The 252,139-nt window shown below is 48.5% G+C and overlaps 8 protein-coding genes and 1 non-coding gene across 11 annotated transcripts in view; 4 read left to right on the top strand and 5 right to left on the bottom strand.

Annotated features, from left to right (window-relative positions):
- Positions 1-30,719: 30,719 nt before the first annotated feature.
- On the top strand, positions 30,720-34,996 carry sty (sprouty signaling antagonist). Its single transcript, XM_089565791.1, has one exon. The coding sequence runs from the start codon at positions 30,865-30,867 to the stop codon at positions 31,423-31,425; it is 561 nt and encodes a 186-aa protein (XP_089421917.1). The 5' UTR covers positions 30,720-30,864; the 3' UTR covers positions 31,426-34,996.
- Positions 34,997-62,025: 27,029 nt separating this feature from the next.
- Positions 62,026-74,321, bottom strand: LOC149371532 (uncharacterized). Its single transcript, XM_089565789.1, has 3 exons — positions 74,059-74,321; positions 66,533-66,842; positions 62,026-65,785 (listed from the first exon to the last, which is right to left on the bottom strand). The coding sequence occupies exons 1-3, from the start codon at positions 74,107-74,109 to the stop codon at positions 65,652-65,654; spliced, it is 495 nt and encodes a 164-aa protein (XP_089421915.1). The 5' UTR covers positions 74,110-74,321; the 3' UTR covers positions 62,026-65,651.
- Positions 74,322-74,698: 377 nt separating this feature from the next.
- On the top strand, positions 74,699-81,588 carry mRpL30 (mitochondrial ribosomal protein L30). The gene is made up of 3 exons (XM_089565788.1): positions 74,699-74,920; positions 77,868-78,161; positions 81,279-81,588. The coding sequence occupies exons 1-3, from the start codon at positions 74,873-74,875 to the stop codon at positions 81,558-81,560; spliced, it is 624 nt and encodes a 207-aa protein (XP_089421914.1). The 5' UTR covers positions 74,699-74,872; the 3' UTR covers positions 81,561-81,588.
- Positions 81,589-85,280: 3,692 nt separating this feature from the next.
- Tim9b (Translocase of inner membrane 9b) lies at positions 85,281-87,837 on the bottom strand. Its single transcript, XM_089565790.1, has 3 exons — positions 87,731-87,837; positions 87,421-87,516; positions 85,281-85,646 (listed from the first exon to the last, which is right to left on the bottom strand). The coding sequence occupies exons 1-3, from the start codon at positions 87,755-87,757 to the stop codon at positions 85,494-85,496; spliced, it is 276 nt and encodes a 91-aa protein (XP_089421916.1). The 5' UTR covers positions 87,758-87,837; the 3' UTR covers positions 85,281-85,493.
- Positions 87,838-87,994: 157 nt separating this feature from the next.
- Positions 87,995-116,694, top strand: LOC149371529 (E3 ubiquitin-protein ligase RNF14-like). The gene is made up of 9 exons (XM_089565787.1): positions 87,995-88,281; positions 88,428-88,610; positions 91,831-91,958; positions 93,803-93,977; positions 100,540-100,647; positions 107,068-107,294; positions 110,080-110,308; positions 114,764-114,936; positions 116,265-116,694. The coding sequence occupies exons 2-9, from the start codon at positions 88,439-88,441 to the stop codon at positions 116,457-116,459; spliced, it is 1,407 nt and encodes a 468-aa protein (XP_089421913.1). The 5' UTR covers positions 87,995-88,281; positions 88,428-88,438; the 3' UTR covers positions 116,460-116,694.
- A 1,621-nt stretch (positions 116,695-118,315) lies between these two features.
- Positions 118,316-161,336, top strand: LOC149371528 (prolyl endopeptidase). The gene is made up of 19 exons (XM_089565786.1): positions 118,316-118,526; positions 122,512-122,639; positions 123,693-123,788; positions 124,554-124,722; positions 127,346-127,447; positions 128,035-128,177; positions 129,531-129,643; positions 130,609-130,754; positions 134,349-134,453; positions 143,717-143,821; positions 144,421-144,501; positions 145,155-145,268; positions 148,422-148,564; positions 150,219-150,335; positions 151,874-151,969; positions 153,098-153,199; positions 155,313-155,472; positions 159,828-159,896; positions 161,157-161,336. The coding sequence occupies exons 1-19, from the start codon at positions 118,461-118,463 to the stop codon at positions 161,220-161,222; spliced, it is 2,121 nt and encodes a 706-aa protein (XP_089421912.1). The 5' UTR covers positions 118,316-118,460; the 3' UTR covers positions 161,223-161,336.
- A 14,419-nt stretch (positions 161,337-175,755) lies between these two features.
- LOC149371527 (FK506-binding protein 2-like) lies at positions 175,756-184,048 on the bottom strand. Its single transcript, XM_089565785.1, has 3 exons — positions 183,754-184,048; positions 179,035-179,311; positions 175,756-176,574 (listed from the first exon to the last, which is right to left on the bottom strand). Exons 1-3 carry the CDS (start codon positions 183,939-183,941, stop codon positions 176,407-176,409), a joined length of 633 nt encoding a protein of 210 aa, XP_089421911.1. The 5' UTR covers positions 183,942-184,048; the 3' UTR covers positions 175,756-176,406.
- Positions 184,049-200,839: 16,791 nt separating this feature from the next.
- TRNAQ-CUG (transfer RNA glutamine (anticodon CUG)) lies at positions 200,840-200,911 on the bottom strand. Its single transcript has one exon. It is a non-coding gene; the product is annotated as a tRNA-Gln (tRNA).
- Positions 200,912-243,406: 42,495 nt separating this feature from the next.
- The window catches only part of LOC149371525 (uncharacterized), a 10,898-nt gene continuing 2,165 nt past the window's right edge, over positions 243,407-252,139 (bottom strand). The window contains exons 2-5 of one of the 3 annotated variants that reach the window (XM_089565780.1): positions 247,877-248,014; positions 246,252-246,395; positions 244,629-244,759; positions 243,540-243,924 (exon numbers count right to left, since the gene is read on the bottom strand). In XM_089565780.1, the coding sequence (XP_089421906.1) occupies positions 243,690-243,924; positions 244,629-244,759; positions 246,252-246,395; positions 247,877-248,014 (648 nt within the window). In that variant the 3' untranslated portion in view covers positions 243,540-243,689. Of the gene's footprint in view, positions 243,925-244,628; positions 244,760-246,251; positions 246,396-247,876; positions 248,015-252,139 lie in introns of all 3 variants that reach the window. The other 2 variants (XM_089565779.1, XM_089565781.1) reach the window with 2 other exon arrangements.

Here is a 252,139-nt window from a genome sequence, read left to right as displayed (position 1 = left end):
GCGGGTTGGAATCCCGCTCCCAGCTGCGAAGTTCTTATTTAATTTCTTCCACAAAATGTGACACAAGTCAACGTGAAATGCCTCCACGAGCTCCTTGTGGTATCACATAATAAACCTCAAATGACAGAACGGCCGTAAAGGAGAAATGTAGTTCAAAAGCGTAGCTTTTTGGGCTTGTTGGTGCATGATCATAGCGATATAATAGCGCAGATTAAGACAGGACACATGAAGAAGACACGAACAACACGAGCGCTAACTTCCAACAAAATTTTTATTACACACATGCAACATATTTAACACCAAAACCACGTCATCACCTGTGCTATCAGTAACGTTGTCTGAGAAATGATAGCTCCTTATCCGATAAAAAGATAGAAGGAGTGCTTATACATGTCTCTCTCGAAGAATTTATCTTCTCTGCTTCAATTATTAACCGCGTAAGCATGTCCCTACTTTTTGCAAGGACAGCAGTTTTCTCAAAAAATGGTTTGCATGCTTTTGATTCGCATAAATGAATATGATCAACAAGTGATTTCTCTTTGCCGTTCTTGATGTCGCGTGCCGTTCTTGATGTGCCGTTCTTGATGTGCCGTTCTTGAACGCGTTTTCAGTGGATATTAAGGACCTATATTATTCGCTGCCAATTGACAAGGTACTTTGCTGTGTTGAGGAATATATTGAAGATTTCGGGTACATTGCCTTCCAAAACACGGCGGGTATCTCAGTGGGCAACTTCCTAGAGCTTTTAGCATTTTATTTGCAATCAACGTTTATAAACTGGAAAGGAAAACCGTACCTTCAAAAGGACGGAATATGTATCGGGTCATGCTTAGCCCCGGTTTTAAGTAACCTGTTTTTATCCAAACTTGACAAGACTGTTATTAGTCGCCTTGATGGCATGAATGTTTTGAAAATCTTCAGATTTGTTGATGATTTCCTAATCCTTGTTAGCAGTGACTCTGGCTCACTAAAATCAAAAGCCGTAGACATTTTCACTATCATGAAGGATTGTTTTGACCCACTTGTTTTGACCACTGAATTTCCAGTAAATGATTCTATCAGGTTTTTAGATCTCAACTTCACCTTTCATCCTAATCACATTTGCTGGACCTACCAGCCTCGTAGTAACAAGCATGTATTACCTTATCATTCTGCACACTCCAAACTCGTAAAAAGAGCCATCGTCAACATGTGTTTTCAGAACTCCCTGAGAAAATCTTGTACGCACAGGATGGATGAAAGTTTTAAGGAGCAGACTAAAAGGCTGACTGATGCTGGGTACCCCACCGATGTCCAGGTGTCTGTTGCCGAGAAGCTTTTAAGAAAACTGAATGAAGATAAATGTCAACAGACCCCGATGCACGGTGAAAGGAAGCGCTTTATTGTATTGCCATATCTGCACAAGATTTCTCATAATCTTAAAAGGATTGGACAGCGGGCAAACGCAACTGTCGTATTTTCGGCGCCAAAAAAACTTGCCTCGTTGTGCAAGATTGGGAAAAGCAACAGCAACAGAACACGTGGATGCACAACTCGTCATCAGAAGCCGTACGTGCCATGCATTGAAGGTGTCGTGTATAAAATACCGTTATCATGCGGGGGCCATTACATCGGCCAGACGGGGAGATGCCTCAATCAACGATTAATGGAACACGCACGCGACATCAAGAACGGCAAAGAGAAATCACTTGTTGATCATATTCATTTATGCGAATCAAAAGCATGCAAACCATTTTTTGAGAAAACTGCTGTCCTTGCAAAAAGTAGGGACATGCTTACGCGGTTAATAATTGAAGCAGAGAAGATAAATTCTTCGAGAGAGACATGTATAAGCACTCCTTCTATCTTTTTATCGGATAAGGAGCTATCATTTCTCAGACAACGTTACTGATAGCACAGGTGATGACGTGGTTTTGGTGTTAAATATGTTGCATGTGTGTAATAAAAATTTTGTTGGAAGTTAGCGCTCGTGTTGTTCGTGTCTTCTTCATGTGTCCTGTCTTAATCTGCGCTATTATATCGCTAAAGGAGAAAGCTTGCAAACGTATACCTAACGCTCAGCAAGCGACAGCTGTGAGTCTGGCGTACCCGTTCACCTAACTACATTAAAGTACTGCAGTAAAGCCTACTTATAAAAGAAATTCAGGTTATGTGGTGAAGTGTATAATGCAGGCTTGCCAATCTCATAAATACATTGCTAAAACCTGGTGAAGCCACCCTACCAGGGGCCTCTGGCTCCGTTGACAACTTTGCTACGGCTGATGCACTGCTCGCCAACTTCTGACCAAATACAATGTCATGGCTGCATTCTGCCGCGCGATACAAGGGAGACCTTCTTTCAATAACTGCGGTTAATGCCTTTTTCGACTTCGATGTGCTCTTAGTTCCAGCTGTCTCATATTTACCAATGTGCGGAATAACTAGCTCAGTGCGCTTCCGACGCGTAAGAATGTTTTCGTCACGACAAGAGAAATTTTCCTCAGCAATGTCTACCACAGCGCAAACTCCGTTGTAAATTTGCCAGGCCTTTATAAATTTCTCCCTCCTAGTCCATTTTTCCTGCAGAAGCCTCAAAACTCGCGCAAAGCGCCACAGCGTTTAGGGTAATTTATTTGCGAGCAGTTTTGAGGGCCCCCTTTTCATCAGTCTGCGTTTGTGTTGATGTAGAAGAAGAAAAGCATTTCTGCCATCTCACGCGCGCTGATGATTTATGTCCGCTTTATTGTCTGCAACGTTGATGTATATTTCTATATTTCTTAAAGTGAGGGCTTTGCCTCCGGTAACGTGAGAACGAGGACCGGCTAAGCGTATGACTTAGCTACCACAACTAGCGACATATCTGTCCACTGCAGGGCGACTTCCTCGGCAATCGACTACACACATTATAAGTTATTTAGCGGTCGTTAGCGAATATCGCGGGCTGATCCATGTATGTTAGTATAGAAAAAAAAAAACGCTTCTCCGAAAACGGACAGAATAACTTGGAATTTGCTTGCGAACCTCGCCGACAATCACCTCATAAACATACATAAAATTCCTCAAAGATGTTCGGCTAACTGGGAATACACCGGCAGAACGGGAGATAGCCAAATTAACACCCATTCCGAAACCTGGTAAGGCAGCGGGTAGTGGCTTACCACTTCGGCATAGCTGTACTTGTCTGCATCAAAGCCTGCAGAAACAGCATAGCACCTAGCTAGTGCGTTGATTTACCGATACTCACGGAAACTTCGTTGTCATACTGTGAGGAATTAAGTCATTGTCTTGTCGGTCTGGCGTACCCATTTTTCTCACGACACTGCTGCCATGCGGTTAAGCCACCCTACCATGAGACAACGCCTTGAGTGGTGAAGTCCACCTAGCAGGCGTGTAGTTCCGAATTTCAAAAATTTCTCAAAAATAAAGTTGTTAATAACCTGCCTTTCCACAACCGAACAGTGGGAGACACTGTTCCTCAGCTCTGAACCTGCCGCTCAAGAGAGGACGGTCACGTGGGCTGCGGAGGCCTCCACGGCGCAACGACTTCTGATCTCCAGGACCTCCCTAAAATCTCCCACAACTAAAGCTGTTACCTGCCTATCTACCCTTCTGTACAAAACGCTGTGCAAACAAAACTGGCGATCGCTCCTCTGCCTACACGCTTCAACAGGCGACATATTTTGATCGACATGCATGCGTGATAAACGAAATTTAATGCTCTCGGATTATCAGCTATTTCGTGCGCTCGTTCGTTTCCTTTCACATGCCTGAATTCCCTAGCTGGCTGTGGCCCTGAAGGTGTCCTGTGCAGCCAGCCCTCTCAACTCTTACCTTCCATATTTACGTGTTCCTCCCCATTACGCTAAAGCAGCCCAGAATACAGGCGCTGACTGAAGGTAGCAAAGCAGTAAAGTAGCACGTACAGCACGATGGGTGCACTTGTGGCGGCACGAGAAGAAAAGATATGAGCAGCGTGATGACCGTACAAAGATGTAAACTTCGAGAATTTACGTCATTTCGTTACTTATGTGCACCGACCCCATGACCCATAGAAAGCCTTCGGAAGAGAAAACTAATATATACAACATGTAAATCACGCGATCACTGTACTGGTTGGTTTGTGCTGCACTGGCACTCACAGATGTGCCTTTACTCTGTATTGAGCTCGTTCACCACCTCCTTTCGAAAAACTATCTTCAAACAGTGTGTTTTAGGCCATATCGGCTTTATCGGTGTGCAATCAGCAAGAAGCGAGGAAGTCGGTAGGATTTTTTCACCGCCTGAGTGCGATCAGCCAAGGCGTGCACTTTGCCGACTACGGAGCCGACAAAGACGAAGCTGGAAGCAAAAACAATAAAAAGTGTGAAGCATCCACCGAACATAAGCAGGACGCACGCAGTGGCACAGCGTTTACCAGCCCAGCCTACGATGCTAGAGACGGTGCTACGGCCGCGCAGCTCTCTAGTGCAACATGGGTAAGTGGCGCCCTCTATATGATTCCTTCGGCACTACATGTTAAGAGCCCGCGAATTTTCATTTTGCGTATTCCTTTACAGTGAGACATCCGTCTCTTCTGATCGATCGCGTACTTGTAATGTTCTTTATCGACCACCGTGACAAGGTCTCGCTGGAGTGAGTGTGCGTGAGTGTGAGTGTGCGGATCCTTAAATGCAGGATCCGTTGCTCGCACCGAAAATCTGGCAGCTAGGCTCCACAATAGAAGAGCAGGAGAAAGAAATCTCCTACCAGAATGCAAATGCTTTTCCATGGTGGCGAAACACACACAAAAAAAAATGTACGTGTACTCTGCGATGTCAGCACACGTTAAAGAACCCCACATGGTCGTAATTAATCTGGAGCCCTCCAATACGGCCTCTCTTGTTCTCTTCCTTTTTTCACTCCTTTCCTCGTCCCGCGGTGCGGTTTGGGTGTCCACCGAAAAGTGAGGCAGTTACTGCGCCCTTTCATATCACGATAACCAGTTTGTGTTACTGTGAGGAAAGGAAAAGGATAGCACTGACGGTATACGCCAGAACCATGCCAGTGTGCCTTCAAATACGGCGCCTCTGTCTCTCTTTCTTTGAATTCCTCCATTGTCCCTTCCCTCTATTCTTTTACTCCCACCTTCCTCTCTTGCCCCGTGGCACAGTTGAGGTGTCCACCGAAAAGTGAGGCAGTTGCTGCGCTCTTTTCTTTCCACAAAACCAAATTTGATTTGCGTTTTTTTCAAGGCATGTAGCGAGAGAGAAAGCATTTTATTTGGAATCTTTCTTCTAGCCACCGAGGAGGGAACGAGTTTACTCCACCAATGTCAGTTGTGCATCTAATTGGTCCGACGCCAACCAGGCACTCCAGGAGGCTGAGGGTGGATAAGCAGAGTGGGATGATTGTGTAGTGGCTGGGCAAGTGTGGGAACAATTCTCTAGGCTTGAGTTAGGTTCTGGACTGTACGAGGAAGGGAAGAAGGAGCCGTCGGGAAGAAGAAGGACCGACGACCCTGAGTTTGCCGGAAAGCCTGACGAAGGATTCAGAAAGAAAGTAATCGGCGTATTTGCCATCGTATTTAATAAACTAACTATTTACAAGAACATTATATACATTCATCTAATCCTGTGTAGTTCTAGTCCTTTGCTCAAAGAAAATTTCCCGGAAAGATAAAATTTACTTTATCTGTTTCTGTTCAATTTTGATAGTTGTTTTTCTTTGTATCTTTTGTACTTTTTCCTTTAATCTTTCCTATTTATCTTTCCTTAACTTTTTACGTTCTAAAAATTATGAAACCCACTTGAAATCTACAACGATTCACAATATTTATTTCTCACAAAAGTAAAGCGCCTGTCAAACACGGGCTTGAATGGCGTTGCTGGGAAGTTGAGAGCCTCAAGAATGAAGTAGTACACAAAGAGCCATGGAATACAGAACATAAAATAGGCAGAACATGAAGTTTTACAGGAATTGTGTAAATAATACAACATTAATTTAATTTGTTTAGGAGTATGTAATAAAACAATCTCATCCAGCAACTCATCAAGCTTAAGACTTAGAAGGATCAAGTGCGCTCATCGTATTCAGTGCCTACCCGAGGCAGAGCAAACCACTCACTTGGACGCAGAGTTCGCCCAGGTACACACGAAAAACAGAAGTATCTGGACCACATGTATGTAAGTACAACTTTTTCAGCAATTAACATGAAAAAATCTGGCAATTTCAGGTACGAAAACGCATTAACGTTATCTATTCGTTCTGTGCCGCACATGACAGAGGCTAAAACAGATTTCTGAATCCTGTTTTGTTGCTTTCTGCTGCTTTCTTACCGCCATGGGTAGTCAAGTAAAAGTAATAGTTGGCCGACATCAGCGAGCCTTTCTGTCTGTTGACACATCTGGTTCTGTTACTTCACGGCCACGGAGGCAGCACTACTGCCGCCGAACTAAGAAAAGATGACAAAGAAGACGAATTCAAGTAGGTGGTAGTGGTGAGAACTTTATTTGAAACTGGGGAGTTTGGGACACGTCGGTCCTTGGGCCCCCGCACGGCCCCACTGCACTCAAACGTTCATGTCCCGGAGGCTCATGACGCTGGCAGCCCGGCCGGTGGCGATGGCTTGCTTGGCCGGTTCCTCGGAGCGCAGTAGGGTCTCCCATGCCTCCCAAGTGGTAAGGTTCTCCAGGCCCCGCGGGGGAGGGTCCGCCCGGCAGAGGAAAAGGATATGGTCTAGAGTGGCTTTGGGGTGGTGGCAGAGGGTACAGGAAAGATGACAAAGAAGACGAATTAAAGTACGTAATGCTAGAGGCTACCAGTTAGAACACGTTGCTCCAGAGGCGACAGTGACGGCCTGATATATAGTTTAAGGCATCGGTAAATGTAGGTTTGTTTGTATATATATTTGCGCCGGGGCTGGTTCGAATCCCGCTAGGGGATTCTGTGGAGCATCATCATCTCCTGCCCGATCCATTTCGGTCGGAAAATTTCGGAGTGTTTCGAAAAGGTTCTGCTTGGTGTTCGGCCTCAGGTGCACCGTGGTCTCCAGACAATGTTCATCGAAACTGATAGAGAACAGGAGCTAAACATTACTGGGTCGCTCAGCTATCATTATGCGATGACAGTGTGCTTGCGTTAAATCTTCTCCTTGCTTTGCATTGCTTCGCTCCTGCTCCTTATCTCCTCTTCATATTTTCTTACATATACTTTGCCTTTAATTTATTTGCTTACTAAACGCTCTTTGCTCAACATTGCTGAGCAAACTGCTGAGAAACTTTGTTGTGCTCTTTGATGAACCATTGGTAGTCATTTTCATTTTTGCTTAGTCATTCACAGTCATTATTTGTCCTTACCAATTTTAGTCTTCTTGAGGGAATTATTTCTGTGGCAGCCCTGTTCTGGCCTCTCCCCTACAAATTGAGAGGCATGTTTGCCTATTCCCACTTGCCACCTGCTATAAGTGACAGGTGGCTCTTCCGAGTACCAACCGTAGCAGGTTTCACATGGAAAAGTGTACCCAGCACTACAATGCCGGATGAAATCGGACACTTTTTCTTCACTGTACGAGTCCTAATGCTAACGCATTAAAAATGTTTCATAAGACATTTAGGCAGGGCTATGTGACCTAACGATTCATACGCAGATTTATTGCAAAAAGCTGGGTAACTCAACTGAAGTAGTCATTTTTTCCATTTATGTAATATTTTATTCCAGTTTTGAGGTGAAAGTAGCGCAAAAAAAAGGCTGCTCAAAGTAGCTCGAAAAGCCCATGAAATATGAAAAAAAATGCACAGACCAGGTCGGATGTTCAAACGACGAGAGATTAACTGGCCATGGCGTAAACTAAAAATGAGTTCCAATACCGAACTGCTATTCAACGCCATTAGCGGTCATGCTATCGCGCATGCGACTAGGGGATACGAAGTGAATTTCTCGCTTTTGTGTTGTTTCAAGGTAAACATTTCCAGCAAAAGTTCCAAATTGTGGATGCGTTATAGTTGCGGTGTGACTAAAATTTTGAAGTCAGTAAGCTTAATTAATGTCTTGTGTAGTCATAGGCACGGGTGATTTGAAAGGTAGCCTGAAATTATTTATGCGAGAGCACGATATGGCTCTGCCGCGTCAGCAAAAAAGTGTCCGCAAATTTGTCCGCACTATTAAATCGTTCTCTGAAGATAAATGTGGGAAAGTGTGATTGTGACAGATAGTGAGTGATAAAATATTGCCGAGGGAAAAATTTCGTTGATGAGATGTAATTAATTAATTAAAAGCGAAAAAATACACTCAGACGTCAAATTAGCCATGGACGTCGATATAGTATATGGATGTCACAACAGCCACGGACGTCGATACAGTGTGTGGACGTTTTGCTTCCGCATTGCTCCAATGCGGGTCGCCGCAGTGGTCTCAAAAGTTTTTTATTTAAATGAAGTGAACAAATTGAAATCGTAAGCTGCGGCGTTTACGCCTACATGGTACATGCCTGTTTGGCGCCCTTATTGCATCTATACCTCGCCATTTAGAGCTCTGTGCAAAGCCTATATTAAACCATAGGCGCAGCGTTATAGTATAGATTTTTTTGTAACTGCAGCTAGATATTTCTGACTTAAATACACACTTGTCCAAGAAGTATGTATGTTCCTAATATTGTTGAAACGGTAGAAGCACACTTTATATTTAAAAAAAAACTACGTACAGTAGACGTGATGAAAGACACGCAAAAAAAAATTCAGGTGGGCACTTTGCTGACCTAAAGTGCGGTGAGGCGAAAGCGTGTGGTTAAGATGTTAAGCTTCGCCTCTAAGAGTGGAACGCGACAGCGTCTTGCAACGCTGCCAGAGAGTAACGCCCGTTCGGCTGTACGCCTTGCTCGTCAGTAAATTGGTTTTTTAGGAAAGGAAATGTACCTGTCTCGCATATCTCTATGGACACCTGAACCTCGCCGTAACGGGAAGGGAGGAACATGGGAGTGAACGAAAAGACCGTATTCACTAGACGCGCCATTGTTCATTCCAAACCATCGAGTTGACATGGCGGAGTGGTTAGCGTGCTCGTCTCGCACTCCTGAGGCCCTGGTTCGATTCCCCAACTAGACCAATCTCCTAGTTGGTTTTATTTATTTATCTGATCTGACTAGAAAGGTTAATTAGGCTTAATGCTTAGGTTAATTGCTCAACTATTATTACTCAATTAGTCATTAATTATCATGCAATTATCATAGAATGCCTTAAATCGCGTTCCGATATCATTAGAATGCCATCGATTAAGTATCGATTAAGTGATGATTGGCATATGCCCATATAAGCAGGGTGTCGAACCGGAATTTTTTCGGGTTCGGTTCGGGTTCGGGTTCGCGCCTTTCGGGTTCAGTTCCGGGTTCGGCTCCAGAAGGACATTTCGTTCCGGTTCGAACCGGTTCGGACGGTATCGAACCGGTTCAAACGGGTTCAAACGGGTTCAGGACAAAAAAAAAATTAGAATGTAGTTGGGTTTCAATCAACCTTGCTATGCTGTTTACTTTTTTCTGGCTCATCGATATACAAAATAAAAAAGGCAAAACACTTTGGTTTTGAGAACGAAAAACAGGGCTAGTTGGTAAGGGTTCATGCTTAAGCAGCACAGGAACAGGACAAAAGGAAGACGGGAGACGATACGAGCACTGACTAACCACTGGTTATTTTATTCTGGGAAAAGTGTATAAAGGCGGAGGACACAGTGACAACCCAAAAAAAGAGAAGAACAAAGATTAAAACCTAAAAATCATACGGCGCATGCACATCATAGTCAAATAATGACATCTTTTTCAATGAAATTCGCCTATCTTCCATAGTAAACGGCACTCCCCTATCACCTGGACCGCACAGAGTTGCCAAGAAAGCCTAACTCTTCTGCCAAACTGATAGATGGTGAAAAAACACTTCCTTCCTAGTCATAAAGGCCTCCACCAGCTCCCAACAATTCGTTCAGGGTGATTAAACACGGCACTTCTCCTAAGTGGAGGAAGCAATGAGCATTTGTTCGAACATCGCAGATGGGTGAATAAAGGAGCGGGGTCGTAAACGCTTTGCATTGCAGAGAGTGCAACGATTCCTCCCCCCCCCCCCCCCCCGCCCCCCCTCAGATACTACAAGTGTCTTGTTTAATCACCCTGATCGAATCTGTCCCGGGTCCCTATAGCTCAGTATCTTCAAAAACGCAGCTAATCGTGGCTTCTCGCTAGTGCAGTGAGAAATTACGACGCAATTGGCTTATTATTATGACCACAACCTCTTTTCTTCAGATAAAAAAGTATGATAAAGAAACAGGCTTGAATGGGTTGAGAACGTTTCATCTGTGCACGGACACAAACAGGCAGCATCGTTGCGACGTTGCGCTGCAACGTTCTTGCAAGTGCAACATTGTACAAGGGATATACTTGCACTACATAAAACTTCTGTCACTTTTCGTGGAGCGCTATCAAAGGCAGCATTTGCGCCCTTGATAGAGAGTGGTTAATCTGGTGTGCACCATTTGTCCAACAAAGTCTAAAAGCACTTGCTGCTGGGCTAGTTGGTTTTGGTTCATATTTGAATAGGTTTTAGGCACAAAAAACAGACGAGACACATAGGAAGGTAACAGGACGAAGGCATTCAGCACTATGGCACGAAATATAAAAACAGCACATAGAGCAAAAAAGAGAATGGAAGTTACAATAGTACAGATAGATTAGCTGTTAGCATTTACATATGCATAAAATTAGTCCTCGGCTCCTTGGGCCTCCTTCAAATCCTGCAGAAGGCTTGAATTTGCAACTGCTAATATCAAAGATTTAGAAGAACTTCAGTTTGGGGTACATGGTGCATAGTACTTGAGAAAATAAACAATAGCGCCTACAATGACACACAAAGAGGAAGAACGATGCAGCACAAGCGCTATTTGTCTGTGACTTCATGACTTCTATTCTTTTGAGTACTGTGCAATTTTGTTCCTTGCCTACCCTCCAGATTTTTTTGTCTTTCTTCTTACAGCATCAGCTGTTACACCCAAAGCCCTTGCAGCCAACTGGTCGTATTAATGGGTCATGCAATCTGCCTATTAAACCCATAACTCATGCCCATGGCTCCCATACACAAGAGGACCACCCTACAATGACACACACAGAAGAAGAACGATGCAGCACAAGCGCTATCCTGCGCTCTACAGTATGGAACTGTGACTGTGAAAAATGAACCTTCACGTCAGAGAAATATGAGTCTTTAGGCTGTCTACAAATCGTTATTACAGAAAGAAAGAAATATTAGTGAATGTTGTGTAAGAGGCTTGCATACTCTGTTTGTTTATTTATTTACGTTACCCCTCAAGGCCAGTGGCATTACACAGGGGGAATGGTAAATATACCTTCCTATGTGTCTCGTCTGTTTTTTTGCGCCTAAAACCTATTCAAATTGTCCAACAACTTGTTTCAGGCATTTATTTTGAAAAATACAAACAACGACTTTCTGGCAGCTGTGCTTAATAGGGTACTAAGTGCTCGCCTGTATTTTCTGGATATTTTCTCGTGAAAACTTTGTGCTGATTCATTCGATTTTCTCACTTCTCGATTTTTCTCGGGAAACCTGCACGGCCTCTCCACAAGGCAGATGACAAATGTTGCGATCGGTCATTACTTCCTCTACTCATACATCTGCAGCACTACCTGGACTTTCTTGATACCAGTGTATTAAAGTGAATTCCGCGGATGTACAGTCGAGCCCACTTTAACGGCCGCAGATATAACGAAAGCTCGTTTATTACGAGCGGGTGCGGTGCTACCGTCAAAATATGCATATGGGCAATGGAAATTTGTCGCAGATACAACGAACAAGTCTGGCCGCACCACTCGGCTATAGCGAACGAGGAGTCGCTGTAAACTACCCTCGGAGTTGAAGAGGTCGTGCTTCCACTAAGCACGCAGATGAAAGAGCGCCTCTCAACCTTCACGACACCACCCCGGAAAGAACATGTCGACCCAGTAGTGCAATTAAAAGGCGGCACTGCCGTGCGCAGCGCTAACCGGAAACTCCGGCGTCTGGTAGCACTGTAAACGGTAAAGTGAACACGGTAACGATATGCTAACCGTATTGAAACCGTAAGTAACCGCCGGCCAAGCCACCGTCGATGGCCTACGAGGGCAATCATTGCCTACGTATTCGCCGGCTGGCCACAGCATTCCAAATGGAAGAAGCGCGGTGCGTGCGAGACAGGGGCATCGTCGAAGGCGAAGCTACTGACCACGGCCGTGGATGAACTAACCGCAGGGATTTGAGAATTTTGAAATCCTTGCTGGCTATGCTAGTCACGTGGTATAAATAGCCTACCCAGACGGCTTTGCGCGGCTACCACGTGCAGGCATCGTCATACAGCGGACTGTGCAAATGATGCACTCTGCGCCACAAGCGCAGCGCTACTTCCGTCGCTGCATCAGCCCAGGAACGACAGAAGCAGCTCGAAAACGCACGTGACCAGACGCATGTAGATTTCTGGCAACGCTTCGTTAATCCATAGCTGGCAGATGTTTCCTCGGGTAACTACTTTCCTGCGGACCACAAAATCTCAGAAGGACCTTCTCTGACGGAGACGTTGAACACCAAGTGCGAGCTCTCCCTACTGCCAGAAGTCTCATTTATGTGGCCGACCTGCACCAGTTGCCATGCACACTTCATCCATGATTAGTTATACCCCTTCCCTAAATTCGATAGTTGGCAGCAAAGGCCTCGACGAGGATTAAATGACCGCCCTAAATAGCCTGGAAAGAGCCGCGGCAGGCTCTGATTTGCACAAGTAGGCGCGCGTAACGCAGTTTTATAAGATATAAACGCCACTTTCAGCGGCCTTAGTATGTTTGGCTGTTGTACGAAGATTGGTTTATTAGTTTATTGGGGTTTAACGTCCCAAAGCGACTCAGGCTATGAGGGACGCCGTAGTGGAGGGCTCCGGAAATTTCGACCACCTGGGGTTCTTTAACGTGCACTGACATCGCACAGTGTACGGGCCTCTAGAATTTCGCCTCCATCGAAATTCGGCCGCCGCGGCCGCGATCTTGTTCCGCGAAGAATCCACTTGCAACTAACATGAGATATAGCGAATGGAACCCGCGTGACCGTCAGGTTCGTTATAAGTGGACTCGACTGCAGTTTCAATCAGCCACAAAAACCTTTTTCACTCTTCAGGCATGGACCTTACGCGTTAGGACGTAATTTCGCGCCAAGGGGACGTTTGTGCCGTGGTCAGTGATTTTCTGCCTGTGCGAACAACGAGAAATCATTGAGCAAAAAAATGATATTTTTGTCGTGATGCTTTGTTCTTTTGGGACACACTTAAGCAGTTTCTTGAAAAACCCATTGACATCATGCATCTCATTATAACATTTATGTCTGCTATGAAAGAATCCGGAATTCCGTGCGAACTCTTCGTGTTCATAGGACCGTTTAGCGTGTGGAAAGCCCGCATGATGGATGAACACACCGAACCGCCGCTTTCAACGAGGTCACTGTTCAGACAACAGTGTACTTTAACACAGGAGGAATATGCGGCGCAAGTTCAACCTCCTGACTGGTTCCCTTTCTTGACGTGTACAACGTCTGGAATTTTCATTTGCGGGCGGAGAAAGGGAGCTATGGTGGCGTGAGGCCTTATGCCGAGATCGCTAATTTCAATGCGGTCAAGTAAAGCACGAGGAGGGTCAAAGAGGTTCTAATATTCCATGCAACAACCACAAAAAGAAGCCTCGAAAATGGCCGAGTAGCCTAAAGCATCTCTAAACGGAGCTTTTCTGTCGCGCCGCCACTGCAACGAATCCCACTCGGAGTTAGGGATTAGAGTATGCATACTCTTTTAGTTGTTCTCTTTACTGCGTTAGCAGTATAGCCTCCTTTCCCAAAAATAACCGTGCTCTGTATGTGTGGGCGTATGTGTGTGTGTGGGTGGGAGGGGGGTGCGTGCGTGCAGCGTCCACCCTTGATGCACACTCCGGTGGGTGCGCATCCGGGCACACAATGGTAAAAATAAACCTCCAACTTTCATCCATCTCCCCACCTCCCATCACTCACCTGTACCCGATATAGCCGAGGCGGATCGTTGTGAAGGCTAAACGTATTCTGTCGCCCAAGCGTTCTTCGAAAAAACGCCAAAAATCATAAGCCTGTCGTGCCAGACACCAAGAACCGGAAGCATGACAGCGAGCAGTAGATATAAGCCGCCCGACAGAGAATTCATGATCGAACAGTCAGAGAACAGCTGATGAAACCGCCCGCTGGCGACTGACATCAATTTTTTTTTATAAGCAGAACGATTTCAGCGAATCGCCAAAACGAAATAATTTCTCGCAGCTATAGTTCATCGCAGTAGCATCTTTCTGGGCGTAATCACTATCACATGCAAGCGAGCGCATGCTTTTCAGCTAATCGGTATTTACTTTTTTTCTGATATCTCCACCGCTGGCAAGCCTTTCGTTGCTTATTTCCGTCGTACGTGCCAACAAGAATATGCGGATTCTAAAAAAAAAAAAAAAGCTGCATGAACATCCTTCTTTTGGCAATACTAGTAGTAATATCTCGGGTTTAACGTGTCGAGTAGACATTGTGGCTTTATAGGATAGACGGTGTAGTGGAGGGATCCAGATTAACGGAAACCAGGTGGGGTTTTCAACATGTGGCAGAGCACGCACATTTTGTAATTTCGCGGCCATCAAATGCGGCCCTCGAGGCCAGGATTGAACCCACAACTATGGAATAAGCAGCCGAGCTCCCCAAAGCCATTAAAGTAAATGTTGCACTACCCACTGTGGTGGCTCAGTGTTTAGGGCGCTCGGCTACTTATTCAGTGTAGCCGGGTTTGAACCCGGCCCCGGAGGCCGCGTTTCGATGGAGGCGAAACGCAAAAGGCACCCGTGTGCTGCGCGATGTCAGTGCACGTTAAGGCTCCCCAGCTGTTAGAAATTATTCCGGAGCCCTCCACTACGGCATCTGTTTCTCTCTTTCTTCATTCACTCCCACCTTCCTCCCTCTCCTTACGGCGCCGTTGAGGTGTCCATCGAGAAGTGAGACAGTTACTGCGCCATTTCCTTTCCTCGAAAACCACCATCACAACGTTTTTGGGTGCTCGCGCTAATATGTCATATATTTGTGGTAAATAACGCAAAGAAAGGGAAGGTATTCTCAATCGGTGCTTAAAGGACTATAGACACTCAGTTTTATTGCGTGTTTTCTTCTTTCAAATGGCGTCCCAGATATTAGAATACATGGATCACCGTGTGGTATTCACCTACTGCCGCTAAATAATTTATAAATGAAGGTATTCTCCAATGCTGTTTCAGTTTCATCAACAGAATGACGGCTGATGATATTAGGTCACATGAGGCGAGGAAAAACTAATACAAACGCTGATATGTTGTATTGACTTACTATAGCACTCCAATCAGCCTGATTCAAGATCTAGAATTACAATGAACAGCGTATCAGGAGTTATATTGCCGATTTTGTTGCGCCTCACGTAACCTAAATTCCACTACATGTCATAGCCATCATTCTGTTGATGATACCAGAACAGGGTCAAGAAGAAATTCAAATATATATTATTTATTATGCGTAGGCGAATACTACGGGGTGCTTTATGTAGACCAATGTCTAACGCATCGTTTGAAAGAAGAAAGCACGCAAGCAAAAATTTGGTGTCTATAGTCCTTTACTGAGTTGGAGCAGTCCTAACAATTTGATTAAAACATTACGCAAATATGTAAAAAGGGAGGAGTAATAACTCAAGATTTCACATAAACCTAACGTGCAAGTCTTTAGAATTGGCGGTGGTACATTACAGAATCGTCAATTAGGCTTCTTCCCATGCACCAGACTTCATATAAGTTCGTTGTCGAATATACTGGGTGCCATTTTCGCACTTTCCAGCGCAGACACCTACAGGATGATAAATCTACACTCTAGATCATCTCGTTTTGTTCGAAAAACAAAAAAATATGCCGGAATGCAAAACAAAGTGGGGCTGAAGAGAGTCCCGAACCGGTTCGGAACGGTTCCTTTGAATCGTTCCGGTTCGGGTTCAGTTCCAAGATGGCGAAAAAAATATGGGTTCGGTTCAGTTCCGGTTCCGGGCGAAAATTCGGGTTCGGTTCCGGTTTGGGGTTCGGGTTCGGTTCCGGTTCGACACCCTGCATATAAGGCACGTAACCGAAACGCGGACACATCTGCCAGACACATCTGCCGACACGGCTGCTAACGACAGTATGAGGCATTAAAGGCTTTCGCCTTAAAACTGTACGTCCCATGCCGCGGTTGCCTTATAATTTACCTGCGGCTTACACTGCTGCCTTCGATAAACGTAAGTTCCGAAGCGACACATGGGCTATGAAGGACGCCGCAGTGAAGGGCTCCAGATTAATTTAGACCACCTGGGGTCTTTAACGCGTGCTGTTGTATGTGTTGTGTTGCGTGCGGGGTACGTATTCAAGACCCAACATACAAATTTTTTCATCCACAAAAATCTTGAAGTCACAACCGTCTCCCGTGAGGGTATGCTCATAGCTTCCGACATATTAAGGGACCTATTCGGTAAAGTATACCTGGAAGAAGTCTGAAACGATATATAGCGCTAACAACAGCAGCATGGTCGAGAACGAATTGAAACCTGCGATGCGCGGTCTCACTCCTCGCATGACAAAGCATGTCCCCTTTTATGCATGTTTCCGAAGCTCTATAGGCACCATCAATCGAATCATTTTTTAGGCCCTGTGTCGTCATACACATTAGCCCTGACCTTGGCCCTTGCAGTTATCCCGTTTTAGACAAGGGTAACACTTTCTGAGTAGTCGAAGATTTGAGAGGTAACAGAAAGCCGAAGGATCAATGCATTCCTGGCTCTGGGAATTTTTTACGCGTAGCTTATGCTCGAATCCCCTCCCATACTGCTCCCAATTTTCTGGGAGTCGAATTTGGGACGGTTTTTCCACAGAATAGGAAGCCATGGACAGGGAACCACAGTGGAAAAGTAACACATCTAAGGCGATGTTCAAGTAGGAACATGAGCGTTCTCCTAGCACCTATACTCTTGCCATGACAAGTATCATTACATTACATGAAGTAGTGATTCATTATTGTGTTTCTTTTCAACGCAATGATTTAAACAGAAGAAAAAGAGTTAAATGCTAGGTGCTTTGAATACTTGGGCAAACGCATCACGTTAAAAAGGCAAAAATAGCATTGTACTTCTAGCTAATGTAAAAGCCGATAAATGCATTCTTAGGCCGTGATCTCGCAAAAATGCCTCAAAGATTCTGTCAAAACGTTTGCGTCATATTCTGAGCACACCTGACTTGCGACGAGTAGTTTGATTACATCAGACCTCAAACGTCTTCAATAAGGGAGTAATTACTCATCGACGTCCACCCGTCTACTCCACCTTGGGGGATTCCCCTAAACATTTCGTCAAGCGTCTTCAGCTGTAAGTATTATGCCGCACGTGCGACATATTTTTCCCGTTAAATGTTAGGTCTTTTTTTATATATAATTGCTCTTTATTTCTCTTACTCTTGGCGTACCATGGTGCCACAAGTTTTTGAAGTTATACTATATTGCCACGTATCAATGTAGTGTCTGTTCGTTAGCGCTCAAGGCCGCAGGAAAGCGGTGTTATCATTTTTGTTCGTGACGCGAGAAGCGACCGGACTAATCTCGATTGATCACAGCCATGAAAAGCTGCATCTACTTTTTTCCAGATTACTGTAGACAATCTCGACCTGTTATCTCGAAGTTTCCTTGCCGGCTTTAAATTGAGCGATGCCGCGAGCGGCGGGCATTCGTAGTTCGACAACTGACGAGCGCGTTTGTTTCTGACGCCGCTGCCGTGCTGTATAGTTCTTTTGCGGGCGCAAGTCGGGCCAAATAAAGAGCTTCGTTTGCAAGTATTGTTGCTGTCTTCCTGATCGCTAGACTGCCGTCACTACAACGTGACAATATATCCTTGAAAACAAACAGCCGTGAAACATATCGCTCGTATTGTTACCCTACACGGCGGATCTTTTTTTTTTTTTTTTTTGAAGTATGAGGTCCTTTCTGTTCTCCCCAGGTAGAGTTAGAAACTGTTACTGCCTTTTAAGATTCCTGTAAATAGCGATGACAAAGGTTGCAGTTCACAGACTGCAACGAAAGAGTAAATGCGCTGCAGCGTGCCTTCAATACCGTGCTGTGTACGACGGCCTCGATGTAACCGCCCTTTCGGTACACGCTCAGCATGAAAAAAAAAAAAATCACCGCAGCATTTTGCGAAGAATGAATGCTTCGATGCAGCAGTTATTTACACAGTCAATCACATTATAGATGAGACAAGTCTTGAGGGGACACTGAGGCCAATTCCATTCATTTTTTTTCCCGGTAAAAGATATATTCCATAGTTTAAGCCGATGCACTTTCGGCAGCGAAAGACGCATTTATTGTTCCGGAAAATTGCATTTTAAAATTTCTTCGCCACGTGATGGAAAACCTTGACGTCTACACCTAATAGCTAGGACTCCGTGATCACCCTTTCGAAAATATACGGCGGAGTAGCTTAGACTCAGAGATCAGGGCAAAAAATACTGTTTCGATGCGCCGCAGCGTGCGAAATCAGCCGGTGGAACGACACCTGTAATTTATTTTTTGTCCTTTTATAGACTATGACATCTCCGTTTTCAGTGAAAGTCATGTCTTTGTCATTGGAATGCGGTAATCCATCGACGCGGTACAAGTTCAGTTTTTCCACAGCGTCCCTTTAAACCGGTTCCTGGCGGCGGTGAAAATGTTTAATTGACGGTTTGGGCGATAAATACATATGGCTGGGGTTCCTTGTTCGGCACTCCATCGGCTGTCGCTGCTGGCTGTGCTCTCTGGAGGAGTTGCTTCTGGTCCCCTAAAGGTATAAGCTGCATACAGCTGCCCCCCAACCCTCAGCCCTTGGCTGAGCTATTAGTTCGATTTCCGGATTTTCTTGACAGGCCCACAGCATATGATATAGGTCCGACTTCTCCCCCACAGAACTGGCATTGTTTACTGAAAGATTCTGGGCCCAGGGAGTGTAATCTAGATGGGTGGTTAAAGGTGTGTGTCTGTTGTCGCCTGAGGTGAAATTCCTCTTTTGTTGCGAAAGCAACACTACGTGAGTCGCCGAGCCATTTCGCGGAGTTGAAGAAAGGCCATACTGCGCATGCGCGAGGAGCAGTGACGTCACACGGCGCACAGCTGGCGCGCTGCCGCCGTCTCAGAGGTGCCGCCGCCGGGCTCGCCAGTTGCGCATTCGCAGTAGCGGCGCACAGCTAGCGTGCCGGGGCCGCCGCCGCTGCCGCGTGCTCTCCATCGCCTTTCTTTCTCTCTCCTCGTTGCTTTTGCAATCCTCCAGGTTTAACCAGAGCTAAATCACTGCCAGTTTTGTTAGTGCCATAGCACTGAAGACTATATTCCCGGAAAAAAAGCAATTTATATTTCTGGTCCTCCGGTTAAAAGTTGTTTACCACCTGCCACTGTGGGCAGGTTGTGATGACGTCACAAGGTCAAGTGACCTAGGTGGCAAGTGGACCACCTGCTTTCACGCAGTCATCGCCGCCGTCGGCGACGATGACGACAACGCCGACGACGCCGGGTTTCAAGCAGAACCGGAGCGGTGACTGATATGCATGCACAGAACGACTCTAACAAACATACATGGTCTGTTCTGAAAGTAGTAGGACTCATTTTTTTAAACAAAATTTATTCAAGAGAATAGTACAAACGATTACAATTTCTCAAGGTAGCACCCTTCCGCACCTACACGCTGCTGCCAATGAGTTTTACAGTTTTCGTACTCCTCCAGAAACGCCTGGACCGGAATGCTGCTTAGCTCCCTCGTCACGGCCTGTTGAACCACCTCTACCGATCCGTGATGTTTCCCCTCGAGCGTCTATTTTATTCTCGGGAATAGAAAAAAGACTGGCGGGGCCAAGTCTAGGCTGTAGGCTGCAGGCTGTAGAGGCAGCGTTGCCGCATTGTGCTGGGCAAAAAATCGGGGTCCTCATTCAGATGATGAAGAAGATCCAACCGGTTGGCCTTTTCGTCCTCTGACAACACTCCCGGCACCAACTTCGCGCACGTTTTACTCATGGATAAGTTTTCTGTCACGATCTCAAAAACTAGGATTTCAGGAATGCTCAAGTCGTCAGCAATCATTCTGATACTCATTCTACGATCACTGTTAAGTAAATGTTTCCCTCGCTACACATTTTCGTTGGTCTTGCTGGTGGAAGGGCGTCTGAAGCGGTCGTCTTCCTCCACTCTTTCCTTACCTTATCGGAAAAGCTTGTGCCACTCAAAAAACTCCTGATCTACCCATGGAAGCGTCACCGTAGGCCTCCTTAATCTTGTTGTGAGTCTCTTTGCCCGTTTTACCAAGATTTACTCAAAATTTGATCGCGTATCACTGATCCAGTAAACGCTTGACGATTCTACGTGACGAGACGTTTCGACAGGGGTTCACAGTACAAGCGACCTCCTCTCTTGAACGGCCGAGAGCCGACTGCCGATTTTCCCCAGCATTCCCAATATCTCCCTTCAACGATACTGCACGCGCAGACCACCTCTCGTCCGCCCGTTCGCCCAGGAAAAAACCAGTCCTACTACTTTCAGAACAAACCCTGTATGTGTCACTTATCTACTGTGTTTCATTCATGCCTTGCAACCAAACACAACTCGCACATACTACACTTGACGCACGTCTTCAATCACATAGTAATATCGTGAATAACAAAGCATAACCACAATAACCAATGCAAAACCAAGGTAAACATGGCAGAACAATGGCCACACCTAATTCGCATTTGGCCTAACTGTGCATGCAAATCGACCGTCATTTTTTTGTTGAGGCCGTTAGCCGCAGGAGGATGCCTTCTACTTTCGAGTCAGTGCTATGTCTGCATATATGTTATGAGCATGGAGGAAAATGGGGAACCCGGGAGAGAATGTTCGGGTGACAGCGTGTGCGCACTGGCCAGGTACACAAACCAGGTGTTTGATTTCTGCTTTGTGCCTGCGTTTTCGAGGATACACGCTGCAAGTGTGGTAATCCTAGATCCCTTTAGCGATTTTTTTTTATTGTGTCGTAGCACGCAAGCTTGCCACGATAAGCTAGCGTTGTAAAACACTAGGCGCAGGGTTTGTAAAATGCAGGGTTTATGGAAATGGTAAATCTTGATAGTTAAGAAATACTTCTCTTTTCAAGCTATTATAGAATTAGTGCTCTTCAGTGAATGGAGTGATTTTGTGAACGTAAGTAGCGCATTCCATACCGTGATGGCCGATATAATAAGGTCATAAGGTGGAGGTCATTTTGAGAGACACTTGACCCACAGAAGCCTTTGTCACACGTTTGGAATGTAATCCGTGGCCTTCGCACGTCCCCGCTACAGCGTCACCCGTTTAAATCCCTCGCGCTCCATCAAAAACGCAGCGAGGTCGCGGTAGCCGAATAATTTTTCGCAAGGATAGCAGGCCAACCGAACCCACCCACAACGCTGCTCTGCAGTGATGTTCCACCCTCGCGGGATTCACGAATAGATCACCTGTTCTCCATGGAGGAACTTGACGCTGCGCTGGCTTGTTGCAGAAGGTCATCATCGCCGGGGCCCGATGGTGTGACATACTCCGCACTCGCCAACCTTGGCCAAGAGGCTCGACGATTCTTCTGGTTACATACAACAAGTCATGGTGTGACGGCATAGTTCCTAATGCATGGAAGACCAGTCGTCTTGATCCACTCCTTAATCTGGGAAAATCACCACTCGACATTTCAGCATACTGCCCAATTCCACTCTCCAGCAGTGTCGGGAAAGTCATGGAAAGAATGTTGTTAACACGCGTGGAATGGTACCTGGAGCGATACCAAATCTACCCTGGATTTATGTCTGGGTTTCGACGTGGTCGCTCTCCCATCGACAATGTGGTTGACCTTGTATTTGCGGTCGAGCACCAAAAAAAAAAAATTGAAAATATTCACTGTGGCGCTGTTCTCGAACATCATGGGCGCCTAGGACAACGTAACACATCAGGCCATTTTGGACTCATTAGAAGCTGCTGAGATTGGAGGCCATATGTTCAGCTGGATACGCAGCTATTTGGCAGAGAAGCCGTGTTTCGTCAAGACTGAAGACGGACCAACCTCTTTGCATCTAAACTCGCGCGGAGTCCCACAGGGTGGAGTGCTGAGCCCAACTCTCTTCAACCTTGCTTTCGTCGGCCTGGTTGACTCATTGCCACAATCTGTTCAGATCTCAATATATGCCGATGATATCTGTATTTGGACATCAAGCGTGACCCGTCTCCGAGTTCGTGCATGACTACAAAAGGTGACAACGATACTGACGTTATACCTTCGTCAGCAGGGTCTAAATATCTAGACCGAGAAATGTTCCCTCGTGGCGTTCACACAAAAAAAAATTACAAGTTACCCCATATATATTAATGGCAACGCCATTCCCTATGAGAGAAGCCACCGCTTCCTTGACATTATTATCGATAGGAACCTCTCGTGGAGTCCCCATCTCTACTACATGCGAAAGAAACTGACAGCGATTGTTCATATTCTCTCCTTCTTCGAGGAAAAGTCCTGGGGCGCATCTGTGCTCTCGATGCTTCAACTGTACCGTTCGCGGTTCCTGGGATACATGCGGTATAGCTTTCTCATTTTAAACAATAATAGAAAGACAAACCTTCAGACACTTCAAAGTGTTCAAACGCAAGCTCTACGAATCTGCCTTGGACTGCTTAGATGTGCCTCAACGGCAGCCACTGTTCTTTTCGCTCGGGAGCATCCTGTTACTACATACATTGCTGTTGAAACCATAAGAACACACATTCGGCACCTCACATGAGTTCCGAGCCATCTTACAGCTCTTCCCGTACTCAGACCACGTACTGCATTTGCAAAAGTCATTCAAGCTCACCGTGCCTATCTCCCTTCGCAGTTCGCCCATGCTTCAAGACCATGCTCACCCATATGGAGCCTCCATGAACCTCGAGTGCACCTCTCTATTCCGGGAATTACTGTGGTGATACCGGCCAGGTCTATTTTAATGAAGGGGAGGACTACCTATCTCACCTCTTCAACTGGTGCAGAACTAGCTGCCCTATGGGCTGCAGTGCAGTTCATCAGTCAGAAATCTGCACATGGCTGGACAGTTTTCACCGACTCTAAAGCAGCCCTTCAAGGACCACAGCGGAGGCATGAGCTCTTGTGGTCATCCCTGATCTATAATTTGTTTTTGTTTGCGCTCGCCGCACGTAAGTTCTGAGATGTAAACAAGCTGGCGAAACTCACAAGGTGCGTGTGAAGCGTCGTTTGATAAACGCGCATTGGCAAGTGTCGTGCAGTATGAAAAACCTGACACCATGCTGTGTCTGAAATGCTTGACGGCGACGTATAGGTTGCTATAGGAGCTCTCTACAAAAGGTGCTAGTCCGTATTTCATGTGGGGCCATTTTCTTCGACACCAGAGAGGCATTTAAAATTCCGTATAGTGTCAGAGGAGCACTACACGTATTTGTACAGTAGCTGGAATATGCGTTATGACACTGATCACAGAATCAGTGAGGCGAATGAAATGAGAATCTCTGTGGTAACCAAAGAGGAAGTGGTGAAAGCCCCACAATAAATGCAGAGGAAAAAGAGACAGGTGAGAATCAAGCAGCTGCAGATTTGTTGATGAACGGCGGAGATTGTGTGCCTTACCTCCTTGCACACAAAACGCCCCATGCGTGGCCTCAAGTATAAAGGAAGTATGGAAGAACGGTGGTACTCTACAGGAGGAGTTTTTCTTTTTTCAAAATGAGTGAAATCCAGAAACTTAAACTAAGTCGAAACTGTACTATAATCTCATGCACATTCATACGGCTTTTCTTTGCAAAAACTGTAACAAAGAAAGGGGCCCGCCAACGCCTATAGAAAATCAGCGCACGAATCGTACTTCAAATAAAAATAACGAGCCCGATCCTGCTCACGTATGCCGAATTCACTCGTGGGAGCCTTCTCTGTCAGCTTGAACCTCATAGCTTGGACTGTTTCGATTGTGGTTTCATTTATGCCTTCTACAGCGGTACAATTACGATCGACTGCGCAGGATATGTGGAAATCGGCAGGAGATCTGAACCCAGAAGTCGACGGTAATGAAGTGTTCCTTAGCCCCATTGCTGAGGAAGCAAGTATGTTCCTCTGCTACAGTGAACCTTAAAGCGTTTGGTTGCGGTAGTCGGTGCTGACTTCCTGAATTCATTTTTGCTAGCGAAATAGCGGACAGGAAACGACAGGTCTGGTGGTTGTCCGGTCGCTTTGTGTCCTGTTTGCGTCTACCACTTAGAGTGAAGTTGAATAAATTCTGGGCCATAGGCGTCCTAGCTTTCTTAATTTTGCGCTTGCGAAGTGGGAACACAAAATAGAAGGGTGCCATATCAGCGCTTGGGATAGAAGCTTGCCTATCGCATTTACTTGCTCGTTCTGGTGAAGCACTGCATCGCCGCTGCATGATTGGACACAACTTACTCTAATTATTTCTCTGCTCAGGTCACAGCATAATCATTTAAATGTGTTATTTTCATGAACGGAGCTTGAATGAATACTGTAGGAATAGAGTTACTGGATCAAAACTGAGTCACATTTAGAGTTCCACGTCGAGAAGAGCCAAATCCAAAAGTTACTAAATGATATTGCTCAAATTATTTGCAAAATTTTTCAGTACATGGTGCTGTAGACTTGCTGTAATTTACGTTTAAAGCAAATCGCATAACAGCTTTGATAGGGCTACGGTTTATGCGGATAATAAACTTTCACGTTTTTTTCTTTCGAAAAAAAAAAAGCACCTCCGATTAATATGCGACAAATCTGGCGCCAAATTAAAAAAACGGGAGAGATAACTGCGGCACCCGCATTGGAGAAATACGTAAGCATGAACTTTCAATGAATGAATGAACTTTATTTCCGTCATCATGGGGCCTCACAGTCGGGGCGCAGCAATTAGGAGGGGGCGCCTCCCAGCCGGCTCTCAGCACCGGAGACCGCGGAGAGAGTCTTGTGGTAAGCTGTCTCCGCCTGACGGATGATGAGTCTCTGCTGATCCGGGTCGTGGCTTCGGATCAGCGCTTCCCAGGTGCCAAGGTCTGGGATGATTTGTGTTTTAGCCGCAGGAGAATCCTGACATTCCCAAATTAAGTGATTTTGCGAAGTGATTCTGTGACAGCTACTGCAGAGCTCAGGCTCCCCAGTGTCTTCGTCATGCAGTATAAAGTAGGGAAAGAATCTGTTGACCTGAAGCCTCCTCCAGGCCCTGCACTCCTTTGGAGTGAGTGACCTATCCGGAAGTGAGAGTGTTCTCCTATCTAGTCTTGGAGTCTCAGTAATTTCTTTATACGTTATGAGAGGGTCTTTATTCCCACTCCGGGGCACTTCCAGAGCTGCTCGGATGTATAATTCTCGAGCGAGGCTGTGAGCAGCCTCATTCCCCGGAATGCCCTCATGAGCAGGAACCCATATGAGGGAGACCTCTCTGCTTGAGGGGTATCTTCTTAGTAATTTAGTGGCTTGACTGGAGACCACCCCCTTACAAAAGTTGTGGACAGCTGCCTTACTGTCAGACAAGATTATCTTGGCTTTGGTACTGACGCACGCAAGAGCAATAGCAGCTTCCTCTGCCACTAATGCACTCCTATTATTAATCGATGCTGCTGTCACTTTCTGCCCATTCCCATCAACGACTGCAATGACAGAGGCGCCATCGGACCCACAGGCTGCGTCGCAGAAGGCTATGTTACCCGGCGGGTCCCGGGCAAGATTGTTCATTACTGTTCGAGCTCTGTGTCTTCTCCTTTCTTTATCATGCTCCGGGTGCATGTTCTTAGGTATACTGGCCATTTTGAGATGCTTCCGTATGTCTAAGGGGATTAGCTCTGCAGTATACGGGGGATTCCTCTCGCTCTCCCCTAGGTCATTGAGGATCTGCCTGCCTGCTATTGAGGAGCTAAGCCTCCAAATTTGCGCTTCTCTTACTGCCCTGGTGATCTCCGCGCAGGTATTGTGGACTCCCATGCTAAGGAGTTTCTCCGTTGAGGAGTTCAGTGGGATGTCGAGAGCTCTTTTGTATGCATTTCGTATTAACTTGTCTATTTTCTCCTCCTCCTGCCCACTAAGCTTCAGAAATGGAGTCGCGTATGCAATCCTACTCACTATGAATGCTTGTACTAATCTCAGGAGACAGTGCTCTCGCAGGCCTTTTTTTCTGAGGGAGATTCATTCATTCATTCATTCATTCATTTATTTATTGGTCTTTGTTGCAAAAAATGTACGCAAACACTGCCCGGACCCATAGCCAACGGCTAGTAACGGGTCCAATGGAAAAAAAGGTATACAAACATGCAGGCAACAATGTACCAAAATAAAGACAGTAAGTTAGTATAAAGAATGCTATACATCACTCTCAACACTTGTAAGAGCATCAACAAAAGAAATACATATATTACAGATTATATAAACTAAGAAACTTAGATCAAACAAAACGCGTAGAACTTATACAAAAATTAAGGCATCACAAAAAAACGAAGGGAAAATAGCTGTTAAGTATTTACAAAGCATCACAAGGGTACAACACACAAGAACAGGATAAAATGATTTCAGTGCACACTTTTTAATCACAAACATCCTTAGAATAGACGCAAATGTACAAATCTGTAAATAAATCAAGGTATCAGGATTCGGCTACATGCAAATAATATCTGGCAAATATCTAAGACGACTATTAAAAAATGAAAGTATGAACTCAAAGTGTGTCATTCTTTTTAAGGTAATAATTTTTTATTCTAATGGAGAAGTTGTAGGCAGTCTTTAGGTCATGTGGTAGATTATTCCAAACTTTTACGCCCGTAAACTCTAGGAGACGCTCTCCATATACATTTCTTTTCACTGGCAAGTTAAAATTGCCGTACGTGCGGCTCCGTGTTGGAAGTGGCGGGATGTTAAATATTGATATGTCAAACGGGAGGTTGTTTGTTATTATTTTATGGACACATTCAGCAGTTCTTTTCTCACGAAGTAAATTGAGGGGTAATACGCGTAGTTTAGTAAATAGTGCCTTACTGCGTACAGTGTAACTAGAAAATGAAATTATTCTAAGTGCTCGCTTCTGTAACTTTTTAATAGGCTCTAGGTATGTGCTATACGTCCAGCCCCACGACTCGATGCAATATGAAAGGTGAGTATGTATTAATGTGAAGTATAGGACACGGAGGATATTGATGTCAAAGTATTCGCGCGTCTGGAGAAGAGCATAACAACCGGAAGCCATCTTAGTGCAAGTCGCCTCAATATGATGTTGCCAGTGTAAATGTTTATCCAGTGTGACTCCAAGATATGTAAAATTATTTGTTGACTCAAGCTAAAGATACCTATGATACCGCCTAAAGATACCTATGACCTGGGTGACATAGGTACTAAGCTTCTTGATAGTGGTTGTGTTACGCCCGTTCGTCTGGAGAAAATATCCCAGGACTCTGATAGTGTCAACCCTAGGTACTAACCTACCACCAACAACAACCTCTATCGAGTCGTATAGGTGAGGGAAGCGAGTCTCTTTCTTCATCTGGTCTTTGTTATTAAGCGAGAAGATCTCAGATTTTTGAGGGGAGCAGGAAAGCCCTCTCTCCAGAGCATAGTTTTCAACTACCTCTGCCGCTGCCTGCAGTCGGTATGAGATGGCAGCGTTCGTTCCCCCTGCTGTCCAAATAGTTATATCATCAGCATAAATACTGTGCTTTAGCCCGTCAATTTTATTTAGTCTGTGGGATAGTCCTCTCATGGCAAAATTGAAGAGCATTGGAGAGAGGACCGAACCTTGAGGGGTCCCCTTATTTCCGAGCCCAATCTGCTTCGAGGAAAGTCCTACAAAGCTTATAGTGGTCTTTCGATTACTTAAGAATCTTTTGACATAGTTAAAGCAATTGATGCCTACTCCGGCTTCAATGAGGCCTTCAAGGACCGCTTTGTGCTCAACGTTATCGAAGGCTTTTGTAAGATCCAGCCCCAAGATTGCCCTGCCCCCTTTAGTTCCGTCGGGATCATCAAGTATATCATGTTTAAGCCTTAACATAACGTCCTGTGCGCTGAGACGCGGTCTATAACCTACCATTTCAACCGGCCAGATGAACTTTCAAACTACGCGCCACGCTTCGTTTTCAAATTTGGCGCCACGCGTTTTCTCCGCCCAAACTTCCGGCCACGTGGTGCCACATTTCCAGTGTTTTCAAACTTGGCGCCACTTTTGCTCCGGCCTCTCCCACTTTTTTGGACATACCTGGCTCTAATTAATTAACCAATCAGCTCACCTCAACCCCCCGATTTCCCGTACCAGATTTTTTGATGCTCTATCCGATGGTATCCTTCTTTTTCGCGTAAACCCATTCGTTCGGACGTAATCGTGCGGACAAACTCCGCAAATATAGCCATACAATGCTTATGCATTGAAAAAAAAAAAAAAGGACAGGCCAATTACCTTACTGGCCGTTGCTTACAAGACATTGACTAAAGTAATCACTAATAGGGTGATGGCAACGTTGGGCTCCAGTCATCAAAGGTAACAAGCTCATGTACGGAAAGGGTATACTCTAGAACAGCACCATCAGCGAGGTTGAAGGGAGGATTTAAAACGAGCCTCTGCTATATAATATAGCCCTTATAGATTACGTAAAGCATTTGATTTAGTCGAAACATCAGCACTCATCCAGGCATTGCGTAACATGTGAATCGTGTGGAAGACGGATATATGAGGGTTCTGCACAAAATATCTATATGGACAGCGCAGTGACTGTAGTACTTCACGGGCAAAGCGAAATCAAGTAGGATGTGTCAGGCAAAATTACTGGTGGTAACTTTAACTGCAGAGAACGGGCGACCGACGGTCAGTTCGAGAGCAAAATGGATTCCACGATTGCCGCTACTGGCTCATGACAAAGCTAGTTTTGGATCACTTGAAGAGCGGCATGATGATGGCAGCGGCTAATGACTTCGGAAGGAATCGAATGTGCAGAAAGAGTGAAGATCACCCCTACTTTTCATGACCTACTAGAAGGAAATCGAACGGAAAATATAAATGACGGGATCACTATCTGATATGTCTTGTCACTGAAGAAGAACAAGTAGCCCATAAAAACAGATGCGTGGCGATCATATTGTTTCTCCAGCAAGCAGTTAGAGACCTTCAAGAAGTGCGTGGACATCTGCGAGCAGGGTTTTATTGGTGAGATTTATCTTGGAAGTTCGCAGGTTATGATAATGTGTCCAGCAGGATCACAGAAGATGAGGCTATCTCTGTCTATATTAAGGGAGGACTATAAGCGATGTTGCTTCTGTCCTCACCTTTCTACGGTCCGCCACGGTGGCTCAGTGGCTATGGCACTCGGCTTCTGACCCGAAGGACGCGGGTTCGATCCTGGCCGCGGCGGACGAATTTCTATAGAGGCGAAATTCTAGAGGCCCGTGTACTGTGCGATGTCAGCGCACGTTAAAGATCCCCAGGTAGTCGAAATTTCCGGAACCCCTCACTACGGCGTCCCTCATAGCATGAGTCGCTTCGGGACGTTAAACCCCATAAACCAAATCAATCACCTTTCTACGCTGCTAAAATAGGAGAGATGAACTTGATGTCAGCAAAGGGCAGTGTTTGCCTCCGATCATACACAAATACCGCATCCGAAACAAAACGCAGCAGTCGCGAGGCTTTGCACACGCGCAAACTCTAGCAATCGTCAGCGTTTTATGTACGGGAAGCGGAAATCGTGATTCAGTATGGAGCCAACGAAGATGAGTAGCGAAAGTTATCACCTACTTAAAGCGCCGTCTGTTACCATTGCGTGGGAGAAGATAATTCGATGCGTCGCCAGCAGATGTAGATAACAAGGAAGAAGACGTGAGATCCCGATAAATTCGAGATAGGTGGTTCTATATTTTAAAATATTCCCTGGCGTTAGAAAATACCAGATAAGCCACGCTAAAGCTTTCCTGACTGCAGAATATAGAATTGAAAACAATAGCTATTACAAAATTTCAAGGCGAGCTCTTTCCTTTAATAGGCTAGGGCTGAATGTCTGATGACACAGTGTTACCGGCCGATGTGATGAGGAGATAGGGACGGCCAGGCCCCTCCGTTCCTGGCGATGTTTTCATGCTCATGTGGTGCCCCGAGCGGCATCCCGCGCCTAATGAATGGTGAGCGGGTGTGGAGTGCGTGCGGCTAACGGAAAAGTCAGCGCGTCGAAGGAAGATCAATGCTCCTCACTCCTCCCCCACCGACTGCCCTCAAGACGCCGTCCGAAGAGAAGTGTCGCGGCTCCAAAGAACGAGGGCCCCTTCTATCCACCGCAGCAGCGCAACCCGGCATCGGGGCAGCGCGGCGGCGGCCGGACGGCCGATCATCGATTCGGCCTCCGATCATCAGCGCGTGTCCTGTGTTGTCGGACACGCCCAGGTGCTCGCTGCGCGCGCAGCCTCGCTCGGCTCGGCGCGAAGGGCAGCAGAGTCGCGCGCGCGTGCGTGGCTCGTTTTTGCTCGCATCGGGGAGGTTTCATTGAAGAAACGCGGCCGCTGCTCCGGGCCTTCGGAAAGCAGTCCCATTGAAAAAATAGCGCGTCACCGGGCGCGTCACGCGGCGCACGCGCGCCCATTGGTCGGCGGCGCCGCGGGGAGGAGGGGGCGCGAGCGTGCGTGCGGGAGGCGACCATTCTCGGATGCCCCGCCGGAGCGCGGAGTTAGGCCTAGCAGCGCTGCGGCAGCGTTCGAGTGGGCGCCGATGCGACGACGGCGACTCGGCCGCCGGGCCTAGCCCATGCCGGGCCGGGCCGCTCGGCCATGGCGGGATCGCGCGAGCTCATCTCGCTGGGGCAGCCGCGGCCGGGCGTCGCCCGGCGCCAGAACGAGTACGTCGAGACCCCGCTGAGGAGCAAGGATGCGGTGGTGGCGGCGCAGCCCAAAAAGGCCGGCCACGAGGACTCCATCATCTGCGGCCGATGCGGCCGCTGCCGCTGCGACGCCTGCCAGGCGCCGCGGCCCCTGCCCTCGCGTTGGGTGTGCGGCGATAAGGTGCACTGCTCCGCCGGCGCGCTGGTCGACTGCTGCTCGTGCGTGTGCTGCGCCAAGGGCCTCTTCTACCACTGGGCCAAGGACTACGACCTGGACACGGACGTGTCGTGCGCCGACCAGCCGTGCTCGTGCGCGCCGCACCGGCGCTGCGCGCGCTGGGCCTGCCTGGGACTCCTCAGCTTGCTGCTGCCCTGCCTGTGCCTCTACTGGCCTCTACGCGGATGCGTCAAGCTCTGCGAGCTCGGCTACGCGGCCTGCGCGCGTACGGGCTGCCGTTGCGAGCAGCGCGCCGAGGAGGACGCCAGGACGCAGGGCCTGTTGCGCCGCTAGCTAGGCCTCGCGGGCGAGGCGAGTGTGTGTGTGTGTGTGGTGTGCCGACGTGCCCCGAGCGCCGCCGCCGAATCTCGCGCAGATAAGGCGGACGATGCTCGAGTGCCGTGTACAGTAGAAACTCCGCCGGACGAGTCTATGCGCGGAATATGTGTTTCGCCCCTCATCCCGTAGTCTGTGTTTTTGCCCATGGTCATCCTTCGTGCGCGGCGCAGTGAGACGATCTGTGTCTTTTTATCCTGTGTCTCTGTTACGGGTAAAATTTCGGAGCACTCCATTTGTCTTCCTAAATCACCAGGCAGCTCTTCCGACGAGCAGTCGGGGCATTTCGAGCGCGCCTCGCGTCGAGTGCTCTCGCCTCGTCGATCCCACGCATTTAAACCTGTTCGTAGGGATCCTCGTCGGGCGTCACTGTCGCTGGGAATCGCCAAAATAACGCATTTACCGAGGCGGGGCGCGGAATTCGCTGCTGCAACCCACACACCGGGGGCGACGGCCGCCATGTTCCAGATCGGTGCCACCCGCCGTCTCCTCCCCGCCGTGCGTGGGACCACCTGCGAGAAGCCGCTGCGCCGTCCTCGACGACCGACTGTGCACCCCTCCAAGACGCCGCCGCTTCGATTGCGTTCGCAGGCAGCGGCCAGGCCCCACCTCAAGTCAGCCCTCGCGCCCCGTCGGCCCGGGTCCGAGCATTTGCGGCCGGGCGACGCCGCCCCGCTCCGGGTTCCCGTGACGTGGCGGCGGCTCCGGCGCGCGCACCCGAGACCCTCTTGGCAGTTTCGCTCTGACACGTGTTGCCCGGCCGCCCCTTTTCTGTGCGCAGATGCAAACCTGTCCCCTGTACAAATGTATTTAACAAAGCTTGTTTTACATTTTAATTTTATCCCTGCACTTACGTTTGTCTGATTTACACCTGAGCGGCAGCAGCCAACGAATCCCGTTGTTTGTTCTCAGGTGTTTGCTGTTCACAGTGGCTTCGCGCGCAGTTGGCTTCTTGGGCTTGCTTGTTTCCAACCCGCCGAGTTGGGGGTGCTGTGCGAACAGAGCGAGACTGCGTCATACCGGCATGTGGCGAAGTAGGTGCGAAACCCACTCGTGCCATGTAAGGGAGCGTAACGGGTGCCTCCAATGTGCTGCATAAGGTCACAGCAACTTAACCTGTCTACCCTGTCCAGCTAAGCATCAGTCACACATTGTTAGGCAAGCGTATCAGTGTCCTGTTAGCGCACCTAAATCAGATAGGGCGCTTCGAATTCCTGGGATTCGATCTCTGGTTGTGGCGGCCTCCGAAGGGCAGAAAAGTAACGGGCAATGCACGTAAAGATTAGTTTTAGCAGTCATGCGCACGGAACTCCGCAACACTATCGTTCAGGCGTTGTAGTGCCATTAATAGCCGAGTTTTTATCACCTTTCGTGTAATCTGACTGGCGCGCTAACATCTGGCCAGCACAATTACGAGGTGGATACAAGCGTGCCATACGCAGCGACAGCTTCCTTCTACTAGACCACCGCCGAAAGTGTCCCTTCTGCCGCAGTAGCGATCAGAGATAGCCAGGTGTTCCCGCGTCAAATCCTCCATTCGTCAAGAAGTACTCGGCTCTGCTGATCCGCACTTTTCGCACAGCATTCCGCTCGGAGTTCCAGCGAGGCACTGCTTCGCAATCCCTTTAGCCGATGTTCTGTCGGCACGCAGCTGATTGTGCTGTTCCCGCCTATGACAAGTGGAAAGGGCGAGGTTCTCTTCTAGACAAACATCCTTCATGCTAACTGAGTTCGTCTGTATGGTCACTATGGAAACGTCGCGAAGGGGGCAAGAGCAGTAAACGCACGGTAGGGCTCGAGGGACCGCAGTAGACGTAGACTTCGGTCGCCGCGGTGCTCGATCATGCTTGCGCGGAAAAGTTTCGTACTCTAATTGCGGATTTGGAAAGTGAAAGTAATTCCTGAAACAAGCGTACAATCGGCGGCGGCATAGAGAAGCGAGCTGCTCGATTGTGTTGCAGCCATTCCGAACCCGCTTTGATTGGCTGAGGTGAGGCATGGCGTGCGCAGGCTCTACGCTTCTGCTCTGACACAGCGGTTCATGACCAATGTTGAACGGGTCACGTACCGGTGCCTTACGCTGTTCTTAACAGGCAGTGTTTGATCGCGTTTCGCTCTGCTCTCATTAAGTGCTCACTATGGACACCTGCTTAGTTGCTCGATGCATGCTGGTTTATTTGGCAGGGTACTTGCCCACTTTGATGAGGAAGCGAAGAAAGTGTTTCCAAAGCCCTGCTTGAATGGGTCGGCTGAGGAGGCTTACTAGCGAAGAGAGCAGGAAACGAGTGTCATCCTCGCCGCAGACCCCTTGCGAGTACCACTGGCGATGCCAAAATTTTGCTCCAGTCCGCGCTGCGGCCACTGGCAAAGCAGCATATCCCTGAAGATGCGAAGCAGGGCGGAAGTCGAGCCCCAGCTAAACGCCTCGCCTCTCCTCCGATAGAAGCGACATGTATAATAACAGGAACACTGCGGACTATTCCATCCAGTTTTTTATTAGTAAAAAATTAATTATATCGCTCTTTCTGGCTGAGCTGACGTTTGTGAGGCAGCAAAATACGCATTTATAGCTGACGAAATTCGGCAATTTTTTTTCCCCCGATACTCGATTCAAACTCGTGACGATAAGACAGAAAAGGACTCCGTGATCGCCATTATGGAGTGAATGATGGGGTAGCCTATCCTCAATGATCCGCGTGAAAGAACTGTCCTAACGCAGCTAAGTTTCTTGGCGAAAACGGCCGGTAGTGACGATACTTGTATTTCATTTCTTGGCCTTTTCTATGTCTTCTAAAAGCTCCGTTTTCGGTTAAAGTATAGTCCTTGGGATTAGAACGTGGTAGGCTATTGATTTAAGCAATTTTCAGTTTGTCTCTAGTGTCACTAAAGGGAATTTGCGTGTAAAGAAACTCCGATCAGAGAAGGTTGGGATCGTGAAATGGTGAAGCGTGCTGTTGAAGGAACGTTTGGGATCCCATTCTTTGGCCGGCGTTTCTTCTGACATGAATTTGCTACCCGAACAGACTGAATGCCGTCATGCGTTAGATGTCATTGTATTTAGCGGGAAAACTCCAAAGCCGTTGGTGTGAGTCGAAAGAGAGATTTGCCGAAATGCCCGGATACAGCTAGAGAGAACCTCGCAGGTAGAGAGGGCCCCACTCCTCTTCTCGCAGGACACCCTAATTTCGCAACTAATTCGCTCCCAGCGGAGGAGGCGAAGCCGCTTCAGCGGGTTCTCGGTGTGTCCCTCCCTAGGTGTGTATTTATTTTCTGTGCCGACCAGCGCTGCTGCTGTCGCCAGCCTCGTCGAGGCAGAGATATATTACAGATATATTTATGTAATACACCAGAAGTGACGCCTCTCAAGAGGCACAGCCGAGCACTTGGTCGCCGCGGGCGGCGCGCTCGGGAGTGTTCCCCGTCAGGGACATGTGCACAAAAAGCCCTGAAACGCCTCCTCTGCGCTGGCATTTGTGTACCGCACGGACGGTCACCGCTGTTGGCCCGTGAATAAAGACGCATTTGGCGACGCTCTTGTCTGTTGTGCCGGACTCCCGAGAAGCCCAGGGGTGGCTGCGTGCAGTCTGCGTCACCCTTGAGTAGCGCTCTCGAGTACTGCGCAGTTAGCTTCCCGTGGTGCACTGCTTCTAGTGCTCTGCGGCTGTACTTGCGCGCAAGCGCTGCCTCTGGCAGCTGCGGCGGGGTGTCGTTTAGTTTGCGGTCCAGAGCACCGCTGGAGCGCATCACGCGAGGGCGGCGAGCGAAGTTTGTGCCGAGCGCGGCTCCGCGCGCCCGCTGCTATCGACCACTGCGGCGGCGGCAGTCTCCCTTTCGGCGGTGTCGGTGGCCGACCGTGGAGCCTCCTCCCGCGGGCGAACGTCCTTCGGCCGAGACAGCGGAAGGAGAGGGACTTCCTGCGGCCGGGGAGCAGGAAACGGGCCGCTCTTCTTCAATGGGCGCCCACTTCCTGCGCCGGGGGCCGTATAACAAGCGCCCTGCCTTCGCCTTCTTGGACGCGCGCGCGGCGCAGGAGAAAGAAAAAAGAAAAGGTACAAAGGCGCCAACGGGGGCGTCATCTCGCGGAGGCCAAGGAAAGCTTCGCGCCGCTGCGGTCGTGGCCGAAGGATTCGCGTCGCGAGGGAGAAAAGCCTGCGGGTGCCGAGTTTTGCATTGGTCGGCCTTTTGCACAACCTCTTTGCTGGGTGCTCCAGAGGCAGTGATAGGGCTGTGAATTCCCCCTTTTTTTCCTACAGCCTTCCCCTCTAAAATTTAATAATAATCGCTACATAAGCATCGGTGTGGACTCCACTACGGCATTTGCTTTTCCTGGATGCGGCCCGTAGTTTCTGCGTGGACAGCTCTTACGGGCAGGCCGTCCGCCGAACGGAAGCCAGCGACTACAGGAGCAGAAGCACCGATGTTTGGGCCAGTTGCTGATACATAATAAAAGAATTGAATCTTGGGCATCACATGAGGGTTATGCCCTAGATGGGCAACTCTGCAGCTGTGTGAATTGACGCCTGAGGCGAACAGGCCACTCCCGTTCAGTCTGAATGCAACACTTCGCTGTTCGATTATCTCTTCCAGCTGCTCGTCACTTCGAAAAGTCCAAGCAGACTCCAGTATGGTCCGAGTCATTGACATTTATTTTATTTCTTTTTTTTTTAATGTAGACGTGCGTCCTAGGTATTGCACGCCATATTTACACCAGTTTTTTTTTTTTTTTGCCTCCTTTTGCGTCTGCACTGTAGAGCTCAATTGGATAGCAACAAATACCATACGTCTCTTACAGGAATAGGTTACCGATGTCGTCCAGATGAGCTTGGAAGAAATAAGCAGCAGCAGATGAAGAACAAAGCGTGGATGAAATGAATCGGCTAAAACGCTGGAGCAATCGATGGGAATGAAGTTTTGCAACAGTTCCGCGCCCCAACATTTTCCATCAACGTTTTTTTTTTTTTTTGTATTCACAACAGCGTAAGCCATAGCCGGCTTAGGTCTTCCTTTTTTTGTGTGTGTTTCCGTGTAGCGTGGACGAAACGATTATCCCGTCCGTAGCCAGCAAAATGCGTGCTAAGAGCGACTACAGTGTGATATGACTAAATTCTGCAGTGAAGACCCCCGTTCAGGGCCGCCACACAAGATTCTTCCTCGACGAAGAATAAGTCCGTTTTAAAGTTTTCGTTGCTACCTAAACACGAAGTTAACCACCAGACAAAATTATAAGTGCAGCAACATTTTTTTCCTCTGGCTTGCTTGGTATAGTCAAGCATTAAAAGCTGACTCCTTTTGCGGAGTAGTACAGGACGCCGCAGGCTATAGTCCACTGACATCAACTGCTGCTTTTTTTTTTTTAAGTTGTATCCTGAAAGTGCGATAGCTCTTTAGAATCCTGCACAGCAGAGGAATGCCCCATGCATTTCTAGAGCCTTCAACCTAAAAATAGTAATAATTAGAGCCAATGTGGTTTTCTCGCACAGAATACCCCGCTCCCCCCCCCCCCCCCCCTCCCTGTAACCTTCCCTTACCTTGGTAATGTTATCTTACCATTGTTTACCCTAGGCGGCAGTGAAGTGTGGATCCACATATATCGTTATGGCCATAGGTCCCGTTTTAGCAGTCCCAACAACTTCTGATTATTTCTCTTCCTTTCCGGGGCAGAAAAAGGAACCTTGTGCAGGATGTGCCACAGGCCAGCGTTGTTCGCACTCTTCCCAAAGGGTCGATACCCTCACTGAGAGAAGCGCGATAGCAGAGTTGCTTTAGAAAGTCTTACATGACACAAGCCTTGTGGTCCAGTGGTGGGGTATATACTATCGCGCTCACAACGAGCTGCAACGCACGAGGTGTGGTAGGAGCTCGGTTCTAGAAGCACTGTGAGCCCAGTGGCGTTGCAAACTGACGCAACTTGCCGCCGCTTTAAAGATCAAAGCATACTTAATATTTGCGCAAGTTGGATGCTTTCAGTGAAGGTGCATTGATTTGCTGTAGAGTGGAAAACTCACTTGGTTTCCTTCGGACGCATTGCAAATCATATTGAGCACCACAGCACGTTTCTTTTGGACTGTAAGACACACAGGCGAGGAGGAACTGTCGATAAAATGAATACCGTTTGCACCTTAACACCAGCACCAAGCCGCAAAGAGAGGTTTTTCAAGCCATGGAAGACAGAAAACCATAGAGAGTGTACAGAGAATCTACAGAGAAATCGGACGGGCATTTGAGGCCTGAAGCGACAAAAATAAAGTTCTATAGACGTTTTTTTTTTATGTGTGCAGAATTGGAAGATGTGTATACGTCATGGTGACGAATGGGGCCTGAAAAGCTTAAAGGTGCACTGAAGAGGAATCTGAACTTGTCTTTTTGCCGCGGGAACTAGATCTACACGTTCCGAGCTTTCTTAGAAACTGCGATTTACTGCCCTGTGTGGCCGATTTCCCCAATTAAATCGAATTAACGTCCGGCTCCCACCTTTTTTTTTAATTCTGCCTTGTACGGTGGGCGGAGTCGACCAACGCGTGGAGCGCCTTTCACCCAGTCCCGTGGCGGCTTGCCGCTCTGCCATCGGCGGAGTAATACGTAGTAGCAAATAGTCCGCGAGTATTTTTATTTCTGCGGGCTTATTTTGCGGCTGTATTATCTGCGAATGAAACTATTTATTCATGGAAACCTAACAAACAAAATAAAGCGTAAGCAAAGCCTCCACGGGACTGGGTGAAAGGCGCTCCACGCGTTGGTCGACTCCGCCCACCGTACGAGGCAGAATTTAAAAAAAAAAGACGGGAGCCGGACGTTAATTCGTTTTAATTAGAGAAATCGGCCACACAGGGCAATAAGTTACTGTTTGTAAGAATGCTAGGAACGTGTGGATCGAGTTCCCGCGTCAAAAATACATGTTCAGAATCCTCTTCAGTGCACCTTTAATACCGTAAAGCCACAAAAGTGTCCGAATGCAACCGTATTCGTATTCTGCGCGACTCGCATGGTGGGTGAACTGATATTTCTCCTTAGACCGAGATCCGCATGTACGACAATGATACAGGAGAGCAGACGAATACTACCTTTGTCGTTCATCGACTCCGATGATGTCAAGATTACGCAGTCGTGAAGAGCAGAGAGTCACAGTTCAAGGCCTGTCAGCTTTGGCAGCGAAGCTCACCTGCAGCATGGGAGGCAGCACCCACATTTTCGCTCAACCTGCGCCGCACAGCTCAATGGCATTCACGCCGCCTTACTGGTTAGTTTACACAGGTGAAAAGGAAAATAATAATTTGTAGCCACAGAAACGCATTGAATGCCGAACAGTTCACAGAAATTAGAGGACCAGTCAGAAAACAAGTATTCGATGCGTGTCAGGCGATGCGTGGCGAGCCTTCCAGCTTTCGCGAAGCTCTTCCGGCGTGTCCGAGAAACTTGATACAGGGTGACTGTATACTTTTTTTCACGTCAAACCCTCGAAAGTAGAGAGCTCATGTTGAGTCCTATCAGCTGGGACGTCGGAAGCTTGCAACGGCACCGGCGAATCGGCGCGCGAGGTGAAGTTCCATGTCCCCGCTATACGCATGTGCGGTTAGTAGTGCTTTATGGAAAGGGCCTCTCTCTTAGTCGGCTCGCAAGAACTCCCCTGTCATTTCTGCATCGAAGCCAGAAATGCCTGCGGATGTTGTTCCTCTTCAGGCGAACTAATCAGGAAATCATACTGTCCAGCGAGTCTATCCATATAACTGTTGGCAAAAGAGAACTGCCCGTTCGCTCGTTGTTTTATGCCCTCGTCTTTTGTCCCGCTGTTTCACCGACAGAACAATTTAGAACGAGCGAAATAGGGCACGGTTCAGTTACACACGTGAAGAAATCTTTTGCTAAATGCTAATAATTTCTTCCATTCTATATTGCTGCTTGCTACCTTTCCTATCGGCAGTAAAACTTTTCGTGGAATGCATGTTATCAGAAATCAATTTACGCTAGCGTTGCGTCGCTACCGAGCCACCTGGTATTGTTACCAGCGGATGGAGCATGCGCATGTTCCCATATACCTTCAGACACTTCAAGCGATTGGTGAATGTCAGTGCGCCGAAGTAATTTTTGTTTCCGTACACCCATATCCGCTAAAATGTTTCTGCCGACAGTACATGCATGCGTGCACGAGTGAAGGAAGGCAGAGGAGCGTATATCATTTTTCCGTGAAGAAATCCATCCCAAAAGCGGTCGACTTGAAAAGCGGCGGGGCCGGCCTGCGGGAAGGCCGGCGCCTGGGTGCTCGCTCTGGGTGCAGACGGGGCGCGCCCGACCGGAAGCCGTGCAGGCGATCAACCGAGGAGCGGAAATGACGACACGCTTGGACGCCGCTGCACGCCCCCCACCCCCCTGCTTCCCTCCTCCACCCACCCTCTTCGATGCCCGCATGTGTGCAGGGAGGAAGCGGTGCTTGGACAGGATCGCCTCGCACGCTCGTCCATCGAACTGGCTGACTGTGTTTACTAGTGAACGTCACAAATTCATCCTAATTTATCTCACAACATTGCGCCCGCTCCACCGGAGTATCGCAGGCTACGAAATTAGCAAGAAAATAAAGATAGTACCGAGATCAAATTAGAAATCTTCATAGGATCAAGTTTCAACGAATCAAGTGAGACCAAATCTTTATTCAACATCATAGAATGCTCGAGGACAAAGTCAGAAGCCGTTTAGTGGCTTGACGAGGACTGCACCCCCTACACAAGACAGCGGTAGCATGCACGCTTCTATATAATGTTATCTACCAATGTAAGAAAAGAACAGTGCGCAGTTTACAGGTATTTGAAAATTGTCAAATGAAAATGTGGAAGACAAATGCAGTTCAACACAATTTCCATTACATCTTTAGAAACGCCTCTTAAAACCGTGAACATACAAGAGCTGCACCCACGCTACCGAAATAAAAATTCCGAATAAATTTTGAACAAGTTAAAGAGAGAAATAGAAATTTTAATAATGTGTATGCCATATGGGGTCAGAGTGATGAATTTTGATGTTACGGCTTACATGTGAATAATGAGATATCAAAGCGTATCTGTCTGCCACAATTAGAACGAGTACGGGTTATGTACCACCATTCATTCGATCTAACTGTCTAAGGATTAGATCTTATTGTCAGTTCTGCCCATGTGTAAAAAATTGTCACCTTGCGGTAACTATTACTAATAAAACACATTGCGGGGTTAGTTGGTGATGCGTGTTTCTAAAATAGTAATTTAACGCTGCTTACTTCAGATGAGCGCAAAGACACACATGATAGGACGGGCGCTGACTCCAAGTAAGTTTATGGAACAGACACTCGTTTTATTGCTTTAGAACGAAGGCTGTGAGAGCATACGTATTTATGACCGTACAAAAAAAAAAGAACACATTGCAGATTATGGAGACTGGACAGCATTTTATCGCCTTTTTTCTAACAATCTGAATTCACTTGCTCTCAGGGAGACTGAAGTGGTGCTGATGCACATGTCGCCTCTCTCCTTAATAAAAATGATTCTGATAGCTCACGTGCTAACCTATTTTTACTTCTAGTTAGAATATTGATTTCCTCAAGTAGTGGCTCAGAGTTTTCATCGTTGTCATCCTTGCAAGTGCGGCGGCAGTGGCCGGATAGATTCTGGAACGAGTCCGATGCGTTTTCCATCTATCTTTCATGTTCCTTGGCTCTTACGTTGACACATAGCCCATTTTGTCCTACAATACTTTGCCACATGAAAGGGGGACCTCGTAGACTACACCCGCAGCCAGTGCTTAATGTAAGGAGTGCCTTTACCCCCCCCCCCCCCCCCCCCTTCCCGCGCTGTGGTGTAGAGACTGCATGAATCCGAAGCAGAAAACCATTTTTCATTGTTCCTCTAGCTCAGTGGTGGCCGAAACATTTGTTCTCTATAATTACGAAAATTTAACCTGGACATTCGCCAAGAATCACTAACATGTTTTCTAAAAACTGGGACGGAGAAAAGTAAAAGGTCGACAGAATACACAAAGCCTTGAAGAAAAATGGACACCCGTGACCTCGCACCACGAATCAATCCAGAGCTAGCCGCTCAGCTCCAAGGCTTCCCAATAAAAATGGGAAACACAGGGCAAGGTGCCCCCCCGCCAACCTTCAGGAGTAAGGAGTAACGAAAGCTTCCAGCCTCCCCAAATCCAAAACGTTACCAAGCCGTTTAGATTCCTTTTCTTTCGTTCTCTTTCCCGCATCCCGGAGAACATTAGTGATGTTCCTAGTTTGCACTATTTTTTGTTTATTTTCATTCTGTACGAGTGCAGTTCTTCGTACACTATAGCTGTATTCATTTGTCTGAAACCATGTGTAAAACAGGCTGCCAGTCGCTTTCTCTCTCTCTCCACCCTTTATTACCCTCTCCACCTGTGCTCGAATCACCAAAGAAGACCCCCCCCCCCCCTCCGATGGAGCCGTACGTCCGGTTCCCGTGGCGCGCCGGAAGTATGGCTTTGCCTGTTTCGTTCCCCAGCCGGAAGTCGTAGGACCACCACTGCTGACCTTGGGGCACATCCTGGCCAATTTGCATGATGCAGAGAAGTTCACATGGACACTGTGCTTGTTTCCAACCCTTTTGAGACTTTGGAACACCCTGTGAATCTACGGCATCACCATCGATTTGGCTTTGTCAAGTCCTTCTTGTCTTCATGATTCCTTTGGCATCGCCTTGGTTTTTTGCTGGAGTGCATCAGCCACAGCTGTCAACATGTGGTCAGGGAAACCTGTGCACAGTATTCTGTACCTCACCCTGAAAGCCCGCCAACATCATGACTTAAGATGCCCGGATTCCAGAGAGAGGGTCGCAATATCCGCCTTGACAGTTTTTGATTGGGCATAGTGAGTGTCGTCAGTTGATGCAAGAAAACTGTTACATAAAACTGGCCCGACACATGATCCGATGCAAACGCCCTGGCGTTGTAGAAACTGTTAGTTGTCAAAGTTAATAAAAGTCGCATTGATATAATACTCTAAAAGTGTCAAGAAATTGTCGATACTCAGCCCGACCGCATTCTGGAAGGCAATTGTGTCGTTTCTTTCCATACATTGTCGCAAGGCCCTAAACAGGTTTTTATGAGTAATAAACAAAATAGATACTCAACATCTATAGAGAACGCATATTCAACCAGGTGCTTCTCTGTAGAACACTGTAGCAACGTCCAAGAAATTTTTTTATGACAAAAGCGTCGCTCACTACCGAATTATTCAAGTGCTTGACCAAACATCAGGGCAGGAGCCTCTGTCAGGCTATGAGCCTTTAGCTCCTGCTCCATTTTTCTGTGTTGTGAGAAAATGAGAAAAGAAAGAAGGAAAGAAAGGAAGAGAGAGAAAGAAAGAAAGAAGGAAAGAAAGAAAGAAAGAAAGAAAGAAGGAAAGGAAGAAGAAAGAAAGAAAGAAAGAAAGAAAGAAAGAAAGAAAGAAAGAAAGAAAGAAAGAAAAAGAAAGAAAGAAAGAAAGAAAGAAAGAAAGAAAGAAAGAAAGAAAGAAAGGAAACCGACACGTGCTTTTTCCAAGTACCTCTCTCGCTAACAGGTGTCCTGAACGGACCAATTGGTTTGTCGATTTTCAGCGCGAAGAAAACTGGCAAAGTATTCACTCTACAGTCCAAAATAGCTCCTGCCAGGTTCGAGTGTTCGAGACATCTACAAAGGGCCACTGTCTTGCTCTTGATTCGGGTCGCGGACGGATGACAATTTACGATGAAAACTGTCAGCCACGACTTGAGGAAATCAGAATTAACAGAAGCATTTTTTTTATCAAGGAGAGAGGCGACGCGTGCATCAGCACCACTTCAGTGCGAGAAAGTGGATTCAGATTGTTAGAAAATAGGCGATAAAACGTTGTCTAGCTTTCATAATCTACAATATGCTTTTTTTTATGGTCACAAATGCGCATGCGCTCACTGACTTCTTCATAAAGCAATGCAACGAGAGTGTGTTCCATAAATTTACTTGGAATCAGTGCCCGTCGTATCATGCGTGTCTGTGTGCTCTTCTAAAATAAGTAGCCCTGAATTACTATTCTAAAAGCTGGTTCAGTATGATGCCGATGGATTAATATTTCATCATACATTTTTGTGTCTGGCATCATTTGGAGTACATTAAAGATATTTCGGTACGAGTTTTAACGGTGCATCGGCAATAATACAAACCGCTTCCTTTTTGTCATTTCGGCAGTTTATCAGTTTTGTCTTTTTATGGAGGCGGAGGCGTCTACAATTGACCAGATGGCTCGCCCTGATGCATTTCCTTTACGAGCACTACCAAACTAACCAAAGAGCGACTGCGTTTCGCTCACGGCGTCACGGGGACCGGTTCTCACCTGGCTTGCTATGTCTGACCGTAAAGCGCGCTTCCTGTGCGAAGCTCGGATGTTGACATTAAGAACTCTACACTGTGTACGTGGGCGAACACTTTCCACAGTGCCCGGACTCCGACTGAAAACGGCACCTGAACTTGATAGCGTGCTACCTTGGACGATGAACAGCTGGACGCCCCCACCCAAGCTGTTTTGAGCTTGGTGTCGTGCGCGTGTGTTTGTACTATGCTCTGCAAGACCTTCACGCGCGTGCGACCTGTATATATGTTATTATGTTAATATGTAAATAGATTTATTTTCCAGTGTACCTCTCCCCCCTGTCCTTTCTACTATCCCCTCCCCTTTCTTTTCACTTCTACACACTGCGTGCTATCTATTTCCGCTGACCCAGCTCAGGTGCTTCCAGCAGCGATAGCAGATGCCGGAGCTAGCAACAATCCTTTTCCTTCCATTTACCATGTTTAATAAAACCACTTACTACTACTACTACTACTTGATGGCGCTTCCGGTAGCCGAGGGATGAGGAGGAGCGAGGCTGCAGGCGATCTTTGGTACGCCTGTTCAATTACCACGCGGGATATCATCATGCTCCTGCTAAGCGGCCGCTTCGTGTTTATTTTTCGCAACCGTGCGCTTGAAAAGATCGCAGCCCAGTGCACCGTTGCATCGGGTAATCGAGTGCTGGTTCTGTGCCCCCTTAGCTTTGGCGGCTGCGTGCACTGCAGGGAAGGGCGAGCGCGGAGTTACGCCGCGCTTATAAAATTGGTCTATAGACTCTCTATAGACTTCTTACGGACTCTGTTGCCTTCCTATAGATATTTCCATTGGTCTGTCTATAGAGACTGTCTATAGAGAAAAATCTACTAAAAGTGTATGGCCATGAATCTATGCATTGTCTACAGACTGTCTACAGGGTTTGCATTGCCTCAGACTAAACTATAAGATTTGTCTATAAAAGTCTATGCATACTTTATGGACAAAATTTTATGGACGTTCTACAGACTGTCTAAAGAAATTTTTGTAAGGGAGTAGGACGTCTGTGCCCAACTTACAAAAGTGTTTTCTCACTTAAAACGAAGAGTGTTGCGATTAATTTTCCTACTGCGCCATGTACTGCCTTTCACATTTTTATTTGTACCATCGCACTATGCAACTGATGGCTAAATATAGAGCAAAAATCAATTTGTTCAAGTTTATAATTTTTTTTTTCAGGATGTGGTTTGCATTCCTTGCGCTTCGAAGCATTCTTATCGGCTTCTTGGAGTCCTGCCGACAGTGAACAAAATAATTGAAATGATTTCTGTTATAACATTAAAATTAATTCTATATATTCAGAGTCGCAAAGTTTTGTGCTTTCTTCGATGCTTCATATTTAAAAAGTGAAAGAAATTCATTTCAGGTCACTGCATATAAAAGCTCAACGCCTTTTATTCACGTGACAAAAATTTCATAGCCATTCGTTAAAAATGTAATTTTGTAGAAATATTTTTGTAATCCTAGGTTTTGCTATCATCCGTGAAATTAAGATGGCGGCCACTGCACGAAAAAAAAAATATTTTCGCCCAATACCATCTGGAAGAGTGACTACATCATATTTTTTTTTTAAGAAATCGAACACACTCGAGCGCGAAGTCTGGGTGGTTGAGCCTGGAACAATCATTCGTTATGTTTCGTTTTTCGGCTTCGACCCCAGCCCTAAAGTGTACAAGTTCTGAACTGTGCGATTCCATAACCAGCGAAGGACGTATAATAACACTCCAAGGAATAACATCAGCGGAACTTGAGGCTTTACCTGAACATGGGTGCATACCCATAGTGCTCTTGAAGTGTGTTCAGAATGAGAAAATAATGCGTCTGTGCTCTGTACATACTATATGGTAGGAAAATAGTCAATTCATTTCTTGCAGATTTATAAAACTGGACGTCTAGAAAAGAAAGGCACTACCGATTGCTCATGCAGAAAGTGCGCTACAGCTACAATAGGAAATAAGAACGGAACAGGAAGCGATATTGTGGCGCCAGCAATCTGAAGCGATGTGCGTCACGTCCGCCCTTCTCGACATCCAAGCCGTGCGCTTGGTCTACGAGTGCAGCGACCTTGGCAGAGAAAGGTATCGGGATCGTAGCAGGCTGCCCTTCCTCCGGCAGTTTTCGCAGCTGGGCTATAGAAGAGGCCGCTCCCTGAACATTCTAACGGACTCGAAAGAAACATGCAAGAGTTATACGAAGGGCAACATTAGCGGCATCGCCCTTAGGATCATCGGCGAGGCGGCAGCTTCCGCTGGAAAAACGCCTATACAGCATATCATCTGGGTGCCAGCTCACGCAGGCGTAGCAGGAAACGAAAGGGCGGACAGCCTGGCTCGAGGGCTCACTTACCGAGCAGGCTTATCGGACGCCCCGGAGTTACGGCTACTCACGTGCGAGGGAGGCTACGCAGAGACCCTACAACTTTATAGGGGAACTAGATTGAGGTATCCACCACCACACAGAGCACTGACTAGGGAAGAGGCTGTAGGATGGCGTAGGCTACAGACGAACACTTTTCCTAACCTGTACATATACAGCAAAATGTCACCAACGCAATTCAGATCAGACTGTCCCTGGTGCGGCGGTACACCTACACTCTATCACATTACCTGGGAGTGCGAAAGAAACATAGCATTCCACAATTATCAACCACCGAGTGAGGAGCAATGGGAGAGCTGTCTCTCCAGCAGCGAGCTTGAGGTCCAGAGGGCCTTGGTACAGCACGCTGTTGAAGCGGCACGACTCAGTGGAGCCCTGGACTGAGGGCCCACCCTTGCTCGAAGACTCAAGTCGCCAGCGCCCAAGCAGGACGACCAAGAAGTCTTCATCTCCGCGAATCTCTTGAAAGAGCAATAAAAGTTTTCTCTCTCTCTCTCTCCCTCGGACGGCACGCTGAATTCGCTGCAAGCACTGAATGGAAGCACGAGCCAATGCGCCTGTCCCCATGAATGCCCAGTAGAAAATGGGGCCCGAGGAGATCTTGAAACGTGGAATGAAACCGCTGAAAAGTTGCGAGCGTACACTCAGAATGAACCTATTTTTTTTTCGCACACTTTACGTACTCCTTTACCTCTGTAATGGAGATGCAATTTTTCCAGTTCACTTTTCGCGCACCATGAAACAAATTGACTAATGAGTAATTACTCCCAATGATTTCACGTCATCATCATGTGCACAAAAGGGTTCCGTATTACTCCCAATGAGTAATTACTCCCTTATTACAAATTGACTAAAGGCCGAGAAAAAGAAAATGATATGGTTTAGCTCTAGTTAAACCTGGTTGGTTGCGAAAGCAATAGAAGCAGTAGAGCAACTAGATTCAGATATAGACTCTTCGTCGGTGACTTCCATGGCGAGACTCCTCGAGGAGCGCGGCACGACCGGCTCCCCTGGCTGCGGTGGAGAGAGCAAGCTGACGTCATGCGTCGCCATAGCAACGGAGAGGCTGACGTCACACCATCTGTTAGGCGCGGCGGCGGCTCCTCGAGGAGCCGCCGCTGCGCCTCGAGGAGCCACGGACCACGCGACGAGCGGTTAGACCTGGCGTAGTATTGCTTTCGCAATAAAAATATATGACCCCAGCTGCTTCTGTCATGTGAAGTTTTAAGTGGGTTCATCTCGTTGCTGCGGCAAAAAAATACATGCGAGCTGTATACTCAGAAGGCCAGTTGACTCGCAGCTCGTATTGTCGAAACTGCGGGGGCAGTCTAGTGGTAGTAGTGGCCAGTTCGAGGTTCCCCGTTGTTGTTTCGAACCCCTGCATTCCGAACAGCTAGCTGATCGACAACGTTGTCGCCCCGCTGGTCAGCCCAGAGCGCGCTCTGGCGGTGACCGTGCTAAAAAAGAGCCGCATGCTACATGCGTTCGATTCGCGGTCGCTCATTGCGGCGAGAACGTGTACTGATTTCACGTCATCATCATATGCACAAAAGGGTTCCGTATTTGATGCGCAAGAAATGAGAGCGTTGCTATTTATAAATATGCAATGCGGGAAAGCCTACTAAATGAGCTTTCGAATATGTATTTTTGACGCTCGATATTCGAACCCTATTGCCTATCAACAAAATTTAAAAACAGGGTTTTCCTTCGATGTTGATAAATTGGTAAATTGTTTTTTGAGGAAAGAGGTTTTCAATTTCGCAGTGTAACAGTGCTCACTAAAATAAACAATAAACAAGTTGATTAGTTAAATTTAGTTAAGTAATCGCCTAATTACCGACCAATATCAGGTACATGATGTCCGCTTTTCTGTACGATTCACCTGCACAATCCACCTGTATTTGCATGTGCAGGTGAATTCTACAGATGAATTGTGCACAGGTGAATACAGGTGAATTGTACAGAAAAGCGGACATCATGTACCTGATGTGATATGATTCACCTGTATTCACCTGTGCACAATTCATCTGTAGAATTCACCTGCACAGGCGTAAATATAAGAGAGTGAAATGATAGAAATGTAGAAAATAATAACTAAAGGAAAATGAAATCATTAAAACCATTCTGAAGAACAATTCTGAAGACTGTGTCAGTGTGTCCAATTTGCAGGTATAGCATACACGAAGTCTTTATTGTGATAAAATTTGAAATGGTGACGTAATCTCTGAATAAAGGAGCGACGGCGAACGTGCTTCTCCGCAGTGCATAGCTAGGCCGAATGATAACGTCGTCTACGGTGGCAATACATTTCCAACGCACAAATGCTTTCCCGAAGGAAGAAAACATAAGCCACCAAAGGCAAAGCCCACAGAGCGTTGTTGGGCAGAATCCGACGACGCACGGCAGGGTGTGGATGAAAGCAGCGGAAACCTGAGAGAGAGAGAGAGATAGAGAAAGAGAAACAGGGAGGGAGTGAGGAAGGGGGAAGGGAGGGGGGATGGAGGGAGGGGGGAATCTTTATTGCGACGCATCATTAAACGTTGAGGGTATCCTGTGCAACGTCACCAACGTCAACTGGTCCGTCAGCTGGCCCGACACCAGCTCACATTGGGGATGAATGGTATAATTAGGAAATTGAATGACCCTGAGGCAGGAGAAAGAGGAATGTGCCAGATTAGCCTAGGATTTGGGCCAATCTCAAATCTCGCCAACGATGACTTCACTTCAAAGAAGCTTGGAAGTGAAGTTGGGTGCTTCTCCGCACCTCTTTTGCGTTGTTAGGAGAAGCCTGACCAAGGTTGCGGCTTTAATGGCCAATTATGTTCCCATTTTAAAATCTAGCAAACCAAAAAAAAAAAAGAAAAAAAAGATGCTTAGCATGTTTTATATCTAAGCTTGTTGTATTCGAATACTTGAATCGCTTTGAATTCTCAAAAAATGGTACAGCTTCCTTTTATGAAAGTGCGGGAACCAGTAACCCGTTAAGACACCATTATCGTTGGATTAATTAGCACAGCTGTTGTGGGCTTTGAGGCATTGCCCTGCGGACTCAGACACGCCGGTGCTTATCGAGAGGTGCTAATCTATCTCCTCGCCAAGCACCGTCTGTTTGCTCACGGACTGCAAGCGAAGTAGATTTCAATGCAGAAATGCATTTTTGGCTTCCGCCTAGCAGCTTTTACGATCGTGCCCGGATTCTGAGATCGCCCATTGGTTCAAAAATTCTCATGAAGGAGCAAAGCATTCTGGGAATTGTGAGCGCTTCTGTTCCCGCCCCTGTGGAACTACCATCGTCGGTACCTCTAGTTGTGCCGGGTGCGGCAGGTAGCTAAGCAGGCTTTTAGGAATTGGGCTTCCGGTGTGCAAAATTCAGCATGTGCGTTTTCCCACTCAACAATGTTGCCCGAGACAAGGTGGCGGAGTTGTGTACAAAAGAACTGTGAAGGCTACAGGAGAGGCGCTAATGAAGCGGAATGGAATGTATGAAGCGTATTTTGGAATAATGAAACAAGAAACTTTACCTTCTTGCTTCCTTTAAGTTGGAAACGCGTGATCGGCCGTCTTGTCTTGAGCAACATTTTTATGTGGAAAAGCGCATTTAGCGGCCGAAAGACGTACGCTGCGTTGTGCCCTGGACCGCCTCGATCCTCGCCCTTTTATAGAGGATCAGATCCTAGCACCGTGGCCGACTGCCCTCAAGGCCTACAAGGCCTCCTGAAAGCGACTAGCTTGAGGAGCCTATAGTGACTGTGCCCCTCGCCCCTTCTCTCTTTCCTTTCTCGATCCCATCATCCCTCTTCCCCAGTGCAAAGTAGCCAACCACAACACCTTTCTGGTTACCATCCCTGCCTTCCCTCTTCCTCTTTATCTCTCTCTGTCTCCAAATCTTGATCTCGACGCAGGGGCAGGAGCCAGATTTCTGGCTGGAACGTGTCGCATTTGTTGTTTTCTTTTGCAACAATACCTGCGTGAGGTGTATTGTACCTTCGTGCATTGTACCCAAAATAAGCTTTTACAAGCTAGAAGAGAGAAATAAAAATGAATACAGGTGTCGCCACCACCTGCCGATCTCGCGAGTAAGAACTGGAGGGGACGCTTAAGCACCGCCTTAAAGGGCAACTGCAGCACTTTTTTGAGAATTTCGAGAAATTCAATGATTCAAATCTATATAGGCAGTAGGTAAAGCATGCTGAGTGTTTTTGCACTAGTATTTAAAATAGTGACGTAATCGACGATTGAATTTCACGCTTCTCCTCAATGCACAAGAGAAGTGCAGGAAAACTCAGCGTGACGTCATGGAAGGTATGATTTCAAATTACCGCTGCTGTTAGCCACACCCTGCCCTGACTCGTTAGATGTTGGCAAACAACTCTCGGCAGGGTACGCCTTCGGTGGCGTTGGTTTTTTTTCCTCCAAAGCAGGCGTTCGTGCATTGGAAATGTACCGATACCTTCGATGACGTCATCATGCGCCCCCCACTTGGCGCTGTGCGCTGCGGAGAAGCTTGAAGGGTGTCGGGATTTTAATCGGCGATTACTTCACTATTTGAAGTGTGAGCCCAAAAAGACTTCGCATGCTTTACCTCTAAGTTTCACATATTCGGCCTTCTTAAGCTCGTTGATTTCTATAACATGTGCAGTTTCCCTTTAAGGCTATGATGCAGTAGCGTTAATGAGTTAATGTCCATACATGCGGAATTGGCCGTCCTATACTTGCATTCATATAGATCCGTGGGAGTCCTCACACCACTCCTTCCGCAATGGTGCAGCGGTTAAGGGATGCACCAGTGCCCTGAGGTGCTGCCACCGGTGGATCTTGTGCGATCCGATTTGCTCTTCCCGAGCAACCTCTCGCCGGCAACCACTGATATACCAGCCACCTGCCACGGTGGCCAGTTTGCTCACAACCTGATGGGTAGGTTGTGATAACCCCACAAGGTCGCGTGACCTCGGTGGCTCACCTAGGTTGCTATCCCCTTTGTGTGGCCACCTGGGCCACCTTACACCACCCTATATATCGCTCACTACGACGACGTCGACGACGCCGAATTTTCTGCGGAACGGCAGCCTTAACGCTTTCGCGTTAAAATGTGAGCGTCAACAACGATTTTAACGCCGATCGCAGACGCTACGCTACACAGTCATTCACTTTCAACTGATGGTAACCCATTCTCTTGGAGGTTCGCTCCTTTTATTTTCAATTGGTTTCGCCTGCTATAACATCTGGTTAGGTTCGGGCTTCCTCTAACATTTATTTTTTTTTAGCTTTTTATGTATTTCTTGGGAGTTTTACAATAAAGGGCTTAGACGTCAGGAGTTTGCATCGACAGACGGGAAGATTTTTAAACCCAATTTTCTCGACCGAATCCGATGCCGAACAAGCCTCAACATAGCCTGAAAAAGTCAGGCAATCAATTTTTACTGAAAACAATAATTTCATGCAGTTGCCCTCAGCGTCCCTTTAACACCTACGTTTGTACTTTTTGTTATGGCGATGGGGCATCCTTCTACAAGGGAAATTCTTACTACGTCCATTTTCGTTTTATTTACTGGCACATGAGCTGCTGGTGCTGAGAGGCCAAGATAAATTCTACATCACATTTGGTGGCTGAGGGGCATTACATATCCCACTGAAGAAAAGAAGCGGTAGTTTATTATTCGGAAGCCAAGCTTCAATTCGGCCGCAGTCACACCATGATGAAGACACCGAGTATATTTCGAAATGTCGTTTTTCCTGCAAGAACTTTGTTGGCGTTCATTTTCTTGCTCATTATGCGCAGGAAATTTTTTTCGCCCCTTCTCCCTCCCCCCCCCCCAAAAAAAAAATACCAAAAAAAACGAAAATGTGTTCTCAAATAACCGTGAAAAAAGTCCGCCTTAAACCGAAAAGTCCAGCCACTAATAACTGCTAGCATATATGCTGGCGATCCGACTTACCTTCGAAGAAGCGCTTTCCCAGCCACCATGCCCAGGGCTTGGCATGGGGGAGATAAAGATGACCGCCGTTAGGTTGGGCTTAATTCTTCACTGACCTTGCAGCTAACGGTCTGGAGCGGTTGAAGTGATTGGCGAGGTTGACATGGCTGGGAGGTTGGACATTGGGATGCGCAGAGACGGCGCCCCATTTGAGGCTTTCTGCTAAGAAGTGCTTTGCTGGGTAAAGGAGAGTTTCGTCGTTTGGAAAGACGGCCAGGAGAAGAAAGGCGTTTATCATAACCGCCGCAGAAATGGTCGGCGCCTGGCACGAGCGGAAGCGCTAGCCCGACATTATGGCAACAAAAGAGGTGTATACTACGTGGACGCCTCCGGTCCTCATCACGGGGAATGGTACACGGTCGCGGTAGTTCACAACAGCAACACAGTTAACGGCCTCACCTTCAGAGCCAGAAGTGCAACACAAGCAGTAGAGGTCGCGATCGCTCTCGCGGCCTCACATTCCAATTCAAAATACATAATCACCGACTCGCGAGGGGCCTGTCGGAACGTCGAACAAGGCTGCACTCCCTTCCTAGCCTATCGAATATACCAAAATTGCATACGGACCCCGCACACCGTTACCTTATATGGGCCCCTGCTCATCAGGGGTTGGCAGGAAACGAGGCAGCAGACGCAGCCGCCCGCGCGCTCTCTCACCGGGCTGTTTTCTCCTCCCTAACCGATCAGGAACACGATTTTAATCCGGTGTATACATTCAAAGAAATTACAGCCTGCTATCAAAACAGTCATCGCCTTTACCCAAGCCGTTACAGGAGGGGTCAAAATGCTTTAGTGCTGCCGGGCACAGTAATGTATTGGTGAGAAGGCGGAGAAGGAGCCGCTCATCCGCCTTCTTGAGGCCTTTACATGGGCTTGGGTAAAGGCCTCAAGAAGGCGGATGAGCGGCTCCTTCTCCGCCTTCTCGCCAATACATTACTGTGCCCGGCAGCACTAAAGCATTTTGACCCCTCCTGTAACGGCAGCTGCCCGCACTGTAGTGCGGTGTCTTCTGACACCTATCACATGGTGTGGGCCTGCCCCTCCAACCCGGCTATTCCCCCCATCCCCAACCCAACCCGGGAGGACTGGGAGGCGACCCTGCTCGGCTGCCACGACTTACAAGCCCAACAAGCCTTAGTCGGGCGCGCCCGGGCGGCGGCCACCGCCACTGGGGTCCCATACTAGGGACCTCCGCCTAGTGTTTGTAAGGATCGGTCCCTTACGGGCTGATCCAAGCATTCCTCCTGTCCTTTCTTAATAAATGTTTTCACCACCACCACCCAGCCGGTGGATCACTCAGATGAAAGCTCGCGCCCGTGGCCACAGGCACGTGTTCGTGCCAAGCTGGCGTTATAGCCCCACAAGCTATGGAATAACACCTTCACTTACTAAAAGGTTGACGTACGCGCCACCGCGCGAAACAGCTCCTTAAGATTGAGACACATACAGACGTCCAGCAAACACAGAAGAGAAGAAAAGAGAAGGAAAAGACCCTGCGAACATTAGCCTGAGAATACGAATATAGAAAACAAGTTGACATCACTCCAGTAGAGATCCAGTAGAGATCCAGTAGAAGGAGAGCGAAGGTGTTCTTGTAAATGAACAAGGCGTAGAATGACACGCCTGTGTGCTTGCGACCTTTTTTGTTGTTTATCACCTTTAGGTCAAGGTCGACTGCTCAGGATGAGCATCCAGACATGCTTATACGCTTTGCATGAAATCTTATTGCCTCTACTGTGAAACAGCCCGGTACCATCTCTTCTTCTTGTCACTTGTTCGGCTTCACTGCATGATACTATTGGCTTCACCGCACAGCTTCATGCGTGGACGGCGGGTTCTTTTGGGCAAAACGGCTGTCTCTGTGCAGATGTCGAGTCCAAATCCTGTCCACCGAATGTAGACACATAACTAATAGCGATCATACAACCCTATTACATCTTAGGAGGCACAAAAAAAAAACCAGTAAACTGGCAGCAAGTAGAAAACAATCATTCAAAGTGGACAGCAGCCTTTGTTCTTGTCAGACGAAGCGCCAAAGGCAACAGCTATACATCATACCAGAGAGGAGCTTCATGCTGAGCGCCGCGCTCTCGCATGCGTAATTAGACGGACTGGGCTGAAATTTTAAGGCGAAAGCTTTTAATGCTTCATCGTTGTCGACAGAAGGCTGTCAGCAGAAGCTTGTCAGCAGAGGTGTCACGCGTTTGACGGGTGTCCACCGAGATATGTGGGCCAGTTACTGTGTAATTTCCTTTCCTCAAATACAATTTTCATTTTCTTCATTACGGCCCCTCTTTCTTCTTTCGCTCACTTCCTCCCTTCCTGTACGGTGCGGTTCAGGTGTCCACCGAGATCACAGAGAATTACTGCGCCATTTCCTTTGCTCAAAAAGCGTTGCGTTCAAAGGGCAAGGCATCGCGCCGAACGGGTGGTGGCGTTTCATGGAATTCCCTGGTAGCACTACGACACGCTATCGCGTTCCACTCCTAAAGGCGAAGCTTAAGCGTCATTAATTGGCAGTTAATTAGTATTTAGTCAGTAATAAGTAATTAACCATCAATTCGTAATTTGCCATTACTTAGTAAATAGTGGCATTGGATGATTATTCTATTTTGTAAAATTTTAGTTGCGCGCCTGTGTCCTGAGATATGCACGTCTAAAAATTCAGGGGGCATTTTGACTGTCTAAAGTGCGTAGAGGCGAAAGCGTTTTCCGCACCACTTTGACTGCCTCTGTGGCACTGGTGACGTCACCACCGGATGACGTCACCCAAATTAATGACTAATTGGTTTGGTTTGGTTTGGTTTATTGGGGTTTAACGTCCCAAAGCGACTCAGGCTATGAGGGACGCCGTAATGAAGAGTTCCGGAAATTTCGACCACCTGGGGTTCTTAAACGTGCCCTGACATCGCGCAGTACACGGGCCTCTAGAATTTCGCCTCCATCGAAATTCAACCGCCGCGGTTCGATCCAGTCATCCAAACTGATTGTTTCATAATTGGAAATAATGGGATTGCGGCTGCTGTCCAGCGCCGGATGCCGAGTTCAGATGTAGCTGTCATTAACAACCGCGGGCTATTTGAGGAGGAGTGCGGGGGAGGGGGAGGGATGAGACCGTGACGGCAGCGGCAGAGCCCGCATGAAGTAGGGTGATCTTCAAGATCAGCTCATCACCCAGGATCAGCCCACTGGGCCATAGGCAGGGCAGTACAATTTTTTTTTTCATTTTATTTATTTATTTTGTTTTGTTTTGGTGGGGTCTGTCCTCGTAAACAAACGTGTTCATTCTTCTTGCAACGAAACTCTAGCAATAAATCCAAGTTAACTGGATTTTCTCCAGTTTGTGAACTTGATCTGTGTGCTGAAGTGAAGTGGGAAAATACATCTATCACTTGCTCGCCAAATATGACATTTCCGATAACTATATAGTCGTTTTTCGGAATGCCCCTTGCCCAGTTGGGATGTCCGAGATCTCTAGCTGCAGTCCCCCTAAGAAAAATCAATGACATAACAGTTGCTCAGGTTGTCCCTGGCATCTCCATAGGCTACCAGTGACGTCCCGCAAGGAAATGTGATCTGGGCTTTCTATACAGTGGGCAAGTGCTTCTGATATGTGCTGCTCACGTCAGCTCGACTTGGGTCCCATTGAGCCAGCCTGCGTAGGCTGCCCACCTAATGGGCTGCCCACATCGCCCCGCCGTGGAACCGATTACTGAAGTTCATGCAGGCCGACGACGTTCATCCCCTGTTCTACCGATTAATGAATCAGACGTGGGCTGTCCGCATTTAGCTAACAATGATAAGGACGTAAGTCGGCTGCGCATGTTGGTCCTATTTGGGAGCGACTTGCAAAACCCATGTTGCCCTCCCTTGGGCCGCCCCGATCTGTCCGAAGTGTGGCGGATGTGGTAGTTTGGTGGGCTGCCCCCTGCTGGTCGACCTGGGCTCCTCACATCGGAACCATAGGGGTCCGAACTTGATAGCCCACGTTTTGCCACATAGGTATAGACCACGCTTCTGCGGTCAAACTCTTCTCGACGGTGTTGTCAGTGTTCAGAAGGTCAACCCATGTCAATGGCATTTCGGTCGCTCTCAGGTGGCGTAGCCACAGGTTATGCAGCACGCTGTCAAAGGCTTTTGCTGCATCGATAAAGCAGGCCATGAGCTTTCTTCCGGGCAACCGCAGTAGTCTGAATGAGCACAAAGAAGCTGTACGCGAGTCGCCGCCATGGGAGAAAGCCATTTTGCAGCTCTATGAGGATGCCGTTGTGCTTGGCTTAAGCACTCACCTGTGCCTTCACCACCTGGGCGAAGAGGGAGTAGAAAATACTTGTTGCGGTTATTGGCCGGTGGCTTCGAAGCAGCCCGGGCTCTCCCGCCCTTTTCTGAACGAGGCATACGAGTCCAGAGCACCAGACGAGTCCAGAGCACCAGTAGTCACCAGCCACTATGCTCGTCTATATAGTTGCGAGGAGGTCTCGTGCACAGTCCCCGAAGCATTTGACAAGGCCGCAGGAATGTTATCGAGCCCTTTATAGCTGTGTGAGAGCCATTGCGCGCAATTACACGGTCGGCGCAGGGCGCCACACCTGCCAGTTGCAGTGGTTGCAAATGGATTGTAGCTGTGACTTTGACCGGACGTTAAGGTCACTTTCCTGGGACTCTGTGGTTGGTGGGCTGTAGACATTTTGAATGTCAGCCGTAATGCGCTCGGTCGAATCTTTGACAGGGTGTCCTCTATTAATGGGATAGCATAAGAGGTCCTGGTCATGAGAAAAGCCGGCGTCCGTTCGTGTCACGACAAAGCAGTTGGCTCACATGCCACGGTGAGAGGTGGCAACGAAATTAATTAAAATAAATTGAGTGCATTTGAAAGCTGCCCACCACGGCACTGAACATCAGCGCATTGGTCAAGAGATAACCTCCCAAAGAAGTATTTTTCGTGGGCTGTGAAAAATCTTAGCTGTCCCATGGCTTCATAGCGCCTCTCAGTATTCGTGCCGCATAGCAGGAATACACGGCGTGAAAAACCGGTGACCCAAGGCACAGCGTATGTGTTAATGGCAGTTCAAGCATCGTCCAAGTTTTCTTCTTTACGGATCTTAGGCAAAAAAGCCTGCCTGCCTAAGATAGATACGTAAGTCCAGAATTCACGGCCACCTTCGCGGTTCGCAGTTGTGATGGACCGTAACTAGCAGTGGCTATAAGACGTTATTCCGCAGAATGGGAAGGGAGTTAGGTGTCGGGGTCTTTAGCTGCGGGTTGTGTTGCTAGGTCCAGGATCACATTGGATCTTGCAGAATCCTCGGGCCGCTCAACCAGCGCTAAAAGCTCCCCTGTTTTACGTTGCACGACGGCCTGCATGTTTCGCTTGAACTGGAATAGTCGTTCCAGGCTTGATGGCATTCGCCGCTGGAAACGGCTTAACGAACTTCCAATGCAGTCTGTTCGCTGTTCTGCGCTCTGTGAGGGCCGCCTGCACTGCGCTGACCCACCATGCCTTGCGTTTCACTCCACCACAGGAGTTCGTCCAAACCTCTTGTTTCGTCATAACGCGTTTGAACTCAGCGATATGCTGAGGGTAGTCTACAGCAGCCTTCTGCTGTAGACGCTATTCGAACTACGCGGCAGCAGCCTGATAAGCTGTCACCGGCATGTACCTTCAGGCAAGTTGACGTTGTTCCTTCGGTGCTCTGCGCCAAGCGGATGTAGACAAGATGTGGACATTTTCCCCTTTGTTCTCTGTGGGCCCCAGATAAGGAAAACAGGGGGACACTTTTGGGACAGGTGGGTCGGACGTAGTCGCCTGCTACGCCAAACAAGTCGAGGGTGCGAGCTGTCGCGTGAGCCTGAGGGAGTCTTCAAGAGTACTGCTGAGAACTAAGTGGCTGGGCCATCATCGCAGGTATAGTTGGGGAGGTTGAGCCTGTATGAGGCCTGTATGAGGCCTGTATGAGGCCTGTATGAGGCCTGTATCCAATACCGGAGGTGCCATGGGGTAATGAAGGTTTGGTAATGTGAGCTGGGACCAGGAGTTACGAAGCCATTTGAAAGGGGTCGGTACACCGTGCGGGGACGACACGGGGACCCGGGCCAGGCCTGGGGGCCACGGCGTTGGTAGCGATGAAAGAAGCTGCGTTTCGGAGCGTGGCTGCTCCGAATGTATAGGCTCGGCAAAGTATAGGCTCGGCTCTGCTTCGCCATGGCGCGCGGGTACGGGGTGCAGCAGGCAAAGGCAGAAAACCAGTCGGGGATGGAACGGTCAATGCACGAAGGATGTTTCGGCCCGGGTCTCCCGGTGGTGCTCGCACTCCACACTGCGGCTCGAAGCACGGACGACATATATTACGCATCGCCTTTAAACTTACCGCCTGCGGCGTCGTAACAACGTGCACCAGGGAGGAAGGAAAAAATTCAGAAGAGGCCGTTACGCCACATTTTTTGAAGCCAGACGTGAATTCTACCCGCTGCTCTATCCGCCTCCCTACTTGGCCGCCGTTTCAGTGCGTTTGCGCATGCGCAGAAGACGACGACGCTGTACCCAACGATTCTAATAACTGAACCGTCGGCCAAAGAGTCCCATGAGTCCGTTTCAGTGCGTTTGCGCATGCGCAGAAGACGACGACGCTGTACCCAACGATTCTAATAACTGAACCGTCGGCCAAAGAGTCCCATGAGTCCGTTTCAGTGCGTTTGCGCATGCGCAGAAGACGACGACGCTGTACCCAACGATTCTAATAACTGAACCGTCGGCCAAAGAGTCCCATGAGTCCGTTTCAGTGCGTTTGCGCATGCGCAGAAGACGACGACGCTGTACCCAACGATTCTAATAACTGAACCGTCGGCCAAAGAGTCCCATGAGTCCGTTTCAGTGCGTTTGCGCATGCGCAGAAGACGACGACGCTGTACCCAACGATTCTAATAACTGAACCGTCGGCCAAAGAGTCCCATGAGTCCGTTTCAGTGCGTTTGCGCATGCGCAGAAGACGACGACGCTGTACCCAACGATTCTAATAACTGAACCGTCGGCCAAAGAGTCCCATGAGTCCGTTTCAGTGCGTTTGGGACTCTTTGGCCGACGGTTCAGTTATTAGAATCGTTTGGTACAGCGTCGTCGTCTTCTGCGCATGCGCAAACGCACTGAAACGGCGGCCAAGTAGGGAGGCGGATAGAGCAGCGGGTAGAATTCACGTCTGGCTTCAAAAAATGTGGCGTAACGGCCTCTTCTGAATTTTTTCCTTCCTCCCTGGTGCACGTTGTAGTCCTTGCGAACGCACGTGACCTCCGGCACACTTTTGGCGTGCAGCTCGGACATTGAGGACCGCCTCCGAGTTTTCCTTCCTTCATGACGTACACGAATGTAGCGCAGCTGCATGAAGCGGCTATTGAATGATGACGGTGATGAGGATTCTTCCTTTTTAGTGGGCGGTCTCAGTGCGTGCGACTTAGCCAAAAAGCGGCAGACATTCCGATATTTACAGCGCTTTCAAATGATTTCGCAAGACAGCTGGGAATGGTTTTGGGCCTGTAGCTTCTAAGGCTCGTTGGTGGTTTACTGTGTTTTAAAAAGGCCACTATACGAAGGCTTTTTTCCGCGCCCAAGGTCTTTGCCAGTTTCCCGAATTTTATTAAAGAATTTCAGCAAATCATCTACGGTAGTCTCGGTGAGATGTGCAAGCGTTGTATAGCGTATGTTATTTTGCCCTGGTGCCTTTTTTAACCGGCAGTATTTCTCTAACTCCAGTAGTGCAATAAGATCGTTATAATCTTCATCCATGCCTGCTGCTGAGGGAGGTTTTTATTTTTCTGCTATGGCGTTACGTTTTCAGAAAGTGCGTGTCCAATTGGCGCAACCGGAAATTTCAGCAAATACCCGCCAAATAGGTTGGCCTGTTCATCTAGAGTTGTCTTGGTACCAGATGTTGCCATATTTGAAAAAGTCAATAGAGAGTACGCTATCTCGTGCTACGCACGCTAAACCAGAGGTGTCGACGCGTGTTGCAGTGCTATTATATTTTTGTCCGTGTATACACTATATGTATTATATATAATATATAGTATGCAGTATATAGGGAGCATATACACGAACACTACGGTGCTAAGCAACCGTGTCCGCCAAGCGACAACGACTGCTACTTCAGCAACAATTACACCCTGACCCTTTTTAATTCCTGGGTTACCGCATGCTATATAATTCAGCGCGCAAAGAAGTACCGGATGAAATGGCATATTTGCGTAGCATGCCTACACCACACAAAAATGACGCATGCGCAGTCTTTAGTGATGCTGTTCTCAGGAGAACGAACAAGTAGTTAAGCAAAGCTCAAACAAAGTTAAACCAGTAGTGCGAGCTGCCATTTAAGTGCGACCTAGGTCAAGAACATCAGTAAGATATGGGTATGTGCTAGTTGGTATATGGTCGACATGAAGCGTCAATAAACACACTAACGGGCGAAAACGACAGAGCGAGGGAAATGAATTTATTGAAACAAGAAAAAAGGTTGGCTCGGGGCTTAACGGGGTTAAGGAAGGTAGGGCGGGGCTAGGTGTGACTCACCATGGAAGCCTCACAAGCGAAACTCCACGGTGAGTCAAGCGTACCTTTCGCCGCAGATTGCGGCCGAATCCAGTTCTCATAAGACGTCGCTGTTGTGGGGCGATGCTTGTCCCGCGTTGTCCGAAGCCCCTCGCACTCCCACACGAGGTGCCGCAAATTTGGAGTCACCTCACAGCCACACACTGGTGGCGGTAATTGCGGTTTGGCGGGTTCGTTGCGTTGCCGTCTCCACTTCCATAACGCGGCAATGTCATCAGTCACGGCGTAGCCGGCTCTCGCCTTGTTGATGAAAACCCGAGCTCCCGAGACAGCCCTCTAGGCAAAGGGTCTGCATCATGGAGGGTTCAAGACAGGACGGCTTTTCGGCAACGTTGCTTCAGGCGCCATCGCTCCTCATCAGGGCTGTGACAAGCGCTTGTCTTTAGTCTTCACCCGTCCATGTGTTTAAGTGCGCTTTGTCGGTCAAGAACTTCCAATGCCTTCTCGCACTAAGCAAACTAAACCGGGTGGGGCGACGCCTGCTCCGGTGCTAAAATGTCCGAAAAACCGCTCGCGCTGTAAAAACGATGCCACAAGTCAGAAACAATGCCTACCTTTACTCGCTTTTAGAGCACTAACGCTTTAATCCACACTATGACGAATGTTTACCCGACGCTAACGAAATTAGCGCTTTACGTTACTGACGCATTGCGTCAATAATATAATGCTTTCAACAACATATTTACTATTCTGTAGCAGCCGCCGCGGTGGCTCAGTGGTTATGGTGCTCGGCTGCTGACCCGGAAGACGCGGGTTCGATCCCGGCCGCGGCGGCTGAATTTCGATGGAGGCGAAATTCTAGAGGCCCGTGTACTGTGCGATGTCAGTACGCATTAAAGAACCCCAGGTGGTCGAAATTTCCGGAGCCCTTCACTACGGCGTTTCTCATAGCGCTCAGTAGACGTCGATGCCCCTTCCCCAGGCGCAGCGATGGCTTACTCACACCACTTTTCCCACAGACTGGAGACAGCACATATTTTTAGCTGCAGTTGCAGGCCGCTTTGAGCAGCACATGATTGCCAACAGTCCTGCCTGCCCTGTCTCTGCCCCACGCGTTTCTGCCGTGTTACCGCGTACGCGTTTATTGCATCGTAAGCGCGAAGTCACAAACAGTTTTTCACCAGACAACAAGGGGCGGAGTACACGCGAAAAACTGCCTCAGCCACCGAGCAACAACACCAACCTTGGCAGCAGGTGGCGGAGGTTTCCAGCCGCTGAGAGCAAAACACACAAGTGAGGGCTGCAGGTAGCAAGTATCGCTTTATTTTTTTTACTGTTCGAGCAGGCCAACGCAGTGCACCTGTCGCCAAATGCCTCGATCGCACACGGAGAATGCAACGGGATCAATAAAATCGCGAGTTGGTGCTTGATTGGCATTCTGGTGGGAAGAGCGCGACAAAAAGACGACAGAGAGAAGCGAGTGTGCTGTCAATTTTTATTGTGTTGTCTTTTTTTTTCACTGTTTTCACCAGAGTAAAAAAAATAAAACTGCTCGCCGCGAGGGGAGCGTCATATGTGCCATGCAAGCGGCGAGGCCATTAAAGGGGCCATGAAACACCTACCGAGGAGAGCACATCAATTCATTCAATCACTGCATTGTGTTGTCATGAACACCTCAGCCAATTAATACACTTCTACACGCAGCAGAGAACCCATAATCACGCGCGAAAGTTGGCGAGCCTTTTCCGGCGACTTAGGTGCCGCAGTGCCTATCAATGGTTATGGCGCTCGGCAGCTGACTCGAAAGACGCAGGTCCGATCCCGGCCACGGCGGTCGAATTTCGATGGAGGCGAAATTCTAGAGGCCCGTGTATTGTGCGATGTTAAAGGACCACAGGTGGTCGAAATTTCCGGAACCCTTCACTATGGTGTCCCTCATTGACCGAGTAGCTTCGGGACGTTAAATCCCCCTAAAAGAAACTTTTCCGGGGACTTCTTCTTGCTCGTACTTTCCTCCGTCGCACACTCCTGCGTATAAAAATTCAGAGATGGCTATTGTTTAGATTCTTTCAGACGTCAGGCAGGTACCATGGCCGCGGCCAGTACGTCGCGTAGTTCCGACGTGTCAGGAAGATCTGACCCTGGCGGAGGAGTGCGGGCTTTTCAGCGTGCAAAAAGTGACGAGAGAAGAGGGAAAGGCGTGAAGACGCTGAAATTCGAATTTTGACTACATATAATTCAGCATCCAGAAAGCCATTAAAAAGTTCTTGCTGGAGGTTATTCGCGAAGCGGAGTCCTTTAACACATCACGCACATCGCAACTTTATTAGAGATCCCTTCAGAGTCCCTTTAAGGCAAACCCCGGAGTTTTTTCTACTTCCTCCGATTTTACTGAAACGTTCACGATATGATCTCCGCAGTTTTCAGGTATTTTTTGTCAAATTCCGCAGCAGGGAGCTGTTTTCGTTGCTGCGGGAACGAGTTTCTATCAGCAACCTTGCGTGTGTGACGTCACTGCACGCACGGCCATCGATATTCGCTCTGCGTTTTGCTGAAGGACAAGATGTTGAGCTGGTTTTTGGTCATTTCAGACAAATATGACTCAAGACCTTACTTACAGTCGCCAGTTTGACCAATCAGCGTGCACACGATAGGTTTTCTAACAGCACCCTGAAGTCATAGGACTCTAGGGATATCATCGTTTGGTCGAAATTGAAAATTGGTTTTGAGGAAATGACGCATTAACTGCCTCACAAATCTCGGTGGACACCCGAACGGTGCCGTAAAGAAAGGGATAAAGAAAGGAGTGAAAGAAGAAAGGAAGAAAGAGGCGTGTAGTGGAGACATAGTAGAGGTATCGGGTATAATTTCGACCATCTAAGGATCTTTAACAAGCGCTGACATCCCACAGCACAACGGGCAGCCCAGTCTAGAATTCTTAGTTTTTGCTCTTTTTAAATACTTCTACTTGATATTTTGAAAAACTTTTTTTTTGTACCAGAGCAAGGGAAGTCTTAGGAATGTGATGAGATTATCAACTCATAATATTAAAAAAAAAAACCCGGAGTCAGCCTTTCAGTGCCTCGGATCCCACAATCCATATGCCTCAAGGAAACCTATTTTTTTGGCGGGGAAACCATGCCAACACCTTCTCTATTGCACTGCCATTCACACCGCTCACTCCGCAGCGCAGGGCCATTTCACAGGGCCATTTCAGACCCCTTTGTTCACTTAGGTGCCGCAATGTGGCGCCATGTATGGGGAGTGCTGACTTGTGTCACCGCACCAGCTGCTGGAATGGCTGGCGAATACAGGGTCCTTGGTGAATGCTCACCAGAGAATTGGAATCATAAATTTGTTCACCTATTTCCCGCAATGGGTGATGGTGTGCTCTCTCTTCACCTCACTGATTGTGTGGAGCACTCACAAAAGGTGGCGAGTGAAAGAAAAGGTAACGAGGACCGAAACTGATGAGGCTGTGACTCTGCTGACCATGATCGTTCAATGATTATGGGTTGTGTTAGGTTTTATGGCACATAAGCAGCTAAGGATATCAAGCACCAGTTTTTAAAGCATGAAGAACAAGCAATGCATTGTTTCCGTAGATTCACCTTCGGGCAAGGGCTTCTCCATGCCATCGCCTAGACTTTGAAAGCAAAAAGCCATTGCTTTAAGCTTACGTTTCTAAATTTCAACTCAAAGTAAAATTTCAATTCCTGCAGAAGTATAGTACATCACCTTGGCCCACAATAATGCCATACGGCAACCCTAAAATGCACAGACAATGAAAGTGTGGCAGTAGCCATGGCACCATCAGACATATGCAGCGTTGCTGCAGTGAACCAGCAGAAAGGAATAGACCCCTATTGCACGGCATGCGTCTCGCAACAGGCTTGCAACTCCGCCCTGGGTATGAGAACACACATCTGAACAGTGGGCACAGCCAGCAAGTCTACGTGGCTAGCAATTCCCATTTCATCAACCCCCTACTCGACCACAGATGTCCTGTAGCTAGCAAGACTGCCTTCCAACACAATTGGTCCCAATATGTCGGCACAACAAAACAGCATGTCATGGCCCAGACCCTTTGTACAGCAGAAAGCAGGCACTTGCCATGGACAACACTTGCTACACTCTTCACACACTCTTCTCCGCACTTTGGGTGAACCTTGAACACTAGAAGTTTGCACTGCTGTTTTCATCTCCTGCACGGCCCACTTCCTTTTATGAATAGCCAGTGCAAGTTTTCCAGGTAGGCCTTTGATACTTCTGGCTGAAAAATTCATATCTGAGACATAGCCATAAGTTAGACAATCCCAGACAGTTATGAAAAAATCCCATGCCTACAAAATCCATTCATACATCCTGAAATCTCCTCAAAGAAAGGCCACAGTAGCAGCAGCCAGACAAAACACTGTCAATAACCATGACTAGTGACTGGGTTACAGGGTAGCAAGAAACAATAAGCAAATGTCAGTCAAGCCAAATTACACATATTCATAAAAGGCACCTTTAAAGTGCAACAAATGCAGAATAAAAACTAGCAAAACACAGACACAAGATATCTGGTGATTGCGGAAATAATAAACAAACGCTTGCAAAGATATAAAAACAAAGCAATAAACGGCGACATTGTGGGCTCGTACAGGTCCCTTGTTCGCCCTCCGCCAGATGGTGTTCCCAAAAACTTCCGATTAAGATATCTGGTGATTATTTACAAGTATTAACAAGGCGTGCTCACATATCTCCCAACAAATAAGTCTTCCTTTTTTGTAACACCATCTCAAGGGAGTTTTGCAACATGAAACATCAAAACCTATGAGCCTCATTGCACCTGCGAGCAAATTAACAGCACGAAAGCAACCCAATGGTGCCAAGCTGTCAAGCAAGGCTGTGCAGCAATGTCCCATATCTCATATGGCCTTCATCAGAGCTGTTGCTGAAATAACTGGGAGCAGAGTTTGCGGTTGATGTCGGCCAGGATAGTGGCGTACAGTTCCAGCCGTTCCTTGGTGCAGCCAGCAAACATGTCCTCTTCCTCTTCGTCTGGCATCTCTGGCTCTGCAGACAAAGAGGCAGCCATGCAGAAACAACATTGAACAAAGCACGCAAAAATGCCATGATATAAAGCAGCAGTGGCTAAAGGAGATGTTCATTTAATATATCTTCCACAGTGCAGTACAAGCCAAGGCACTTCTAGTGATCCCAAGGGGACTTCGTGAAATCCTTAATTCGTTTTTGACAACCATGAGGCCAAATTATACAAACTCCCAAGCAGAGAAGCCAAGGCACAATTGGCTGAATAAGGTCACAGGAGATCCCTGTGTGAAAGAAATAAAATTCTGCAATACTAGGCTGCGAGGGAGAACTGCATCCCAGGTGGCAGTACGATGCAACATGCTACATTATTCTTATCTACAACATTATAATAACATTTAAAAGTCAGCATTTGAAAATGTTTACTTTTAATGCTAAAGTAATGTTTTTTTCGATATAACATATAATGTTATTAGTTAATTTTTAACATTCATGTAATGTTTCAATGCGACAAAGAATGTTACTGTGACTTACATAACATTTTAATAGCACTACTCTAATGTTCGTTGCTATTGGGAACAGCTCTGTTCACGAGCACATGCATGCTGTTTGACTTTTGTGGACGACAGTGTGTGCAAAGCGCCTGCTATGCATTGCCTCAGCCGAAGCGCCCACTGTTATGTTAGGCAACATGAATGTCTGTGCTCTCCGAATAGCCAAGCAGTCTGCCACTGCCGATTCACTGCGTCGGAGCGAGGGAAGGTCCCTCACCGACGACGGGCTTGGCCGGCTTGGCGGGCCCGCACCGCGGCCGGTTAAGCTTGCGGGCCTCGTCGCTGGCCGAGTCGTGGTGCGCGGGGGGCGACCGGGGCGGCCGTCCCCGGCGGCTGTTCCGGCGCGCCCGCTTGGCCCTGGCCGCGGCGCGCTGCTCGAGCACCAGCGCCGTCAGGTAGCTCTGGCGCTCCTTGCGCACGCGCTCCGTGCGCCGCCGCGGGGGCCTCTGCTCGGAGGCGCCGCCCCGCGAACGCCGGCTGGCGAAGAACTCGTGGCCGCACGGGCAGCTCTTGCACGCCACGGGGACCTGCACAGCAGACAACACCCTATTTATATAGGCGATGACAAGCAATTCCGATGAGAGCAGACGGTCACCAGGGATCTGTGCTGCACAGCAGAAACTCGTGTGCTGTGCACCACGAGCCATCTTGTACAGTACAAGCAGAGCCCGCAGGCAGTGGCCATATTGGCTTAAATGCGCGCCACCAGAAGATGCACAATCGACACAGGCCCCGCCGCGGTGGCTCAGTGGTTAAGGCACTCGTCTACCGAGCAGGAGTGCCCGGGTTCGAAACCGACCGCGGCGGCCGCGTTTCGATGGAGGCGAAACGCAAAGGTGCCCGTGTGCTGTGCGATGTCAGTGCACGTTGAAGATCCCCAGAAGGTCGAAATTATTCCGGAGACCTCCACTACGGCACCACTTCCTTCCTTTCTTCTCTCAGTCCCTCCTTTATCCCTTCTCTCACAGCGCGGTTCAGGTGTCCGCCGAGATGCGACAGAGATACTGCTCCATTTCCTTTCCTCAAAAACCCAATTTACCAGTTTATTTACCGGAGCAGCGCATTTTAGAACGAGCCCGAAGCGAAACTAGCCACTACAGTGAAACTCCAAGGTAACTTGACGACTCCCGATCTGATGACCTCTCTCGGCTTTTCTGAAGCAGTGCGAAGACCAACGGTGCAGTGAAAGCATGAGCGGTAAATCTCACGGACTATAGACCAGAGCATCATCTGCCCAAGTGCTGGCTTTCTTTAAATGCAGAAGGCGTCTGAGAGCTGCTCCCTGAGGTTTCTTGTCCATGGGTTTCGAACAGATTTATTGCGTTAGCAATACTACTGTAGGTTTCGCCTCGTCGTGTAGCCCCGGTCGGTAGGCACGGATGACCTTGAACAGCCGCTGCCCCGAGCAGGTGGCACGCCGTTGCTTCAGCCGCGCTCCGCCAGATGGCAGCGCCGTCGGCGCGCCGCGCGGCAGCGGGAAGAGCAGTTTGCTCTGTCTACGGCAGATGACTCCACTAGGAGGTCCGCCACTTCTGGCCTTCCAAGCCGGCGTTAGCAGCATTGGCGGGCAGTGCGAAACGCTGCTGCGCAGCTTGTGTACGAACCTCAAGTGACTCTTAAACAACCCAGCTGTAATTAGCCTAATTTCTAATCAGACCACATAAATAAATAACACCCAGTAGGAAATTGGTCGAGTTGGGGAATCGAACCAGGGTTAGGGTGCCTAGAAGGCCTACCAGGGTCTCCGGAGTGCGAGACGAGCACGCTAACCACTCCGCCATGCCAGCTCGATTTGGAATGAACAAAGGCGCGTCTAGTGAATACGGTGTCTTCGTTCACTCCCATCTACCTCCCTTCCCGCTACAGCGAGGGTCAGGTGTCCACCGAGATATCCGAGACAGATACATTTCCTTTCCTCTAGGGACAAGAAATTACAAAGGCCCGTGTGCTGTGCGATGTCAGTGCACGTTAAAGGACCCCAAGCGGTCTAAATTTCCGGAGCCCTTCACTACGGCGTCTCTCATAGCCTCAGTCGCTTGGGGACGTTAAACCCCATAAACCAAACTAAACATTTCCTTTCCTCAAAAACCAATTTACCGACGAGCAAGGCGTACAGCCGAACGGACAATGGCGTTTTGTGGACTCCATGGCAGCGTGGCTGAATGGTCACGTGACCAAATATGGCGGCGCCCATGCTCCCGCGCTGTTAACCGTCTATAAATGAGCGCTTGCCTTGGCGTGAATGCTTTGCTATGCAGTCCTCTAAGGAGAAGTGGCAGCGACAGGAAGAAGCGAGAAAGGGACAACGTGCACAAGAGACGCCAGAACAGCGGGGTCTTGCAAAGCGTCGTGCTAACGATGCAGCTCGGCGACAACGTTCTATTTCGCGGAGTGGTTCCACGTCATCGGTCACCGATGAATCTCAACACCTGACTGCTCAAGAACGCCGCAATGCTACGAGGCGAAGGCAACACGCCGAAGAATCGCCAGAAGAACGCGCGCAAAGACTCGAAAAACAGCGGATTACTGAGGTTGCCATTCCTAACGCAGTTTACCCGGTTTAACCAGAGCTAAACTAAACCAGGTAGTCGAAATTTCCGGAGCCCTTCACTACGGCGTCTCTCATAGCCTGAGTCGCTTTGGGACGTTAAACCCCATAAACCAAACCAAACCATCACTGAGTAATCAGTCAATAATTATGCGTGACGTCATCCAGTCGTGACGTCACCAGTGCCACAGAGGCAGTCAAAGTGTTGCAGAAAACACTTTCGCCTCTACGGACTTTAGACAGTCAAAGTGCTCCCTGAATTTTTTTTTTCACACATATTCTTCCTTTAAGAAATACTCCGATAACGGTTCTTGATAGTCATGAAGGAAGCTTTGTGGTCGGATAAATAGATAAATATATGCTCGACTTGCTGCACCAATGCCTGGTTCTCAAAGAAGAGGTCTATTCAAGTATTTTGCGAGGTTGTCACAGCCGTGGGAGGCGTTACGAGCAAGACGAACGGGATGTTCTACCACATGAGTGTTTGTTGTTGTTTCGACTGAGAGAAGGATGAAAAGGAAAGTGTACGGGCCTGCCGACTGGCTCGAGCCGAGCCACCACCGCTGCCACGTGCAGATAGAGTTAAAAGATAAGAGTGAAAGAAGAGACGCGCGTCGCAACAACCGCGTCCGCCGAAGCGAAGACGCTGGCTGAAACAACAGATACCCCCCTTTGTGGTAAGGAATTCCTGCTTGTTTGTCTTTATATATACATTAAAGTCCCCGCTACCCTGGCAGGTGGCAGCTAATGGTTGATCGCGAGAGTTCGCTCACCGTTGTCAGCGCTAACGCATACGGCTAGCCCACATCTCTCTTTCACCACCCCACGTACCTATAAGCGCGATTCAGGCGTCCACTGACCCGCGAAGCCAGTTATGCCATAGAGAAAGATGGTTATGCGCACTTCCTTTCCTTAAAATGATCGGAGTATAAAGCGTTGTCAACGCCAACGCCAACGAACACAATGAACGCTGATGGCCTATGGCTTCAGCGCCGCGTTTCTGGCACAACGTTGTCAATGTCTGCAGCCCACATCTCTCTTTCATCACCCCACGTACCTATAAGCGCGATACATGCGTCCACTGTTCTAGGGAGCCAGTTATGCGCATTTCCTTTCCTTAAAATGATCGGTGTGTAAATCGTTGTCAACGCCAACGCCAATGAACACAACGAACGCTGACGGCCTACGGCTTCAGCGCCGCGTTTCTAGCACAACGTCGTCAATGCCAACGCACGCAGCGCACGCCAATGCACACAACGAACGCTGACGGCCTGTGGCTTCTCAATGCCAACGCATGCAGCGCACGTCTGTCGCTACCGCCACGTAGCTTAAAGCACGATTGAGGTGTCCACTGTTCTCACTGCCTTCCCTCTGGTTCAGGTGTCCACCGAGATGTGTGAGACAGATAGTGCACCATTTCCTTTCCTCAAAAACCAATTTACCCTGCACTCTGCTTTCCAAGCTCCCACTCGGTTTCGCAGCTGCGACTAAGGTGTCCACTGCTGGTTACAACGGACAACAGCGACGGCGAGCGACGGCGACGCCACGAAACGCAGAAACGGGCGCTAAAGAGCTGCGCTCTAAAAAAAAATTGTTCACGAGCTTCGGTTTTAAGGGTCGCAAAAACACAGGAAACACGAACAGATGCATTTTTATGCGAAGCATACTACTTTAGCTACCACTTCAGCCCTTCACCATGGTTATGCGCCTCCAAATCACGTGATACATGACGTCACGACAGTGGAGAAACGGGGGCCCACCTCGCGCCGTCGCTGTGGTTGTGCGCCTCCAAATCACGTGACACGACGTCACACCACGTGACACGATGACGTCACGACAGTGGAGAAACGGGGGCCCACCTCGCGCCGTCGCTGTGGTTGTGCGCCTCCAAATTACGCGACACGATGATGCTTCGCATTCTCCAGGCTTAACCAAGTTAAGCCTCAGCCATTTTTTTCTCTAGAAGCTAGAGTGCAACGGTGAGTGTTCATAATAAAATAGGGAGAAGTGGTTTTGAAGCGATAGCTTCACTACTCTAGCCACTTCGCCTCGGCCGTATGGCCGTGGCTGCAGTGGACACCCGTCATCCGTTTGTAGAGGAAGTGCGAGTGGAAGAAGAAAGAGAGACAGGGGGGCCGCAATGAAGAAAATGAATTCGAGGAAAGGAAATTGCGCAGTGTCTCATATATCTCGGTGGACACCCGGCATCCGTTTGATGACGTCAGAGATTACCCAAGTAAATCATCAGTAGCATTACATCGCTTACAGCGAAGCCTAAGCGTATAATGACGCAGTAATTCTCTGTCATCTCGATGGACACCCAAACTGCGCCGTACAGGAAGGGAGGAAGTGGGAGTGAAAGAAGGAGGGGCCGTAATGAAGAAAATTAATATTCTATTTGAGGAAAGGAAATTACGCAGTAACTGTCTCGCATATCTCGGTGGACACCCGGCATCCGTTTGTAGAGGAAGGGAGGAAGTCGGAGTGAAAGAAGAAACAGAAAGAGGGGCCGTAATGAAGAAAATTACGCAGTAACTGTGAATCCACGTCAAGGGACGAAGATAAAGAAGGAACGCCCAGCGAAACGCAGCGGCGTATACAATTCGACTCGGCGAGTTCCACTAGGCCAGCTGCAGCTATCGCGTCACTCCAGGTTTAACCAGGGCTAAACCGTAGCCAATTTTTTTTCCTTGCTTTATCTAGTTCTGTGCATGAAAGTAAGATGTGGTTCGTGGTGGCCGTTTCTCGCAAAGTTCGCATGTCGGTTTATATTGTTTTGCAACTGTGCCTAAAATGTGTGTACTCAACGCGAAAACGACATAAAATTACTTCCAAGACATGTTCCTGACGTGCGCATGGCTTCCATTCTCCTGGGATAGGCCTGGCAAAGCTTATTTTACTTCATAATTGTACGTAGACTGCCAGTTATTTAGTCTACAGTGCAACAGCTCGATGCAATCTTTATAGAGCAAAGTCAGCAAACCAAAAGATTAATTTAATTTATTAATTTCGCTTAAATAATAGTCTTTTGAGATTTATCACGTACGTAATGCCCGCCTTGCTGTACAGTCCAGATGCACAGGCTGCACCAACGCCTCTAGCACTGTTTTTTTTTTTCAATAAAAATTATTTTTAAAATATCCCTGTATACGCAACTCATGTTTGCTAGGCTGGGACCACTCTGAATTAATTACGCTAGGCTAGGTTAACTGAGAAAAATATTTAATGACCGAAAAATACAGACTAACCTGACAGACAAGGTAAAGGAACCAAAATCACGAAGAGCTAGGGAGACGGGAAGAAACGCCATTTTATATGGCACGAACAGACAAGGGCGGATTTAAGGGGGGAGTCACCCCCATCACTTCTCAAACGAGATATTTTTCAAAGGAAAACTATGCTGAAGCCAATTTTTTTAATCAAAAAAAGTCCCAAGAAATTCGTGGTTCAAGTGAGACCACCCCCTGCGAACAAAAGCTGTTTTATGAAATGGCTGCTTACAAAACGGATACATTTAGAATAAAATGGCGGACGATGAACCACCAGGAAAGGAAAGTTTTATGGCAGGAAAGCGAGGAGCACACCTTGGAATGCCATTTTCCCAAGCCTTGATTCACAGAGCTGGCCGGACAGCCTGATTCCGCGCATTCCCGAGAATGCTAGAGCCGTTCTTCGCAATCACTAACTCCCTGCTGCTCTTAGAATACTGGAAAACGCCACCAGACTTGTTCTTTTCATCAAGCGATTTCGCAAAAAGCGGGCGCATTCCTGTTTATCTCGACCTTTCACTGTTGAGCCACTGCGTAAAGTCGGTTCGCTAAAGTCGAAATGAAGCCTCTTATTTTCCTTCACCCGCGACCACTTTTCATGCTACCGATACCTTATGGGCAACAGTTCAGGAGACGCATGGGTCTTGTTTGCATTTTTTCTACGCAAGAGCAAACAACCAGCAGACAAAAAACTAGAAAAGAAACACTGGATAGGTTTTGTTCGTCAGATCATTGACCTTGCATCATCTTGATTGCTGGTTCGTCGCTGGAATATTCCAAGTGTGTGTATAAGCCCGGCCGACGCATGCGCGTCTATGTACGGGCCCGAGCTCAGCCCGGGCCCGGCGAAGCACCCGGGCCCGCGCAATGCTTCCACTCAGCTGCCGACAAGTTCTGAGGGGCCGCTCTGCGGGTTTGAAAAGGAGTACGGTTCGTCTCCAACTACAAAAGGACTCGTCGCTCCGGCGCACGCGGGGGCTGCGACGAGCGTCTATTATGTCCACCTTTTCCTTTCATCTCTTTCTTTCAACTCCCTCTGCTACTACTGGCTCCAAAGTTACGGGACTATTAACCGTGTTCAAAGCCATTCTTCTCAGCCCCATGGCGACAATTATGCCGTTTAACGTATGTCTGCACGTTCCGCGCGTATGAGCTCAAGCAGCTTCGATCTAATCTAATCTGGCATATGACTCAGCTGCTCCGACAAAAGGGTTGCGCTAGCCTCGAAACATCACGCATACGTGGAGACCAACACGAACGCCTCCGCTAGCATGACACATAGCGTAATTAAAAAAAAACAACAGAAAACTGGTGTCAAGTGATCACAGAACAAGACCATGACTGCGCATTATTGTTTGCAGAAAATGAACGAGCACAGCGAGTGCAAAACCTCACTTTAATGCAATCTCTTTAATTTCAACTGTTCGCATTCCTTCTCCCCCACCCCCCGCGATTTGTACCCTTTCCCAGCTAACGTCACATTCATGGCGAATGCACACGCTCGTGCATGCCTAAGTGCTTAAAAACGATACGAAGGTGCATGCAGATGATCGAAACAGTATAATCACCAATCGCACCAACGACCCGAGAAAGCAATACATTGAGCACTTAATAAGCACAGTCGCACTCACAGGTGCAAAGGGAGAACACCCCTACTGCAGTATAACAAGTCGAGAAAAAAATTAACTTTGAAGACAATTATGAAATTGGTGTCCAATTCTGGTATTCTGATCCGACACATTAAAAGATAAATAAATACATGAAGACCTCTGCTGTAACAGCGCCTGACGCGAGCAGCTACAACTCTAACAGGTAGTGGATAGCGGTTGTCCAAACTGGACAAGATTGCTGGGGCAGAAAGAAGAGTGGGCTGTCGAGGGGAGTGCGAAGGGGGGGGTTCGCCTTGCACCCTACAGAAATGCTGACCTGTTGTTCGCATTTGGGGCAGTGTTTGGTAACCATCCTGTTTTTGGCCATGGTCAGCAGATCCCGGTGGTACCTACACGCAGCGTAAACGGATCTTCATGGTTTCAGTCGACACGGCGACACTTAAAAACAAAAGCAACTATACGCGCTGTCGACTGTCAACAAGAAGCACGATAGTATCCATAGGAGGTGTGCAAAGCGGGGCCAGCAGCAGGGGACCGAGAGCGATGTTTGCTGGCCACGCCTCCAGGTGGCACAAAGAGCGTGAGAAACATTTTGAAAAACAAAACACTAAACGCCAGCAGAGTGCGTGTGTGTTATTTCGTTGCTGGCAAGTGCACAACTGCACAGGAGACCAGAACAACACTATAAAAAAATGCGAGAAAAAATATATTTGATTCATTACAGTAACATGAAAAGTATGCAGTGACGTGCACAATGCAGGGGGGCAAAGCGCGGCGAGGAGGTTTTCATACACCAATGTGTCCGATGTTTCGAGCAAAGTAATTAGAGTGCCAGTTACACCGCTCCTGAAGATAATAAAAATAAGTTTATTAAAAAGCGTTATTATAAGAAAAAAAATAATGAAGTAATAACATTACATCGAGCGTCGTACCTTTTACTAAAGTACGAGCCAAGCTAAGCCGAGCCTGCAAGAGAGCCTGCACAAGGTCAATGCGGCATGTGCTCGTCTGCTGTTGCCGTGCCGTAGAAATCGCGGGCCTAAAAAACCTGATCGGCGTTGCCGTTTGGAAATTGTATTGATGCTTTAGCATCCTAGTGGTACGAGCAGGTCTCGGCTGAGCAGAAAATTATGATGAGCGTTTCGCTGCTTCGCCCAATTTTGCTCTCCGCATCCAGGGTAAGTAAGCCCTTACCGCAGCGACCGATTCGTCCGCGATGCAAAACGATTTGCAACAACTCGCACTAGCTCTCGAAACAGTTTCACTGTTTCTTCAGTTTATTTAGCCCCTGGTTGGCGTGGCTCTAATGTCTTAAATCGTGATTAAGCAATCCGCAGAAACTTTCATATATGCATGGGAAAGACTGAAGACAGAATCGCGAAAACCACACACACACAGCGCGGGACCACCAATTGGCTCGCCAGCAAGCATTGCTAGTCAACCTACTGTCGTTGACAAGCTTAACAGATTTAGAACTATTAAGACGACTGTGAGCACTGACTAAGTGGCGTGACTGTACTAAACTTCCTTTGGTCGTAGGATAGCGCAGCTGTGTTGCTATAAAACTGCACTTTATGGTTCCTGTCCCTTATTAATTTCTTCGTTCATTCAAACTTCTCAAAGGCCACCCACGTTTAATAGTCATTTGTCTCTCGTATTTGCTTTCTATATTCAAAAGCTCTTTTCCTCGAGCATCATTTTGTAATCACTAAAGTCCTGGACTATCTCATGTAGTGACTACGAGCTACATTACTTTTGTGGCCCATCTACTGCAGAAACAAGTGCTTAGTGCTAGCTCTAGTCTCAGTCAGATGAGACCATTTGAATTGGTCAGGAAAACGATTTTAAAGGGATAGGAGGACAACGCCATTTAATATTTGTTCCGAGTAAAAATCGATTCCGAGGCTATTCCTGGGTATGTTGATTGCCCAACAGAAACAGACACATTTTTTGCTGAAAAAATTGTGTTTACAAATTTTCCCGCCACTAAGTTCAAAGTCGTGACGCACCATTTGGAAGTGAGCAGCAGTGTAGCCTAGCCTTTGTAATCTGCGGCTCAAAAGTGTGTTGAAACAATGCTGTTGTGATATCAGCTGGTAATGGTGACACCTGTATTTCATTTTTTGCCCTTCTCTAGCTTATAAAAGCTTTGTTTTCAGTGGCAGTAACATTTTTCTCATTAGAATGCAGTAATCTATCAGCATAGGCCAATTTTAATTTTATTCCATTTTATTTCCTTGAAGGGAAACTGTTAGAATTCGATGAGTTCAAAAGGGATGAATCTGTGAAACATGCAGGCAAAGCCTGTGAAATCATTTTGCGCTACCATTTGAAATGGTGGCGTAATCGCCGAATAAAGTGGCGTCGGCGCTCAGGCTTCTCTGCAGTGCACAGCGACTGGCAGAGGACCCCATAATGACGTCACATACGACGGAGTTGCGTTCCCAGCTAGGAAACAGTTGTTTCATGGAAGAGAACCAAATCCATTGAAGGTGAAGCTCACAAAGCATTGTTTGGCGGCATGGACGACACACTGCAGAATGCAGGCGAAGGCAGCGGACATCTGAAATTTCAGCGATAATGACGTCACTATGAGTTTCCCCCCATTCTACAACGCAGTGAGGAGAAGCCTGAACATCGTCTTGATTTTTTAATCTACGATTATTCACCATTTTAAATGCTAGGTCAAAAATACTTTGCATGCTTTACCTAGAAGCTTCATAGATTCGAATTCTTGAATAACCTCGAATTCTCAAAAAACCATTTCAGCTTCTCTTTAAAGATTCGGTAACGAGTGTCACATAAGGACTCTGCATGGAGATACACTGGTTTCCAAGTGGTTTCAGTCGCATTTTTAGTTCTAGTGACTGTGATGCCCCTTCACCTGTGTTCACTCTGCACATTGCTTTTAAGCGCTACAAACTACAAGAGGTAGCCATGACTATAGTTAGATGCAACTTAAAAACGAAGTGGCAAATGCCACTCACAGAAGGCCCTTCAGTCTATGACACTGACCTGTTGTCATGATATCGTGGTTAGCCACTTTGCACCTGCCATAGCTATCAGCAGGTGCATGCTAGCAGAAAGGCGCAGTGCAGTTGTCCATGCCATCATGCTTATATAGGTTGGCACCATTAGTTGGACGGTGTCCTTTCAGAGCCAATGTCACTTCGGTCTTGAGCTATGGTAGCCTTGAATTGGCCCAAATAAGATCTGTTATTATTGTGGCATGATTTTAAGCCTGTCGTAATATGGAGAAAGCATTCTGCATGCATCTAGTGTTGTGGAGGTTTCTCACTCTTAGTTAAAAAGAAAATTGTCAATTTGCTTTGTTATTGCTCTGCAGCAGTACTTGGTTATTCTTTTACAGAACTTAAAAATTTTTATTGTTTGTCAAGTTTTTGTTTTGATGAATGTGTACTGCTTTTTCTGACCTAGAATTTATCGCAGTGCACTTCCAGAGGAATAGCTGTCTTCACAGAAATGAAATATTGTAGAATTAATTCAAATTATGAACACGGGAACACAGGGTCCTTCATAGAGCACAGGTTTGTCTGCAGAAGCCGCTGGTCCTCGCGACAGACATCTCATTTTGTACTACTCTAACCTCCTTCACTCTGTTCCCTCTGTCCTGTTGCTGTTGTATTGGACATGTGCTTGCCCTCTCTCGTGCTGGCTAATGTGTTTCTTGCTCGTGCTTTGCGAGAGAGCCAGTGCCACTGTCCTTGCTGCAAGGTCAAAATTGCAGGCACAGTTCTGGCTAGGGAATTTTTACTTTGCGGGGGCAAGCTGAGAAAGAAAAAGATGCTTTCATGTGCATATATTTCAGTACACACTAGGCGCACCTAGTTAGTGCTTGGAAATAATCCACCATCTCTCATCAGGCTGCCTCTGTTAGCCGTGCCATAGGCATTGTTGTTGCTCCTTTTGATGAGCTCTTCTTTGTTTACTGTGTTTTTCTCCTATTGTTCATTGTGCGTCACTGCCAGCATTTCATAATTGACAATTAAATGCACCAGTTTTTATGTGGTCAAGAGACAAAAAAAAATGTTTGGGTGTTGCTCTGACCACAGTGACAGGCAGGAAGATCCTAAAAGTGAGAATGCCTTGTAACTCACTCAACAGGCCTGGCCAGCGGCTCGCTGTACATCTACCAGCAGCAACAGCGGCAGCGACAGCGGCCAGTCTCGAGCTCAGCCAACACCTATTAATGGCTACGAGCGTACGGCCCAAAAGATCTTCGAGGAAGTGCGCGAGACCAGGCGCAAAGCAGCCACGGGGGACTGGGAGGCCCCCAAGCTTTTTCTGGTGGAGCGTGTGGGTGACTATCGCTGCACCCCCTACTGGGAAAGGGATGTCCTCAAGCTGCTCAAGCTGGCAGACTCCAAGGAGGACAGGAAGGCAGGCATTCACAGGCCGGTGAGCTGCATGTGCACTTGTTTTAGTCTTGCTAGCATTCAAGGTCAACAAGTCGACGTGGTTAAATCATTTCTCTTTTATGGAACAGCGTAGAAAAGAACACATCGACATGAGCCCGACTTTCAACAAGATTTGTTGGAGAGCACTTCACGTACATGTACATTTGCAGCCTAAAAAAACAGCAAATGTGCTTGTCACAACCACAACAGAAAAACAAGAACCTTTTAAAAGCACTAGCTCTTCCTTAGTCAGCGCGACAGAAAGAGTGCTAATGCAATGGTTATGGGTCTGAGATTTTTGATGTTGATGTTGCTTTTATTTCGCATACTTCCGTTGTGGTTGTGACAAGGCGCATTTTTTTTTTCCGTTTTTTAGGCTGCAAATGTACATATACGTGACGTGCTTTCCAATAAATCTTGTTGCAACTTAGTGCTTGTGTCGCCGTGTTCTTTTCTGCATCTGTGTTCTTTTCTGCGCTCTTCCATAAAAGATAAATTGAAGCCCGGTCTTCCACCGTAGTAAATCAGTTAACATGAGGTAGTAATGACTACAGTTGACTCTTAAAACAAATGCTATATTCATAAACACTCACTCACTTACAATTCCTCAAAGATCCAGTCACACGTCAGCACAGTATCGCTCAACGAGTCGTGTTCCCTGTTCCCACCTCTCCCTCTGCACACAAACACACTCATAAAGCAAGTGTATGCACACTCGTCGGTTTTCTCAAAGTGTGGACCCCGGCCTTGCTCAAGCCATTTCTTTGCAATTGGAAACCTAGTCTTGATGCAGACAGCACTCCACCAAAAGCTCTGCCTTCCCAGCTTCTGAGAGAAATCTTAAACACCACTTGCTGACAGTTTTATTTATTTTTAGTTGTTGGTAGTCAACGGTTGCAGTGAAAATTGGTCCATTACTTTCAGCTCACAAAATTTACTAAATGTGCACTACTTTGTGCATGTTCACCAGAGGAAAACCAGCGTGAAAGGGACACATGCACTACAAGGTAATGGCATGGAGATGACACTGGAACACAAGTGATTAATCCTTTTTGATGTTGATGTTGCTTTTATTTCGCATACTTCCGTTGTGGTTGTGACAAGGCGCATTTTTTTTTTCCGTTTTTTAGGCTGCAAATGTACATATACGTGACGTGCTTTCCAATAAATCTTGTTGCAACTTAGTGCTTGTGTCGCCGTGTTCTTTTCTGCATCTGTGTTCTTTTCTGCGCTCTTCCATAAAAGATAAATTGAAGCCCGGTCTTCCACCGTAGTAAATCAGTTAACATGAGGTAGTAATGACTACAGTTGACTCTTAAAACAAATGCTATATTCATAAACACTCACTCACTTACAATTCCTCAAAGATCCAGTCACACGTCAGCACAGTATCGCTCAACGAGTCGTGTTCCCTGTTCCCACCTCTCCCTCTGCACACAAACACACTCATAAAGCAAGTGTATGCACACTCGTCGGTTTTCTCAAAGTGTGGACCCCGGCCTTGCTCAAGCCATTTCTTTGCAATTGGAAACCTAGTCTTGATGCAGACAGCACTCCACCAAAAGCTCTGCCTTCCCAGCTTCTGAGAGAAATCTTAAACACCACTTGCTGACAGTTTTATTTATTTTTAGTTGTTGGTAGTCAACGGTTGCAGTGAAAATTGGTCCATTACTTTCAGCTCACAAAATTTACTAAATGTGCACTACTTTGTGCATGTTCACCAGAGGAAAACCAGCGTGAAAGGGACACATGCACTACAAGGTAATGGCATGGAGATGACACTGGAACACAAGTGATTAATCCTTTTGAGAGGCACTTCAATAGAGCGGAATGCAGGACAGCTAATCCATGTGCACAGGTACATCATGCTCTTTCCGAGCATCTTTTCATGATTGATCATTTTTGCTCTAGCTTCAACACCATGTCATTCTCTTCTGGTGCAGGTGCTCCTTTCCTGCTGGGTTTTCTCTGAGTTTACTGACAGTGCAGCAAAGTCTTACAGCATGCACATGTTAGTGCTGCTGTTAGCGCTGAATATTGATTGCTTCCATTATTGGTCCTGGTTACATATGGCTGTACCGATTGGGTAGGCAGATGTCTCTCTCAGCTGCGCCTTTTCATTTGACATTAATCGCAGAGCCTCCCTTTGTGGATCCTCTTGGTTCACCGTGCATGTCACGGGTTAATTCGTTCTGCTGCCCTCACTGTGCTTTAGGGCTTCATCTCGTGCTGTAGCTCGAGAATGGATGTGTAGTCCTTTTCTCTTGCAGACCTGTCTGCCTTGGGCCTTTTGAGCAATGTGGCCATGGTGGGAGAATGGTGCAAGGGGAAAAAGACCTTTAATGCGCCATTGGCAGAATTATTTAGAGAATGTGTTGCAGGGCACTTGTTTAATTGCTTAATATTTTTATGCTAACGAGAGATTTTAACAGTACACTGTTCATGTAGCAAATTGTTCAATGGCTTCTTTGCAGTAAAGAGATAGGGTCGGAAGGATTGAATAAACTACAGAGTTGCCGTCTTGTCGTGAAGTGAGGTTGCGATGTCACTGCCGGAGATTACAGAGGTTTCATTGCTCAGCACCCAACCGTGACATGATAACAGCAGTAGGTTGTGTACTAGCTGGGTGCCGCTGAAAATTGACTTCACTGCCGCAAAAACTCCTGTTGACCCAACAAAACAGTACTGATTTCACGTCTGTCACGCCTGTCTCGGCCTCGGTGTGCTGACCACTTGGCCAGACAGAGAGGCTGTGCTCCAGCTCTCCTGGCTTTGCCAAAGCTTCCATCATGCATCAGAGTGAAAGCTGGAGCTGAAGGCAAAAAATTTCACAATTAATGCAAGAGGCTGGGGCTGTGGTTGTATATTACCTCCTTGGGAACGGCAGCAAGTAGTCGTCCTTCTGAACAGTTATGTAATCCCATTACAGTACAGAGGCCAGTTCTAGTGACCTCCTAACCACACCCAGTGTTTGTGTGCAAATTCTCTTATCTTGACGAAAGACCTTGTGGCACCTATGGTTATGTTCACCCTCTCTTGGTGGTCGCTTTATAATGTGGCAATGTTTGTCAGTTGTGTGTGTCACGTGTCACATAGGCTGCCTGTACGTGTCTTACAGCTGGGAAGCCGCACCATTGTGAAGAACACCCCCTTCATGTGCAAGATGCTGTGGCGAGTGAAGCACCTGGTGAAAGTGAGCCCCATCACGTTCCCAGATGGGGAGCCCACTGAGGTGACGACGGGCACACACTTGAGCCGTGACGGCGTCTTCCGCATTGTGCCCCACCTGAAGGTGCCCGAACAGCGTCTGCTCGAGCCTGCCACACACACGAAGCGAAAGTTTACTGGCAAGGAAATTGCGAGAGTGCTGCATGCAAAATGGAACCATGGCCTGGGTTGAATAAAGTTCCTACACTGTTTGCAATGGCCTTAAGCTTTTCTAGTTCCATTCCGCTTGACATCAGGAGTACTACAGACCACATGGTGGTGGTCTTTGTGACCTTTTATGCTCGTGCTGCACCCGGAACAAAGATGCAAGGACAGGATTACAAGAGGGGCAGTGCAATTTCTGTATATATGTATTTGTTTTCTTTTGTGTATGCCTTTTTGTATTTTTGGCAGAGCTATGCTTCCATCTGCTATAATCTTGTACTGAGATCTGAGAATCCATAAATTAATAAAAATATCAGTTTTCTGCTGTGATGAAAATGACACATACACAAAAAAATTCTTACCTGCCACAGTTCTATTGACACATTTATCATACAACTTTTTAAATTAATATTAGAATGGTTTTAGTAAGCCTCATAAACTTTTGCATAGGATAGCGTTGCAGCTGCTGTGTATATCATATCAAAGCTCTATAAGAGTGTCATGAAATCCTCATGGTTGTGAAGGTTGCTTTGTAGAAGTGACTGCAGGGCTCAAATTTCTTTGAATTTTTGAATGCAAAGGGCGTGGAGATTCAAACTTCTATTGGGGCTTCATGCATGTTTGAAGGGTCAATAGTGTTTACTGCTTGGCAAAAAGGGATATCGGACCTAATGGCATCAGGAAAAACAGGAAAGTGCTGTGGGGTTAGAAGCAATTGCACTCTAGTCATTAATTTGTAGTGTTTGTGTGCTTGCTTTAAAAGTTATGTCGAGCCAATTTTCTTTTTTTTATATAAATATTTTCCTTTCTTCACCCACATTAGAACCTGGGTATGTCAGTGCAATTGGAAGGCATCACCTAGATAGCGGAGTGCCACACATAGCATCAGTTAGGACAGTAGCTCTAGCGTCTTTACGTCTCAGCTTGGTAGCAGTCATCAGAAGGCTGGCATGGCCTGTGCAGTGTTTGAGGCGAGACGCGAACTGCGGTGGTCAAATTTCGATAAGAGGCGAAATTCTAGAGGCCCCTGTACTGTGCAATGTCAGTGCACATTAAAGAACCGTAGGTGATCGCAATTTCCGGAGCCCTTCACTACGGCGTCCCTCATAGCCTGAGTCGTTTTAAGACATTAAACCCCTATAAACCAAACCAAACGAGTTTCATGCTCCTAATGGATTACATAATTTAGACCAGCTGGGGTTCTTTAATGTGGACCGACATTGGATAAACCAAACCAAATGAGTTTCTTGCTCCTAATGGATTAATTTAGACCACACATTGGATAGCTCACAGAAACTTTTGCATTTCACCTCCATCAAAATGCGGCCACCGCGGCCGGGATTAGGTGCACCAGCCAAGTGCCATAGCTGCTAATTCATCATGGTGGCCCAGATACAACGGCTCCATAAGGGTGACGACAAGGGACACCGTAACAACAGCCTTCAGCCAGGTGATGCCAAGAAATAACCCAGTTGGCTAATCCCAATAGCCAAGCTTCCAGGACTGTTCATTGTTTCAACCAGCAGCATTCAGCTAACATACCTGGAACCTGGTCATAAATATCAATGGTAATTCTAGCAAAATGTTTGCAACTCATTGTATCCATTTGATATAACGTAATTATAATGCTTTTTTTTCTTTGTAAAATATGTTCCGTCTGCAGCAACATTCTTGCACAGCCTCGACACCAGTGCAGCAGCTGCTGCTTCTTTTTTGTTGTGGCATACATTTTACAGTCATTGAAGCAGGGGGGCTAAGAGGCCTACTGACTGGGGCACTTGATGTTGCATGCGAAAAAAATTTGTGGCCATTAGAAACTTTCTCGTAATCAATGCTCAGCAATTTATGCTGATGCAATGGCCTCACTATTATATATTAACCGAGTTTTTTGGTTTTCACGCTTGACGGCACCCTACCTCAGAGAGATGCACTTCATGAAGATGCAGTGCATAGACATGATCCGACTTTGAGCGGGTGGCAGAGAGTTGCAATTTCCGCCGAAGTGCTAGCAAATTGTGAGACAGAACTTGTTTACTCTTTTTGGTCGCATGGCATCACCAGAGATTTTAATGAGACTCTGCATGTGAGCCCATTAACCTCGCGGAATGTGATGGCATATCTACCCCTCAGCTTGAGTGCGAGCCAGGCTCACCTCAATGGGCGTGAAGAGCTCGACTCGCCAAAAAAGTGGAATTGCAGCCATTGTCAACATACTTGCCAAAGCCCACTGGGGCAACTCCTCCAGTTTTCTAGTGCATTTCTAGGCATGGTCATTGTTGAAGAGCAACATTTCTAGAATAGAGCAATGGGCCCGTTGGCATAGTACCTATGGACCTAAAAGAGGACTTTCAAAGGATATTTACCGAACAGCATGAAACTGGCGCAGTGGAGAGATTCCACAGACTTGTTGCTCCACCCATTATATTGTGAAAAGTTGACCGGAAAGTGCCGTCTTGTACCGCAGACCGCAACAAAAAGGAATTGAACTTTTTCTCTTCATTACGCCACCAGTCTCTCATCTTGCTGCTCAACCTATTGCTTCCAAGAACTTGCAAGCCTATTGCTTTTTGCCAGGAGTAGGTGCACTGCTATAGGACTCACTACTGCATCCCATCCAATGTGAGAAGTTTTTTGATGCTCTTGTGAATGGTTCCCACAGTACCGATTCGTCTGGCTCTCATGCCTTTGGCGACATGGTGTAGGTTATTGGAGGGATTGTTCATTTTGTTCTCGGCGAAAGTGCCTGCCAGCTACTCAGAAGCCCACTCAAGAGCCAAGGCATTTTAAATTTAGCTGTTGAGCCCATTTGTCTTTCAGATACACTGCTGTCACTGAGCACCGTACCACTGCTATTCCAATCACCTACAACTGCTGAGTAGCAGTTACAGAAACATAGCTCTCTTTGGCATTCATGGTGGCAGTTGTTTTTACATGCTCCAACTCTTGTTCTCTGTGAGATACATATAGATCGCTTCATTTCCCTCCTGTTCAGGTTGCACAGAAATCATAACAGGCACGTCCTTGTGTTTCTCATCATGGCAGAAATGTGAACTTTTTACGGCAGGAGGAAAGGCGCAGTGGTTGCCTCAGTCATGGTGGATACCTGAACTGCACCACAAAGTAAGGGATGGAGGAAGGAGTGAAAGGAGCCAAAGAGGAGGAGATGCTACAGTGGGGGAGGCCCCACACTGATTTCAACCACCTGGAATTCTTCAGTCTGGTTTGGTTTGGTTTATTTGGGTTTAACGTCCCAATGCAAGTCAGACTATGAGGGACGCCGTAGTGAAAGGCTCTGGAAATTTCGACCACCTGGGGTTCATTAACGTGCACTGACATCACACACACAGTACACAGGTCTCTAGAATTTTGCCTTCATCGAAATTCAGCCGCCACGGCCGGGATTGAACCGTGTCTTTCGGGTCAGCAGCCGAGCGCCGTAACCACTGAGCCACTGCGGCGGGGACCTGGAATTCTTCAAAGTGCACTGACATTGCAAGCAGCACATTTTACCCCCACTGAAATGGGCCCGTGGCAGCCAGGATTCATTGCCATGACCCCATGATCAAGAGCCAAACACTATAGCCATTGTGGCAGGGTCTATTCCTCACCTGAAGATAGCTGTAGCAATGTTTTCTATATGCTACACCATAACGGAATTTTTTTCAAGCTGAAGCACTACACTGCACAGGTCTTGTAGCTCTTTAGCATGACTGTGGCTTGCGCATTTGGAGGAGGGTCCAACAACGAAGACCTGATAGCAGGTTTTATTGACGTGGCCCACCGCACTATGTGCACCAAGTGCACACAGCCAGTGATCGAAGCCCGACCACTTATCACCAAGCACGATGCTGCCAACTCGTGTACAGCAGACCTTGGCACCAAACGTCCACTGCAGTGCCCAGCATTTCACACACAGCTAAAGTCATGACCACACTTCCTAGCTGGGGAAGAGTCAGCAGCACTAACTTTGCCCTTCTACACTTTGCTCTGTATTCAGCTGCTGCTGAGCTTCTATAGAACGCTTCATCATTTCTGGCTGGACTTCCATGTAAATGGCCATCATTCGGTGGTTGACACTTATTGCCTTGCCTGCACAGAGGTCCACACACTTGCTCTGAAATGGAGGCAAACATTATTGCAACACTAACAGCCACTCATATATTCTCCATACACTGTGCAAAGTGAAACAGCTAGCCCTTTTGCTTATTCCGCCGAAAGAAACTAGCCATAACAGGGCGATTTGTACCGAATGCGCTCAACTTTGTTCACCAATTTCTTCTCCTACCACTTCCGGGATGAAATCACTTTTTTTGTTTTCCATGTGAAAAAAGCCTGGCAGAAAGAAAAGAAGCTGCAGCTTTTCCACGCACAAGCAACCTCTGAGATTTTGGATGCCACGTTTTCATCTGGACGCAATAGCTACTGAACCATCGTGGTTGGACGGCATGTTATCATCCCACTCGCACCCTGTAAGACCCCACCAAGGTGTGGAAGGATGCTTATTTAGGACCATGTCTTAACGCAACCTCATTTGATGGAAAAGCTCAAATATGAAAACTGTGAACCTAGGGACAGTGTCACTGTTGTGTGTTCCACATTGAACAGGTGTATCTGCTATGCTTAAAAGTGAGCCAAGTGAGTGAAGTTCAGCTCTTAAAAGAACGCTGCACACAGTACATTGTGTTTTGCAGCAATGCTATCTATAAAAACCCACTTTCACATGGACATTTCTGCCATGCTCATGTATTAACAAAAGAAATCGTCTCTGAAAAGCACTCTGTCCGCATGTAAAACCGCGCAAGGAAGCAATGACGGGCTGTTTTCAATCTTTTAAAGATATGCACCAACTAGCTGAACAACAAGCTTTATTTCACTCTATCCAACGTTGCATCAATGCTATCGTCAGAGTGATACTGACTCGTGAGAGGACAAGCATGTTGAAAACGGCAGTAACAAATTGCTTTGAGCACTACTCATGGCACTCTCTATTGACTATGTAGTATCACACATGCATGGATGCCTCGTTTATCATTTTGAATGATAAAAAAAAAAAAGAAGCCTTCCTGCTGGACACTCCAATGCAGCAGTAGCAATTTTAGCTCTTGTCGATTGCTGCCCACGCAAACTGTACAACATAAACCCTTTTATGTGAACACATTTTTTCCAGCACTTGGCATGGCTTTTCCATGCTGCCAGAATTTAATCAAGGCATCCCAGCAAGATCAGTATAAGCATGGAACATCCACATGCTTTGAAGCCTAGCACGAGCTGTGCATGGCACCACAGCTGACAGCACACCAAGCTCGTATACACATGGAGCATGAAAAACCACAGTTCTTTCCCACACTCAAAGTTTGGGTGCTGCTCCACTATAAATACATCCAGTGCATACGTAACGGCCTAAGCAGCCCCAGTTGGACTACATGCTGTGTTATTTCTTCACTCTATTAACCAAATACATTACAAAACTACATATGCTACTGTTGGTATTTCTGCATATAAGGTGAATTTATATTAACCGCACACAAAAATGGCCTTGCAGAAACCAACGTTTACAGCAAAAAGTTCACTTGCCACGAGTCTCACTTGCCTCACTTTGATCGAACTGCAAAAGCTTGCTCCAACCACTGTGGCTTGCCCCCAAAGCTAGCAAAAGCGTTACAAGGTTGTGCAGCAAACAAACCAAGCCATAATCTTTTTTGAGTTGCGCAAGCAGCTCTCCGTCTCTCATTTTTAATTAACGATGGCCGCGTATTCGACGCTGTGAATACCATTTAGTGCCAGTTAAGTACATAATTGGGCCTGCCAGGGGCAGTAGCAACCCCAAAAAGCCGCAACACGTCGGGGATGCCGGCGTTGGATACCACTGCGCCACTGATTGCACCAACCTCATCTGGAGTTAGGTCTCGATAGTTAAGATTGTTCACGCAGTGTCGGAAGCATGTCTCCGTCATCCTGTTGTATATCAAAAGGAAGTCCCGGAACTGAAAAAGAATAAACCAAACGCTTTCTTCAAACCGCATGCAGTCGGCAGAGACAAAAGCACGAGTTTCTCGAGTGTGTTGACCTCAGTTTCGCTAGGCAGTAAAAGGCGAAGTTACTGCAGAGTTTGGTGGAGGATATGGAAGCTAAAGAAATGCTTTAAAAGGTGAACAGCTTAAGTAGAAAGCACGTCGCACAATTCCGTGCACAACATACGTTTCTAATCGCTGCATCCTCCGCCATGAGGTAGTAAAATGTTTCGAACGATTTTGAGCACGACGCCAGACGACGCCAACGACGCTGGTTTCGAACAGTAGTTACGAAACTTCGAATCAAACTCGCAGCCTACTTCACCAATTTCTCAAACCTCACCTCATTTAACACAGGCTGAAAATAACCGTTTTTTTTTTACGAATGTTTAGCACAAGTAGTGCTTTGGGGTTTCCTGCTCTTTGGTTTTGGAAAAGAAGAGAGTGGGAGAGAGCATTAGTCAACATGGCGTAGTAAAATCAACGCGGAACACTGTAGAGTTGACATCTGCGTATGACCAGTTTGTGGTGGTGCTATAGTGGTGCCAACTTTTGCCTGTGTGATTATCGCCAGCTGTACGAATTCTCACTCACTCGGGGCACGCTGCTGTCTGCGCATTTTAGTGTCACGTCCACTGTTGCTCGCTATGTCCGTGCTGAAAATTCGGATCTTCGAATAGACGCAGGGGGCAGACGCTGGTCTGCGTCCCAGATGATCTTGCTGTACAGGCGTTCAAAGTGAGTTGAGTGCTCTTTTACCCAGGAGGCATGCCATGGACATGCCTTACTACTCTTGCTGCTGTCCAGCCGCGTCTTGCGTAGTGCGCCGCTGTTTGTACAATTGATTTGCGTCGGTTGTTTCACTCCATCTTCCATCTTTTTAGCGCTTGCTGGCATGGAAAACGAAGAGGAGCAGGAGAACGAGCTGTTGGTTCTGGAAAGCATCTACGATGCTTCGGTCTTTGGAGTGGAAAAGAATCCTGGCCGGTATCCTAAAGGACACTACCTGGCCCGCGTTGAAGTCCCCAAGCCTTTCCATGTGCTGGTGCCACGAGTGAACGCTCCAGGTGCGCGCATTTTGAAAGTGGTCGTTACCTTGTCTTCGCAAAAACAGAGAAATAGACTGATGAATTTGCACATTTACCGTACGTTTATAGTCACAGTATGCAAAATAATCTTTTGCATACAACGGCTATTTCACACGCGTGGGCTTGGTATATGTTTTGTTTACATATCGAAACGCTGACACCGATCGCGTTGACCACGTAAGGATATCATCTGCTGAACGCAATGGTGCACGTGTCTTTCATGGTGTGCAGCGCTAGAATACGAGAGACAAGTACAAAGAGGGCGAAACAGTAGTGCTGGAAGATAGAACAAAGAGAATAGTCGGCAATACTAGAAATTAAAGAACTCGAAATTCCTATTGAGGCAGTAGTTTGGTTTTGTGCATGGCTTCTTGTGCTTGGCTATTGACTCCTATTGCTGACCCACAAAATGAATAACCATCCAGCTTTTTGAGTAACTGCACTCTAAAAGGGTTGTTGCAGTCATTACGTTTGATTATGCACGTGTATTCCGACACCTCTATATTCCTCAAGACATTGTTCCCCAGTGAACTTCGTGCCTGGTACATAACTGCACTGCACCTGGCTGAGTGATTGCATGGCACTGGAGGGCCTATGGGAAGGCTGCCATGGAGCTTACTCAAAACGAATTGCTGGGCTGGTTGGTTCTTCATGTTTGCATTCACACAGCTTGACAACTAAGGAGAACAGGGAGACATCACACAGCGCTGACAACACTGATCGTTGAGAGAAGGAAAGAGCCCTGAGAACTAGCACGCAAATGAACGAGCAAGTTCATTTTTAGTTATCTGGTCTCTTTCCTTCTCAAGTACCAGTGTAGTTAGCGCTTTGTGATGTCTCTCTCTTGACTGTGTGAAATGTTGCGCTGCGTGAGTGTAAGCATGGAGCTTGGTAGCCTTGGTCCTCTCACGTTCTAACGTGATAGCATTAAGGAGCTTGTGTCGCAGAAATCCGGCCTTGCTGTTGTTAACCGTAAGCGACAGATCACCAGGGAAGCAACCTAGGAGGCAGGTGAGCCATCTAGGTCACGTGACCTTGTGGTGGGCAGGGTCACGTGACCCTGCCCACCGGATTGTGAGCAAAATGCCCACCATGCCCACCTCCCATCGCAGGTCAGTGCCAAATCGCTTAACCGCTGCACCAGTGAGCCAGGAGTGGTATGAGGGCTCCTAGAAATCTATAAACTTAAAAGTAGAGAATGACCAGTTCTGCATCTCTGGGTATTAACCCATTGTGCTTTTGCGTCATACCCTTAAAAGGACACTTAGGACAACACAGCAAATTTTTTTTGTTAGTAAAATCCGATAGTTCGGGCCACCGCGGTGGCTCAGTGGCTATGGTGCTCGGCTACTGACCCGAAAGACGCGGGTTCGATCCCGGCCGCGGCAGCTGGAATTTCTTTGGAGGAGAAATTCTAGAGGCCCGTGTATTGTGCGATGTCAGTGCACGTTAAAGAACCCCAGATGGTCGAAATTTCCGGAGCCCTCCACTACGGCGTCTCTCATAGCCTTAGTCGCTTTGGGACGTTAAACCCCATAAACCAACCAAACAAACCAACCGATAGTTCGGCATTTTGTGGATTTGTTGCCGCTTGTCTGGCAGCAAAATGGGCATTTATTGCTAAAAGATTTAGATTCCAAGTTTAAAAACTTTTTTTCTGCTGCTACGATTCAAACTCTGAACTCTCTGATGACGAAATGGGAGATGAGTGACGTAAAGCGGCGGAAATGGGAACAAGGACTCCGTGATTGCTGACGGCAAGCGCCCCCACCTAGCAGCAGCCGAAATTAAAACTACTGCCAGCCAGACGTTGAAGACCGTCATTGCTTTGTTTATGTTTGCATTAAGATGGATCCCGCTCCCAATACCGGCAACGAAGTTCTTGCAAAGAACTGTGTGTGGCCTGCATTCAGTGACCTCTACCCCTCGCAGCATGCGATGCTTTTGAGGGCTGAGGCAGCATCATTGTCACTGCTGAGCCACCGTCACGACTGAATGTGAAGTCGCTGGTATGTGCGAGCATACTTAAATTCTGTAATAATAGTCCTCGAAGAACTGGTTATGCAGCCAAGCGTCTTGGTACGTTGACAAAGTGAACATGCCGAACGGTGAATTTGCTAACATGGAGGCACGTTGAACATTGGCTATACACAGCTCTTTTTCCTTGTCGCAGTTGCGTGCCGTTGCATGAACTTTGTCCGAGGTGCACTTAGGCACTTGGAGGTCCTCTGCTGCTCCATGAATCGAGGCGCTTAACAAAACCATGCGGGTTCGCAGAACCCATAGCTGCGAAGCACCCCAAAGCATACCGAAACTCTACTGGCCGCCTGTTGCGCCACCAATTGCAGGTTTTTTTTTTACTTCAAACATTCAGGTTGTCTTTTTTCCGTCATCTTCATTTGATAAAAATGCACTAGTGGTTTCAAAACAAAACTTGTATATTTCAATATCGATCAAACACGTAACCATCATGCATGTTTGTCAGCCTCAAGACCTGTGGTGTCTTTTATATTTTATCATCACGCTTGTACTTGCAAGGTTGTTCTGTGGTGGTGATACCTGTGGCGATACCTGTAATCTAGTTCTTGCTCTTTTCTACCTTACAAGAGCTTTGTTTTCAGAAAAACTGTAATGTTTTTGTGTTTAGGAGCTGGTATTCTACGATACAAGCCAACTTCAATTTCTCCTTTGTGTCCCTTTAAGCAGAGTTCAAGTGTCGCCCAGTGTGAAGGCAGTGGCACAGATATTACGAAGAGAGGAATATCATATTTATGTGCATAATGGACAATACAGTAGATCCATTTATGGTCCATTATTTGCGTATTGGACCATAAATTTCAGAAGCAAGCAGTAATAAGTGTCGGAAAAGTGCCATGAAAATGTGTTTGTTTTGCTTGTGCTCTTTGCTTGCTACTTAGAAGTTTCAGTTAGTCTTATTCCTAACCTGCCTTTTTGTCTTTTTATTGATTTTTGTTGACAGTAATCAATTCAAATTTATTCTGCAACAGAAATGTTGCGAGGAGGACAGGTAAAAGCTGTGAGAACTGCTTCTGGAGCCCTGACCCCCAGCACACGGTAGTATGTCAACGCATTGAAAACTTTTGGAGTGCAGTCCCCACATGCTGCCCATTAATATGCTGCTGTAGCAGTGCTTGCAAACCCTGCAGTCATCATTCATTGGATGCAATTTCTGTTGCAGATGAAATGCAGGAGATTCTTCTCGAGCACTTGCCTCCAGTTCAGCTAGACTTTGCACTACCACCCAATTACCCCTCCGAACGTGCGCCTATGATCTGCCTGAGCTGCCCTTGGCTCACCATGAAAGAGGTGATACTTCTTTTCAGTGCTTGCTGCTATGTTTGTTAGAATCTTCACTTACTGTTCTAGATGTGCCTGTATCCGTGCTGGTGCATCGTGATGCCACCCCCTATGTAGGCACGGGCAAGAGTTTGCGAGGTGTAGTAGTTTTGCAGAAAATTATTTATTTCTGTGTTGCCTTGCTAGCCAGTCAGCTCATATTCATTCTAGTGGATGGAGCATGCTTGTCTCCTCATGCTTCCATGCTTTTCATTGACCTGCTTTGCTTGGCCGCCGCAGAGATTATTTTTCTTCCGCATCCTGCAAACTTTTGTCCATGACTTTACATTGATTAGAGCAACCATGCACCTTCAAGCAGCAACAAATGTTGACTGATATTTCGTGCAACCTGTGTTAAACCTGTTCTCCAGATGTTTTTCTTTATCTTGGTGCTTCATCGACCACATATTTGTAGCAGAGTTTCATTTTGAGAATTGTGATGCTGCGAATAGGAGATAAAAGCAAAAAGTAAGCCTGAGGCGGTGGTACACTGGCTGTAGCCAGACTGCATTAAATTGCAGGTTATTTGTTACAAGGGCTGCACTAGGAGCTGTCAAACAAGGCAAGCCACAACTAATTAACTAATTGATCACTTTCTTGATACCTAAAAGGTCTCTGTCTATGGCATTGCGTAAAAGGTGGGTGTATTTGGATGAATGGTGACAGGCTTGTGGTAAGCGTGGCTATCATGAGACAGCTTCTATAGTGGCAGTCCTGAATTGAGCAGGGTCACTGATGAGCGCCCGATGGCTGGGAAGGTCGTTTCGGTCATGAGCAGTACGCGTGAAGAATGACTTGTGAAACATAGTTGTGCAGGCACGTGGCCAGACAGCGTCGTTAGGATGGTCTACTGTGCGAGGTGTTCGATGCACTGATTGGATGAACTGACTGCCATGGGATGATGTATTAGAAAACTTGAGGCAGAGGCGTGAAATTCGGTGTTGAAGAGCAAGAGAAGGTAGTTGCAACTGAGATTTCATGGGGGAGATGCTAGAATAGTGCAAGTAGCACAATTCTGAACAGATTCAAGAGCTTTAGTAAGGTTAGACTGATGTTGATCAAGGAAGGATAGTGTAGGCATTTCAAGTTTTAGGTCACACAAGGGTTTTTATAAACTAGTAGTTTCACAGAAGGAGGTGCCATGGGCAGGTTGCGGTAGAGGTATCCAACAGTCCGGTTAAAGGAATTAATTATGTGGTTTACATGGGAAGACCATGTTAAGTCATTAGCGAGGTGGACACTAAGGTACTTAAACGAGTTAATAGTATTATCATTAATTCTGTAAGTAGGAGGTGTGCAGTTTTGTGGTGGCAAAAAGAAATCAGTACAGTCTTAGTAGTATTCAGGGACATAAGCCACATAGCGCTCTATTGTTGTTGAAGGCAGATCGTTAATGTAAACTAGAAAGAACTGTGAGCCATCTGAAATAGCACGTAAAAGCGAGGACGAATTACTATTAGCAGAAACAAACTGCATGAGGTCGGTTTATAAAGCCTTGGATTCTATTGAGAACTAGTGAGTGCAGGTTTAATCGAGACAGCTTATGTAGAAGGTGGGAATGAGGTGTTTTGTCGAATGCTTTCTCGAAATCTAAAAATATAACATCAGTACGTATGTTAAAACTTGGTTGGAATGAATTTCATGAAGGACCAGAGCTTGTTGCGTTTCACCTAAGTGTCCTTTACAGAAGCGGAAGTAGACTCGGATGAAAGAGGATCTGTCCTCTTCCTTTTCACTATGCCTTCTCGCCCTGTTCCTACCAGTCAAGCCTGCACCAGCCTGCCTCATTTTCATTGTTTGCCGCTACTGCACAGCTGGAGAAACTGTGCCAGGCTCTGGATGACTGCTGGTGGCAGGACCCAAACACGGTGGTGCTGTACCGCTGGATGACCCTGCTGCAGACGGAGGCAGGCAACATTCTGGGGCTGAAGTCCAGCCACAGCCTGGCACCACTCTTCCAGGAATTGACTCGTCTCCGAAGGAACACCAGTGAGGCATTGGTTCTTTGAATTAAGCCTGGTCCAGCAGTCTTTGACGGAGTGCGCCATAGTAACAGGCGGTAGGATGGTTCGGCAGGATACCGGGAAGCTATCTCAGGAGACTAAAGATCTGATTAACCCTTTCACTGTCACGGACGTACCGGTACGTTTTCACGCTTCCCCCCCACAGTGTCACTGACGTACCGGTACGTTCTGTATCGTGCGTTCAAAATTTCGCGCTTGAGTGCAAAGCTGACGCTCTTGGACTAGCTGCGCCATCTGTTGAATATTTCTACAAGTTAGTATTTTCGCCCCTTACTGTTTTGGTATGTGCATTGAAGAGTATGGAGCGACTGCCATCCCACCCCTCTCTCTTTGCGGTCGCTCCGCGTTCGCCGGATCATGACGCACGCGTATGGTTATGGGTCCAAGGGTTGTTCTGCCATCTGCCGCTGTTTTGCAGGTTTTTATTTTTCTTCTATCGGTGTGTGAGCTATGGCGCTTCAAGTTCAAGGGCGCGCGCCATTGCCACTCCGAGAGTCAAAGAGACTGACACATGACTCGATCGCTGCTTTCACTCTCTCGTCGCACCCTCGCTTGCGGCTGGCAGCAGCAAAAGCAAAGCCCCTCAACTTTGTTTCAGCCTTTTTCCATCTCCCTCTCTCATCTTTATCACACAGCGTCCCATTTCTCTCCATTTTGCGGGCCACTGAAAGCACACCCCCCGCTGCGCGCGGTTACTTTCGGATATGGCTGACCGCGCGGGACCTTCCTCTGCGCATTGGAGCGGTGGCTCTTCAGATTCTAAATACGAGCCGAGCTCGGATTCGGACTCTGACAGCGTCTCATCTGAGGAAGAGGCGAGTTCCGCATCGTCAGATTCTGACGTTGAAACGGCGGGACCATCATCCCGGAAGTGTGCGACACTGGGGGTGCGTCACGGGCAGAAACAGCTGACAGCGAAACGGTTAAGAAACGCCAAAGCATGAGGACATCTGACTCCATAGACAAAACAGAACTCGTAGAGCTGTCGAAGTTAATAAATAAGGGCAAGGTAGCCGACATCAGGAAGTCTTAACATGGAGAAAATCGAGCATGCTCTAAAGAGCGGAGGTAGCCTAAAAGCAGTGAAGAGAAAACTAGGCATAGGTAAAAACGAGATGTATGCGATAAGAGACAAAGAGGGCAATGTCATTACCAATATGGATAAGATAGTTGAAAAAAGCAGAAGAGTTTTACACAAATCTCTACAGTAGCGATTGCAGTCAGAACGTTGCTGAGAGAGGCAGTAGAGCACAGCAATGGGACATCCCACCAGTAACGAAAGAGGAAGTAAAAAAGCCTTAGGAGCAATGCAAAAGGGGAAAGCAGCTGGTGAGGATCAGATAACAGCAGATTTGTTGAAGGATGGAGGAGAGATTGTGCTCGAAAAACTAGCCACCCTGTATACGCTATGCCTTGTGATCTTGAGCGTACCTAGAGCTTGGAAAACACTAGCATTATCTTAATTAATAAGAAAGGAGACGTCAAGGACTTGAAGAATTACAGACCGATTAGTTTATTGTCTGTTGCCCACAAGGTATTTACTAAGGTAATCACTAATAGGGTCAGGACAACCTTAGACTTCAATCAGCCAAATGATCATGCAGGCTTTCGTAAAGGATACTCGACAATAGACCATATTCACGCTCTCAGTCAGGTGATAGAGAAATGCGCAGAATATAACCAGCCCCTATATATAGCTTTCATTGATTACGAGAAAGCATTTGTCTTGGTAGAAACCTCAGCAGTCATGCAGGCATTGCGGAATCAGGGTGTAGAAAAGTGTTATGTGAAAATATTGGGAGATATTTATAACGATTGCACAGCTACCATAGTTCTCCATAAAGTCAGCAATAAAAATGCAATAAGGAAATGTGTCAAGCAGGAAGACACGATCTCGCCTATGCTATTCACTGCCTGTTTACAGGAGGTATTCCGGGGCCTGAAATGGGAACAGTTGGGGATATGAGTTAATGGACAATATCTAAGTAATCTGTGATTCGCTGATGACATTGCCTTGCTAAGTCACTCAGGACATCAACTGCAAAGCATGTTCAATGAATTAGACAGGCAGAGTAGAATGGTGGGGCTAAAAATTAACATGCAGAAAATCAAAGTAATATTCAACAGCCTGGCAAGGGAACAGCAGTTCGCAATTGATTGTGCGGTGCTGGAAGTAGTAAGAGAATATGTCTATTTAGGGCAGGTAGTGACAGCTGATCCGGATCATGAGGGAAATAACTAGAAGAATAAATATGGGGTGGAGCACATATGGCAGGTTCTCTCAGATCATGAATGGCAGTTTACCAATATCCCTCAAAAGAAAAGTATACAACAGCTGTATTTTACTGCTACGCTCCTATGAGGCAGAAATGTGGAGGCTAACAAAGAGGGTTCAGCTTAAGTTAAGGACAACGCAGCGAGCTATGGAAAGAAAAATGATAAACGTAGCGTTAAGAGATCGGAAGTGGTGGAGTGGGTGAGAGAACAAACGCGGGTTAATGACATCCTAGTTGAAATCAAGAAGTGGGCTTGGGCAGGCCATGTAATGCGAAGGCAAGAAACTGCTGGTCCTTAAGGTTAATGGAGTGGATTCCAAGAGAAGGCAAGCATAGCAGGGGGCGGCAGAAAGTTAGGTGGGCTGATGAGATCTAGAAATTTGCGGGAATACGGTGGCCGCAACTGGCGAAGGACAGGGTTAATAGGAGAGATGTGGGAGAGGCCTTTGCCCTGCAGTGGGCGTAGTCAGGTTGATGATGATGATGACGACGTGTTCTTTGAATGAAGTGTGGTCCAGCAGTCTTTGACACAGCATACATAAGGGTCCTCAGGCTGGGTTCCTTGGAGCATTTTCATCTTCTTCAGGCACATGAATGCATGTGTTTTGTTGGCATATCAGAATGCTTGATGTCCAAAAGGGTGTGTCCTGCAGTGATTACATCAGAAAGTCTGTGCAGTAAGATTTTTCTAATCAGTGGGCACACTTTTTCTCTTATATCTCAATGCTGGAAACTGTGGTCAGTGAGCATGATGGCTGCTGTGGTGGCGGCATGCTTGATAACTCCCATACTGTGAACAAGTACAGCCCAAGTAGCAAAAACACAGCGTTTCATTGAGCTATCTGATCTTCGTCTTGTAGCGTGGCCTTAGGACTAGCACACTCATTTCTTACACCATTCTGCAGTGCTTGTACAGTCAATCCTGGTTATAACTAACAGCGTGGTTAGTGCGATTCGTTTGGTAAATGGAGTAATTCGATATACCCAAACCCGCTTATAACAAACTTCAGTACCCAATCATTACATGTGAGGCTGTGAACTGTGGAACGGAAACTCGCTGGCAAAAGAAAAGCCATGGCACTCGCCAATTCAGAAGTAGTTTATTGGCAGTCATAAGAACAAGAGTCTAGCGTATCATTACAATGAAAAAAGCACGCAAGCAAAAACTCTGTCTAGTATATGCCTTTAAGGTAAAACGCAGGCCAGGCTGCCACTTTGTTTGGCAGATCAACCGTTCCATCCCTATTCTATGCAGTGGAATGTACTTCCTGACTAAGGCACAGGCTTAGTTTCTGTCATCCCAGCATGCAGCTCCTCAGGTGTGTCTGAAGAATGCTCGAGCACAAGGGATGCATATTTTATTACGTGTTTGAGCCTTGGCTCTTGCTTTCATGAATGCTGCCATGTGCAAGGCTGGGTTGCACTTAAATCTGCCCACATCTCTTACATCCACTAGGCTTCAAGCGAATTTATTTATTCTCTCGTAATGCCATACAGGGCTTGAGGGCACTGATTAAGGGTAACAAAAACGATATAAACTTCAAAAGGAATTAATACAGATACTACATGGAATTCAAGGCTAAAAAAAAAAAGGAAAGTTGGTGCAGGGCAAAATTCGTAGGCAAAACATGTAATAACACTTTAGGGTACATAGTGGATAAATGGGGTGTGTAAGACAAATGCAGTGAAAAATGGGAAGATACAAAAATAAAGAAAAAGCACTTGTAATGATCCAAATGTGAGTGATTATGAAGTACATGAAAAGCAAGACATAAAGCGATAGTAAAGCAGACAACGAGGTAACAGGGGGGGAAAAAAAAAACGCTTGATGGCTGGAGATGGAGGCAATAGTGTCAAGAAGACCATTCCAAACTATGGTGGCACACGGAAGCGTAGGTGAATTGAAGACAAGGGTTCCTCTATAGTCGCATTTTATTCTGTATTGATTGTGCAGTTGGCATGTAAATAATACATTCTCTCTCCCTCTGCCACTTTGGCTGGCCAAAGATGAGAATGCAACAAGTGCATGCCCTTATCAGGGCCCATTCACCAGTGAGTGAAGCCTGAGCATATGCTGTTGTGACACTCATCACTGCATGGGCTGTCCATAGTGTTTACTGTTTTACTGTTTTTTCTATTTGTGGGTTTGAAATATGGGAATAAATACGTTTTCCTCTCTTAATCGGAGCTGATCTGTTTCAAACAACCCACTCCACCCCATGATCATGAGCATTACTGAGCACACGCCGACCATGGCGGGCCAAGCTCTGCAGGAACAGCGGCAGCTGACACAGAAAGGCATTTATTGCTGCAGCATTGATAATGTCAACTAGCGACAAAATACGCTAAGGAATCGAGGTCTCCCGACTCACCCGTGGCATAACGAGCAAATGTTTGCCCACTCTAGGGTAGGGAAGAAACTCTGAGGCCGGATGGGACAAGCTTGCAGGAAATGTTCCCACGAGGCCTTGCCCTGCCGGTCGAGGGCGGAGCGCCGTGCCAAAATGCAGCACACTTTGAGTTCCTGAGAACGAAATTCGAAGTACTTGGGTGCGATCCCGGCCATGGCAGTCGAATTTCGATGGAGACGAAATTCTAGAGGCGTGTGTGCTGTGCGTTGCCAGTGCATGTTAAAGAACCCACAAGTGGTTGAAATTTCTGGAGCCCTTCACTACGGCGTCCCTCATAGCCTGAGTCGCTTTGGGACATTAAACCCAAATACCGTATTTACTCGCATAATAGGCGCACTTTTTTTCCTGAAAATCCGGCTCAAAGTTTGGGATGCGCCTATTACGCGGGGTAACATTTCCTGAAATTTTTCGACTCGCAAAATTGAACATACCGCATAAATGCACTCGTGTACGGGCCGCGCTCCGTTTTCCCGAAGAAAATATAAAAAAAGAAAAAGATCCGTGTAAGGGTCGCACCGAATTTCCACGACCCTTGCGGGAATAGCCTTCAAAATGCATGCGCCAAGGCCTCCACGATCAGCTCCGGCTGCGCGCAACGGGCGCTTGATCGCAGAGGCCACACGCGCGCACAGGAGCTTCCAGACACCGCCCACAGAGGGCGCCCGAGGCCAAGGTCATCATCATTTTTTCTGCCGGGAGCTTTTGCTATCCATATCGACATCAGAATCACCAGCTCCAGTTTTTTTGTTGCAGTCAAGTGCCGGGATCTGCGGTAGCGCGTTAGTTTATCATGGTTTGTGGCTTTGCCGCCAAGCGTTGCTGTTTTAGCTCGACGGGCAAGCATCTTAACAGCTACACGGCTGGGAGTTTGCTCTCGAACATGGCAAGCGTGCGGCAGGTTAGAAATTCGACGTGGCCGAGACGTGCGGCAGTTACGACTGCGGCGTGCCTAAATTTTTGTACGTGACTCCAAGCGCCGAGGTTTCCGCGGGCCTAAGTCTGGAACATTTCCGGCTGTAGATGAAGATTTCCAAACAGACGTTTAAAGTGAGCATCCCTGTAAACTGTATGCAGCTGTTCTACGCGATGTCGTTGTACATGCTGTGGGTCTGCAGCAGCTGCGGCGGCAGTAGCACTAGTGTGGACTAGTAGTCGGCAAAATCTGTTAAAATAAAGATTTGGGGGGGCGGGGGCGGCGAGGCGTCAGCTTGCAATCGTGTAAATACGGTATTGATCACAGTGCCAAGTTCGGGGTGTGCCTATTATGCGCGGAAATAAAAAAATCTGATTTTTCGCGACCAAACTAGGGGTGCGCCTATTATGCGAGTAAATACGGTAAACAAAGTTTTTTTTTTCTTTAAGCACAGCCCTAACCTAGTGTCCCCAGATAAAAGCAAGTGTCAAAATTTCGAAGGCGTTTATGTAGGAGAAAATTTTTTCTTTCTGTTGTCGATTTTTTCTTCTGTTGTTGACTACGGCGTCCCTCATAGCCTGAGTTGCTTTGGGACGTAAACCCCCTTAAACCGTGAAAAGGGAGAGCTGTTTCCCCAACCCGTGCAGCAAATCACGCTGCCTTTGGTGCTAGTGTTTATGCGATGCAGGCGTCCTCCCTTATTAGCCCAGATAACTAGGCAGGACGCATCACCAGGAAGCAGACCCAAGGGGACTGAGCGGGTCGAGTCTGCACACTTTTTGCCACGGTCTCGTTTCACTTGTAACTGGGGCGCTTGATATTCTGGTCGAATGTACCCTATCATAAGCTTGTGCTGGAAGTGGCCGTGACCCATCCCAACTCCTTGTTTCGCAGTAAAAGAAATGCTGTTTGATGTGGGCACTGCAGGGGCTGCTAGGTGGAAAAAGTGCTACACGTACCGGGGTCACCGACACTATGATGTTCGTTGCTTCAAGGAAATGATGGATCCACGAAGCTTGGCCACACTGCTCACAGGTGAGCTTTTTCTTAGTCACTTCACTTTATTTCTTCACAGCCGGTAATTCTGGCCCAGAACACTACTCCTTGAGCATTGATGAGAGTGGTGCGAAATGTACCTGAAGGGTTGACGAATGCAAGCAAAAGTTTTTCCGCTTTTGAAATTGAGAATATTAGCAGATGAAAAAATTCGTAAAAAAAAATCTAATCATTAATTTATTTCACTTCCATAGTGGCAAAGGCTGCTGCTAGTCACACGCACACACGCACGTGCACACTCTCTGTCTCTTCCCTCTCTCTCTTGTGCATATGTTGTTGCCTTGCCGGGGCAGCTGGAGACCATGCCACAGACGCGTTCTGCTATGCCCCTTGGACACTTTTCTTCATTCAGCATTATTTTATCCCTCTGTTACACAGGCAGTTTGCACTACTGAACTGTAGCTCTGGTACCTGTTGGAGTACAAACCTCCTGGTGGCCTCAAGTAGTCAACAGTCTGCCAGAGACAAAAAAAAAACAGGCAGGTTCCTGGCAGCTTTCAAACCAATGAGCAGAGCTTCTGGTCTCCCCAAGAACGTTGAATGAACGCCAGCAGTCCAAGGCAGTCAGCAAGTAGTCCGGAACTGAAAATCAAAAATGACCGCTGGCACTGATTTCCTTTCCTTGCGGGCATGTTCAGACTCGAGCCAGCCTCCTGCAGTTTCGTGGCATGATTCGGTGATGTACTGTATAGTTCTGCATGTTATTTTCTGCGGCGGTATCTCTGTAGCCGTCAAGCAATACACAAATAAAAGGTTTTTTTTTTTCTCATGTGCTAGCTCAATTGTGGGGCAAGCACTTGTCCATGCCAGACTAGTGAACCTTGTTCAGGATTGCCACAATGTCTGACTGTTATTTATTTATTTAGTAAGGAACCCACAGCGCCGTGGCATTACAGTGGGGGGGGGAATGTACAACAAAGAAGCACACATGACACCTCCGCTCGCAGGCAGAGTTACAAGCACAAAACTTTCACCATGTACATCTCAGTTCAAAAGAACACATCACAATCGCATCACATCATTAAAGAACGAAAGAACGCATCATTTGATGTCACACTCACAACATCGCTCGGTAGTCTGTTCCATTCTCTAATGGTTTTCGGAAAGAAAGACATTTTAAACAATTCAGTTTTTGCCGCAAATTCGCGGACTTTAAAAACATGGTCAACACGGTTGGATCTATAAAAAGGCTCCTGCACATACCTTTCGCGTTCAACCCGAACAGTTGAATAATAAACAGCATGAAACAGCTTCAGACGCAACTTCTTCCGGCGCGTGTCAAGCAATTCCCAGTTGAGTGCATCCTTCGTACGCGATGCACTGTAACGAGCCCCGCGTGTGCCAGACACGAAACGAGAGGCAATGTTCTGCACCCTCTCCAACTTATCTTTATCTCTAGCAGTAGGCGGGTCCCAGACAGTGCACGCGTAGTCCAGAACCGACCTGACATAAGTCTTGAATAAAATGTCACGACATGACAGTGGAAAAGTGCTTGCATTTCGGCGAAGAAATCCCAAGTTTCTGCATGCTTTAGCAGAGATATAATCGACGTGACGGCGCCAGCTCAAATCAGGAGTAAAATAAACGCCTAGGTATTTAAATTCGAATACCTGTTCTAACATTGTGTTCCTAATAACATATGAGTACACATCAGGGTTTTTCTTTCTTGTAAACTTCATATGGACAGTCTTGGACAAATTCAAATTCATATTCCATTTAACGCACCACTCTGAGATTCTGTTCAAATCTTCTTGGAACATTTCCGCATCTCGATCACTAGTGACAACACTATAAAGAACGCAGTCATCCGCAAATAACCGCATTTGAGATACTATTCCGTCACCAATGTCGTTCACGTAGAGCAGGAACAATAGTGGTCCTAACACGGAGCCCTGGGGAACACCAGACACAACCTGCACTCTTTGAGACTCGGCGCCATTCATAACCACAAACTGCTGCCGTAAACATAGGTAATCTTTTACCCATGATACCACTTGAGGGCTAATATTGTAAAAAGACATTTTTTGAATTAGTAAAGAGTGCGTCACGGTATCAAAGGCCTTTTTAAAGTCCAAAAACACGCAGTCCACGCTAAGTCGCCTGTCCAGTGCCTCAGCCAAATCGTGCGCAAATTCAGTCAGCTGCGTAGTACACGATAGGCCCCTTCGAAAACCATGCTGACGAGGATTAAACAATGAATGTGCGTCCATATGTGCTGCTATACTGGTGAACAAAATATGTTCGAGTGTCTTGCACGCAACTGAAGTTAGAGATACCGGTCTATAATTTGATACAGTGTTGCGAGGGCCAGATTTGTAGATTGGCACAACACTTGCAATTTTCCAGTCATCTGGAAGGCAGGATTCTTCAAGCGATTTTTCAAAAATTATCTTTAAGTAGGGTGCAACCGACTCAGCACACAGTTTGTAGAATTTGTTTGGCAAGTCATCAGGACAACCAGCCTTAGCAATCTTCAGATTCTGCAACAGAGACTGTATACCGTTGATGCTGATCACAACATCATCCATAACACTCGCCACTGGCTGGAAACTCGGGGTATTCATATCAGCATGTTCGATTTCAGAGCTGAAAACAGAGCTGAAATATTTATTAAAGAACTCAGCTTTTTGTGCATCATCCTCAACAAAGGTGTCACCAGAAACAAGAGGTGGTATAGTTACAGAGTCTTTTCCATTTCTCTTTACATGTTTCCAAAATTCCTTTGGATTTTCTTTTAATTTCGTCTCCATTGAAATGCCAAACGAATTCTTTGCAGCTGCAACAGCAACTTTCATTCTTCCGGCAATTTCCTGAAGCTTGAACCAATTTTCACGCGTCGGATTTCCTTTAAATTTAACGTAAACACGTTGCCTTTTGCGCGTAATACTGCGTAGCTCCCGAGTAAACCATGGTTTGCTTTTACTCCTCCTCTTCGTTAATATCCATGCCGGAACAAAGCACTGCCTCAGTTCAAACATCTTATCCTTAAATCTAGACCATAGTTCAACCACTCCAGAGTTATCGGCATGCGTTTCAAAGATCGATCGGTACTTATTCAACTCTTCGTTTATCTCCCTTACGTTTGCTTTTTCATAGTTATATACTCGCCTATGTACTGTACCAGCGCTCCTTACATGTTCAACTTTCATTTCACAAAGCACAGCACTGTGATCGCTTATTCCAGGTAGCACCTGAGTGGAATTGACGAATTCAGGTTGATTTGTGAACAACAAATCTAGGATGTGATCCCCACGTGTCGGTTCCAGAACCGTTTGACGCAATGCATAAAGTTCAACCAAGTTGATCAGTTCTTGGCAGGAGCGACTCGTAAAGGACAGGAAGTGAGGTTGATGAGTCCAGTTAATGCTAGGCAGATTGAAATCACCTCCGATCACCATAAAATCTGTTTGAATTGCGTCAACTGTCCCCGCCAGCTGCGCAAACACATCAACTGATGAATCAGGCGGGCGGTAGAACGAACACACAGTTATAACTTTGTTGTTATTAAGCACCAGTTTACACCATACAGCTTCACATTCATCGGAAACATTTATTTGGTAAGAAGAAATTGAAGCATCCACAAGAATAAATACACCTCCTCCATGCAAGTGTCTGTCCTTTCTATAACATTTAAAACGATCTGGGAATACTTCACCATCTGCAATTTCATTTGCTAACCATGATTCAGTGCCGAGAATAACGGACGGCTTCACCATATCAATTAGAGCTGCAAATTCATCAACCTTGTTTTTAATGCTACGGCAGTTAATTACGAGAAAGGAAATAAGCGTTGCATTACGCCGACACCGTCACTGAACCGCTCCTACCTCCCCTGTAGCACTGGCCTTATCACCTACTATCGGTACGACCTCGTTTGTATTATCATCAAACAAGTACTTCTCGCCGTTTATAATAAGAGTGTCATACCTGAGGCTGATCTTGTCGCCACTTTGTTCACGTGATTTTGCGAACTGCCATAGAAACTTTCTCTTTCTACGTACTTCCTCAGAAAAGTCCTCTGAAATACTGACATCACTTCCTTTTAATTTATAAGCCCTCTTTAAAACCTTCTGCTTGTCAGCGTATGAGGCGAAAATCGCTTTTAAAGGACGGTTGCTACCAGACTTGAATCTGCCTAACCTGTGAGCAATTTCTAGTTTTACGGATTGAACTCCTAATTTCGAATTACACACGTCAATTACGCATTCTACTGAGTCCTCATTTGACTCGTTTGGTTTTGTATCCTCGACACCAAAGAAAAGCAAATTGCAACGCCTCCTCTGGTTCTCCAGATGCTCAACCTTTGCCATTACTGAACTCAACATCCGCTGCTGATCTTCAAATCGTTTTTTCCATTCACCAACTGCACAGTTCATTTCATCAAGGCTCGCTATTCTTGACTCTATCGATGCAATACGGCTGCCGAGGTCATGCATGGCTCTCTTACTTTCAACTTGGGTCAGTTCTATTGCACTCAACTTGGCCTTAATCGTATCTTGGCCATCTAGGAGCATCTGCAGAGTTTCTGCGGTAGACGGACCTGGGTTAGGCTCAACATCACCACATAGAAGTAGCAGCAACAGATAAAAGGAAATACGACGCAATAACCGAAAACTACGACGCGAGTAACCTTTCGGTTGCGAGTGAGTTCTGAGACAAGCAAATAACACATGGGGTGGAACCGGCAAAACGAAATGCGCGCGAAAACAGTGCAAGTTTGTGTTACTAACCTGCAAAAGCAACAGGAAAAACGTGAGCGGCAGTGCTTCAGCCATGCCGGTTCCACGCCCCCCTGGTTGACTGCCAGATCTCGGTATTTGTAGGCTGTCGATAAGGGAATCACTGCACCAGTGTTCATAGACCGGTACGGCACATCTGTCGAAGTCAGCGGCGACGCACGTCGAATCGTCCCTGGCAGCAGCAGACGAAGTTGCGTTCCTTGATCCGTCGGCGCATATCCCAGACGAAAAGGGTGAACTCGTAGGCGATGAACACGAAACGGCACAACCGCAACATTCCTTCAAAGCTGAGAGGCCATGTGTCTGCAAAAGCAACAGGAAAAACGTGAGCGGCAGTGCTTCAGCCATGCCGGTTCCACGCCCCCCTGGTTGACTGCCAGATCTCGGTATTTGTAGGCTGTCGATAAGGGAATCACTGCACCAGTGTTCATAGACCGGTACGGCACATCTGTCGAAGTCAGCGGCGACGCACGTCGAATCGTCCCTGGCAGCAGCAGACGAAGTTGCGTTCCTTGATCCGTCGGCGCATATCCCAGACGAAAAGGGTGAACTCGTAGGCGATGAACACGAAACGGCACAACCGCAACATTCCTTCAAAGCTGAGAGGCCATGTGTCTGCAAAAGCAACAGGAAAAACGTGAGCGGCAGTGCTTCAGCCATGCCGGTTCCACGCCGGTTCCATGCCGGTTGAAGAGGAAAATCTGTAACTGTTAAATATTTGAATGCAGTCAAACCTTGATATAACAGAGTCACAGCTGAGAACCTTGGAAATTTCGTTCATTCAAGGTTTTTAGTTCGAGCAGTCCAAATAAAGGTACAGGATATTAGAACACTCTGGTACACAGCACCATGTAGAAAAAGTAGAATCTCAATGGTACAATCGTGGTTGAGTTGAATTTTGCAGTGACACGAATTTTAAAAAATATCCTGGCGAAAGTGCGTTATATACAGTACGTTACGATTCGGGATGTTGAGAACAATTTCTCAAGCTGTAACAGATTTATGAATGCACGATCCAGCAGGTAGGTGGCCAGTGATTATTATGCTGCTCAAAAAGGACTATAATTGGCGACATATTGAGGGAAAATATGTCCAAACGAGCATTACAGACATTTCAGGCTGAAAATTACTGAGCTGAAAAAAATGGATGCAATTAGAATTCAATCTAACGAAACCTTATTTTACGAAGTTCCTGGTCTAATGAACAAGCTTTGATTCCCCAGCAAGTACTCGTAGAGTTCAGTGTCCTCATTTACCCAAAATAACAAAACAATCTTGACCACCAAACCCACTCTTGCAAAGTTTTTCCAGGATAAAATGAGTAAAAAAAAATTCAGGGGACACTTTGACTGTCTAAAGTGCGTAGAGGCAAAAGCACTTTCCACACCACTTTGACTGCCTCTGTGGCACTGGTGACGTCACCACTGGATGACTTCATACCTAATTAATGACTTATTACTAATTAATGACGTTTAAGCTTCGTCTTTAGGAGTGGAAAGCAACAGTGTGTTGCAGGACTAGCAGGGAGCCCACGGAATGCTATCCCCCTGTCGCACGATGGGGTACATGTCAGTTTGGTTCCTAAATGTGCATGCAAACAGCAGAGAAGTGTTGACACAACTCTGGCCCAGAGGTCAACCCTGGTGCTCACTCATTTCAGAGTTCAACAGCCAGGAAAAGCGGCGCCTGTTCAACCTCCAGTGGATGACCTGCCAGGTGTGCTTGACGTCCAAACTGGGCTCGGAGTTTGAGCTGGTGCTGGGCTGCAGCCACGCCTTCTGCCGCGAGTGCCTGCGTGAGCACTTCCGCATTCAGGTTGAGAGTGGTTCTGCCAGCCAGCTTCGCTGTCCACAGGAGAAGTGCACCACACAGGTGCTGCCCACACAGGTATGCAAAGTGCAGTGAACCGTCTCCCCAATTGAAGCTGCCTGCATGCAGTTGCAGAGTCCTTTCAGGCAGGAAATTATGTGATGGAGCTTTCTAAGAGGTTGTTGAGAGGCTGTCCCACCATCTCCTGGCCATCCATGCTATCATTGATTCCTTGTTGTGCAATGCATTTGAACTTGCTAGCCTAGCCTAATCAGTCTAGATTGTTAGATGTGCATGCCTACCGTACACATTGTCATATTAGAGGTGGATATGATGTGTTGGCAAATTAAGTTTATGACATGCACCCTCTCTGGGTGCGATTTAGCTGCTGCGAGCCATTAGCTACCATTATGCCGCACCGAAAACTCAACTAATATAAAGCTACAAAGGGCGCGTGGTTGTTACCTGCCAGCAGCCAGATTCCTTATCTGTAGCAATGTAACAATGACAGCACACATATAAGACCTTTCGTTGCTTCTTACCAGGAAAGTTGGTCGTGTTGATGGCCGTGCCCAGCAGCACTCTCAGTGCTGGACCTGTCGAACGTTAACTATGTAGGTGGTGGTTTTGGTTGCGAAAGCAACGCTGCTGGAGCCCAGCTCGACTCGTCACGTTTACTCGTGGCGGTGCGGCTACCAAACGACCTTGAGTTGCTGTTGCCTAGCAACCGCTTCAGCTGCGCTCCAACCCATGTCACTACCCGAGCTTACCCGGTGTGGGGTTGAAATTGGGGGAGATAAACACGTTCTCCCCGTTTAATTAACCACGGCTGACACAGTTCAAAACCGCGCGGACCCCACCCCGTGGTCGCGAGCGCTACCGAGCGCACGCCGACCACGGCGGGCCTTGCTCTGCGGGAACAAAGGAACGACACGCTGGCTGACACAATCAAGGCATTTATTGCTGCAACAACAATAACGCCAGCTAGCAACAAAATACACTGAGGAATCGAGGATGTCCGACTCACCAGCATGGCTACGAGCGAACGTTCGCCCACACTAGGGCAAAGGGAATATCTCCGAGGCCGGACGGGACGAGCTGAGGGGAACACGTTTCCACACGAGGACGCCCGCGGCGAAGAGCGGAGCTTTGCGCGTGAACGTCCAACACGCTTCCCGGGCCCAGGGAGAAGAGCTAGCCTTCCCCCGCGCGCGAGCGGCAAAACACGCCATCCGTGGCGCTGCTGTCGCTGCGACGCAAGCGCCCTCCCCTGTTAGCTAGAGTAACCAAACTAAAGGGAGTGCTTTGCGGAGGAGCTAACTACAGTAGGGGGTGCAATGCGGGAAAGTGAACGCAGGGGACGAAGGCGTCCCCACACCGGGTAAGCTCAGTTAAGGTCGAAGCAGCGTCGCGCCAGTTGCGCAAGAGGTTGCCAGGGTAGAGCAACATCGGTTTGCACAATCCCTACCGGTGGCTGTCATAGAAACGGCCACCTGCCAGTGCAGTGGCACATCCCTTAACCACTGCACCACTGGGCCACGAGGGGTATGAGGACTCCCAGGGATCTATGAATGTAAAGTAGAGAATGATCTTCTGAATACACGGTCTGTCCTGAAAGTAATGACAAGTCGCTGCGGGGCGCGCGCATGCGCTAGGTAGGGAAACCGCTTTTGGGGGAAGGAGGGGGAACCTTCCACTTCACAATGCGTTTCAGGACCTCAGTTGACCTCGAGCAAACGAAGCGAGTGGACGTCTTCAAGCGTGTACCCCTGTTTCGTCGCTGCGTCGAGGAAACCATGGAGCGAACGTTGGAACGGCGCTACGACGTGAAGCTTTGCAATAAACTGAGTAAATCACCCACCGAGACATCTCGCAGCATGCGGTAATGATGCAGTGTCCAGATCGCAAGGGTTCCTATGGGACAAAGCATTTGCAAATGGCTGTGAAGACGTTCAGGATCACACAGTCAACATTACCGTCCGTAACCGTCATCGACAGGCGCCCGAACCGTTGCTCGTCGTGAACGTCTTCACGACCGTTTGTAAATGCTTTGTGCCATTAGAACACGCGACCTGGAAATCGCATCGTTCCCACATGCTGTCTTGATCACGCTGATTAACTCGGTAGGTGATTTACTCAGTTCATTGCAAAGGTTCACCGCGTAGTGCTGTTCCAGCATTCGCTCCATGGTTCTCTCGATGCAGCTACGAAACGGGTACATGTTTGAAGACGTCCACTCGCTTCGCCTGCTCGCAGCCAACTAAGCTCGCCGCATTGTGAAGCTGAAGGCTCCCCTTCCTTCCCCCAAAAGCGCTTTCCCAATCTAGTGCATGCGCACGTTCCGCCGCGACTTGTCTCATTACTTTCAGGACAGACCCTGTATATGGGAATTAACCCATTACGCTATCGCATCATACACCTAAGGCGGGGCTTAAGTTGAAGAACGAACACCTGCTTTCACATGTCTCCTCGGTTTAACTGCGTTAAACCCCCACCATTTATTTTATTTTATTTTATTGTGTGTGTGTGTGTGTGTGTGGTATGTGTGTGTGTGTGTGTGATGTGTGTGTGTGTCAAAATACTGCCCTGGATTACTCGGAGCCTTAGTGAGTGCTACTCTTCAGGCGAGGCAATAATTACCATATTTACTTCCGTAATTTGCACCCGTTTAAGCAAAAAAGGCATGTGATGAGTGCATTGCCTGTGTAAAATAAAGGAGCACTGTGGCAGCTTATTTGCTGCTTCCTTTGCGTCCCTCATAGCCTGAGTTGCTTCGGGACGTGTTAAACCCCAATAAACCAATCTATTTGCCATTTCATTTTTGTCACCTGGCTGATAATTGAGGGATTTGGATGATACGCAGGTGAAGTCGCTGGTGGGCGATGCCTTGGGGTCGCGCTACGAAGAGAGCCTGCTGAATGCCTACCTGGACTCCCAAGACGACCTGACGTACTGCCCGAGGCTGCAGTGCCAGCGACCAGTGGTGACCGAACCCGGCCTTCCCATGGCCCAGTGTGCGAGCTGCTATTTTGTCTTCTGTGTCTACTGCCGCATGGTCTACCATGGTGTCCAGCCATGCCGGCTCAGGCCAGGTCAGTCTTTCATTCATCACCGGGCCTTTGGGAAAGGAATCCTTGCAATGAGCAGTTTTGTGTGGCCTCACTGTGGGGTTTGCGAAAGTAACACTATTCGCACCTAATTTTCTGCTGTGTAAATTTTAAAATTCTGCGAATTCATTACGAAAACCCACAGTATTCCATGCAAGACATAACACACATAGGATATACAGTAGAACCTGATTAATTCAAAGCCCTTTGGACTGTGTAAAATATTTGATTTGACCCATATATGCCTGAACTTCAGGAAATGAAAATAATTAAAAAGTTTTCTGTATACATGAAACATTTTTCACTGCAGAATTCAGAACCATGCTTTTATCGATGAAAAGATATTTCTCAGCACTGTCTTTTGAGCTGTCCTACAATTTGGAGCACTAGGCAAATGCACTACCTGTTGCCTGTAGTAAAGCTTGAGGCATTTGAGAGCAACGGTTATGTCTCATTTCTCATCATGCATGGTGGCTTTCTCGTGGCAGTGCTCAAGTTTTGTTTGCTTTCCTTACGGAATTGAAATGTAGTCGATGTGGTCGAATCTGCTTGCTGCTTCCCGAGGAAACTGGCGGCTCTTTCTGAATGCATGCAATGCAGTGTTTGCACGGGAAAAGTTTAGTGCCTCTTGAACGTATGCTAGTGGGTGCGAGCTTTTGTAATACCATAAACTTTTAGAGTTACTGTGCAAAAAAAGCTGTGTCCTTGATGTAAGACTCTAAGAATATATGGGTTAAGCGAGTTTGAAATGAAGCAGAATGAGAAAAGTAAGCTTGAAACATTTACAACCAATACAGCACTTTAAAGCCACTATCATTGTGCTCAACAAAGCTGTGTTGTTTAATGTTTAGCTCCTACAGCTGGAGCTTCTTTGTACCCATCGTGGTCACCATGTCACTGCCGTTTTCCCAAAAATCAGTCATGCCAACTTAGACGTATGCGGGTAATGCATCTTTTGATGCACTCGCTCAGTTACTGGCAAACCTGTTTGCTGTTCACAGGTGTTTTTATACGCCGATGTTCTTGGGGCGGTGGGTTGGGGGTGCACCGCAACCACCCTCCAGTTGCGTATCCTAGCACTCTCACCATACCATCCGTGCTCTTACCAACCCTCCACTTCCTTCCAGGGGTGGCTTTCGCGGCAACCGCACCCTCCCCCCTTGCACAGTAACCACCCTCCGAGCGGTTTCCATTGCAATGTACCCACTGGTTACGCCGACGACCAAAGCATACTACAGTAGCCAACCAATAATTCGTACTAGCACGATATTTCGGACTTCGCTGAGGAACCGTCGCGCACTTCATAGGAACGTGTACCTTTTCACAACCGATATTTCGGACCTTGCGGAGTCTAAAAGTTCGAATTTTCGGACTAAAATAGACGCCAACGATATTGTGGTGATCGTTTCTCAAGCGAAGGTTTGTTATTTCGGCCTAATATAGACGTGAGCGGCCATCGCTGTCACTGCCAACCCGTTTGCCGCCACCACGAAAGGCGCCATCTTGGATTTAAATGGAATCAGCTCGGGTGTGAGCAATTGGACTTGCTTGGATAGGCTTGGCTGTTTGTTCTTCATCGTTGCTATCCAAGGTAATGAGATGGTTTCCATTACTATCGAGGTGGCCTGCAAAGGGCGCGCAATCGCATTAAAAACGGTACAGCCGGACAGCTGCAGCGTCCGCCACGACTTGAACAACGCACTCCGCGGTGCGGGGCAGCGAATGCATGGGTTGCCGTGGGTTACCTCTCGGTCTTCGTGAACGTCACTGCCCCATGCAAACTGATTGCTCTTGCTTCGCGCAGCGAGTGCATTCATTCGCAGCATGACAGCGGTCACGTCGCACTATCTGGTATCATGATGTGATAGGGTGAGGGCATGAGGAAAGCACAGCTATGACTCAAATAGAGTGTAATATTATCGCTTGCAGGCGGAACATGGGGAGTGGCGGTTTTCGCGATTTTGAAAGCCAGTTTTTTGCAGAAAAGTTAATTTTTTAAGTTCATGGATTTTTCGGACTGTTCGATTATACGGACCATTTTTCGGGTCCCACCGAGTCTAAAAAAAATTCGCTGTGGCTTAGCTTGGATAAGCCCGTTAATTGCGAAAGCAATATCCGTACCTACGCCATGGTTCAGCTGGTAGTGTAGCTGGTGGTGGTGCTTGTGGTTAGACTTGTGGTGATGCATCTGTTATACATTCCAATCCCATCCAATCCAATGCAATCCAATGTAATCTAATGTAATCTAATCTATTCTAATTCAATCCAATCCAGTCCAGTCAGGCCGCCGTTCATGTGCGCCGCCGTTGCACACGGACGGCGCGAGATCGCGAAACAATGTTAAGCCGCTGGTGGTTGGCACAGCTACTGCTTTCTAGCGATGTGAGTCGAGCCTAATCTCTTCAGTGTAACGCCACAATCGCGCTTCTAGCGGAGAGCGCAGGAGTTAGGCGCCGGTGGTGGCACCGCCGCGGCTTGCGACGGCGCGAGTCGGTCGCCCTTCTCTTCGGCGTGACGTCACAAAGCACCTGTTGCGCTCCTAGCGGAGAGCGCAGGAGTTAGGCGCCGATGGTGGCACCGCCGCGGCTTGCGACGGCGCGAGTCGGTCACCCTTCTCTTCGGCGTGACGTCACAAAGCACCTGTTGCGCTCCTAGCGGAGAGCGCAGGAGTTAGGCGCCGATGGTGGCACCGCCGCGGCTTGCGACGGCGCGAGTCGGTCACCCTTCTTTTCGGCGTAATGTCACACATGACGTCACACAGAGGTCAACTAAAGGTCAATGGTGGCACCGCCACGCCACGGCAAAGCCTGAAAGTGCAAGTAGTAAAGCTTTCGCTTTAAAATCGGTCTGCAACTGTATTACTATGGTGCAAAACCCAGGAATGGGCACTTAGCAGTTTTCGCTATAAAGACTATTAGATGATCCTCAGTGGGTTGTTTGAATGTATTGGCATTTTCTGTTGCTGCTGATTCTGTTGTAGCTAATGCCATATATGCGGAATGGGTCATTCATTACTTTACATACATAGATTGCTATGGGTGCTCATTCCATTCCTGACGCAGTGATGCAGCGGTTAAGCGATGTGCCTCTGACCCAGCAGGTTGCTTCAAACAGAGCCACCGGTGGGGTTTGCGAACCCCGTGTTGCTCTTCCCAAGAAACCACTCGCGACCAATCAATTATTTAACTGCCACCTGCCACGGTGGGCAGTTTGCTCACAGTCCGGTGGGCAGGTGCGTCACACAGTACATGTCACACATCACGCGTGACGGCTGTCGCCATTCTACTTGAACAGACCCTTCTAACTCTAAGGGATTAATAAAGAAAGACAGGCTGTGGCTTCTAATGTGATTTTGCGAATAATGCTCGAATCTGTCATTTTTCATGGAATCGTGGAAAACTATTGCATTCTTTTAAAATAAGTACTGAGGGCAACTTCATCCAATTTTTGCTTTGAGTAAAAATTGATTCCCTGGCTCTTCTGTTTATGTTGGCATTTGTCCAGCAGCAAGAAGCCAATTTATGGCCGAGGAAAAAGAATTTTAAAATATTCCTGCCACTCAATTCAAACTTGTGACGTCTACACTGAGAAAGAGTTGTTGCCACACTTTGGAGTGAATGACTGCATAGCATAGTTTAAGAGCGTACGTTGTTGGGCTAGTCGGTCAATCATAGTGAATACAAGGGGGGGTACTGCGCACAAAAAGACAAGGACCCGTCTATCAAACTGTATCAGAATGAAGAAAGGTTTTTGGTTTCCACATGTGTGTGATGTGACAGTTTGAAACTATAAAAGGAGTATCGTGTTTTCAAATAAAGTTAGTCGCGAGTCCGCGCTTGTTGTGTTATCTTCTTGTCCTTGTCTTTTTGTGCGCAGTACCCCCCCCTTGTATTCACTGCATAGCATAGTCTCTGGGATAAAATTCGGTGTCTGCGCATGCAGTTTACATGTGAAATCAGGCAGTGGTGGCGACACCTTTATTTTGTTTCTAGCTTATAAAACCTTTTGTTGTCGATGAGAGTGGTCTCTTTGTCGTTGTAATGCTGGAGGTACAGGCCAACTTCAAATCACTCCTCAGTGTCCCTTCAAATCACCGTTCTAAATTAAGTCTCCAGTTCTCTTGGGATAGGAGCAGATGTGCTGTGTTGACTCAAGAGGGCCGTCAAGAGAGGTACAGGCGCCCACGAAAGTTTTCGGAACGCCGAAATCACGAAAAGCCTCAGTTTTCTCGCTGCCTACAGCTACGGCCAGGCATTAAGAAGTGCATCATGCTGCTCGCAGAGGAAAGTACAGATTTCATCCGTCAGTTCGTGGTTGCATGCTGGAACTGCTCAGAAATTAAATTTTATTGTAATTTTTGTGGGCACCTGTACGCAGTGCACTAGGTCCTCCTTGTGGCTTGCAGCCGTGAGTGAAGGGCAGTGTTGATGTCAAATGCAGGAGAGCAGCGGGCTATCCGTGATGAGTACCTCTCAGCGACTCCAGCTGCCAAGCAAGCGATGGAGAAGCGCTATGGAAGGCGCACTTTGCAGCTTCTGGTGGACGAGTCCCTGACCCAGGACTGGATGCAAGAGAACAGCAAGAAGTGCCCGCACTGTGGCATCTCAATTGAGGTCTGTGTGCTTTCTGTGCTGTATGCACTAGCTGTGAGATGACAGTTGTGACGCAGTTATCGACCTTTTCCAACACGGTGTTTAGATGCGTAAGGAAGTTGACAAGGCACCAGTTTGTGTGGCAAATGGGGCTGTCACTGGTTCTTTGCATTTGTGCCTGTCATGGTTTCGTAGGCCAGATGTACTCTTTAACCTAAAAACTCAAGGCGTCGTTTTATGTGAGCCATCGTCCAGTTGAAATGGTCACTGTATGCAGTACAGCTTCACCATGCCCACACAGTACAGACTGCTGAGGCAAGTGATGGTTTTCAATGTTAAAGAAAGCATCTGAATGCAGTGCTTTGGGCTGCAGCGGTGGCTCAGTGGGTGCGGTGCTCGGCTGTTGACCCGAAAGATGCAGGTTCGATCCTGGCTTCAGTGGTCGCATTTCGATGGAGGCGAAATGATAGAGGCCCGTGTACTGTGTGATGTCGGTGCTCGTTAAAGAACCCCAGGTGGTCAAAAATTATTCGGAGCCCTCTACTATGCCATCCCTCATAGCTGGAGTTGCTTTGGGATGTTAAACTCCCATAAACCAAACCAAACATAAGTACTTTGAAGCCTTTTGTGTGGCAGCTGCTGTTAGTTGGCCCGAGTTTGGTTGGTCATACCTTACTGGTCATACCTCACAGCTCATTGGAGGACATGACGCCTCAACCATGCCGTCAGGGGAAGGAGTGAAGGTAGAAGTGAAAGAGAGAAAGTGAGAAAGAAGTGCTGTAGTAGAGGGCTCCAGAAGGGTTCTGATCACTGGCGATCTTGAAAATGCACTGGCATCATATAAGCACACAGCTACCTGTGTGCACACATTTACTGAGTGAGCAGAATGTGTAAAGGACAGTGTGAAAGCAACTAAATAGGAGGGAGGAGTAATAAGAGGAAAGGCAGGGAGCTTAACCGAAAGAATTATTGGTTTGCTACCCTATGACTAAATAAATGTACTCCTGTATTTTTCACCGCACTGAAACTCCCAAGTAGTCAGTAAAATGCAGCTGTGCCTTGAAACCCTCGCTACCAGATGTCATTTCCTTTGAAACTCAGTGCACTGGTCACATGTTCTGGACATCTCACTCTGCGCACCATAGTGCTGTATTCATTCAATGCATTGTTCCTGGGAAACTCACACAAGGGACAAAAAGAATGGCGAAAGAAGTGTCTTTCTTTTTGTTCCTTGTGTACGTCGTGCTGGAACAATATGATGCATAGCCACCAACTCACCCGATACTTCATACTGTTTATTTAACTCGTAGCTTAGCTTCACAGTGTGTCTGATAATGGCATTTTTGCAGAAGCAAGATGGCTGCAACAAGATGACCTGCTGGCGCTGTGGCACTTACTTCTGCTGGATCTGCTTGGTGGCTCTCAAGTCATCTGGCAACCCGTACCAGCATTTCAGTGACCCAAGGTCGAGCTGCTTTAACAAGCTCTTTGAAGGGGCAGAGGAGCTCGTTGAGGATGACCACGAGTTTGGAGAGTTCTTATGAGCGCCCTACCCCTCATCGATCCCGTCCAAGACTGTGCCTAGCTAGCCACCCTTGCAGGCATTGTGTGTGTGCGTTTGTGTGTACAAAGGACACCACTGCACTTGGCTAGGCCACTCGTCGGGACTTGGAAGTGTTGCGCTTGGCTTGGAGGATTAAAAAGACTGCATTTTTTTTTTTCAAATTGTCAGAGAACACCTAGGAAAAGCTTCTGCAATAAATTCCTTCTTTTCTTTGCTGTTTTGGTGACTGGAAGGTGAATATGAATTATGTAGAATTAATTATATGGAGATGTACACTTACATGCACTGTGATGAAGCAGACCATGGAGTGTACAGGGCGATGTGTGTGTGTACTGGTTGATGAAAGGCAAAAACTTTGTGCAATGCATTCTCCTGCTGTCATAAAAGTAGCCAAACACAGCAGATGCAATCAAGCGCTAAAGCTTCCATCCAGCATTTGTTCCCTGTTTTGGTTTTGCTTATTTTTTGCGAATTACAAAAAAAGGTTGAGATATTACGTCCAATGGTATTGTGCTATAAATGGTTCCTGCTTGTTAATGCACTTGAAATGGTGCTTGTATTGCTGGTTAAAAGGAATGAGGTTGTTTGTAGGTGCATGAAAACAAAGTGACTCAAAGTGAAAGCAAAACACCGCAAAAACACTATGTTTACTTGAAAGTTGTGCTAACAAGCATGGACACCTTGCCTTTCTTTGTTACAAGCAAAACGAGATGGCGCCTCTACTGCAGCAGCTGCTTGTTTTGCTTCACCATCTCCGCAGATGTTGCGAATATCCAGCTTCTGATCGAGTCACGCAAGTACCCTTAACAAATGTGGTACAAAACAATTCTGCTGGCCAAATCTCATTTTTGTACAAAATTTGAGCTCAAATATATTGCCAATTTAACTGAGAGAAGCATTATATGGCGTGCATGTATTTGCGGAACATTCTGTAGATGGAAGCCACAAGCAAACCTAAACCCAAAGCCTTTGGGACTTATAACCTTGAACTAAAGTGGCTGTTAGGGCTTGTTGGTCAGTGATCATGGTTAAAGAATGCAGCGCGAAAAGACAAGGACAAACGAAGAAGTAGACAGGACTGGCGCTGTCCACTTGTTGACTGTATTCTTGTCTAGTTTTATTTTTAATGCACAGTTGTACTGTTGTGGTCAGTGTAACTTTCAGTGAGGTGGGTGGAACCAAATGAGGCACACGCAAGTCATTCATGCAGGAGAAACTTGGGATTACGACTTCATCTTCGTTGAGTTGTTTGCAGTACTTTAGTTAAGTGCCATTCATTGTGCGCAGGAACATTTTTACTCCCTTATAATCGTGTAGTATGTATATGTAATTGCATCCATATTTGATGTTTTCTGTGGATTCCAATTTAGAACCACTGCCAGAGCAGTGGAGCTGGACAAAAGCTTGCAGGTGTTGCATGTACTTTCGGACCAAGGAAAGGTGAGTGTGTTCGACAGTTTTTTGTGTCAGGTGATGTGACGATCTTCCGGCTGGTGCAAAACGCATAACTGGAGCTGGAAATCACTGAGGGAAGAAAAGTGCCTCCAGCATGTAATGCAGGAGACAACGGCGGTGGGGAAGATGTATCAATTTCTAATAACTGACTGATGTAACCTGAAATTTTTGGACGTGTTCTGCGTGTACAGGAGATCCCTTTTGCGAAAGTGCAAGTTCAAGGATCGTAATAATTTTTGCAACCGTGCATTCTTAACACGACCGCGTCACATATTTCGAAAATAGAGCAGGTAGTGGTGACAGACAAAAAAAAAAAATCTGATGCGTTATGCGCAGTTTTTTGGGCGCCGGTGCCGTTCTGCGACGTTGGCGAGAGTGCAGCGGGCAACCTTGGGAAACCCTGGCGCCGGCACGAGCGATCGGTGTGATCGGTGCATTGTTCGTTCGGATCGGAACACATACTCCAGCGTTCTTAAGCTTCAACCGTTTTCGTTCCTTGGATTTAGCTAGCAAATATCTTGTAGCAATGAAGTTTCGGTATCCAACCCCGCGACGAGACGAAACTACTGTGGACGTATATCATGGCGTGAAGGCAAGTAACATCGCTGCTTCGACTGATGCCGTACAGTTATCAGCGTCACCAATAAGTTGTTTGTTTCACCTAGCTGCGGACGGGCTGCCCGTTTTGATTTGTCTGCGACCGACGCGACGTTTTATGCCTGCTCCGTCATTCGCGTCTGGTGACATATTTTCATCGGCACTTTCGTAGCTACACTTAGCGCATCTTACTCAAATTTATAAGGTTGGGCGATGTAAAAAGCAGTGAATTTGACTCTCGTTCGTAGGTGTGACAAAGAGCAGAGTTCTCTATGAGCTGTATATATTTTTTTTTTTAGCAGGGACGCAAAGTTTACATTTAAAGCCAAACTGAAGAACAGCTGTGTCATGCCAGGCGCTCAGGGAGGGCTTATGTGCGGAGCGTTCTGACTCTCATTACAGAGACGCACCTGTGATTTCGATGTCTACTTTTTTCTACATCGCCTGCGCCAGTCAAACTCACGATACCGAGCAGTGGTCTGCCGCATGAATTCAGCGACCCCCAAGCGGAACGCCTTCGCATGGCTTGAGGAGTAATCATCCGCGCTCTGCGCAAAGGCACACGCATTTTGCGCGTCTGCATTACTGGGCCACTCTGGTAGGTGGAGGCTATGGAAGGAAAGGCGCCGTAATTGTCTCACAAAAGGTGGACATCTGAACCTCCACGCCGTGAGAGAATGCCTTAGGGGAAGGAAAAAGAAAAGCATCTGGGTGTACCATGAATCATCATCATCAGCCTGACTACACCCACTGCAGGGCAAAGGCCTCTCCCATGTCTCTCCAATTAACCCTGTCCTTTGTCAGTTGCCGCCACTGTATCCCCGCAAACTTCTTAATCTCATCCGCCCACCTAACTTTCTGCCGTCCCCTGCTGCGTTTGCTTTCTCTTGGAATCCACTCCGTTACCCTTGAGGACCAGCGGTTATCTTGCCTTCGTATTACATGCCCTGCCCAAGCCCATTTCTTTCTTTTGATTTCAACTAAGATGTCATTAACCCGCGTTTGTTCCCTCACCCACTCCGCCCTCTTCCAATCTCATAACATTACACCTATCATTTTCCTTTCCATAGCTCGCTGCGTTGTTCTTAACTTAAGCTGAACCCTCTTTGTTAGCCTCCATGTTTCTGCCCCATAGGTGAGTACCGGTAGGATACAGCTGTTGTATACTTTTCTCTGGAACGCTATAAATCGGGCGCATTTGTTGCGATCCAAGTGGTTATGGGCGGGAGGGAGATATAGTCAGGCCATCTGCACCACTGACTGGACATCGGTTTTACCCACGTGCCCCTCTGACACCTTAACAGGGGTCAAAATGCTTCCTTGTCTGCGTAGTTAGCATTTCTTGGCCACAGTCCAAGGGAGATGCCCACTTCCTTTTTAAATAATGTCTAGTTTACCTATCTCCCCATTGCCGTAATCCTTTCCTAAACTACATGGCTTAGTTTTATGAACCTCAACAGCCATAAATGTATACAACGCCTTGGTTTGGACACTGGTTGTCCTTTAGTAGCCCTTGTGCCATGAACCCCCAAATTAATTTCATGCAGAAAGCCTGTTGTTGCCGGCAGTGGGAGGCCAAGTTCAGCTGTTGTCTGTGTTACGAACGTCAGTGGCAACCTGGGCAAAAGATTTCGGAAAACCACAGTTAAAATACTGCCCGTGAAAAGTTATCTCGCTGCTCCTCTTCAGTGTACCTGTAGAGAGTAGAAAAATAAGCAAATTCAACAGGATGGTTTAACCTAACATATTTTATCATTCTGGAATACACCATTTGCTGTGCTGACATCAGAAATGGACATCCAGCAAACTCGTGACAAGCTTGCCATATGAGCTTTCCACAGTGAGACAGGGTTTAGTAACTGGGACCGATCCGCAAAACATACACGTGCCAGAGGGAAATAGGAAAACAGTAATGTTTCGGCGCGGTGGTCTGATCACAATGATATAAAATGTGCGGGCTGATGTTTTATGTGGGGATGATGTTTTATAAAGATCATACATATATTTTTGGGAGATTGCCTCATGTCTGCTCTATTGCTTGAGAGTGCAGGGTTCTTACAGGCATGCGCTTTGGTGATGATTTTTCCGTCTACACAAGCCGCATCCCAGTCAGTAGCACGTCCAGAACTTCTATGGTACTCCGCTAATGCATTTTGAGGTGGCATTACCATGGGGACATCGTAGTAATGTTGCCTGACATGTGTGCTCAACCTTCCTATCTCATGTAGGGAGTGTAGCCATCAAATCAGGATGTCAGCTAGACAATGCCTGTCTGGGTAGTTGGCTTGCTTATTTGACGCCTTTACACATAAAAGGTGTCATATTTCGCTTGGAGGGTTGGGGCTCCTATGGCCGTGGTATGGGTGAAGCACTTGCCCGAATACTATTTGTCTGTGGCATTTGCATGGTGCTCATCCTTTCAAGCAAACTGCGGTGTACTGTATATGTAAAGGACCCAATTAAAGAAGCTTATTGCCCAGGTATCGTCTAGAACTCTTACTTAGAGGCACAAAGTAGGCGAAAGAATGTTCAAGTATAATATCTTGCTGAGAAGACTATTGAAGAGTTATAAGAAGTCATCAGTTTGTATGTCAATACTCAAGCGAAACACCACCAATTAGTAGTAACAATAAAATTGGCACCTGCCAGACCGAAAACATCGTGCCTCATGTGAAGGGAAGTAATGAATTAACAGTGTTGCAAGATAAGATGTTGCTTGAAAAAAACATATGCTCCTCCACTTATACGCAGAGTACAATAGTACACATCTCATGAGGAACTAAATTATGGAGAGCCCATTACGTTGCGAATGGTACTAAGCTACCATAAACACTCCAAGGCCGTGGTCATGTATGGGCTACTGCCATAAACTTGGGATCTGATAATCCGGAAAACTTAGAAGAAATTGCAAACAGAACTGCATTTCACGTGTATAAATTTTAATGCGTGGCATGTTCCTTGGGGAGTTGCCAGATGACTGCTGCCTGTTGCTATCATTATTATGATCTTCCAGCATGCATTGCTGTGCAGTTTTGTGCCATTTAAAGCAAAATTGAGATGCCTGCACGAAGTGGGCGGCAATGGCCAATCATGAAGCAATGCCGGCAGGGTGGGCTAGGAAGGGCATCACTTCGGCTCGTCTGTTCTTGGATTTTGAATTTGTCGCATGTTGTAACCCCGGACATGGTTGGTGTTTAAAATTTTAAAGTTATAGAAATTTGGAATGCAGTGAATGGATCCGAAGACTATTTCATTTACGAGGGTAGTGAGGAGCCAGGCCCGAGCAATGACGACAGCAGTAGCACCTTTAGGTTACCTGCATCTAAATAAACAGATATGGCATCAGCCTGTATAGCACAGTAAAGCAGTTTTACTGGAATATTGTTGGAAAATTGAACTTATAGATGCTGCTTTTGTGTAAGGGCTGTGCCCTGACAAAGTTAAAAAAAAAGTTGTTGACAATGAAGGAAAGACTACAAGGATAGAGCTTCCATAATTGTATCATTCTGACTAATAGTTCGGGTGCACTGTCGTTACTCTCTTCGTGGCACCTTCATTCCATCGCTGGGCAGCTGGCACCATTTACGGAGACTTCTAACTAGATGTGCCAAGCAGATTCATTGTAATTTATAAAATTGTTTTTTTCCTTGACTTTCGATGCTGAAAGTTGACAGTTGCGTTAGAAATGTGCCTTAAATAATGAATGTTAACAATACACTATGTTGTAAGAGAAAACCAATAACTGCAAGCAGTGACTGTATCCCTCTGTGTAGGCATCAAGGGTGTGTTTTGGCTCCGTAGCTCCCGCACCATTGTCAAAAAAAGTTTTCACTGAGTTTAGTAGAGTGTATACGGTATTCTGTGTGGTGTCGCACAAATGGCATTAAAGCTTCAGGCATTTGATATCTAGTGTTTTTTGTCTTTTTTTTTCTTGTTTGGTCCGTGCACTAGAATCAATGTGTGTAATGGTGCTCTTACAGGTGGCAGATCCCTACAGATGGATGGAAGACCCAGACAGTGAAGAAACCAGAGCCTTCGTTGATGCTCAGAATGCTGTCACAACACCCTTCTTAGAGCAGTGCAAGGACAGAGTGAAGATTAAAGAGCGGTGAGCATTTTTTGTGTGGACACGTTGAAAAGAGAGAGTGCGCGACTTACTCCTCAGACATCCCACCTAGTTTTTCTTTTTTTATCAAGGCACACATGCTAGCTTTACTAATCGGGGGGATATATCTTCATAAAGACCTTGCCCACTCAACTTGGCTTCTGGGCAATATTTATCTTGTGCACCGTTACGTTTCTAAGCTTCCATGCATGCCCTCTTGCCTTGTACCCCTTCTCGACTAGAAATAATTTTTTATGGCTATTGTTATCAACTCCTAAACCAGGGAAATAACTGCTAGGAGCATTGCCTTCTTTTAAGAATGTAATCGACTATACGAGATCCTTATAAATACAAACAAGAAACAGTGATGCCATCAAGTTTAAAGAGATCGTGAACACCCATTTCAAGGTTACGCCTCTCGCTTTCATTTCCGTCACTTGCTGTAGTGTCCCAAGTCTCATTTCAAGTTTTTGTTGTATGTTTGGCCCGAGAGATGACCACTTGTAGCCGTTAGTTCCATGAAGCATGTCTGTGAATGACTAGTATATGTTAAAGGGACACTGAGGAAAGCTCCATCCGATTTTACGGCATGAACTGTTCTTGGCAGCCCACCCTTGGCAGCTGTGTGGCCGAAGTCCGTAGAATTTGGCTCCAATCCAGGCATCCAATAGATGAAGAAAACAAAAGGAAGGGGAGAAAATAGAGGGGCGTATGTTTAGGAGCCATATGTTTGAAGTTTGCTTTTACAGATCTTAGTGAGCGCATTTCCCATGCTGCTACATACAGAATTTCGTTCATTTTGGACGATACAAATTTCAGGTGATAAGAATATTTTTCCCGATCCCACAACATTCTTATCGAGATTCTGCTGTACTTGAATTAAGCTTCCAGTAGATCTTCAAGATAGTATGTTTTAATTGGCTGGTGAGTCGGGATGCATGCAAACAATTGCTTTTTGCCCCGAGTTAATACACTAAACCATTTTATTCAAGCAAGAGAAGTGCATGAGTGATGTTTTTGTGTTGTACAGTATTTCTTTTTTTCTTTTTTGGCCAGGCTACGGCAGTTGTATGACTACCCTCGCTTCGGGTGTCTTAAGAAACATGGCAAGCGTTACTTCTGCTACATGAACACTGGGCTACAAAACCAAAGGTGCGTGTGGGTTGTATGCATCTTTGAATACTACAGCTCTGCATGCTGGCATTGTTTGCCCGCGGATATACCTGCCTCGTGTGATCACACAGTGTGACGAGGTCTTTGCTGTGGGGCGAGGTCTGTGACAGCAGTGCAGACAAAACTGGCAACTTTCTGCTGCTTGGAGCAGCTACTGCTACTGCATTGCTACTGCATTGTAGTGTTAAGTATGAGCCAAAGTGCAGTACTTCTCCAACTTGTATAGCTTTTTGGTGGGTACTAGCTTACTAAAGAGAAAATTTGGGCTGGCTAGTTAATACATGGCAAAAAGTAAACTTTATGAAACAGTGCAGGGGTGAGAAGAAGTAAGAGAAGACAGCAACGAAGAGCTGTCTAGCGACAGAATGTTTATTGGCTACCTCTGTATGCACGGCCAATGAAAAGGCAGGAAAATACAAAACACAGGCATGCCGCCGCGGTGGCTCAGTGGCTATGGTGCTCAGCTGCTGACCCAAAAGACGCGGGTTCGATCCCGGCCGCGGCGGCTAGAATTTCTTTGGAGGAGAAATTCTAGAGGTCCGTGTACTGTGCGATGTCAGTGCACGTTAAAGAACCCCAGGTGGTCGAAATTTCCGGAGCCCTCCACTACGGCGTCTCTCATAGCCTTAGTCGCTTTGGGACGTTAAACCCCATAAACCAACCAACACAAAACACAGGCAAAAAAAGCTTTTCTTGGCCTGGTGATTGCTCACTACAATGATTTCTCTCTTGTTCACGTTCCAGCGTCCTGTATGTGCAGGATTCCCTTGAGGCTGAGCCGCGGGTTTTCTTCGATCCCAACGAACTGTCTGAAGATGGAACTGTGTCCGTCAGCTGCACCAGTTTCTCTGAGGATGGTGAACTGTTTGCATATGGCCTCAGCTACAGTGGCTCTGACTGGATAAAGATATATGTATGTTTGAGTCTTATATTTGGAGTCAACTTTTTTTTTTGGCCAGCGAGGGGTGCGAGTTTCGGAGTCATACGCGGCAGTATGCCGTATACCTTCCACTTCATGACCTTTGTAAAGTTTTTTTAGGACATGTTCACGAAATGTTCTGTGTAATTTGCACACCTCCTTTTTGAAGCCTTAATTTTAGGAAAAGAATTGTGCAAATTGCGCGAGTAAATACATAGCACAAGAGTGATGCACATAGTCCCTCTCCTACATCACATGGGCACTGCCGAGGGGAGAGCCCTGCCTCCTAAAGGTGTGCAAATAGAAAATTTTTTGATAACTCCACTATTTAGAAAATACTGAAATATCAGACCAAATGCTAACTACGTCCCATTCCAAAAGAATGACACAGAGGGTGAGTGAAGGCAATTTGATCTTCACAGTGAGCTTATGCTGCGTGATGTAAACTTGACGAGACAGACACCAGGCTTGCCTTGTTTTGTACTGAATAGCCTTACAAAGCAAGTTGCTGATTTACACTCTTAAAGACTAATTACTGCTTGTAGGCTGAAGTAAATGGAACCACAATGTGTGAATGGGCTCTAGTATATAATGGTAAAACTGTATGTGCTTTGCGATATCTGTGCATGTTGAACCACAGGTGGTCCAAATCAAATCGGAGCTCTCTACTGCAACATCCCTCATGGCGCATGTGTCACTTCAGGACATTAAAGGTGCACTGAAGAGGAATCTGAACTCGTATTTTTACCGCTGAAAAACTATCTACACGTTCCAAGCGTTCTTGGAAACTTCGAATTATTGCCCTGTGCGGCCAATGTCCCTCATTTAAATCGCATTAGCGTTGGGCGCCCGCCTTTTTTTTTCCCGCAAACGATGGGAGGAGTCGACCAACCTTTCACCCAGTCCCGTGGCGGCTTGCTGCTCTGCGATCGGCAGAGTGATACGTAGTGATCGGTGAAAACAAAGAGTCCACGCATATTTTTATTTCCGTGGGCCTAATTTGCAGCTATGTAGTCCCTGACTAGACCTGTTTATTCACGGAAACCTAAGAGAAACAAAATGAAAGCGAAAGCAAAGTCGCCACGTGACTGCATGAAAGGCACTCTATGCGTTGGTCGACTCCTCCCACCGTATGCGGGAAACTAAAAAAAAGGAAGGGGAGCCGGACATTAATCTGATTAAATTAGAGAAATCGGCCGCACAGGGCAAAAAATAGCAATTTCTAAGAATGCTGGGAACGTGTAGATCGAGTCGCCACGGCAAAAAGACGAGTTCAGAATCCTATTCAGTGCACCTTTAAACCCCACATGCAATACAATGCAATAGAGTAAAATAAACAGTGTAACAAGGATCGCATGGGGCAATGCAACAGAGTAAAATAGACAGTGTAACAAGGATCGCATGGGTCTGTCTATGGCCACAGGTGACTATTCTGAAGCAGTGTGAACATTTGCTACTGTCATCATTCATCCAAAGCAGTCATGCAACCTGTGTGACTCACTAGTATGAATGCACTGAAAATGAGTCAATGAAAAGGGTTTTGAATGGACTGAGGACGCACTCTTCGCTGAGTGCTGAGAGCAGAGTTAAAAGATCAGAGGAAAGTTAGAGAAAAGATAAGACGCGCGTGGCAGCAACAAATGCGTCCACTGGAGCGGACGCTGCTGAAAAAACAGATAAGCGGGTGAGGCCGCGCTCGCCGAAGCGAGGACAGCGGCGTCCACGGCGCTTTTTGTGTTGCTGCGTTCCGACACTACAAGACAGATGGCGGCACAGAACTGTCTGCAGCTATTTTTCTTTTGAATGTTTCCTAAATAAAACGTTTTTTCTCGCGCCCGTTTCATCGAGATTTCGCCGCGAAAAGAGGGGCCTGGGGGGGGGGGGTCAGTTTAGATTTTTCGAATCTAAGCACCCCCTCTCACTTTGGGCATCGCGATCGTGAAAAAAAGAGGGTGCTTAGAATCGAGTAAATATGGTAATAGGGGGTGGTAGAGAGTCAGGCGAGTGGTTATGATTAGGAAGTTTGTGGGGATAAGATGGCTGCAGCTGACACAGGACAGTTTTAATTGGACGGATATGGGAAGTGCCTTTCTCCTGCAGTACACATAGTTGGGCTGATGGTGATGGACACATGTATGGTGAATTTTGGTGAGGTAACCGATGACAAGACAAATTACGCTTGGAGAGGCATGCAAATGACTCTCAGGGCTGCAACTGAGCTCTTTGGAGGCTGAGCACACAGTATCACCTGACGAGAAGATGAAAAGAATGCAAGGATAAATTGTGTTTGCTCAGTGTGGGCATCAGCTCCGAACTTTTGTTTTGCTTGCAGTGCAATTCTTGGGGTACTGGAACAATTGAGTGCAGGACGGTACTAGTCATGGGCAATGCACATGTAGTTCTGGACTGAAAATTGGAGAGGCCCCAGTGTTTGATGACGTGGCTACCAATCTATGCCTGAGGTGAACAAACGGGGTGGAGGCAGAATAGCTGTGTTCAGGCAACAGCTGGCCGTGGGTCCCACAACTGGGATTGCATTGAAAAAATTTTTATTCCTGCAAAACTGGCCCGCAATGTGTGCAGCCTGTGTTAATGAGGATGAACTTTTCGTTCACAGATCAAGCGAGTAGCCACAGGTGAAAACTTTCCGGAGGTGCTGGAGCGGGTTCGATACACGGACATGTCCTGGACGCATGACAACAAGGGCTTCTTCTACGGGGTATGGGCATCTGCTCTCTTTTTTTTTTGAGGGTATCACAAGTAACGGTGGTTGAACGCTAACATATATCAGCTGAGAAAAGGGCCCTACTGCTGTTAAAGGTTTAATCTGTGAACCTGTGGAAAACAACTGAAATGAAATGCTTTTCGATAATGTCAGCAAATACTTTAAACTTGTCAGCTGCATGCTGCTTTTGAAGCTTGCTCTTTTCACAAGCTGCCAAGAGGAGCCCATGTGTCGCTTTAACCAGGCTCGCTTCAGATGCTTACCGCCTTTATACATATTTGTGGTGATGCAGTCACTGACGTGTTGCTGCTGAATACATAGTAGTGCCTCCTGTTCTAAGCAGTAAATGTAGTTCGTTTTTAGATGTTTTAGATGTATTTGTATGTGAAGAGTGGAAGGGTGGAGTACTGATGTTACTGTGTGGTGTAAACAGACTACTTTTCTGTAGTAACTTTGGAGTGGCCCTTAGTTCCTTTTTATCACAGTAAGGCTTTGCACTCTGATTGTACACAATGTGGCAGAAATATTTTATGCAGAGAGATATGGTAGTAACGTGAGCTGCCTTGCCGTGGCCCTTGCAGAAGTACCCGGACTCTGTCCAACGAGCCGATGGCACGGGGACGGACAAGGCCCAGGACCAGAAGCTGTACTACCACCGTGTGGGCACACCCCAGTCGGAGGACGTTCTGTGCGCCGAGTTCCCCGAGAAGCCCCAGTGGAGGGTGTGAGTGCTGACAAAGGGGCCGGCCCTTGGGTCTTATTGTCACCCTTTCTCCTTGCGCACAGTGGAGTCACTTGCCCGGTTTGCATGCAGCTGGCAGAAATCTGCCATTGTGCACTGCAGTATACACTCTTGGATGAAAGGGGGATTCTTTTGTCTTGCCAGAAAGGAATGTGCACTTGTTTCCTTGGTGCAAAGATGTGGTAGCAGCAGCTGCACCGCACCACATCCCCCGCTCTCCCGAGTGCACCTGCATTTAGCCCTGCTGAGCAACATTTTCTTTGGGCAGGGGCGAGATGCCGCAATGCATTCCACATTCCAGCCATAGGTGTGCTTTATTTTCATGCATCTGTGCCAGCGACACTTTATTTTGCTATGCTGTGTGGGCTGCGGTTGCTGCAAGTCTAGCTGATATAGCATATTGCAGCAGCTACAAGGGGCATTCTGTGAGGTTTGGCTCCTTTCTTACTAAGTGGTAGACATGAGAGATGTTATATTTAAAAAAAAATGTTTGGACTGTCCTTTTTCTTAGACGAGGAACACTTTTTGATAAGCAGTCGATGCCAGATGTATCGAACTTGAAGGGGATCACAAAATAGTTCGACATGTGGATAATTGGATGTATTAAAATGGTTGCAGATAAGCTCTGTGTAAACTCTATGCAAGGACACACGGAACCCATGCTAGTTATGCGCTTCCTGCTGCAACATACCTCCCACCAGCATGCTGGTTGTGCACCGTTCTCTAAGGGTTGTTAGGCTTAACCTGCTTTGCATCAAAGCCACAGCAGCTGAGGTTTTTTCTTTATAATAAATAAATGCACCTTCGCACAGAGCACCCAACTTGCATAAATGTTAAACACGCTTTGTCCTTAGCTTCAACATCTAAATGCATAAGCTTCGAGCACTGCTGGACCTGCAGTGCATCGAGAACTGAGATCCTACCACATCTCGTGCATTGTGGTGCATATTGATTGCAATAAGTACATTTTGGGCCAGGTTGCGCACAGTGACTGCTGTAGTATTCAGCTGCTAGGGACACGTGTAGTCCACTTTTTACATTAGATGTACGGGACTTTGCCTTTAGGGTTATCGCCAGTGCCATTGCTGTTTGCACGTTTGTAAGTCGAATGAGAATGGTATGAGCAGCATTTAACCTGTGGCTAGGAGGTGTCGGAGCTGCCGCAATAGGTCGGACCCTTTTCGTGTAACCGAACCAAAATTAGTTGCCTGTCGGTCAGCCGAAAGCAAGTTTTCCTGGCAGGAGGCATAGAAAACTGAATTTTACTGTTGGAAAATGCTGAGAGCTGGGATTGCCAATGGCAGCTCGATGTGCTTTTTGCTTCTGTTTGTCAAGGGGTGGCCAGGTGAGCGACTGTGGCAACTATGTGGTTGTGACCGTGGAGGAAGGATGCAAGGACAACCAGCTCTATGTTGCTGACATCAGCAAGCTCCCCAACGGCATCAAAGGTAAGCGCAAAGGGACGGAAAGCATAGGTGTTCACTGATTTTTTGCCTTGGTCTTATACCCCTGTCACACTAGCAAATTTAATGTCATTCGAATCGAATGACATTAGCACCTAATGTCATTAATCGACTGCTACACGGGAACATGTAATGTCATTAGGTTCGAATGACATTCGCCATCGAATGAGTTAGGGGAACTCATTCGCATTCGATCTCGAACCGAATGCGTACTCTGGACACCAGATACGCAGCAGGAACAAGCGACACGAAAAAATAATGTGCACACTGCCAAATGTGGAAAGTGCATTCATTTAGTTCTGCTAAAAAAAGTTAATGTTGGTGTGAATCTGTTTACACTACAGGCTGTCGTGGATAGCTATTACTCTCGGTCTCAGCAGCCCACAGCAGCGGGCGAGCGTGAAGCAGCGTCTTTCCCACGACCGTCGGCCATTTTGGGATGCGTGATTCTTGCTGGTTGGCGTGTCATGTTCGTTAGGCTCGAAGGTACTTAAAGACGTAACTGAGCAGTTCACCTTTTGGAAGTCATTTGCAAGCTCCGCGCGCCGCCATATCAGCCATTTTGTTTGTTTACATTTATCGGATTTGTGGTTGACTTTGTACTTGGCTTGGCTTTTGATGGCTAAAGTAATGCAGAATGGCCGCAAATAATATTTTAAGCTTATAATGCGGCACACAAATGTTCTCACCCGCTTTTGAAACACTGCAAACAATTTCTAACATCTTTTATGCGCGCTGATGTTGTTCAGTTGGGCTATTCTTTTTTCGCTGATCGTCGATGCCGTCATATTCGAATGGCATTATTTTTTCCCGTGTAGCACCGAAAGAGACCAAATGACATTCGATGCATCGAATGCCATTAGGTTCGAATGACATTAAATTTGCTAGTGTGACAGGGGTATTACCCATTTTATTATGCTTACACTTCCCTCTCTCGTGCCACCATGCAGACAAGTTGGAGCTGAAGTGCCTGGTTGGCAGGTTTGAAGCTGAGTACGACTACATCACAAATGAGGGCACTGTGTTCACCTTCCGCACCAACAAGAACCGACCTCGCTATGGCCTTGTCAACATTGACTTGGCGGACAGTGCCGAGGTGAGGCCTCCATTGAGAATCGGGTGGATGAGCTGACTGACGTGGAGCACCAAGTCAGATAGCTGTGTGGCAGTGGCGTGGCAGGGTAGCAACAAGTGCTCCCGGGATCGGGCTTGATCACGAGTATTTGTTCTGTCAAGATGAGAGCCATGGGCTCCTTGTGAGGAATCAGAAGTCTGACATTCGAATGACGTAAGGAACAAAAAATTCATGGCTGTGATTGGACACACTCCTGATGGGTTGTAAATATTCCCATTTCCCATCTGCCTACCTCTCTTTCCCCTTCCCCAGTGCAGAGTAGCAGGCCAGATAAATGATCCTTCAGGCTGACCTCTCTGCCTGTCTCTCAGATAAACCTCAAATGGCAGCTGGAGCTTCAGAGCGGTGATGAAAGTGTGACTTTTGAAAGGCTATGAGTGCCTGGCCCTTTCTTCAAGATAAAACATGTTGGCACTAACATGCTGTCTAGCTGCCGCAGTGGGTCAGTGGTTACGGCGTTTGGCTACTGACCCGAAAGACACAGGTTCGATCCCAGCTGCAGCAGTCGCATTTTGGTGGAGGCGGAACGCTAGAGGTTTGTGTACTGTGCGATGTCAGCGCGCATTAAAGAACCCCAGGTGGTCGAAATTTCCGGAGCCCTTCACTACGACGTCCCTCATAGCCGGAGTCGCTTTGGGGCGTTAAACCCCCAATAATTACCTGCTGTCTGCTTCTAAGTGCTGCCCCTCTTGCTTTGATTTCAACTACTCTGGAATTGTACAAGTACTTTAGCAAAATGTTGTACGCCATAGCCAATGATCTTAAGTACAGTTAAGTTTTTATTGCTGTAGCCTGAGTGCCTTCTTGTTATAATTCATGTCACTTTTTTGGTGGTGCCACAGATTGTTATTAGTGGATCCCAGCTATTATGTGGCTGCATTAACTGATATTTTTCTTCTTTACTTCTATGGAAGCAGGTCATTCTTTAAGATAATATTATGTCATTGTCTGTATCCTGGTGGCAGAGGTTTTAAGAAGCTGATAAACTAGGCTTCACAACCTTGAATTTCAAATTGTTTTCAGCATCGGTATGAAGGCGCAAGCAGTAAATTATTAGACTGCTTACAAAACTGCGGCAGCTGAGAGAATTAGGGGCAGCTTTCTCTGCTAAGTGCGCCAGTAGTAAATCCGTCTTTTTCCTTTTGAAACTATAGTCAGTTTTCTGGGTGGTTTCTTGAAAGCAGCACCTTACGTCTTCCCAAGATTTTCAGGGGTTAAACATAGTGGTAACAAAATGCATTATCTTCTGTTGAATGTAGATCTTTTCGCCCCGAAGATTCTTGCCCGTGAGTATTTCACTTGATGCAACAAACTTTAATAGTAGCTAAAGAGTTGTTGGGGTGTGGAATTTCTTTTTAATCAAGTAGCCTTAGAAGGGGCTCCGAAGAGCCCCTTTGTCCAAAAGTGTGTGATGAGAGACACCTTGCTGACTGTAGGTTGCCTTGTAATTGAAGTTGTCGTGAAACTTTTTTTTTTCGAAGAAACTAAACGCACAGGATTTGGCTTTTGTTGTTTCCCTTCACCTGTCCCTATGGCAGCGTCGTCCTACTTGCCAAAGGTCTAGCAGGTGCCCATGTTATGTGCTTGGGTCCCACAGCTGCCTTGGGCTGTGGGGGTTTGCTGACGGCAATAGTTAGTTCATGCACTGACTCCCCTCTTGCATAGTAGACGAGGTGCAGTGCTCTTTTTTTGTGAACACTGTGTGCCATGTACGACTGCGGTGTAGTCTACCTGTTGAGTGCGGCAGCTCACTGCACTCAGGGGTGCATTCAGGGCCCTTTTGTTGGAGAGGTTGTGGTAAATATGTATTAAAATAGCACTACTTCCTGTGCTGTAAGGAAGTGCTTGCATTGTAGGTAGCCATTTGCATTGAAGTGAAATATATCTTCATTGTGCTTTTATTTCTTAGGTACTGTTGAGCATTGCAAAAAAGCGGTGTAATTTTTGTTTCTTTATAAACTATAAGTTGTCACTGGCTTGCATCATAGATTATTTTTAAAGCCAGATACATAAAATTTCTTGATGCATTCCTAGTCCATACAATTTCCCAGCTCATAATTGCTCAGAACTGTGAGCAGTAAAAGTGTCCCATACAGTTGCAGATTTCTTTCTTCTGGTTAATGCGTTCCCAGATAAATATTTTTTTTTTCATGTATTTTAAAATTTTGTAAAATTATTGTCCTATGGTATGTTCAGTGACAAACATAAGGTGCAAAAACATACAGGCAGGCTGAACCTGATGTGTGGCATGAAGAGACGCACGGTGCCATGACTTTGCAGCACCTTAATGCACGGGGGTGAAGCATCCAAAAATGACAAACGCTAGGAGAGCTTAGCTAACTTTTGCAATAGCCGCCATAGATTGGATGCATTGTGAAATTTCTTCCGTGCTAAGGACAGTACAAATGCGGACGGAATTTTGCAAGCCCTAGAAAAAGGACTCTGCAGGCCTTGTGCCGACAGATGCTTGTTGACATTTTAGAAAGAGAGTTAAGGCCATTTTACCTCGTTCCTCTAATTTTTTGCAAAATCTTGGTGGATTTGAATCGGTTGCTTTCTCAGATAATGTCTTTTCCCTCTTATTTGAACTCAACACTGAGCTCAAGAAGAAAGCTCACTGATATTAAACTAGCTTCACCTTATCTTCTGTTTTGTTACTTGACACCTATTCACACCTTATGCAGCTGCTTTTTTCTTCTGTACACAGCTGTGCCACAGTTATGTGCCATCTGCCAAAATGCAGGGTGCAGCTAGTTGCCTTTGGCTTCTTAAAACGCAGTGCAGAGATCTTTGAATAAAACTGAACTGAACTGAACTTGTCGCATGACAAAACTACTGTGCTGTTTCTCCTGAAATCATTTTTTGTTCAATTTGTTAGGCTTCATGACTTGTTCCAGTGGTTTAAAAATCATTTCAGTCTGTTGCATTGTTTGAGAGCTCATTTTGGAACTGAAGCTCACAGACTGAGTGATGTGTGCATGTGTTGTTTTGCGTTTTCCATCCGTTCTAGAGCTAGTTATTAGTGTTTCAGCACTGTGCCCATTGAACAGTCGTATTTCATTGAAATAGGTAACAGCGTATGATAGTTGCCTTTGGCTTCTTAAAACGCAGTGCAGAGATCTTTGAATAAAACTGAACTGAACTGAACTTGTCGCATGACAAAACTACTGTGCTGTTTCTCCTGAAATCATTTTTTGTTCAATTTGTTAGGCTTCATGACTTGTTCCAGTGGTTTAAAAATCATTTCAGTCTGTTGCATTGTTTGAGAGCTCATTTTGGAACTGAAGCTCACAGACTGAGTGATGTGTGCATGTGTTGTTTTGCGTTTTCCATCCGTTCTAGAGCTAGTTATTAGTGTTTCAGCACTGTGCCCATTGAACAGTCGTATTTCATTGAAATAGGTAACAGCGTATGATTTTAGCACTAAGCCTGCATTAGGCTACTGGAGCCTTCACCAAGGCGGGTGGCATTGCAGGCCATGCTTAGCCATCTTGTTTTTACTCCATCGTGGCTTGTGTGCAGCGGCCTGAACTGCATTTTTTTTTTCCTTTGCAGGAGTCCTGGAAGGACCTCATTCTCCAGGATGAGAAAGATGTCCTCGACTGGGCAGCTTGTGTCAACAAGGATAAGCTGGTGGTGTGCTACCTGCGTGATGTCAAGGTAACACACGCTCCGTGTATTTCACCCTTTGGATTCCTTGAGCCACGTCATAGCACCAACTGCAGGTCGTTTTGAGCACTGGGATAGCTTCTGGACTGTGACATCAAAATTGCTCAATCTGTTATCATGACACAAGCCTTCCAAATAGTATACAGTCGAACCCGGATATATCGAATTCGAAGGGGATCGGAAAATAGTTCGATATAGCGAAAATTCGATATACAGATATAGGCTAAAACTGCACTCCCGATCATAACAAATTGTGGCTTACCGTTTGGAACAGCCGCGAATCACATAGTATGGGCGCGCAATGTGAAAGCGCTTTATTTCGCGGGAAAAAAAAATCACTAATTTTGGGCTGCTTTTTCCCCTGGGAAACGAAGTTCAAAACACTGGCCTCGATCTTCTCGAGACTGTCCAGGTGCGAGAGCACAGTGCCTTCCATTTCGCCGCAACAGCGCCGAATCAGGCTAACGCTGACGCCAGTTCAGTGGCTGCGCACGGACGCGTTTCTTCGACAACACAGTTGCCCTCGTCGTCGCTGGAGTCGGCGTCTTGAACGCCAGCTACCGCTTGAACTTCGCTGTCAGCGTTAAAGTCCTCAACAGTCACTTCGGACGGAACGGCGCCGAGAAAATTGGACAAGTCGCGAAACGCGTCGTCCAAGCACTCATCGTCATCTAAATCTTCCGGACATTCATCTCCGGCCACTTCAAGGCCTGCCTTGCCAAAACAGTTGGCTACTGGGGCCTGCTTCACATCGCGCGTTGAAACACAGGCACACACACAAAACAAAACACGCGAGGCGCAGATGGAGCGATAAGAGCGAAGCCTATGCGAGCGGCAGTCAACCCGGCTGCGAAGGAACGACAGAGGGAAAAGAAAGAGCAGGGAGAAAGATCGGCGCTCTGGGCTTCGGTTTTTTTTTTTTTTCTGAGCTCTCTCTTTTCCCCAGACCCACGATGTGCCCACGAGCGACCGTTTTCTCTCTCTCTCTTTCCCCAAGAAGCGTGGTCGCCGCGCGTCTCCATGCGGCGCTCTCTCTTCACTGATCTCCAATGACCTTGACGGAGCACACGCCGGCGGTACAGGAGGAGAGGAGGAGCGGGAAAGCTCGCGCCGGTGGGGCGCAAAAACGGGGAACAAAAAAAAAAAGGGCCCTGCGCCTGCTGACTGCGGAAATGCTCTCCGCTGAGGCGGCTGAGGACCGGACAGGAATGTCTTTGGGGAAAGCGCACCTTCCAGGGGCGCGGCGCGGCGTTCGATATATCCAATGTCCGGCGAAAATGGAATTCGATATACAACGCAACTGTCCTATACTTTTACATAGTATTTTCAAGGGGGTAATCTGTGTGTTCGATATAGCCAATAATTCGAAATATGCGGGTTCGATATATCCGGGTTCGACTGTACAAAACATTCAGTAGAATTGTCTGTATTGTCACGTTGTAGTGACGGCAGTCCAGCGGTCAGGAAGACACCAGAAATACTTGCAAACGAAGCTCTTTATTAGGGCTGACTTGCGCCCGCAAAAGAACTGAATCACTCGGTGGCGGCGTAAGCAACAAGCGTGCTCGTCAATCGTCGATCTACGAATGTCCGCCGCTCGCGGCATCGCTCAATTTAAAGGCGGCAAGGAAACTTCCAGATAACAGGACAAGATCATCTACAGTAATCTAGAAAAACCTAGATGCAGCCCTTCATGGCTGCGATCAATCGAGATTAGTCTGGTCGCTTCTCGCGCCACGAACGAAAGTGATAACAACCCTTTCCTGCAGCCTTGAGCGTGAACGAACAAACACTACAATGATACGTGGCATTACCCCCCTTCCAAAGAAGCATCGTCTCGATGCTTTAAAATGAAAATTCGAGTCCTTCAGCGTTCATAATATGGCTTCAGGCGTACGACATGCACGACTTCCGGGCGTGGGCGGCGTCGCTGAGATGTTGTCGTGCCGTCGGGGATGACTTCATAGTCGAGGTCACCGATGCGACGGAGAACCCTGTACGGGCCAAAGTAGCGTCGCAGCAACTTTTCGCTCAATCCGCGGCGGCGAACTGGCGTCCATATCCAAACCCGATCACCTGGCTTGTAATGCGTGTCTCGTCGGCGCAGATTGTAGCGTCGGGCGTCGGTGTGCTGCTGGTCTTGAATGCGAAGCCGTGCAAGTCGTCGGGCTTCCTCGGCGCGATGAAGGTAGGCGGCGACGTCGAGGTTGTCTTCGTCGGAAACGTGCGGGAGCATTGCGTCGAGTGTTGTTGTGGGCTTCCTGCCGTATACCAGCTGGAATGGAGTAAACCTGGTTGTCTCCTGGGTGGCAGTATTATAGGCGAAGATCACGTAGGGCAGAATAGAGTCCCACGTTTTGTGTTCGGCGTCGATGAACATGGAGAGCATGTCTGCGATGGTCTTGTTCAGACGCTCTGTGAGTCCGTTGGTTTGCGGATGATAGGCAGTTGTCCTCCGATGACTTGTCTGGCTGTACTTTAAAATGGCTTGCGTCAGTTCCGCTGTAAATGCTGTTCCTCTGTCTGTGATGAGCACTTCGGGGGCGCCGTGTCGCAGGAGAATTTGTTCGACAAAAAATTTTGCAACTTCTGTTGCGGTACCACTAGGCAACGCTTTTGCTTCGGCGTAGCGGGTCATGTAGTCGGTGGCCACGATGATCCACTTGTTACCTGATGATGAAGTAGGAAAGGGGCCGAGTAGGTCCATCCCGATTTGCTGAAAGGGCTTAGTTGGCGGTGGTATGGGGTTCAGGAGTCCGGCTGGTCTAGTCGGAGGCGTTTTGCGTCGTTGACACTCACGGCACGTTTTCACGTAATGCGAAACGTCGGTAGCTAGCCGCGGCCAATAGTACTTCTCCTGGATGCGGTGCAACGTGCGAGAAATCCCGAGATGCCCTGCAGTCGGCTCATCATGACATGCCTGCATAATTTCTTGCCTGAGATTTTTGGGCACGACAAGAAGATGCACTGTCCTGTTGGGCGCGAAGTTCTTCTTCAGAAGGACATTATTGTGAAGGACGAAGGACGACAGTTGGCGCTTGAACCCTCGGGGAGGCGATGCGGTCTTGCCTTGCAGATAATCAACCAGGCTTTGCAACTCAGGATCCGAGCGCTGCTGCTGCGCGAAACTGCTCGCGCTTACCGGTCCTAAGAAAGCGTCGTCGTCTTCCTCTTCCGGTGCTGCGTCGACGGGGGCTCGCGACAAGCAGTCTGCGTCGGAATGCTTGCGGCCAGATTTGTAGACTACAGTTATGTCGAATTCTTGAAGGCGCAGGCTCCAACGAGCAAGGCGGCCGGAGGGATCTTTCAAATTGGCTAGCCAGCACAGAGCATGGTGATCGCTCACAACCTTGAATGGTCGTCCGTACAGGTAGGGGCGAAATTTCGACGTGGCCCAAATAATGGCGAGACATTCTTTCTCAGTGGTCGAGTAGTTGGCCTCGGCTTTCGACAGTGAACGGCTAGCGTACGCGATAACCTTCTCCTGTCTGCCATTTTTCTGAACGAGGACCGCTCCTAAGCCCACACTGCTTGCATCGGTATGAACTTCGGTTTCGGCGTTTTCATCAAAGTGCCCGAGCACAGGAGGGGACTGTAAGCGGCGCTTCAGTTCGTTGAAAGCTTCCTCTTGCGGCCTTTCCCATTTAAAAGGCACGTCAGCCTTGGTAAGTTGGGTCAAAGGTTCAGCGATGCGCGAAAAGTTCTTGACGAATCGCCGGTAATAAGCGCATAATCCAAGGAATCTGCGTATAGCCTTCTTGTCATTAGGCTGTGGAAACTCTGCGATCGCAGCCGTCTTCTTGGGGTCTGGGCGAACTCCATCCTTGCTTACGACGTGACCAAGGAACAGCAGCTCCTCGTAAGCGAAGTGGCACTTCTCTCGTTTCAGTGTCAGGCCTGAAGACTTGATCGTTTCCAGCACTATCCGAAGCCTTCTGAGGTGGTCTTCAAAGCTTGAGGAGAAGACAACAACGTCATCTAAGTAGACTAGGCAAATCTGCCATTTCAAGCCTGCGAGCACCGTATCCATTACTCGCTGGAACGTCGCTGGGGCAGAGCAGAGGCCGAATGGCATCACCTGGAACTCGAAGAGTCCGTCTGGCGTGATGAACGCAGTCTTCTCGCGATCTCTTTCGTCGACTTCAATTTGCCAGTAGCCGCTCTTCAGGTCCATCGATGAGAAGTACTTAGCATTGCACAGCCGGTCCAGTGTATCGTCGATGCGGGGGAGGGGGTAGACATCCTTCTTCGTAATGTTGTTCAGGCGGCGGTAATCGACGCAAAAGCGAAGGGTGCCGTCTTTCTTTTTCACTAGGACGACCGGTGCTGCCCAGGGGCTCCTCGATGGCTGGATGACGTCGTCACGAAGCATTTCCTCAACTTGCTTGCGGATAGCTTGGCGTTCTAACGGCGATACGCGGTAGGGGCTCTGTCGCAGTGGTCGTGCGTGTTCGTCTGTGACAATGCGGTGCTTGGCAAGCCGGGTTCGTCGCACATTCGGTGCTGATGAGAAGCAATCGGTGTACCTTTGAAGAAGACTGCGTATTTGGTCTTGTCTGTTCCGGGGTAATGCTGGGTTGATGTCGAACGTGGGTTGATGGCCTTGTTCAGATAGTTCTGCAGGTTGGTCGGGTAGGGCAAATACGTCTCTGATGTCTGCCAGCTCGTCGAGGAAAGCGATCGTCGTACCTTTGTTTAGATGCCGGTATTCTTCGGTGAAGTTGGTTAGCAACACCTGGGCTCGGCCATTTCGGATTTCGGCGACTCCCCTCGCGACGCCCAATCCTCGATCCAGGAGTAACTGGGTGTTCCCCTCAATAACACCTTCGGCATTTTCGATGTCTCCAGTACCTATGCCGACGAGAACACTTGATCGGGGCGGCACGCTCAATGCTTCATCGAGGACGTTTAAGGCAACGTGATGAGTCGCGCTCGTCGCAACAGGTATGGCTTTTTCCGTGGAAAGCTTGATCGACTTAGATCGGAGGTCGATGATCGCCCGATGTTCGTTCAGGAAGTCCATTCCCAAAATCACGTCTCTCGAGCATTGCTGTAGGATCAGGAAGGTTGTCGCATAGGTTCTCCCATTTACAGTAACTCTCGCGGTGCAGCGTCCTGACGGCGTAATCAGGTTGCCACCTGCGGTGCGGATCAGCGGGCCATCCCAGGTTGTTGTCACCTTCCTGAGTCGGACAGCGAGTGGGCCACTCATGACAGAGTAGTCAGCTCCCGTGTCCACCAAGGCAGTAACCGCGTGACCGTCGACCGTAACTTCAAGGTCACTTGTTCGCGTTCTGGTATTGTACGTTGTCTTCGGTGTCCGATCTCGGCTTCGTCGAGTAGTGAGGCTGCGGTGGGCGTACTGCGACGTTACTTCACTGGGCAGCGGTAAAAGCTTCAAGTCTGGCCGCGTCGTCGTCGGTGTCGTCGTCGTCGGTGTCGTCGTCGTCGGCGTTGTCGTCGTCGGTGTTGTCGTCGTCGGTGTTGTCGTCGTCGGTGTTGTCGTCGTCGGTGTTGTCGTCGTCGGTGTTGTCGTCGTAGTTGAGGCATGGTCTTGAGTACTCGTCGATGGAGGATCTTTGTCATTGCGCTTAGAAGCAACCTCACCTCCAGAGGCTGCTTTATTTAGTTTAACCTTCGTGGACTGGGGGAGCGTCCACGCACGGCGTAACCTCGGCTAGGAGAAACAAAGCGCGGGGACGATGGCGACGGGGAACGTGATAGGCGGCTCGGCGATGAGTATTCTTCCCGACGTAAAAACTCCTCGATTTCGGCTGGTCGCTGGCCGGGTCGGGGTCGTGGAGCGTCGTAAGAGAACCCTCGGATGCCCAGTCTTCTGTATGGGCAGTGCCGGAGGACGTGACCGGCTTCGCCACAGTGGAAGCATAGTGGGCGGCGCTGGTCGGGAGTTCTCCACTCGTCGCATTTCCTCGGCTGCGCGCGTCGCTCGTAGGACGGGCGGGTTGGGGCGAGTGGGCGGCGGTCCAACGCAGCTGGCTGAGGGCGATAGGGGCTTGGGTCCCGTCGTCGAGGTGCAGGACGGCGCACAGCTGCGGCGTAAGTCATGGCTGGGGGCTGCAGAGGCTGCGTGGGTGTCGGCGTCACACCCAAGGCCTGTTGAACCTCGTCCCGGATGACGTCAGTGAGCGATGAAAGTTGCGGCTGCGTTCCCGTTGGCAGCAACCGTCGGAGCTCCTCTCGCACAACTTCACGTATAACCTCCCGCAGGTTATCATTGTTAGCGGTGTCCATGCAGCTTGCTGACAAAAAGCGCTGCTGGCGGTCATACTGGCGGGCTCGGGCGTCGAGAGTTTTCTCCATTGTGGATGCCTCTTCTACGAATTCAGCGACGGTTTTCGGTGGGTTGCGAACGAGGCCGGCAAATAGTTGCTCTTTAACTCCTCGCATAAGCAACTTCACCTTCTCTTCTTCCTTCATGTTCATGTCGGCACGCCGGAAGAGACGCTTCATCTCCTCAGTATACACTGCAACGGTCTCGTTTGGGTGTTGTATGCGAGACTGTAGCAGCTGCTGGGCTCTCTCCTTTCGCACGACGTTTGTGAAGGTCTTCAGAAGCTGTTCCTTGAAGGTTTCCCAGTTGGCAAGGCTGGCTTCCTCATTCTCGAACCAGACTCTTGCTGGTCCTTCCAGGGCGAAGAAGACGTACCTAAATTTCATGGCGTCGTCCCAGTTGTTGAAGACAGCCACACGGTCGAACTGCTCCAGCCATTCCTCGGGGTCGGCGCCAGGCGAAGCGTCGAAGGTTGGTGGCACCCGGGGCTGCTGCAGAATGATTGGAGTGGTCGTCTGGGGCAAGGTCATGATGGACGTTGGTACTTGCTTTCGCTTCCGGGTAGGGTCCGGCAGGGTCCCGAACTCAGGTGCGTCCCCTTGCAGGCGTCGGCTTGCGCGGTGGACTGGACTCAGGTCCTGCGGTAGATGACTCAAAGGGCTGGCGTCTCGACTTGTAGGGGGTGTCCGGAACATGGGAGGCTACCCAGCACCTCCACCAGATGTCACGTTGTAGTGACGGCAGTCCAGCGGTCAGGAAGACACCAGAAATACTTGCAAACGAAGCTCTTTATTAGGGCTGACTTGCGCCCGCAAAAGAACTGAATCACTCGGTGGCGGCGTAAGCAACAAGCGTGCTCGTCAATCATCGATCTACGAATGTCCGCCGCTCGCGGCATCGCTCAATTTAAAGGGCGGCAAGGAAACTTCCAGATAACAGGACAAGATCATCTACAGTAATCTAGAAAAACCTAGATGCAGCCCTTCATGGCTGCGATCAATCGAGATTAGTCTGGTCGCTTCTCGCGCCACGAACGAAAGTGATAACAACCCTTTCCTGCAGCCTTGAGCGTGAACGAACAAACACTACAATGATACGTGGCAGTATTCTGTTAACCGATTCACTTCTGAAGACAGTGATCCACTTTAAAATATTCACCTTAAATACATACATGTCTACAGATGGCGCCATATGCTTGGCTGCTGATTTTCAGATAGCAGTTTGCATGCCAGGTGGCAGTAGTTGCTCCAACGAGTTAAGTCGGATACAGCTTAAGTCTGCAGTGAAGCTCCGCCCACATTCAGGACCACAGAACAAAGTTCCTCCACGACAAAAAAGTTGTCAGCTGTTAAAACTTTTCTTGTCACCTAAACAAGACGCTAATCAGAAGGAAAAGCTTAAAAGATATAGAATTTTGATACCTGGCTTGTTTAATAAAGTCAAAGATTAAAAAGCTCATTTTGTTTACTTTTTTGACTGGCTAGTGGAGGAATACAGTTGTAGCCCAGTGTTAACAACTGCTGTTTTTTTTAGTTGTATGCTGCTATACTTTCGAAAATATATTGGAGAAAAGAAAATTCTTTTCTCACCGTGTTTTTTTAGAAGAACCATGGCGTGTTAGGAAGACTGAAATTTCGAGGGCGCTTAAATTCACAGGGCTTTTTTGGAGTGAAGGGAATGCTGACTGCAAATGCCGTGAACATTTAGGTATTGAAAGCAGTGAGTGTAATTCGATCCGCAAGGTGAGGATTAGGATCTGGACTGTGATCCTGGCACTTCAGAGAGCTGAAATTCAAAAGCTGGCAAAGAAATGTTAATCATTGCGATGTATGTGGCTGTTTACATCAGCCACATATTTTGCCAAAAAGCGACTGAAGATGTGCTACATCAAGAGGAAAGCTTATCTCATCGAAAGGGTTGTTCACGCATCGGGGTTGTCCTGTTACAGAAGCACCCAGAAACTAGCTGTAGCTCTATCCCAAATGCGTCTAGAGGCTTGTCAGTGGCACCAGGTTGATCACCAGATACCTCCGAACGATGGCATAGCAGGAAGCATTACGCAAATGTTTATTGTGCAAAGCTCACGAAAGTTCAGTGCAAGCTGCCGGGAATGCAATGAGGGCCACTTCGCACTTCACTCACCTGACTGCTTCAAGATTTTTCACAAACAAGAAAAATTTTAGCTGCTCTAGATTTTGCGATGCCTTGAGAGCCGAATGAAATTAAAATATATCGTATGAGACATTTTTAGCACGGGTTATTGCTAACTGTTTCCGGCAACCGGGGTCATGCTGTGTGCTCGCGGGTGGAACAGCTGTGTGGTGTGGAGAATGGGTGCAAGAGAACAAAGTTCACCCTCAGCTACATGCCGTGTTCACGTTGCCACATGCGTTCACAGTGCTAGCACTACCAGCAGGTTCCCAAGGCTACGCAACTGACCCATCTTGGTGCAAAAAGTGATCAGCGAGCTCCTTTGGGAGAAGGGCTGCTTGCAGGGGTGCAGTGCACTCTCAAAACTTCACCCCTGCACGGAAAACTCTCAGCAAAAAAGTTACGTAACATGTTACAGAAGTACACCAGGGCTTGGCTTTACGTGAAATTAATGGGCATATCTGCAATTGGCATACAGATGTACATGTTTCCTGAAGATCTCATAATCGTGACTTGATTATTAAAAATATCTTTTCCGTGACCATCTTCCCTCCTGAAGCATTTGTCCTTGTGTGCGCATGGGACAGAAGCTGGGATAGGACTGAATTTTTTAAGCTTAGTCCGTGGCTTATAAACACTAAGGAATTGTTGCTCTTGTTCGCTGCCCAGCTGCAGTGCAGCAGTTTCTCTGGTGTGAGCTAGCTGAAAGGCATACTAGTGGACCTATTTTGAACCTAGATTGTTGTTTTTGGGGAGAACGAGCCAGCTGATGTGGTGTTTAGTGATCACCCGCATTTTCCTGCCTCTGCAGAATGTGCTTCAGTTGCACGCACTGTCCACTGGTGCCAAGATCATGGACTTCCCCCTGGAGGTTGGCACCATCACTGGTTTTGCTGGGGAGAAGAAAGACCACGAGGTAATTGTCCCTCCTTTCTGTGCAAGGCAGTGGTGGAAGAAAATGTCCCATCATCTTGGCTGCTTCTGTGGGACGCAAAGGAATGAAAAGAGGATTGGCACAATGCAGTTAGATCAGTTCTCAGCCAATCAGCAGGAATGGGCGGAGGCTTCTGTACAGCAAAAATGACCATTTTCTAGCCTGACTTGGCCCAGCGTGACAATGAAAGCAGTCATAGACACTACAGTAACGTGCTGTGCAAGGTGTGCTTTTGCACACAGTGTGCAAATGTATGCAGTGCAATCGCAATTCACCGAGACTTGAGCACTTGCATTCATGCTGAACGTAAAACATTTTTGGCATCGAAAACTTATCCAGTCCAATGGTCTGCCTACAAAAGTGAAAGCAGTAAAAACATTTTAAGCATTTTTGTCTCCTAAATTTTGAAATGCTATATTGCTGAAGGGGACGGGTCAAGCAGGGCTGTCAGTTATGGCAAAAAGAAAAGGAAATTGCACGTTAAGGTTTTTAATGGTGTATGCGCACAGCAGCACTTAAGTGAAGCTTCTTTGGTACATGTGTGGATTGTCTTATGCTGATGGTTAATTTTCTCCTCACAGATCTTCTACTTCTTCACATCCTTTTTGACACCTGGTACCATCTACTACTGTGACCTCAGCAAGGAACCTATCAGCCCCAGGGTAAGTACTCAAGGCATAGTGACTTGTCTTTTATTAGCGAGCATATCTGCGTTCTTTGCTTTCATGGCATACTGATCAACCTCTTGGTCTTTAACCCTGTTTAGGACGGCAGAACGCATGTTGTCCCACTTGCTCCAAGTGCCGACAAACGGCAAAGATGCTCCTACGTACTGTGTCTTTGCATGCTGAGTGCTACCAAACTGTCAACAATGCCATTCAGTGCGCCTGTGCAGTTTGACGTGGCCCAGTTTGACGGGGAAAAATAAATTTAAAAAATTTGTTGAGCCTTTTTTTTTTTTTTGTCAACTGCCCTGTAATACTTTTTGGAGCAATATTCTGTTCTAATGCGAGTTCTTTTATGCATTGAAAAGACCGAGGTACGAAACGTACCACATTCTAGTTCTTGTTAAGCAGTTGCTGGAGCAAATGTGTACCATTTTTTACAGAACCAATGGATGAAATGGCTTCAGAGAGTGATGCCATTCAATTTCTAGAGAAATTCCAAGTGCAATTTTACCATTTCTATGCACGTGAGACACATATACCCCCCCTCTGACCCACACATATATAAATGTGTCTGTGTGTGTGTGTGTGTGTGCATATGTAACAGCTGGTGATGCGTTTGTGGTCAATCATTTTGTGGCTTCTTGCAGGTTTACAAGAAGATCAACCCTCCTGGATTTGACTCAAGCAAGTTTGAAACCAAGCAGGTGTTCTACTCCAGCAAGGATGGCACCAAGATCCCAATGTTCATTGTTCGGCAAAAGGTGCTGCCTTTTTATCTCTCCCTCTTGATATATGTTTTGATAGCACAGCAAAGGCTGGGGGCGTTTGTTGTGAGCAGTGTGGTAAATATCTGGAGTTCAGCATTGTTAATTTGAATTCTCAATTTATATGAATAGACGATTCGCTCCTATCAATATCTCTTAGATTTTAGGCCTGTGTGAATATTTAGTCGAATAGTAAAGTATTCGATTCGATTCGATTCGAATGTTTATTGTTCGAAAAACATGAAGTGTCGAAGAAATCGCCACTCCTGTCACAGCGGAGGTTTTGGCAGCCATGGTGAAGTGGCAGAGGAGTGGCACTGACATGGTGCCAGCTTGCATCTGTCACTTGCCCTCAGAAGAACGGAAGATTGGGCGAGTTGGTGTTCCATGGCGAAAGTACATATAAACAGCGCTAAACGACAGGACGAGAAGAGGAGTAGACAAACACGGCGCTGAACTTACAACTTACAGTTGTAAGTTCAGCGCCGTGTTTGTCTACTCCTCTTCTCGTCCTGTCGTTTAGCGCTGTTTATATGTACTTGCCCTCAGTGCTGATTGGCCCCATACATGTGAAAACATCTTGCTTGCATGGACATGTTTTCTGTGCAGTTATCCGCACACCACAGTGCATCAGATCCTTATTCCAGTCACACTCCCTTTGGCTTGAACTCTTTATAATTAAGCTCCCTGGCTTGCTATAATTCAAAAAAGTTTTCCATCTCCCTTGAGTTCGAATTATTGGGGCTAAATTGTAAAGCAACTCAACCCCTTAATGGGCTCATGAAACAGTTTTGGAAGTGGCTATAAAATGCGTGCATTATGTAGAATAAAGGCCATTAAGCATTTGTGCTACATACAAGTCCTCAAAAGCAAGCTGATAATTTACAAATGATTTTTTTTAACTCTCATTCCCACGCCTCGCGGTGACGTCCAGTGCTGGTTTCTCATGCAAATCCTGCCAGCTGATAGCATAAAGCTCACACGACGTCATTCGTGTGGGGCTGTCATTAGTTGGCCAAAAACTGTGAGGGCGTTGTGAAGCAAAGCAGGCAAAGGAAGATGTGCGAAGACACATTCAACTAGAGATGAAGGCACGTCACTCCCCTCCAGTTTTCCCTCTATTGTCTTGCTGTGGTGGAGGAGCAAGTGGCCATAAAAAAAAAAAAAAGAGAGAGAGAAGGAGCTAGCTATTTCAGGTGACGTAGTCATAGGTGGAGCATAGTTCTGGCCATTAATCTTTTTTTCTTGCTCGCTCGGTGTATAAGTTGAGAATGAAAGGACGAGGGCCGCTTTTAATTTTCGATACCTCTGGTGCCATATAAGCTGGACTAAAAATTTTTGCAGTCAGATTATGGGTAATTCAGTATCTAACAGTCTTTCGCTTTTCTTACCCTCGGTGCAAATCATCTCTGGGGCCCTTTTACTGCGTGCATTCATTTAGAACACTGCTTAGCTGAGCACTACTACTCATACCGCATGACGTAAAATTTATCATATGTATAGCTAGCCTAGACCTAGACTGGGCCAATGTGCTATGCATCCTTTTTTTTTTGTTGGACTTTTTTGTGGCTTTTCTCTTTTCACTCTTTTCATTCACTCAAGATGACAGCACTGATTTGAACTAGGCTTGAACACAGACACACTGTGTACATTAAGTTCATCCTCACAACGGATGAAGGAAGAGGCATAAGCTGCCTATACTCTTTCTTATGATATTCTTGGTAGATAAAGCAGGAGATGGTAAAGTATTTCTACCGTATAAACGCGGGTGAGGGCCGCACTTTTTTTTTTCCATATTCGAGGGCTAATTTTCGGGGTGCGGCCCATACACGCAAATTGCAAAAAAAAAAATTGTTTTTAAAGTAAAAACACACCAATCAGGGAATGAACGGCATTTATTCTGCGTCCAATCGTCACTCGCCGAGTATTTCGACTCTGAGCTGGTGCTGTGATCTGGTGCACGATCATCCCAAAAGAAGCTGCGCAGCACGTCCGCTGTCAACGCGTAGCCGTTGTTCCGCACTTCCATCACATAATAGAGCAGCTCTTCCTTCCATTTCGGGAAACTCGCACGGCTTGCCTTGGAAAGCAGGCTTTTTGCAGCTTGTGTTTCTCAATGCATCCTTCTGGTTGCACCATCATCAGACGCACTCCTCGGCCACGTCGAATTTCCTGCCCGCCGCACACTTGCGTGTTCGAGAGCTAACTCCCAGCCGTGCAGCTATTAAGGCGCTTGCCCATCGTGCTAAAACTGTAAAGCTCGGCGGCAGCACGCGAAAGCTACAACCACCACAACAACGGCGAGCACACTAACGCGCCACAAAAACAACAAAAAAGCTGAAGCTGGCGATGCTGATGTCAATGTGGATGGCGGGAGGTCGCGGCGGAGAAAAAATTTTACAATGATGATGATGACGGCGGCCTCGAGCGCCATCCATGGAAGCTCCTGTGCGTGTGCACGGCCACCTGGATCGGTGCATGCGTGATCGAGGCGGCCGTGGCGCGTGAGTGGACTCCGCGAACAAGCGCTTCGCAATCAAGCGCACTTTGCTCGCAGCCGGAGCTGATTGCGGAGGCCACGGCACGTGCATTTAGAAGGCTATTCCCACCTGGGTCAAGGAAAGTTCGGGTGCGGCCCTTACACAGATTTTTTTTTTTTTTTTAACATTTCCTTCGAGACAACGGGGTGCGGCCCATACACGGGTGCGGCTCTTACATGCGTTTATACGGTATCTTTGCTCAGTGGTTAAGGCGCTCGGCTGCTGGCCTGACAGATGCGGGTTCAATCCCGGCCACGGTGGTCGAATTTCGATGGAGGCGAAATTCTAGAGGCCTGTGTACTGTGCGATTGATGTCAGTGCATGTTAAAGAACCCCAGGTGATCAGAATTTCCAGAGCTCTTCACTATGGCGTCCTTCATAGCCTGAGTCGCTTTGAAACGTTAAACCCTAATAAACCAAACCAAACCTTTGCAGGGGCAGTGGAGAGTTTTTGCTCTTTCATGTTTGCTGGCGTTGGAAATGGCATGTAAATATATGTGATACTTAGCAGTTAGAGCTTTCTAGAGCTAAACTGAAAAGAAATGAGTGGTGAGACCGTCAAAGGAGTGGGTGTGCACGTGAAAGATATCCTGTTTTTCTTGTGTTCCAGGGGCTGCCCAGCAAATCGCCGTGCTTGCTGTACGCCTACGGAGGCTTCAACCGGAGCCTGCAGCCTTACTTCAGTGTCTCGTGCCTGCTGCTCATGCAGCACCTGGGCTTTGTCTATGCCATTGCCAATGTTCGAGGAGGAGGGTATGCAGGCTTCGTCTTCTCCTGCTGGGCTCGGGCAGATTGCGCTCTGTCAATACAGCAAAGCAGTCTTTTTTTACAGTGGCAAAAAAAAAATTTTTCGTGCATTTTCTTTGTTGGCTAAAAAGAGTGCTTAGGGAAATGTACTCAGCAGTGCAGTAGGGTGCACCCATGCTTGAGGCGGATTTTCTTGTGCGGCACGCTGGCAGGATACTACGCGCCGTTTAGTAGTGTGCCATTAGCCCAGTGTTATTAGGCCCAGCGTGCTTTGTATCGAAGCCACAATGAAGGTGCTTTTCAGCTGATCACAAAAGGTCTAATCATGTTGCTAGTTTACCATCGCACAATAACCTTTCTGCCTGGCACCAGGCATTTGACAGTGGAACACATGGGTCATAAGCATGGGTCATACGCATGGAGCTACATTCCAATCCGTTGGCCATGACATCATTACTGTCAATCAAGCTTCAGATTTTCAGAGGATCTCAGCTTAAAATCACATGTTTACCAGTAACCTGGTCTAGCAAGTTTTTTTATTCCGGGCAGTTAATTTCGTAACAGGCGTTGGGCGCATGCCTTATCGGTTCTTTTGATGCATTATATATTTGAAGGATTCACCAGGGCTGTGCTAATTCTTTATAAAAATGTGTGTCATAGCATAAAAGGAGGACATGTATTCAGGGCTCCACTGTAATTGTAAAAAGTGGACGGAAAATTCTAGTCCCCTGCAAGGGCAGCACCTTGTCAAAACCATGAAAAAAAAAAAAGTCTGGCCCTTTCATGAGCATGTACAGTACTATTCAATGTGGACCAAAAGTTTGGATTGTGCTGTTCTGTCCGCAATTAACAGTGCATTAGCGATGTAAAAAGAAATTGCCTTCAAATGCATTCTCTTGCTGGAGTAGCAGTGATGAGAAAGTTATCTGCTCATATTTTCATTGCAACAATACAACCTTGTTATTTGTTAGTGTTTGTTAGTGCTTGAGACGTGTTAAGGGATGGCAGTAATTATTTATCTGCATTATTTTTTTGCACATATCGTTAGATATGAATGTATGAAGAACAGTATTAGTTGCCGATTTTCTGATCTTTATTATCTGTGCTGATATTGCTGGGCAGTCAGTCACTCATTTGCTCATGTTGGAATATGTTGCTCAGTATTTCACTCGGGAGAATGCATGTATCAGCAGTCTCTTTATGGCGGCATTTTTCTGTGGTGCTTCACACCGAACGTCCTTAGGACAGTGCAAATAGGGATGGTACATTGATGGGGAACCAGCCCCACAGCTCTTAATCTGTTTTGCGTGGTTGACTTTGGAATTTAGTTGGGGTGTCCAAGTCCTTCCACAGAGTTTATAAGGAGCACGAAACACTAGCCAGCTAGTTGCAGAACAGATCTGAAAAATTAGCAGGATTTGACTGCATTGTAAACATGATTTTAGCTCTCTGTACACCTTCAAAATAGCCTTTTTTTGAAGCACCATTGGTTCAGGTGTGGGTTTCTAAGCATACTTTTTCTCGAGACTGCAGTTTGCAGCAGAGTAACTTTGTTCTCATGAGGTTTGCTGAGGAGTGCATGCGGACCAAATGATGTGCCTGCACATTTGTAATGGACCTGAACAGTGCTGGTGACGCAGCCTTGTGTGTGTTTCCGCAGGGAGTATGGTGAGGCATGGCATAATGCTGGCCGGCTTTTCCACAAACAGAACACATTTGAGGATGTTCAGTCTGCTGCCGAATACCTCATTGAAAATGACTACACGACCAAAGACAAGTGAGTACTGGCTAAATGGCCATGGTATTAAATACTGTGCCACTTCATTAAGCCTGCTATACCTACTCCTGTGATTGTTCGCTTGCATGTTTGAATGTGTGTGTGTGATCTTGTACCAACACGAGAAGCAAAGTTAGCTACAGAGAACAGCAGCTATTATCTGATGTTTAGGCTTTGGCTGAGGCTGATAATTACATCATTTATGTCACATAAATGTCACATAATTTACAGGGCTGGCTGTCTCGGCCAAGGTCCCCCACTTTTGCATAGTTATTGTCGTCGGGGTCAGTGCTGTCTATGCACATGCCCTCTTCTACCCTCTCCCATGTCCAGAAGGGAAGGAGGAGCAGAAGGGGACAGCACAAAGGGGGGAGTACACACATGGCGAAATGCAGTGAGAGTGGCTGCACGCACACACAGGTGTTTCCTAGAGGCAGCGCTCGCTCACCTCCAGTGGCACGATGCATTTGCACCACTCCTGATTAGCAGCTGTGCACGCGCACACAGTGATAAGAACATAAGCAGTGACATGGCTTATCAGTTACACTTCAAGAGAGACATTGAGGCAGCCAAGGCCAAGATGAAGAGTCGTGCTGAAGGTGCTGCACATAAGTGAGAGGCCTGAGCCCGCAAATGTGCAGCGGCTTCAACGCAGGAAGAACACATTTTTGGGATGCTGCCTGCAATTGTGCTGTGCGACAAGATCCACAAGTCCATGGCCACATATTCTCAGGCCATGAAGCGTTCATTGCAACCGTCGCATAACAAACACAGTCATTATACCATTATGTGTGTCATCGTCATTGTGCTAATCATATCCCCGTATCCCCGCAAACTTCTTAATCTCATCTGCCCGCCTAACTTTCTGCAGTCCCCTGCTACGCTTTTCTTCTCTTGAAGTCAACTCCGTTGCCCTAAAGGGCCAGTGGTTATCTTGCCTTCGCATTACATGCCCTGCCCAGGCTCATTTCTTCTTCTTGATTTCGACTAGGATGTCATTAACCTGCCTTTGTTCCCTCACCCACTCTGCCCACTTCCAATCTCTTTAACGTTACTACTGTATCAAAATCGTCAGTCTGCATGACCTTGAAGAAGACAAAACTTCACTTGCCCTGTTTGACTCCACCAAAAGTTTGAGCGTGGCCACGCCTGGCATGGCACAGACCTTCATGGCGCTGCCCTTAAAAGGCACATTGGGGCAGACTCGAGCAAGACCACTGACTTGGGTTTGCTGAAACTATACATGTACAGAAGACCAGTGGAAGGCTACTGAAGGAACCATCCGCTGCACTGTTCAGAATGTTTTCCTTGTACTGTTGAAAGGTGCATCAGCTGGCTTAGTGTAGCGATTGCATTGCAATTTTTTTTTTGGTGCCTTCAGTTCTTCATAATTTGACTTAAATTGTGACAAGTAGCATCTCGGTGAAACGACACTCATTTATTTTCTTGGCGGTGTGCCCTCGTAGCCTTGTTGTGGCCAGGTATTCTCTGTGCTGGTCAGGCACCCTGAAGAATGTGTACCTGTGTGGCCTGTGCAGGATTGTGATCCAGGGTGGCTCCAATGGGGGACTGGTAGTGGCAGCATGCGCCAATCAGCGACCGGACCTGTTCAAGTGCGTCATCTGCCAAGTGGGGTGAGTCTATTCTTTTCATGGCACATACTCTGCCGGGCTGAGCAGTGCCACTTTCTGGCATTGCATGAGCCAAACACCAGGGTTTGATACGAATACAATGACTACTTCTTCAGTAAATATCAGTGGACTTCCTGGAAATGTTTAATCGAAACGAGCAAGCAGCCACTTTTTTGGATGAACTGAAGTAAATATCAAGCTTTCAGAATGGTTCCTTAAGATATTTATTTTGCCATGCTGAAAACCTGACGCGTCTGTTGTGCACTTTGTGGTTTTCATAAAGTACAGTAATTTTCTGCTCAGCTTTTCTGTTCACCACTGCCACCGTCATCCAGGCAAGCTAGTCTACGCTTAATTTTAAACGCGTTTTCTGGTAAAAACTTTGGCTGCTGCATGGCAAAGGCTTCAAAATCCCGTAGTCACATTAGTGCCACTTTTTTACTGAAATTCTCTCATTGTGTTTCGTTTTTTTTTTTTTTTTTTTTCTCGGCTTCTTGATACTTAGAATCAGGAAGTGATGGCCAGTGCACTCACCCACTGGTAAAGCTGCAGGCCAGCTACAGTGATTCAAACTCCGATAATTCAAACTTTCGGTTAATTCAAACAAATGTCAGAATTTTGGTTGACCAGCTGTATTGTCAACGCATTTAAAAGCTGCTTAATTGGTACCGCGAATTTTCTTAAATTCGCTTAATTTAAACTTTTTGGCTTGCTCCTTATTAATGTTGTTTTACTCTACCTTTTTTTTTTTTTAAACCACAAAACCACAAAGGAGACTGCTCGTTGAATAATGACATTTATGTCTTTCACCCATATTTATGTTTTGCTAAAGCATTTAGCTATGTTTGCATAGTGAAGTATAGTTCTAAAGTACTTTTTGTATGCATTGATGTCCATAAAGCAAATTGCGCTTAGTCTTGGATCACTTTAAGATGCACTTCTTGTAATTCGAACAAAAATCTGTTGTTTTTTTTTTAGTTTTAATTAATGAGAATCTACTATATAGCCTTTTTATGCCACATAATATTTTCATGCCAGTTCCCCACATTGAGTGTGATTTGCAGCTGTGCCCTGGCAAAGTTGCCTTGAAGCCAGTGAGTGACTTGCTCTCCTGTTCTTGTGTTACTGCAGGGTACTGGACATGCTGCGTTTCCACAAGTTTACTATCGGCTATGCGTGGACGTCAGATTATGGAAGCTCTGACGATGAGAAGATGTTCAACTATCTGTACAGGTCGGCAGATATCTATGTTTCTATGTTTAAAGTTTTTCAGAAACATAGTGGTACACTGGGGTGTGTGCTCTGCATGTGACTTCAGCGCAGCAGCCTTGCCTTTGCAAGGGCAATCGTGGCATATCTTTAGAGGTTTGTTGCATGGGCAGCTGTTAGTGTCTACAGGGTTCGTAGCGGTCCTTGAAACCCTTGAAAACCCTTGATTTCTAAAGCTCCATATTCAAGGTCCTGAAAACCCTTGCATCTTGTAAAGGTGCTGGAAAGTCCTTGAATTTTGGGCTGGACTAGGCTTAGCGGATTCGAGTAAACGTCTGGCCACATCTGGCAAGTCCTAATCCAAGTCAATCCAATGTCACGTTAGCAACTGTAGTCAGAGAGAAAGATATTGCTGTAGTCACGTGTATTGCTTGTGTCCGCTCCCTAGCCCAGACCATGCCCTGATTGTGCAGCACGCCGCTCAGCCTCCTGGCGATGTCACTTTGCCAAGTGTTCCTCTCGTTGCTCTGGCGTCTCCGCTGCGCGCTTGGCCATTAGCCTGTTCGTTCTTCCTCTGGTTAACCGCTAACTGTCAGGCTACCACTTCGGGATCCGGTGAATTCATCTTTTCCACTCTTCTGCACTGCTCAGCAGTGGCTTTGCTTTCCTTCTCCATGGCTGTAGCCTGGCTGTCGTTCTTCATCATCCTCTCCTTCTTGTCGGCTCCGGCGCACCAGCTGCACAGCTGTGTTGTCACTCGCTCCTCGCGCATGCGCAGCTTGGCTCATCCACGCTCACGCGAAACTGCTCGTCCACGGCCAGTGTAGCTCACGCTACAAAAACTGTTGCGGACTTGTTGGCAGCTGCAGACAGTTATGCCGTAAAAGCTGAGGCGGCTAATGACATCACATATATTGTGAAATCAAACAGTCTCAGAAAAACTGCAAAGGAAAAAATTCAGGAGGTTCAAGCAATTTATTGTGCAATCGCTGAAAAACTTCAAGTACATTCTTGTTAATCTTAACCAGTGTGCACTTCAGGGCTGTTTATGTGTTTATTAATGTGTGTTTCAAGGCAGTGTGTGCCTATTTTTTTCTTTTTCAATAGAATGAATGATTTTGTTCTTAAATTTATTTTCTGTCCAAGCAACTAAACATTGCTTTGGGTCCTTGTAATTGCTATGCCAGGGCCTTTAAAGTCCTTGAAAACCTTTGAATTTTTTCCTCTAAAACTGCTACGAACCCTGGTCTATGACATCAACTGTGTGGTGCACATCATTCGTAATAGCAGGCTACTGTGGGTTAAATGGGTTAGTTGTTTGGAAGGAATACAGTGTGTCGCTGTTACCTTCTACACATTGAGCTGACAAGGTGGGGACATGAGGGGCTCATTATGACATACATTTGTAGGAAGATAAGTCGCCAAGAGCATGGAAAGCATGAGGGAATTTCTTTTTAGTTTGTGGCATTAATGAATGGGCAATTACTAGTGCAGTCATTTTTTTTACCTGTAAAGTAATTGATTAGAAAGTACTTTTTTTTTATTAACAGAATACTGCAGGCCCTTCTGGGCCATTGCAGGAGGGGCGATACAATGCAACAAAAAAATACAGAAGCACTGAAAGAAGATTAAAATTACAAAGCCCAGTCTCCACCTGCTTGTACTCAGATCAGATGTCTGACAAATGCTGCTATTCTAGGACGTTATGAATGTAAAACACTTTGGGGCAAAACTAGTTGGCTTCGCAGCCGGTTGTATGTAGACTTTGATGTTTGAGTAATGTAAGCCAATCATGTCCCAACAAAAGTTGTTCATGAGCATGATTAGCAGAATTGGAACAGACTCTGCACAAACTTTTTAATGCAGTCTATCACTCTGTACGTCTTGTAAAGCTGGCTGTTTCGATTCAAGTTTTGTACGCATTGACAGACACATCTTTGTACTGTGCATAATAAGAAAAATTGTAAACAAAAAACATTAAATTTAGTGTGTAAATAAAATGTGAAATAAATAATAAAGCAAACTCGAAGTCTTGACTATAATAAAAAAAACCTCCGATCTCTATTGGTGAGTGGCTAATGCCACATCATCCTTGCTTATCATTCAGCTGTTCACCTGATGTTTTTGTTGGGACCAGGTACTCTCCGCTGCACAACATCCCAGCCACAATGGGTGACGACATCCAGTACCCATGCATGCTGCTGCTGACAGCCGACCACGACGACCGTGTCGTACCGTGCCACTCCCTCAAGTTCATTGCCCAGCTGCAGCACACCCACGGGAACTCAAACAAGCAGGTGAGCACAGAGTGCGAGTGCGGTGGTCTCTTCAGGCAAGTGGATGGCAGAGGCTTCAGAGGAAACTCGACTCTCTCTTGCTCTGTGCATTGATGTAGGTCTGCCACATGCCTGCCCACTCTGAAAAGCAGGGCATGGCTTCCACAGAAAAGCAGTTGCTGGAACATTTTGTATTGGTGGCACTATTCTATTGGTGGCACTGCCATGAGCTGCATGGAACAGCAGGGCGCTTTGTGCTGCACTCCGAGCTATGGTTTTTGTATTCTTCCCCTGTAAATCTTGGAGCGCAAATCGGTGCAAACATAACAGGGCTTTCCCATGTCTAGTTTGTATAATAGTCCACGGGTGACTCATGGTTGAAATTTGAAATCTTTAAAAATGCCCCCCCCCCCCCCCCCCCCCCCCTTCTCCAGAGAAAAAAAGAATGGTGGGGAATTATTACATTTGCTTGTATGCCTCGTTTGCTATGCTGTCCAGAAGTTCAATTGCTGAATCCACCTGGAAATGCTTGCTTCATGAACTGCGGTGCCACCGCACCGGATATTGAGAAAACGCTTTTAAAAAATCTGCGTTTTTCTCTGTTCCAGTTTTCTGAATAGATGCGCTCCTTGTGGAGCATATTTCTTCATAACCGTTTTGTCTCTTTTGGCCTGTTTGTTTTTTTGCACTTTTAAAACTCCACTGTATGCGATGACATTCTTAGTTCTTTTATTTTTTTGGATTGTAGATATTTGGTGTGACATCTTGATTACATTTGAGACATATCTATGCCAACTGCCTTGTAAAAAAATAAAAACAAATTGTGTTTTGGGGAAAAAATTTAAGTTTGTCAGCCCACGTACCATGCATTCAGGAATGCGGTGAATGTTAAACCATTTTAACACATTTTGTTGAGTCTGCAGGCTTTCCACAAGCTATAGAAGAGGAAAAATTTATAGAATAAAGGTTATTCAGACATATTGCTGGAAGTTTACGTACATGGTGTGCACAATTTCAGTTGTAGTTGAGGTTTTTGTGAATGGTTGCTTGCTTTTGTTGGTGCAATGCCTCCTATGCTCTTTCAGTTCCCAACAGAAGAAAAAAAATATAGAGTGCTACCAAAACTGGGCTCTCCATCGCTCATCGCATGCTTGCCTCTATCGTCTGCATGAGAAGCCACGCTTGTGCAGTAAAAGTTCATTAATTCAACCCTGTTTATTTGGAAATGTGCATAGTTTTGATTCCTGGTGAAGTCCCGGCCAATGTCCATGGAAGCCTGCAGCGTGAAACACTCTCTAATTTGGATGCTGCAGTTCTCGCAGTGGTTTATTCAAACGGGCTCCCTCAGGGAGCTCGAATCTAGGTATGACAGGCACGGCAACCGATCATCGAAATAGCCCTATTCAAACTCGAATTGCATGCTGCAGAGTTCCGTGCACCTCCGATGTGTCCACAACGGTGGGCATGATGAAAAACGGATGGCCCCGTTTCCAGGAATAGTCTGACCGCATAATTTCAGCATGGTACCATACACTCAGTTTCGCTTTTTTGAGCTTTGCGCCAGGCCGTGGTGATGGCTGAGGTGTAGTGAAGCCTTCTCGTATGCGACGTGGCTGCTTGTGAGGGGGCTCCACTGCTGCTGTGTCTTACCATAAAGGATGCCGCAGGGGCCCTTATCATTTTGGATCTGCTCTGCTTCCATGCTCCCGGTGGCATGCATGCAATAAAGCATTGGTGGAATTACGAAAAAATAATCATTAGACAGTTTTAGCTGCGCGTCCGCAAAAGCGGTGCGTACGCTACGGGCGCACCTTACGCGCAGTGCCACCCGTCCTGGCAACGACAGTTTTAGTTGGGAGTGGCTAGCGTAGCGCCCGGGAAGCGTATGATACAGTGGCGCCATCTAGCGACAGCAAGTCAAAGCTTCTGAATTGTGTGCTGAGGAAACTTTTTCCTCTTTTATTAATGGCAGTGGTGGTTGTATCCGAAGGCTTTGTTTCTTTTTTATTGTAAATCAATTGAATCAAATGAAAATATAAATTCTAGCGCAAAGTTGGAGAAGTACTTTACCAGAGGTCGTTGCTATGGTGACAGTGTACGCTGTAGATAGGCTTAACATCAAGAAATTCTTGGATTTATCTAAAAAACGATGACTATTTGTCACCTATATCATTACGGAGGGGTGAGAATGCACAAAATAAAAGTGAATACAACCGTTTAGAGCGAGCTATTGCGTCGAAAAATGCAGCGGCGGTGCAGTATTTGGTCCGAAGCGGGCGTGCAGGGCGCTGCCATGTTGCCAGCGTTAACCACGCAAGCCACGCAAGCAACGCAACGCAAAGTCCGCTGGCTTACATACGTACGCAAGACGCACGGATCGCGCTTGCGTTCTGCGCATGCGCACTACGGTCCCCGCAAGCTCCTTGCGTACGCTAAGCCCTTGCGGACGCACAGCTAAAACTGTCTATTGTCACGCTGTGCTCACCTTTGACCAAAAACAATCACTAGGATGAAAGTGGTTCTTGTCAAATTTTTGGGGGGTTATTCAATATTTCTAAATTTTTTCCGGTCCCTTGCAGTTTAAATCACTGAGCTTTTACTCTGCATACCTAATTTCATTACGGTATCTCTAATAATAAAAATTTTCATTGCAGGACCCGCATCTCCTCATGATTAAAACTTTCTCCAACACTCCCAGTGCGTGAAAGAGTGGCAGCCGAGGTTGGATATGTTAGGTTAGCGGCGCAGTGTAAATCGATAATTCGCTAGCTGTACTTTATGGGGGTTATTCTTGTGATAACGCTCAAAGGGCTAGAAGCAGTTGTCGCTCTCTATCACCAGCGTGCCAGCCCTAGCAGTCAGAGCTGTGACTCCCAACCCGCGGTGCGGTGAGTCGCAACCACGGCGGGTTCGGGCCAGAGGGGACAAACACGAGTATGCTACTCGGAGGATCGTTTATTGCTCCCGAGCAATACAGTGCAGCAGCAACAATACAACCGCCGTAACTAGGGAGAGTGTTCCGCTCACGTACGGGGGTGAAAAACAAAGGAAAGAACGCACGCAAAAATGTGGGGGAAGAAGGTTCCGCTCACCTCGCGCGGTTCCTCGCTCACGGCCCGCGGCGGTCAAGTCACACGCGGTGGCCGGGCGATAAGGGCAGCGGTCTCCGTGGCAGACCTCTGATCCGTGCGTGTGCACGGCTCCCGCCAGAAGACGAGCAAGCCTCGGGAGAAACGCGTCTCCTCCCGGGCTGTGGAGAGGAGGTCTCTCCGTTCTAAGAGGGGAAAGAGGGAAAGTCTCCGCGGCGGCGTCGCGGCGGGGAGTGAAAGGAAGCGTGGGTGGCATGAGTGCCCTCCCTCGCAAAACCTCCCGAACGGCGCGCGCATAGCATCGCGTGATTATTACGCGCGGCCGTTACAATGGGGCAGGGGATTCATGTGTATCCCCACAACTTCCACTCTGAAAATAATTATTCAAATATCCCTCAAGCCTGAATAATTCGACTTTTGGATAACTCGGATGTCCATTTGAAGTCCCGGCTAACATGGCTTCGGAAACCAGTGCATTACTAGTACTAACTTTTTTTTTTTCTCCAACCACACAACCTGTTGGAGACTTCTGGTTGATTGAAGAACTCAGTACCTTGCACAGGGTTATCTACCTTCAGCTTGAAGATGCGAGAGGTATGGCTGTGCTTTTAGGATGACCAGTACGTCCGACACGGCCACACATCGAAGCAAAGTGGCATAGGCATATTGGAACCTAGAGCTGGTGCCTCTTGTCTCTGCCACTTCGCTTTGATGCCCACTTGCAACGGACACACTGGTGTTCTGAAGAGCACAGCCATGCTGCACGCATGTTCAAGCTAGAAGTGGATGACCCTGCACATTTGCAAGGAGAAAAGGTTCCAAATTGCTATTCATATGCATAGATATCAATAAAGAAAATCACATTTATTCTTGGATCATATTGAGGTGCACTTTGGGTGCATAGCCTGAGTCGCTCTGGGACGTTAAACCCCCATAAACCAAACCAAACCAAACAAAAATTTCTCCCTGGAAGTTTCAATTGATGAGAGTCTGCTCTTTGAGGGAGTAAGTTACCTACAATAAGGCTGGGTTGGAGGGCATTTACCGAGCGATGTACTGTGATTTAGCTATTTTCGTGAATAGATGAATGCGTGTTTGTTGAAGTAAACTGGTTTAGTTTTTTTTTCTCATAAAGAGAATATGTGACTGTGTGGGATAAACCTACTAGCACTGGCTTTCCTCGCAACCGTTGGAGCTCTGATGCATGCCCTCAATCCAGGGGAGAATAAAGAATTTCTGATGCTTACGAGTGCCTCCAATGCATTTGGTTCATTCCTATGTGTGCAGATGAATCCTTTGATGATCCATGTGGACACCAAGGCCGGCCATGGACACGGCAAACCTATATCCAAAGTGGTGAGCAGTGAAATTTTTGTATCACTCTGTTGTGAAGTGCCAGAAGTGCTGAGCATGCACACTTGAAGGTTCTATGTCCTGTGAGTAGAGGTAGGGCCATTTGATGCTGGTTTTGTTCAGTCTTGAGTGAAAATGGTACACAGTACAGAAGCCAGCGTCGCAGGGAGATAGAGGTATCGTTGGGTTGCGTGAGACTGTTGTACGGTTTGATGCAGAGGTAATTAGGAAGTTCGAGACTTCAAATTAGAGTGGCACATCTACAAAAGCCGTAAAAGTCCTTCAAAAAGTGGTACCACTTGCTTGGTGGTTCTCAGAGGCCGGAGTTAGCTCCTTGTTGTGCTTCACCTGCTGGACCTGGCAGCCTCTTGCGTGATTGTTGAAAGTTAATTGTGCAGTTTACAGCAATAAAAAAAATCAGTGTGTGTGACTTAGCAAAGAAAACATGTGCATATGCATTATTGCAACAAGATAAAGTGGTTCCAACATGAAAGCGATTAGTTTCTCATGTCTTAGCCTTGAAAAAATGCATGTGTGTCTAGTTCAGTCGCCTAGCTGTTGCTTTTATTGCGTGTTTGCGCAGCCCAGATTTGAGAAATAAGCTTCCACTTAAGATTTTGTCTCACCGGGCAGTCATTTAACTATTTCAAGTCTACTTTTTTTTTAGTGCAATTATATTTCCTCTTGTTGGTAGAATTCTAAATGTGACCATTTGTTCATTACTAGCACTTGAGCTGCTTCTGCTAAGGAAAAGAGCTCAGAGAGTATAGGCATCACTGAAAACTGCCAGTGATTCTTCCAACAGAAATAATTACAACAAAAAAAACTTGTGTAATAAAGAGAGAAGGAAGTTCGTTGAACTTTTGAAAAATAAGATTCGAAAAGTCCCACCCCAAACTAAGTTGTGCCCAGCAGCAGTGGCCACTCATTGTGCTTTGTCTGCAAGCATGGCCTGCACCATGTTGCAGGAACACATCTGGCAGCATCAACAACATTGTTGCACTTCCTGTGATGAAGCATTTCTTCATGTCATGTGGGACATATGGTGTACAGTGAAATGTTGGTGTTCTTGGGCAGAGGCAGACAGTAATCTGTCAGGCCTGAGCTTCTCTAAGCTTGAATTCTGGCTGCTGTTGATTGATAGCTCCCCACTGTCATAGCTAAGTAGTGAATTCAGATACTAACAATAAAAGGCACTTTTGCTGAAAATGCTTTGGGTTTTTACACCAACACACTCATTGTAATTGTGTTTTATTTTTCCAGATTGATGAGCTGACAGACACATACAGCTTTGTTGTGAATTGCCTCAACTTGGAGTACAAGGATTAGGTGTGCCATCATCATGCTGCTCTTGCACAGTTTTTTTTTTCTTTTTTTCTTACTGCTGTCAAAATCGCGAGCGGCTTCTTGCTGTGAGAAATTACACATTTGCTCAAACTTTAACTACGTGTCTTGCTCTCATGTCTGCTCTCAGCGTAAGCCTGTCTGAGCAGTTCGATAACTATTTCAAGGTACGCCTTTCAGCTCACATGTTCCTTTTAGCTCCGACCTATGTGGATAATGTTAATTTTTGGTTGCGGCATACTGTGCTGGCTTACATGGCATGGAGGGAAAAAAAGAAAAGAGGATCAGCATGGGTACTAATGAAAATGAATTGCATAGCATGGGGGTGACAAAACACTCTGTTAATGGCGGTCTACAGTCGAGACGTTTCAGATATATGTACTGAGCTGTACTCATGGCTGGGGCAGATTTATGGGTCAGTCTTGGAAGGGATGGTTTGGGTTGGTAGTCCCATTTTAATATTTATGTCTTGGACTTTTTCTGTCAAAAAAATGGGATTTAGCATGTACTTTTACGTAAAATTTCTCGCTTGTTGGAGTCACGACCTTATCGTGTTGAGGACTATATTCTGCCATGAAACGGCACTTTCACTTCAATCCTCCAAGCTTGACTTCAGTGCCACAGAAAGCTCTCTGCAAGTATAGTGGAGTTGACCCATGGGGAAAGGAAAGGATTCTCAGGTGCCCTGCATAGGCAGGCCAAGGAGACATCAATGGGAGTTAATTGATTTCTTCTTTCATTTTACCATGTAGTTGGCATGCTGGGACAGGGCATGTATCTCATCAGCCTTTGTGTAGGCATTTCAGGTGGTAATGTTGGGGAGGGGGGGGGGGGGCATAGCTGACTGTGTACACAAGCTGCTGTTCGAGTGTTGCCGCACGGGGGGTGCAGTTGGCAGGTCTGCAAAAGACTTGCAGGCTGATACGCGCTATGCCTTAATTACTCTTTTACACAGTAGGGTACTTTCTTGCTGTAATGCTCAGAACAAAATCCTCACAGAGGCTACATGTTCACACACATTCATCATCTACACTTGTAAAGGCACAGGGGCTCCTCTGTTATCCAGATGAGCTGAAGCCTATATTGGATTAGGTGGGCTCCCACCAATGACCACATAATGCAGTGGTAACTGTACAAGGAATGTTAGCCCATTTCACAATATCCAGTCTCTCTACAGGTGCATCTATGCACAGGATAAGCACAGGTGCACCTGGGCAGTTGTATGGATGGAGACTGGACCCCAGACACAAGTCAAAATGTAACTGTAAAATATGTCTTTTGCATAAGTAGGCTTTCTTGTCTGAGAGCGACAAAGCCTGGCCCGACTGGAGGAGGCTGTTTTGCCGAGAGGATGGGGAGGAGGGAGTGTTGGCGCAGAATGGCAGTGAACAGCGCCATTACTGAGCCTGCTTCGAGCATGATTGCTCTAGTGTGGGGCAGTGGCCATCTGACAGTCGCATTGGTTTCGTCTTCGAGATGCTTTAGCCTCAAGAGTACAGGAAACAAGGTGCTGTGTATGCTTTTGAAGATGCCACACCCTGGAAAATACACAAGCAACATTACACCTCCACAGGGTCTGGTGTAAAGAGATTAGGCCAGCACACCAGATGCTTCGAGATGCTTTAGCCTGAAGAGTACAGGAAACAAGGTGCTGTGTATGCTTTTGAAGATGCCACACCCTGGAAAATACACAAGCAACATTACACCTCCACAGGGTCTGGTGTAAAGAGATTAGGCCAGCACACCAGATGCTTCGAGATGCTTTAGCCTGAAGAGTACAGGAAACAAGGTGCTGTGTATGCTTTTGAAGATGCCACACCCTGGAAAATACACAAGCAACATTACACCTCCACAGGGTCTGGTGTAAAGAGATTAGGCCAGCACACCAGATGCTTCGAGATGCTTTAGCCTCAAGAGTACAGGAAACAAGGTGCTGTGTATGCTTTTGAAGATGCCACACCCTGGAAAATACACAAGCAACATTACACCTCCACAGGGTCTGGTGTAAAGAGATTAGGCCAGCACACCAGATGCTTCGAGATGCTTTAGCCTGAAGAGTACAGGAAACAAGGTGCTGTGTATGCTTTTGAAGATGCCACACCCTGGAAAATACACAAGCAACATTACACCCCGCAGGGTCTGGTGTAAAGGGATTAGGCCAGCACACCAGGCTTATGCTTCTGTTCTACTGTTCTTTCGGTGGTTTATTTACCTGGACTGTTGCCAGCACAGACTACTCAGCTTGAGTAGCCATTTGTCAGTCAGTTGGACTTACGGCTACAAGGGAGGAACACCTTTAAAGCTTAATTTTGGGCGAGTTGGTGAAGGTTCATAATGTAAAAGAATAGTGCGAAGGAAACATGATCTGTCTTATGTGTTTTCCTTTGCACTATTTTTTTTACATCAGGTACACCTTTCCTTTTGGATAACCAACAACGCTAAGCGCAGGAGCCTGCTCAAGTTCTGGAAGAGAACAACTTTAGCTTTTCAGTATCCTCTTTTATGCCACATGTCAAGTCTTCGAATTAAGAAAAAAAACGCACTGCGGTCAGGTGCAATAGTCGTTCATGACTGGCTTGCTTAAGAGCCTAAAAACCAGGTGTTGCTTCATGCCCTTTGTGCACATCCAGGACAACTGGACTGGTGACTAAGCATTGCTCATTATTGTTTTCTCAACATTTCCTTCACTGAGATGATTGTACGAAGCTGCTTGTTGCAGAGATGTGCGTTTAGTCATTGTTCTTTTTGCCTTCATTTGATCATGGATGGGGACGCTTTGTAATGTTCATGCTCGAAGCAGCAGGCCTTGTGCTTTGAGGCACGAGAAGAGACCAGATTTATCAGCAAACATTGTAGTAGGTGCTTTTCGCACCTTATAGTTCTTTGCTATGTTTGAATACGCTTTCTTTTTTTCCACACAGTCATTCCGTGCATGCGTGTCACCCTCGTTAGCAAGCGAATTTTCAGGCACTCCTCAGAGGGTGAGAAAGATCTTGCAAAAGGCATGTGCAGTAAGAGAGATTTATTACGCCATTAAAAAATATAAATAAAAAAATTCTGAGCAAGTTGGCAACTGCCACCACTGTGTTTCAAAGGGGACGCTCTGTCTTCCATTCATCCATCTATCCAAGCAGATTGAGTGTGGCTTAGTGCGCCACGGATTCTGACCCTCGCAGACTGCCGAGCGTACTCGCTACTATCACCGCCGCCTAGTTGGGTGTTTGTGGATGCAGATTAGCCTAACAAACACTCAGTTTCACGCCACTGTTTTGTCTACAGACAATGTCTTTGCCCATGCTGTCTACACAGCCACTTGACAATATGTTCTGTTGCATTTTTTAACGCGAGAGCATTAAGCTCCGGTTGTGGAGAAAATCCTGGTGGCATCATTGTTATAGATAGGTAGCACCTTTATTCGTGTCACTTGACATACAAACAGAATAAGGCCTACCTAAGCCTCAAAGGGCTTGAATGGCAGTGCCTGGCAGAGAGTGAACAATATCATAACAAAAAAATATCAAAAGGAATAAAGTGCAGACTTTGCAACAAACCTGGCAAAGTGACTTAGACGCATGGAAAATTCGAAAACACAAAAGATATGGCGTTAAACATTCAAAAAGAAATGACAGCATGAAGTTTATGCATTAACGAGAAGACACTTATGGAGCAGGAAGCGACGTAATGACAAACCGCATAGTTTCTTTTGCAGTCTGTATTTCGTTTTCACGCGGAATACACTAGGCAGTAGGCTATTCAAACACGCAGGCACATACCGTGCTGAGTGGCAGGGAATGCAAAACGCATTTTGGCCTTAAATCGCATGTAGGAACTTATGGGATAGTATACTGGCTGTACCAAAAATGTTTTAGTGAACAGAGCGTTCAAGTTAGGGAGCATTAATCTTCTAAATATATCGATACCACTCTCAATGGACAAATTGTATGAAATATTTTTTAGAAGAGATTCAGCCTTCGTTACCAACGGATGGCACAGCCTTATCTAAGCATACTATACACTAGAGCATGTGCAACACATTTACTAATGGAAAAGGGCATAAGATATGTTATACAGCACACATGATGCGGCACGAAGCCGCTGATATACAGAAGAAAGGTGAGAGTTCCAAGAGATCTCTGCCAAAGATCAGGCCATGATATTTGACCGATGGTGCATAATTCACTGGCTCACAGTTGCACTGAGAACAGACGGAGGTATGCGAAGAGACAGGGTAACTCAATTCAATTCTTTTTAGTGGATTATGAAAGCATGTCTGCTGCTTTTTAGATGTATTAACATTGATAAGATTAGACTTAAACCAGTCCATGGCCTTAATAGTTGCCCTCTGTAATGCTGCAATGGAATCTATGTATTGTTTTGCACGTGAAACAATAACAGTGTTGTCAGCATATTGGAACAAAAACAGGCACCGTATTTGCAAGGTCATTAACACAAGTTAAACAACGAAGGACAATATAGAACCTTGCAGGACACTGGCTTCGAATACCTTAAGTGATTACTGATGAGTGAAAAATCCCTGTAGAAGCAGCCTAGGTGGGCTGCCTAGGTCACGTGACTTTTTGGAGTCACCAGAACCCGCCCACCAGGTTGGGGCAAATGACCGCCATGGTTTGGTTTGGTTTGGTTTGGTTTATGGGGTTTAACGTCCCAAAGCGACTAAGGCTATGAGAGAGAGACGCCGTAGTGGAGGGCTCTGGAAATTTCGACCACCTGGGGTTCTTTAACGTGCACTGACATCGCACAGTACACGGGCCTCAAGAATTTCTCCTCCAAAGAAATTCTAGCCGCCGCGGCCGGGATCGAATCCGCGTCTTTTGGGTCAGCAGCCGAGCATCATAGCCACTGAGCCACCGCGGCGGCTGACCACCATGGCAGGTGGCAGTTAAATCAGTGATTGCTCGTGAGGGCACCGTTGTACAAGCTCCACCAGTGGCAACGCCTGCCATGTATCGCTGGGCAGTGGCGCATCGCTATACCTCTGCACCAGGAGTGGGATGAGGATTGCCATATGTGGGCTAATGCCACACACATGGCATTAGCCCCTTAACACTTTCACGTCATACCTTTAAGGCGGAGCTTAATTGTCTAAACTTGTAGCTCCCCGTTGTGTCGCGCGCATTTGCCATAACCTCTCTAGGCATTGGTTGAACAAAGTGGGTTCATTGCTCGGCGATTGTCTAAGCGTTGTAAAGTTGCAGTGAATTGGCGTAGCTTCCGTGAAACATTCTTGTGCACCCTCCCTTTTTTTTTTTTTGCACAACAAACAGAGAAAAGATCCGCACATATGACAGCAAGTCTCCAACCAGGGATGAAAACTGTTTCAGCTGCTTAGGTTGACTATTGAGACCACGGGGCGTCGCAATCTTGGCTTGAACTTCAGTATAGTTCTGCGTTTCCGTAGGTAGCGGCTGCCAGATGACCATGTCGTCCGACGGGGCGTCTCCTTGTCGGCTCGTGGTCGTGTTGTCGTTAGCACGCGCGACGTCTCGATAGGCGTATCGCCAGGATCTCCCATCGTTGACTCGCATCTGCCGATTGCGGTTGCTCTTCTGCCCTTACTGTCCCTCTAGACCAAATAGGGCGATGCGTGGAGACGTGGCCGTTAAGAAGGTTTCTGCGCGGCTATTCCGTGACAATGAGTCAGGATGCGCAGCTTACGCTGGCGCTGACGTATGTGACGTGTTGCGCATGCGCCGAGCCTCCCCGTCCCTTTTTCTTTTTGTCTCGCATGCCTCGCGAAAATGGGCACAAAATCGCTGCAAATGTCTGTCCACGAACGCCGTCCAACGACGCGACGAAATGCGACGCAAGAATTGTATTAGGTTTAGCACGGTTTAGTGTCAGCATCTACGCCCACTCGGACGCGCGTGGTCTCCGCATGCGCTGGATCAAGCGCGAGCGTGGCGGCCAGATCTTCCAGACATTGTCACACGCGCCGACGTGCAGAACGAGCTGAATGCAGGTGCCTCGACTACTGTTTTCTTCGCTGCGTGAAATTCTCTAGTCAAGCGCGTCGGCATGGGTCGGCTGCAGCAGGGCAGCGAGCCTCGGGTCACAAGTGTTGATCTGATAGAAGCGACAAACAGGGGAGCCGCTTAACATTAACCGGCTTGTCGTGCGCGATAAGGGAGGCAAAACAGCGGCCGCGTGCGACAAGGCCAATGGGCGAGCGGTTACGAGGCGGGGACAACTTGACAGAATGGCGACCGCGCATGCGCAGACCCGCTCCAGCAATACGCGTTGGCGCATAATAAAATTTTTGAATGGCGCAATAGAACAAACACAGGAAGACACGGAGACAGAAAGAGCGCCATTCAAAAATTCGTGGTGAACCGACCAGCCCAACAGCAAGTACAGAGGGCAAAACGCATGTCTAGAACACGCTCTGAGCGTGTTTCGGGCGTAACACGCGATAACTAGCGATTAGATTTGGTTAAAAATGGTCTGGATGTAAACATGGGCTGTTAAACTCATGGAATTTCATCGTCATTTTTTGCCTTCTTGGTTGCAGCGGCTTTGGGAGCTCCGGAACGCAAAGTTTGGTTGTTCCAGGCATGTGTTTTGCCCTCTGTACTTCTGCAGCGCAGGTGGGCACGCCTCGAAAGTGTTATTGGGGTTTGGGCTTAAATCTGGTTCCATAATTGGACAGTTGTGTTTGAGCGTGGAGCGCTTGATCGCGGAGGCCACGGTTTGAGCGAGTTGGTTCATGTTTGAGTCATAAGAGGGCAGTGAAAGACGCGGGTTCGATCCCAGCCGCGGCGGCTGAATTTCGATGAAGGCGAAATTCTAGAGGCCCGTTACTGTGCGATGTCAGTGCACGTTAAGGAACCCCAGGTGGCGGAAATTTCCGGAGCCCTTCACTACGCTGGGCTGGTCGGTACGAATCCAGAATAGAAGAAACCAGAGCGCAGACTGGATGAACGAGAAAAAAGCGACACACACAACTCTGAACTCGCGACTGTCCTTCAATCAACGAAATGAAAAGAAACACTGTCCGTTGTCTCCTCGTCTCTTTTTGTGTCGTGAAATCATTTGCGCCTAGGTGGGTTTTTTCCCAAGTTTCAAGATGAATAACCAACTAGCCCGTCAACATTCCTTACTCACCAACCGCGCATGTCGCAAGATACAGAAGCGGAAAAAATAGTGCATACCAAAATGCTCTCGAGGCAACCGAAACGGAGAAAGATTACAAGACGGCCATTTGATTACCGAGGAATTTGTCTGAAAAGCTAATCTCTTTTGCGTGAAGTGCTAACAACGGTTTGCAAAAGCAAGGATGACTGGCTTTTGTGATATGGTGCACCTCGCAACAAGCCCGCACTGTGTACTTTCCCTTTCACACTTCCCGCAGTCGCAACAACAACCTCATCGATATCTGTTGCTGAAACGATCGTCGCCGCTTGGGCGGACGCGGTTTTGCGCCGCGCGTTTTTTTTTTCTTTGTTTGTTTCTGCTGTCTGCACGTGGCAGCGATTGTTACTGAGGTCGGATGTGACGTCATCTCGCCCGCCGGCGGCCTGGGTTCAATTCCATGCTTGAACAGCACGTGTAATCAGCTAGCCCTGACGGCTGTTCCTGTCTCTGGACGTTACACCTATCGTTTTCCTTTCACAGCCTGCCTTTCGGAGATGGAACGCCTGGAAAAGCCTCCATCATCATCATCAGCCTAATTATGCCCACTGCATGCAGGACGAAGGCATCTCCCGTATCCCTCCAATTAACACTGTTCTGGCCACCTTATCCCCGAAAACTTCCTAATCTCAACCACCAACCTGAATGTAACGCTTGCCTTCTGCTGGAATCCACACCGCTACCCTAAACGAACATCGATTACCTTACTTTCGCATTACATGCCCCGCCCTTGCTTATTTCCGCTTGATTTCGGCGAAGATGTATACTATTTATAATCCTTTGTTCCCTGACCCACTCTACTCTCTTCCTGCCTGTCGACGTTACATTAAAGAACGTTGCTGGGCGGGTTGGTGACTTAACGTTGTGAAAGAAGACACCACAAATAAACGGAACAGAAAAAGAACAGGCACCCACGAGTGCGCGTGCACATCTGTTTTCAGTGCTGTTTATTTTCACGCTGTTCTTTCACAACGTTAACATTACACCTATTGTTCTCTTTTCCATAGGCCGCCGCGGTGGCTTAGTGGTTATGGTGCTCGGCTGCTGACCCAAAAGACGCGGGTTCGATCCCGGCCGCGGCGGCTGGAATTTCTTTGGAGGAGAAATTCTAGAGGCCCGTGTACTGTGCGATGTCAGTGCACGTTAAAGAACCCCAGGTGGTCGAAATTTCCGGAGCCCTTCACTACGGCGTCTCTCATAGCCTTAGTCGCTTTGGGACGTTAAACCCCATAAACTAAACTAAACTAAACTAAACTCTTTTCCATAGCTCGCTGCGTCGTCCTAAACTTAAGTTCAACCCTTTTCGTCAGCATCCATGTCTCTGCCTCGTAGTTGAGTAAAAAGCTGTTATACACTTTCCTCTTGAGGGATATTAGTGCACTGCTGTTTACCTACTGAGAGTGCCTGCCAAATGCACCCCGTCGTCATCATCAGCCAGACTACGCTCGCTGCAGGGCAAATGCCTCCCATGTCTCTCCAATTAACCCCATTCTTATTCTCCTAGTTTATCTCTCGTGATTCAGATTGCGGTGAGTACTTGCCCCAAGTAGGTCACTCCGAGAGTTTTAATGCGGCGGCATTAGAAGCCTCATCACGGAAATAAAATTCGCTGGTTGATCGAGGCAGTTATGCCGTCATCAGATCACGTGACGTCCCCCCCCCCTCCCCCCCTCCTGCCCCCTGTATCCACCTTCATCGGAGCTACACGACGGAGCGTTCGCCCGCGGACCAGGCATATCACGTGACATCCCGCCTCAGCTCCCTGGGGTTCGCGCGTGTAGCGGGGCCGGTGTACATACAGAGAAAGGCGGCATGCGTGTCTAATCCGCTTATCGCCGCTCCTCGGACCTTGTCGAGGGAGTCGATAGCCAGCTGGCGGAGCGGACCGATGAGCTGGCTGTTGATGTACTGTTGTCTGCGCGCTCGCTCTCGTCTTTGGCCCCGCCGCCGGCGGTGCTAGTGTGGTAGTAGCGCCGCTACAAAACCTGTCTTTCTTGTCTTTTTTCTTTACCGGGATCTGCGCATTGCTCTCGACAAGCCAACACAGAAGAGCAAGCTTTAATCAGGGTCTTGTAAAAGATATATCTGCCTGTGGTTCTCATCGTTTGCACCATCGCTGCGGTCGTGATTAAATGGAACAACCTTATTCAAGCCACTTCCTCCAGCAGGAGGGTCCCATACATGTGTATTTAATTTCGACGATAAAGTGCATTATACTTGTTGGTCTGGTGTCTTGTCAGCGGTTCCAATCTGCAATATTTCTGTGACTTTATGCACCATGCATGCTTGCTTGTTTGACCTCATTTCCGTAGAGGCCTTATTCCCATATATATTAGTCCAATTGTAGCTTCCAAAACGGTTAATTTTTTTATATGCTTAATTGATACAAGAATTCCAAATACAAAGTTCGAAACTTTCCAACTGGAAATTCCATGTGGAATACAACGCGTTTCTTTTTTTCTCTTTATTAATTTTTGACTGGGAACTGCAACATAAGCTTTTTGTTTTGACGGACCCTGTCCGCGAAGTCTCGCCCAGTGGCGAGCTGGTATGATACGTGGGGTTTATAACGTCACAAAGCTGCACTTGGGCTATGAGAGGTGACTAATTCGTGATTAAAGCACTCTGGTTTGTTCGCATTTCGCCCCCATCCGTAACATGGTCACCGCGGCTGGGATTCGATTCGGCGGCCTTTTTGCGCAACAGCCGAACGCCATAGGTATACTGGCGGGTGGCGAGCTTTTCTCCGGGCCAGCCGCGGCGAGCAAGAGTCGGCAAGCAGGCGTGGTGGTCGCACGTACAGCTGATAACTGTGCGATCTTCCGCTCGTGATGAGCGAAACGCAAAGGGCGCCCGTGTGCCGTGCGATGCCGGCGCACATTATATATAAAGATCCCCAGGTGGTCGAAATTACTGCGCAGACCTCCACTACGGCACCTCTTTCTTTATTTCGCTCCCACCTTCCTCCCTTCCCTTACGGCGTGGTTGATGTGTCCACCGACAAGTGTGGTAGCTACTGCGCCATTTATTTTCCTCAGAAACCACCGATTCGTGCTGGTGGCGCTACTTGGCTATCCTGGCCAACCGCGGGACTCCACAGTGCATGTGGCCATGCCGATGAAGGAAGTAGTTTGTGCGACGGTGGCTACAAATCTAAATTCTCGTTGTTCGCTCGGTATGGCCGAACTCACGACTGCCCCTTTCACAGTCGCCTGACGGGCACGAGAAAAAAAAATAGCACTCACGTATGCAGTCTGAGTCACTCGCGCGTAGAGCGCTCGATCACCAGTCAGTAAAAACTGAAATTAGATGGCCGATGTTTTTTAAACTGCTAGTTCCACCTGGCTTTCAGGTCTATCCGGCGAGGCTTTGTTTGGAGGGCAGTGCGCTGCCCGAGCGTTCCGGTGACGCACACTGCAGCTGCCGGTTAGATGAAACGTTCCACATGCTCCTGTTGTGCTTACTGGACATACGGAGACCTGATCTAGCATCAACCCTGTGTCGATAAAGAGTGGCAGTCTAGTCATGCTTTGTATAGCTGGCGCAGCCGCCCCGATAGAGAGCGCGTGTTGGTAAATTTCTCGACAGGCTTCTATACCTGTATGTCTCTTCGTGCATCCAGCTTGAGCAGTCCGTTGTGGCAGGTGGTCTTCGACGAAAACGTATCTTTGACGAGGCAGTTCGTTCTACCGTGGCAGCTTGGGCTATCCATCAGAGTGAATCGAGCTCCTAACACGGCTCGAAGACTCACTTTTTTCTTCAGCCGCAAGAATTGCTTCCTGCAAAAAGTTAATTTGCTATTTGCAATCTCTTCAGGGAATTGGCAGCTTCAGGAAGTTGTCTTCCTTGGGATGGCGTTGCGCACGCGAACAAACATACGAAGGAGCAGAAGACAGAAAGAGCGCTCTTTCTGTCTTCTGCTCCTTCCTGTGTATGTTTGTTCGTGTGCGCAACGCCATCCCAAAAGAAAGCTATGCACCAACTCTCCCAGCAAGAAGTCCTTCTACATTTCAGGAAGTTGGCTGCTGCGGACATGGGCTTCGTTCGCTACCCACATTATTACGCGGCAGCATATACAGCTGGTTCGGTCGAAAAGCCGTCGGCGTAGTAGTAGTCGGCGCTGCGTGTCGGAAATAATCGGGGGATGCGTGAAAAAAAAAATCGCGTCATGGTAATTTGTGGTTCTAATGATAGAGCATTCGTCCCACATATCTCGGTGGACACCTGAACAACGCCGTAAGGGTAAGGATAAAGGAGGGGGTGAAAGAGGGGAAGAGGTGCCGTAGTGGAGGGCTCCGGAATGGTTTCTACTACCTGTGGTTTCTACTACCTTCAACGTGCGCTGATGAACTGCCAGATATGTAGAGCAGAACGCTGGGGCTAAAAATTAACATACAGAAAACCGAAGTAATATTCAACAGTCTAGCAAGGGAACAGCAGTTCGCAATTGATGGCGCGGTGCTAGAAGTAGTAAGAGAATATGCCACTAGGGCAGGTGGTGACAGCTGGTCCGGGCCATGAGAGGGAAATAACTAGAAGAATACGAATGGGGTGGAGCGCATATGGCAGGTTCTCTCAGGTCATGAATGGCAGTTTACCAATATCCCTCAAGAGAAAAGAATACAACAGCTGTATCTTACCGGTACTCACCTATGGGGCAGAAACGCGGAGGCTGATGAAAAGGGTTCAGCTTAAGTTAAGGACAATGCAGCGAGCTGTGGAAAGAAATATGGCAGGCGTAACGTTAAGAGATCGGGAGCGGGCGGAGTGGCAAAATGGGTGAGGGAACAAACGCGGGTTAATGACATACTAGTCGAAATCAAGAGGAAGAAGTGGGCTTGGGCAGGGCATGTAATGGGAATGCAAGATAACCGCTGGTCCTTAAGGGTAACGGAGTGGATTCCAAGAGAGGGCGGCAGAAAGTTAGGTGGGCGGATGAGATTAAGAAATTTGCGGGAATAAGGTGCCCGCAACTGGCGGACATGGTTAATTGGAGAGACATGGGAGAGGCCTTTACCCTGTAGTGGGCGTAGTCAGGCTGATGATGATGATGACATCGCACAGCACTCGGGCTCCTTTCGCGTTCCGCCTCCAGCGAAACGCTGCCGCCACGGTCGGGTTCGAACCCGGGTACTGCGGCTCCGTAGACTGGCGCCTTAACCACTGAGCCAACGCGGCGAGTCATAGTCGATGACGAGTTAATGAAATCATTGTCATTAATTGATTAATTAAAGGAATGAAATATCTTCAAAGTGCCGCCGCGGTGGTAAAGTGGTTACGGTGCTCGGCTGCTGGCCCAGAAGACGCGGGTTCGATCCCGGCCGCGGCGGTTGAATTTCTTTGGAGGAGAAATTCTAGAGGCCCGTGTACTGTGCGATGTCAGTGCACGTTAAAGAACCCCAGGTGGTCGAAATTTCCGGAGCCCTCCACTACGGCGTCTCTCATAGCCTTAGTCGCTTTGGGACGTTAAACCCCATAAACCAAACCCTATCTTCAAAGTATACCGCGCACACAAAAACAAGAACGTGAAGGTATACACAACAAGCGCAGACTCGCGACTGAATTCATATGGAAGGAAACGCACCTTATATGCGTTCAAGCGTCATCTAGGACCATGCGCAGTTCAGATATCTGCCTTTTTGATAAAGGTTGATCGAACGGTCACTTACACAATCATCCCCACGCTTACTGATGAAAAGCGCCTCGGCAAGTTCACGTGCGGCCTGAACTCTGCTTCTCTTTAAAAATATCAAAAAGAAGGCAGATATCTGAACTGCGCATGGTCCTAGATATGACGATGTGTTTCCTTTCATATGAATTCGGTCGCGAGCCTGGGCTTGTTGTGTATACCTTCACGTCCTTGTTTTTGTGTGCGCAGTATACTTTGAAGATATGTCTGACCGACTCGCCCAACAACGCACTCTTTTAACGGAGTGAAAAATGGAAAGAGGGGACGTCTAAGGTGTCAAAATGCTCAGAATGAAAAGCCAATGCATGATGATGGTAATTCGCACCCCTCCGCTAGGGGGCTGCGATGGCCGGTCGATGGTGATTCCGGACAGTGGAGGCTTCACTCTTCGAGGCTGCAGACGCCGCCACTTTCGCATTGCGACACTGGTACTGCTTTCTCGGTAAAAGATGTATGTCCCCTCCCACGGATCGACAACACTCTGCAAAGCCAATGCGGCGCCAAGTACCTATCGGTCATGAATTCAAAGAGCGGGCATTGGCAAATCGAAGTCTATGAAGAGATCACGAGAAGACCCCCTTCGTCACGTCACCTGGTCTCTTCGAATTCAAAAGGTAGTGAACGCCATTTTGACTTTCTTCCGCCCCAGCAACCTTCCAGCTCGTAATGGACACAATTTTTGCTTCCGTTTTTTCTGCTTTAAAATGATGAGTTAGGCATTAGTATACATGGATCGCCACGTGGTATTCCTTTATGACCGCTAAATAATTTGAGATTTAATGTATCCTTGACGCTGTTTCGTGTTTATCAACCGGACGATAAGTGTTTAGGTCATGTTAGGCATGAAAAAAAAAAAACTCCAATATAACTGTTGATACGCAGTTTTAATTCACTACAACGCTTAAGGCAGCCTGCTTCAAGAGCTGGAATGACAACAAACGAAGCATTAGTAGCTATATTGCAGTTTTTTTTTTTTTTCATGCCTAACGTGACCTATAAACACCTCTTGCATGTCACATCCATCGTTCGATATATGAAACCTGAATAGCATCAGAGGAGAAATGCAATTCTAAACTAGAAAAGAAAACATGAAACTAAACCGAGGTGTCTATAGCCCTTTTTAAGTGGTAAGTTTGTTTCATATACTTAGATTTCATCGTCTTTGCTTCGAACTTTGAAGATCACCTGAAAAGGCTGCGGACACTGTCGGAGGCAGTAAAGTTGAACCTATTAAAGAGCGACAACGGACCGACGGCCGACTTTATAGAGTCTAACCTTCAGCCAACAGTTTACAAGGAGCAGTTAGGATGTAATTTTAACAGTAAAGCGCCAACCCGACGCACGTAACGTTGCTGCAACGTATACAATATTTGAATGTCCTGATTGTCTTGTACTACCTGAGACGACCGAACCCCATTGCACATATCTTGCCGATCAGATCAGCACATCTGACAAAGTTACACACATCTGACAAATTTACACATATGCAGCCGGCTTGTGCTCCACAGGATTCACATTCGTGTTGTGATCAATCTGTTTCAAAGATCCCCATTTCTACCTTTCCATCGCAGAAGTGGCTGTCTGGAACCGCCAGCCGACTGTTCTGCCTGTCATTCTGTCTCCCCGTGTGCCGCTGTCCTTTGATGCATGCAGGACAAAGGATGCTTTTCCACGCCTGAGCAGCTTTTGTTCAAAAGGCTTTATTGAAAAGTTGCTCGAAGATGAGGATGTGAACACACATGCATGCGGACCTAGGAAACACACATGTACTACAACATAAATACGTGCTACAAACAAAAAGTATATACCTATTGCGCGGGCACTCCATGTGCAAATATTTGATTGTTGAAAAAAGTCTCCACTCTGCTCTTTTTCTTCGGAAGACAACCTCTAAATTGTAAAGGGATGATAAATTTGAAGGGTAAAAAGTCTGAATAAATATAAACAGTCTGCTTTCTTCGAACATGGTTATACGGTGTGCAAAAACGCACATTAACAATTAAGCGCTCCGCGAAGTGTAAGAGTCTGTTTGGCAGCCGGAATGACTCGCGTTGCACTGTGCATTGCGTCATTCTGCTTTGGCATTCAGGCGATCTCGTATAACAGACCGCAGTCGTGGTCATTCCAGAGAGAACAGCGGGAACTATACTTCAGTTTAAAATCTGTTAACGATGCAGTGTGCATGACTCGTTCCCATGTCGTTTAGGTCGTGCCTCGGAGACGGCTTTTGGTGGGTACTTAGTAGTGAGGCGCCAGTAAAGCACGACAAACAGGCGCGCTGGCACTCGATGCTGCATGTGTGCTGCCCACGTGCTGAGAACGAATAGCCGCTCAGAGCTCGTCGTGCTTGGGTCCGCTGAACTCCTCCTTGGAGATGACGCCGTCGCGGTCCCTGTCTTCGTGCTGGAAGATCTCCTCGACCATCTTGTCCGTGTCGGGCAGGTCCTTGAGTCCTGCGGCCTGCGCCGCTGGCAGCTGCTCCTTCAGGTACTTGCTGATCTGCACGGTTCGAAAAGGAAACAATATATGTTGGCAACTGCGTTTTGAGACGAACGTCTTTAGCGGAAACGGAAGTGCATGTCCGGGGCTTTGGATTATGGAGGTAGGCCACACGATTAGATGGTAGCGTTGCAGTAGATTCAAAGGTGCTGATTCCAATTAGAATAGGGTAAAGGGCTGGCAGGGAGTAGTGAAGATTTAAAGTTTTTTCTTTTTGGTGTGCTTACATCGTACACAAATGCGCATAATTCAAAACGAGAAGTGTGGACCGCAAAAGAGTGTGCCTCGTGTTGAAGTAAAGGCCGACATCGGGCAGCTTGGTTGCAAGCAAGGTGCAAGTCAGCGGAGCATTGCTCTAGAATACGAATAATGTCCCCTTATATTGAAGAAAGTAGCGACATTCTCTCTTTCTTGTCGGTTTCTTTTTGGAAATTTCTCGCTTATTATTGCTTGCGAATACCCCTAATAAAGTGTAGAACTTTAAGGGGGGGGGGGGGGCACTCGATTATGATCAGTGTTTTTATGCAAATCTATTTCACTCCGAGAGTGTTTATTCGTGCTATACATGCAGGCCTGTCTTGCACTTATGTTTTGATTCTTTTTTTGAAGCAAAACATTGACCGATGCTAGTAGCGCGATGTATCAAGCGGGCGCTGGGTCAGTCGCTGATACGGAAGAGGGGGAAAATTGAGAGTAAGTGTAAATGCAAGGAGGTCAGTGGCAAGACCAAAGTATTGCGCCACCTTCTCAGTATGGATGGATGGTATGAGCATCCCCTTGAAACGAGGTAGTGAAGGGCGCCACCTGACTTAGATTCGTTTATCTTTTAATCCATTTTCTTAATATCAGTCACTATTATTTAATTACAACCCTTCTCGAATAGTTTTCAGAATAGAGGGACTTTGAAGCGCCGTCTTCAGGGGCCATATTTTGTAGCGATTCATTTGTTTTCATTATCATCTGACCATGACGCAAGCGTGACGAAGGCAACAAGAGGTGGGGAAGCAAACGACCAATAACAGACGTGGCCGGTCTAGTTGTGGCGATGGATTCACAGGGTCCATCTCACAGCCGTCTCGCAGTTTCTTTGCCGAGACGGGATTGGCGCTGATAAAGCTCGTCAAGCGTTTCAAACGCGTCGTCGCGCTTCGCCATTCGTCGGCGGTCCGATAGCGGGACATGAATGCACGCCTGTGCGAGTAGGTGGTATTATGCGCGTTTCTGCCACTACCATCGTGGCGTCTTCTCCCATGTCTACGTCACCGGGGGCAGCGACCAATGGCAGGGGGCCAAATGAAATGAATACGAAATTAATTGTGAGAAAAAGGGGCAGCGGGAATCTGTGAGGCACAGTGTGGCCAAGTGTGCGAGCGCTGTAGTTTCGGATGTGTGTGGCGACGTGGCACGCTCGCGAATTTTTGATAGCGCGGACGCCAGCGCACTTCGTTGTGGTGCCCTGTTCCGCTTACTTTCGACGTGCGAACGAAAAGCGCGCGACTGTGGTCGGGCGCACTGCAAACACGATAACCCGTGACAGTTGCCTGAAGTAGCTCGTCCAAGGTCAGCTAGGCGATGCCGACCACAAGTGGTGGTGGCAACCGCATTGCAACAGCGGTGGCAACAGCTTCTCAGTGACACACACGTCAGAACGTATGGCTTTTGAGTTTTTCTTAACGGCATATTCCTATCGGCGATCAGGAGCACGTTTTCTTCCCCTGCGAAACCGAAGGGCGCGTTTCAGTGGGCGATTTGGATTCAGAAGCCGAGTTCTGATTGGACCGCGATGAATATTGTGCTCCTTCGCGGATTCCAGGAGGCGCTTCGAATCGCCGACCGGAATATGCCGTAGCTTCGTTTGGCACCTTGACTTAGGCAGGCTATGCTGTGAATGGTGTGAGAGGTCACCTTACAAAGAGTCTCTTGTCGGTCCGCCGCGACACTGTTCTGCAGAAGGTATACACCTGGTGTCGTACCTTCCGACGATTAATTTCGCTTTCATTTCATTTAGTCCGAGCTGCTACCTGAAGCTGCTTCCAGTGACCTAGGCCGTGGGAGAATCTGGCCGTGTTAGAAACGCCCACGATGCCACCAACTTGCATAAATGCATCCAGTGCCCACGCACGACGCATTGGCGGACCGACACCGACGCGTTTGGCATCCCGCACGCCTGACGAGTTTTATCGGCGCTAACCGAGTCTCGGCAAAGAAACTGGGCGACGGTTGTGCGACCAACTGCCGCAGTGTGGTCTGTGTTGTTCAGCCGGACTGGATGCGGCGGCAGGAGGCGCGACCACAGCGGCTATGCCTGTGATTGGTCCTTTGCTTCCCCACCTGCGGTTGCTTTGGTGACGACTGATGTCACGGCTAAACGAACGTTCGAAAATACGGCCCTGTTCCCGCTGCAGCTCATTAACAATGTCAAGGGGGAGTTTCGATGAATGCGGCGCAAGCTATACTCGCCTCTTCGCGCGTCAGCTGGTCGTCCTTGTCGGCGTCGATCTGCTTGAAGACGTTGACGGGCGGCGGGCCGTCCTCGATCTTGGTGAGCTCGGTGTCGAAGACTAGCGTGGAGCCCGGCGGGATGCGGTCCCCGGCGCCCTGTTCGCCGTAGCCCAGCGAGGGGGGCACGGTCAGCTTGCGCTTGTCGCCGACGCACATGTCGAGCAGGCCCTGGTCCCAGCCCTTGATCACCTGGCCCACGCCGATCTGGAAGCGGAACGGCTCGCCCCGGCTGCGGCTGCACGGTGCATTCGTACGCTTACTGGTGGCACGTGTGTGTGTGTGAGGTCAAGAGACTAAACAGCCACACATCAGCTGCAATATGGCGGCTGGACTCTGAGGCCGTTTTTTATCTTAAATGACAGGCCTCTGTGGTATCTGGGGTTAAACGTGAGCTTGGGTTTATCGTAACCGTCAACTGCTCATCATCGTTTGTTGAAAACTCAACTCGTCACATTTCTAACTAAAGACGAGGCATGAAACTGCGTTTTTGTGAAACTGCCCCATATTTAGTAACCCCTTTGGTGGTCTGGTCTATAAGTAAAGAAATCAGAATGAATTGAATGGATCAACAAATGATGCTCAGGCAGTAATTTTTAGCTGTACATTTTATTAGGACACCCAGATTTCGTGTTGCGCAATTAAATATTTCCTTCCCTTCCGTCCTTTCTTCATTAAGCGTGCTTACATTCTACTGTGTTTACTTATGTCGAAGATTGTTACTTTTGTGCGCGCTCGGAATTGGCTCTGATTTGTAGACACGTGTATTTTAACCACTCTGTCATTTCAACTGAATCACAATTTTCCTCTATTTTTCTCAATATCGTAACTTTGTACTGCGTGCTTGCTTCCTTCCCATTGCGTTATTTCAGTCATTGCTGGATATTTTTCTGTTTCAATTTGTTATTTACAGGCGGTCCCTACTACATCCCGCTACGGAATTCGGAACCGCCTCCAGTATGTAACCGTTGTTATAGAATATTCAAAAGCGATATGCGATATGCCGCCATTCGCACGGCATGTCAACGCGGCCCAAAACGAGGTATGCAGTAATTTCAGCCAACGTATACTACAGAACAAATTTCGCCGGATGCCCGTCAGATACGGTATACGGCCAATCGCTGGGCAACCATCGGAATGGGCAGTGTAGATGCGTCGCTCACTGCGACCTAGGTATACGTACCCCGCCTGTCTGCAGGCAACCAAGCACCGACCAGTATTATGACGCTTGTGATATTAAAGAAATAAAGGGACACTGCACCGGTTAATGACGTGTAATGTCTACACATGTGCACCTGTCCAGTGTTGACTTTTGGCATCTGTGTGGACATAAAGCGTCGTGAAACGTGGCAACGTGCCTTATACTGTCAGGGCTGTGATACGCGGTCTTCAGTGGGAGCCCTGCCCTCCATCGCAGGTGTAAGCTCACCTGTTTGACAGAGGCGCAGTATTTCCAAGCGCCGTTGATGATAGCCTCGAAGAATATACACGGGAATCTATCTGTAGGAGCTGAGCTAAAAGAAACGCAACGATACAGTATACTGCACAAAGGATTTCCCAATACTGCAATCCAGGAGTATCGCGGATTAGCCTGCAAACCTTTTCGGCGCCCGTTTAATTGTCGGGACTGAACGACATAGTAATCAAAAGCTTTCAAGAAACTGTTTTTTTCTTCGCAGAAGTAGCGATTTGTTCACTAGCTTGCCTTGCATTTGAGGCAGTGGCGCTGCAAGGCCATGCTTGATAATGTTTTACTATAGGAATGGGAACAAGAAGGTCTCTCCCTCCCGTTTCTCTTCTTTTGCAACAAGAGCCAGCAGTCCTCTACTACAGCACATCCGCCGAACCTAAGCGATTTCTGTGCAGTAAAAAGCAAACCCGCCAGCTGTTCTGCTCCACAACATCGTTTCGTGTTCATAGGCAATTCAAGATGTGGAGTTTATACAGACATGTGCAGCCTTTTTAACTGGCCCCTATAGAAACTATGCGAGGAAAACTTGGTACTATGTGAGGCGAACCTGACCGGAACTCACTGAGCCACGGAGTGGCCGCCATTTTGGTGTCCACGAAGCAAGGCGAAAGCACTGTAGCGAAAGGACCCGCCGCGTGTCTGAACGGCTTATCTCCCCTTGCTGCGGCCTGCACTACGGTGAAGTATCTGCACTGCTGAAGCTGCGCGCCACAACGGCGCCCGTGGCGTCATGTCGATGACCCCTGTGCTTGAAGTAAGCGGCCTTTCGCGAGTTCACTATTTCGAGAATATTTCGCGGGCACAAAATTTCGTGAAACAAAAGTGGCAGCCCCGCCCGATTAAAATTATATCTGACAGGCCCTCGATTCGCAACTCTGACTTTTTGCGGAGAAAGTTTGCTTTCTGCCTTGCTAGATCGTTATGGAAAGAAAACGAAAACAAAGTGGCTGTTGTACGCGGAAAGTTTAAGAGAAAATCGCCACCGTTATAAAGTTTTATGTGCCGTCTTTTCCAATAGCAACCGGGTTTGCTTCTCAACCTCACACTGGAGTCCTTACGGCACCGTTGAAGAGCAGAATTATGAGGTTTAAAAAGGGGTGAGGACAAGGGTTCTCCTTGTCCACGAGTGCTCCATGACACAGCCGAGAAACAAAAAACGTTTCCAAGTTACTTTCGCCAAAGATTGTGCGTGCTATTGTGTCAGCATCTTAAGAGTTGATTTTTTTTTTTAATTGCAGTGAGAGATGCGTTTTGCATTTTTTCTTTGCCGTGAGTTGCCTCTGCATCAGTATGTCACCTGCTATATATGTGTGTCTGGTGATAAGCTTTTGTAAAAGGCGGTGGGAAGTAGTCAAGCTGCCTAAGAGCAGCTTTCTCTCCCATGTTCTTATTAATTCAATTCCCATTAAACCAGCAAGACAGCTGTGCCCACGAGTGTTTGCCCCCTTCCGCTTCGGGTTGTTTTGCGAGCTGCGCACAGCCCGCTTGCAGCTAGGTTGTATTTCTCCCACGTTTGTGTGCATGTGTGTGTGTGAAGCCTATGCGAGCATAGTTACTTCAAAATATTTGAAAAAGAAAAATGGCAGCGCGGAAAAGTAGCCTTTCTCTGTTTTCCTCTATCTACAGCGCAATCAGCCCATCCTGCCGTATTTCTTTCCCTAGTTTAAATAAACGTTCGTCGACCTGTAAACTGACGCCGGCCGCGGTGGCCGCGTTTCGATGGAGGCGATATGCAAAATACGTACGGTCATGAGCTCTGCGATGTCAGTCTCCACATCTAAAACGTCGGCCTCTGCTCCCACACTTGCTCAAGAACCATGGTACGCACGACGGCATTTTTCTTATTGAAGCGATAGCTTCACTACGCTAGCCACTTCGCTTCGTCGAGCGTGGTCGCACCTCGGCCGTATGCCCGTGGCTGCAGTGGACACCCCGTTTGTAGAGGGAGGGAGGAAATGGGAGTGAAAGAAGAAACAGGAGGAAATGGGAGTGAAAGAAGAAACAGAAAGAGGGGCCGTAATGAAGAAAATGAAAATTGTATTCGAGGAAAGGAAACTAAGCAGTAACTGTCTCGCATATATCGGTGGACACCCGTCATCCGTTTGTAGAGGAAGGGAGGAAGTGGGAGTGAAAGAAGAAACAGAAAGAGGGGCCGTAATGAAGAAAATGAAAATTGTATTTGAGAAAAGGAAATTACACAGTAACTGTCTCGCATATCTCGGTGGACACCCGAACCGCGCCGTAAGGGAAGGGAAGAGGGTGAGAGTGAAAGAAGAAAGAAAGAGGTGTAGTGTGGATTAATTTCGACCACGTGGGTATCCTTACCATGCACTGACATCGCAGAAAAAATTGGTTTTCAGGAAATGAAAGGCGCAGTAACTGTCTCACATCCTTGCGGATGTGTGTGAGGTGAAGGAAGAGGAGGAATGTGAGAATGAAAGGAGGAGGTGCCGTAGTGGAGGGTGGTGGTGATAATAACTTTATCTGTACGAATATTTTAGATGCAGGGCTCCGGAATAATTTCCACCACCTTTCTTCTCGCGACACAGTTCAGGTGTCCACCGAGAGTGAGACAGACTCAGACAGTTACATGTGCCCCTCCTTGCCTCACAACCAATTTCTATTTCTTGCCTCACAACCAATTTCTATTTTTATTTTCAACTAACGTCCTCTAGAACAGCACGAGCAAAGCTCCTGATAAATGGGTCTCGGTAACGAGATGTAGTTGGGTTCTTCGTACATACACCGGTGCCACGCGTACGTGGGGCTGTCCGATAAAGGCGAGTTAACTGGCGCCTTCGAAGACTGTGCTAACCTGTTTGTTACCGGGAGATCCAGGAGGAGTGAACATAGCTTATCCAGAGATCTCGCAAATTGACTCACAGTATTGAAATGCAACGTCTCTCGTCGCTACGCGTCAGCTGTGGCAATTGGTGCAGCGGCCGCGCAGCCCGGTCATTGGTCTCGTGAATTCCTCGGTAAATTTTTTAATGCTGAGAAAGTATTTACCACAATTACTACTAACACTTCTTCGCGTAAGGGAAACGACAGGAAACACGCTCATCCAACGAATGTTTCAGCTTCCTGATCGCCGTTAAACGAGCGACAGTGCGAAGTTTGTCGCCGCTGCACGGAGCGCGAATTGGCAGGGTTGCCGCCGAGGCGCATTCGTAATTGGCGGCATTTGCGCACGGGTGACAGATACGCACCTGGAGTCAAACTCTTTGCCGTCGAGTAGAGTCCCCGTGTAGTGCATCGACAGGACATCTCCCTTTTTGCTCTTGCGGTCGCAACTTTCGGAGCTCTTGACAACTTCAACTTTAAGCTCACCTTCATCGCCGCACAGGGAAATGTGTGCGTAGAGTGCGACGGTGACGAGTATCGCGAGGCGCCTCATTGCGGTCCGTTCTGAAGAGTGTGCGATCCGAGATCGATCGCAGCTGCACACCTTTTAGCCGGCCACGCTGCAACGCACAGCGGACAGCAGAAAGCCACGTCTGCTACGCGGGCAGTGTGGCCAGACCCGCTGAGCAGTTTTACGCTGGATTCGGCGAAAATTGTGCTGTTCGGACCTTCCCTGCGGCGAAATTGGCCCGAGAGTCTGCGTTTCACCTACAGACTCGGATTTTTTCACGGCTGCCTTACCGTGACCGTGCAGTCGTCTTGTGAAATATCGCTGCACCCATTTTGACGAAGAGAGGCAGAAAGCACGACTACAAACTCGGGGTGTACAGAGGGTGTATTTTTCAGTAGATTGCGTCGTGATGATAATGTCCTGTAGTGATCCTGAACAAGTCCTCACTTGGTCCTATTGTCTGGGCTGTACAGCCTCAAGACATCCTCAAACTTGTTGCGGAGGGCCTCGTCTGTTTTCAGGACGTAACATAGCGATTTGGGACAGAGAATGTGCGTTATTATTCGTTTAGTTATTGCGGGCAACATTCAAAGCGATTCTGAAATGGCTTTACTTTTGCTTTACGCTGAACTCATACAAAAGCAAGTTTCTCAAAAGTGTCGTGGTCAGGCTCAGTAATGTTGTTTCCGGTTCGATCACCACCTTCCCCAGGCAGCAGCGAAAGTTACAAAAATGTAACTTTTTGTTTTGTTCAAATGTGTTGTTAATGTACTTTTTTTAGCGTTTGTGTAGCTGAAACGCAACGAATGAGCTTTGGAATAACATTTTCTCAACCCTAACTATAATATTTAAACAAGATATTTGCAACGTTCCCTAAAATGGTAAAGTGTACCATGCAAGCCCTGACCCGTCAGTTGTGATTCGCCATGATGGCGACACGCACTACAGTACACCACAGCACAAATGACAGTGGTCGGTGGCGAACATGTGGATTATTAGATTGAATTTTTTGTGGTGTGCACGAAATGTATGGCACGCATCATCTCAGATTTTTAACAGCAAAGCTCTGCTAGTTGCATCACTACTGCACCAGTTGAGGAAGAATTATAGCGCAATGCTTGATAATTTTGGCCAGGCTTTGGTGCTAGTGCTTTGAACATCATATAAATATTACGTTTGTAGTGTTATTGCTTAGTTGCTATAGGCAACATGTGCGGGAGTTGTGAACATTAAACATTAAAATAACATTTCAAACACAGCATAATGCTCAATTTAAACGTTAATTAAAGTAATGTTTATCGCGAACGTATAGCGTTATATGTTAGCTTTTAACATTATGATAACATTCCAATGTACACGTAACGTCAACAACGCTACGTTAGACAGCGACGACTGTAGTGCTCTCTATGTGGACGTCCGCCTTAATTACGAAATCGCCTGCTCCATCAAAAACATGCAGCATACAAGAGCTGGTTAAACAGCAAGCATATTTTGTAAGATATCCTCAGGACTTTATATTTCTTGAGTCAGAATGGCTATCTTCATTCTATCACTATTGTACGCAAATTTCTTTTAATTAAACGTGCTATGTTTGTTCATTGAAAGTCGGGTGCGGAAGGTAAAGGTGGCTTGATCTGACTTCAGTGTATTGTTCCCCGGTAGGATGTGTGAGAAATTTGTCCTCACGTCCAGCAATACAGAAAGAGGACAGCCTCTAGAGAAAGTTTGGCCTTCATGCACTCCAAACGTACCCAGGACGTCCAGATCAGGATGAGGATGATTGAACCATTTGAGGACGTCTTCGGGACGTGTACAGTCGCACGGGCAGCTAGCGTTTGGCATAGCGATTTCAATAAGACGTTCGGTCAGTAGCCATGTTTTGGCCTGTCGCTTCTAATAGGTATACTTTTACAACTTCTCATACTAAGCCACGTCATTCGTAATAAGCGTTAAGACTGCTTTAAAATAAACAAGTAATCAAACCACCGCTCGAATAAACATCACACCTGTCATAATTTTCGCAGGTAGTCATCAGCGTTGTGCACTGAAGAACTACATTATCCAGAGCGCCCAATTTCGGTAATCAACTCGATTTTCATGAAATCCGTTCGTGGTGCAAGTAGTAGTAGTAGTAAAAACATTTATTTTTTTTTTTCAAAAGGAAGAGTTAGGGAGTAGGGGGATGGGGATAGATAGATGTGGAGCTACAGTGGTCGGTCTTCCCTAGTCCAGGATACCGTTGGCCTCCGCCGCTGCCTTGGCCCTCGTCACCAGCATAAGCTGAGTGCTCGGGTCGGAGTCAGCCAGGAGGGCCTCCCACTGCTCTAGACTAGGGCTATTTACCTTTGGTAGTAAAGGGCTTTTTTCGCAGCCCCAGGTGGCGTGGTACGTTGTGGCGTAGCCCCCACACCACACGCACTCTTTCGCGTATCTGTTCGGCCACATTTTGTGATACATGGCTCTGCTTGGGTAGGTGTCTGTTTGTAGTCGTCTGAGCGTGGTGGCCTGCTCTCTGTCGAGGATATCCGCCGGAGCCGAGTACTTCTTGCGCGCTCCCAACAACGCCTTCATTGCCTCCCCGTAAGATTCTGGCGTGCTGAAGGGTTCCACCGGCAAACCCGCCCTCCGGTTCGTGAACCCTCGGACAACGGTGTCTGCCATGAGATTTCCCTCAACCCCAGTGTCAGGGACCCAAATGATGGTGTGTTGAATGTTTGTGTTGTTTGATCCATGTCTGTGTTGTTTTTGTTCGAAGAGGATACTCGCGGCTTTTCGGCCGATCCTTCCATCTCTGTACGCCCTTGCTGCAGCCTGAGAATCTGTGGCTATCCAGTAACTCAGTCCCTGCCGATTGGCTTCAGTCAGGGCTAGAGCTATGGCGATCTCTTCCGCTGCTTGTGTTGTCCTTGTGCGCACTGATGCACCAGTAACTATATTCCCATTGGCGTTCACTACTGCTACCGCCCTAGCGTTTTCCTTCGTTCTGTACTTGGACGATCGGGCAAAAACCAGTTTTTGGTTGCGTCTTTTCTTCTTTAACATGATGCGTAAGCCCTTAGTACACATGGTGTGTATACTAAGGTCTCGCCGCGTGGTATTCGCCGTCGACTGATAAATAATTTATTACGGAATTTCTTCGCTCATGCAACTTCGGTTTCAACAGCCGACCGATAACTGTGACGTCGAAGTCCTGTGTAGAGGCCACAAGGCTCAAAAACGGCGATGTAATCGCTGCGTCTGCATTCGCTGGCATTCCGTCTCTTGGAGCGTTCTGGGCTGTAGTGGATTTAAAACTCTAATGATTGACGCCGCTGCCTGGTGCGGATCGTCCTGGGTGCGGCGCTGAGCACTTGCAGGGTAGGAAAGGAGGAGATGGGAGGGAATGTCCACGGTTGCGAAGCTGCGCTTGTCACTCGAGTTTGCGCCAGCGTGTGTGCCTATACGCCTGCTGAATAAAGGGGCGTGATTTGTTGGCTTGGGGACCTGTTGGCTGTCTGTCGCCTGTCTGTACGGCTTCCTCTTCTGTCCTCGCGACGCGGGCAGTTCCCCTGCCCCACGACAGCGGACGGCGATGAAAACGCTCTCGCGTTAGATTTTAGAGCGGTTTTCGAGAAGAGCACGGATATTGGTACGCGTCTTTTTAGACGCTCAGTGTTAGCAATTCTTGCCAGTTTGTTCGCCCCAGTTAACTTTCACGCTGTCCAATGTCAAGACATATATTTATTTATGTCACAAAACGTTCTCGTTATCTACTCGTATTTCTTTATTAATCCTCGTTTAGAAAGAATTGCGAAACGCTCGTTTTAACTGCTTCTTCTTGCAGAAATAAATCTTCAAATATTGTCACAACAATAGGTGTGACTTCATCATTCAGCTCCGGTGAATGGCAAATGGCGGTGGATGAAATGTACGGCGAAAAATGCACCGATCGCTTATGCAGACCGTCAACATATATCCGTGAAATGGAAGCCAGCAGTCCGTTTTCGACACTTGTGTCGATTTCGAACGTTTACAGGTTACAAATCAGGGAATGCGGCAAGGGTAGGCTTGAGTTGGTGGCCGCCTCCCCAAAATTTGCTGGGCCACAGATATTTTGACGAGCACTTCCTTGAGACCCTGACGAGCAGGAAGTTTCTTGATAATGCAGCTCGTATATGCGGTCCCCTCACTGGTTAGATGTGATAAAATTTGTATGAAAAGCTCCCGTCGCTACATTTTATGCGTCTGATTTATTTTGTCTTCGTGAGAATCAATGCCACGAAGGCATCATACATACCCAAAATCATACCCCATCCCAATTCTCCGCACCATCCTATGCCGTCCATGGCAGTACGTTAATTAGACAGCGCTGTTGGTACGGACAGCTAGACTTATTAGATCCAATTGGTAAGACCGTTTTGATACAATATCGTGCAAATTGGCTCCACTTCGAAGCAATGTTGAACCAAGAGCGACCAATCGGGCTCAACAGTTTACAGACTGCTAAAGCTGTGCACATGACATGCGGCCAAAAAATAGACTAAGGCTGCTTCCAACTGAGAGTCCATATGGGCTGTCATTTGAATGAAAATTCCAACTTGAACCAATCTGAGTGTATTTGGAGCCAGTTGAAATCCAGTTTGTTCGAGTGAGAGTACATTTGGATGGTGAAGTGAAGCTATATCAACTATTTCAGTTGGAACCACTTGAACTGCATTTGGGTCCATTTCCATGGAACCAGCTGGAAAACTAGTTGGTTTCAGAGTTTCTTTTTATTAAGTCCAAGACTTTCCACGTCAGCAGGCGAGATTTTATTGTCGTTCCGTGATCTGTGATAGTCGTCTCGCCATTCGAGAAAATTTTCGAAATGGGGGTCGGTTGCGTATCCTGGAAGTGTCCACTACAACTGACCCGTCTTTCCCGGTGCGTCATGTCGGTTGAAACTGCACTTGCTCATTTGAACTCGGATATATGAAACTCGAAGGAGATGGCCAATTAGTTCGATATACTGATGATTCGATGTATAAAAAGTGGCAGTATAAGCTTATACGTAACGTAATAGCAAGAATGCATTGCATCCACACAAGTGACGCGCATCTTGCAGCGACTTTCCGACAGTGGTTTGGAAATAGGTCACTGCTTAGGATAAGATGAATTTCTCTGTTGTCAATACAAAACTTGTTTACATCACGCTAATAAGCTCGAAAGTTGAGTACGCTTCTGCCATATGGGACCCTCAACAAGCATACATCGTAAACAGCACTGAATCCCTGCAAAACCGTGCTGTTCGCTTCATCTTTTCAGATTATTCTCGCTTCACCAGTGTCACAGCGATAACACCATGGTCACAGCATTAAAACAACGTGCTGACTTGGAACCACTATCATGTCGAGGCCATTTCGCTCGCCTAAGCTTACTTCACAAACTGTATCACCATCCCACCCTCCACGACGACTTCTTTTTGCCACACCCTGCAGTCTTTCCTCGCCGTGACCACGATAACAAAATAAAACGAATAACATGCCGTTCATCGCTTTACGCGAAATGATTCATTCCTCGCACTACAATAGACTGGAATAACCTGCAATCACACATAGGTACAGAGGTTAACTTGCAATCGTTTCAGCATTCGTTAAAGCAAACCATGGACCAACAGATTTTGTATTTTTGTTGTATTATGTGCATTTACTGAGTATTTTATTCTGCGTTGTTTGTTGTTTTTTGTGAGCACATTAGCTTTATTTCATACTTCGTTATTGCATGTATTTTATTTCAAGTGCCTGTGCCGTATCTTCATGCTTGTCCCCCCCCCCCCCCCCCCCCCCCCCCGAAATGTAAAACCCTCGCACGAGGGTCCTTAGGGGTATTGTAAATAAATAAATAAATAAACAAAAATGGAATAATCTCATTAAAATTAGGGCACGACTAGTTTTTGCAACGTCTTCAACGCCGCCGATAGTAGTTACGTGGGTGCCTCGATGCGCGCCCGCGCATCGAGGCACCCTATGGTTGCTGCGCTCGGCTGCTGACCCAAAAAGACGCTGGTTCGATCCCGGCCCCGGCCGCGGCGGCCGAATTTCGATGAAGGCGAAATTCTAGAGGCCCGTGTACTGTGCGATGTCAGTGCACGTTAAAGAACCCCAGGTGGTCGAAATTTCCGAAGCCCTCCACTACGGCGTCCCTCACAGCCTGAGTCGCTTTGGGACGTTAAACCCCACTAAACCAAATTAAGTGCATTAGCTACACCACATGACAGCGACGTGGCGTGGCAAATGCGTACAGGAGACTGAAGACTACCCTCAACAAAGCCTACCCCACGTTCACGGTTAATCTCGTTTCGCGGTTTCACAGCGCTGGAGGTGTAGATGCCCAAGGCCGCGCAGCCGATCCGTTACCGCGCGTGAAAAGTGACCGAAGAGCGCCGTTCAGTATTTCGAACTAGCGAAATTGAACTTCGATGTAGTGCACGACTTTCCTATACTTTTGCATAGGATATTAAATAGGAGAATCTGCTCATTCGATGTAGTCAGTAATTCGAAATATCGGGGTTCGATATATCCGGCCTTGACTGCAGCACTAACTGTAATTGCAAAACTGTGCAAAACTGCTGCGATAGGTATGATGGATATTACGCTCTCAAAAGCAGGAACAGGCGGCTGTGCCTGATTTAAAGTCGGTGGGTGCAGCTAACGCGATCCGAGACGCCGGTTATGCATATGCATATGCATATATCATCTTCCTTTCGATAGTTCCCTGAGTTGTCCTCAACTTAAATTCAACCCTTTTTGTTAGCCTCCACGTTTCTGTCCCATGGGTGAGTAGCAATAAGACTCGGCTGTTATATACATATTGGTTTGGTTTGGTTTATGGGGTTTAACGGCCCAAAGCGACCCAGGCTATGAGAGAGCAATGTGGCGACACCCAGGGGGCCCTCGTTAGAAAGGTCTATAGGAGGCACAACTGATAATCCAACATGGCCGCCTGTGCTGTGCTGTGCTGCCTGGGGCTGCATTAAAATGTTCGTGCGAGTGTGCTGCTGAGGCGAAGGAGTTCTCAGTGCAGGCCCCGTTTTGTTCTGTGGCTCAGATATGCCACACAATTAAGCCGCAGGCACCGGTGGTGCGATAGAAACCACCCGACACAAGTGTGGGTGGTCTGGTACGCGAAACATTTGGCTGCTGGTGGAGCGGCAGGTGCGACGCGTACCGCGGCAGCTCTAATAAAAGCGGCGAGGACACGTGCGCCGAGAGAAAACACGGATGACGAGAAAATTTCCGGCTTTTATCCTATTCGTGGTACTCGCGGACACCAGCGTTACAAAGTCAGTGGCCCTGTTTTTCATCCGATTTCAGCACACGCCGTCGCGTCTGGCTGTTTAGACAAACGAAACCCAAGAAAAATCGTGGTCTATAGGCTCAAGAAAAGAGCAGGAATGCAAAACTGCAACGATGGTTTGCTGTCCGCTTTTCGGCCCCGCTGATTTATTTTGGAGCATTACAAGCAGGAAAGGATTTTTACTGACGTAAATCGTGGGCAGGCTCTGAAGGAAGTATTTTTCGGCAGCAATCGCTTGATAAGCGAGGTAGCACAGACTGTAAAGAGAAGCCGTGCTACTATTAGCTCAGTGCCGCAAATGCTGCGGATGTAGCTCCACTTCGCCGGTAAGTTCAACAGACTCCGAATTTAGTGCGCATTCGGCGACTATTGATTGCAAGCGTTCCAAACATTGAATCAGGCAAGAAACATGATTTTTTTATTAATGTGAAAGCATTAGACGGCTATGTCCCGTCATCAAAACTTGTCCGCACGATTGTGTCGTCCAATAAAGATAGATTAGATGTGCAATTAAGAGCAGCGTTCTAAAAGGAAGCCCCCAGCAACAGCCTTGGGACCATTGAGCTTCAGCATCACTATCCATATGCAGCGCCCCGACCCGGCCTCGCAACAGAGGCTGGTGCAGTGGGCGGAGAAGGTCTGCCGGCCGCCACTCACGACCAGGAGCCAGCCCACCTATAAAATTGTGAACTTTAAGGATTCCGCCAATAATAAAGTTTTTCACCAACACCACCCACGAAAAGCCCTGCTCCTTGGGGAAAAAAGGCGGGAATTGGAGGCGAAAACGCTATTTAAGAGCGCCCGACTGCTTCGTCCATCGTAAACCTCCCTCATCGTGTCGTCTTACCATGTGCTGTCTCTTTATTTGCTCCATGATGTAGATAGTATAAACAGGTATGTCTCGTTGGTTTCTTCCTGAAGCTCCCTGTCTCCTCGTCCTTACTCGTGCAGGGAAACCACTGCGGACCCGGCTCACAACACTGCTCCCATCGAGAAGACTATCAGAAATTTTGTTGTGTCCCCTTATTGCTTTTGTGTGTGTGCGCCCCCTCGTCCTCCTCCTAACGACAGTTCGCATCCTCCTCCTAACGACCACTCAATCCTCCTCCTAACGACCACTCGCATCCTCCTCCTAACGACCGCTTGCCCCTCGTCGCACGCTGTCGCCGGATGCCCCCCCACGGTGCGCCCCCGCACCCTCCTCCTGTTCTGGGAAGCCACTCCCTGCCGTGGACGCTTCTCCACTCCCTCCTTTCTTCGGGCGGCCAGTTCGGCTCCTGCCTCGGTCGACGCTGGTCGCACCCTCATCAGCTTTAAATAAACGAAGTCTAAAAGTACCGTGTGCGTCTTTCGCTGCATTCAACACAGCGACCGGACACGACAGTGGCGACGAGAAAGTGGATTCGACCCGCGCTACGCAACGCTATTGACAAGCCATGGCTACGCGAGGGTTTCCCAATCAGATACCAGAATTCAACGGCTCATCGTGGTCATCGTGGGTTGGACGCCTTCAGTTCTACTTTGAAGCTAACAACATCACAGACCCAGCCTTGAAGAGGGCCAACCTGCTGACGCTGTGCGGGGAGCAGACCTACGATACTGTCTGCGCCCTTATTCAGCCAAGCACACCAGCGGCAGTGTCTTACGACGACATCGTAAAAGCGCTGCAAAAGCACTACGACCCAAGGCCATCCGAGGTCTACAGCCGGGCTCGCTTCCAACGACGAGATCAACTGGGAGGAGAAACTGTGAGCGCCTACGTAGCCGCGCTCAAGAAGCTCGCTGCCGACTGCAATTTTGGAACGCTGTCGACAACAGCTACCGGGCAGGAGGGAGACGCAGCTTCTTCTGCTAACACCACCATGCTTCCCTTGGACGTGATGTTACGCGACAGATTTGTGTGCGGACTGAGTGACGAGTCACTGCAGCAGCGCCTGTTCGCTGAGAAGGACCTCACATTCAGCAAAGCTTACGACATCGCCGTTCGAGCGGAGAGCGCCGGTCACCAGCAGAGAGGGATTCGCCGGAACACCGAGCCGGTACACCAGACAAGCAACCAGGTGCGCAAGCCTTCTGTTGTTGTAAAATCGGTCAAAAAGGCACAACGCTGCTGGCGGTGTGACGACCAACACAACCCCCAGGGATGTCGATTCCAGTCAGCCACGTGTAATTTTTGCCACAAGCGAGGGCATATCGAAAGAGCATGCATTACGAAACGGAGACTTGCCAAGATAAAGTCACCTTCCCAGCCTAATCACAGCGTCAACGCCTCAGAGAATACGCCGCTATCTGATCTCCATGGAACAACATCAGCAACACCATCTGGGTTGTACGACCTGAACACCATGAATCTCGGCACGCGACCGAAGATTTTTACAGAAGTAAGCGTACATCACCAGCTGATTAAGTTCGAGGTGGACTCCGGCGCAGCCTGTACTCTGATCAGTGAGGACACGTTCCGAACTTCATGGCCATCTGACGCACCCGCCCTGCAACAAGACGACACGCACCTGCGAACGTGGTCAGGACAGAATCTGCCACTATTGGGCTCTGCCAACGTGCAGGTTAACTACAACGGCCAGACCCATACGCTACCTCTGCTTGTTGTGAAGGGCACAGGATCAAGCCTTCTAGGGAGAAACTGGTTTTCTCCACTAGGCGTGATGATATGCGGCATACACCAGACGCCGAGCCAGAACATAGTTGAGCAACTGCAAGAGAAATACGAAAGAGTATTCTCGGAAGAGATTCCAGGAAACGAAGGGCCCCCGGTCACACTGGAGTTGTTGGACAACGCGCAACCCAAATTTCTGAAGGCCAGGCCGGTGCCGTTTGCTCTCCGAGATTCAGTTGAAAAAGAGTTGGACAAACTGGAGCAGCAAGGTGTCATCGAGCCGACGCAGCATTCAGAATGGGCCACACCACTTGTCGTAGTTCGCAAGAAGAACGGAACCATACGCCTCTGCGGAGACTACCGGAGCGCCGTCAATCTTGCGACTAAAGCGTCCTCTTACCCGCTACCGACACCTGAAGAAGTATTCAGTGTACTACGTGGCGCAAGAGTCTTCAGCACATTGGACCTCACCCAGGCGTATCAGCAGCTGAAGGTGAGCGAGTCAACTGCTGAATTATTGGCAATTAACACACTGAAAGGCTTGTACAAAGTCAAGCGACTGCCTTTTGGCGTAGCTGCAGCCCCGGCCATATTTCAAAAATTCATGGAGACAGTGCTTCAGGGCATCCCAGGAGTTTGTGTCTACCTTGACGATGTCATCATCAGTGGCACTTCCACTGAAGAGCATGCAGTGCGCCTAGAGCTCGTTCTCGAAAGGCTAGCAAACGCTAATTTGTGCATAAGCAAATCGAAGTGCTGTTTTGCGGTGCCAGAGGTGCAATTTCTGGGACACCGAATTGATGCGGAAGGCATTCACCCTACCGAGGACAAAGTGCGAGCGATCACAGAAGCACGAGCTCCAACAAACAAGCAGGAGCTACAGGCTTTTCTCGGACTCTTGACGTTCTACGACCGGTTCTCGGAACAAAGAGCTACCGTGGCCAACGACTTATACCAACTCCTTCGGAAAGATGTGACATGGACATGGTCGCCACGCCATCAGCAGTCATTCGATGCCCTGAAAGACCTGATTCGAAGATGTACAGTCCTCCGCCACTACGACGAAAGGAAGCCTCTGCTTTTGGCTTGCGACGCATCACCGTACGGAGTCGGCGCGGTTCTATCGCAAACTGACGAGCAAGGAAGGGAAGCTCCCATCGCCTTCGCCTCACGTACGTTGTCGCAAGCAGAACGCAACTACGCGCAACTTGACAAAGAAGGGCTAGCCATCGTCTACGCGGCGACACATTTTCACCAGTACATTGCCGGCCGGAAGGTGACCTTTATAACCGATCACCGACCGCTATTGGGCATTCTGGGACCACAAAGGCCTATGCCACCAACTTTGTCTCCGCGAATGACACGTTGGTGCATCAAACTCTCAGCGTACGACTACGCTCTGGTCTACCGCAATGGGAGTAAACATCAAAACGCCGATGCGCTAAGCCGTCTGCCACTAGACGCAACTGTTGACGAACCATTTCCACCAGGAGACGTTCTGATGTTCGAAGCACTGCCAGAACCTCCGCTTACAGCAGGCACAGTTGCAGCATCTACGCAGAAGTGCGCAGCTCTCCGGCTAGTTTACACAGCTGTTCAACAAGGCAACGTGCATAAACTCAAAGGGGACAACTTCGACGCTTACCGCAGGCGAGCTACAGAGTTGAGCACCCATCGCGGCTGCATCATATTTGGGTCCCGAGTTGTGATGCCGAGAGAACTACGCGCACAAGCTATGTCTCTCATCCACGCCGGACATCGGGGCATCGTTGCAATGAAAAAGTGTGCCAGAAGCTACATGTGGTGGCCTGGCATTGACAACGACATCGAAACAGTGGTGCGAGAATGCAAGCCTTGCCAGAGCAGCCGGAGCGCCCCGCCGAAAGCTCCTGTCCCAGAATGGGAAAAGCCAGACACACCATGGCACACACTGCACATTGATTTTGCAGGACCAATTGAGGGCTGCACTTTCCTTGTGGTCGTAGATGCCTACACAAAGTGGCTTGAGATAAGGCAAATGGGACAGACGACTTCGGCAGCAGTCATTGACAACCTCCGATCACTATTTGCAACGTTCGGCCTGCCGCGCAAGGTAGTATCGGACAACGGAACACCGTTTGTGTCTGCGGAGATCCTCAAGTTTTATCGCGACAACGGGATCTCATCAGTTACATCGGCCCCCTACCACCCAGCGACAAACGGACAAGCCGAGCGCTACGTAGCCGAGCTAAAACGCGCCCTTGAAAGAGATCAGACAGGCTCGCTGCAGCGCCGCCTTGCGCGCTTTCTCTTCAAGCAGCACACGACGGTTCAGAGCACAACAGGCGAGACCCCCTCGAAAATGATGTTCGAGCGTGAAATGCGAACCCAGCTCACAGCCATCCTCCCCGAGCCAAAGGCAGAGACGTTCCGGGAAGAAAAAGCAATTCCGCGCTGCGGCACGCTTAATGAGGGGCAGCGCGTCCTCGCCCGACAGTTTCTGAAAAAGCCACGCTGGGAGGAAGCTACAATTGTCAGACGCATAGGCCTGCGCTCTTGGCTCGTCAACATACATGGCACAGTAGCACGCCGACATCTCAACCAGCTGCGTAGATTTACGACGCCGTCTGAGAGCTGTCCGCCAGCGGAGAGAACACGTGCACCATTTTCCCACATAGCCTGGCACCTCTTCCCGGAAGAAGAGACTTCGCCCAGGACAGACCCAGGAGACACAGCGAACAACAGCCAGCCTACAAGTGTTTCTCCCCCGAGCGCACAAAGCCAGCGCGCCTCCACGCGTGAGCGCCGACCCCCTGCACGATACCAGGCAACTTTCTAAGGGGGAAGGAAGTGTTGTGTCCCCTTATTGCTTTTGTGTGTGTGCGCCCCCTCGTCCTCCTCCTAACGACAGTTCGCATCCTCCTCCTAACGACCACTCAATCCTCCTCCTAACGACCACTCGCATCCTCCTCCTAACGACCGCTTGCCCCTCGTCGCACGCTGTCGCCGGATGCCCCCCCACGGTGCGCCCCCGCACCCTCCTCCTGTTCTGGGAAGCCACTCCCTGCCGTGGACGCTTCTCCACTCCCTCCTTTCTTCGGGCGGCCAGTTCGGCTCCTGCCTCGGTCGACGCTGGTCGCACCCTCATCAGCTTTAAATAAACGAAGTCTAAAAGTACCGTGTGCGTCTTTCGCTGCATTCAACACAGCGACCGGACACGACAAATTTAAAATAAAGTATATTCTTCTTCTTCTTCGAAATCCAGTTGTCTGAATACCTCCCGTGAACACGCGGTGGGTAGTACCGGACAGATCGTGTCTCTTTTCCCGGCACCCTTCCATTTATGACAATGCGTCGTTGATGCACAGCTGGCCAGACGGAAGCGACGAGAATTCGCCGACATTGAGGGGCAACGAACCGACGAAGCCATTGTACGCGATGTACTATCGACCATAAAAGTTTACGGGGTGCAGTTGTGCGGGGAAAGAAACAATTATTTCGGAACAGCCACGTAAGCCACTCTCCTGCAATATGTGAAGGTGTGGGAAACAAGTATTCTCCATCAGCTGGTAGCATTACCAGGAAGCTGGATCGCCACCAAGGCAACAACAACAACCAAAAGGGCGAGCGGGGCTGCAGAAAGCCAGCTATGTGTCGTCTACTGTGGCATCAACCGTGGTGCCTTGGTGGTTCCTGCGTGATCGACACAGGTGAGGCCATTCTACGAGGGGGTTATGGCCACGTCTCAAGTGAATTATTTTTTTTTTAGTTCTAAGACTTGTCATGCAGCATAAGAAGAGGCTGTCGCTACAGTATACGCCGTGCAGCCTATTCACTTCCAGAAACCTTAGCAGGTTCCGGCGCTTAGCGTTGTCCGTTAGCCACAAGGACAGGTGTTCCTCCCTTGCAGCCGTAAGTCTAGCTTCGTCTTTTTCTTGAGACCTGCGTTTCTGGGCAAGTCCGCAAAAGGTGGCGAAGATCCACCTAGGCGACCGGCGCGTAACACTTGGGACATATATGTGCTGAGCACAGCATCTTCTTGAGAGCCCCATCGGCATGTCACCGACGGGGTAAGGGCCGCCTCAGCCCTTAGCCTTCTAAAGGATACCTCCTCCAATCTCATTAAGTTATGAGGGAGGGGGGTACGTGCACGGGGGAATCAAAGCACGTGTACCTCTCCTTATGGAGGACAAGATGTGAAGAGTGGAGCGGAGGTCAGGTGGAAGGCTAGTGGGCGAGGCATTCGTATTCGGTGTTTGGTGAGCAAGAACGTATGCGTTCCTCCGGTGAAAATTCTGAGTTTCGTTTTGTGGCCAATGTTCTGGATGCGTTTCTTTATCTTGATATTAAGAGCATCTATCTCCTATCTATCTCCATCTATGCAACACCCTGTTCCAGAGTCAATCCTTGTTGACAGGAACTCAGAAACCCTAGGAACAAATTGTTTTGCTACAGTGTAACAAATGAACCGCTCTGCGTATGCAGTCACGAACAATGTAACTACTTACCTATAGCCTACCTAGCTGCTCTGAACCCAGCTACGCTTCTCAGGATGGCTACATGACCTCAGCGTTAGGCTGCGGTGGCTGTGATGCAAGAACGCCTGCCCACCGTGGGAGGCCTGTGGACTTTCAAGTACCTCAGGTGGCCAAAATCAGCCTATATAGACTATAGAGGCTAACGCATCCCTGCCTATTATTACGCGAAGTGTATGCAGCCTATGGAACATTATGTAGTAAATCGTCACTTTTTATGGACACTTCACGCTAAATGAATGAATGAATGAATGAATGAACTGTTTATTTAGAAACGGAGACTCTAGGCCGTTTGTTGGGGAAAATGGGTTGTTGAGCAAGGGAAAGTAGGGCCCTTTGAGATACCTGGGGGGGGGGGGGCGTCTTGGGTGGCCGAGCCACGCTCTACACTGCTTTGTAGAGACCACTTACCTTCGCATATTTGACAATATCTTCCCAGATGTCGTTAGCTCCGGCTCTGGTCAATGCACGAAATTCCTCGCCATTGGTGGTAAAACCACGCTTGGCGACGAGGTTGCCGCGTTCCATGGGGAAGTCTGAGCGATGCCAAACTGCGTGGTACAGATCAGCACGGCATATACAGCCGCAGTACGGGCACTTAATGGCAACGTCTATATTGCCCCCCTGATGCCAGTGAGGGCCAGTGAGCCATTTGCAGATGATGTTTGCGTGTAGGCGACATCGGCGATGAGCGATGTAGCTGAGGTAGCAATTAAGGTACCCTGGCGGTGTAACGGCCAAAAGTCGAGCACGGCTGCTCTGTCTGACACACTCGAGCCTGTTCATTAGGACAGCCAAGTTGTTGGACATATCAGTAGGGTCGCCGGTAATGGCGCGGTATGCCTCGTTGTGAGCGGACTGGTTCCCGTCGTCATCGCCCTCGTGTCAAGGGTTCCACGCGAGGCGAATGCACACGTTACGCGCTGAGAGGACTCTGGTTATAGAACTAGTCTGCTGTGCGATTAGGTACGTCGAGAATGGTTTGTGGAGCTCACGCACGGCTTCATGTTAATCAGAGAGTATTCGGATTTTGCACGACATATTTCAGTTTGCAGCAGTGGATTACGGGCCAGAACGTTTTTCACGTGTCAGATTCCCTTCCTTTGTGCACACAACCTCAACTACAATGGCTGGCGTACTATTCGAGTGCACTAAATAAACTATTTTCCTAAATGTTGCCCATTACACTCATATTGTCTTGCAGCCCTTACGAGATCCGAAACTATGTGCGTATTCTTTTTTATAGATCGACAGCTGTTCTGCAATACCGTATCGGCGGCGGTAGCGTCCGCGCACGCCGCATCTCGATGCTCATATATCATTCAACCCAACACACAGCCGCCCCATAAAGCGCTAGGGCAACCTGGGTAGTGACACCCACTTATGCGCCACAAAATCTCGACACCCATCCTAACCTCCACCCCTAAACCCGTTACTGCACTCCTCTGCTCCAAACTAAACGCCGCATTACTACACCCACCTTATCTTACTATTACTGGAGCGGGATTTTGCATGCAGATGGATAAGTGACCGTGCGTTCATGTGGTGTAAAGGCTCCGAATTTGATGATATCGTCGAAATCGGCTGTGCCAACTATACGCAGGATAAATTATTACTGAAATCCCGAACATTGGCTTCCAAGACCGGACCGGCCGGACTGAGAACCGCGTCCTCTACTACGGCACATCTTTCTCTCTTTCATCTTTCACTCCCACCTTCTTTGCTTCCTTCACGGCACAGTTCAGGAATCCACCTAATTGAGGTGTCCACCCTGAAGTGAAACTCGGCTAGAGGTACTCCGCCCGCGTTTTGCCGCCGCCGCGTCCGCTCTTTGAAGAAAATGATACGTTGAACCGCTAACAGATGTCGCCACCAAACCAGCCCTCCGAGCTAGCCTTGAATGAGCCGCGTAGTTGGCAGAGACAGCGTTAAATGGATAACGCCGTTTTAACTTATCGCTTTGCAAAAACGCAGAAACCACGTATTGTCCAGAGAACGCCGAGATGAGTCCCGTACGCAAGCGCTTTGATTTTTCCTATCGGCGGGCTAATAATAAATGCATGCAGTGTTCCAATCCGAGAAGAAAGGAACAGAGAAGCTCACGCGAAACGAAGACGAGCGTTCACTAGTTCCATATGTAACGAAAGCTAATTCACTAAGATTAACTTTTCTTTGCAGAGAAACCTAAATGAAACGTGACTCGTTTTTTCCTCTCATAGTACGTATCGAGTCTAAAGGGCTGGCCCTGAAATTGTCGCTGCGTTGTCCAAACACAACGTTCTGCGTTATCATACATTATGCATGAGTTAAAAACAAAATAAACCGTAGTCGAACTCAGCGCTTCCGAGTGCAACTGGCTGGTGAATGCATAACACTCGTGGTACGTTTTACGTATCCCAGGTCAAATTAGTGCTAAAAGAAGGGCAGATATAACAATGATGTTTGCACTAAATTAACTAAGCGTAAAAAAAAAATGGGAATAGAAAAAAAAAAAAATCAGGTCCCACCGAGATTTGAACTCGGATCGCTGGATTCAGAGTCCAGAGTGCTAACCATTACACCATGGGACCGTGCTTGCATGGGCTACCATATTTTGCTTATAAACAAGAGATATGCACTTTGCCCACTGGATTATATTTCATATGCTGCATTTCTTACTTTTTCCTAGCGGAACTTAACGGAAATATATACTGCCGCGCGTCGACTTACAAATACCTACATTGCGCCATTTTAGTCGAGTGATGTCCTTTTTTTATGGGTGATGTCGATGGGCATGGCGACGCAAAAGGGAAGTAGCAGACGACAAGGATGTGACGTCTTGCGCTTCTGGCGCCACCTCCTGTTGGTGAAACGAAGCCGCCCCATGTGTCTATGTCCGCTCACAGTGTGCGCGGAGTGAAGTGTGCGGGGTCGTCCGCAGGACCGTGTTTTCGCCAGTGCCTGAGCAGAGACGTCGTCAACTGTGCCCTGGATTTCAAACCCTGGGATACAGAATTCACCTCTTGTGACAACCGCTCAGTGACCGTGGATGCGGTGGCAGCAACGCCGGATTAAACACGCGCCTGGGACCAGCGCCGGAGTTGGGGCCGTTCGTTCAGAGTGCAGTGACTTCGTGTCAATGACCTTGGATTGAGCACCGTCGCCGTACAGCAGAATGTGAGTGTTTCAACACACATTTGAGCAGCTTAATTGACAGCAGACAAGTTTCTAAGCAGCTTCTAAGTTATGTTTTGGCACTTTAAAGGCGTTTCAGTGAGTTCCTGCGAACTTGATGGTCGAGGACGTTCTCGGGGCCGTTGACACGACGGGAGCGCTGGCCGATCGGCCATTGCGACGGCACGTAGAGCGCGCTGTCCCGCTGCCTAGCGCTGTTTTTCTGTCGATTACTTTGCGACATTTATGATGCAAAAAGATAGTTTCCAGTCATACCTGAGCATATCGGTTCGTGAAAGTTGCACTTCGGAGACTTATGCGACGGTGCAACGTGTGTGTCAGAGGTCGATGACGCCTCTGAGCCTCTCCTAGTTTCCACGTTCTCGCTCGCTCCTCTGTTACAGACGAATATTTGCAGAAAAACAAAGTGACTGCTATTCTGCGCTTTAATTTTTCCTTTCAACGACGCATTCGTGTCGCGAGAAATGTTGACGAGCGTTGTATTTTGTACTGAAAAGAATAAAAAAAGCAAAATGAAACAGAAACTTTGTGTGCACACCATGATCAAAGCAGTTTAAACCGCATATGATGTCTCAGAGGAGGTTTGTCGCATGCCTACGCGGAGTTGGAGCCTTGTCACCTTTGATAGGCCGATAATTTTCTCCTCCGAGTCCGCGGTGTGCAGCTATAGAAAGGCGATCCTCTTGGTGCTATCGGCGAGTATGGTGCTTCCCTAGAAGCAAGGTTTTCTAGTGTCGCCACTCAATCCGCAGAGCGAGAACATTGGTGATCGAGCCAACAGTGCTGAAGTAAAATTTGTTCAATATAAATGAGGATAGCAAGGATTCCGTTTCGTGGACTACATGTACCGTCTGTTGCAAAAGCTTACAGTCCATCGCGGCACTGAAATGAACAGCGCGACGGATTGTAAACTTTTGCAGCAGACGACACGTATTGATGGACAAGCACGGAGAGGGCTGGGGCCCTGTACTGACGAACATCCCGTCCGTTTCGTGCGGTGGACTTTGATGGGCCGTCACTGCGGCGACTCCGTCACGCGCCGCGAGTGAAGTTTGGCAGCGCGGGTCCCACGTCGGAATCCATGGGCGCGCTGCTCTCCTCGCCCGTGGCGCGCGCGGCGATGTCGTTGACCCCGGCGTCGGCCGCATTTCGGCCGAGAGAATGGCGCGCATCGCTCGCCAGAAACGGCGCTCTGGTCACCCTGCGGAGGATGCTGTGCTGCTGTCCACCGGCGGAGCTGTCGTTGTTGCCAAGGCGCGCTTCTGCTGCCGTGCTTATACGAAGCTAAACGCGGTGCGATCTAACGGTGCTCAGCGGAATGTAACACCAGGATGAGAATGCCGTCTGCAAGCGAGGATCACCGGTAGAAACGTCTCCGTGGCAGTAGCGACAGCTTTTGCGATTCGCGCTCTTATTTCCCCGTTTCTAGTGGAATGAGCCCGGGACAACCCTGACGCGAGCTCACACGCCCCGCCTAGCAAGCATACTTGTCAGTGGTTGAGCAATTCTTTTATTTATTTTTTTCTTCCCCGGGGGTAGAAAGGCCCGTGGTCGGCGGCCTCTCTCTCTCTCTGTCCGAACCAGGAGCCTTGAGACGTGATGGCGGGGTCCTCCTTCACGCAGGCCGGTCGATTCCGCGGGGACGGTATCGGCGCGACACTGGCGGCCCGCATGTATAGTATAGCTGGCCTTCGTCGGCCCATCCGGCGGAGGCCACAACGAGAGGAACGCGCCGAGGGAGGAGGGGGTGCGACTCCGTCGCTGGGTCGACTGAGTTCAGTCACCCCAGCAGCAGCGCGCGAACGGCCGCACGCCACCCGCCGACGACGTCGCCGTGACACGCTGGGCGCCGACTCCGCGCTCGCGTCGCTGACTTTTTCCGGACGCCCGAGCTTTTCTCACTGTCGTCGCAGAGAGCAGCGCGCATCTTTCGCTGGCCGCCACTGCGCGGAGCATGGCCTGACGTCTTCGCGAGGTTTTACAGGATGTGTGTTTATTTATTTGCCCGCTCGGGCATTATATGGTCGAGCCATACCCATATTTTTCAACAGGAAATATATAGTTTATGAATGCAATTTTTTTCGTATATCGTGTAAAATTTCACTATAACATTCACTATATCCGTAGATCTCCTTTCGGAAGGCTTCCATTTTTTTGCTATTAACGTTTTTTCTGCCATCAAAAACGTTCCCCATCGGTTTTCTATAGCAGTCTTAACTGTTCGATGCGAGCGATGGAAAATCTTTTAGAAGGAAGATTTTGTTATACGTCAGAATAATGGGCCATTACCTTCAATATTTGCATAACAGCACATTACAATTTTCATTGTTCCGTTTTTTGTCCAAGAATCTTCGAGCCGAGCCTAGCTGCACTACAGTGATGGTGCGATCACATCTGCAAGCCCCTTTCGAGCTAAAGTTCGAACATTTGTCGTCGCCATTGCAATGAGTCGTGTATACGTGGAGAGCCGGAAATGATCGCTCGCTGTGCTGGTGATGCGTTGCAGCTAAGCCGACTTTGCTGCAAATTCCCCCCCAAAAGAACGCAGAAAAATTCCATCCCTTGCGAGCGCAGTTTAGAGTAAAGCCGTCCGTATCTATAGGTGTTCGTCGTGTTGCCACTAGGGCACTACATGGGTGCGGGCTATACCCGAAAAGCCGCGGCTGTACCAGGTAATGTCAGGATTTACCCGGTCGTGGCTTTTAGTTCTGGCGGCTGGTCTCTGGCTCCTGCCTAGACGTGCGTACCTCAATGTTGTGTAAGGTAAAGAAGCTGGAGAACTGTTGGGACAAAGCCGCCCAGTATGATTTGGGAAATAAATCTTGGCGCTGAAAACTGGTCTCGGTGGTCCTTCGTAGAAGGAAAAGTAAAGAGCTTTAGTTGCACATTCCTGAACTGACTTTGCGCTGCGTTCTCCACAGTGCAGACCACGATGGAAGCGAAGTATTCGAGAAAGGAAGCAAACGTGCGTATACCTCGTCCTTTCTGTACTTAGAGTGAATGAGTAAACTTTACCGAGAACAAAAATTAAAAGTGGGCCCTTGCATGCTATGCATGTACGCACAGTGAGCACTGGGCATGCAGTTTGCGGCCGGTTTGTAGGCCCAGACAACTGCAGTTCGGGACACCCCGAGCACGGCGCGAGAGAGCGTCCATTGAAGGAGGGGCACGGAGAGTACGTGGCGTTCAGGCCTACCGTTGTACATCTCGCGAGAACCCGACCCGGCAATTCTCTGAACTGACATTTTGAAGTACCTGCTCTCGTTTACACCATACTAACCCACGACCTCGCTCGCATGAACAGCGACTGCACGGGAATAATGTTCAAGCGATCTTTTTTTTTTCCCTCCGTTCTGTCTGTTGCTGTCGCGCACTGTAATGGTTACCCATCGCAAAGCAGCTTTTCGCCAAGGTGACCATTCATCCAGCTGTGGGAAAAAAAAAAAAAAAAAACTTGATATCTGCGCCGGGTGCGGAGCGACTACATAGCTGTCATTTTTCTCGTGCGATAGCGTACTTTCCATATCCGTCTAAGGCGACACGGTCTGACAGGGTGACGCAAGGTGGTATCAAGACCCATTCGCTAAGCATTTCATCCCGAAGAAGCCGAGCACCAGGCCAGGGGAAAGCGTGTACCCATTGTAACCCCAGTGGGGATCCGGTGGCACTAGGAATCGAACCCCGGACCTCCCGCTATAGGTCACCGGCCCTGCCATGTCATCCGAAGCGCACCGGCGTCTTTTCCCACGCGTGGCCGTCCGCAGGGACGTCTCCTATTGCAGCCTCTGTTTGTTCGACCTGATCTCGGCCAGGTGACGCGGGCCTAGAGAAGGGTTCGCTCCGGGATGGCTTCGCCTGCCAGGCTGTCTAGCCTGCTCATAATGAGTGCAAACCAAGTGGCCGGAATGTCAGTTTCCAACAATGGCGGCCCCCGTGGCATCCGGTAAGGATAACTCTCCGAAGCTGAGGAAAAAATGCTTCACGAGGAAAGAAGAGGACTTTACTCTGCGCTCTCTGTATATAGCGCAAAGTTGATACCGTAAAGATATTCCCTAGCATCCCTCGCACGTGCTTCCTCACCCGTCGCATGTTTGCGGGATCTCAGCTATAGTTCCCAGCTAAGTGCAGCGTCCAACAGGCGTTTCGAAGCGTCTGTCTGCGGACGCGCATCCCACCCGAAGACGACTAGGGTGCGTGCAGCCGGTGATCACGTGATCACGGGTGCACGCGCGCCCCACTCGAAGACGACGAAGGCAGCGCGGGGCACCCACCTCTCGCCCCGTGCTTTCTTTCCCTCATCCGCGGTGCGAGGAAGAGAGGTACGCGCGATCGGCGGTGGTCCCGCAAATAGCTCTCGCTGTAAAATGGCAGTTTGTGCGCTATCAATGGTCAACGCCCAAAGACAATGGACAATTTCGTTATCTCAGAGCTAAAGGTTCGGTTTGCAAGCTGTCTACGGTCGCTAGACAGGGAGTCTAGCGACCATAGACAGCTTGCAAACCGAACCTTTAGCTCTGAGATAACGAAATCTGTTATTGCTCTCCCCGCCTCCCTGGTTCCGCGGTGCCTCACGCATGCCTTCGCTGCCCACTTCGCTGCCGTACGACCGGCTTCCCGACAAGAGAGATTCAGCATAGCGGATACGTATACCGGATTACCGTACGACACCTGCGCACGCGCAGTAGCAGGTGTGCGCCAGGCAAGCATTGATACGGTAACAAAAGCCCCTTTGCGCGTGCACTGCTGGCCTGTACCCGTACAGCCAATCCCATGCATGCTTGCGAGCCATTGGCAATAAAAAAGAAAAAATCTTCTGAATTTCATTCTTGGTGTTCATCTCGTTTGTGCGTCCCTAATGTTGTTCTGCGGTGAATTCTTCAGTTGTGCTGTACTTATAATCCCAATTCGCTGCCTTAGTTCACCAAACTTTCTTGTGTCTTTGAAAGGCACTTTCACTTTTGCAACTCAGCATGTAGAACGCATCACACTGATTGTTCAGAATGCGGTGACATCTTGACGATGCGTCACGCTTATTGATCAGGCTGTTGCGGCGTCACGTATAACGTCATGACAACGCGCCTTGCGGATTGGCCAGAATGCAAATCACTGATTGGGGCAAATGAAATGGTGGTTTTGGTTGGTTTATGGGGGTTTAACGTCTCAAAGCGACTCAGGCTATGAGAGACGCCGTAGTGGAGGGCTCCACAAATTTCGACCACCAGGAGTTCTTTAACGTGAACTGACATCGTACGGAACACGGGCCTCCAGAATTTCGCCTCCATCGAAATTCGACCACCGCGGCCAGAAAATGGCGTCACTCCAGAGGTCACAATGCATCTGGCGCTAATGCGAGTGAAGGGGCATAAACGGAACAGACGGTCTACATCTCCACCCAGAGTTACTACAACCTGGCTGGCTTCGGCATTTTGCATCACCGAAAGGGTGAACGTACGGTCATTTTTTTCGGCTCTTCATGACTTGGTGTTACCCGCCGCGCTACAACGCCTGCCAACTTACGCGCGGTACGAAATTGGCCCAACTCGCCGCTAGCTCCCAACGTCGAGTAGCGTCGTCGGAGGAGCTTGCTGAAACGGCGTTCCACAGCTAGGACTCACCGAATCATAGTGATGTGGTCTTCGCGACAATGATGACCAAGGTCAATGGCCCCATAAGAATAAGCTCTTGCAAAAAAGCAGGATAGTACTCACGAATAACAATTAAGTCCCAGCTTCAATATTCGTGTTCTAGCCGATATGAGGGATTAAACCTTCACGACGCTACTGAGGGCTCGCAGCTCGAGATACTCGCTGGAAAGTGTGACGCAGATAAAATCCCGCTTTCAAAAATACTGGGCCCGCTTCAGCGCCGCGATGGCGAGGAATAGACAACTGTGTTTTCGTGCATTTCAAAGTAGGGAAGTTAATGCTGTTCAATCTAAGATTTAACTAAGCAATGTTAGTGACGGCGCCTCCTGGAACAACGTTTGAGAGCACCGGGTTCTCGAGCGGTATAGTTTCCGACGGTCCACGAGGCACGGAAGCCGCCAGAATTTTAATCTGGAACGCATTTAGCTTTCCAACTCCTATAAAAGCGGTATCGTTACAACTCTCCTTACAGGCGAAGTCATTTCTTTCAAGAAAGCTGGCTCTACAATGTGGGACTACAACTGCGTTGAAGGCAGATATCTCTCCGAATTCTCTTGGCTACGATCTCGTATCGGAATGCGCACGTTGCGAAGCAAAACGGAAATACTTCGCCAGTGCCCCCTGGCCTCCAGAGGCGTCTAGCCCTGAGAAGATATCAAGTGCGGATATTGTGGCGACATGAAGATTTAATTCCAGACGCTTAACGTTTGTGGCCATTTGACGGCGTGAAATCGTCTGCAGTGATTCGACACATCGAGGGTACACCACGAGTGCCAGGTGCGCAGCGTTGGCGTAGTCAGCTGAGACGATTTCATTTGATCGATCAGTCGGCTGGTTGACCCCTGTCGAGGGACGTTCGCACCATCATTGTGTAAGGCCGCGGGGTGCAAGCGAATAGCGCTCCAAGGTCAGAGCCTGGGGAGAAAGTACTGCGCTTATGTACACCGCGGATGTGCGGCGCCAAATGTGCAGAGACGAAGAGCTCGGACCAGCTAGCCCAAACTAAACTGTCCCTGCTTGTCGCTACGGGAGCTGAAGAGGAGGGATCGCTGCGGGAAAGATTGGTTGGGTGTGCTACTACAGGAAGCGCTCTGTCCCCAGCTTGTTCCGTCCGGCGGGAGACGGGGGGAAGAGGGGGGCTCCCTTGGGCGCTCATTTCGCCGCCGCGCGGAGCTCCTCCGCGGCAGCCGCGCTGATCGGACGAGGTCGATGAACCGTCTCTCCTCCTCCCCCATCTCGCGCTAGGTGTGCTCCGGGAGCGGTCTCCCTTCGAGTGGCCCGCACACCGGAGCGAGGGAAGCGGCGCCGCCACAGCCTGGATAACGGCATCAGCGTGGTCCACCTGATGCGATTGGGGCAGCATTTCTTGAGTGACCTTACATGCTGACGAAAGCGGACGCCAGAGGGCACTGCAGGTGGCGGATATCTTTGTAGCTCCATCAGGGTGTCTTAGAACGCGAAGCTACTAAAAATAAAGAAATTTGACCGAGAAGATGACACATGTGCAGTGTGTGTGGTAAACCTGTGGAAGCAATTGAGCATCTTGTACTCGAATGTGATGATATCTATCCGGATGTCGATGCAGGCACAATCACTCTCCCTGAGGCCCTAGGGTTAGGGATAGCAATGGTCATGTGAATGAATCTGCGGTGGAAGTTAGCAAAAAGCGATTGGAAGATTGGTGGCTCAAAAGCGGGGCGGGTAAGGTTACAAATTCACGATTAAAAATTGTATTGAAAGAAAAATGGCGAATTTATAGGTAATACCGTTAAGTCTGAGGGATTGCTTAAAGAAATATGAAGAGGGAAAATCGAGCATGGTGACGGCTGCCACCACCCTGTTTCAAAGGGGGCGCTCCATCCCATCCCATCCCGTCCGTCCGTCGGAAGGAGCTACCGACACCACCTGCAGTGCACGCTGCGAAACTAGTGACAGCAGCACAGGAGTCGAAGCGACAGATGCCCTTCAGAGGATGCCCTCCATCCAACAGTATAGGCCGATTCTCATGACGTTCTGGTCAATCCCCTTGGACCCGCTTTCATGACATCGCAGGAGTTGGCAGATGTAAGGAGATCAAACACGGCTTAATCGGATTAACAGCGGCGTCATGAAAATCAGTGGACGCCATTGGCTGGAGGGAATCCTTTGAGAGGCATCTGTCGCTTCGTTCTTGAGTTTTATCCAACCATAGATGCATTGGAGACATCGTCGCCGGATGAACAAGCGAAGAGGTATGCACGTATAGAGCGCTGCACCACTTGTTGGTGCGGACACGAGGCGCTACCAATGCGGCCGGAACACAACTGTTTCCAACAACTACGGGGGATGCACTAAGCGTGCAGGTCGCAACTGTGGTGAAGATGCAAAGACTGCGCAGAACCATTAAAGAGTTATGCGCCAACTCTACGGACACTTGCGCTGCGCGCGTCAGCCGCAGCCGGTCTGCGCATGCGCGCGGGGTGGAACCTGGCGACAAGTGCTGTGCCGTCGCAGCTGCTCGCAGTATCAGGCGCATGCGCAATGCACCTGCCCCGTCGGTGGTGCAACATGTAAGGCTCCGCGTTTTGCGGATGGTCAGGTGCGCATTCGCTGAGAGGATGGAGAAGCCCTCAGTCGCTGCCAAAGTGTGCATCTTTCCGGCCCTGTGTATTATCCGCTGGAGGGGGGGGGGACAGAGCATGCGGGGCATTCGGGCCGGTTTCGCACCCAGTCCGCGGCTGCCCGATTGCGTCGGTCGGCCAGCGCGTCTATATCGGGAGGACCACCCCTCGCAGCGCGTTCTTGTGTCCGCGCGGTGACGTTGATTGCGCGCCGTTGGGGCGAAGTGGGACGCTACGTCGTCGCAACGCACCACGGCACCCGCCATTATTCCCCCCCGCGTGAGAGGAGGGGGCACCAGCGGCGCTTTAAAATAGCAACGACCCGACCTGGATTTGTGCCTCGCGTGGCCACTTTCTCCGCGCCACCTGTTGCACGGGCCACTTTCGCTCCTTCGCGGGAGGAGTACGTGTTCGCCATCCCGCCGCACGATGGCGGACAGTCTTGCACGCTCCTCGAACACGGTGCGGCGCTTTTGCTGACGGAATCCCGATAACCGCAGAGGAGAATTTGAGGGAGAAATTATATGCGGGGATCAGCACGAAAATTCATTTTAAATCCCATGAAAAGCAATGCGCAAATTGGAGCAGCCCCTCCAAGAGCCACCCGTGAATCCTCCCGTGCCAGCTGCTGAATCGCACGGTGCGAAATGCGTCCCCATTCGGGACATGCCGTCCCTGCAACCCCGACGTGAACATATGGTCGTAGCGAACTAGCTCAGACTCCTGTTCCAGCTTGCGGCCAGAACTGTGAGGTAGCCTAGCCCAAAGGAAAAAGGCCAAACAGTAATGGGCACCAGTGGCACATCGAACAGAAGGAAGGCTACGCATCCCAGGCAGGCTACCGACTCGGCCTCATCTCCCATTCACGTGGCCGCAGTCGGCTCCTGTCTGGCCCCGCTGTCTGGGTTTATTATTATTAGTGGTTTTATTCGTAATAGAATGAAAACAGAAGAAGAAGGTGTTGCCAACCGCGGCATCCGAAGCGTGAAGCGCTTGAGCCGCGGCTAGCGGAAGTAAAAGGGACAGGAAGGGAGAAAGAAAGAGGGGAGCGATGGAAAGACAGGACAAGAGTATGGGGTTAGTTTAGTATAGAGTGGAGCGACCGCGGGTGACTGTTGAGACTCCTCTGCGCGCGGGCTTAGGGACGCACCCCGACGTTTAAGGACCCCAGGTGATCGAAATTATTCCTTCCACTACGGCACTTCTTCCTTCTTGCACTCCCTCCTTCATCCCTTCCCTCACGGCGCGGTTCGGGTGTCTATCGAGAAGCGGGACCGTTACTGCGCCTTTCCGTTCCCCAGAAACCATAATTCGAGTTTTCCCTATCAACGGAACAGTGGCGCCGAGAGGCAACGCCCGGCATCTGCTACGACCTGTTGACTCGTCCGTTTGCCGCGTGCACTTGGCGCCCGCAGCGATGCTTCAGAAACTGCGCCAACTGTTGGCGACATTTGAATGCTTGCTGCGTCAAGTGTGCCGTCGCCGGATAACGCCATAGCGTATAGGGCTGCTTTCACTTGGCCTGCCATTCGTGTACACGATGCGGCGTTAAGAAGACACGGGGACACAGCCGCGCGACTAATGCCAATAATTGGGCTCAAGGAATTCGTAGAAACAAGTTCTGTGATGGCGTCCCCTGCCACTCGCCGCTTCCCCAGTACCGAGAGGGGACTCTCGACAGCGTTGCCCAAGTTCGTCGTCTCCCGCGCATCGGTTCCGAGTGAGCTCCTTCATAACATGTGGCTCAGCGTAGCTCTTTGGGCCTCGGAGGGACAGCGTGCCCCGGATCATGCATCCCATCGAATGCCCATCGCAGCGTCGTAGGCATCGTTTCGTTTCGTTCCAGCGTGGCGCTGCTCTGCGGGCGCTTACGCCAGTTGCGTCACGCGGCGCGGCTGAAAGCGGCCGGCGACAATGGCGCGCTTTCCCCTCGCGGGCCGGAAACTTCCGTTTTAGAGGCACTTCCTTCCTCGGCGCGTGCCTTCCGCGGCGGCGGCGCCCCTCTGACGCAAGCTGCTGCGTGCACCGCGTAAGCCTCGCGGACTCTCTGTACACCCGGAGGCATGATGGCCACCGAGACTGTACCGCTGTCCGGAGATGCATCGTCAATGGCGACACGATTGGCATCCGATGGCGGCGGCGTCTCGCGCAGCCGCCCTCGTTAGGACGGTGGTCCTTCGGACGCTTTGGTCGCCACAGATCTCGTTTGCAGTCTTCGCGCAGGCTAACGGTGAGGAGCCTGCGAGAGTGCCTTCGCCGGCGGCGGCGGCCCGGGTACCACGTGACCAGCGCGGCTCTCCGTTCCTGGTTCACGAAAGTGGGACAATGTCCTCCCGTCTAAACTTAGCGGCGCCACTTTCTCCGCAACAGGTGCCCGCCACCGAAACGAGGCCGGCCGCTGCGTCCCTCTTACGTATGGCCCGGCTGCGAGGGGGCCTCCCAGTGGAGCAACCACTCGCTGCAGCGAGAACGACGTTTTTGTACTTCTATACTGTAGGCATCTTAGGAGACGCTGCTTCGGTTTCGCGATGACAGCGACCATCCTGGTACCGGCTATAGAGTCACGTGTTTCGAATGCGTCGTCGTTGCCATAGCATTTGATCCGCAGAACAACGGTTATAGCGTTGCCACAATGGCTGCCACCATTGTTAGTCAAAGTGTGGAAAGGGCGTCTGTGCTCCAGAGTCAGTGTACGAACTCGATGCTCTGCCCCTGGACGTTGTGCGATGCGGAGGAATCGGGCCGAACCCTACCCTCCGGACGGGGCTTTGTGGGCAGAGCCGAGGCAATGCACAGAGACACCCCCTGCCAGATATCTGGCTTGTTTGCCTTCGCACGTGAGCGCTGGTATTAGTGCCCAGTGGCCCGAGCAACTTTCGGCATCCGTAGTCAAGCGGGCGTGGAGCTGCGCATGAGCAATCAGCGATAGCGTCAGCAGATAAAAATAGCGATAGATGTGCCGCGCATGGCCCTCCGGGATCCCATTATCACATCGGCAGTTTTCAGTTGCCGCATATTCTACCACTGTGTCTGCCTCCGCGCGGTCGCGGCGAAGCCAGCAATCGTTCCGCGGGTATAGTAGCGCTGCCGCGTTTTTGCGTTCGCATTGATTACCGCGCGAGCCCGTTGCGAGGAGTCGACGGTGGTCAGTCCTCATAACGCGTTCCGAGCTCGTGCTAATAAAAAATAAATAAACAACGGCGAGCCAAGTTCATCCGGCCCGCAGAAGGCGAAAGTGCCCGGGGCGGGCGGCGGTCGCTCCGACGCCGCTGATCCCGACGAGGTCGCGAGGTCAATGGCCTGCCGCACGGCTGCTGCGCCTCGATCTCGGTGGGCGCTCGGTCTAAATTAATCCGCGGATGCGCTGAAATCGCTCAGGCTACGGTTCGCTGGAAGATAAATGCAACGGGAGAGGAATGCGCAGACAGCGTCGGCTCGTCTCAGTTGCGACTGGGTCGTCGCAAAGTGTCCTGGAGCCCTCCACGATGCCCCTGTCAGGCCAGGTGCCGTTTGAGTTCGTAAAACTGCCTTTTAACGCTGCTGTCGCCCTAGATGAGTAAGTTTCCTTGAAGAGGCAATGCAACATCTAGAAACGTGGTGTTGATTCACGCACATTCCAAAGCAAAAGCGCCGGCTATGCGGTACGCTGTAGCGGAGAGTTTTAGGCCGCCCTATGGGTTCTTTAAGGTGCGCCGCAATGCCGGGCGCTTTTGCATTTTTCCTTCATCGAAGCTGATACATATCAGCATTCGTATGCTGATTTTATATACAGCGTATTGTATGCAGAGATGACAGGTGCTGTGCCACTGTGTGTAGATATAATGTCAGATATAGTTTTCGTTTTTTTTTTATTACGTTCCTGCCGGATGCGACATCAAAATCGAGACTCACGCTCGCATGTCGCGCATCCCGCGAGTTTGGCGCTGCAGGCATTCGTCGGCAGGGCCGTACGTTTCACCGAGGCGTGGGTGCGCATCTATAGGGCTAGTTCCCTCTTCGACCGTTGTGGAAGTAAATGCGAGAGACTTTGCTCGTCCGTCGCTGCATTCATTTTCTCCAAGTTACCTACATGGGGAAAAGAGGCACTGCGTTAAATACTTCCCAAGCGTCCATCGCAGGAACTCCCTGAAACGCTTTCGTCAGGTTTTAATACCAAATGTTTGGTCGCAGCAAATTGGGTAATGTAGTGAAAAAAAAAAAATTGTCCCGCAGTTAGTCGCGTCGTTCGTCGAGAAAACGCCGGTCGCGGACGAACAACTGCGACTTGGCCTCGCTCAAATGGCGGACGGAAGGGGGGGGGGGGGGGGGGGGGGGGGGGGGGGGGGGGGGGGGGTGGCATGCGCATGCTAGGGACGTTAGCGGTGGCGTTCAGCGGCGTCGTGCCCAGAAGCGAGCGGGATGCCAGCACGAAGGAGGGAGGAAGGCCCGGGAGGAAAGTTGGCCGCGCCTCGTTGCGTAACCGCCGCCGACTTTCTCCGGCGGCGGCGGGGGAAGCGGAAGAACCCGGAACTGCACTTCCTTCCCCTCGCGGCCACGATTACCTCACGCCGGGGAGGAAGTGCTCGCCGCCGCATTACGTCTCGCGTCATCGTTGCCGGAGGGGACAGAGAGCGCGGCGACTTCGTTACTGCATGCGCCTTACCAGCCGACGAGTCTCGTTTCTGCTTGTTTTTATAAAGACCCCAACATGTAGGCTCCCTTCCGACCGCTCATTCGTTCATCGCGGCGAAAGTTCGCAGTCTTTGCTGTATAGTAGGATACAAGTTAAAAAAAAAAGCAGTTTTTAACACTGGGCCACGGTTAGCAGCGTCCTATATTACTCCGCTAGCCAATCACAACAGTCAACAAAATGAGCTGTTAATGTTTGAGTTTGCTAAACAATCCAGGTGTCATATGTCTTGAGCGTATTTTTTCTTGTGATTAGCTTCTTGTTTGGGTAATAAGAAACGTTTTAACAACGGCCTACATTTTTGGCGTGGTGGAATTCTTAAGGCTGTCCTGAATGTGGGTGGAGTTTAACTGCAGGATTAAGTTGTATCGGATTATAGTTATTACTTCTTCAAGATGAGGCGCATTAAAGTTTGCGAATCGTAGCTGGCTTGACGCCTTTCCTAGCGCGCTTTACTACGGCCTGACGCAGGTATGTATCTTTAGTGACGGGGGATGTTCTGCGTGTAAAAGCGCGTCCTATAGCACCGTTCTACTTCACTGACTGATAACGCAGTCTTATGTTATTCGATGGCATCGCGAAGGGACGCAACAGTCGACGCCTTGAAGTACCGAAGGAGTTGCATTCCCAGAGGTTTTGTCTCTCTCTCTCTCTCCTTTGAGCAATAGTCCTTCCGTGCCTGACAGGAGACCAACCGCGGCGTCGTGCAGCCACGGGGTCCCGCTCTTCTTTCACCGGCGGGGCACTGACCTCCGTCGTCTCCCGGGCCGTTCCGTATGCGCTTCTTCATGCTTATCACTGCGTCGCAGGCACAACGGATTCGCCGGCTTCCTTCCCTAATCACGAGCTTATTTTCACAGAGAGAGAGAGAGCCACGACGCAGCGACTGCATGTGGCAGCTAGGGATCGCAGTTTAACACCGCTGTAGGACGCAATCTTATCCCATTCACATCCAATTAACTTCCAGCCGCGACCGCCTATAAACGTCCGCACAGTTACTGCTCCTCACCACTTCACCTGGCGGTCACACCGTCCACTGCCTAACCTATACGTAACCTGTCCTGCACGACTCCATAATCTCCTCTTGATGCTGCGGAACCAGACGCACCTGCACTACACCGATCGCATGAGGGCGTCAGCTTCGCTGCACTGCGGCCGCCGCAGAGGACCACGGCTCGGCCTGGAGAGTCGTTCTCGCTGACGGTTTAGAAAAATGCTCATCTCAGCGGTCACGCGGTTATCTGTCACAGGCGGTGTGCCGCGGTATAGGGACAGTACGCACTGCGCTCCTATGGGACGTGGGAACGGCCGCTGTAGTGGCATGGGGTCGGTCGGTTGTGCGCCCGCCGCCGCAATGCAATGCAGGGCGACGCAGGTTCTTCGTCTGCGTTCTTGGACCGCGCCGTGCTTTTCAGGGAACCCGCGTCAGATCTGTAGTGCACGAGAAAACTGGCTGCTGGAACCCGGATGTACCAGTCCTCCTCTACTTGCATCGCTGGCTTGCGAGGATGTGTGCGCTCCTACGGAGCAGTACCCATGCTCCACGGGGCGGCCAACAGGAACGTTGGAGAGCGTTGAAAGATAATCGCGGTGTGGGCCGAGGCGATGCTATATATAAGCGATGGGCGCAAACACAAACGGGCTTCGCATCTGAATTCTCTCGCTGGATGCGCGTTCTGACGCACGGAGCGGAGCGTTGCCAGAGGTCCACCCTGTGCACGAGCTTTCGCTGCTCGCGATCACGGGACGTTGTTTGCTGAGCCAGAAAAAGCGTCGCTTGTCCGATCAGGTCGGCCGAGCAGGCGTGGGTGAGCCACGCCGTCAGCGAGCTCACTCTGAAATGCCGATCAACGTCGTCGTCCTCGGCGACGGTGTCCCATTTACTGCAATCCGGGGTGTGCTCCGAGTTGGCGCTCCGGAGGGCCGTAGCATCGCGCGCTCACGTCGGGAGGAGGAGATTGTCGCGAAAGCGGGCCGCGCCGTCTCGGGTTCGACGAAGCGCATTCCTCGTTGCGTGAATAGGCAGCGCCTGCAGCCGATTTGAAGCGAGAGAAGTGGCGCGCACCATTCTTCCTGCGCGTACTGCGCGCGGTTCCGGCCGCGACTGCGAGCCCCGAGTGGCCCGCGCCGCCAGGGGTCCCTGCAAACGCCTCCCTTTCTCCTCCGCGCGCTCGCGCCGTGCGCACGGAGGCCGCGACGGCCACTTCGCGAAGGCCGGCCCCGGAGACTACTCCCTGAGAGCAGGCACACGAGTGCACAGGTCGTGTCGGCGCCGGCTGGCGGGGATGCCACCGTCCGGCTTTTCAGGGTCCTCTTTGATCGAGTCCACACTGCGAGACCCAGCGCTGCGCCACCATTTCTGTTCATCAGCAGAGGAAGCTGCGCCCAATCGTCTAACACGAAGCCTATATTGTGAGCTGAGAAAGAAGCCTTGATGAGGACACGCTGTGATTTCACGGCGCCGCCGCCTGCCCGATCATATTTTGAGGCAAGAGGTCTGCCAGAGTCCGTAACTGTATCGGAAACACCGAAATAGGAGCGCAATACAAGCGGGGCTGTCAGTCATGATGGTCTCACTTTTGTTCCGACTCACGTGGCTGTCGTCGGTTGCGCAATTGATACGATATCTATGGATCTAGCATTCCTATACGCAATGGAACAGACGCAGCGCCGCCTGGCGGCTGTGTCGTTCAATATAACGCATGTGACTGTTGACGCTACATACATCCTTCGGCTCACAGCAACCAGTGCAACGACCGAAGATATAGACTGGCGTTCTCGCTCCGACTGCAGCAGTCCTTGCCGGCACCACGGTTCCTTGTTTACTGTATAGGTGGTATAGAATTATATGGTACAGCTTCGACACTTGATAATGAGCTATGCAGCACTGCTCAGAAATTAAAGGAAAGCAATCATTTTAATGTACCTTCCTCGAACCGCTCTCAGAATGCCGGACGTGACGTTAGTGCTGCCCATTTCACTCCTACCGATCACAGCCCACCCGCCTGTGTGTACTTTGTTGTGCAGCCCGGCCCTTTCGTTCAGCTGTGTCGGGGTTTTTCTACCCCGACGAGCGGAGCAGAGCGCTAATCTTAGGAGAAAGCTAGCTGAGGCATGCAGTAGTGCGCGCAAGGGTCTGGAGATAATCTCATTTGGCGAGATACGTTATCTCACTCTTTTCGGAAAGATGAGAAGCCGCGCTCAATGTGGATCCGTCAGCCGTCGCGTCCAACGTCGGTGCTTGCATCATGTGACACGGATAACTTCGTGGGCAGCGATTATGAGACAAGCCTGGCGTTGATGTTGAGCTTATATATAGATGACAGTGAAAAGGCCGCGTCTGAAGCCCGCCGCCCTGTCCTCTGGTTTCTGGAGGAAACGTAAACAGTACAGCGTCCGAGGGACGTTAGAGAAGAGGAGGCGATAAGATTTTTTTTTATTTGCACGTAGGCTAGAAAAAGAAAAGCCTCCCCAGGCTACAAGCAAGGTGCAAAACCAGCAAGCTAGCTTTTTAGTACGGCGAAAATTACTCCTCAGTGATGAAGAGCTAGACCTCTTTGCAGCAGCTATCCAGGCGAGATATACGCGCTGTCTGTCGCAACACCTCCCTCTTAAAACGTCTCGTAAGCGCTACCCCTCGATGCACTACTCAGAGACGCGGACGAACAACGTTGGCCGACTGTAGTGGGTCGTCTTAATCTCTGTCGCTAGAAGACTCGAAAGGATGCGGTCATCGGAGTCGTAATCCCTGTTTGTGACGTCACCGTCAGTGGTACTTTGCATACTGCACCGTTCGGAAAGCTCGACACGACAATGGAACGCCTCAACAGACGCCAGCCCGCTTTTCTGCGTTGGTTCTGCCGTGGCCTGGCGTTATATCCGCCGGCTCGCATCCCGGTGCGCGCTGGGCCAACACCTTTTATAGCTTTGGTTAGGTGGAGCACGGCGCCCGCTTGCAAGCGGTCAAAAATACGGCCAGTCGCTCAAAAATAACCGGAATAACGAGTGTTTAGCTATGTTGCAGGGCTGCCAGTTCCGGTGCTATCTCGGTTGTTCACATTTTATTTGGTGTCCCTTTAAGATTTTCCACACGTTTTTGCTGCAAAAGCAACACTACACTAGTCGCCGAGCCATTTCGCGGAGCCGAGGAAAGGCCATACTGCGCATGAGCGAGAAGCAGTGACGTCACATGGAGCGCAGCTGGCGCGCCGCCGCCGTCGCTGCGCGGGTGACTCAGAGGTGCCGTCGCCGTGCCGCCAGTTGCGCCTGCGCAGTAGCGGCGCATAGCTAGCGTGCTGGGTATAGTGAACTAGAATACTCATACTATAGTGCTGGGGCCGCCGCCGCTGCCGCGCGCTCTCCATCGCCTGTCTCTCTCTCTTCCCGTTGCTTTCGCAATCCTCCAGGTTTAACCAGAGCTAAACCAATGCCAATTTTTTAGTGTCCCTTTAAGCGCGCGGAAAAAGGTATCAGTAGCGGCTGGGCCCAGCTACGCTGGTTGAAGGAAGGAACGGCGACACTTCCAGCTGACTGATTGCAAAGACAACGCGAAAACATGCAGCTATCGAAGTACCCTGCGTACGCGACTGCAGTCTCCGCTCACGCGATATACTATTGGCTTGACAGTGTGCTTATCCGGCTGATTATTGTGTTCGAAGACGGCATGTTGATCGCAAAGGCCAAACATCCCTTCATTTAACCGCAGGTGAAGAAGTGAGCGCCACTGCCCAGCGCGCTGCGGCGACTCTGGACTCCCTCCACGATATATGCTAATTCGGTGCATTCTCCGCTTGCGTGACGTGCTGGCTGCTGATTCACCCTGGCTTATGACGCTCGTGTTCCATTAACGAGCGGAGCCGCGTGTGTGTTGGCCGTTGTAGCACTGCGAACGTCACATAACAGCTTCCACACACGAGCCGGCCTCGCCCTCAAGCTCTCTTTGATTAAAGTTTTTCACCACCTCGCGAATAACACTGGCCATGTGTATACGAACGGAAGCTCGCGCCCAGCGGACGACGGACGACGAAGAATGTTGAGACTCTGCGACGCCACCCAGCGAACATTGCGCGTCCCACTTCGTGTGTTGACTTTGTTTCGAGTTTTACCCCCGCGGAGTGCCTGTCGGGCACTTCGCGTTTTCCATCGTTTTGAGCGACCGAACGAGCGGGGGGTGTTCAGTCCGGGGCTCGCGCTCTGTCGGCTGAGCGACACTGGTTTTGGGCCATTCTAAGAAACCGAACAGCCTTGCCTGCCCGGAGGAGGGGCAGGGGAAAAAAGACGAATACAGAACAAGCATGACAACAAGAAGTGATGAGGCAATGCTGCTTTCCGGTTGCTTTTTTTTTCGTGCTTTTTTTTGTTTTTTGGCGAGAAAACGTACCTGTGCTTAATAAATCACCAGTTGAAAGTCAGCGCTGGTGTTGTGCTTGTTCTGTTTTCGTCTTTTTCGTGCTGTTTACAGTGGACCACATAAAACAAACTTGCCCTGCTTTCCGTTCTTCTAAGGGGCAAGGGGACAGAGGCGCTTTAGGAGAGCGCGATCTTTGGCACCCGGGAGGCGCCGCGGATGGTGTGTATGTTTGTTTTTGACCTTCTGTAGCGAGGATCAGTTGGACTCGGGACACCAAACGACGAGCAGCTCGCTTGCCGGACTGCTCGGTTTGTCAGGTTTCAACGATGATCAAGTCTGATTTGTGGTTAGAGCGACGGACAACGGCTGCCGCGCAACTCAACAAGGACATCGTGGCCATGAAATAAAACTTCCGCCAGAGAGGGCTCATATCGCTTACTCTCGAAGCGCCTCCTGGCTGATGTTGCGTGACATTTACACACGTCTCAGTGCGTGTCGGCGTTTTCCTCGCTTCGATTTCGTTTGTTATTTTTTTTTTTTTTTGCTTTTCTCATCTTTAGTTTGTTGCGAAGCAGTACGGGTGGGTTAAAAGTAGTTACGGGCCTTCGACAGCCTTCCTCCTGCGTGAACCTCCCTGACCATCACAACCGTTATCGAAACGACGCTCGACACAGGCGTTCGCGACCGCTCGGACGACAAAGCAGACACAGCAGCTTGCGTGTGGAGGGGGCGCCCAAAATAGCGCCAGTGTCGTCGGCGGCGGTTGCGTCAGCTTTTCTCTGCTGCGAATGGCGAGCACTTCCGGTTTGCTGTGCATTTTCCCCCTTGGGCGAGGAGGTCCATGGGCGCTAGCGAGCGCCGCTTGGAACGTAACCAGCTGCTGCGAAGCGGCGCGCAGCTGCGCCCGGTGCTGTGCTGGCAACTGCACGGAGAGAGCAACTGTAGCGCGGAAACTGCGGCGGACGCGTGCTTCCCCGCACGGAGGCCTTGCCGAGTAGCTCGCTTTCCGCAATGGGCCATATGCTCAGCTGGCAATGAGAAAGGCTTCCCGTCACTATCGATGCTTACATTTTGGAACAGCTTCTCACCACGCTATGCTCGTACAACGAGAGTCACGGTGCGGGAACCCCGACTGCGAAAGGCGTCCAAACTCTGCCCACTGGGGCTGCCAGCCGACTTTCCGGCATTGTCCGGCTGTCCTCCCTAGCAGCTCGCTTTTGAGAAGCCAGGGCCTCCATTGCGGGGTTGCGGAAGACGCCAACACTATTTTTCCCCTCTGACTTCGTTGGCTGACTGACGGGTTTCCTGCAAACAACTACATCAAATTTGGCGACTCGCCACAAGATTCATCTTATTTTTGAAACAGCGCGCTTACTGGGTTCGCGAAGTCTCGTACCAGCACTTTCTTGTACCGGCATGCTGTCACCTCAGCCCAATGTTTGTGCGTAAGCTCATGAAGTCATATCGGTAGGGTCCAGGTTTTATATGACCACGATCGTCGACGGCGTGTCGGTGCGGGCCACGGTGGTGCGGGCTGCCAATTGCGGCCAGTGACGGCAGGATGATGATGGTGATTATGATGGTCCAGCGCGATGATGGAGGCTGCCATTGTTCTTGGCGAGCCGCCAACAAGCGCTCGTCAACCGAGGAGATAGATGCGGCATTCCTGAAAGGTGCGGAAAATGCGCATTTTCGCTATCTTAACTTCGTCATAAGTAGCCCACCAATATCATACAACTGCAATTAGTCACAAGTCCCAGCCTTGGATTGTGATACGATTGAAATGTTGCGGAAATAGAGATCACGACCCTCCAGGTGCATGTCTTTATCACGAGGGTTCAAAGTGCGAACTGTTTCGATCTGTGACATTTCGTTGAAAACTTGCCAGAGGGAACCTAAGGAACCAGTCCCCGGAGTTTTTAAAAAAGGAAGGACAGTGAGGAAAGGCAGCGTTGGTGTCATCTCCGTGGCACCGGAGTGACCTAAATACCTGGTCAAGTTTGAGGTCTTCGAAAGAGAAACGACAAGCAGCTGTTCACACCGTTTGCCAACGACACTGTCTTCGCCATACCTCTGCCCGCATGCGGCAGGATGTATGCGTGGAATGCCTACGGGAACGCGGATATTACACGCCCAGCAACAGGCACTGCCAAGAGAACCGGGAGAGGGATGAACTAGATTTCGGGTTCCCAGTCCCCCCCCCCCCCCCCCCCCCCCCCCCCCTCACTTCCTTTTGTCTCCTTTGGTACGTGCCTGAATAGCACGAAGTAGTATGAATCTTTGGTCCTTCGGTTACTGACCATGTCGAAAACGCTAGTTGACGTACGGGTTCCGGAACGTCAGCTAACGTTTTTGACATGGTCAGTGCCGGAAGATTCATTCTATTATGCTACTAGCTCTCCAGACGGCATTCCGTCAAACCCTGGACTATGTCAACCTGCGCTAAGATCACGGACAACAGGCCATTACTAAAACACGGCAATCTCTGCATCGGGAACGATGAAACCGTGCTGGTTCCGAAACGTCAATTAACGTTTCTGACATGGTCAGTGAACGAAAATTCATTCTGAAACGCAAATATAACTTCAGCCATAGTGGCGCCATCTGGTTTTCAGAAAGCCAACCATTATTTTTTGTTAACAAACCCAAAGCTCCTCGTTAGGCCTAGCGGCAAAATCTTCACTGGAAAAAAAAATAATAATAATAAACAGAGCGAAGTTACCGCTCAGACATATTGGTATAGGCGAGATGAGACTAAGCGAAAGACCGATGTTCTATTTATGGCCATTGAACGCGCTGAAAAATAGTGCAAGAACGATGAATTCACTCCGAAGCGAGGGGTCCTGTTTGAAGCGCGCCGCTAGCGCTTTATTTGTTTGTTTATTTATTTAACAATACTGTCAACCCTCGTGTGAGGGTCCTTACAGAAAGGGTATAAAAGTTTCATAGAAAAACAGCACTATTCACAAGCATTGAGTACATCAGCATGAAACGGTACATCATTCAGTCAAGCATCAAATGGCACTTTCAAGCAGGTGGTTATCCAGAGATCGTTCGAATTCATGCACATCACTCTGTTCCACAACACTCATTGGCAAATCATTCCACATTTCAACTGCATGAGGGAAGAAGGAATGTTTGAAAGTTTCACTACGGGCGTTGTAAGGCTGAATTATCCGACCATGATTTGTTCTAGAACTGCGTTTGCCTGGTGCTTGTATGTATGTTTCCTTCTGAATATTTATCTGTCCTTGGAGCATCTGGAACAATAGCTTCAGCCGATTTTTTTGTCGTCGTGTTTCTAATAAATCCAGGTTACAGGAAGAGAGCATATCCGCAACTGAGTCTGTCCTTCGATATCGGCAGCAAATAAAGCGTACTGCATACCTCTGAACTCTTTCTAATTGTTTCTTTAAATAATTCTGTTTAGGACTCCATACTACTGACGCATACTCAAGGACTGGCCTCACAAAAGCTTTATATGCAATTAGTCTTACATCCCGTGTAGCATGCTCCAATTTTTTTCTCAAAAAACATAACCTCTGGTATGCTTTAGAACAAACCTCTTCTATATGTGTGCCCCAATTTAAGTTTTGTGTTATTGTCACTCCTAGATACTTAAACTGAGTTACATTTACCAAACATTTGTCACCAATGACATATGTGAACAAAAGAACAGACTTCTTCGTTGTAATGTGCGTATATGTTGATTTCGAATAATTTATTTCCATGTTCCATTTTTTGCACCATTCGCTTAAAGCCTGTAAAGAGTTGTTAATTCTAAGCTGGTCGTCCTTGTTTCTAACTGTAGAATAAATTAAACAGTCATCTGCGAATAGCTTTAGTCGTACATTTGGTTCCAGAACAGCAGAGATATCATTAATATAGACTAAAGATAACAATGGTCCCAGAACAGAACCCTGCGGAACTCCTGAAAGCACTGCTAGTGGGCTAGACACATGACCATCCACTTTGACCACTTGGTTACGATTTGTTAAATAAGCTTTAATCCATTTCACAATATTCAAATTAATTCCAGCTCTTTACAGTTTAAAAACTAATTTATTGTGCGGCACTTTATCAAAAGCTTTGGCAAAGTCTACAGCGATTACGTCAATCTGCTGCTTCCCATCAATCGTCATTGCAAAATCATGAATTGTCTCTAAAAGTTGTGTAGTGGTGGAAAGGCCTGCTCTGAATCCGTGTTGGTGAGGGTAAAGTAATCCGCCGTGTTAACCAATTTGCGGTAACCCCGGCGTTTTTGTTTTTTTTTTTTCTACCTCCAAGGATTGTACTTAAACTTCTACGGTACGTCCTCCGCAGCTATCTGGTCCTTTGTGCCAAATCTGCCTGTGAAAATATTTTCCAATATATACACTAGCTTCTTACGCACCCTGGTTGCACAATGTCTGTGTGAATGACGCTGATATCTGGGCTTAATTAAATGCTCTTCCATAATCTAAGAAGGCTAAATGCAGGGACTTACTATATTCCGGACATTTTCTTGTAACACGATTAGCTGCATACTATCGAATGCTCTTTCCAGAAATCAGCCTCATTCCCTTGGCTGATCGGACTCTAACGTTGCTCTATCCTTGTTAGCAATTATCACAGTAAATATCTCGATATCAGCGTACAGTAAGGTAATTGGGATAGAATTTTTTAACTCTCTGACATCGTCGCTTGCGGGTTCGTTTGATGTTAGCGTTCTTCCATATACTTCTGGCACACTGGAGGTGACGAGGCATCGTGTACGCAAAGTCGCAAGTTTTTCATACACACTATCTCCGTCGTTCATCAACAGATGGGCAGCAAACCTGAATCTCACCTGCCACTTTCCCCCTCTGCACTGCTTTTGAGGTTTTCCTACTTCCTCTTTCGTTACCACCGGTGATCTCCATTTCCTCAAGGCCGCTAACTATGTCATTAGTTACACAACTCTTTTTGGCTACGGCACAAATCCGTGCAGATTTCCTCTGCCTCTTCAAAGAAGTTCTCGAAATTGATAATGAAGTTGCTCTCCTCGTCTCATGTTACCTACGTGTACCTTCTGTCTATGCCTAATTTCCCGCTTTCTCCACGTGCCACGTGGGCATAGTAAGTCGACAATGGACGGCTCCTTTCGTATCTAATCTCGCACATCCGTCGAGGGCTGCTAACAATAAATCAGCAGCGAGTCGGCGCCGTGGCGCGCCTTCGGCAGCGTGTCCCCCCGGAACGCCGCCTGCCCCCGCCGAGGGTCGTGCAGTGCGGCCGCGTGTGACGTCACGCGGGGGGGGGGGAGGGCGCGTGACGTCACAGCCAGTCAGCGGGTCGCCCCGAGCGAACCAGGAAGAGCGCGCGGGAACTGGGACAACGTCCCCCCGTGGCCCCCCGAGATGGTGGGGCGCCGCCGCTATTTCGGTGCGCCGCCCCCCTCCTCTCCCCACCGCGGCTGACCAGCGCCGCCGAGAAAACCTGCGCGCGCGACCAAAATAGCCGGCCTGCAACCTGTTACAACCCGCTCGCCAAAGGCCGCGCGTAATCAGGCGGCCACAGCTGTGCTCTTCGGCGACGTCCTCGATTTCGCCAGTGCATTGGAAGAACCCGGTTGCAAACACGGGCGAGAACAACCCTCTCTGTGAACGGCGGTTAGTTGAGAGAGCCGTTCCCGGGACTCGCAGTGGCAGTGCGCGCTGAAGTCGGGGGAGGGCACTAATTCCTATTTCTGAAAAAGACGCGACGCCGAAAGCGCCTGTGGCGAAAGTCGCGCTTGACTGCCGAAGGTGGTAGCGTGGGCAGAAAATGTACTACGTTCGCAACAGCGCATGCGCAGCTGCTGGGGGAGGTCTCGGCGGTTCTGGACAGGATGTGAGCGCGCTCACAAATGAAACGACGCCGTTTACCTCTAAAAACCATCCGAGAGGGTCCATAGTTAGTTCCACCACACCATCCCGACCCGCTGCGACTGGTTGTTCTTCCGCAACGTGGCTTGTTGGGGATGAGTGATTGCGCGGCAACAGGTATTCAAAGGGTTGGATTGGGAACGGCAACGCGTGAGAATTAGCGAAGGACAACACCTGAATAGCTTCATATTGGTTGGGGAAGTAATCCAGGAGGTGAACGGCAGCACACGACTGAGGACTCATATGAAGCGCAATGGTAGGCTTGATAATTCAGAAAAGTGACTACTTTCCTCCGTAAACCGGACATCTTGCAGGTCATGAAGTTATTATATGCAAGGTTGAGACAGGGGCGGATTTATAGAAGGAAAGAGGCGGCGAAAATTTTGCACATGAAAACCATGCTGAACCCGTTTTTTTTTTTTTTTTTTTTAAGAAAATGTCCATGACTGGCCATAAATCCGCCCCTGAGGTGAGATGGAGCGGCCATTGGACGTCGTGGTTCCAGAAGAGCCCATTTTTTGAAAAGGGAAAACTGTTTATTAACAAGCACATTAACGGGTCAGTGGTAAGAGAGAAAACAGAAGTGGTGAGGATCTCACTTGAGAACGGTTATTCCGCTTTAACCAATGAAAAGGGCCTAAATCATAAATGACAATTTCACCACTATAATAACGTGCGCTCAACAGAAGTACGGTTGCTTGTAAGGATACTGGCAAGCTCTTCTAGGAGGCAAAGCATCCGATTAAGAAACACAGAAAGCATGAAACAACCAGCCGCATAAATATAACAAAATTAGGTAGAACAGTCACACCTCATAAATAAACGTTAGGTTAGCGACAGACAAATATTAATATACGACAAAGCATGAAACTAACGAACCCCGTAAATAGGACAGAACTGGTCGGAACTGTCACAGCTCATAAATAAGTTTTAGTTTAGAGACATAAAGAAATATCAATACATGTATGATGAGGGTTGAGCAAGTTCCAAAGTACGTGGCTAGCCTTAAACGAGCGAAGGGAAAATTAGGCATTGCAAAAAAGCACACACACGCACTTAGAGATAAGCAGGGAATTGTCATTAGTAATTTGGATAAAATTGTCATGAGTAATTTGGATAAAATTGTCATGAGTAATTTGGATAATACAGTTAAAGTAGCTGAGGAATTCCGCGGGGATTTCCATGGCGGTCAAAGTAAATACGTCACTAATAACTGAGGCACTGGTGTTCCAAATGAATGGATACTCTGGGGGTAAGTAAAGAAGTAGTAAGCCAATATGCGAAAGAGGAAATGCGGCAGGTGAGTTTCAAGTAACAGCACGTGATTGTTTGTTATTATCGTAACTTGAGGTCCTGCTTCTAATGCAGCGGGCGTGTCCCCAGTACAGGGCGCCACTTCTGCTGCCCGCTTGGCACGCTGGACAAGACGTTGCTGATCCTTTTCTTCCCTGCTTTCCAGCATCTGCTCCCACCGCGCTGCACTTAGGTTTTTAATGACTGGGTTAACCGGTGTTCGGTCGCATTCATATGTGATGTGATTTAAATGTGGGGCTACCCCCGCACCAGGGGCAGACGCTTTTGTAGTGTGTAGGGTGCATTTTGCTCCACCTGTTGAGCTTGGGGCTAAGAGTCTGTTTGCAGTTGCCGCCATATGACAGACTCCTCTTTGTTCAGCAGTGCTTTGTGTGGACCAGGATATCTTTCCCTGATGCCTCTGTAGTAACCCATAGTATGTCTGTGTATCGCTGGGACTGGATTTGGGGTTTCCTTCGAAACCATATGATTCGAGATCCCGCGGCTTGCCCTTGCGCGGCCTCATCGGCACTCTGGCTTCCCTTTACTCCCACGTGCCCTGGCGTCCATACTAGTGTCTGCTGTATGTTCCGCTCCCGCGCCTTCTAGTATCTTTGCTGCTTGCTTGCACACCCTTCCACTGGGAGTAGACCTGCGACACGCCTGTTCCGAGTCCGTTAATGTCGTAAGAAACTTCCCCTGCATCGTTCCGTCTGCTATAATATGGCTCTTTCTTGCGCCTCGGAGAGGTTGACGCGCTTGACGTCAAGGTCGCACTGGACCGCTTCTGCATCTGGTGATCCACTACCGTGGCAACTGCGTGTTCCCTCCTCGCATGCATGGCCGCGTCCTTGTATGCTACGCTGTTGCTTGATCCATGCAATTTTTCCATAATCCTACTAGCACAGCGAGGTCTTAGCTGGTCGCAGCCGCTCTATATACAAGCCGCGTTTACATGAATGCGCAGTGTTTCACTCATGAAAACGGAGAGGGAGAAGGGGGATGCACCTAGCGGTAATCAGCCAGGTGGTGGTAGATCAGGAAGGGTAAGTCGACTTCCGCCGTGAATGAATACAGCTTACGCATAGCCAATAGGATCATAAGGAGGTGCCCCTACCTGCACCCCGAATGGATGGATGATAGAAGTGTACCCTTTGAAACACGGTGGTGGCGTGTGCCACCATGCTCGGTATTTTTCAATTTTTATTTCTGCAACCAATCTGTCCGTCCTACTCACCGCTACTATCCAGAAATTCACCCCTTTCCTTTTAAATAAAAATTCTCTTGACTTTTAAGCTTGACCAATTTTTAATCCTGAACACGCAATTTACGTCGCTGCCCTGCTTTCAAACGATCAATCCTTCAATAGCCTTTTGATAATGTCTACCGCAGATTCACTCACATTACCTTTGTTATATCTAAGCTCTGGAACCGCAACACCCTACCGGTGTACAGTGCTTCCTATGCCGGATAACAAAGCAGACTGCGCTCAAGATGTGAGCGGCTGGCCCCCTCCGCAGCGTTAGTGTGCGTGTCGCTACCGTCCCGCCAGACTTGATGTGGCACATGTAAACAGTGGCGGGTCGGCTTCGCGATATACCGTGCGCCACTGTCGTACTCATGTAAACGCGTCCACAGACACCGGCGCGCGAAGCAACGACGGGCCGCGACCCCTCTCAGCTCTCGGAAACAGGCTGCCGTTACGCGGTCCTTACCCATCAGACAGGCTGGTTCCGGATGAGGGCAGGATCAAGTACCCCTTCGATCTTCGATGGCAGCTCGCTTTCCTGCAGCCGGCCTTCTCTCTCTCTCACACACACAAGCGCACATACGCACACATACAGCGTACAAAGAGTTTTCATAGATTACGTAATCTAGGACTTGTCTTCGCCAAGACGAAGACGCTTACTCTTGCCGAAACGTCTGCTAGCGGAATGAGGTTTCCCACTTGTCCTCGATCAGTTTGTGCGATCACAAATTATGAAAAGTCATCGGACTCAGTGGAAACAGCAGCACACATTGCGTAATCAGGGCACGGAAAAGGGAAATGTAAAAAAAAAATATCCTAGAAAATGCTATATCTATGGGCCACACAGCGACCATATTATAGTAATGTTCAGTCTGGCCAGGGAATAACAGTCTACAATAAGCAGCGAGGTACTGGTAGTGGAAAGAGACTGGCACATCGGGCAAGGGCGAATAGTGACCACATCCGGACCACGAGAGGGAAACAAGCTAGGGGAATAAGAATGCACTTGACAGGTTCTCTGCGGTCAAGAATAGCAGCTTAGCAGTATCCCTGAAGAGGAAAGTATGCGTATAGCAATCGTACCTTGCCAATTCTCATCAATGGGGCAGAATCTTGGTGGCTATAGCCAAAGGGCTTAGCGGAGACATATACTGGATTACGGAACACATCTTGCGCATGCGCAGCGGCAGGGGCGGGGCCAAGTGGAGCCACTTCTCGTGCGCAGCCGGCGTCCGGTAATCCGGTTTACGCCTGCGCTATGCTAAAACCCCCTCCAATGTTGACAACACAGCGAGCTACGGGAAGGAATCAAGGTGGAAAGCTGGGATAGTTGGTGTGTCATAGTTAATTAAAAGACTAGCGCATAAAACTAGGACAAAGACAGAGAAGGAGACAGGACAGGACGTCCTGTCTCCTTCTCTGTCTTTGTCCTAGTTTTATGCGCTAGTCTTTTAATTAAATATGGAAAGGAAGACGATAGGTGCAACATTAAGATACAGGAAGAGAACACAGTGGGTTGGGGAACAAACGTGAGCTAATGATAGTCTCGGCAGCGCCTCCCGCGCTCCGCTTAGCTGCCCCTGGATGCTCGGTGGGGAAGCGAGCCACAGGCAGCAGGGACGAGGGAGTGCAGGGGATGTCGGGATAGGATCCGAGCTTCAGACAGCCTGGTGAGGAGGCTCTGGATGTGGCGGCATAGGAGGTTGCGCTGCCAGACGAGGACCAGAGAGACATTGATGCGGTAGTGTCTGGTTGATGCTTGAGGATGGCTGGCACTGACTCTGAATGCCAATCCACGCGACGGCGAAGACCGCGTAGGAAAAACTCACGCGACGAGTGACGCGCCGGTTGTTCAGCAGCAGCTCGCGTACTCACGACAGAGTGGACGAAAAGGCAACCGTAGCGACCGGTGCCTTCTCCAGGTCTTCGGCGAGGGCGGTAGTTTGAAAGTGGTCGGCCTGGAAGCGTGACGCTAGCGCTACGGGGCTCCTTTCATGTTGGAGAGCAAGAATCAGACACACCAAATAGGGCCACTGAGAGATTTATAACAATGCAGAACTGGACGTCCCGCGCACTCGGACGTCTCGATGTGGCGATCCAGGGTGCGAAAATCATGGCTGCTGTGGCACTGCTAGGCGAGTTGTTCTCATGAGTGGGTACTGGGCACGCGTCCTAATGCGCTTTGGCCCCCTTTTAGTGGCCAGGTCGAAACTCGCGACCACAAAGCAGACTTGAGAGCGCACCTTTTGTGCGTTTCGAACGCGTTCGGTGAGCGCTTCAGTACTTTGTATAAATTTTTGGTGGTTGGAAGTGACTTAGGTACCGGTTCGACAGTCAGCTGCCAGAGATGGGCTAGGGAGCGGTACTTCGAATGGTCGTAGATGGCGTCCTCACGTGGACGGTGTGAGGCGTTGGATTTAGCCTCGTTTGGGTCCATTTTTGGGTGATATAAACTCGTATTACTTCGGAGTTCCCAAAGTTTTGTGGTATTGCGCGATGGTTGCGTTTGGGCGCGCGGCCGCGTACAATATTTGGGACTTGATGAAGGCACCGATGGTGTGGAACAAGTTTGCTTCCTTGATGCCTTCTCGCCTGCTTGAGATGATAGTAAAAACCGGTCATTAGGGGCGCTCTGTACACTTTGAGCATCCGAATTCGCTGACTGCCCTCGAGGCGTGCTCACTCCGTTAAATGTACGGGATGCGGCATAAGCCAGGCAGGCAGCCTCGAGGATAGGGCGGCTCGATGGGACAGCGGTGTCGAGTCACCCTATCCTCGTGGAGCCCGAAATTATGCCCACAGGGCCGATAAGCAGTTTCTGTTGCCTGAGCTCGGCTCAAATAGGAGCTTCGTTAAAACATTAAGTTGGGCTAGTTGGTAACGGCTTGAAGGAATCATATTCTTAGCGGTAAGAAACAGACACAACACCAAGATACACACACACAGGACACCCGCTAGACTGTGTGTGTGTATCTTGGTGTTGTGTCTGTTTCTTACCGCTAAGAATATGATTCCTTCAAATAGGAGGTGCGCGGGGTGCCTGCCAGGATGCTGCGCGGCGACGCACCCCGAACTTTTGAAAAGCTGCTCGGTGAACGATCTGAAGCGTGCGACAGACAGCTGGAGCGGAAATGTCAGCCGTCATCTGTCGAATCCTCAGCAGGAAGGGCGCCCCGTGAAGTGTTTATGAGGAAAAAGGCGCGGTGGCCCGCGAGCTCGCTCATCGTTGCGAGAGCGAAGCAGTGACTCGTTAACTATCGGGCGAATAACTGCTTCCGAGGAAAATAAAGGAGCACTAACGTCGCACTTTCAGTAGACACTTCAGCCGTGCCACGAGGGAAGGGAAGGAGGGGGAGTGAAAGAAGGAAGAAAGAAAGAAGCTCCGTAGTGCGAGCTCCGCACTAAACGTGCACTAGCAACGCACGGAACATTTTTTTTTTTTTTTTGAAAAACCTTATTTCCATCAGAAAAGACGTTGCTCCCGGTACGCAGGCCGGGGAGACGGGGAGTTGAGCGTCCGCGGATAGAGGCTGGCAGTCCTCGACTGGTGGCGGCCTCTTCCGCCAGATGGATGGTGGTGCGCTGGAGCTCATGCAGGGCCGGGGATTCTGAGCAGGGTCTCCCAGGTTTCTCTACTGTCAATATTTGTGCCCGCCCGAAGCCAGGCAGGCGTTCCGCCACCACCGAAAAGCAACCGGTATTTGATCGCACGTCCCAGCTTGAGCTCGTGAGTGTGTGTGTGCGGTGTGTGTGCGTTTGTTGGTACGGTTGGTTTATGGGGTTTAATGTCCCAAAGCGACTCAGGCTATGAGAGACGCCGTAGTGGAGGGCTCCGGAAATTTCGACCACCTGGGGTTCTTTAACGTGCACTGACATCGCACAGTACACGGGCCTCTAGAATTTCTCCTCCAAAGAAATTCAACCGCCGCGGCCGGGATCGAACCCGCGTCTTTCAGGTCAGCAGCCGAGCACCATAACCACTGAGCCACCGCGGCGGCCTGTGTGTGTGTGTGTGTGTGTGTGTGTGTGTGTGTGTGTGTGTGTGTGTGTGTGTGTGTGTGTGTGTGTGTGTGTGTGTGTGTGTGTGTGTGTGTGTGTGTGTGTGTGTGTGCGCGTGCGTGCGTGCGTGCGTGCGCGCATAACCAGGTTGCGCGAATGACGAAGAGAAGCTTCACGGGCCTGTTGACGTGGAACTTCGTCGCTATCATCACCACGTGCGGATAGAAGATAGTTTAAAGAAGGAGAGCTGTGCCGCAGCCACCGTGCGCCGAGGCGCCAGGGACGGCTGCGTAATAGCCAAGTAAATCCTTAAGCCTGCGCCCCCCCCCCCCCTCCCCCTCTTCAGCTTATTTCCCCGTGGAGGGTGCATGACAGAACTGAAAATGAAAATTGATTTTGAGGAAAGGAACGCTCGCTCCTCCGTGGACAACCCAACCACGCCTTGGAGAATGGGACGAGGAAGGATGTGAAAGAAGGGAGAGAGAGAAAGATATGCCGTAGCGCAAGGCTCCGGAAATCTCTACGTTCTGGGGATCTTTGATCTTTGGCCCTTTCAAGGTTCAGCGCAGTTGAACTTTGCTTTGTAGTGAATATTTTTTTTATTGATCTCAAGGACGACTGTTTTAACCTACTTCTGTTGTCCTGAGCTGCATTGCGGCCACAAAAGAGGTGAGAATTACGCATGTCCCACCCACTAGCCATTAGGTTCCATATTAAAGTGGGAACAGGAATGTCCCACTGACCGCGATGGGGTTGAAGTTCCCGCATTCATTCGAGCTCACTTGGTCGCATGGAAAGGCGAGAAAGAATTGACATAGAATTGACGGACTTCGGCATATTGAAGACACAACACAAAACATTTGCACCACTCCCAAGGAATATGGATCCGGTACACCATGAGGGTAGGCGAAAGGACAAAGCGAAATCTCTGCAGAAAAAATTAGCCAATAGACAGGACGTGGTTTACACGGACGCGGCGGAATATGAAGGCAGAACGGGTTTCGTAGCCCTAGCGACCAGGGAGGGCGGAGACCGAGTCTCGTGCTGCAGCACCCAACAGAGAGATGCAACAGCGGCTGCGGAGGTAGCCATTGCGCTGGCTTTAACTCAACGGAATGTCAGGGTGATTATAACAGATTCCAAATCGGCTATCCGCAACTACAACGCAGGCAGGGTATCTGTCGAAGCAGTCAAAATTCTGAATGCCGGCCCGACACCGGCAGAACTAATTAACCTTGTTTGGACTCCTGCCCACGAGGGCCTCCGGGGAAACGAGACAGCGCACGCATTGGCCCGAGGACTCACACACCGGGACCCCAATGCGGTCTCGTCGAGCAGAGAGCCCCTTCAGACGAGCGGGGAGCTGAACACGTACCAAGATATTCTTAGCCATTACAGATTAGGAAGACAGACATTACCTGGAGCATGCAAGGGCCTCAGCAAAAAGGAAGAGGTCATATGGAGAAAGCTACAGGCGGGAGTTTTTCCGAACCCACTCGCACTAAGCAGATGGCATCCGGCGATCCAAGACCCCAGGTGTAAACATTGTAATGAAATAGCAGACATGATCCACATGGTGTGGACATGCCGTAGCCACAACGAACCAGACAGGAATATAGAGTCCTGGGAGGCTTTAATGGCCAGCCAGAAAGAAGAAGAACAAAAAGAAGTCATCCGTCTGGCCCTGGACACCGCTGAATCCCGAGGGATCCAAGCCTGCTGAAAGGGGAGGAAGATGACGGCGGTCAAGACTCGTCTTTTTCGCCCTCTGATTCCTTGACGGGTGCCAATAAAGTTATTTCATCATCACGAACTTCATGCCGTTTAGTGGAGCACCAGCGACACCGCCTCCACTTCGAAGATTAGTTAGGAAGTGGTCCCTTTTTTCGAACTGAACATCGTTAATAACTCCATTTAGCGATGAACCACTTCAACGTCCTTGTTTTTTTTTTTTTTTTTTTTCATGCGGTCCTGATCAGCTGGCGTCTAAGCGTCAACTTGAACGGCAAGAAGTCGACGGCTTGAACTCTATGAAAGGCTGTGTTTTGAATGAACAAATTAACGACGCCAGCGTCAAGAAAGTGGAAAATTCTATGCCGGCCCTTCTTTCAGCGCGTGTCAGCTGGGTTGGCATTTCGTTGCTGATCAAAGCGGCCGACGTCATACCCATCCAACGACTATATTCTTTGATGGCTATGGTGCATGCCATGTCAAGGTTTTTACCGCAAGGTAGCCGCCTTTGCACTGAAGCTACATTCATTCAGATCTTTTGAGTACGCTTGTGGTTTATCAGTCACGCTCGCAGGAGTGTCAGTAAGCTTTGGCAGCGCTCCATTTCGTTTCCGACAGTTCGCCCCACTCTCCCTACCGTCGTCGACACGTTAAGTACGCCTCCTCCGTACTCGCCTCTTCAGCGTGTGCGTCCTCTTCGGTTTCTTTGGAGTTGTCAATGCGTAATAATTACTTTCTGATGTCTCCCCGGGAGTCAATGAAGAACCGGGAGGTGTTCAAAAATACCCTCCGAACTCACTCGACGTCTGACTTCCGGAATCGTCCGGGAGCTTGAAAAGCAGTTTTAAAGCTTTCTCGGCGGTGAGGTTTCCCTTTCTTTTCGAAATATACAACCACCTTAGGCCACTACGTGAAAGTGATACCGCAAAATATGTATAAGCGTGGAGCAGAGCCGTTGCTAAAGCCTAACAATTTCGCACTGGTGACCCAAACTTTCAAACAAAAAACGCCGCGATGTGCGCCTGCAGTGGCTAAATACATTTCCAAACAGGTTTCTGACATTCCCACAGACACAACGTTAAGACAGAGGACTTACTTGGCATTCCGGATAAAGAACAGGTCGTTCTGAAAAATGCGCTTTGGAAACGGCACTCTTCTGGTGGTGGTGGTTTATTTAAAAAAAGCAAAGAAAAAAAGAAGGTGAAGGAAACGAGTGTTGCCGGCCGCGACTATTGCTATCTAATATCTTAAGCACCAGAGCTGCAGCCGGCGGAAATGAAAGGGAAAGGGAGAGTATAGTGAGCAGAAGTATATAGGGGAGCGGCAGCAAGAAAGTACAGGGGAGAGCACTTCTCAAATAAACGCAAATTTTAACAATCGCTGATATTGCTTTCGCCATTTCGTGAAAGGAAACGAAAGCTTTTTATAGTTTAGCTTGAAGTTGATATGTGGCGCTGGCACTCCTAGTGGGATCATTACTGTTCCACAATCCATGCAAACGTAAAAAATTCACAGGGATACCTATTTATATTATGTCAGGAATGCAACGACATTAGAAGCTGTTTATGCCTTTACTTCGGCGTTTGTGTCATTCTTTCATGGTTGTGTTTGCGTACTCCTACACGTCACGTCTGCATACAACCAGACATCCCTTCGGGTAATCTGGCTTGGTGGTTAGGTGCTTCCCCGAAGGTGTCTACAGGTGGCGAAACGGACGCAGTGATGATACACCGAAACGTACAGCTGTCACTTCCGGCCTGGTGCCGTCACTTCCGATCCTAGGAATCATGTGACCGACAACGCATTCTTTTTTTTTCCCTCGACAAATCTTCCAATGCTACCGCGTTGCTACTGTCAAGTCGTGCACGTGGAACACCGATGCCTCGCTGACGCATAAAGATTAACGTGCACTGACACTGCGCAGCATACGGGCGCCTTTTGCGTTTCGCACCCATCGAAACGCGGTTAAGACGACGACGAGGAGGAGGAGGTTACGAAGAGGGGAAAGGCGCGGTAGCCCTCCGCCTCTCGTCGCTCGGTTGCGGTTATTGCGAGGGGAGGATAGCGCACACAGTGGCTTCGTCCATCAGTTCCCGCTCCGTGTCTTACGTAAACACATATACCCACAACACTTTAAGCTTTACCTGTTTCTTTTTAGCGCACAGTGAAAAACACTGTCAAAACACGTTAGCCCGGTTGTCGCCAGTGCAGGAAGTTGCAAACTGACGGAAGAATGCTAATTCTTTTTTTTTATTGCGAAAGCAATACTACGCCAGATCTAACCGCTCGTTGCGTGGTCCGTGGGCCCCCCTTCTCCTCGAGGAGCCGCCGCCGCGCCTAACAGATGGTGTGACGTCAGTCTCTCCGTTGCTATGGCGACGCATGACGTCAGCTTGCTCTCTCCACCGCAGCCAGGAGGAGCCGGTCGTGCCGCGCTCCTCGAGGAGTCTCGCCATGGAAGTCACCGACGAGGAGTCTATATCTGAATATAGGTGCTCGACTGCTTCTCTTGTTTTCGCAAATCAGCCAGGTTTAACCACAGCTAAATTACCACACCAATTTTTTTTTTCCTCACGCGTGTCATCCTGTGAGCCTGAGCTTGCTTGGTGCTTTAGCGCCTCGCGCGATGTGAATCCCGAAGGCAGCATTATTCGGTTGGGAAAGCCAGCACAAGCTAAGCCCGTCTGTCGACCAGCAAGCTCTGTCGTCATAAAAGACGGCTACACATTCGCGCAGCAGATTGCCCTCAAGGAGTCTACTAAGCATGCGGGGCCTTTGTCGACAAAAGATCTCCGAGCATTTTCCCGAGTCGTTGGGTTCCTCGCTCTGCCAGCAGCAATCGCGCATCGGCGCCGCTGGTAGAGTCGTGCGAAACTGCGGCAGCACCCGCTCTTCTAGGTCGAACGAAGAATGAGAGGAAAGGCACCGGGAAAGCGCGTCAAGGAGGAAACGCCGGAAACTTCCGCGCAGAAAAAGCCATTCTCCGGCGGTCCCCCCGATTACGAGGCGCACGCGTGCGCTTTGCAAGGGAAGCGGCGTAACTGCCGGTGCCGTAATTTCTTTGTATGTCTGTTGCCGCCAGGGTGCGCCGGACACAGACTTGTGTGGGAAAAGCTGTCGCATGGTGGGGACGAGGCGGCTTAGAGAACGCGGTAGAAGCCTTTAGCGCAATGCGTGCGCTCTGTTTCCGTTACCAGGTGCACTCTAAACACGAATACCCCTATATCGGAGTAAGAAAAGGAGTAAGGTGTCATATAGCGCACTGAGTGCGCTAGAGGACACCTTACCCCCTTTTTTACTCCTTTTTGTTGAGAGTGCAGGTACACCTCGCACCATACTGCTCATCCAACTCCGTATACCTTAAAGGTGCACTAAAGAGGATTCTAAACTCGTCTTTTTACCTCGGGAACTCGATCTACACGCTCCGAGATATCTTAGAAACTTTGAATTATTGTCCTGCGCGGCTGATTTTCCTATTGCATAGAATTTAACGTCCCGGCTCCCTCCTTTTTTTTTTGTTTGAACTCGCCTCCGAAAGTAGGAGTGCCTTTCAGACAGTCGCGTGGCGGCTTCGCTTTTGCTTTTATTTTGTTTTTTTATCTTTCCGTGAATAAATAGTTCCGTTTGGTTTGGTTTATGACGGTTTAACGTCCCAAAGCGACTCATGCTGTAAGGGACGCCATAGTGAAGGGCTCCGGAAATTTCGACCACCTGGGGTTCTTTAACGTGCACTGACATCGCACAGTACACGGGCCTCTAGAATTTCTCCTCCAAAGAAATTCTAGCCGCCGCGGCCGGGATCGAACCCGCGACTTTTGGGTCAGCAGCCGAGCACCATAACCGCTGAGCCATAAGTGGGTCGAATTGCGGAAATCGTCCCCGAGACCTTCGTGTGACTCGAGAAGGCTCACTAAACATGCAGCCTGCAGAATATTATTGAGCATGTTAATTTCTTGCCGCAATGACTCACTGCCTTTCTACGTCATCGGTATCTTGTTTCGCTCCACCACCCCGATGTGCTAACTTCTCGATTCCGCCTAACTATCGGCCACACGAACGGCGATTGTCGAAGCGCATTTACTCGCTTGGAAATCTCGCGAATGCTTGCGCATCGCGACAACCGAAACATGCGAGCAGTGAATAGGCAAGGGGCGGCCATCAAATCTGCTGCGAATTAGAGCGTTATATAGCTGGTCGCTTCACCTCGCCTGCCTAGAGGTTTTGCTGGTAAATGGGGCAGTTAAGCGTACAGCTGTACCAAATAAAATTCTTTAGCAAAATACGCTGTCGGTCTAGTTGGTTCCGAACGTGAAAATCCAAGAAGAATTGCGCAATTCTTCATGGCTTTTCTTATCAAATTCGCACAGTCTTACGCACTCTGTCGCGGATCTAACGCGCAAAGTGGAAGCGTTGGCGTTGAACTAACGCCCGAATGGTACCCGAATGGTGGTTCGCTTTTCTCTGAATTAATTGCATCCAGCGGCGAGGTTTTCAATAATTCCTGATCCTGGCGGCCATGTCTTCTCTCGGCATCACAGGCTGTCACGCCAGCATCTGACGATTTCGCTCCGCTGCACGGCCGAATGAATGAATGAATGAATGAATGAATGAATGAATGAATGAATGAATGAATGAATGAATGAATGAATGAATGAATGAAACCACGTTTATTGCGCGTTATATAACTCTAAATACGAACACGCTTATATGGGTATAAAAAGGAAGTAAGATGTCCTCTAGAGCACTTCCTTTTATATATAAAGGACAACTCTCTTTTTACTTCCATCGGCTTATTTGTGTTTTACAGTGTATGGTTTGTCAGTTAACTATGGTAAAGACACCACACCGAAACTAGCGGATGCTGTGCACTTCTTATACAGCGGCGTTTTCAGATAGTTGGTGATGATTTTAAATCTCTTTTAATTGCGGATATTCACTGCACGCTTTAGCTGTAGATAAACTTTAAATAACGTTTTTGGAAGCGAGAAGCCAAAATACCGTGCACTGACGGGGCGTTTTAATGACACCTTTGGTATCAAGCGCTACCCAGGCTAACGACGTCTTGTTACAGTGGTGTTGGGCGTTTCGAATGGCCGCTGTGATTAATGTTTTCTCAGTGTAAGAATTCAGACACGCGTTTAGGGAGGTATAATGTGCGCGGTGAAATCGTTGTAATGAGAAAAAATACATATACCTGACGCGGAGAGGATCCCCTTGTTGCTGGCTATCATTTCTGACTGTTTATGGAAGTATTGAGCGACAATAGAGAATTTTATCTCTCGAACCACAACGTACATTCATAGTAACTTATCTTTACTGGAAAAACAAAGAAACCGGAATGCCGAAAATATTTGTTGGATAAACGGATTTTTGCCGGAATTTGAACTAAAATATTGGCATCGATTTTAACCCCCGGACACCTAAAAAAAAAAATCCCGAAAATGAAGTGCCCTCTACATGATATACGACATCGCACGGCGTAGCTTCGATGCGAAGTTTTGCCATTTTTTAACGGAAACCTGAGAATTCTTGTCTAATGAAGTGCGTGGTTGGAGAATTATTGCGAAATTCTCTTCGAATCACTGCGTAGGGTGTCGGCCATTACAGATAGAAGGACTCGAAAATGGGTGGGCTGGCCGTGCGAACAAGCACTTTTCCCCCCAGCGAACGCCGCCTGGTTCAGGGCCTTGAACCGACCATGTGTTTACGCGGGTACCTCCCCTCCGCGCAGGGCTGCTCCGGCCGGCGTGCAGAGCGGAGGCCGGCGCCGGCGGTCGTCCAGCGGCACCTTCCGGGGCGGCTGCTCGCTCAGGGACCCGAGCCCCGGACACCGCTGAGCCGAGTGCACGGTGAGTACCCGCTGCGGTGGTGCACGGGCCGTGCCAAGTGCCCGCGCAGAACCAGGCGTCCATTGTGACGAAAGTGTCTGCCTCCACCAGAACCTCTGAGGAGCGCGCTCGAATGTGACATCACTGGTCACGTGAGCAGCTCTGGTCACATGATGTGTTACGCCAACGAAACAGACGGAGCCGCTCACTCTACAGTGTGAGACGCTAACAACTTCGCTGTAAAAACGCATAGGCCGACATTCATCGCAACGCGACATTCATCGACTGCTGTTTGCGATGGCGAATGCAATATCGTTTGTTCAGTTATAATTTTTCTTACCTGTGCGTGACGTCACTATAGCGTCATCCTTTAGTCGCTGTGTTCGGACCATTCAGTGCGGCGCGTTACAATGACGTCATGTGTGATGCCACTGCATGTTGACCAACCAGCGTGGCACGGTGCACATGCTTCGCTCTCCCTCCCCTTTCCTCCTACGGGCTAGTACGTTTTGTTTTTTCCGGTGTCCCATCATAGTTTTTGTCCCCTTTCTTCCTCGCACTCCTTCGTGTTACGGAAACTCCAGAGAACCGGGAAGCACATCCTTAACAACTGTCGCAGCAAAACAAGAGTCTGGATTAGCCTTTCACGACACAGCGACACGCAGCACCAAAGGGCGCCTCGCGATAGCTTGCCGCGACAGCCTGACGATACCATGGTGAGGAAGTCAGAAGGTTGCGTACTCTGCAGAGTCGACGAACGGTTCATCCTCTAGCCTTACTTCCTTCGATACGAAAAATCACGCGCACTCAAAACGCGAAAGCAAAATGCGGCCGTGAAACGCGGCCTAGCAGCATGTGGTAGATTAGTACGCGCAGCAATGTCATCCCCGCATCGCCTCTTGTGGCCGGCTGCTCACAGCCTGCTGCTGACAGCCTGCGCTGATAACTAACCCTCAAAGCAAGGCAAGAAACCTGCAATCCAGCACCCACAAACTTACGCATCAGCAGCCGCAGGGACTCAAAGCGAGGGAAATAAAGCGCCGTTTTAATCGAGCCAAGTACCCGCGTACGGCAACGGGCCGCTATTCTTCTCTCCGCGGAGAGAGCTCATTTCGCCACCGGCGGGCGAAAAGAGCGGCGCGGATCGGGAGCGCCCATGCGTCCCCAAGGGAGAGGCCTCCTTCTAGGAAGTGCCGCCGCGGACTTTCACGCTGCCGGCGAGGGAGGGGGGTCACTGGCCGAGACTGGCCCAGATCGCGGAACCCGCGAGGATGAGGAGGAGGCGCCAAGTTCACGGCACGCGGCCGATCCTCCCTCGCCGGACGCGCCTCTCTCCTCGTGCCCCGTCTGCAGTGTACCACCACGTAGCGGGCTGGAAAGTTGCCGCGCTGCACTGCTGTAGGAGTCCCACGAATCGCGCCGCAAGCCGGCAGGGAAGCCGTGGTTTGCGCGCGCGCAGGGACAAAGTAGAAAGCAGGGATGCCTGACGCGCCTGCCGCACGAGTGTGCTTCGCAGCAAATGACAGACATACGTGGGCCAGGAATCAATGAACCAGACAACTGTAGGATGCTACTTAAAAACAAAAACAAGCAATTGGTAACACTGGGCCGTGGACCGCGGCGTCTTGTATTACTCCGCTGACCAATCACAACAGTAAACTAAATCAGCTTTTTGATGTTTGACTATATCAAACAAACCAGACACGTCAAAATCATCGAGCTTATAATTTCGTCTCGTGGTTAGAGTTTTGTTTTGGTGACAAGAAAAGCTTCGAAGGCGGATTATTTTTTGTCACGGAGGAATTCGGAGCGCAGAACGACGGACGAAGAATCTAGCAGCAAAGTGTCAAGTTGGCGTCGCTGATATCAGCACTCCCACTTCGCGTACTGTGTCGGGATCAGACTGGCCTGCGGTGGCCCTGCAGTGGTTTGAGTGTTCGCCTCGATTGCGGGAGGTGCGGAATTCGATCCACCGGGTATACCCACCGGTTTCGCCGGCTGTACATTTTCTGGCAGAGTTCAAAATGCTCATACATGGCCTTAGAGATTGGACGAAGCGGCAGGTCCAAGGCAGGTTCAGCAAACCCGGTCATGATGCCTGATCTCAGAGGCCACGGACGGCTCTACGTAGCTCTCGCCCGTCTCATGTACTGATATGCGTTCCCAGTTTAGTCTCTTCCCTCACCAATAGTGAAAGGTACTTTTTCTATGTGTATAACTTGACGACGATAGAGTTAATATACTGATTTCGTATTTCGACCCCCTCATGAAGATCAGTGTTGCGTCTTTAGACAGCCACAGCTATAACTGCAAAAGCAATAGCGCCATACCGCAGCGCCGCCGCTAGCGCTTCGCTGTCTCGCACGTTGCTCGTAGCACACTTTTTTTCTTTGACGAAAAATGTCTTGTTGCGTCGCTTCTTTCAGTGTACGTAGCGCTAGAGCTTCTTCACACGCGGTGCAGCACGTGAGGAAACGCACAAACGGCGAACAGCACATGACGAGCGCGGAATTTCGGCACGCTGGAAGGGCGGAAGTATCAGGCGGACGGAATCGAGAGAAGCGCGCGTCGGTTTCAGAGTCTTGCCGGAGTGGCAATTAAGACGCCTTCGACAAAGAAACAAACAAGCAAACAATGTCCGACAACGCAATCATCGTTCTAAACGGCGTGCAGCTCGGCTGGCTGGTTGATAAGAGCAGCCGGGCTGGCGGCGAAGCTCCGAAAACGAAACTACGCGGCCAGACTCTCTACCGGCCTATAGCCGAGGGCCTGCCGTTCGTCAAAACACCTGCAGTTGCGCGCATGTCGGAGGGACACCGGAAGCAATGTAACATGCAGTTCAGGCCTGGGGTCGAATATTCGGGCGATCAGTTGGCTGAGCACGTCATACCGCGACACTTAGGGAGCCCGTCCGAATTGACGGATGCCAGCCCCTGGTTGTCCGAATAAACGAGCTCCCAGGCCAAACACGGGCGTTTGGCCGGAATCTGGCGGCAGTCCGGGTTATCTGAATTAACGGAGGTTGAAGACTGGCAATAAAAGTTTATTTAGTTGGGTCCAATTAACGATGTTTCACTTTTCCAGCTGCTGGTGCTAATTTCATTGATGGTATACATATTCCTCTCTCGTGGCGGCGCACGGTACCACCGGCAATATATATTTTTTTACAGAATTTCAAATGTTTGTCACAAATAAAATTTATTTTGCGTGAAATTTGAGGCAAGATTCGTGAAATCATAACACGGGTCCGAATTCGCACATTTTGCGGAAAATTCGGTACAGTCGGCAGGTATGCTAGAGTTGACTGGAGCCTCCTGTTTTTCTGGTGTCCACCAACACTAGTATTACTATTCCGCAAAAAGCCTCTCCTTACCTCTACAAACCCCTTAAAAAAAGTATTGACGGGCTTCCCTGAAACGTCTGGTATAGAGCAGGTGTGCCGATCGATGGGAATGCATTTCTCGACCAGTTCCGCTCAGCGTTTTGCGCGTGTAGCTGCAATTATTTTTTGCACGCGAGGGAGGAACAAGCGGGGCAATCGCCGAAATATATAATTACGGCAAAGCGTGCCCTGCCCGCACCTCAACGTCACCACCAAACCAGCCCATGGATTCGAGCACTCAACTGAAGAAAAAAAAATAAAATTGTGAAGTGTTTATTTACACAAGACAGCGCTATGCGCACTCATCCGCTTTGGCACTGTATCAAGAACCGTTCCATTGGCAGCTGGGATGCTAGTTGCGTCACAACGCACTCTGAGTCGCAGTTTGGCACCGCTGAAGAAGGTCCGCCGCAGACGCACACTGCGAGCTAAGTTGTAACAGTGTAGTCAACACCACCCACACGTAGCACGGTCTTGGAGACATCAGCACAGGTATATACACACACACGGGTGAGGAGGCTGTCGGAAGTGGGCTTGCTCTCCTCAGACGGGGAGCAGGGCGACAGAGACGACGTTGTCTCCGCGCACGAACAGCTGTCCGACGTGTCTGGCGCGGGCCGCCAGGGGCGGGGCGGCGGGGCGCCGCCGCCGTCCGGTGCGCTTCTTCCGCCGTCTCCTCGGGTCTCCCACCGGGGGTCCCGCGCCGGGAGGCTCCAGGGGGATGCAGGCGGTGACGCGGCGCAGACTCCGCTCCGGCGGGCAGCTGCCGCTGGACACGCTGAAACACGCACGCGACGAGCATTCTCTCGACCACACCTACGCAAGCACCCCGCTCGCTCTACCCTTCATCCTAATCTCGCCCATGCGTCTCAATTAGCACCGCGAGTTGAGGGCAAGTGTCGCGATGCGTCTTCCACCGCAGCTGATGCCGCGCCTTCGGCAGTGAAATGCACACGGAGTGAACATATGAACTGTGGATTGGGGGGTTTTAACGTCTCGAAGCGACTCGGGTTATGTGAGACGCCGTAGTGGAGGGGCTCCAGATTATTCTAGACCACGTGGGTTTCTTTAACAGCACACTGACGTTTTTGTACTTAGCCTTCATCTAATGCACACGGAGTGAACATATAAATTGTGGATTGAGGGGTTTTAAAGTCGCGAAGAGACTCTGGCTACGAGAGACGCCGTATTGGAGGGCTCCGGATTATTCTAGACCATATGTTTTTTTTTTTTTGCTTTTTAACGTTAGCTGACATCGCACAGCACACGGACGTTTTTGTACTTCGCCTCCATCGAAATACGGCAGCTGCGTACGGGATCGAACCCGCGACCTTAGGAGCAATAGCTGAACGCGGGTAAGAGTGGAAATATGCCGAAGGTCGTCAGCACACTGCGACGCGAAGACAGCAGCAACGCAGACAAGGCGTAGCCCGACATGCGACAGAGCAGGCAAAATGTGAAGCAAGGGCGGTGTGCACGCACGTCGTAGGACAGGCCACCGGGGGGGACTCCGGCGGCGGCGTCGTGTCCGTCCAGCCCGGCGCCCAGCTGGGAAGCCGAAGCACGAGGGGCTCGGCAGCTGGCGCTCTTGGCTCGGCGGCTTCCTGCGCAGGCTGCAAGGGAACACTGGCCACTCGAGCACCCCGTCGTCGCTCAATCGGTGCGCGCCGTTAGGGCACCGGATCGGCTAATTCGGATAAACTACATTTCTGCCGGGCGTAGGCAAACAAAACAGCCACTTCGCGGTCCCGTTTATCGCCAGGGTGGCTCAGTCGGTCCGGCGAACGGCAGTGAATCACACCACATCATCCGGCACCAGCAGTGCAGAACCACATGCTTTGAGTGGATAATGGACACAGGTTCCCGCAGCAAAAAGCGAAGCCGGCATGCCCAGAAGCAGCAGCGAAGCATATCAAGAGACGTTTAAAGGGCAATCACATCGCATTCAGTCGTGTAACTTGACTATAGTGAAATATAAAAGTCCACTATGCAGAGCTCCCGCATGGCCTGACGACGCAGTAAACCTGGCTAAGAGAACGCAGCCCGCGAGGTCAGCCTGATAACGCAATGATCAGATGAAGTGCCGGACTTATGCCGGACACGAACCAGCCTAGAAATATTAACAGCCGCCTCCAAATCAATCGTTTAAGACGCGTTGCCTGTTCGGGCCGCATGTTCCACATTCTGGATGTCTTTATTGGACGCGTCCGTGCCAGGCAGGGGGGCGAACTGCTGCGACGGAGCTGTAGCGAGCTGTACATTACACATACTGCGTTCCCCACGGACAAAGCAAGTTACAGACGCAGCGGTTAGCTAGCAGCAACAGACCATGAAACGCAGTGCGCTGCATTACTGGTTTGGTTTGGTTTATGGGGATTTAACGTCCCAAAGCGACTAAGGCTATGAGAGACGCCGTAGTGGAGGGCTCCAGAAATTTCGACCACCTGGGGTTCTTTAACGTGCACTGACATCGCACAGTACACGGGCCTCTAGAATTTCTCCTCCAAAGAAATTCTAGCCGCCGCGGCCGGCCGGGATCGAACCCGCGTCTTTCGGGTCAGCAGCCGAGCACCATAACCACTGAGCCACCGCGGCGGCGCTGCATTACTCCGCTAATTAACCAGACTGCTAGAGAAATCAGAGACATTAGAATTCTCGCGTTTTATTTTTTAATACGTTAATCCCTTAACGCCTAATCCCGTGGTTCATCCCTTAACGCCTGCCAGCCCACGGTGCAAGGGGATTAACCACGACGTCATGAGAACCGGTCGGCGCCATTGGCCGGAAGGCCTCTTTCGAGGGCCATTAGCCGCTTCGTTCTTGAGTAACCGTGAATCTCCGTGTGGAATCTGCCTACTCCCGGTGAATAATTTGCGACTGAATTTTACGATCGCCCGTGCGCTTGGTAACGTGATGACCCGTAACCTTCAATCCGTCACGTTACCTTCACATGCGATCGCGGAGAATGCTCCGCTCTGGAAAGGCTCCATATAACAGCTTTCGCCGTAAAAATTTTAATCAGTTATTATAATTACTACCGGGCGCAGGCGGTTTACAAGTGATATACGCGCGTACAACAGCAAGGAAACCAGAGCGGTGCTGCACCTCAGTCGGCGGCGGTGGCGGCCTGTTGTCGGGGAGCAGGAGGACCTCGTCCACGTCGGCCAGGGCAAGGTTGACGTGTCGGTCGTAGGCCTGCACGAAGGCTGTAAGGATGCTGCGCACCCGCGTGTGGCTGCGCGTCCACACCTGCACCGTCGGAGTCAGGAAGAGGTATCACCAACACGTCTTTCACCTCGTGTAGCATCGTCAAGCGCCCATGGCACTAGAAGCAAATGATATGGAGCGCCACGCGGCCACTCCGGAAACAGCTTCGTTTGCGGTGAAGGCCACCGCGAGATGCAGTGGTGCATAGCCGGCGAGGGAAACTTTGCGTGCTCCCATGGAGTGCTGTGACGAAACATCACTGGTCAAAGCGTCTCTCGCAGAGGCCGTCCTGCCCTGGACGCACTTTTTAGAGCGCAGCTCTTAGGCGCCCGTTCGAGGATTTCGCGTCGTATTCGTAGTCGTCGGAACACGCCACCTGACAACCGTGGCAGGTGGCAGCAGAGCGAAACACCACCTGCCACGGCGAGAGCGGAAGAATGGACAGCCAGAACGTGGCTGCCAAGGGAAGATCTTGGAGGGCGGCTAGCAGTGTAACATGCCACCTACCAGCGGTAGCAGATTAACTCTCTTAACCTGGCTGCACTGCAACTTCTGCTGCAATATGTACACAAGCATATAAAACGAAGTCCTGGTCAGCATACAAAACGAAGTCCTGTGCGCAACAGCTGTGAAAATGCGTTTTCTCCCGTTGACCCCAGAAGGTTGTTGTTATCCAGGCATACAATGGTGCATGATGGACTTTTCATGGACTTATAGTTTAGTTTCACCAAATTAATTTTTAGACACACTGTTCTGTTCGCCTCTTTATGCCCTCAACCATGTTCGGCAAATTCATCTCCCGAGTTGCATAGTGGGGCACTGTCATCAGAAAATCTGAGGTCACTGAGGTACTCTCCGTTAAATCTTGTCCCTCTCTCTTCCTAAGCCAGTGGTCTCAATGCCTCCAGTAAACGTGTGGTGAATAATAGCAGAGAGATTGTTGTCTCCCTGCCTGAAACCCTTCCTCCTTGTGAAGGACTACGGTAGCTGCGCAGTCCATAGAGACGTTTTCCACCACCTTGTTTACACCCCGTTCACACAATGCATGCACGGCTGCTAAGGTTTCAAGTGAATCAAATGCTTTCTCGTAATCTATGAAGGCTCTATATAGGAGCTGTTTATATTCTGCGCATTCCTCTATCATTTGATTGACGAAGTGAATGTTGGCTACTGTTAAACACGCTTTCGAAAGCCAGCCTTGTCTTTGGTTGACTGAAGTCCGAGGTTGCTCAAATTCAATTATCGATTACCGTAGTGCATACCCTGTAAGCAGCAGACAGTTTCAAGTGCTTGGCGCCCCCTTTCTTATTAATTATTAAGATGATGCTAGCATTTTTCTGCTCTGCGTCTGCCCTTGAGCAAGATCTTGAGCTCCTGTATTTTGTGAATGCTGAACCATTTTTTTTTTTGCCAAAAACAGCCGAAGAAATACATGGTTCAAATGCACTTGTTTTAGGCGGTCTAAAAAAAATGTTGCCCTGGAATGCACTCACTCAGAGAAGGGAAGCGTAGTGTAGTAGTACCTTGACACGCAGCCGATCCCGCACAGCGCGGAAAAGGACGCTCAGGGGCCCCGTGCTGTGCAAGCCTCCGGTCGTGCTGCGCTCCACCACGCTGGGCAGGGTGCGACGCTGCCGGCCGCCGCCGCCAAGGGGCGCCTCCTGCGCGTCAAACACCGCTCCGATTTTACAGCGAGAGCTGTTACTGCTGCAGCGTGGCTTCTGTCCGTCCGCGACTGACCACGATGTGCGCGCAACCGTAAAAGAAAAACGAGCCTGTCAGGGTTGTCGAACCTGTAACTTTTTGAGACGCGCTATCCGCTGCGCCACAGACCAAGACACGCACCAGAATTTACAGCGAGAGCTATTACTGGTAGGTTTGGTTTATTAGGGTTTAACGTCCCAAAGCGACTCAGGCTATGAGGGACGCCGTAGTGAAGGGCTCCGGAAATTTCGACCACCTGGAGTTCTTTGACCTGCACTGACATCGCACAACACACAGGCCTTTAGAATTTCGCCTCCATCGAAATTCAGCCGCCGCGGCCGGGATCGAACCCGCGTCTTTCGGGCCAGCAAAGTGTTACTGGTAAGCAACAGCATCGCCTCTCTGCGCTGGCGACGCTTCACACTAGAGTTCCTGAGCATATTAGGACACTACTTCAAACTTGATCCGTGGCACAGCGTGGTACGAGAGTCCTCGCTATGCATTTCGGTTATGGAGAAAGGACAGAGGCAGTACCTGCCTCACTTCTCGGTGAACGCCTCAACCGCGCCCTAAGGGAAGGGATGAAAGAGGGAGAGAAAGAAGGAAGAGGGAAAACGGTGCCACAGTGGAGGGCTCCGGAGTAATTTCGGTCACCTGGAATTCTTCAACGTGCACTGACTGACATCGCGCCACATTCGGGCTCCTTTGCGTTTCGCCTCCGCCGAAACGCAGCAGCCGCAGCCGTCCTCGCTTTGACGAAGTCAGTGTAAGCGCGTCTTCGTGGGGGGTTACAAGCAGTTAAAAGGAAAGGCGCGGTAGCAGTCATACAGTGAGTGGACACGTGTACGGTACGCAGAGGTTACAACGTTTACGCTAGCTGTCGCTGAATTTCTCGATTTGCTCAACAGGAGTAAATGTCATTTTCTTTCTTCTTTTTTTACCAAGACCATCTCCCTCTGGGCCCGTCCTCGGGATCATAAGAATGGAGCGCAACACGGCCACATGTGCCGCAGTGAAACCTACTTGGCGCAACTATGAACGTTAGCAGCGGGCACACGTTTGCAAGCCCCGCTAGGAGATTCGACACATGCTCTGCGGCGCGCTCGCTGCGGACTGGGTGCACTGGGTCTTCACTCTGTTCGAGCACCTGGGGCGGCAGCGATGGGAAGAGTCCGTCCGGCCGGCCGTCGAGAGCGGGGACGCGCAGCGAGGCCTGCCGGCGCTCCGACCGGTCGCGCGGTGACACGGCGTCGGCAGCGTTGGGGTCGCTGACCAGCGGCGACCTCGCGCGCCGCGGCGCGCACAGCACCGAGCGGCTTCTCGGCCGCACACCGTCCCTGGAGCTCGGGTTCGATGCGAGACACCGCAGAGGCGCCCGTTACGGCTCGCACGTCGGGTCAGCGCCTGTGGCCGCTCTCCAAGGGAGGTCGACAGATCCGCGCACACCTAAGTCTCAGTCACTGAGAACGAGCGGATGACATCATATGACAGATCACTGCCGCAAAATGGAACGGCTACGAGGGAGGTTGTGCTCGAGGATTGGCGAAGTTGCGACGACATTTCACAGCCTGAGCTACAATTTTGTCAGTCATCCTCACGTGTTCTTTATTGTTGTTTTCTCGTCTTTTCTTTCTTTGCTACAATTCTTTGCTACAATTTATATCATCCAGGCAACAACAGTAGGAAAACTAGCATGTGAAGAAAACGCGAAGTTGAAATTCGTGTGTGCTTCAGATAAAATGGATAATGTAACAGTGTTTATGTGAAAGACTCGTGGACTCACACAGACCACCCAGAGCACAGATTCGGCGAGCAGTAAATAACTTTGATCCTATATGCTGAATTGGTCATTCTCTATTTAGCATTCATAAATGGCTGTGAGTCCTCATATACCACTACCAGCACAGTGGCGCAGCGGTTAAGAGATGTGCCACTGCACTGACAGGTGGCTGTTCCTATCACAGCCACCGGTAGGGACTGTGCTACCCATGTTGCTCTTCCTGAGCAACCTATCGCACAGCTGGCGCAACGCTCCTCCAAACTTACCCGAGTTACTCGGGTAAGCTCGGCTAGTAATTCGGGTTGCTTGGCAACGGCACGGTGACAAGATTCTTGGTTGGTGTTAGAGAGCATGTAAGTGCTTTTGCACTACTATATTGTTTAAATGCCCCCCCCCCCCCCCCCCCCCCCCCAACAACCACCTCTAAGAGTGACTCATAAATCTGCCCTTGGTATAGCGGCTAGTAGCTACCATACCCTTGGTAAGCAGCTTGATTAAAGCAATGGTCGTCCAAGAAAACCAGACAGCTTATTTTATTGCATGGTGCATTAAAGGTGGAAGGGGAAGCAGTGCAAGAAAAAGCTGCTTATAGGCACCTTGATGGGCATACAGATTCATCTTAAAGCAGCGCGAAACACAGGACATAGTGGAAGAAACAAAAGACGACACGAGAGCTGCTTTAAGATGAATCCGTTCCAACTTGCCCAGTTTTCTGTTCTCATTAAGTGCATACAGAGCCTGCTTTGCGCCCGCAGCATCTGCTTTCTAAAGAAGTAATAAAAAAATATCTGAAAGTAATGGCATATTATACATTGCAAAATTATCCTAAATGCAGGCCTTTTACAGAAAAGAAATTACCCCATGTGCCTGGAACTTAAAGGGGACTGAGAACAAATAGGAGCTGGCCTATATTAACAGGGTACTGCATTCTAATCACAAAGAGACCACTCTCACCAAAAACTGACCTTTTATAAGTCAGGAAAGATCAAAAAACAAAATTGTCGTCATCACCGGCAGATTTCACAAGTAAAATGCATGCATTGACACTGATTATTTAACGAAAATCTCGGAGGCTACACTACACTGCCATTCACTTCAAAACAGTGGCAATCTGTCCTTTTCGATAAGGAAGCCCCGAGTTTGAATTGACTGCAGGAAGATTTTAAACTGCAATTTTCTCCCTGATAAATGCATCTTTTGCTGCCTAACACGTGTCGACATAAGCAAAAAGAGAATCAATTTTTACTAAGAGCACTAACCACAAGGATATTTCATTTATTTATATTGTCCCCAGTGTTTTTTTAACAAAGCCTAAAGAGAAGTTCAACTAGATCCATACTTCAGAAATAAACTTTGTGTAGTCAGTTCAGGAATATTCACTACGATTTTGTCGTCAATTTCTATTAGCTAGTAGTTTGAACACTGTATGCCAGTTCTCCTTAAATGGAACACTCTATAGCTCAAGAAACGTTTTGTGATAAGGGCGGCTATAGGTTAGCTTTCACTGGAGCTTGCTAAGTGTTTACCAAACTTTAGCTAAATGAAAAGCCTTTCAAGTTGTGATAGGCCTTAAATGCTTTCAAGAAATAAGCTGTTGGTATAATAGAAAGCTATGTTATTTCAAAAATATCTACTTCTAAGAAGAGCAATGACTAACCTTGGGTAAACAAAGAAATTCGATTACTCTTTGATAGACTGCATCATCTGTTTCATTCATATTTGAAAGATCATTGCCAACTAGTGCTCATTCTAATAAGAACCCTTAGACATACAACTAAATGAAAGATCGAAGCCCAAATTGTTTGTCACTCTTGAATCGAAGCCTAATGCTACCTTTAAAGAGCTACAGAAATTGGTTAAGGCTAATGGCACGGAAGAGATGACAGTTTCTGATTTGCTGTGACAAACAGTCGTATTCTACAGTTATTTCAAATTAAACTTTTCCCTCCATACTTTGTTGATATGTTTGATACCGCACCAATTTCTTATGAACCTATACTACGGTGGTTGGTACGTACAGTTGTGTATTAGAATTGCTCCAGGAGCTGAAAACTAGTGGTTCCGATGGTATTCCAGCGTACATGTTGTGGTAGAACACTCTAATGAAGTAGCTCATTCTTTGAGTTCTCATGCTATGAGTTCTGTTTGTGTTCTCATGCTATTATAAACTCTACTTTGTTGCCCTTCTGTGTAGAAAATTGCAAAGGTGCTTACTCACTAAAGCAGCTATGAAAACAGGCTACAAAGATATTGCCCACATTTACATATGTATGCTACTGATCACTGAATAGATTAAATTGTA

Source organism: Amblyomma mixtum, chromosome 1 (genome assembly GCF_055824585.1).
Source record: "Amblyomma mixtum isolate Tamu chromosome 1, ASM5582458v1, whole genome shotgun sequence".
Taxonomy (NCBI): domain Eukaryota; kingdom Metazoa; phylum Arthropoda; class Arachnida; order Ixodida; family Ixodidae; genus Amblyomma; species Amblyomma mixtum.
This window is presented reverse-complemented; position numbering and strand designations above follow the sequence as displayed.

Coding starts and splice junctions, on each gene's coding strand:
- LOC149371532 (XM_089565789.1), bottom strand. CDS start 74,109: ATGGCCAAAAACAGGATGGTTACCAAACACTGCCCCAAATGCGAACAA. Junction 66,843..74,058: donor GCCCCAAATGCGAACAACAG/GTCAGCATTTCT, acceptor TCTGCTGTGCAG/GTCCCCGTGGCGTGCAAGAG. Junction 65,786..66,532: donor GCCGGCCAAGCCCGTCGTCG/GTGAGGGACCTT, acceptor CTTTGTCTGCAG/AGCCAGAGATGCCAGACGAA.
- sty (XM_089565791.1), top strand. CDS start 30,865: ATGGCGGGATCGCGCGAGCTCATCTCGCTGGGGCAGCCGCGGCCGGGC.
- LOC149371529 (XM_089565787.1), top strand. CDS start 88,439: ATGGAAAACGAAGAGGAGCAGGAGAACGAGCTGTTGGTTCTGGAAAGC. Junction 88,611..91,830: donor GCCACGAGTGAACGCTCCAG/GTGCGCGCATTT, acceptor TTTCTGTTGCAG/ATGAAATGCAGGAGATTCTT. Junction 93,978..100,539: donor TCGTCTCCGAAGGAACACCA/GTGAGGCATTGG, acceptor TGGGCACTGCAG/GGGCTGCTAGGTGGAAAAAG.
- LOC149371528 (XM_089565786.1), top strand. CDS start 118,461: ATGAAGTTTCGGTATCCAACCCCGCGACGAGACGAAACTACTGTGGAC. Junction 123,789..124,553: donor ACTGGGCTACAAAACCAAAG/GTGCGTGTGGGT, acceptor TTCACGTTCCAG/CGTCCTGTATGTGCAGGATT. Junction 143,822..144,420: donor GGGAGAAGAAAGACCACGAG/GTAATTGTCCCT, acceptor TTCTCCTCACAG/ATCTTCTACTTCTTCACATC.
- Tim9b (XM_089565790.1), bottom strand. CDS start 87,757: ATGGCGGAGGATGCAGCGATTAGAAAC. Junction 87,517..87,730: donor AGGATGCAGCGATTAGAAAC/GTATGTTGTGCA, acceptor ATTCTTTTTCAG/TTCCGGGACTTCCTTTTGAT. Junction 85,647..87,420: donor GAGACCTAACTCCAGATGAG/GTTGGTGCAATC, acceptor CCTCCATTTCAG/AGCAAGTGTGTGGACCTCTG.
- LOC149371527 (XM_089565785.1), bottom strand. CDS start 183,941: ATGAGGCGCCTCGCGATACTCGTCACCGTCGCACTCTACGCACACATT. Junction 179,312..183,753: donor GGCAAAGAGTTTGACTCCAG/GTGCGTATCTGT, acceptor TGCACCGTGCAG/CCGCAGCCGGGGCGAGCCGT. Junction 176,575..179,034: donor ACCAGCTGACGCGCGAAGAG/GCGAGTATAGCT, acceptor CGAACCGTGCAG/ATCAGCAAGTACCTGAAGGA.
- mRpL30 (XM_089565788.1), top strand. CDS start 74,873: ATGATGAGCGTTTCGCTGCTTCGCCCAATTTTGCTCTCCGCATCCAGG. Junction 74,921..77,867: donor TTTTGCTCTCCGCATCCAGG/GTAAGTAAGCCC, acceptor CTCACTCAACAG/GCCTGGCCAGCGGCTCGCTG. Junction 78,162..81,278: donor AGGCAGGCATTCACAGGCCG/GTGAGCTGCATG, acceptor CGTGTCTTACAG/CTGGGAAGCCGCACCATTGT.